This window comes from Sciurus vulgaris, assembly GCF_902686455.1.
Source record: "Sciurus vulgaris genome assembly, chromosome: X".
Lineage (NCBI taxonomy): Eukaryota > Metazoa > Chordata > Mammalia > Rodentia > Sciuridae > Sciurus > Sciurus vulgaris.
In genome coordinates this window covers 125,263,181-125,551,438 of record NC_136471.1, presented here as the reverse complement: position 1 = coordinate 125,551,438, position 288,258 = coordinate 125,263,181, and the positions used below count along the sequence as shown (strand labels likewise).

Sequence of the window (288,258 nt, the reverse complement as noted above, 5' to 3'; positions counted from 1 at the left end):
CTTCTTCCTTCTTCTTCTTCTTTTTTTTTTTTGTACCAGGGATTGAACTCAGGGGCATTCAACCACTGAGCCACATCTGCAGTCTTTATTTTATTTAGAGACAGGGTCTCATTGAGTTGCTTAGCGCACTAAGTTGCTGAGGCTGGTTTTGAACTGGTGATCCTCCTGCCTCAACCTCCCGAGCAGCTGGGATTACAGGTGTGTGCCCTTCCTTTTAAATTTTATTTTGAGGCAGTCTTGGTCAGTTGCCCAGTGTGGCCTTGAACTTGCAATCTTTCTGCCTCAGCCTCCCAAGAAGCTTGGATTACAGATGTGTGTCACCATGCCTGGCTAATACACATTTTTATGTCTCTAGAGAAATCAGGCATTTTTAATACTTATTTACTATTTATACATCTTTTCATGAAATAATTTAATGACTCATGAACTTAACAAGCATTTTTCATATATCTGAATTTTTTAAATAGTATATTTAGTTGTTATGGACCTTTATTTTATTCATTTTTTATATGTGGTACTGAGGATTAAACCCAGTGCCTCATACATGCTAGGCAAGCACTCTACCACTGAGCCACAACCCCAGGCCCTATCTGCATTTTCTCATTGGATGAAAGTTTACTTTTATTTCAGTGAGTTATGCATAATTGTAGAATTGTATATATAAAGTGACTAACTCAAACATTTTCACATCACATATATTTTGTTTTATTTACTTTATAAAACATCAAACATAAAATTCTGAAAACTCCATAGTAAACTTTGTTGGAAAAAAACCTGCTATTACTTATGTTGAAAACAGAAATATATCTGCAGCCCTAACAGAAAGAACATTGAGCTTGATATGAAATATTAAATGTGATCCAGGTGTGGTGGCACATGCCTATTATCCCAGCAACTCAGGAAGTTGAGGCAGGAGGATCACAAGATTGATGTCAGCCCAGCAATATAGCAGGGCTCTCAGCAACTTAGTAAGACCCTGTCTCCAAATAAAAAATCAAAAGGTCTGGGGATGTGGCTCAGTGGTTGAGTGTCCCTGAGTTCAATCCCCAGTACTCAAAACAAAAACAAAAAATAATTATTAGCCAGGCCCTGTGGCAACACCTGTAATCCCAACAACTCAGGAGGCTGAGGCAGGAGTATCACAAGTTTAAATCCAGCCTCCACAGTTTAGCAAGACCCTGTCTCAAAAATTAAAAAAAAAAAAGGACTGCTGGCTGGGTGTCGTGGTGCAGGCCTGTAATCCCAGTGACTCTGGAGGCTGAGGCAGGAGGATCATGAGTTCAAAGCCAGCCTCAGCAACAACAAGGTGCTAAGAAACTCAGTGAAACCCTGTCTCTAAATAAAATACAAAATAGGGCTGGTGAGGTGGCTCAGTGGTCGAGCGCCCTGAGTTCAATCCCCGGTACCAAAAAATAAAAATAAAAAAAGGAACTATCTATGTGGGTCAGTGGTTATGTGCCCCGAGTTCAATTCCTGGTTCCTCCCACCCTAAAAAAGAGTTATTACAACACTTAAATTAAGAAAATTAAAAAAAGAAAATCATCTTGAAAATTTTTTTTTAAAGTTTTGATTAGGGCTGGGGATATAGCTCAGTTGGTAGAGTGCTTGCCTTGCAAGCACAAGGCCCTGGGTTTGATCCCCAGCACCACAAAAAATTTTTTTTGATTAATTGTACACAAATGGGGGCTGGGAATATAGCTCATTTGGTAGAGTATTTGCCTCGCAAGCACAAGGCCCTGGGTTGGATCCCCAGCACCACAATAAAAAAAGAACTGTACACAAATGGGGTACAATTATTGATTCTCTGGTTGTACAAAGAAGAGTTGCACCATTTGCATAATCATACATACACATAGGGTAATGATGTTTGTCTCATTCTATTTTTCCTTCCCCTACCCCCTTGAAAAAAATTTAACAGCCTAAATAATTTTCATATTTGTATTTCTAAAAGAAATAAATTTTAAAAACCCAGGAAGCAGGGTAATACTGTTACTAATTCTAATTTCTATTTTTAACACCCTAAATTACTTAGTTCTCATTTCTTTTTGTATGTCAGCTTGTGGTTGACTTTGCAGAGTTAGCATTTTTTTTTTGGTGTCAGTTTTTAAAACATAAGCTAGAAGAATTTGGTCAGTAGCTTCCCCATTCCATAGAACATCTGAGAACTTAAAAAAATGGCATTTAAATGGGAGTAAGAAGAAAAAGTAATGTGATATTTCAGTGTTTGTTTTCTGTTTTCTGTGTTTGTTTTTTACTTCTAGACCTAGCGTCATGTTTTCTAGAATCCTCAAAACTTGTGAGGGTAGCCTCTTGTTTTTAAAATGATCAACAACATTCTTCTTAATAGAGTAAGTTATGGACAGATTTTTAATCTGCATACTTTTATTTTATCTGATTTTTATGCTGTGGACTCATCATAAAAGTGACTAGAAAAACAACCTTCTCCTTGTCTCTCATATGACCAGCCGGGCTCTGTCTGCATTCTGAGTTTCAACCTTTAGGTCCCTGTGTTAATTTTCATCACTGTGACCAAAATACCTGACAAGAACAACTTAGAGGAAGAAAGATTTATTTTGGTCCGCATTTCAGGGCTTTCAGTCCATGGTCATCTGGTTCCAAGGCAGAAACATTATGGAGGAAGGTCATGGCAGCCAGGAAGTAGAGAGAGAAAGAAGGAACGAGAAAGAGAGAGAAGGACCTGGAGAGAAGATAGACCTTTCCAGGGTATGCCCCTGGTGACTTATTTCTCCCAACTAAGTTCCACCTTCCACTAGTCAATTTAGCCATCAATGGACTAATTCACTCATGAGGTCAGAGCCCTCGTTATCCAGTCACTGAAACCTCACCTCTAAACACATTTCAGAGGTGATATGTTTTCTAGGATCCTTTGGGGGACATTTCAGGTCTAACCTCGTTATCCTGAAACCTCACCTCTAAACACATTTCAGAGGTGACATGTTTTCTAGGATCCTTTGGGGGACATTTCAGGTCTAAACTATAACATCCCTAAAGGGAGGTAAGGACTACTATGTTGTGTTCATCTTCCAGAGGGACAGGGAGTGGAGGGGATGGATTTGACTAAACCCAGAAGGGAGAGTTGACCTCTTGGGATTTGAGAAGAAAGGCTGGCTCTGTGAGCAAGTCATTTGTGTAGTTGCATCAAGCCCCATGCTTCATTTAATGTTCTACTGCTACCCTCTTGAAATTCTTCATAATTTTTAAATACAGAACCCTGTATTTGCATTTTGCACTTGATCTACAAATCATGTCACCAGGGTGTTGGGAAGACCAAAGAGTAAGAGGCAGCAGTGGTGGGAACATTCTTCTCTGATAGGGAGGCCATGGGATATTTGAGGACAGATCACAGTGTAGGCATGTTTAGGATCCTCAGTTTGGCAATGAAAAAGTAGATTGACCAGGGATCTACTTGCTCTCATAGGGACATAAGAGCTTGAATAGTGAATTTGATGGACTGAAAAGAAACCCTCTTATAAATGTCCTGGATTTCATAAGCTTCAGGGGTTAAGTCTCAGCTAAAGGATGGTCTCCTTTCAAGAAGACAGATTAGGCCTTTGTAGTGGGTTGAATGGGATCCCCCAAAAGGTACATCTGCCTGGATCCTCAAAATATGACCTTATTTGGAATAAGGCCCCCCCTTTTTTTTTTGGTGGTCCTGGGGATTGAACCCAGGGCCTTGTGCATGCTAGGCAAGCACTCTGCCTACTGAGCTATATCCCCAGCACCAAATAAGGGCCTTTTAATTTTCTTTTTCTTGGTACCAGGGATTGAGTCCAGGGACACTTAACCACTGAGCCTCATCCCCAGCTTTTTTTCATATTTATTTAGAAACAGAGGCTTTTTTTTTTTTTTTTTTGGTACCTGGGACCCAGGATGGAACCCAGAGGTACTTAACCACTGAGTCACATCCCCAGCCCTTTTTTATTTTATTTGGAGACAGGGTCTCACTGAGTCACTTAACACCTTGCTAACTTGGTGAGGCTAGCTTTGAATTTGTGATCCTCCTGCCTCAGCATCCTGAGCTGCTGTGATTATAGGCATAAGGCACCGTGCCTTTTTAGATGTAATTAAGATGAAAATCTGAAGATGAGATCATACTGGCTGTTACAGTTTAGATGTGAGATATATCCCAAAAACTTATGTGTGAGACGGTGTTAAGCTAGCTTAGAGGTGAAATGATTGACTTATGAAAGTTTTAACCTGATCAGTGAATGAATCCCCTAATAGGAATTAACTGGGTGATAACTACAGGCTGGTAGGGTGTGGCTGGATGAAGTGGGTTATTGGGGGGATTACTTTGGGGTATATATTGTGTCAGTGGTGAGAGGAGTCTCTGTGTCTCTCTGCTTCCTAGTTGCCATTTTCTGAGCTGTTTTCCTCCTCCGCACTCTTCCACCATGGTGTTCTGTCTCATCTTGGGCCCAGAGCAATGGAGTCAGCCATCTGTGAACTGAGACCTCTCTGAAACTGTGAGCCCCAAATAAACTTTTTCTCATATAAAATTGTTCTTGCAGTTCTTCTGGTCACAGTGGTGAAAAAGCTAACTAAAACACTGGCCTAGCATGGATTCTAAATCCAATGAGAGCCATGTCCTTGTAAAAGACAGAAAAGGAGAAGACATACAGAGAAGACCAAATGAAGTTGGAGGCAGAGATTAGAGTGATACAGTTTTAAGCCAATGAATGCCCAGGATTGCCAGCAAACCACCACAAACTAGGAGAAAGGACCCACCCCTGACAGTGCATTGATTTCAAATCACTGGTTTCTAGAATTGTGAAGAAATAAATTTGTGTTTTTTGTTTGTTTTTTTGTCACCAGATTTGTGGTAATTTGTTATGGCAGCCTTCAGAAATTAGTACAACCAGTGTCAGTAAAGTGCTTGGTTGTTGAGATTTAATTTGAGGTAGCAGGGAATAAGTGTTGCATCACAGACTTTTTTAGCAGGAAAATAAAAGCTCTCCCAGAAGTGTTCTAGGAGACTTCTTCCCTTCCATCCCATTGGCCAGTGTCAGGTCACAGGACCACTGTTAGTTGCCCAGAAGTTTGGGAAATTGGATACTTAAGAAGCAGAATAGGTCACATTTGATTGCTGCCTAAAATAAAATGGGAGTCATATTAACAAAGATAAGATGGGAGGGTAAAGGAGGTGAAGACATAGAACTTTAGGTAGACAACAACTCTCACAAGCCATAATGTAATATTTATGTAGTTAAAAATATGCAATGATAAATTATATTTGAATGTCAATAGAAACAGTGATAATGATTATTTTACAATCTCTTGCTACTGAAGTGGGATCTGTGAGCAAGCAGAATAGTTATCCCAGGGGAACTTATTAAAAATGGAGATTCTTGGTCTCTACCTCAGACCTACTGAATTAGAATTTGCAGTTTAACATGATCTCCAGTTCATTCCTATGCAGTTAAGTTTTTTGGTTGTTGTTTTGTTTTGTTTTTACTGAGGATTGAACCCAGGGCAACTTCACCACTGAGCCACGCCCCTGGCCCATTTTATTTTTTATTTTGAGACAGTGTCTTGCTAAGTTGCTTAGGACCTCGCTAAGTTCCTGAAGTTAGGTTTGAACTTATGATTTTCCTGCCTCAGCCCCCTGAGCCTCTGGAATTACAGGTGTGCGCCACCACATTCAGCATACTTTAAGGCTTGAGAAGTACTGGTCTTGGTGACTCAGTAAAATCTGATTAAACTACTAAGAAAAACAAGTTGCTACTGTGAAACGGGAAAGAATTGTCATCAGTACTCAAACACAGAGAAGTCCAAATATAAGATGAGTATGCGAAACTCAGAAAATGTTAAAATGTTATAATGTTTGTATAATACAATAGAGACACAAAAAGGCAAGTTTTTTGGGTCAAGTTTAAATGGAATGAGGTATATCTAATGGCTACTGTACCATAGTCTAACATCACATTTATGACTACATTCAGTAATGTTAAGTTTCTTACAGCACATAGAAATACCAATTAATAAGCCATCACCAGCAAAGATGTAATAATTAAGTAAAGTGACTAATCCTTAAGTATGAAGAGGAATCCAGAGAAGCCAGTGAGATCCAACATCAAAGTTAGTTAAATTACTATAATCCTACCTCAGAAATCCAAGACTTCTTTCTATAAGATTTTGATCCTTGTTGCTTGTGATGGTGCACGTCTATAATCCCAGCTACTTGGGAGACTGAGACAGGAGGATCCCTATTTTGAGGCCAGTCTGAGAAACTTAGCTAGACCTTGTCTCAAAAAAAAAAAAAAAAAAAAGAAGAAGAAGAACTGGGGGTGTGGATCAGTGGTAGAGCATCCATGAGTTCAGTCTCCAGTACTGAAAAAAATATATATGTTTATGCTTTATTGAAATACTTTGTAGTAGGCAAAATGAAGTTTTCTTGCTTATCCTTTAATGAAATTCTACAGTTTATTTCATGACAACCATTCTAAAGAGTTGGAATACCCATTGATTAATATGTATATATTGTTACCTCAGCCTCATTGTGTGGGAATAGAAATTGCTATGAATTGCAGTGTTCCCCCAGGACAGAGTTCGTTTAAAAGCAAATAGATTGGTTTTTGAAAAGCATAATTTATTTATAATAGATTATAGCCTCTAGTTGTCATGCTGTGGCAAAACTGTTTATACACCAAAGTTGGAAATAAAATGCAAGAGTCAGCATTTTACTTTGGGAAGGTTATACCCAAAATTTATTTGAGCAAAGGTATTTAATTTTTACCATGAAACTGGACCGGTATAAAAAGGTACTTTGGCTATGTACACTGCTAGAATTGTTCTGTTTCATCATGGAACTGTTTTAGGCAGCAAACTTGGATAACAGCTTCTTTAAGGGAGATTAAAGGAGACTGTAAAAATAGTAGATTGAAGTCATTAAAAACAGACAAATCGGCTGGGTGTGGTGGTGCACACCTGTAATCCCAGTGGCTCAGGAGCCTGAGGCAGGAGGATCCCGAGTTCAAAGCCAGCCTCAGCAAAAGTGACATGCTAAGCAACTCAGTGAGACCCTGTCTCTAAATAAAATACAAAATTGGACTGGGGATGTGGCTCAGTGGCTGAGTGCCCCTGAGTTCAATCTCTGGTACCCAAAAAATAATAAAATAAAAATTTAAAAAGTGAAAAATTAAAACAAGTCTCAAAAGAAGATTTATGAATGTCCAATCAGCACGTGTAAAGTTGCTAAACATCATTAGTTATTGTGGAAATGGAATTAAAGACCAATTAAGATAGCAGTATGTTAACTAAAATTTTTAAAAACTGACAATGTCAAACAATGGCAAGAATGTGGAATAATTTTCTTGAATTGCTGGTAGGAATGTAAAATGGTACAACTTTGAAAAACTTTTTATCAGTTCTTTATGGAGTTACATATACATTTACCCTAGTAGCCACAAATCTCATGCCTAGGTATTTTCTTATGAGTCATGAAAACATTTGTCCACACATACCCAAAAACTCTACAAAAGTGTTCAATAGCAACTTTTCTCATAAGAACCCCAGCTGGAAACAACCCAAATATCCATTAGCAGAGAATAGATAATTGAATTGGGTCGAATAGTACAGTGGAATGCTATTGAGTAATAAAAAAGGAAACAAATAGGACACATGCAACAATATAAATTACTCTCAAAAACATGGTGAATGAAAGGAATCATTCTCTTAGATACCATGTAACTGTAATTCTAGAACAAGCAAAACTAAATGTTTTGATGAACAGAAATTCTTTTTTTTTTTTTTTTGGTACTGGGGATTGAACCCAAGGGAGCTTAACCACTGAGCCATATCCCACTGAGCCTGCCATTTTTTATTTTGCAACAGGGTCTCACTAAGTTGCTTAGGGCCTTGTTAAATTGCTGACACCGACTTTGAACTTGTGATCCTCCTGCCTTAGCTTTCAGTGCCACTGGGATTATAGGCGTGCACAATGCCCGCCTGCCTCAACTTTTATTTTTATTTTTTTGTCATAGCTTTTTCTTGGACCTACGACTAAAAGCATTTGTTGGTGAGACACAATATGTATGAAAATAAAAAGAAAACAATTGTCTCTTTTGAGTCTTAGTCTCTCTTTGACCATTTTCTTTAAAGAAAGCACAATGGTATGTTTGACTTTTTGAACTGCCAAATCTAATGCTGTGTAATTACTTAATTAGATCAGATTACTGTTTATATTAAACTCAAATAATGATTAAACTGAAAATTTTCATGCAAGAGCTCACAGGTGAAATCAGTGGAAATCAGCCAATGCTTGTCTTAACCTGTCTTTGTGTACACTTTCCCAATCACCCAAAGGTATACAAGGCTGAACTGACAGATGAATGACCCTGGTGGATGAAGTACATATAGTTCACAGCTGAGCCCACATATAAAGGCAAACATGAGCAGTGGTACTTGCCAATCTCTTTTTTAATGCAGCCACATGGCACAAACCCAGGTGGTGTTCTCCAGAAGTTCCACTATGGAGTTGACTTCCACAGTACATTCATCTCCAGGTTGACTGCAAGGGCTCTAATTTTTAAGAAAACTTCTAAATTTGAGATATAACGTACATACAATTTTGGTAGCTAGTCTCTAAAGGTGGCCTCAGTATTCATGCTGGACTGGATTTGTAGCTCAGTGACAGAATGCTTGCCTAGTGTGCCTGAAGTCCTTGGTTCCATCCCCAGTATCACAGACAGGCACAAATACTCATGTTCAGGTAGTTCCCTCCCACATTGAGTCAGGCTGACTTGTGGCTTGGGTTAAACAATAGATTGCGGCAGCAGTGACCCTGGGTCAGTTCTGGGCTTGGCTTTTATCACCACTGGTGAATTTTGCTTCCTTTTTCTTGGGATATTTGTTTTGGGGAGTCCTGTCAGTTTGGATCTTCCAAGAAGCAAACACCAAGACCAAATTATTATGTGAGAGATTTATTAGGGGAAATGCTAGTGAAGGAAAAAGGGAGAGAAAAATCAGGTGTAGCTGGGAAAGACTTCAGATCCTGTTGTGGATTTGACACTTGCAAAGGGTGAGAGGGAAGAAAGGAGGGTTGGGTAGGAAGCAGCTCTGAGAAATTCTTGCCCAGGCTGATGGGGAGCTTTAGGGAAAAGACTTCTCATCAGAGAAGTCCCTTAATGTGCAGGAAGGGTCCAGCTCTAGTGTCCCTACTGTGTTAAATAAATGGCTAGACAAAGGCCTGAGAGAACATGGCCTTAGTGAAGACTGTAGTGGATTCCAAAGGTGCAACACCCAGAGGCTCTCAGGTAACTACATTCTTCATGGCAGGTTCTCCCTTGGAGGGAGGTCTGAGTGGCATGCTTTGTGTGGTCGCTACATATAACTACTGGAGAGGCCATGTGATGACAATGGGTCCTGAGAATACACAGAGAAAGAGTGAAGCCTAACACGCAGCCCGGTAAGCCTCCAGATGACTCCAGCCATTTGAAACATTCAGGGGACGGACTGTTCAGTCAGCCCACAAAATTGTGAGTGATAATAAGTGATTGTCATTGCTTCAAGTCAACATATTTTAGGGTGGTTTGTTGCACTGTAATAGATACCCCAAACAAGGCCTAGGGTTGTAGCTCAGTGGTAGAGTGCTTGTCTAGCATGTGTGAGGCACTGGGTTTGATCCTCAGCATCCCATAAAAATAAAAGTATTATGTCCATTTACAAATAAAAAGGTAAAGAAAAAAGATACCCCAAACAATAGTGAAGTTGCATGTGTATAGCCCAATGATTTTTTATGTATGTAAAGCTATCAGGATCACTTGGATCAAGTTGTAGAACATTTACAACAACCCTAGAAGGTTTCCTCATATCCCCTTCTCAGGCAATATTGTTGCTCATCCCACAGGTAACTACTATTATGAGTTCTATCACTGCAAATTAGTTTTGCCCCTTCTTGAACTTCAGATAAATAGAATTATATATTTCTTCTTATTATTTTTTTATTATTATTATTACAGTACTAAGGATTGAATACAGGGCCCTGTGTGTGCTAGGTAAGAGCACTACCACTAAGCTATATCCCCAACACTTTTTATTTTTTATTTTGAGACAGGGTCTCACTAAGTTGCTAAGGTTGGCCTCAAACTTGTGATCATCCTGCTTCATTCAGACTCCTGAGTCTCAGGGATTACGGGCATGCCCCACCATGCCAGGCAAGTACTTAATCTTTAGTGTCTGACTTCTTGCAATTATGCCTCTGATTCTTCCATGTGGTTGGGTACAACAGGAATTTTTAAAATTTTATTGCCATGTAATTTTCTATTTGTATGAATATTGTTTATACAATATTCACTAGCGAATTGTTTCTAGTTTTGGCTATTATGAGAAAAGCTGCTTTGAACATTAAGTCTTGTGGCAGACATATGCACCATTTTTCTTGAGTTTCTACCTAGCAGTGCAATTGTTGGGTCATAGGATAGCATATTGTTTAGCTTTAGTCAGTAAGGCCAACTTGATTGAGCACTTTGTAAATACACTTTTTATACAGTTTAATACATGATAATGACACATCAAGGACATTTAAATAAGAGACTCCCTGCTTATTGTTTTTCCCAGCCATTTGACTTCAGGCTCCATGGAGTCATGAATCATGTTTGTCTTCTTCATGTAGTGCAGTACCTGCTATAGTAGGACATTTCAACTAATTTATTGAAAATAAAAGTAAAAATAAGATGTCTTAGTTTAACACTGAGAAATACATCTTTGTGTGTGCGTGTGTGTGTGTGTGCTTGTGTGTGTGTGGTACTAGGGACTGAAACCAGGAGCACTCTACCACTAACATCCCCAGTCCTTTTCTTTTTTGGTACCAGAGAGTGAACGTAGAGTCGCTTAACCCCAACCCTTTTTTTTTTCTTATAAAAATCTTTACATTTTTATTGTGATATAATTTACATATCATACAGTTCACTAATTTCAGTGAGTTTTAGCATATTCACATATGCTAAATATATGTACTAGTACATATGCATCCATTACCACAATCAATTTAGAAAATTTTCATCATTACCCTAAAATGAAATCCCACACCCCTTAGCCATCAACCCCAATTACCCCTCCCTTCAAATTCTAGGCAACTAATCCATTTCTTGTTCTAGTCTGTTCTGGATATTTCATATAAATTGTATCATATAATATGTGACTCTTTTTTATATTTTATTTATTTTACTTTTGTAGTGCTGGGGATCAAACCCAGGGTCTTGTGCTTGTGAGGCAAGTACTCTACCAACTGAGTTATATCCCCAGCCCCTGTATTTTATTTAGAGATAGGGTTTCGCTGAGTTGCTTAGTCCTCACTAAGTTGCTGAGGCTAACTTTGAGCTCAAGATCCTCCTGCCTCAGCCTCCCAAATCACTGGGATTACAGGTTTGGGCCACCATGCCTGGCTCATTTTTTATCTTGAGACAAGTTCTTCCGTAGTTGCCCAGGCTGGCGTTGAACTTGGCCATTTTCCTGCCTCAGCCTTCCAAGCCACTGGGATTATAGTTGAGTACCATTGCATCCAGCTCAAAAAATATATCTTTTTTTTTCATTTTTAAATTTTATTTTCCATTTTATTTTTATTTTTTTAATATCTTTAAGACTGGATTTTAGGTACTTTGGCAAGCCAAATAAAGAAAAAAGACTATTTTTTTTTTCTGAAGTTTCCAAAGGTATTACAACTACTTGTCTACAGGTGTATGAACAGTGACTTTAAAAACAATATTATACAACATATACAATCAGAAAAATAAGAAATTGTATGTCATTTACGTATGATTTATCAAAATGCATTATTCTACTGTCATGTATAACTAATTAGAACAAATTAAAAAAATAAAAAATATTCTGTTTCAGTGTTGTGAAGACATACCCAGAGTAGAATGGTAAATCATAAATTCTTACAGTAGAGCCTATTTAATCTAGAGTTCATGGATGGATTTTATGAGGGCCTAAAATTGCATGCAAAATTTTGTGTGCAAATTGATCTTTCATTCAGGACTTATTTATTTATTTATTTATTTATGGTACTGGGAATTTAACCCAGAGGCACTCGGCCACTGAACCATCTTCCCAGCCCTTTTTTATTTTTAATTTTGAAACAGGGTCTCACTAAGTTGCTTAGGGCCTCACTAAGTTGCTGAGGTTGGCCTTGAACGGCAGTCCTCCTTCCTCAGCTTCCCAAATCGTTGAGATTATAGGCATGTGCCACCGCACCTGGCTGTAGGACTCTTGATTATAAGAGTATTACCTAAGTAAGAAAGGGAATATGATGGCAGGGTTTTTGTTTGGTTCATGGAATTCAAGGAAGACAGGCACAGCCATGCTCCAAAGGGCACAACCAATACAGCCCCAGTTTTGGGAACACAATCAAGAGATGCTTTATGTCATGCTGGCTCAAGGGCATTTGGTTGTTAGAACCCAAACATATGTGCAACCCTAGTTTCAGGAGAATCTAGGAAATGCAGTTTTTTAGCTTTCTTCTTTTTATAGAATAGGAAGTATTCAAAGGAATGTTGTAATACATCCTGGGATTCTTTCTTTCTCATTGGTGGTACCATGGTATCAATGACACTGATTTGGATCAATGGTTGAAACTTATTTGTCATCCCCACACCATATTATGTTGCTTCCAGACCACTGATGTGTAGCTCTTATTTTCAAGAAAAAAATACACAAAACTCAGAAATTGACAAAATGATGCCTGTATATCCTTTTAATTTCATATTAGAATACTATTTATAGCATAATTTTCTATAATGGATTACATAATTGTCCCAGAAAGGCTGACCACAAACTTGCAACAAAAACTGCTTAAGCCCAAACAGTTTTAGTACAGCCTATTCAACCCATGTGTCCCAAGCTTCAGCAACTGATATGATTTACAAATTCTGATGTGTTCATTCCCACCTAGCCCAGCCGAGTCTGAGTTAACCCCCCTAACTTTCTCTTTAAAGTCATCGTAGAGATTTTTTAAAATTGGGCCTCTCCCTTACTCAGCAAGTTTAATAAGCCAATCTTCATGTAAATAAACAGTGCTCTTGTGGACTTTGTGGGGGTCTTTGACAAAGTGAGTGGTTGTGTTGCTATATAGAAAGTGAAGCTGGGCACAGTGGTGCAGGCCAGTACTCCCAGTGGCTCAGGAGGCTGATGCAGGAGGATCACAAGTTCAAAGCCAGCCTCAGCAACTTAACAAGACCCTAAGCAACTCAGTGAGACCCTGTCTCTAATAAAATATGAAAAGGACTGAGGATGTGACTCTGTGGCTAAGCGCCCCTGGGTTCAATTCCCAATACCTCCCACAAAAAGAACTGGGGATATGGCTCAGTGGTTGAGTGCTCCTCAGTTCAATCCCAGCACCAAAAAAAAAAAAAAAAAAAAGAAGGACAAGAAAGAGAAGAAGGAGAGGAAGAAGAGGAAGAAGGAGGAGGAGGAGGAGGAGGAGGAAGCGGAGGAGGGAAGAAAATAACAAAACAAGGACAACACTAAATACAATTTGAAGCAAGGTTCTACTAATGTAGACTTCTTGGAATTAGCAAAACAACAAGAATATCCATTATATTTAATGTGAGGAGAGTGGACTTTTCCTTGTGTTTGTAGTGACAAACCATGGTTGAATTATGGAAAGTACTATAGAAGGAGAACACAGAGGAAGAGTTAAATCCCAAGTGGCTGCAGTTTCTCTCTAAACAAATGAACCCCTACCTGCCAAAAAGTACAGCATGGTTTTTGGTCCTTATATGTCTGCAGTATTTGACAATATTGATTATTTCCTCCTTTTGAAATTTTTTCTATTGACTCCGATAATGGTGTACTTCCTGGATAATCTTTCATCCTGTCTGAAAATTCCTTTTAAAAATTTTATTTATTTGTTTATTTATTGATTGATTGATTGATTGATTGTACCAGGGATTGAACCCAGGGGTCCTTAACCACTGAGCCACATCCCCAGACCTTTTTATTTTTTATAAAGAGACAGGGTCTCACTAAGTTGCTTGGAGCCTCAGCAATTTAGTGAGACCCTGTCTCAAAATAAAAAATTAAAAGTGCTGGGGATGTGGTTTAGTGCCTTGGGGTTCAATCCCCAGAATCAAATAACAAAACAAACAAACAAACAAGAAAAAGCCCCTCTGTACTTCCTGACGGGTAGAATCAGCCTCAAGGACAGGAGCAAAGTGATGAAACTTCTTTTCTCAAAATCTTGTCATTGTTATTGAATTGGCATCTGGGACAAGGACTGAGCTTTTGGTGACATTATGACTTTGAGGCCCTGAAGGTGTATGTGAAGAAAAGAGCCTGGAGGACTTTCAGACAGAGTCAGGGAGCTACATGGATAGTTGTGAAACTCATCTCTACTTTGTGAGCATTCATCAATTCCATTTCTGCACTAAAGCATATTTTCTGAGAATACAGTCAGAGTCTCCTGGATCTAAATCTGTCTTTTTAAAAAAATTTGTTCTTTTTAGTTATACATAACAGTAGAATATACTTTGACATATCATACATACATGGGGTATAACCTCCCATTTTTGCGGCATACAGATGTGGAGTTACACTGGTCGTATATATTCATATATGAACATAGGAAAGTTATGTCTGATTCATTATACTGGCTTTCCCATTCCCATCCCCTCTCTCTTTCCCCCACTGTGCCCTTTCCAATCCAGTGAATACCCACTCTCCCCCCACACACCCCAGGGCTATTGTAAGTTAGCGTCTGCATATCAAAGAGAACATCCAGCCTTTGGTTTGCGGGGAGATTGGCTTATTTCACTTAGCGTGATAGTCTCTAGTAAAAGTACCAACAAATGCCATAATTTCATTCTTTTTTTTTTTGCCATGCCGGGGATTGAACCCAGGGTCTTGTGCTTGTGAGGCAAGTACCCTACCAACTGAGCTATCTCCCCAGCCCTTCATTCTTCTTTCTGGTTGAGTAATATTCCATTGTGTATATATACCACATTTCCTTTATCCATTTATTTGTGGAAGGGCACCTAGGTTGATTCCCATAGCTTAGCTATTGTGAATTGAGCCGCTATAAACATTGATGTGGCTGTATCTACTAGAGTATGCTGATTTTAAGTCCTCTGGGTATATGCCAAGAAGTGGGATAACTGAGTCAAATGGTGTTTCCATTCTAAGTTTTGTTAGGAATCTGCATACTGCTTTCCAGAGTGGTTGCACCAATTTGCAGTCCCACCAGCAATGTATGAGTGTACCTTTTTCCTCACATCCTTGCCAACATTTATTTTTACTTGTATTCTGGATAGTTGCCATTGTGACTGGAGTGAGATGAAATCTCAGTGTAGTTTTAATTTGCATTTCTCTAAGTGTTAGAGATGTTGAACATTTTTTCATATGTTTATTGATCAGTTGTATTTCTTATTTTGTGAAGTGTCTGTTCAGTTCCTTTGCCCATTTATTGACTGGTTTATTTGTTTTTTTGGTGTAAAGGTTTTTGAGTTCTTTATATATCCTGGAGATTAATGCTCTATCTGAGGTGTGTATGGTAAAGATTTTCTCCCATTCTGTAGGCTCTCTCTTCATGTTCTTGATTGTTTCCTTTGCTGTGAAGAAGCTTTTTTATTTTGAAACCATCCCATTTATTGTGAATCTGCATTTTTAAAACAAATACCTTAGGGTTATGTTTTACACATTCAATTTTTTTTTACACATTCAATTTTAAGAACAAGTGTTCTAAGGGGGAAGGAGCAGAGTGGGAAAGGTTAAAAACTCATGTGAGATAATGTTATTATTTCTATTGTAATATGGAGAATGCTTGTAAACATTCAAATTATTGTGCTTAGGCATGGGTGGCCAGGCAATAATAGGTCAGGATCCACTCACTGATAGAATGCTAAACCAACTGTAGCTCTCATTCATGTAATATCAAATCCAGCTCTTTGAGCTGGGCACATAGTGCACACCTGTAATCCCAGTGACTCCAGAGGCTGAGGCAGGTGGATTGCAAGTTGGAGGCCATCCTTAGCAACTTAGTGAGACCTTGAATCAAAATAAAATTTAAAAAAACGGCTGGGGATGTGGCTCACTGGTAAAGTACCTCTGGGTTTAATCCCCAGTACCAAAACAACAACAACAACAAAACTCAGAAAGCCAGATGTGAGTCAGTGGCATGAGTGCTTGCGTACTTATACGTCAAGCTCTGTGTTCAGTTACCAGGACTGCAAAACAAACTAGCACTAACACCCCAGCTATTCAAGGATTGCTGAAATTCCTAAAGAGCAGGAACTGAAACTTCCAACCCCAGCTTCTTGTTGATCTTTCCAAGGGATTTGACTTTGCTCCCTGCCTCTGCCATTTTGTTTCCCTCTCCACTATTTGGGTCATAGTTTATGTTTATTATCTCCATAAAAAGTTGCCCTATTTGTGATTGTATGTGTTTCAGGGAATGTCAAATATGTTCCTCCTCACAAAAAATTATCCCATTCTTAACACTAACGTTTTCCCACTCAGATCTTTCACATCAGTGCCTTGTAATGAGCCTGGTGTTCTTAATCAGAAGTGGATGTCTGCCATTTTAATGATCCAGCATCTGCTTCTACCCAGACATGTGCTTGATCTGAGAGCAACCAGGTTATTATAGATCTTACCGCCTGGCTATGATGAGTTGGTGCAGAAATGGCACTAGACTAGCTGAATCAGAACCTTCCTAGAATTGTTAAATTCCTGATTACAGAGAGCCCAAATCAATCCCTCACTTGTGGTGGAAGTCATCCAATTTGATTCAGGAGCTCTCAGTAGCCCTGCTCTCTGTGACAGGGAGGGCTTATTAGTTGTGATTGTGCAGTGAGCTACAGGGGCAAAAATAATCAGAGAATGGATTTTCTTTTTGCAGTGCTGAGGATTGAACCCAGGGCCTCGTGTGTGCTCGGCAGCTGGTCTACTACGAAGCCGCATCCCCAGGCCAAAGAATGACTTTATATTTTTTTAATTAAAAATTTTATTTGCAGTGCTGGGTTTGAATCTAGGGGCACTCTATCACTGAACTATATCTCTAACTCCTTCCTTCCTTCCTCTCTCTCTCTCTCTCTCTCTCTCTCTCTCTCTCTCTCTCTCTCGTCTTTCTTTCTTCCTTTCTCCTGTAAGCACAAAAGGATGGGATGCAGACCTCAACAGATTCAGAGAAGCCTTTATTAATTTGCTGACTCAGGCACTGTTGGGGCACATTTTCCGGGTGGGAAAATGGCCATCAGTTACAGAGGGGATTTTGGTTTTATAGGGTAGAATGATGTAATCATTGGAAGCTGTGTATGTGCAGTTTTGACCATCAGGGGCTAGTTGTATAGGTTAAAACTTTAACTTAGGAGGGTAGTTGTAAAAAGGTTGAAACTCATTGTTGTCTGGGGAGCTAAGAGTCCAGATCCCGAGGCATGAGTACTCAAATCTTGCCCATTGTTTTTCTTTCTCTGGGATCCATTGTTTCCCAAAGTTTCAATATTTGCTGTGTCTCCATTTAGGACTAATTTGTCTTGGGGGAAGGTCAAGGTTTAGGGCCCAGCATTCAGTATTGTCCCTCTCCCCCAGAGTCCATTATTACCAGAAAAGGATCTGCTGGGTGCTTAATCTTTGACTAGTTTCTCCTCCCTCCTCCTGAGCTGCACCTCTCTCCATTTTTCTTTGGGGGCTACCTTACAGGAATATTATTTTCCATAATCCTTCACTTCCTTTATTGCTTTCCTTCATTTCTTTCCTTCATTTCTTTTTTCTGGGGATTTAACCCAGGGGCACTTCACCACTGAGCTATATCTCCAGTCCTTTTATTTTGGAGACAGGGTCTCCCTAAATTGTTGAGTCTGGCCTTGAACCTGAAATCCTCCTGCCTCAGTCTCCCCAGTGGCTGGGATTAGAATGACTTTTTAAAGAAATATCTATTTCTCTTAAAAATTATCTAAAACATATAAACAAGGCAAAAAGATGACTGAATGTCCTTCCAATGTCATATGGCAGCATTGTCCAACAGGGCTGTCCAAGGATTATTTTATTCTCTAAGAGACTTTATTTGACATACTACTTTTTGTAGTTCATACTCTGTAGACTTATGTGTTGTCATGCTCTGACCCAGGAAACAGATTTAGGGTTCAGCAGGTGGAAGAAGATGCCAGATGCAGTTGGGATAGTAAAGATGTTTTATTTGATTGTGGCCACAGGCATTAGCCAGCCCCCAACTTCAGCTTCAGGCCCCAGCCAGTTCCATTTTAGGCCCTCCTACCTTAGCCCATTTAAATAGCCATTTTTATATGCAAACCAAACAAAGAAGGCACAATGCCAATAGGTTGCATAATGGGGGGGGGCACATGGTCACAAGTTAATGTTTATGACCTTGAATCACAGTGTTTCTGGCCTTGACTAACCATAACATAGAGGGTTCCCATCCTTGGCTACACACTAAAAACATAATATAGCCAGCCTGTCTCAGTGAGAGAGCCTAACTATAGCCATTTTGGGCCTGTCCCAACACATGTTAACTTGTGGATTTTTGCTCAATAGAAATGTCTAGTAGAAGGGATAGCCCCACAGGTTTTGGTTTTCTTGTCCTGTAAGATATTAACAGTTTTGTTGCTAACTTTATTATGGCATTCTTTTCCTGCTTGAATGCACAAATTTCCCCCTTTTTCCTTTCCTTTCCTTTTTTTTTTTTTTATTTTGGTACAGGAGATTGAACTCAGGGACACTTAACCACTGAACCATGTCCCTAGTCCTTTTTTGTATTTTATTTAGAGACAGGGTCTCACTGAGTTGCTTAGGGCCTTGCTAAGTTGCTAAGGCTGGCTTTGAACTCATGATCCCCAACTGCTGGAACTACATGCATGTGCCACCTCACCCAGCTCTTTTTTCTTTTTAAGAGACTGGAGTCTCTTCCTAAGTAGCCCAGGCTGTCCCTGAACTCCTAGACTCAAAAGATCCTTCTGCCTTTGTCTCTCAAGTAGCTGGCACTACAGGTGCACACCACCATGCCCAGCTATAAATTTTGTTTCTTAAATAATTTTCAAATCAGCTTTGCTGTGCCGCAGGTTTCTTCACTAATTAAGTACATTTTCATACACACATTTATTCTATATTTAGGACCATGTGGGGGCAGGATGAAGATCTGGGATCTTGCTGTTCCTTTAAAATAATTTTCATGAACTCTGTTTTTGGCTCCACCCCTCACCTCACCTTCAGAGGGCTCTCTCCTTCCAATTCCTAAGCCTTTCTGGAGTTGTGTGACATGAATCATTTTGCTTCTTATTAGCTTTCCACCTGGCAGGCACTTAGCTTTTTCTGCTTCATTATGTCATTTGGCACTTGGCCATCTACTTTCTAGCTTTCAAAAATTTTCAAAATTTGTCATTATCTCATTTGCTGTCATATTTTTTGGAACTTTCGGTTTCTTTGTGAGTTCATGCCTTAAACATGTCCTTTCTAGTGGGATTTGAAGAGGGGCCCATATATGTTTGAGATCAATCTGCTTTGTTTAACTGGAACTGGATGTGATTTTAAAATATACTCCCCAATGCAGCAGTGGTTTCTTTTTCCATCAAAGGAAGAAATTCATCCAAGGTTTAGATAGGGTCAAACTCCTGGTGATTGAGCCATTTGAACTTCAATTTGATCTTCTTTAAAATATATGTTTTAAAAATATTTATGCCCAGTATTTTATGCTGAACATTAGAATCATGGCATTTTGGATCCCACGTGATAAATTTAGGCTATCCAACGTATTAAAAGAATCACTGAATTGTACCTTGGTAAGTAGCAAGCACTGGAATGTGCAGATGTGGTCTACACTGGCATTTGCAGTGTCACATTTGCATGAGCATCTTTTTTTCCTTTGGATAGTTAATGCATTCAGCATGGAAAAGCCATCTTCTACATGCTGCCTATGTCTTTTCCCAGGGTACTGAAGAAACATGCACTGAATGGTGACAATTAAGCCAGATTACTTCCACATTGAATTAAGAAGCACATTGCTGACATCCAGCTGTCCTGAGTGAATAAAAGAGTGTGATAAATTTGTCATTTTTTTCTCCTGCTACAGTTGACATCTATCATTATCCCTGTTTCCATCCCCATTCAACCTTTCCTTGGTAATATTCTCTGATTTTCCTTTGAAATGCCAGCTCTTCCTGCATATCATACTGTGTGCTTTGGGGAGACTGGCATTCATCCCTAGCTCAAGGCATGGATAGTAACTTAGGTGTGGCTAGTCAAAGCACTGGTTTTCCTTGGCCACAGAAACTGATTCACAGATGGGCATGTGACCCAGTTAGAATTTAATTCAAGCAGACTTTATTTGGTGCTAGTAGAAGAGTGATATGTTGAACTTTAACCTGAGAGCTTATGGCATTGGAACAAATGGGACACTCTTCAGAATCTGAAAATGAAGCTAATGTGGCAGAAAGCAGAGGAGAGATGGAGACAAAACCACTTGTGATGATTTTACTTGGGTATCTGAATTAAGCTGTGTGATTTGAGGCAGTTGCAATTATTTTTCTGTCACTTACCACCAGTCTGACCCACCTCAAAAAGCCTTGCAATGCTCCTTGCATAACTGGTGCTATGCCAGAGGTGGTGCTCACAATAATTTTTACCTAAACAAGAAATTACTTTGGCTTATTACATAGGCCAATAGCAAATATATTGCATCCATAACGTGAAATATCTAATCACATAAACGCCATAATGGGTATATGTTTGTGCAGAATGTCATTGATATTAGGTGATATGCATAGTGTCATCTGATAAAAGAATTTTGCCAACAAACTGTTTCATTTTCCTTCCTAGCATGCTTCTATTAACTTTGTGAGTTACTTTACAAACTTCTGGGCAGTGGTACAACTTAAACCTTTAGCATCCCTGGAAAGCACAATTTCTAGCTTATTCTGGAAAATCTCAGTTGGTTCACCAGAAGGGTACTTTATTTTTAAAAAGAATTAAAAAGCTCTTGTGTTTTCCTGCCACTAAGTGACAGTTTCAGGAAAGGTGAAGGACGTGGGGTCTGCAGACAAATAACATCTAATTTTCATATAATTATTGTGTTTCTTACTCCTATTCTTTTTCCTCTGCCTGTCATTCCTTCAGACTCTCTTGTACCAGTAATACAGTTACACACTTATTTGCACTGATTTCTATGTAATGTTTGCATTTATGAACTTATTCTGTACTGCAGTATTTTGATAACATTTTCTTTTCTTTCTTTCTTTCTTTTTTTTTTTTTTCTTTCTTTTTTTGATACTGGGGATTGAACCCAGGGGCACTTTAACACTTAGCCACATCCCCAGCCCTTTTGTATTTTTTCTTTTGAGACAGGGTCTCACTAAGTTGCCTAGGGCCTTGCTAACTTGCCTCAGCCTTCTGCCTCAGCCTCCTGAGCCACTGAGATTGTAGACATGCACCACTGTACCTGGCTTGATAACCTTTTCTTAACTACTTTTATACTTTAATGAACTGTTGATCCATTTTTACGAATTGGAAATATAATGAATTGCTATGGTTACAATACAAATTATAAATTGGAGAAATGCAAGAATAATATGCAAATGACATAAATTATATTAACCAAGATCAAATGCACTTTAGCAACTGAATATTAGGGAAAGGAACTGACTAATCAAGTCTTTTAAAAAAAATTTTTGTAGTTGTAGATAGACAGAATGCCTTTATTTATTTGCTTATTTTTATGTGGTGTCAAGGATCAAACCCAGTACCTCACACATGCTAGGCAAACACTCTGCCACTGAGCTATCGCCACAGCCCTAATCAAGTCTTTATCTTCAAAGCACAAGCTTTAGGATTGTCATGATGGTTGAGGATATAATGAAGTTTCTGTAAAAATCATAATTTATCTTAGGTTTTATATTTATGAAATATATGTGGATACAATTGTTTCATTTTTCTTGAGACCTGTGAACTATGTGGACCCTTTTTGTAAACTCCAGACACCACTAATGGTCTGAGGACTGCACTTGGCCAACATTTCCCAGAGGATACTTGCTGAAGGGATTCTAAAAGGGTGGTTGGGGACAGGAAAGTCTTGACAGTAAGAGGGAGAACCATTGGCATCAACAGTATGTTTGCTCAAATATCAGCAGTCCACAATAACTTGGGTGAGAATTATTTTATATATATATGAAACTAATATATATATTAGTAGGTGGATACAATATGCTTATTTTATTTTTATGTGGTGTGGAGGATCAAACCCAGGGCCTCACACATGTTAAGCAAGCACTCTACCACTGAGCCACAACCCCAGCCCTGGGAAGTAATGTTTAAAAACAGTTTTATTGGCTGGGTACAATGGCACAGGTCTATAATGAGTTACTCCAGAGGCTGAGACAGGAAGACCACAAGTTCAAAGCCAACCTGAGCAACTTAGTGAGGCCCTAAGGCAATTTAGCAAGACCCTGTCTCAAATAAATAAATAAATAAATAAACAAATAAATAAATAAGGCTGGGGATGTCCCTTGGGGTTAAGCGCCCCTGGTTCAATCCCCAGTACAAAAAAAAAAAAAAGTTTGGGCTCAGCTTGGGCAACACAGGAAGATCCTGTCTCAAAACACAATGAAATAAAACAAACAAATGAAAAATCAAAATATACTGAGAGTTACCTTTAGTAAAGTTTGGATGTGTGGTTTTTAAACTTTCAAAAAATAATATTTGAAATTACCTTTACTATTTAAAATTTGAACCTAACTATTTTCTGGGCTTGGGAAGTTCTTCTCTGATGAATTACAGATATAAATACCCAGATATGAATAAATGTATCTATGTCCATATGATAGGATCTATATGTCTGCTGGGCCTTAAGTAAACTAGATATAAAACAAATAGAAGTAGTCATTTAATAAAATAATATATAATAAAAGATTCTTTTTTTTACTTGTATGAAGGTGACTGATAGCAATGACTATATTAATCATGATGCTAATTTACTCCAAAGGATTGTTTAATAAATCAGAAACATAAAACATCTTATTTCTGTCCTGAATTTGTGCAAATTTCATCTATTTTTATAAAAATCAGGTTTATTCCGACATTTTCAGAAACAGATCTGAAGCATCTACTGTGTCAAGTGGATAACTGAGTATAATAACCAAGTGTTATTAAACTGTTTTCTCACCACATGGTGGGAAGGACAAATGGCTGTCAGGAAACCTGGGAAGAGGTTGCAGAACTGCCCTCTCCAACTGGATATCCAGATGGAGCTGCCTCACGTGGTCCTGTAACAGTGGTCCACTTCATGCTTTGAATATAGTTCTTGCTGCTCTGCGCTGAGGCTTATTTTTAAAATGGACATGTTGGGAGGGCAGAATCATGAACTGAAATCTATTTCCTTGCAAATATGAGTTTGTTGGGATGAACCCAACTACTATGTATAAGTATAAAGCTCTAAGAAAAATGGACATATTTTTTTTCTTTTGTCCCTCTCCCAAATTCACAAGTGAATTTCAACATACCCCCATCCCCAGTACAGGCTACACCCAGAATGCAGCCTTCGAATCACCTCTTTAAAACCTCTCTGTTCCCCCCAATGGGGAGAATTATAGCCTCTGAGACAGGAGTCCCCAGTTTTTCTCCTTTGCTACTAAAGCCATAAAGTATTTCCTTTTTTTCAAAGTTTTGTCCTCTTTATTGGATTGGTATTAGGGACAAGGACGGATCTTTCAGTCCCAATCTCCAGATCCATGGAGCCACGGAATTCTGTTGGGGAGAATTTCTAATTCTGAAAAAAGTAGGGAGAGGCAAGATTTAGAAAGGGCACCATTTGAGAAGGTTCAATTCAAGTAAGCTCACTGCAGAGTCCTTATGTTTGCTTTTAATTGACATAATCCAAGATGAATATGGCATTTGCGCAATGTAATGAAGTGTCAAGAGTATGGCAACACCTGGTGTGAAGTGTTGCCTGTTTGGATCAGCATACATTATTTTGTCTGGAGAGTTAAATTCCAAGCATGACTTAGGCAATGGAGAGGAACTAGATTGTTATCTTACTCACTTACACGATGTTCTTCATTTGTTTCTACAGGAAATAAACAGGGATGTGATAGTGACACGCTAAGCATTTAAAAACATTTTTATTGACATTTATCAAGAAATTCCCCATTTTAAAGTGTACAATTCAGTGGTTTTTAGCATATTCACAAAGTTGTGCAGCCATCACTAGAACACATTAGCAGTCATTCTCCATTTCTTCCAAACCTACCCCTCTAGATTTGCTTGTTCTGGACATTTCTTTCTTTTCTTTTCTTTTGTACTGGGGATTGAACCCAGAGGTGCTTTACCACTGACTCACATCCCCAGCCCTTTTTATTTTTTTATTTTGAGACAGGGTGTCCCTATGTTCTTAGGGCTTCACTAAGTTGCTAGGCTGGCTTTCAACTTGTGATCCTCCTGCCTCAGCCTCCAGAGTCTCTGGGATTAGAAGTGTGCACCACTGTGCCCAACTGGACATTTCTTTTATTTATTTATTTATTTATTATTGTAAACAAATGGGATACATGTTGTTTCTCTATTTGTACATGGAGTCAAGGCATACCATTTGCGTAATCATAAATTTACATAGGGTAATGTTGTTTGATTCATTCTGTTATTTTTTCCCCTTCCCCCCAACCCCTCCCACCCCTCTTTTCCCTCTATACAGTCCTTCCTTCCTCCATTCTTACCACCCTCCTTAACCCTAACCCTAAACCTAAACCTAACCCTAACCCTAATGCTAACCCCCCCCCCCCCCCCCGTTATATGTCCTCATCTGCTTATGAGCAAGATCATTCGTCCTTTAGTTTTTTGAGATTGGCTTATCTCACTCAGCATGATATCCTCCAATTTCATCCATTTGCCTGCAAATGCCATAATTTTATCATTCTTTATGGCGGAGTAATATTCCATTGTATATATATGCCAGTTTCTTTATCCATTCATCAACTGAAGGGCATCTAGGTTGGTTCCACAATCTGGCTATGGTGAATTGAGCAGCAATGAACATTGATGTGGCTGTATCTCTGTAGTATGCTGATTTTAAGTCCTTTGGGTATAGGCCAAGGAGTGGGATAGCTGGGTCAAATGGTGTGGACATTTCTTATAAATAAATTAATACAATATGTCACCTTTGTGCTTGACTTATCTCACATAGCATGTTTTCAATGTTTATACACACTGCAACATGTATTAGTACTTCACTGAATAATCTTCCATTGTATTGATTTACCACATTTTTTTTACCCATTGGTCAGTTGGTGGATATTTGTGTTGTTTCCACCTTGTGGTTATGAACAATGCTGCTATGAACATTTGTGGAAAAGTTTTACATATGTGTGTTTTTATTTCTCTTAGGTATATACCTAGGAATGGAATTGTGGGTCACATCAATACCGCCATTTACCGGTGATGAGTCCTGCTTCCTCAGGTGTTGAAGTATAACGCCAGAGAAACATGCTGAGGCAAGCGTAGAGTAGAAAGTAAGCTTCATTAAAGAAAAGTAAAAGCAGACTTCTCCCGGGTGGAAGAAGGGGTCCCAAAGGTGGAATCCATCCGATTGAGCAAATCTTGTCCTTTTCATAGGTTTTATTCTCCTGTTCTTTCCCTTATCTCTTTCTTTCCTGCCTATGTGATTAGGCCTACTTTTGCATAAAGTGAGAAGTGATGGGCAAGGGGAGGGCCAAGATGATTCAGGCAAGTAAGGGCCCAGGGGGCATTAATTAGCATCTCCTTGTCTGTAGTCCCTGACAAGGGCAGGTAAATTTGGTTATCAATGGGCTCTACAGGTCCTTGACATTCCATTCTCCCAGGGCAGTTTCCAACTTCCAGAGGCAGGTGGCTTTCATGGCCCCCATTTCCTTGATCTGACCTGATCCCCTATTTCTACACTAACTGCCTGTCCCCAATTCTGGCTTCAACATGGTAACTCTATGTTTGACTTTTTTTTTTTTTTTTTTTTTTTTTGTACCAGGATTAAACTCAGGGGCACTTAACCACTGAGTCACATCCCCAGCCATTTTTTATATTTTATTTAGAGACAGGGTCTTGCTGAGTTACTTTAGGGCCTCACTAAATTGCTGAGGCTAGCTTGGAGCCTGTGATCCTCCTTCCTCAGCCTCCCAAGCCCCTCTAATCACAGGTGTGTGCCACCATGCCCAAACTTTATGTTTAACTTTTTGAGGAACTGCCAGACTGCTTTTCTAAGTGGGTGCACCATTTTACATTCCCTTTGGCAGTGTATTTGAGTTCCAGTTTCTGTGCATCCTTCCTGACTCTTGTCATTGTCTTCTTTTTGATTATAGCCCTCCTAGTGGGTCGTGCTGAAACCAAAGTTTTGAGATGAAACCAGATTTTCTGCTTCATCAATGTCTTTCTGGGTCCTTTTCTTGCAAATGTGAAGAATAAAATCTTCAGACAATAACTGAATGGAATAGGAAAGGGAGTAGGATTAATTTAACTGAAAAGAAAAGAGACACAACTCCAGCAGTGGGGGAGGGGAACTGATAGCAGGACAATTCTTTTTGGTGTGCTAACTTTGGGCTTATCTGGTTTTGTTTTTTGTAGGTGTGAGCACTGATTGATATCTATGTTAAACAGGCATTGAAAAAGTATCAAAGCCTAACCCAGAAGCGGAGGCAGGAGGATCCTGAGTTCAAAGCCAGCCTCAGCAATTTAGGGAGGTCCTAAGCAACTCAGCAAGACCCTGTCTCTAAATTGTAAGATATAAAGCCACCTTTCTCTCCCGGGACAGGAATTCCCGGCCTCCCCACCACCTGTCAATCTGCGTTCTCCCCTTTCCGGCTTATGTTGCTGTAATCTTTCTGCCTCCCGCGACTGTCCTAAATATGTCATTGGTCCATCAGTCAGTCTGTAAGAATTCTCCTCCACGATTGGTTCCTCTCAGCCCGCGAAATTCCTAAGTCTGAGAGAAACCTTGCACCATCTTTCTTCTTTTCTTTTTCCCCTTCCCCTGTGCAGACGTGAATTTGTCTGCACAAAATAAAGGGTTCCTTGTGTGAGACCTGTATCTGTGGAGCGTTTCTGGGAGCTAGCGACGAACCATAACTGCGCCCTTTTCCACCTAACATAAATAAAATATAAAAAGGGTTGGGGATGTGGCTCTAATACAAAAAAAAAAAAAAGAAAGCAAGAAAGAAAAAAGTACCAAAAGTCAGTAACTGTGTCTTTTAGTCTTTGATGTAATATAATATAAAGCAGCTCCTCCGCCTTTTACGCTGCAGTCTTTTCCCTGCCTCCCAACTTCTTGTCAGTCTGTGAACATCCTAGCTAGCTATTGACTCATCAGTCAGCTTGCAAGTATCCTTCTCCATTATTGGTCCCGTTAACATGCGGAATTCGACCACTTAAGGATAGCTCCCCGCCATCTTTCTCTTCTCCTCAAATTCTTGCTTTCTCTCTCCTACTCACTTTCTTTCTCTCTCCTCCTCGCTTTTCACACTCTCTCATGTGCACTCTCTCTCTTTTCCTCCATTTTCTCTCTTACCCCGCAGGGAGACACTCTTTACTTAATAAACCCTCTTATGTTAATTTATATGTCCAGAGTGGTTTCTGAATTCTTACATTGGTGCTGTGACTCGGATGGGCTCTTCCACTGTCTCTTAAGCAAGTGGAACCCCATCTGATGCCCCAGTGTCCCCCGGACACAGCCTCATCTTCCATTCACCTGGACGCTCTGCTCTGCTCTGCTGTGCATTCATCACCGTACTTCAGATTGGTGAGTTCCCTAGGTGGGTTCCCCTAGACCGAATTAAACACTCCTCTGCCGACCTGAGAAGTGACCGTTGAGTGTCCAGGGTCCTCATGACGGCTGAGGGGTGGGGGTACCCGCAGCCACAACTTTTATAGTTATGGCTGGCCCCCTTAGTCAGTCTTATCTGCTTGGTGGGTTCCTGATTTTATGGTGGAGATTCTCTCTCAGGGTTGAGGCCACTTTTCACACTCGTACTTGCTCTCTAAAACCTTGATGTCAGGTCCTCAACCCTATCAGCTTTTGCCTGGCCCACATTGATGCTTGTGTGATGACCCCATCATTGTGTTGCCTTCTCATCTCCAGCCTACTAATCTGTGGTCGCGGGACGCCCTGGCCACAGACTCAGCTGTATCAGTCTCCACCATGGGATCTGAGTCCTCCATTCCGGCAGATTCACCCCTGGGATTAGACAACTTTAGAGCCCTTTACCTGACCCCTGGCTTAAAGCCATCAAAACTTAATGATATTTGGCCACAGTACCCTTTAGATAATCACTCCAAAATGACCATGTAGTGGCACACAGCTTCTGTGAGTGAGTGGGCAGATGGAAATGGATTCCTTATCTTCAAGTCTCTTCTTTCTTGCACTTCTTTGCTCTTCCTGCAAACTCAAATGACTCCTTTTGGCTTCTTCTCCCCCTGTTAATCTCTCCTCCTCCTCTGACTTCAACTCAGCTAACAAACCACTCTAATACCAGTCCACTGTGACAGAGGCCCCTCTGGCCCCTGCTTCTCCATCTCCTTTACCCCATTCTGTTTCTGCTTCCATTCCCCTGCCTACCCAGTCCTCCTGCCATGAAGTCCCGCATACATATTCTAGTCCCCCTATGGGAGATGGCCAGTGCGGAGGGAGTAACCAGCCAAACAGTCAGTGGCATGTCCCAGTAAGGAGTATGATATAGCAACCCCATTTCTCAAAAGTAGTGGGAGATATGTTTCACAATTTTCTGCATCCAAACTTGAATTGATTACTAAAATGCCCTAGGCATCAAGTTTCTCCTAGAACCTGTTAGCTCCTTTCAGATCTCAGTCAAGGCTTACATTGAAATGTAAATGGAGGAAGCCAGAAGGCTCAGTGGGAGGCCAGTTTCAAACCCAAGAAAAAAAAAGTGTCCATTTAAAATTTCTCCTGGGTTGCAACATAGAACACTTTATCTCTCCCTCTCACCTCTTCTCTCTGCCCTTCTCTTTCTCACTCTCATGCTATAATTAATGGCCATTATCATTTTTCTTCTAGGACTCTTGTTTTTCTTAAATGCTATATTTTTTTGAGCTCATAATTTTGATCCTACATACCTAGGTTAATGATTTTTGGTCAGTTCTTTTTATCCAAATCTAGTTAGTTTTGAACATCTGTTACATTGCAATGGAGATAAACATTACAAGGCCTTTGCTTTTGTGTTAAATATAAGTGTGCATAAAATTAAAATTAAAAAAATGGATCCAAATACTTTTAATTCACATGATTTAAAAAGGTTCAATAATTTAAATAATTAAAAAAGGGGCTGCTATATCATACTCCTTACTGGGACATGCCACTGAATGTTGGGCTGGTTACTCCCTCCACACTGGCCATCTCCCATGGGGGACTAGAATATGTATGTGGGACTTCTTGGCAGGAGGACTGGGTAGGCTAGGCAGGGGAATGGAAGCAGAAACAGAATGGGGTAAAGGAGATGGAGAAGCAGGGGCCAGAGGGGCCTCTGTCACAGTGGACTGGTATTAGAGTGGTTTGTTAGCTGAGTCGAAGTCAGAGGAGGAGAAGGGATTGACAGGGGGAGAAGAAGCCAAAAGGAGTCATTTGAGTTTGCAGGAAGAGCAAAGAAGTGCAAGAAAGAAGAGACTTGAAGATAAGGAATTCCTTTCCATCTTTAAACGTCTTTAAAATTAACTCACAAGTCTCTAGGTGGTCAAACTAATAAAATGTTGATGTTTATAAAATGTCTAACATCAATTTTTCTAGGACTTTTCTTCAACAGGAAAGAGACGGCAAATACTGTTGGTACACTTGTCTGATATCTTTTTTTTTTTTTTACAATAAAATGAGTGAATTAGAGTTGGCATGTATGGGATTACTCAAATGTGTTTGTTAGAGACATCTGATCAATTTACAAGTTATTAAATAACATTGAGTACTCTCAACTCCTTAAATTCCATGGAGTAACATACTTAAGCATTATTGGTGTTTTCATAGGTTGGTGAAATTTACTCTTAATATGTCTGTTAAGTTCTATTATTTAGAACAACTAGTCTTAAAAAGTGGGGTTTATACAATTATGGTTAAACAACAACTGTTAAAGTATTGTACTATGTTACAGAATCCAAATTTTTCTTTAAAAACTAAATATGGTAATAATTGTGGAATGGTCATTCTTTGTATATAAATGGGTTCATATTTTCCAGGTATACTTATAAGAAGAGTAAATGTTATTGGGGATTTATTTCTATCATTTAATGTTCTATTATAAGACCTGTCATCAATAGGGTATATGTAAAATTTGTTACTTTTTACACTGAGATAAAAACATTTTAAATGTAAATATATTGCTAAAAGTTAATGAGAGCCTGATTTGTTTAAAGGTTAATATCATGAAACATAAAAACATTTTGCCACACAAAAGGAAAGTTAAAAGCTCTTTCAGGCTTTCTTTAATTCATGTTTTAAATATAATGTTAAATTGTGTTAACTAATGTTCATATAGACTCAGGAATCAATATATGTAAACTTCTTAAAATGACATTTAAGAAAGGAGTAAATATCAACATCAGAATTAGAACACTTCACCTAAGATTTGTAAAGAACCATGCCTTACCTAAGATAAGGCTCTGCCTCTCCTCCCACCCTGCTGCATGTTAGAATGGCTCCAAAGTAAGCCAGACTTTAACTCATTTAAAGTTGCGTTCAAAAGTTTGATGTTTGTTGTAAAGATTACTGTGGTATCAAACAGGGGATATAATGAATAACTCAGCCAAAATTCAAGATAGCTATTGCACAAACTGAATGTTTTACTGTTGGTGATTCCATTTTGTATTTTCCTTGTAAACTTTATCTATTGCCTGATTAATATTTTGCAGAAGTACTGCTTCAAGAGCAAACACTGTAAATTAACTTGAAATAGTAAGCCATCACCTATAGGACAGATAATGTAGACCCCAATTAGATAAAAGGGGGGTAAATAACTGTAAAGTCATAGACATTGAAATTAAAGCCCAGCACTCTTACTTTATGACTGGTGAGACTGGCTTGCTGGATGGTTAAGATCAAACTTAGAGATTGAAATTAAATACAGAGGCCAAGAAAAATCAGTATCTTGCCCTCAAAGTCAGCCTGAACCCAGGGAACAAGAGGATTTCTCTAAGGAGCTTTGAAACTCTGGGTCACACGAACTTCCAATCAGGGAGATTGATGAGGCCACTAGAGGATGAAAAGCCACTCAGTGCACCTGCTGCAGGGGAGGGTTATGGAAAAAGGGAGACATTCCTGATGCTTCCAAGGGAAGCCACCTCATCGAGGAGACCCTGCCTAACTGACAGCACTAACAGAGCTAAGAAGCTGCCCTTAAGTTCCCTATGAGTGACCCCTGTGGGAACTCAGCTTTAACGAGACAGGAACAGGTCAATTTGACCAGCTTGATTTTAGACACCTAGCAAAACAGTTAAAACCAAAATATAGCCATTCTTGTGCATTTAAAAGAAACAATAGTTAAATGTAACTTAAAATATACACTTGTGTTAGCCCACTAGAATAAAGACTGGAAGCTACAAAAGAGAGATTCTTAGGCAAATGTGCCTGATAACTATCAAGAGAAACTGCCAGAGTCAGAAGTTTTTAGTCAGTTTAAGGCCTATAGACACAGGTAGGCTTAATCTATGTTTGCTAGTAACAGAAATATAGAGATCTCTACTAAATGTTGTGTTTACATTCCTGATAACCTAGACATTGTTAAAGTTCCTAAATAAAGGCCTTGTCCTCTCCAGCCTATGTTAGGCCTTGTTATGGGAACAACTTCTCAGTTATTCCACCCCTGATGAGGAATTATTGACTTCCATCATCTTCATGATATTTATTGGCATGTTCCAGATTCTGCAACATTTATCTTGTACTAATCTCATTTCAGTACTCATGTCTTTTTGTTCTTCTCTCATAGAAGCACCCACCCCCAGATGCCTTTAAAACCTGCTCTTCCCCAACCAGACTTCTACCATGGACCCCTCGATTGACCGGATTTCTAAAAAGGGAACTCCAAACTGCTTGCCCCATGCTGCCCACTTCCAGCTCAAAGAAGCCAAAGCAGTCATTGTCCCCTTTTCCCTACAGCAGTAAGGAGTTCCTAAAACTAGAGGGGAGAATGAAGCCAGAATTGGGGACAGGCAGTTAGTGTAGAAATAGGGGATCAGTCAAATCGAGGAAATGAAGACCATGAAAGCCATCTGCCTCTGGAAGTCTGGAAGTTGGAGACTGCCCCTGGATGAATGGACTTTTTACATCTCACCTGCAAAACCAGGCCTAGTCACATAGACAGGAAGGAGAGAAGCGGGGAAAGAACTGGAGAACAAAAGATTTTCTTATAAAAACAAAAATGGGGGAATGTAATATAATATAAAGCTGCTCCCCTGCCCTTTATGCTGCAGTCATTTCCCCACCTCCCAACTTCTTGTCAGTCTGTGAACATCCTAGCTAGCTATTGACTCATCAGTCAGCTTGCAAGTATTCTTCTCCATTATTGGTCCCGTTAACCCGTGGAATTTGACCACTTAAGGATAGCTCCCCGCCATCTTTCTCTTCTTCTCCTCAAATTCTTGCTTTCTCTTTCCTACTCACTTTCTTTCTCTCTCCTCCTCGCTTTTCACACTCTCTTGTGTGCGCTTTCTCTTTTCCTCTCATTTTCTCTCTTACCCTGCAGGGAGACACTCTGTTTACTTAATAAACCCTCTTATGTGAATTTATGTCTCCGGAGTGGTTTCTGGGTTCTTACATTTGAGGTTTTTAAAAAAGTATTTTAGCTATAGATGGACAGGATATCTTTATTTCTTTTTTACATGGTGCTGAGAATCCAACCCAGTGCCTCACACATACTAGGTGTGACTGAGCCCCAGCCCCAGCCCAAGTGTTAAAGTTTTAATCCTTCCTGAAACTCCCATCAGGGTTGATTCCCACCTTCCACTACTCAGGTGTAACAGTGGTCCACTTTTTGCTTTGAATACAAGCCTTGCTGCTCTGCCAGTGCAACTTACTTTTTTTTTTTTTTTTTTTTTTTTTGGTTATGCTGGGGATTGAACCCAGGGCCTTGTGAATGCAAGGCAAGCACTCTGCCAACTGAGCTATGTCCCCAGGCCAAAACTTATTTTTTAAATGCACATGTTTCTTTCTCTTCCTCTCTCCTTGCCCCTCCCGAATCTCTCCCTCTCCTTAGTCTCAGGGGAAACAGGATTACCTTTCTTCTCTTTCCTAGGCAGAGTTATCTGTCCCTGAGCACACACCCTCCACAGAAAGTAAGTAATTCAGACTTGGGGGATGGTACCAGAAGATCTCAGAAATGACTGTCTCCCCCACCCCCCCAAAAAAGTGAATTACAGCTCCTAACAGAGAACACGTGGAATGTAGCCTTTGAATAACTTCTTTATAAGCCCTGGTTTCCCCCTGATGGGCAGAATCACAGCCTCTGGGATAGGAGTTCCCTGTGCTTCTCCTTTGCTAAACAAACCAATAAAACTTCTTGTTTTTTCTCAAAACCGTGTCCTTATTTTATTGGCATCAGGGACAAGGATCAAGCTTTCCTTAACACTGGGACAAAGGAGTTGAATGGAGTGTTCCCACAGGTAAGCTTCATGGTCTTTACATAAGAAAAAGGCCTTGATGAACTTTCATACACATAACTAAATATGCTTTTTAAGCCAGTTGTTAAGAACAATCTGTAGGGATGTCATGGGCTTGAGTAAGCATTTTAATACTGCTTTCCTAAAGGATCAGATGTTATGTCAGGGCAATGCTAGGTAGGATAGGATCTGGCTCTAGAAATAATTTTTTAAATATCACTTTTGGCTTAAATGAAACAGCTGGTTTGAGTCAAAATTGAGGAGAATGAATTTCATGACCTCAAAAATGTTTCCAACTTTTCTATTGCGCAAGGTCTCGAATTAAAGCCTCATTGTGTATTAAGGTCTTTTTCTATTAGCACAAAGTACAGTGCTCTGGTTCCAAAATGGAAATAATTACAGAGGTGATCAACTCTTATTTTTAAAATTGTGTTATTTTTTTCATAGTTACTGAATTGGCATGTGCAGCAATATGAAAACTTTTTGCAAACATCTTCCCCAAAGAGGACATTCTGAAGCTTAAAAAAAATCTAGCTGCTTAGCCTGTGATCCTGTTCCTGGCTCCCACTTCAGTTAAGAGGCAGGGTCTCAGGAGGGTAATATGTCACATGTGAAATAAAATCCTCTTCAAAAAGAACATACATGTCTATTTCTTCCAGCACAAAAGGAAAGCAGGCATTGTCAGCTAGATATGCTGAACTTTCTTATGTAGTCACGTTCTAACCCAACAAAAAAAAAACTTGATTAGTTGCCCAATATTTCACTATTTTCAAGGCATGCCTTAATATTGTTACTTTGTTTAATTTCTGCTTAATATTAACATTCAAAACCACATATATAGAGGAGTTCCAGTGAGGCCTTACACACTGAATGGAATGAATATGACTGGAAAAGGGGTCCTGATTAGGGTTGATATGTTTAAAATATTTCTTATTATGGAAAATTTCAAATGTAAAAAACTTGAGAGTTTTGAGAGTGGTATAATGTAATCTCTCTTCTACCCAAAACTGGGCCAAAATGGTTGACACCATTTTCTAAATCTTGTTTTCAACTATCTGTTTTGTTTGTCTGTGTGTGTGTGCTTGAGAATTTTAGTGCAAATTCAGGATATCCTGTCATTTCTCCTCTAAATAACACAGAATGTGTTGGTAAATGGTAAGGGTTATTTTCTTATTTTTTTTTAAGAAAAGGGAAAAGGAAGTTTTATTGCTTTACTAGCAAAGATGAACACAGGGAACTGTGCCCTGAGGATGTGAATCTTCTGCCCATCCTGGGGGAACAAGGGATTTTTAAAGAGGCGATTCAATGAGTCCATATACCTGATGTGTGCTGTCTGGGGCAGTAACTCACTTGCTAATTTGGGAGATAATAATATCTGAGATCTTCTGTTGCCATCCATGAAGTCTGAATTACTTCATTGCTGTGATGGGTGAATGGTCAACTTGCCCTGGGATGAGGGGAAGGAGAATCCTGTTTCTCTCCAGGTTAGGGAGGGGGAGAGAGAGAAAGAGAAAAAAAACCCTGTCCTTTAAAAAATAATCCTCTGCTGGGCCTGAAATCCCAGGGGTTCAGGAAGCTGAGGCAGGAGGATCACAAGTTCAAAGTCAGCCTCAGCAAAAGCGAGGCACTAAGCAACTCAATAAGACCCTGTCTCTAAAAACAAAATACAAAATAGGGCTAGGGATGTGGCTCAGTGGTCAAGTGCCCCTGAGTACAATCCTTGGTAACCTTCCCCATCCCCCCCAAAAAGGAAAAAAAGCAAAAGAATCTTCTGTGGCAGAGCCTCAATGGGTATATTCAAAGAATGAAGTGGACCACTGGAACATTGTCCCACTGTGAATTTCTACCTTTCATTTTTTAATTTGTTTATTTTTATTAAAATCTTTTTTTATTTTTACAGACTGCATTTTGATACATACCATAGAAATGAAAAGTTGTACCCCATTTGTGTACAATGTAGATCACAGCATTCATATAATCATACATATACATAGGGTAATACTGTCTGTTTCATTCTACTATCTTTCTGTCCCCCACCCCCTCCCACCCCATTTTCCTCTACAATATCCAAGTTCCTTCATTCTTCTCTTCCCCCCTCCATCCTCCTTGTTATATATTGTTATGCACTTATTCTTCTTTATGGCTGAGTAATATTCTATTGTGTATATATACCATGATTTCTTTATCCATTCATCTATTGAAGGGCATCTCGGTTGGTTCCACAATCTAGCTATTGTGAATTGAGCAGCTATGAACATTGATGTGGCTGTATCTCTGTAGTATGCTGATTTTAAGTCCTTTGAGTATAAACCGAGGAGTGGGATAGCTGGGTCAAATGGTGGGTCCGTTGCAAGTTTTCTGACAAATCTCCATCCTGCTTTCCAGAGTGGCTGCACTAATTTGCAACTCCACCAGCAATGTATGAGTGTGCCTTTCCCCCCACATTCACACCAACATTTATTATTGCTTGTGTTCTTGATAATAGACATTCTAATTGGAGTTAGATGAAATCTTAGGGTGGTTTTAATTTGCATTTCTCCAATTAACAGGGACGATGAGCACTTTTTCATATATTTGTTGATCACCTGTATTTCTTATTCTGTGAAGTGTCTGCCCATTTCCTTAGCCCATTTATTGATTGGGTTCTTTGTATTTTGGGTGTAAAATTTTTTAAGTTCTTTATAAATTTTGGAGATGAGTGCTCTGTCTGAAGTGTATGTGGAAAAGGTTTTCTCCCGCTCTGTAGGCTCTCTTTTCACACTATTGATAGATTCCTTTGCTGAGGAAAAGCCTTTTGGTTTGAGTCTATCCCCTTTATTGATTCTTGCTTTTATTTTTTGTGCTATGGGGGTCTTGTTAAGGAAGTTTGGTCCTAAGTCAATGTGATGGAGATTCAGACCTACTTTTTCTTCTATTTGGTTAAGGGTCTCAGGTCTAATTTCTAGATCCTTGATCCATTTTGAGTTGAGTTTTTGCAGGGTGTGAAATAGGGGTCAATTTCATTTTGCTGCATATGGATTTCCACACAGCACCATTTGTTGAAGAGGCTATCTTTTCTCCATTGTATGTTTTTGCCACCTTTGTCTAGTATGAGGTAATTGTATTTATGTGGGCTTGTCTCTGTGTCCTCTATTCTGTACCATTGGTCTACTTGTCTATTTTGGTACCAATACCATGCCATTTTTGTCACTATTGCTCTGTAGTATAGTTGAAGGTCTGATATTGTGATACCTCCTGCTTCACACTTCCTGCTAGGGATTGCTTTGGCTATTCTGGGTCTCTTATTCTTCCAAATGAATTTCATGATAGCTTACTCTATTTCTATGAGCACTAATCTCCAGAATTTATAAAGAAATCAAAAAACTTTATACCAAAATTACAAATAACCCATTCAATAAATGGGCTAAGGAACCGAGGAGACACTTCACAGAAGATATACAAGCGACCAACAGATATATGAAAAAATGTTCACATCTCTAGTAATTAGAGAAATGCAAATCAAAATTACCCTAAGATTTCATCTCACCCCAGTTAGAATGGCTATCATCAAGAATACAAGTAATGATAAATGTTGGCGAGGATGTGGGGAAAAAGGTACACTCATACATTGCTGGTGGGATTGCAAATTGGTGCAGCACTCTGGAAAGTAGTATAGAGATTCCTCAAAAAACTTGGAATGGGACCATCCTTTGGCCCAACTATCGATTCCTTAGTTTATACCCAAAGGAATTAAAGTCAGCATACTACAGTGATGCAGCCACATCAATGTTTATAGCAGCTCGATTCACAATCACTAGAGTATGAAACTAACCAAGATGCCCTTCAATAGATGAATGGATAAAGAAACTGTGGTATATGTACACAATGGAATTTTACTCAGCCATAAAGAATAATAAAATTATGGCATTCGCAGGTAAATGGATGGAGTTTGAGAATATCATGCTAAGTGAAATAGGCCAATCAGAGAAAACGAAGGCTGAATGTTTTCTCTGATAAGTGGGTGCTGGTACATAAGGTGGGGCTAAGGGAAGAATGGAGGAAAGTTGGATTGTGTAGAGGGAAATGAGGGTTGGGAAGGTGGCGGGGGGAAGGAAAGAAAATAGAATGAGACAAATAATCATTACCCTATGTATGTAATAATGTATGATTACATGAATGATATGACTCTACATCATGTACAGCCAGAGAAATGAAAAGTTGTACCCCATTTGTGTGCAATGAATCAAAAAAATTTTTTAAAAAAATGAACAACATCCTTTAATATCACGGAATACTCAGTCTATATTTACGTTTCCCTCATGTGATACACTTTGTTTTAATTTTTTTTTTGTTATGGAATCTTTAGACATATACAAAAGAGAACAATACATAAAGAGAACATGAAGAAGTGAACATCCATGTAAGATAGGGATTTAGGATAAAGAGACCTACTCAATCTTAAAGGAAACACCCACAAGCCATTGAAATATAGAAAGGATAGTTGTAAATTTTGAGCAATACCCCTTGGCTCATGCCCTTGTAAAATAAGGGAAATACTCAAGCACAGGGAAAATCGGCCCAAAATTGTGCAGCTCCGTCCTGGTTCCACCTTCAGTCCGGCCCCTGAAACAGCTGTTCTATAAATATTGGACCCCCAGCCCATGTCAGCGTGGCTTCTCACTCCAGACAATACGCATTCTCCCTTAAATGTGCATCTACCTTCCTAAATACACCTCTGTCTATGCTGTTGTGTGGCTCGCGCAAAAATTCTTTTCAATCATGTACGCCAAGAATCCTGCTGGTCCAGGGTTGAGTTCCCCCTCTCCTCTGGGAACTCCTTGGATCCTTCTCCTGAGACATCTCTTCTCCCATGACACACGTACCTATTACTCTCCTTCAATAATTATCAACTCAAACTCATTGATCCATCTGTAACCCAGGTGCTCCTCTCCTATACTCCTTATAGATCCCCACTCCCTTTTCTGGCTGTACTGGGGGGTTTGAACCTAGATCCTAAAGCACTGAGTTTCACTCTAGCCCTTTTAATTTTTATTTTGTGATGGTCTCCCTATATTTCTAGATTTGGTCTTGAACTTGAGATCCTCTTGACAGCCTATCCAGTACCAGATTAAAGACATGTACCACTGTGCCTGCCTAATGCCATTTATGTTTTCCTTTTTTTTCCTTTGGTACTGGGGATGGAACCCAGAAGTGCTGCACCACTGAGCAACATCCTCGGCCCTGTTTTTTTTTTTTTTTTTTGGTTCCAGAGATTGAACTGAGGGGTGCTTAACCACTGAACCACATCCATCCCCAGTCCTTTTTTGTATTTTATTTAGAGACAGGGTCCCCTGAGTTGCTTAGGGCCTTGTTAATTTGCTGAGGCTGGCTTTGAACTTGTGATCCTCCTGCCTCAACCTCCTGAGCTGCTGGGATTACAGGCCACTGCACCCAGCATATATTTTTCCCTTTCAATTACATCATTTATTTTTATTTTAAAAATAACAGCCAGGCATGGAGGGTTGCAAGTCGGAGATCAACCTCAGTGATTTGGCAAGGTCTTAAGGACTTAGGGAGACCCTGTTTTAAAATAAAACATAAGGGCTACAGTTGTGCTCAGTGGTAGAGCACTTGTCTAGCACATGTGGGGCACTGGGTTCCATCATCAGTACCACATTAAAAAAATTTAAAAATAGAGGTATTATATCCATGTACAACTAAAAAAATAAAAAGAAAACAAAAAGGGGCTGGGGATGTGGCTCAGTGGTTAAGATACCCTGGGTTCAATTCCAGGTACAAAGAAAAAAATTGTGGTAACAGCAGGCATGGTTGTGGAAGCCTGTTATCCAGTAGCTCCCGAGGCTGAGGCAGGAGGATTGCAATTTTTAGCAAGCCCCTAAGCCCCTAATCAGTTTAGTTAGACCTTGTTTCAAAAAAAAGGGGGCTGGAGATGTGGCTCAGTGGTTAAGCACCCCTGGGTTCAGTCTCAAGTACCCCCCACCAAATTTTTTTGTTAATATTGGCATAGCATAAAATTCACCTTTTCCACTAGTTCATATAGCATTTATTAATCCACAATGTTGTGCAAACATCAGTGATGGCAGCACATTTTCAGCACCCTGAAAAGAAACTTCATACCCGTTGCCAAGTCATTAGTCCCTGTCGTTCCCCATCCTTCCCAGACCTACTAACAACCAACCTGCTTTCTATGAATCCGCCTATTCCAGATATTTCATAATGAAGACCCCTTAAAATTTTGAAGCAAATCTGAAACACCACGTAACAGTGAGTCCACCTCATGCTTTAAATATAGCCTTTGGGGCTCTGCCACTGAGGCTTATTTTAAAAGGGACATGCTTTTTTTCCCCTCATCTTTCTCCCCTTCCCTAACAGGATTAGGGATGTAAGATGATTTTTCTTCCCCACCACAGGAAGAAGATGTGGCTGGAAGATCTAGGAAGTGACTAACTCCCAAATTAGTAAGTGAATTTCAATACACCATCAGGTTGTACCTGGGACCCCTCCCCCACCCACAACCAGGGCACACCTGAAATGCAGCATTTGCATCTTCTTTAAAACATCCTCTTTTCTCTGTGATCTTATATATGTATCTTAAAACTTTTTTTGTATATATTTTCCCCTTCCATCTCCTTTTCCCTGCTTACAATTTGTTGAAGAAATCAAATTGTCTTGTAGAGAATCCTGCTGTCCGGCTTTGACTGCTTCTCTGTAGTGATGTCCAACACATTCCTTTCCTATATTTTCTTCACTTTAATAGTTCTGGCTAGTGCCATTGAGCACCTGAGATGTGACTGGTCTAAATGGAGATGTGTTCTAAGCATAAAATACATACCAGATTTCAAAGACTTAGTATGAAGAAAGGTATACTATCTCATTAATAATTTTTATATTGAGTATTTTGATATAATAGGATGTGGGATATGTTAGTAAAGTAAATAAGTAGTAAAATTGTTTTCTCATTTCTTTTTATTTGCTTATTTATTTATTTATTTTGGTCCTGGGGATGCTTAACCACTGAGCCACATCTCCAGTCTTTTTAAAAAAAATTTTTTTTTGGGGGTGCTGGGGATTGAACCCAGGGCCTTGTGCTTACAAGGCAAGCACTCTACCGACTGAGCTATCTCCCCAGCCCCTTTAAAAAATATTTTGTTTAGGGACAGGGTCTCCCTAAGTTGTTTAGGGTCTTGCTAAGTTGCTGAGACTGGCTTTGAACTTGTGATCCTCCTACTTTGCTTCCTGAACACTGGGATTATAGGTGTGCACCAAACTGCCCAGTTCTAATTGCTTTTAATTTAGCTACTAGATGGTTTCAAATTACATATGTAACTTGTAGTTTAGTTCTATTGGATAGTGCCAATATGGAGACTTGATGACATTCAGGCTTGCTTTTTTTTTTTTTTTTTTGGCAATTGCACTTCTCAGGTAGTGTTGGCGATGTCTGGCCAGAAGCATATAAGGAGTGGATTGCTTTGTGACGTTAGTAGCAATTGATGATTAATGTTTTAATCTAATTATTCATTAAGCCTTGCAAAATGGCGATATTTAAATTCTGTCTTTTCTTCTGTATTTATTTGCTACAACACTTCTCTGAAGAGAAGCTCTCCTCATATGCCTTATCTATATTTGGTTCCCTGTGATTCAGATACATAGAGAAGGCAAGATCAATGTTTGCTCTTTTCCCTTTATTTACCAGTTTTCAAAATTGGCGGTTGGTTCACAGGCCCTTGATAGACTTAAAAAATATTTAATAGTACTTATTTTTATATACACTTCAGAAAGATTTACAAAGCTAACATAGGAATGAAAACAAAGGTTTGTAAGCTAATTGAATACTATCTGCTCCCAATCTGTGATAAATGATAATACTGCAATAAATGAGTTGTTTGTAGACTTCAAGGATTCAAGGTCATGAAAGACAAGAAATAACGATAAAGTGATAAAGTACTCTATATTAAAAGAGACTAAGAGCTATGACAAATGTAATACATGATCCTGTATTTAATCCCTATTGAGGAATAATTTTTTTTCATTTTTGACATTATTGGAACAATTTGTAAAAATTGTATAAAGCTTACATATTAATGATAGTTATTTTTCTGATTTTGATAGTCATATGGTAGTTGTACAAGAGAAGATTCTTTTGTTTAGGAAATATATACTCCAGGAGTAAAGGGATACTATGTAATTTATTCTCTCTCTCTTTCTCTCTCTCTTTTTTTCCTGTGGTGCTAGTGATTAAACCCAGGGCCTCTTGCATACCAGGCAAGTGCTTTATTACTGAGCTACATTCCCAGCCCCTGTAACTTATGTTCAAATGACTCAAAAATATACATGAAGAAAGAGCCAGAGGCTGAGAAACAGAGAATATGAGAAAGCATATGTGGCAACATTTGGGAATTCTGGGTTAAATATATGCAGAAATTCTTTATAATATTTTTGTAATTTTTTGGATGAATTTTAAATTACTGCACAAAGTTAATAAAATAAAATAATGGGGATGGGCATTTGCTTGGCACACATGAACCCTGGAGTTTGATTTCCAGCAGTGCAAAAAAAAAAAAAACCCAAGAATTTAAAAAAATCCTGCTCTCATTATGAAGTTATAAATAGATTGGCATCAATTTGAACTGGAAAACCATATTAGAAAGCACTTTGCAAAACTGAGAGGGATTCTGTAAAGAAGAATAAGTTAGGAACCAGTCATGTGAAGTCATGTGGTAGTTTAAAATGTGTCCATAAATTCCTTGACATTCCTTTCAAGAGACAGTTCAATTCCCTTCCCTTGAGTGTGAGTTGTACTTAGTTGATTTTAACAAATAAAATATACCAGAAGTGAGTTCTGAGACTATGTCAGAAAAGACAGTATGCTTGCAGAAACACTGTCTCTTGGATCATTAGCTGGGTTCAGAAGCCAGCTACCATGTCATGAAGCTACTCAGGCAGTACTGTGGAGGGGCCCACATAAAAAGGAACTGCCGATAGCCATGTCAGTAAGCCATCTTGGAAATGGCTCCTCCAGCCCCAGTCAGGTCTTTAGATGATGATAGCCCTAATCAACAGCTTGACTAAAGCATCGTAAGAGACACTGAGCCAGAATCACCCAGTTAAATCACTTGGATTCCTGACCTGCAGAAACTGTGAGATAATGAGTTTGTTGTTTAAGCTGCTATTATGCATGCAGCACTGGATCCTTAACACAATTCCATATCTTGAGCACCTTGAAGTCAGGCTGCTAGGACAGCTGCCTAAATGTAAAACTGATCTTTTCCACCAAATTCTGATATAACCTGTAAATGAGAGTAGATGTATAGAGGAAAATTTCCAAGACCTAACCAAAACTACATTGTTATTTTGGAAACTATTACTCAGGAGATTATGGTACTTGCTCAGAAGTCATCAAGAGGCAGATAAACTTTTAAGTTTTCAGTGACTGGCTGGAATTCCTAGAGAAGATAAATGGGTAAAAATGCAAAATAAGATATGAAGTTGAGTGAAATCATGTCTTGAAAAGTTTTTAGGTTTCAACTAGAAGGGGATTTCATGGTATAGGAAAACAGATACCTCTTCTGAGAGGAAATCATGGAAATCACTCTTTCTAGTACTTTCTATTCTGTTTCCTCCTTTGATTTAAGTCAACAGTCATTTATGGAGCATCAGATGAGGCTAAGACAGGAGGATCATGAGTTCAAAGCCAGCCTCAGCAAAAGCGAGGTGCTAAGCAACTCAGTGAGACCCTGTCTCTAAATAAAATACAAAATAGGGGTGGGGATGTGGCTCAGTGGTTGAGTGCCCCTGAGTTCAATCCCCAGTACCCAACCCCCACCCCAAAAAGGAAAAAAAGATATGCTACTTGCCCTTAAAGAACTACTTGGAAATATCTTTGACCTGAGAAAGGGTGTTTTGGTTTCATTGTCCTTATTTGGTTCCTTTATTTCTATTGATCTGTATTTAAGAAACAGATTTCTCATTTAAAATTCTTCTCTAGAGAGAACTTATGCACTGGGAAGAGGAATGCCATGTGAACAATCGTTATGGTTCACAGAGCAGGTGTCACTATTGATGTACATCAGTTAGCTGGTATTGTGATTTATGTACCTGCACTTTTCTGTGGGTTGTGACACATCCAAAGAAGTGACAAATGCATTTCTGGCCTTGCAAGGCTGAGAAACGAATCCTAGATGACCCAGCAAGTACATCAACTTGGTCAAAGAAGAAGGTAGGAAACAAAAATCAAGAACGGGGCCATAATCTATATTCACCATAAAAGGATTCTGTTTGCAGTGCTGGGGAAACAGTCTTTGTTTATTGAGTATAAGATTATCTAGACTCTACAGAGAGCACTTAAATATTTACAGATTAGTTTGGGCTACACATGCTTTTTTCCTGTGAGATGGGGTCATAGTACTCTCTGATGTAAACTCTTGGCTCTGTGGAGCAGAAACTGAGATGGGTTTTCTTTTGTTTGTTTTATGGGGAACCGGAGGATTGAACCCAGGGCCTTGTGAGGCAAACACTCTACCAACTGAGCTATATCCCCAGCCCTGTGAGATGGGGATTTCTGTGTGAGCGCTTAATAGGAGAGAGCTCTCAGAAAAAGGGGCAGGAAGGAAGCTGGATGGGACTGGAGAAAAGAACTAAGCAAAAGAAGTGGTCTCAACTGGAGATCTGCCTCAGTCTGATCCCAGTAGAGCATGATTGATACCATAGAGTCGGTCCCAGTTTAAAGCAAAGGGCTGATCTCTGAGCCCTTCATGTTAGTCATCACCTGTAAGTTCTTCCTGGGGAGATGGTTGTGGAGGTGTAAGCTGGAAGCAGCTCCAGTTTGTCTGAGGTCAAGTATCCAAAGGCAGGATCAGCTATGAGGCATTAGCATGCAACACTCACTGAAGGGTGCATATCCTGATGAAGAGAAATCTTGCCAGTGAACTAACAGTGCCTACTATAAGTCTAAAATTTCCATTTTTTTTAGTATGGGGGATTGAACCCAGGGCAGCTTAACCACGGATCCACATCCCTGGCCCTTTTTTATTTGGAGATAGAGTCTTTCTAAGTTGCTTGGGGCCTGGATAAGTTGCTGGAATTATAGGCGTGTGCCACTCTGCCTGACTAGGTCTGAAATTTTCTCATGGTAATTAGGGCAGAATCTGGTTGGAAAGTCTCCAAACCCATTTCTTCTTCTTGGGTATGCAGTTTGACTCTATTTCCCAGCCTCCCATGCAGTTCACTATAGTCATATGACTTGTTTCTACCCAATGGAAAGTAGGGAGAATTGATTTGTGCCTTCTTAGGGTTTGGTTCATAAGTTATCCTGTGCAAGGTCTTCCACATTCTATCTTTCCTGCTCTACTGAGTTCATTCTTGCTTTCTGTTTCCAAAGGCTAGATGCAGAGGATCTAGTGAAGGACCCTGAGGTCCTAGGAGATGGAGGTACAAATAATGAATGACCCTGAAAAAATTCAAAGAGAACCACTTCTTCCCCAACCCCTTGTTGGACTATGACATGAACAAGAAAGAGTTATTGTGTTAATCTGCCGAGATTTTGGGCTTGTTTGCTACAGCAGTTAGCTTACCTGATTTATTCCATGAATGTCCTGTTTTTCAGCTATGGGAACAGTTCCAGAAAATTCGATTTTCAGAATTCTGTCAATTTAATCTATCATAATCCTTGTTTGACTCTGCAATGACTGAAGTGCTGAATCATGGAGGTAAGAATTTTTCATATTTCTTTAAAAGATAGAAAAATGATCTAAACTAAAGCTCTGATGATACATACGAGTATTACAGGTACTTGAAAAAAAGCACATTGAAACTGTATGGTTAGGATAATTATTATCCAAAATCCTGTAAAGGGAAATAAATCAGGAAGCACTTTCCAAGATTAGATAGCTTGCTATTGTTAACAAGCAAAGAGAACTGTTGGCTTCAGTTTGTCTGACATAACTAGGGGGCTTTACCAGAGCAAAGAAATGTTTTAGCACTTCTGCTCATTCATTCTTAGGGCCACCAAAGGCTTAATTCCTCGGAGAGAGGTGAACTCTCTGATTCATAAGAGGGAAGCAGGACTGCTGGGAACAACTGTTTGTTGCTTGAGAACAGCCACCTTTTCAATTTGCCAGGCTTTTGCTTCAGAGAATGGAGTTAGCATAGGAAGGAAAAGGGCACAAGGTCACACACATGCACACAGAGAGGTGGGTGTGCAGGATATAATTTCCTTGAAAGCTCTGAACTGGTTTTATTGGTATTTGTTCATTTTGTGTTGCTGTAGTATAACAAAATGCCTAAGGCTGGGAACTTTATACAGAAAAGAGAGGGTCCAGAATGTAGCTCAGTGGTGGAGTGATTGACTAGCCTGGATGAGAACTGGTTTTGATCACCAGCATCATAAAAACACAAAAGAAAACAGAAAAGAGATTTATTTAGCTTATAGTTTTGGAAGCTGAAAGTCCAAGACTGGGTGGACCCATCTGTTTGGCCTCTGGTGAGGGTTTTCTGGATACATCACAGACACAGGTCATGTGACAAGGCAGGATGCAAGAGAGGGGAGGGGCCAGGCCAGCAGTTGAACCCAGGGGTACACCACTGAGTCACAAACCCAGTCCTTTCCAATTTCTATTTTGAGACAGGGTCTCACTAAGTTGCATAGTTCCTGGCTAAGTTGTTTTTTTAATTTTTAAAAAAATTTTTAATTCATTTTTATTGTAAACTAACGGGATACATCTTGTTTCTCAGTTTGTACATGAAGTAGAGGCATACCATTTGTGTAATCATACATTTACCTAGGGTAATAGCTTTTTATTCATTCTGTTATTTTTTTCCTCCTCCCCACCCTCCCATCCTCTTGTCCCTCTATAGAGTCCCTCCTTCCTCCATTCTTGCCCCCTTCCCACCCCTATGTGTGTAATCATCCGCTTATCAGTGAGATCATTCGTCCTTTGGTTTTTTGAGATTGCCTTATCTCATTTAGCATGATATTCTCCAACTGCATCCATTTGCCTGCAAATGCCATAATTTTATTATTCATTATGGCTGAGTAACATTCCATGATATATATATACCACAGTTTCTTTATCCATTCATCAATCGAAGGGCATCTAGGTTGGTTCCACAATCTGGCTATTGTGAATTGTGGCTAAGTTGTTGAGGCTAGCCAGGAACTTGGGATCCTCCTGTCTCAGTCTCTACAAGCCACTAGGAGTACAGGTGTGAGCCATTGTGCTTGGCCAGGCTTGCTTTTTTTTTTTTTTTATAACAACTTGGTTTTGTGGGAATGAATCAATTCCTGCAAGATAAATCCACTCTGGGACACTAGCATTAATCCATTCATGAGGGTGGAGCCTCCATGACCTAATTATATTCTAGTAGACTTCACCTATTAAAAGGTTTTACCACCCCAATACTGCCACACCAGGAACAAGACTTCTGCCACATTAGCATTTGAGGGAGAAACCATATCCAAATCATAACAACGGGAGATAGAAACTTATGATTCCATTGTCATTAGTAGTTTATAGGGCATATGGGAGTTCAAGAATTTCAACCCATCTTTTTCTCCATGAGTTTAGAACTAATTGGAAGAGGTCCATGTGGACCACATCAACTCCATTGTTTCTTGAGTTGGGTTGGAGAGGCAGTCTGGGTTTTTGGTCGTAATTAGGCTGCTTTTTTCTTTCCCTACCCACTGCCTCCCCATGTCAGAGACATTCTACAAAACACACCCTTACCAGGCAAGCTGCAAGGAACATCATGCATGTGTGAACAGCCAGGGGCCCCAAATTATGTGTGCTTTCTATGTGGAATCAGGGGTAGAGCGAGAGGAATTTGAGTTGTTCCCTTTGAGGGCAGCAGAACTCAAGGCTGGTGGTGGGAAGGGAGAGAGAGAGAGAAAGAGAGTGTGCCATGAAAGATTAGTTTCTTCTCTTTTCCATCACTTCTTTCTTAGAAGTGAGAGGAGCTGAGAGAAGTCCCAATGTTACCAATGTTGTTTCATCAGTTAAAATAAAGAGGAAGCTTATCAGGAAAAAATGTAGCAGCAAAAAAATGTAGCAGCCGGGCATGGTGGTGCATGCCTGTAGTCCCAGTGACTCAGGAGGCTGAGGCAGGAGGATTCTGAGTTCAAAACCAGCCTCAGCAATTTAGCAAAGCCCCAAGTAACTCAGCAAGACCCTGTCTCTAAATAAAATATGATAAAGGGCTGGATTTGTGGCTTAGTGGTTAAGCACCACTGAATTCAATCCCTGGTACCAAAAAAAGAGAAGAAAAATTGTAGGCATGGGATTTCCTCTCACACTGTCAAATATCTACCTTTCTCTCTTTCTTTTTTTTTTTTCTTGACACTGGGATTGAACCCAGGTGTGCTTTACCACTGAGCTTCATCCCCAGCCCCCCCCCCGCCTTTTTTATTTTGAGACCGGATCTTTTTGAGTTTTTAGGGCCTTGCTAATTTGCCAAGGCTGGTCTGGAAGTTCTGATGCTTCTGTCTCAGCCTCCTGAGTGGCTGGAATACAGGCATGTGTCACCACACCCAACTACAATGGCTACCTTTATTCATTACTAGCAAAAAAAAAAAAAAAAAAAAAAAAAAAAAAAAAAAAAAAGTTGAAACAGGTGATTACTCAGTATTTTTATGGGTCAGTCCCTTAATTTTCATCAACACTTGAGATATAATCCGTAGTGTTTTAATATCACTCTCAAAAATTCTGAAGTCCAGGCTGGGTGTGGTGGTGAACAACTGTAATCCCAGCGTCTTGGGAGGCTGAGGCAGGAGGATTGCAAGTTCAAAGTCAACCTCAGCAATTTAGGGAGGGCCCAATTAACTCCGGGAGACCCTCTCTCTAAATAAAATATAAAAAGGGGTGGGGATATGGCTCAGTGGTTAAATGCCCCTGGATTCAATCCCCAGTATCAAAACAAACAAACAAACAAAAAATCTGAAGCCTAGCCAGACATAGTGACACCCTCCTGTAATCCCAGTGGCTCTGGAGGCTGAGGCAAGAGGATCACAAGTTTCATATTTCCCTTAACAACTTAGTGAGACCCTAAGCAACTTATGAGACCCTAAGCAACTTACAAGACTCTGTCTCAAAATAAAAAATAAAAAGGGCTGGGGATGTGGCTCAGGGGTCAAGTACCCCTGTGATGAATCCCCAGTATGGAAAAAAACAAAAGCTTCTCTTGACTGTTCCTTAAAATATCTGCTTGTCTGGTCATGATGGAGCCCAAACAAGTGTGTAAACGCAGAACTGCAAAAAGTATACAAAAATTCTCTTCTAAAAAGTTCTTGTTTACTGTCAGCCTGAAAGGCTATGAGTGTTTCTAGTTTCTACATTCTTATCTGTGTTGATTTTCAAGTCTGATAATTATTTCTTCTATTTAGAAAACTGTTTTAGAAATGAAGAATAGTACTTGGCATTCCTTAGATATTAGAACATTTTTTTTTTGTACAGGGGATTGAACCCAGGGGTGCAAAACCACTGAGCCACATCCCCAGTCCCTTTTATTTTTTTTTTGTTTTGAGACAGTCTCACTAAGTTGCTTAGGACCTTGCCAAATTGCTGAGGCTAGCTTTGAATTCGGTACCCTTTTGCCTCAGCCTCCAAAGTCTCTGGGATTACAGGCATGCACCACTATACCTGGCCCTTGGTTTTCATTTTAATTGAGCATAATACTAAAATAGATTTGATGTCTTGTTTTCTGCTTTTATTAAAATACAACTATTTGGGGTGGAAGTTTTTTTAAATCTCTTTTTTCTTTTAAATATTTTTAGTTGTAGATGGACACAATAGACAATAGTTTATTTATTTTTATTCTTTGTAGATTATTGAGTTTTTTTTTTTTTTTCAGTGCTGGGGATCGAACCCAGGGCCTTGTGCTTGGAAGGCAAGCACTCTACCGACTGAGCTATCTTCCCAGCCTGATTATTGAGTTTTTTAATGTGATGCTGGGAAAAAAAAACAAACAAAAAACAGTGCCTCATGCATGCTAGGCAGCGCTTTACCACTGAGCCACAACCCCAGCTCTTATATATCTCTTTATTAAACAAACATTATAGCATGCATTTTACATTAATACTTAAACCTGGACTGATTTTTTTCATCCTTTGGGTTAGTGTTTATCACCAAGCTTGATGCATTTATTTGTGCAACTCTTCCCAGTAAAATGGCATTTAAAAAGATAACTTTTGGAAAAGAGATGCAAATAGGCCCACCTGATGCTGGCATTTCCAGTTTTGTAGAGGGCAGATGTTTTTCTTCTAATAGCTTCTTTACTGGACTTTGTCTTTTTAAAATTTTTCCCTATTTTTAATTGGTGCATTATAGTAATAACTGGGACTTTTTATGTATTCGCACATGCACAATGTAATTCAGCCAATAGCATTCCCCAGTATTTCCCCCCCCCATCTCTTTTCTCATGAGGTTCCTCCACCTTTCTTTTCTCTTTTCCCCTCTAGTTTTTGCACAGGAAAGAAAATATATGACCCTAGTGGCTAAGGCAATAGCCATGTGGGAGAAAGTCCTTTTGAAAAATATAGTGTGCATTCTTTAGAATAAGGATGTGGGGATAGAGGAGGCACATGACCTGTGTAATGATTTGGGTTCTAGTGTTGACTTCTGGTGTGAACTTGGGTAAGTTTTGTAGTTAAAAAAAATTTTTTTTGAGGGCTGCATATGTTGGTACAGGCCTATAATCCCAAAGACAGAGATTATGAGGCTGAGGCAGGAGGATTAAAAATTCAAAGACAGCGTCAGCAATTTAACTAGGACCTAAGCAATTTAGTGAGACCCTGTCTCAAAGATAAAAGGGCTGGGGATATGGCTCAGTGGCAAGTGCCCCTGGGTTCAATCCCCCGTACCAAAAAAAAAAAAAAAAAAAAAAAAAAAAAAAGAAAAAAAGAAAAAAAATTTGAGAGTGGTGTCTTGCTTGTCTAGATTGGACTCCAACACTACTCCTGGGCTCAAGTGATCCTACTGCTTCAGCCTCCCAAGTAGTTGGGACTATAGGTGAATGGCACAATGCTTCTGCTTTTTTTTTTTTTTTTTTTAACATGCCCGTTTTCTTACTAAAAAATGTTTTTGGATGGTGAGGACTGAAGTCTGTATTTTCAGGCCTTAGCAGATAAATTTGCTCTATAGTAGATATTCAAGGAGTGCTGGATGAATGAAGGTGAGCACAATATAGTTTCCTCATCCGCAAAACCTGGGATTGGACTAAAGGATTTGCAGAAAGTGCCTGTTTCCTCCCCTTACTCTACTATTTAAGAGTAACTGATGGTATTTCCTGTTAAGGCTCAATTTCAGGATTGAACCACTTCGGAGAATGTGCCCTAACCCCATAGCCATCCTGAACGTTCTGGAGAGTTTCTGGGACCCAATTCGTATGAACACCTTTGTCCTCCAACTTTTCAGGCAGTACTCTTATGGAAGAAGGGAAACCTAACTTCTCATGACTCCTCTCTTTTCTGGGAAGGGTACTTCGATGCATGAGCACCACACCTGTTCCAGCCTTTTGTGGAGAAAACACCATAGTTTTCCCCCCTCCATGAAAAGTCCTGTACTTCAGTGCTAGGTGCGCCCTTCCCACCCAGGGCACAGCGCCAAAGATGCCCCTCTGGGGAAGGGTGCGCTACAAGCTGCTTGGGAACCTGAACTCCCAGCTGGGCTTCGCCTGCAGAGCAGGTGACCGCAGCGGGAGGGCTGTGCACAGAGTTAGTTACCTGGCGTGGGGCGGGGCCTGGGTGTGATCCCAGGATGTGATTGGTCGGCGCCGCGCCTGTCTCCATGTGCCGCGCAGCGGAGGCACAACATTCAAGCCCGGGGGCGGGGCCGGCGCACGCCGGGAGGAAGCGGCCGAGCGGCAGCTGCGGGGCGTGGGGGCGGCGGCGGCCGAGGCCGAGGCGGCGGCGGTGGTGGTGGCAGTGGCAGCACCACCTCAGCTGGTGACAGTACTCCGCCAGGTCCCCTTGAAGGCCCCATGGAGACGGCGGCAGGCGGAGGCTGCGGCTCTGGGCCGCCGCTGCTGCTGAGCGAGGGCGAGCAGCAGTGTTACTCCGAGCTTTTCGCCCGGTGCGCGGGCGCTGCGAGTGGGGGCGCGGGTCCCGGGCCCCCTGAGGCCGCCAGGGTCTCCCTCGGCGCGGCCACTGCTGCCGCTGGTCCAGTGGCCGACCTGTTTCGGGCATCGCAGCTCCCTGCCGAAACGCTGCACCAGGTAGGTCCCTGCGCCCCCTTTCTTTGCGGGTCTGTGGAATAGTGTCTGTGGGACGTTTTGCGTGACACGGTTGTCACCAGGGATCCGAGTCCTCGGCCAGGTGTCAGAGAGGGACTCTAGCTGAGGATGGTGGCAACGCCCTTGTCCTCGGGGGACACTAGCCTCCTCCATAGCTTAGCTGGGCCAGTGCTGGGTCTGCTCCCGGTCTTCTCTTGAGAACGTCTGACACTCCCTCCCCCCCCCCCCCCCCCCGGTCATTCCTGGGGTTCTCCTGCTGCCCAAGCCCAAAGTTTGTCCTGTCCTGGAAGTGATGTTTGTTTTGGCTGGTGTCTGGTTTAACCTCTGTTCCCCGCTTCTGCCCCTCCCTCTCCCGAGTGGCCGCTCAGGGTGCCTTGCTGGGATTTGAACTTGAAGGGTGTGTTTTCTGTATGGCTCCCGGCCCAGGACTGCATGTTTTTCTCTTTCTATTGTGATACATATGTGTATCTACTACATATGTATTTGTCCACCAGTGTATTTCTGAGTATTAGTATTAAATTGGAAAGGCTTAGTGACAAGTTGCAGAGCAAGGGCTTAGGGTTGCAAGAGGACATGGTCAAGTCACAGCCAAGTTCCTCATTTGGGGCTAGAAGTGGATCACAGAAGTCCACCATGGTACACAGCTGTAGTTTCCCATCTTATCGTCATGTAGACTTGAAATAGAATTTGAAAGGAAGAGGTGTCATAGATGCCTCTTTTTTGACTGCTCTATACCTGGAAAATGATGCCCTCATCCTCAGCAGGCGCTGTTTTTGATTTGTGCTTTCCTCTAACCTTGGGGAAAGACTACCTGATAAGCCCTTTGTCTGTCATTAAATATCACCAGCACTAAATGTTGGTAAGATGGTTATTGTCAAACCCCAAGTAAGATATGAAGCTTGTCTTAGAAAGCAATTGTGTGAAACTTACTAACACCAATTGGATATTTAGAGTGGCTAGTGATACTGTAAAATCTAGTTCCAAAGGAATATTGAAGGTTTTATGGTTCACGTCTGGTATCATTGTGTTGTAGGGTTTTTTTTTTTTTTTTGCCATTTAAGACTGTGTTTTATACTGCTGGAGCATGCATATAACCATATGTTTATGAGCATAACTTTAGCCACTCTAATCTTTCATCTTTTCAAGTTTTGAATTTCTGAAAATATAATTAGCATTCATAGAACTTAGCAGGGATTTGTCCCTATAGAAGTCCTTGATATGTAGACAGTTCTGCCACGTCTGTTGAGCAGTTGAGTTAGACCAGGTAAAGAGAAAGTCAGTGTCTTAAAATACAAACCATGGCTATTACATGAGGTCCTCGGAATAGTCCAAGCATAATACATTTATTAAAACAACAAAGCATAATACATTTATTAAAACGACAGATGATACAACAGGATTATTTTGTTGTCAGTAACGTACTAAGTATGACAAGAGGAGGTCTGAATATTAATTCTGAATATGTTAGTTGAGGCTTCCTCAGAAATTGGAAAGTGCTTTCCTTGTGTTATAATCCATGCTTCCTTGAGGTATATATGATTTTAAACAAAACCCCAGGGCACAGTGCCTTTGCATGAGTGAAATTATATTCTGGGGATGAAAACTGCTTGCAAAAGACTGCTTTAGATGTTGGTAAAAGGGAATGTTGCTAGAAGATTGCTTGGTGTAAATCTCAGACCTTTAATCTCCCTGATTCAGCCCAGCAATTAATTCAAAACCAAACCAAACCAAACCAAACCAAACCAAACCAAACCAAACCAAACATCCTTCCCTTGAGACTAACAGAATTACATTAACCCAGTGTTCTTGGTACTGGTGAAAATGAACATTAGGGGGCTGGGGTTGTGGCTCAGTGGTAGGACACTTGCCTAGCATGTGTAGGGCCCTGGGTTCTGTCCTCAGCACCACATAAAAATAAATTAAAAAATTAAATGAAGGTCCATTGACAACTAAAAAAAATAAAAAAAAATAAAATGAACATTAAAGGCATCCTGAACAGGGAAAGGTAATCCTTACAGAGTGAAACAAAGTCAGCAACTGGCAGCCACCTAATTTTTACACATCACTTTGGCAGTGGTGGTAGTGGTGTGTGTGTATACTTGGTCCACCTTAATTTGCATCACCACATCAGTGTATTAGCCATTGTTTAAAACAAATGTAGAGAGTTCCCCCCTTCCCTGTTAAATGGGAACCTGTAAGTTTAGATTTAAGTGGCCCAACAGGTATAACTGCTCAAATCATGGAGGCACTAATCAGCCCTGGTAGTTTCTATGGTTACAGCCAGATTTTTTTTTTCCTCTTAAAGTATACAATTAAGATTACCTTGATGTACCAGAAAGGGAGAGAATGTCACCCTTTTACCAAGAGTAAATATTCTACAAAAATACCTAATTTTGTTGGGCATGGTGGTGCATGCCTGTAATCCCAGGGACTTGGGAGTCTGAAGCAGGAAGATTGAAAGTTTGAGGCCAGCCTCAGCAACTTAGCAAGGCCCTAAGCAACTTAGTGAAACCTTGTCTCGAAATAAAAAAATAAAAAGGGCTGGGGATGTAGCTCAGTGATAAAGTGCCCCTGGGAACACCCCCCCACCAATTTTATCTCCTTGAAGTAAAAATAGTTCAGTACACCTGTTACTTTGTTATAGAAGTTAGTCTACAAAGTTATCTTACAGTTTTTCTCCTGTTTATATATAAATATAAACACATATATACTTACAAGTTATAAATACATATTTGTATGTGCCTATATGTATATATATATATATATAATATGTGTATATATGTGTATATATGTATATGTATATATATGTATATATGTGTATATATATATATATATATAAAAATACATGCTGTGGTTTGGTAAATGTGTTCTAAGGGTCCATGTGTTAACCTTGATCCCAGGATGATACTGTTGGGATGTTGTGATACCTTTCGGAGGTGGGGCCTAGTGGGAGGTCCTTAGACCACTGGGGGCATTCCCTTGAAGGGGACTGTGGGATCCTGGCCTTTTTTTCCCCTTTTGCTTTCTGGCCATGAGGTGAGCAGTTTGGTCTATCATGTGATCCTCACCATTGCCATCCAGCACCCTCAACAGAGGCCCAAAGCAATGGGGCCAATAGATTATCATCCAGAACTATGAACCAAAACAAGCCCTTTCTCTTTATAAATTAATTATCTTTATAAATTAATATCTTGGGTATTCCATTATAGTGATTGAAAGCTAACACAGGATATATGTCTGTGTGTGTGTATATGTGTATATAATGTGTGTGTATATATAAATATATACACACATACCTACATGTAAGCATGTATATAGTGGTTCTGGGAATAATTGCTCAGGGCCTTTCCCATGCTAGGTAAGTTCTCTACCACTGAGCTACACGGTTAGCCCATACAACGTATTTTTCCTTAGACTTTTTTTCAGAGCAATTTTAGGTTCACAGGAACATTGAGAACAGAATACAGAGAGTTTCCATATATCCTTTGCCCCTACACATATATAGCCTCCCCACTATGAACATTTAGCACCAGGGTGGTATATTTGTTACTTTTGATGAGCTTACATTGACATTATTATTATTGCTTGAAGTCCATAGTTTACATTAGGGTTAACTCTTGATATTGTATATTCTATGGGTTTGCATACATGTACAATATATCCACCATTACAGTAACATGCAGAATAATCGTAGTGCTCTAAAAACCTCTGTAGTCCACTGATGCATCCCTTCCTCCCAACTAACCCTTGGAAACCACTGATCTTTTCACTGTCTCTTGTTTTGTCTTTTCCAGAATATTATATATTTGGCTTTATAAAGTAAATAGCCTTTTCAGATTGGCTTCATTCACTTAGTAATATGCATTTAAGATTCCCCCATGTCTTTTCATGGTTTGATGGCTCATTTCTTTTTAGCACTGAATAATAGTCCATTGTCTAGATGTACCAGTTTATTTAGTCATGTACCTGGTGAAGGGGCTCTTGGTTGCTTCTAAGTTTTGACAGTTGTGGATAGAATGGTTATGAACTTTTCTGTGTAGCTTTTTGTGTAGACAAAAGTTTTTAACTCATTTGGGTAAATAGCAAGGAGCATGATTGCTAGATCATACAATAAGAATATGTTTGATTATATGAGGAACTGTCAGTCTTTCAAAAGTGACTGTACCATTTTCCATTCCCACTAACAGTGAAAGAGTTCCTGATATCCTCCTGTATTTAGTATTGTCAATGTTTTGGAATTTGGTCATTGTAATATATAAATATTAATCATATTAATATTACTATACTATGTTTATAGTAATATGTCAGTTTTTAATTTGTCATTCCCTAATGACATTATCATTTTAGTAATTATTTGCCATCTTCAGTTATGTTTGAATGCATCACAATAGCCTAATTTAAAAAAAATTTTTTTTGGTCTCTTTATAAAGTGTGCTGATTTATTTTGTTTTATTTATTTTTAGTACCAGGGAATGAACCCAGAGGTGTTTAAACACTGAGCCACATCCCCAGTCCTTTTTATTTTATTTTAAAAATTTCAATACACTGTCTAAGTTGCTGAGACTGGATTTGAACTTGCTATCCTCCTGCCCCAGCCTTTGGGGCCTCTGGGATTACAGGCATGTGCCACCACACCTGGCCTGATTTATTTTAAAATCAGAATTCTGGAAGTAGGTGGAAAGTAGAATGAAATCACTTTGTGTGTATGTGTGTGTGTATATATATATATATATACACACACACACACACATAAAAATTATTTTTTTAGTGTTGGTGGACATAATACCTTTATTTCATTTTTATGTGGTACTGAGGATCAAACCCAGGGCCTCACCTTGCTAGGTGAGCACTCTACCACTGAGACCCAAATGAAAACACTTTTAAAGTAGAAAAAGAGTATATGAATGTCTAAGAATGGGCAAGTGGTTCTTTTTTTAGTATTTTAAGACAGAGGGCTACAAATATTGGTGGTTGTTTACTGTATTGTGAATTATTTCTTTTTTTTCCATTTTTTGGTACTCTGGATTGAACCCAGGGACGCTTACCCAGACCCCCTACCCCCTTTTAATATATATATTTTTTTAGTTGTAGACAGACACAATACCTTTATTTTATTTTATTTTTTTTTATTTGGTTTTGAGAATTGAACCCAGCACCTCACATGTGCTAGGCAAGTGCTCTACCACTGAGGTACAACCCCAGCCTTCCAACCCTTTTTAATTTTGTTTTGAGACAAGCTCCCGTAGGTTGCTTAGAGGCTCAACAAGATGCTAAGGCTGCCCTTGAATTTGTGATCCTCCTGCCTCAACCTCCTGAACTGCTGGGATTACAGCTTTGTACCACTTTTGCTTAGCTGTGAAGAATTTCTTTGGCTTTTAAAAGTGGGCATTTTACTAGAAGGCTTAGGGTGTGGTGGGAATCAGGTTCCGGGTTGATACACATTTAGTTAAGTTTCTGTTGAGTGACAGGCACTGTCCTGGGTGCTGATGTTACAACCCTGAATCAAAGAAACTCCTATCCTCATGGCATTTACATTCCAATGCAAATGTTTTTGTACTTAAGAGTTTTTATTTGGGTAGGAAAAGATTTGACGCATGACATATAAAAATAAAATATCTTACTTAAAGTCAAAAATTTTTAATTTGACATAGTGAATTAACAAACTATAGAGAAAGCTGGAGCACAGTGATACATGCCTGTCATCCCAGCGGCTCAGGAGACTGAGGCAGAATTTCCAGTTCCAAACCAGCCTCAGCATCTTAGTGAGACCCTAAGCAACTCAGTGAGACCCTGACTCCAAATTAAAATATAAAAAAGGAACTGGGATTGTTGCTTAGTGCTTAAGTGTCCCTGGGTTTAATCCCCAGTACCCTCCCTCAAACAAAAACAAGCAAACAAACAAACAAAATATATAGAATGCTTTATAAGGTCTGTTTTTTTTTTTAGTGTTGGGAATTGGACCCAGGGCTTCATGCATACTTGGCAAGCACTCTATCACTGAGCTATATCCACAGTCCATACAATGTGTATTTTATAGGATGGTGTCTTAGTCTCTGGGAATGCTATGCAAATTTTAAGTCACCATCATACTTGTTTTTCAAGTTTATGATTGCTAATTCTTGGACATTAAGAGGAAGAGTTATAAAACACTTTATTCTGTATGATCAGGGGAAATCATTGAACGGGGAAAAACCTTTTGGTAATGTCTGATTGTCTAGGCAATTTTGGTAGAGGTAAAGAAATAAAACAAAGGTGGGAGATGTAGGGGATATTTAAAAATCACAACACACAGCCTTACCTTTGGGAAGAAGTCTTTTTAAGTTTTCTTCTAAATTTTTGAAGCAATTATTTAAGGAAACTATAGGTAAAAGACAAAATTCTTGTAAACTTTTTCTGGTTACTAATTTATTAGCCAGATCTGTTTTTAAAAATGTAAATGAAGCAGTTTTGTATTTTTCCATTTTCAGATCATATCATTTTGTAACATATATTTAGGGAGATAGAAGCCAGCATACTAAAATGATAACTAGGAATATATGCTATTTGAGATAGACAGTGTTCTTTTTCTCAAAGAGAAAAAATGCCAGCAGATATAAGAAGTATCAGAGAGGAGCCATTGTTTGGTTGAAAGAGGGATGTTTGTATAATAGTTCTAATTGGATGTTCTTTTTTTTAATTTATTTTTTTTTTTTTTTTTTAAAAAGGTTTTTGGTACCAGGGATTGAACCCAAGGGTACTTAACCACTGAGCTACATCCCTAGCCCTTTTTATTTTTATATATTTATTTTAAAAATTTAAAAAAAATATATTTCATTAATTTATTTATATGTGGTGCTGAGGATCGAACCCAGTGCCCTACATGTGCCAGGTAAGTGCTCTATCACTGAGCTACAACACCAGCTCTTATTTTTTATTTTGAAACGGGGCTTCACTAAGTTGCTGAACAGGGTTTCACTAAGTAGCTGAGGCTAGCTTTGAACTTGCAATCCTCCTGCCTCAGCTTCTGGAGCTGTGGGATTACAGGTGTTCCCCACCAGGCCCCTCTAATTGACTTTTTTTTTTTTTGAGGTGCTGGGGTTAGAACCCGGTACCTCATGCATGCTAGGCAAGTGTTCTACCACTGAACCACATCCCCAGCCCCATAATTTCCTGATCTATAATAAAATTTCAGGTGTGCAAAACTCGGGAGTCATCCAGCAAATAACTGTACTCACCACTCAGTGCAAGAAGTATGACAGTCCAAACTACAATGAAAGCTTCCTGTGTCTCCTCTGGTCCCATTCCCCTTCTTCCCTACCCCAGAGAATACTATTGTCCTGAATTTGGTGTGCATAATTTTGTAAAATTTTCTACTTCTATCTCTTTCTCTATATAGTTGTGTGTGTGTGTGTGTGTGTGTGCGTATACATATATACACATAACTAAAAGAATTCTGCATATCTTTTCAAATTAAAACAAGGAGTATTGCATTTTGTGTAACCTGCAACTCATTTTTCCTCTCGTTCTTATGCTTTTGGAATTCATCTTTGTTGACACATGTAACTTCAGTTCATTTATATTTTCTTTTAAAAAATCTTTATTATCTATTCTTACAATGAGTCATCATTATGCTGATGTGCAGATCTTTATGCCAAAGGAAAGTAGGTGGCTTTCCTGATTTGTATGGAATGTCACATGACTAGGGGACTGTTCAAAACACATGTATGAACTTTAAAAATACTTTCAGAGATAGCAGAATGTACACTGATATTCTTCTTTCTTTTGTGGTGCTGAGGGTTGAATTTAGGGACTCATACATGCTAGGCATGTGCTGTACTACTGAGCTATATCCATAGCCCTTTAAATTTTTTTTTTTGAGATAGGGTCTTTTTGAGTTGCCCAAGATGGCCTCAAATGTGAGATTCTCCTGAGTACCTGGGATTATGGGAATGCACCCCAGCACCTAGCCCACACTGATATTCTTCTTCTTCTTCTTTTTTTTTTTTTTTTTTTTTTTTTTTGGTACTGGGGATTGAACTCAGGAGTGCTCTAGCCCTGAGCTACATCTCCAACCCATTGTTTATTTTTGTAAATTTTGAGATAGAATTTCACTAAGTTACTGATGCTGACCTTGAACTCTCTCCTGCCTCAGTCTCCTCTGTTGCTGGGATTACAGGTGTGTGCCACCATGCCCAGGTGCACTAATGCTCCTTTTTTTTGTAAAAATTTTTAAGATATTAATAGACATTTATTTACTCATTTATTAATATGTGATGTTGAGAATAGAACTCAGTGCCTCACACATGCTAGGCAAGTGCTCTACCACTGAGCCACAACCCCAACCCACTTTATTTTGTTGTTGTTGTTCTTTGGTACTGGACGGCGAACCGAGGGGTGCTTAACCATGAAGTCACACTACCAGTCATTTTTTTAATTTTTTTATTTTGAAACAGGGTCTCACACTATGTTGCTTAGGGTCTCACTAAGTTGCTGAGGCTGGCTTTGAACTTGCAATCCTCCCGCCTCAGGTTCCCAAGTTGCTGGGATTACAGCCCAGCTCATACTGATACTCTTGAGGCTGGTAGAGGATCTTTGTGCAAAATAGTTGGACTTTCACAGACTCTTTTTTCTCATTGTTTATTTTATTTTTTGATACTGAGGATTGAACCCAGAGGTGCTTTGCCACTGAACCACATCCCCAGCCCTTTTTGTTTTTATTTTGAGACAGGATCTTATTAAGTTGCTTAGGACCTTGCTAATCTCATCTTTTTTTAAAATGGAAAATCTCAAACAAATGAGTAGGTAGAATAATGCATTAGATCCCACTGTACTTGCCACCCAGCCTCAACAATTTTTAGGGAATGGCCAATTCCATTTTTAATGTACATTCCTACCTCTGATCCCTTCCCCCTTCTATTATCTTGAAGCAGTCCTCAGGCACATAATTCATAGGGATTGTCTTTAAGGAAGGAACCTGGAGTGGGCAGAAGGAGATGAGAATGTGCAGTGGTTTAAGATGGGCAAAAAAGTTATCTGTGACTTATAGTCCACTGGTTAAGACTGATGATAGTTCAACATGATCAAGCCCTTGTGAGTTATTGGGATAAATGGTGCTTGAGAGAACTGATTTAGAATAGTTTGGGAAACCAATATGGAGATTGAGAAAGTAACCAACTGAAGATTAGGCATATAAGATGACTTTGAACATTGTCCTAATTTCACATTCTTAAGTAGGGACTGTCCTATTTTTAAGGGCATAGAAACTTGATTTTGATGAAATCTTAGGCTCCTTTCCTAATTTTAACTTTTCAAAGATGGTTTGGTTCATTTCTAGATTTTTTCCAGCTTTTTATTTGTTTCCTAAAGGCAAAGATCTTATGTTGCCTATTCAGGGTATTCTATTCTTCATGTACGTCTATTGGTGGGCAGCCAATCAGCCTGGGTTGCTCAGGACTGATGGTTTTCCTGGAGTATGGACCTTTCAGTTTTCAGACAGTCTCTGGCAAACTGGGATGGTTGGTCATCTCTATTGGCTACTGCAATATTTATCTATTGCTGTATGACAAATTGCCACAAATTTAGCAGCTTAATACAGCCCACATTTACTATCTTCCTCTTTCTGTGGGTTGAGAATGTGGACAGGATTTAGCTGGGTCCTGTTTAGGGTTTCATAAGTATATAGTCAAGGTGTCAGCAGGATTGAATTCCTTTCTGGAGTTTAGTGGCCTCTTCTAACTTCATGTAGTTGTTGGTAGAATGCATTTACTTGTGATTTTAAAAATAAATTTTGGTGATGCTAGGGATTGATCCTAGGGCCTAACATGTGCTAGGCAAGTGCTCTGCCACAGGGCTATCTCCCCATTCTGCTTGTGATTTTAGAATTGAGGTCCTAAGTTTTTCAAGGCCACTGTCAGTTTCCTGCCTCTTGGCCTTCTCTGTAGGCAGTTCACATGTTTCTTCAGGGCCAGCAGGAGAGTGTCTTTATTTAGTCACCTAAGACAAGTGACATCTCATCACTTTTGCTATATTCTATTGCTTAGAAGCAAGTCATGTGTTCTGTCTTTACTCAAGGGGAGTATATCAAAGCAGTCACACTGAGAAGTGAGTATTGGGGAGAATCCTTGGGTTCTTTCTACCATACCTGCTTTTCAGTTTTTATCTGAAGCAGAAAATTATTCTGATTAATTTTTTGAGGCCATAAAATATAAATATATATATATTTAAATGCACATATATTGCTCCATTTCTGATTTTGAATTTCTTTATCTTTTAAAGAAACATTTTTATGCATAATTCATTTTCCTATCCCAAATAGAACTGGCAAGTATATGTATTCTTAGGTATTTTCGGTTTTAGTCTTTTTTTTTTTTTTTATTAGTACTGGGGATTGAACCTAGGGATGCCTTACTGATGAGCTGCTTCTCCAGCCCTTTTTATTTTATGATAGAGTCTCACTAAGGTGCTTAGGGTGTTGCTAAGTTGCTGAGGCTGGTTTTGAACTTGCAATCCTCTTGCCTTAGCCTCCTTAGTTGCTGGAATTAGAGGTGCACCACCACACTTGGCTCAATTTTGGTCTTTAGGCAATTTGTTTTTCCTCTTAATTGGAAAGAGGCAGGATAAAAAGTAGAAAAGCAGATGTTCTTGCCCTGTGTCACCACTCTTCCCAGAATGCTTCCAAACAGACCATAATCTGGGTCTTTTTCCTGAGTTTAGATGGCAGAAAAAAAAATCTTTGTTTTTATTACCACCATCCCAATTTAAATTGAACATTTCATTTTATTATTCTTGAAGGCAACACACCACAGTAGCATTGGCAATTTCTTTGACTTTATCACTTATAGAAATAGGAATTTTTTTTTTTGTACCAGGGATTGAATCGCTTAACCACCGAGCCACATCCCCAGGGCCTCCCTGAGTTGATTAGGGCCTCTCTAAGTTGCTGAGGCTGGCCTCAAACTTGTAATCCTCCTGCTACAGCCTCTCAGGTTGCTGGGACTATAGGTGTGTGCCTCAACACCCAACTTATTTGAAAGGTTTTATGCATTTAAAAACATTATTGTCATAAGAGGTCCATACATCAGTCTGCCAAAGGGGCCACAGCACGAAAACAATTAAGTCCTTCTGTGAGAGCTGTAAGGTGTCAGGACCAGAAGTATGTTTTCAATGTTTTATTGTTGTAGATGGACACAATACCTTTATATTTTTTATTTATTTATGTGGTGCAGAGGATCGAACCCAGGGCCTCACATGTGCTAGGCAAGTGCTCTACCACTGAACCACAACCCCAGCCCGAAATATTTGTTTTTCATAGATCATTGTTTTCAAAGTCAAAAGGCAAGCCTGGGGTCAAAATTCTGTAAGTCTGCTGTGGTCCCTCCTTTTTCCAGTCCATCCTGTAGGAAGCCCAGAGCAAATGGACACTCAGCTGCTTCCTCAAATACACCCCCCTAAAGGTCCTTACAGTCTGACTCTGAGCTCTGCTCTTGACCTTTTTTATCTGGCTCTGTCAGCTAGGCTTCACCATTAAGGGTGAAGGACAAAAGAAGAAGGACAAGCTTTGTTTTGGGATAGTCCCTTTGGAGCAAATGTTAGCTACTTATTGGGCCTATTTAATTGACTCTGTTATCTCTCATTCAGAGACTTTGATTCAAAGGTAGAATTGTAATTCAGGACCAGGAAGGGCTATTAGCAGTAGGCTAGTGTGAAATGTTTGCTTTGACTTAATTTATTTGTAGCACTTTGCCATTACTTTTCAAAAAATAACTTGGTTCAGTCTCCTGAGGGCAAAGTGTTTCACCTGTGTTAACTTCCTGAGTAATTGAAGTAAATCCTATAAATGCCAGCAATTAAGAACTGTTTTTTTAAAGGCTGTCTTTCTGAAGTATTTAATATTTGCCCCTGATTTTTTTCCAAATACTATATCTAATCCAATAATCTCTTTGTCTCTCCCTTAGTTCAGGATCAGCCTTGTGAAAAACAGATAATACATCAGCAGGTTTTTTTTTGCCCCTGGAGGTGTTTGGTTTGCTCTGGCTGGTGTTTTAAAAAGTTTTTTTTTCCCTTTTAGGATCTCTTTGAAATTATTTAAAAGGTTTTAGTTCATCTTCTTTGCATACTTTCTGATACCTTTGTAGTCCTAGTATTGAGAGATGGCAGTGGGAATAAAGCATGTAAAATTTAGCATGTGGATGTTTTAGTTTCTTTGAAATTCTTCTTTGTTCAAGATCAAGGTTTTTTTTTTTACCTTCAGTACTACTAACACTTTGGGCAACATAATTCTTTGTTGTTTGTGTGTAGGGGGCTGTTCTGTGTAGTGTAGGTTGTCTGGCAGCATCCTTTGTATCTACCCACTAGATGCCAGCAGCTGTCCCTTTCCCAGTTGTGACAACAACAACAACAAAAATGTTTCCAGACATTGTCAAATATCCCCTGGAGGCAAAATTTACTCTAGTTCTACATATATGGTGGTAACAATCATGGTAGAAGCTAGCATTTGTTTACTTTGACCATGTTCTTGGCTTTGTCCTATGACTTATAAAATGTTTATCTTGTTTAATTCCCAGAACCAAATCATGACATAGCTATTATCATCCTTATTTTGAAGTAAACAAAACAGGCACAGAGGTTCAGTTACTTGCCCAAAGTCACATAGGTAAATGACTTTGACAATATTTTTAGTAATATATTTAGGTTGAAATTCAGTCTTTTATTGAGAACACAGACTAACAAAGGATTGAAAAGGGCAGGGGAGATTTTTGGTGATGTCTTAGTGGAGAGTATATTATATTCATAGCAATTCTGTATAAACGTTGGATTTCTTGCTGAAAGGTGTGATAACATGGTGTGTGTCTCGGTAAAATGACATGTATCATTTTTAAGGAGCTTCTTTGTCATGAAGCAGAATGTGATACAGACTAGGGTCAAGGATGACTAATCAAACTTTGAAACCAAGGAAGACACTGGAAATTAGAGTAAGCTGGGTGCAGTGGCATATGCCTGTAATACCTGTAATCCCAGCAACTCAGGAGACTGAGGCATGAGGATAACAAGTTCAGAGCCAGCCTCAGCAACTTATGAAGGCCCTAAGCAACTCATGGAGACCCTGTCTCTAAATAAAAGTATTAAAAAGGGCTGGGGATGTGGCTCAGTGGTTAAGCGCCCCAGAGTTCAATCCCTGGTACCAAACAAACAAACCAAAAAATAGGGCAAGGCTGTGAATCATTCAGGGTCTCACAAGCAATAGCATGTTCAAAGTATTTTAGTGACAACAGAAACAGGGGAGGCATGAAGGGACTAGCAGTAGCAGGAAGTCATTACTGTCCCTATACCCAAAAGAACAAGGGGAGGGAATGGAACTTGTTGCTGTAACTGGGAGAGGTGAGTTTCTCTGTAGGAACAATAGTCTAGAAGAATATAACCTTTGCCAGAACTGTGGCTAGGGACTGGGGAGGGACTGGAGGAACGTATTGCTATCTCTGGCCCTGTGATTTGCTGCAGTGCTTCCCATTGTCGTAGCCCAACTAAAACTCAGAGGCAAGGGAGCCTAGGCAGTGAAGCTTGAAGAAGTTAGCCTCCTGGGCCGAGTGATTGAAGAAGGACTGAGAGTGGTTCTGGAGGACACATGAAAGAAAAGCCAGCATAGACTATAAGCAGGAATGAGAAACACTGTCCTGGATCCTTGGCACAATGGGGCATGACTACTGATGGGAGCAGGAGAAGACCTTTTGTGCCAAGCAGGACTTAGAAGTATAGACAGAAGAGAAGGCTGGATAGGAGCAACTGGTTCATGGGAGGTTCTTTTTCCACATTCTTCAGGGAGGTCTTGAGGAATGTGGAGGTGTGTGTGTGTGTGTGTGTGTGTGTGTGTGTGTGTTGTCCTTCTTGACCAGAGTGGGGCCTTTCCATGGGTTGGAGTGTTTGTCCTTGTTCATATCACTGGGAAACATATAACAATAGAATGACTTTGTTTTGGAAATTCTTCTGGGGGTGGCTGCATAGGAAGGGAAAGGTTGCCCTGGGATCAGAGATCTAATTCAGAGATGTAGAAAGAGTATTATAATGTTTGGTATGACCAAACATGAGTTTGGCTTTTTTCCTCACCTGAAAGACAGGGTTCCTATAGGAATTCTTCCTCACATAAAAATAGTTCCCCAAAAAAGAAATGCCTAGGACCAGATGGCTTCATGGCTGAATACTACTAAACATTCAACGAACAATTAGTACTAATCCTTTTTAAGCTCTTCCAAAAAAGTAGAAGTAGAAGTAGTACTTTCAAGTTCATCTTATGAGGTCAGTATCACCCTGATACCAAAGTCAGATGAAGGTACAACAAGAAAAGAAAACTACAAGTCATTATCTCTTACGAACATTTGTTACAGTTTTGTTATGAGGTGTCCCTTAAAATCCTGTGTTAATCAAAGAGGTGGAATGACAGCTGTAACCCAAACAGTGGATTAATAATAATAAAGGCCAGGTACTGTGGCAAATGCCTGTAATCCCAGTGTCTTGGGAGGCTGAGGCAGGATGATTGCGGGTTCAAAGCTAGCCTTAGCAACTTAGCGAGGCGGTAAGCAACCTTGTGAGACCCTGTCTCAAAATAAAATAAAAAATAAAAGGATTTGGGGGGTTTGGTGTTGGGGATGAAGCTCAGTGGTTAATTGCCCCTGGCTTCAATTCCTGGTACCAAAAAAAAAAAAAAAAAGGGAAAGGGCTACTGTACTGGGTAGTAACCGTAGGCACGTGGGATGTGGCTGGAGGTAGTAGGTCACAGAAGCCATACCTTTGGGGTTTACTTTTAGCCCCTGGCCACATCCCGCTTTTCTCTCTTTCTCTCTTTCTGCTTCCCGACAACCACAAGGTGAACAGCTTTTCTTTGCCACACCCTTCTGCCTTGATGTTCTACCTCACCTCAGGCCCAAAGTGATGGAGTTAGCTCTCCATGAATTGAACCTCTGAAACAGGGAACTCATACTTTTCTTCCTCTAAGTTGTTCTGGTCAGGTATTTTGTTCACAGCAGTGAAAGCTCTATTAATACAACATTCATGCAAAAATCTTCAATAAAATTTTTTTCGTTTGTGTGTGTGGTTTTTTTTTGGGGGGGACGGGTATCAGGGACTGAACTCTGGGGCACTTAACCACCCGGCCACATCCCCAGCCATTTTTTGTATTTTATTTAGACACGGTCTCACTGAATTGCTTAGGGACTCACTGAGTTGCTTAGGGCCTTGCTAAGTTGCTGAGGCTGACTTTGAACTCGTGATCCTCCTGCCTCAGCTTCCCAATCTGCTGGGATTACAGGTGTGCACCACTGTGCCCAGCCTTTTCAATAAAATACTTGCAAGCCAAATTCAAGAACACATCAAAATGATTGTACAGAGCTGGGTGCAGTGGTGCACACCTATAATCCCAGTGGATTGGGAGGCCAAGGCAGTAGGATCACGAGTTCAAAGCCAGCCTCAGCAACTTAGTGAGGCCCTGAGCAACTGCTTAGTGAGACCTGTCTCTAAATAAAATATAAAAAGGACTGGGGATGTGACTCAGTAGTTAAGCACCTCTAGGTTCAATGTTAGGTGCCCCTCAAAAAAAAAATCACACATCATTACCAAGTGTCCCTAGGATGTAGGATTGGTTTAATAGACACAGAACAATCAATGTGATACACTATATTTTAATAGAATGAAAGATAAAAACCACATGATAACTCAAAATACACATGATAGAGTAAAAGCATTTGACAATGTTCAACATCCTTTCATGATAAAATTATCAACAAAATAAGTATAGAAAGAGATTTCTTCAATATAATAGCAATCATCTATGTAAAGCCCACAGTTAATGTGATCAATGGGGAAGAAAACTTAAAACTTTTATGATCTAGTACAAGGCAGGAATGCTCATTCTCAGCACTTCTATTTAACATGGTGCTGGAAGTACTATCAAGAACAATCAGGCAAGAAAAAAATAAAATTCATCAAAATTAGGAAGAAGTACAGTTATTCCAGTTTGCAGATGATATGATCCTATATGTCGAAAACACTAAAACTTCCAAAAAATTTGTTAAAATTATGAATCTCTTTAAGTTGCAGGATACAAAATTAACATATAAAATCAATCATATTTCTTTTTTTTTTGTGTGGTGCTGGAGATTGAACCCAGGACCTTGTGCATGCGAGGCAAGTATTCTACCAACTGACCTATATCCCCAGTCCCCCAAATCAGTCATATTTCTCTACACCAGTAATGATTTATCTTAAAAATAAACCAAGAATACAGTCCCACTTACGATAGCATGAAAACAATAAAATATGGCTGGGAGTGGTGGCACATGCCTGTAATCCCAGTGGCTCTGATGGCTGAGGCAGGATGATTGTGGTCAAATCCACTTCAGCAAAAGTGAGGCACTAAGCAACTGAGACCCTGTTTTTAAATAAAATGCAAAATATTTGACTGGGGCTGGGGATGTGGCTCAGTGGTTGAGTGCCCCTGAGTTCAATGCCCAGTACCCCCCCACACACACTAAAAAAAAGAATAAAATCCGTAAGATTAAATTTAGACAAGGAGGGCTGGGGATATAGCTCAGTTGGTAGAGTGCCTGCCTCGGATGCCTGAGGCCCTGGGTTCAATCCCCAGTGCCGCAAAAAAAAAAAAAAAAAAAAAAAAAAAAAAAAAAAAAAGACATAAATACATTTAGAAAATACATAAATACATTTAGACAAGGAACTGAAGATCTGTATGCTGAAAACTATGAAACATTGATGAAAGAATTTGAAGAAGACAGCCAGATGCAGTAGTATGCTCTTGTAGTCCTAGCTACACTGGAGGATGAGGCAGGAGGATCACAAGTTCGAGGCCAGCATTGGCAATTCAGTAAGATCCAGTTTCAAAATAAAATAAAAAAGGACTTCAGATGTAACTTAGTGATAGACTGCCTTTAGGTTCAATACCCAGTACCACAAAAACCCCAAACAAACAAACAAACAAACAAACAAAAAACACTGAAGAATACATGGAAAGATATTCTTTTTGTGGATTGAAAGAATTATTGTTGAAATGTCTGTATGATCCAATGTGATCTACAGAGTCAATACAATATCAAAATTGCAATGACAGTTTTCACAGAAACAGCAAAAACAATTCTAAAATTCATATGATATCAAAAAAGATTCAGAATAGCTGAAGCATTACACTTTCAGATTTCAAATTATACTACAAAGAAATAATAATCAAAAGTGTATGCGTTAGCATAAAAAACACATCTAAGCCAGTGAAAAAGAATAGAGAGTCCAGATATGAACCCAGCTAATTTTTTTGGGGGAGGGTACTGAGGATTGAACTCAGGGACACTCGACCACTGAGCCACATCCCTAGCCCTATTTTGTATTTTACTTAGAGATAGGGTCTCGCTGAGTTGCTTAGTGATCCTCCTGCCTTAGCCTCCCTAGCCCCTGCGATTACACGCATGTGCAACTGTGCCCCGTCCAAGGCCACAAAAGAGACACAAGGGGAAAAGAATAGTTTTTTTCAATAAATGATATTGGGAGAACTGGATATTACATGCAAAAGAATGAAACTGTACCCTTATCTAATACCATATAAGAATTCAAAATGCATTTTTTACCATGTACAAAAATACCTGAAAGTGGATAAAACCCCTGAATGTAAGACTTGTAACTGAAACTCCTAGAAAGGAGAAAGGCTACTTGATATTGGCTTTGACAGGATTCTTTTGGATAATATAACAAAAGTGCTGACAACAAAAGCAAAAATAAATAAGGACTCATAAACCTGAAGAAACTTCTGCACAGCAAAAGAAACTATGAAATTAATAGGAAACCTATGGAATGGGAGAAAATATTTATGAACCAAATATATGATAAGGCATTAATAGAAGAAATATAAGGAATTCATCCAAGTCAATATTAAGAAAACAAATAAGCCAATTAATTGACAAAGAACCTGAATACACATCTTTCCAAAGATCACATACAAATGACAAACAGATGTATGAAGGTTGCAACATCACTAATCATCAGAGAAATTGCAAATCATAACCACTATGAGATACCACCTCATACCATTTAGGAATATCATTCTCAAAAAGATAGACAAATACTGACAAGAGTGTGGAGAAAAGGAAACCTTGATATATATTGTTGCTGGGAAAGTAGATTAGTATAGTCATTGTGGAAAACAATAGGGAGGTTCTTCCAAAAATAAAAAACATGTAACTACCATATGATCTGGAGAAATCTCTCTTCTTCTAGGTATGTACCCAAAGGAAATGAAATCAATATATCTAAGAGATAATCTTCATTGCAGAACTTTCATGGTAGCCAAGATACAGAAATAAGTGTCAAAGATGAGTGGATAAAGAAAATGTAGGGTGTATGTATACACCCACATATACATACTCAAATATACATACAGCAGAATATTATTCAGTCTTAAAAATAGATACTGCCATTCGTGACAACATGGATGAACCTGAAAGACATTATGCTAAGTGAAGTAAGCCAGACACCGAAATACAAATATGATCTCATTTACATGAGGAATCTGGGGGAAAGAAGTCGAGTGTATAGACAAAGAGAATGGAACCATGGTTACCAGAGGGGAAGGAAATAGGGGAAATGTAGGTCAGAGGCAGGAATATGCAGTTATGTCGGATAAATAAGAGGTCTAGTATATAGCAGGATAATATTAAAAATTTGTCAAGAGAATAGATTTTAACTGCTTTTACCTCCCCACTCTCATGATAACATGGAAGATGATGAATATGACAAATTGCTTTCCTCTAGTTTTAAGTTCGGTGTAGATACATATGTCAAAATATCATCTTGTATGGCTTAAATTTATACAATAAAATAGCTATTGGTGTATTTGCATATACTGAGGATTTCTTTGTATTTTACTCAAACCCACTAAGGAGCTATTATTGAGCTACCTGAGGCCTTAAAAAACTTAGAATCCTCCTCATATACTTTAAAGGCAAATGCAAAGGAATAGCTTTGTTCCTTTTTGCATTCTTCTTGGATTAACATATCTTCTGGAAAACTTGTTGCCATGGCAATGGAATATTATCTATCTCTGTAGTGTACTGCATAAAAATAGCCCTTTGTGTTCAAGAATGATGTTAGTGACAGGTGGCTGGGTGAATGTATAGCAGGCTGCTTTGTCAGGAGCAGTTTCCCAACATTCCATTGTTTAAAGTTGTGAAATCAAAATGAGCATTGTTTTTTTCTCTCTCAAAACATAATTTTATCTAGAAAAAGCAGTAGTGGTGCTCTGTTTAATTATGAATTACAAGTAGTTCTTTGCAGGTCATGTCAATACAATGATTGAATCCATCTCTCATGGTAATAAGTAAAAGGCTTCACTCCTGTTTCTGTTGGTGCTACAGGGTGTGGGGCATCAGGTTGGCATAGGGGGCCAATGGGGGTAATTTCTCACTCCTGAACACATGGTTCTACCTTATATGCCTTGTGCTTATAAACCAAGAAGTAGAGAGCGGTCAGGTTGAATAGATGAACTCTGAGGTGTTGATCAAATAACACCTTCTTGTAGATTTTTAAATGGAACAGTTCCTTGGTAAAGGTCAGATCTGCCTGCTGGTTGCAGAATGTAGCCAAGGACAGATTCTGACCCTAAACTTAATTTTTCCTTTGGAATATCATTTCGACAATTTCTTAGAGCAGTAAATTTCAACCTTTGTGTCATACTCTCATCTTTCTTCTAGAAATTTATATGTAAATAATAGCTTCCCGTATTTAAATAAAATTTGTTAGAGTTTTGAGAATTTTAAGAGAGAAAATACCATGGCTTGGAATATTAAACACCAGCTCTAATTCTGATATGCATTGTATTACTGCAGGAATGGAATCATTGCCTTTGCCTTGTCTGTTGGAGTCAGTATGAATTTTTTTGTTGCTGATAATATTAGAAAAAAGTTTATGAGTTGCTTTATGTGTATCCAGTACTACTCTTAGAACTTTTTGTGTATTAACTCATAAAATATTTCTATGTTCCTGAAAGTTTTTGTCACTATTTCCCAGAGTTGGCATACTGATTAGTAGACCTTGCAGTTTCTGGTAATTTTGTGCTGTGTAAGACTTGGTTGGTCCTTTTTGCTTACCAGTATGTTGAAATGTTTGTTATACTGAATGCATTCTTCTAATCAAGGATTGGCAAAAAATAGCCTGTGGGCCAAATTCATATGGTCAACTATGTTTTGTATGCTTTATGAGCTAAGAATGGTTTTTACATTTTTAAATGATTGGAAAACACCAAAAGGAAGAATAATTTGTGACACATGGAAATCGTATGAAATTTAAATTTCAGTTTCTATACACAAAACTATTAAAATACAACCACACTCATTTGTTTACATATTGTTTATGGCTGCTTTTATACTACAAGAAGAGTTGAATAGTTGTAACAAACTGTCTAGCTCTAGAACGTGAAGAGTTTAGTGAAAAAGGCTGCTGCCCCTACTCTATAACCTACATCTCGAATGGGAGATTGTGCCGAATAATAAAGCAGATCACATAAACATTCATATGTGTATGACTTCTCTTTCGGTATGCATTTTATTTTCCTTTGTCCTACTAAGTGTGTTTATTTTCACAAGCTAGGTTTCATGTACTGTGGCCTATCTCATATATACTTGATTTTAGCTCTTTTTCTATACCCATATTATTTTTTGTCTAACAAAAATATTCATGGCCCTCTCCCAGGTGAGGGAGTGAAATGAATTTTATCATTTTACTAGTTACCATGTTTTCTTTGCTAGGTCAGTAATTATAATCCCCCAGCTGTTTATTTCTAACCATATTGCTTTCTACTTTTGGGCTTTCAGCCAGCATATAAACATTGACAGTTTAATAATCTGAACCAAACCACCTGGACTGATTGTGCTATTTTAATTTAATAAATCCTGCATATGATTAAGATGACATGCTGTCCATTCCCCAGGTTGGATTTAATATACTTAACACAATCAAGGTTGAAGCATTCATGCAATTATTTTTGAAAATATAATTTCTCTTTTGTCTCTTGTTTTCTGACTTTTAAAAATGACTGCCTTGAGATATAATTCACATACCACACAACTCACCCATTTTAAGTGTACATACAATTCAGTGGTCTAGTATATTTCATAGTTTTATAACTCACCACTATTGAATTCCAGAATATTATCATCACCCCACAAAAATGTCCCCATACTTGCTAGCAGTTATCCCCAACGATACCATTCCTAGGCAACCAGGAATTCTACTTCCTATCTTTGTAGATTTATCTATTGTGGGCATTTCATAGAAATGAAATCTTATGTGGTCATTTGTGGCTGATTTCACTTAGCATAATATTTTCTTTTTTTTTTTCCTACCAGGGATTAAACCACCCAGGGGTGCTTAACCACTGAGCCTCATCCCCAGCCCATTAATTATTTTTATTGGTACCAGGGATTGAACCACTGAACCACATCCCCAGCCCTTTTTTATTTTGAGACAGGGTCTTGCTAAGTTCCTGACATTGGCTCTGAACTTGAGATCCTCCTGCCTCAGGCCCCTGAGTAGCTGGGGTTATGGGTGTGCGCCATTACATCCAGCACTATATATGTCTGTATTTATATATTGCTATATACTACAACATTTTGACATTAGGTTGCCATATATCATGCTCTTTAATGCCATAACAGTTTAAAGTTAATATTTTTACCTATTTGTCTAATTCTAATGTATATACAGTTTCAGAGTTCCTAACCCATAACTGTGTGAGAAACTATATTATAGCATTTACATACAAATTTTTTGTCTTAAGCTTTATAATATCTAGTCAAGATAAAGTTTTCCAGTTGTCCATTGGTGCATTTGAAAACTGTACATAAACGTACACTGCTATTCAAATTGAGAAAATGTAATATCAATAGAATAATTTAGTATGCAGTCTGTATTCCAGTTTCATCAGTCATCCCCCAAATGTTCTTTGCTGGAATATATTTTTTCTCCTGATAAAGAATCAAATCCAGGATCACATTGAATTTATTTGTCATGGCTCTTTTGTCTCCCTTGATCTGGAGTAGTTCTTATAAGCTTTTTTTTTTTTGTCTTTTCATTACGTTGACATTTTAAACAATGACATTTCATGACACTATTTCATACACTGTATCAAATTTAGATTTAGTTGATATCTCTTGTTTAGATTATGTATTTTTTGGTCTGGAGTACGGTATAAATGACATTCTTCTAATGTAATGCATCAGGAGGCATATGATGTTTTATTGCTTTACATTGGCGATTGTAATTTTGATCATTTGGTTAAAGTATCATTTGTCTGAAGTAATTTTAGATATGACATATCAGAATAATCAATATTGTGAAACTTCATACAGAAGTGTCTAGATTGAAAAACCATGATTGAAAGGGTTTCTAAAACTGTTCAGATTAAATGTACCTAATGAGAAACCCAAACTGTTTTAACTTTTCTTTTGAGTCATTTTCTGTCATTGAAATGTGAATGTATGATTTTTGACTTTCATTTCTTCATGCAAGTATTTATCTTAAAATTTGTATGCTTTTGGGCTGGGTTGTAGCTCAGTGATAGAGCACTCACCTACTGCATGTGAGGCACTGGGTTCAATCCTCAGCACCACATAAAAATAAATAAATAAAAATAAAAGTGTCTACCTACAACTAAAAAGTATTTAAAAATTTTTATGGTTGTAAAATATACATAAAACCAACCATATTAACCCCTTTAAAGTGTGCAGTTCAGTGGCATTAAGTACATTCACAATGTTACGCAACCTTCACTGACATCTGTTTCCCGGATTTTTCTTATCATCCCATACAGAAATGGTACCCTCCAAGCAATAACTGCATTTCTGCGTTTTTTTTTTTTTTTTGCCCAGCCCCTGGTAATCTTATTTTATATGCTACCACAATATTGTAGAATAACACCAGTTTTCTGTATTATCTGGTCTGTGACTTGACTTTGGCTCCCATGTCAGAAGTATGATAAAAAAATATTATTTGCCATTGAATAATAAGGCAATTTCTGGATTTTTGGCATGAGTTACAATATACTTCAATTTCTGGTAAGGAAAACAGTTTTATTCTGGAAGTTAACAGAAATAATCATTACTTTGATAATGATCTCTGGGTATTTTGGAGAAGATAAATACAAAGAGAGGTCAAATTATTCCTCTGGGGTGGCAGACCTAAGTTTCAGTTGCCTCTTATGTCTGCCCATTGGATATAGCCACTCACATTAGTTGTGCTTTTGTACATAGCTCAGTAGATATAGATACAAATCAACTGGAATAAATTTTAGCAGTGTTAGAGGCCCATGGCTCATAAAACACTTTCATGCTGTAGTCTATATATATTCTTATTTTCTGGCCTGTAAAGTGAGAGTAAAATTAAATTCTCTCCAATGGGTGCTTTGGGATAGGATTGTGTAATACTTTGCAGAGTAGAAAGCACTCCTTATTTTTAGTGACATTCTTTAGTGTTCTTCAAGGACTTACAACTGTGTTAGGATTATTTATCAGAACTAATTTTTTAAGAAAACATTTTTAGTTATAGACAGACATAACACCTTTATTTATTTTCATGTGGTCCTGGGGATTGAACCCAGTGCCTCACCGTGCTAGGCAAGTGCTCTACCACTGAGCTACAGCCCCAACCCCCAGAACTAATTTTAACAGCACCATAATCTATAGATAGTGTGGCCTTATGCCCTGGTTTGGTTGGAGCTGAAGAAATAACTATAGTTTAAAAAATACTCAATAAAATCACCCAGGTGACCCACTTAGTCCTTTGCTGTGTGGTGTTGGGTGACTCATTTCCTTGACAAAATTGACAAGGCCCCTGGACTGTTGGCAGATTCCTGACTCTAAAAAGAGAGACAGACAGACAGACAGACAGACACACCACTAGTAGCCTGTGAGTCTCTTGCTCTTGAAAACAACACACAGATAGACTGCATGCCCATAACAGCTTGTATGATTTCTCTGATGTTCATGAACCTGAGAAGGATTCCTTGAGGCAGGAGGCTTTTTACCTGAAGATTCAGCAGGTCTGTTAGTTTCTTACTCCAGGCTTCCTGCTCTTAGGAGATCTTAACTTCAATGAGTGCCATTAGTGCCTATAATGCCTTAATGGTTCCTATTAGGATGGCCAGAAGTAAGACACTCCATTTCTCATTGAAACTCACTTCTGCCTGATGATTAAGGACATGTGACTTTGAGGTCCTGAGACAGATGGAAGGAACTTTCTAGTCTTATCTGAAGAATACTCAGGCTATCTTACTGTTATTTCTCTGGTGTCAAAGGGCATTCAAAATTTGATGATTGTCTGTTTTCTTTCTGCCTAAAAGCTTATCCCAGAGCTCATTGGTTTACAATAACCATTCCCACGGTTTTGTTGGTGAGGGGTTAGGGAAAGTCTGGACTAGGTTGTTCATTTCTGCTCTACATGGTGTTGGTTGGGCAGATGGGGCCGGAGGTTCCACTTTCAGGGTGGTTTCTTCACTCTTATTGATGGCTCCTCAGTGCATGTGACCAGTTTCTCTCATGTGGTATATCATCCTCCAGTCTTTCCATATGGCTTAGGCTGCCTGCATCGTGGTGGTCCCTGGGTAGTTGCCCTTTTTTATAGGGCAGTGATGAAATGAAAGTTTCTATTTCAAATTCAGTTGGCAACAAATGTAATATTGGGATTGTGATATTTATCATTTTCTTTTGTTGTAATTATGGTCCACTCAGGATAAAAACCTGAAGGAAAGAAGGAACACTTCATTTTCTTTGCTGTTTGTGTGGGTGATGGGTTGTCCAAATAGCAGGAGGTTCAACTTTTGGCTTGTTTTGGATTACTGAGCACCATCCTTCTGAAATCATTTCCTAATGTTCTTTTGGCCATCTGGAGTGAGCACAGAAGACCTTTTACTCAATAAAAGTAAGCTAATAATAATAACATGCTGAAACATCTTGATAATAAATATATTTGTACAGCTTTTCAAATCCTAGGTTATTGAAATTCTGTCAGCTTTGGCTGGTTTCCATGCTCCTTCTGTGCCCTTGTGTTTTCTTTTTCTTTTTTTTTTTTCCTTGAGCCACTCCTGCTGACTTCAAAAGGATGCTCTGAGCTCTGACAGGAGGATCGGCATTGCTGCGAAGCAGAAGTGGTGAGGCTAAGGTTGGATTCAATTACAGTAATCCTCATAAGTTCTTGGTAGAAGAGGGGCATGCCAGCCTAACCTCCATTTTACAGGTAAGGAAGGACAGGTATAAAAAGATAAAATGTCTTTTTTAAAGGTCAGCATCTGATTCTCTACCTTCCTCACCCTGGTAAGGATTGATAACACAAAACAGATGTTCCTTGGATAAGAGAGCTGGATCTTTTTATGATCCTGTATTTATTATTTGTAGCACTGGATCTTTAAAATAGGAGAAGTGATGTTGATTCTATCTAGAAAGTGTGAGGCATTTAAACATGAGGCAAAATTATGAGGAAAGGTTAGAGACCAAGTAGCTCCCAGCTTCTAATACCTTATCTTCTATGGTGTAAGTTAATAAATAATTAGTTTTTAATGCAGTGAAAGTCAAATTTGGCATGCTGTTCATATTAGACAAAATGCTAAATTAATCAAGTGTTGTAAATGTATCCTAGGTCAGGGATCAGTGCCTAAAACAATTCTCTAGAATTATTTTGAATGCTCAGATTAGAGGTTTTCTGACATACCATATACTGTATTACCTCACGCTGTGAGATTCTTTATAGGGTGTCAAATATGTGGGAGGATTTAAATGAATTCTCTTAAATACTTCATGGGATAAGATGATCCAATGGGAACTGAATGTTTTCAATTAGGACGTTTCCATGGATACCATTAAACATGCCAAAATTTGTAGCCACAAGAGATTTTTACTTGCTTCAATATTGATTAAGAAATCTGAGAACAGTCTCAAGAAGTGTAAGATGCAGGTGGAGGATAATCATTCTGAGGGTAGTATAAAATTTGCTTTCTCTCCCATGGTTAAAGACTAGTCCAGAAAAATTCTAGGAAGTCAGCCAAGTCTATCAGCAGGATTTATGTCAAAAAAAAAAAAAAAGTCCAGGAGGAAAGTGCATATGGGTTATTTCTTTTATCCCAGGTTTGTTTATTTATTAACATTTATTTAATATTTATTATTTATGTTAATTAACTTACATTTGTTTTCTTATGTTATGGGTTTCAGGCAATCACAGCATGGAAAAAAGAACCATTCTTTTGTATCTGTCATTTATGAGGAAAACATACTCAATAGTATTTGTAGACATCTTCGAATTGGTATCCCTCTGGGAATGATTTACCTCAAAATATTACTCATTTTCTTTTTTAGTACAGGGTCCTTTACCAGGGTTCTCAGATCTCTAAGGATCTCTGGAATAGAATTCAAGGACTCTTAATCTCAGATAAAGAAAAAAGTACACCTTCACTTTGATATTTAGCAGTTTTTTCTATTAATGAATGCAAATGACATACAGTACTGTTATCCCTACCTATGACTGTCTTCAGTAAATCACAGATATTTTCATATTGTATCACAGCTGTTGCAGATACCTTGAAATATCATTTATGCTAATTACTACTTCAAAATTTTGGTAGTTGTTAGTTACTGGTAGTTCTTGATTTTTAATACCATAAATATATATATACATATTACTGTATCACAAATTAGCATTTTAATATTTTAATAGCTTTTGAGAAAATTGGCTTCCCTTGTTATCCTCTTTTATTTTGTACTTAAAAATAATATTCCTAAAAGGCATCCAGAAGGCTTTACATACTACCAAAGGGTCCCTGGCAAAAAAAATTAACAACTCTTTCTTGAATGGAGTGCAGATTATAAGAGATATCATATGTTAATTTTGTGACTACAGTTTAGGAAACCAGTTTCCTACTTAAGTGCTTTTCACAGAAAATCTTTACAAATAAACCTGTGGGCTGGGAATGTGGCTCAGTGGTAGAGTGCTTACCTATCATGTGAAAGGCCCCAATTTCAATCCCCAGCATCACAAAAGCAAAACAAAACAAAAGAAAAAAACCCTGAAGATTGCAAGGGAATGCTTTCCTGCTGGCTTATGTATGGGCCCTACAAAGAACTTTGCAGTTTCTTTTGACTTTTGTATAAGAATTTGATTTCAGGTGAATGTTAAGGAAATTTAAGAAGAAATGACATTTGAGCGTTGTGATGGGCTGCATTCAGTAGAACATTGTTAAATCCAAGGGAAGGGAGAAAAGTTCCATTTGTTTTCTTATGAATTGTAGTAGAGATCAGGAATACTCTCAGAGAAGTTTCCCCAGACATTGTGACATGCCTCCTCCTTTTCCCATGCCATAATACTGCGTAGAGCAGATGTGGGGATTTGGCTGTCTCCTGGGAATTGGAACTCTGACACTTTCTTGTGGAGCTGTTCTCTGGCTTATCCTGGTGGGAACTGACCTGAGATTTAGCAGTGAAACTGGGTCAGTTCATGGCTGGGACCCAGAATGTGGAGAAAATAGGCAAAATGATTGCAGGGTGGTTTAAATGAAACGTCCCATCTGGCTTTCCCCCAGCATATTATTTTGGAAAATGTGGTAAGTGAATTTGCTATGATGTGAGAGCATCATTTTCATCTGTTATTTGATTGTGGGTAGTCTCTTTATCACTAAAGTAGTTTTAGTAACCTTTTAATTTTCTCTAACAGAATGCTGAAAGAATACACAAAAGGAGTAGGTAGTTGGTATTTGGTTCTGTCATAGGCATTATCTTGCAAAACTGCCAAACACTTTTTGTGAATCTTCAAATTCATTTTCACTCCTTACCACGTTTGTGAATCTGGGTTGTCCACCGTCTTTTGTTTCCAATTACATTTTCTCCTTTTTCCCTGTGGGAAAAGCAGTTCTTCAAAATATGATCAAGCACTGTACCCTGACAGTATTGATTATCTGTAGGCAAAAATTGCATTGCACATTTACTTTACAGTGATCTGGAAAAAAAAGGTATGACAACCTTTACAAAGGTAAACAAACACTTTATGTCTGTTCTGACAACTTTTTGTGGTAATAATGTTATTTAGCACAGAAGTCATGTACCATATAAGTTACCCTATTTAAAGTGTATAATTTGGTGGTTTTTCAGTATATTTATAGAATTGTGTTGTTAATATTACAACATTGTTGTAGTTTACATTTTCATCACCCTAACAAATAACTCCAAATCCTTAGGTAGTTACTCCCCAATTTCCCCTCAGTTCCTTAACCTTAAGTCCTTGCAGTTACTAATGTACTTTCTGTGTCTAAGGATTTGATGATTCTGGCAATTTCATACAAATGGAATAGTATAGTATGTGGTCTGTCGTTCTCCCACTTAGCTTGCTAGGCAAGTGCTCTGCCATAGCAATATCCCAAGCCCTCCACTTTTTTTTTTTTTGTATTGGTGATGGAACCCAGGGACATTTAACCACTGAGCCACATCCTCAGCCCTTTTTTATATTTTATTTTGAAGGTGGGGTCTTGCTAAATTGCTGAGACTGGCTTTGAACTCATGATTCTCCTGCCTCAGCCTCCTGAGGCACTGGGATTACAGGTGTGCACCTGCCCCCATTCTTTTTGTTTTTTTAATTTTTATTTTGGGCAGGGTCTTGCTAACTTGCCTAGAATGGCCTTGACCTTGTGATCCTCTGGGCTCAGCCTCCCAAATATCTGGGATTACAGATGTGAATGACCACACCTGGCCTTTACATATGTTAGTTGTTATTTTTATTATTATTATTGGATATTACAGATTGAACCCAGGGACACTTTACCACTGAGTTACATCCCCAGTGCTTCTTTAAAAATTTTATTTTTTATGTGTTATTTTTAGATATACATGACAGTAGGGTGTATTTTGACATATTATACATAGATGGAGTGCAACCCATTCCAAGTTTGATCTCATTCCTGTGGCTGTACATGATGAGATGGGGTCTCACTAATTTGATTAGGGCCTTGCTAAGTCACTGAGGCTGACTTTGAACTTTTGATCCTCCTGCCTCAGGCTCCTGAGCTGCTGGGATTACAGATGTGCACCACTATGCCTGGCTGAGCCATCCATATTATAACATTTATCCATACTTCATTCCTTTTTATGGCCAAATAATAGTCCACTTTTTGGATATGCCACATTTTGTGTATTTCCCTGTTGATGGACATTTAGGTTGTTTCTACCTTCAACTGTTATGAATAATGTTGCCGTGAACATTCATGTACATGGTTTTATGTGGACATGTTTTTTCTACTTTCTTGAGTATATGCCTGGAAGTCAGAGAGCTGAGATATAATTTGAATTAAATGTGGCAGAATCCCTCAAGCATTTTTAGAAACTATTTACTTCTATAGAACACAGTTTACAACCAGTGTTAAAGTGCAGAGTATTCTTTTTGTTTGTTGGGGAGTTATGGTTTGAATCTTGGTTTTATTGGCAGTGGTGTGGGTTTTATTAGTCACCTGTTCACAGATGTTCACATCTTTCTTTGTATTTAACATATTAGTTCCTCTAGAGGTTTTAGGAATTGATAGACTGTATTGTTGCTTAAAAAATTTCACTGTGTTTCTTGATATTAACTTTGGCCATGGATTTGCTTGTGCTAGTGACCATAAGAGGAAGTGATGCATGCCTTCTTCTAAGCAAAAGCTTTAAGAGCTAACAAGTGGTTTGCCTTGTCTCTTTTCCTTTCTGTTATGATGGGTAATGTTCCAAGTACACACAGCTCCATCAACCTGGATACAGAATGAAAATGCTGTTAGGCAGAACCCCAATAGATTTTGTAGTATAAACAAGGAAAAAGTCATTTTAAGGCCTTAAAATTTGGTGACTGTTTGATACATTAGCATGGTAGCCCTCAAGCAGAGATGATGTAGCACTCCAGCCCTGAGACATCTGCAGTGTCTGGAGAGGTTTTTTGATGATCGCAATTGGGGAGGTATTGTTGGTATCTGATGGGTACAGTGCACAGGACAGCCCTCACAACACTGAATTGTCTGGCCCCAGATGTCAGTAGTGTCGAGGCTAAGGAAACCCTACAGCTGGGCACAATGGTGCATACCTGCAATCCTAGTGGCTCAGAAGGTTGAGGCAGGAGGATCATGAGTTCAAAGCCAGCCTCAGCAAAAGCAAGGTGCTAAGCAACTCAGTGAGACCCTGTCTCTAAATAAAATACAAAATAGGGCTGGGGATGTGACTCAGTGGTTGAGTGCACCTGAGTTCAATCCGTGGTACCAGAAAAAAAAAAAGGAAACCCTGTGAAATAGTATAACTTAGTTTATCCTTATTAATGTAGGGGTGTTAAGAAGATTAAATGGAATAAATTATATAAGACACCTTAGCATAGAAGATGGCATTTTATATTATAACCATTTGGCACAGCCTGGCAGTAGTTGTGAGGTCTTTCCTTGCATCCATGGGAAACAAGGTCTTTTTGAACTTCCCTAGGATTCGACATTCAGTTTAATTGTAGTTTTGTTTATAAATCAAGGATCATTGTTAAAAAATTTGGCACCAAGCTCTCTTTTATATATTTTGATTTTAAATAAGTATTATATATTGCCTTTACTCCATGTACAGAGAAACAACATATATCCCATTTGTTTACAATAAAAAAATAAGTATTATATGAAGTTGATACTCCTATACCATCTTGTTTTTGATAATGAAATTGAGGCTAAAATTAAGTAATTTGACCAAGATCATCAGTTTTTGGGAAGTGGGCCTCAAATTTGAACCATATCTGTTTGCTTCCAGAATACTCTTCTTGCCATGTTGTTTTACTACCTCTCTGGCATTAGTTTCAACATAAAGAAGTAAAAGCAATTCCAGATTTATAACATTTATATGTTGTATTAGTTAACTATTGCTGTGTAACAGGTTACTCAAAGTTTAGTACTTTTCAAATAACAAATAGTTATTTTCTCACATAGTTTCTGAGAACCAGGAGTACAGGAGAAGATGAGCTTTGTTCTGACTCGGGTTCACCCTTGAGTTGCTATCAAGTTGTCATTCAGATTATAGCAATCTGAAGATCTGATTTCAGCCAGGAGCATTTGCTTCCATGATGGTGTGCTCATATGGTTGTGGACAAGAGGCTTTAAGTTGCTCTTGTGGGCCTCTCTTTAGGACTGCTTGAGTGCTTACATAACATGGAAGCTGGCCTCCCTCAGAGATCCAAGAGAGACAGCAAGGCAGAAACCACAATATTTCTTATGATGTAATCTCAAAAAGTCATATCTTATCACTTCTGCCTTATACTGTTGATCACACAGACAACCCTGATACAATGTGGAACAAGATGATACAAGGATGTAATGAATATTATAAGGTCCAGATCATTGGGGATATTTAAAGAAAATTTTTTGTAGTTGTAGATGGACACAATACCTTTATTTATTTATTTATTTTTATGTGGTGCCAAGGATTGAACCCAGGGCCTCACTTGTGCTAGGCAAGCGCTCTGCCACTGTGCCACAGCCTAAGCCCCATTGAGGGTAATTTTAGAGACTGGTTATCATATGTGTAGGATCCTCATTTCACATAGTTGCAAAATTATAAATTATACTTGCTTTTCATATTACAAAATTCTAAACACGTATTTCATACTTTAAAATTTTCAAATCATTTAACAATGGGAATGAAAATATAAATTTACTTTTCTAAATATTTTGCAAAATAAAATATTTTGTAGCATAAAAAATAATATAAAATCCATAATATAAATATTTCATTTAGGGGAGTAAATATTTTTAAAATTTCAATTGACATATAATTGTGCATATTTATCAGATATAGTGTGATATTTCAGTACATTTATACAGATCAGTTTAATTGGCGTAACCATCACCTCAAATATTTATCATTTCCTAATGCTAGGAATATTCAAAGTACTCTCTGTAGCTATTTTGAAATAATTCTTGTAATTCTAGTTATCTTTCTGTGCTATAAAGCATTATAAGTTATTCATCCTATCTGTGCTCCTATACCTGCTAGTCATTCTGTCTGCTTTGAAGTATTTTTTTGGCAGTGCTAAAGATTAAACCCAGGACCTCATGCATTCTAGGCAGGTAAACTACCACCAATTTTTTTTGGGGGGACGTGGGGGTACTGGGAATTTAACCCAAGGACAATTTACCACTGAACTATGTTCAAACGCTTTAATTAATTTTATTTTGAGACAGGGTTTTGGTGAGTTTCTGAGACTGGCCTCAAACTTGTGATCCCCCTGACTCAGACTCCTGAGTCTCTGGGATTACAGGCGTGTGCCAGTGTGCCTCAGTGATTTGGTTTTTAAGATGGACTAGCCTTCTTTTTTTCCTGGACAGTCTTCCTGTACCAAACACTGAATTCTTAAATTTTCCTAAGTCCCTTCAATTTTCTTATGTTTTTATTGCTCATTTGATATATTTGAATGCCAGCCAAAGCATAAGGTATTTAAGGACTGGGTGGTCTCCATGGACACTTCTTGTAGGAGCCCTTCCTTTTTATGTTTTTTTTGGGGGGGCATTATAGTTTTACATGATTGCAAGTTTCATTTCAACAATTTCATAAATCCATGTAACATAGTTTGCTCTATTTCAATTCCAGTACTACCTCTTTCTCTTCCCTCCTCCCTCCCCTGATCTCCTTCCTCTGCTCTGTTGATCTTCTTTATATTAATTGATTAATCAAATTATTTTTATTTATTTATTTTTGGTACTAGGGATTGAACCCAGGGCACTCAACCACTGAGTCACATCTTCAGCCCTTATTTTTATTTCGAGACAGAGTCTCACTGTTGCTCAGGGTCTTGCTAAGTTGCTGAGGCTGACGTTTGATCCTCCTGCCTCAGCCTCCCAAGCTGCTGGGTTTACAGGCACCTGCCACAGCCCCCGGCATTAAATTGTTTTTTAAAATTGGTAATTTTCCTTAAATATAAAAGTGGAATTCATTGTAACATTCATACATGCACATAGCATAATTCTGTTAGTTTCATTCTGCAGTTCTTCCTCTTTCCTGTCCTTCCTTCTATATCCTTCATCTTGTTCTTCCATTCCAGTGTCTCCTTTTGATTTTCATGAAATCCCTCCCTGTTTTGAATTGTTTATTTCTCTGTAGTTTCTGTGTGAGAGAAAACATTTGATTCTCGACTTTCTGAGTCTTAGTTCACTTAGCATGATGTTCCCCAGTTACATTCACTTACCTGTAAATGACAATTTCATTCTTCTCTATAACTGAGTGTAGATAGCTCCATTGTATAAATATATACCATATTTTATTTATCCATTCATCTGTTGAGGGACACTAAGTTGGTTCCATAATATGGCTATTGTGAATTGTGCTGCTATAAACATGGGGTATGTGTGTATCACTTTAGTATGCTGATTTTACTCCTCTTGGATAAATACCAAGGGGTGGGGTAGCTTGATCAAATAGTGGGTCCTTTCCTAGTTTTTTTCTTTTTTCTTTCCTAGTCTTTTGAGGAATCTTCATACTGCTCTCCAGAGCAGTTGTACTAATTTACTTTCCCATTGACAATGCTTGAGTGTACCTCCCCCCACATCCTCATCAGCATTTATTGTTATTTATATTCTTGATGATTGCCAATCTAACTGGAGTGAGATAAAATCTCAGTGTAGTTTTGATTTGCATTTCCCTGATGGCTAAGGATGTTGATCATTTTTGTTGGATATTTGCATTTCTACTTTTGAGAAATGTCTCCTTAGTTCATTTGCCCATTTATTGATTGGGTTATTATTATTTTTTGGTATTACATTTTTTGAATTCTTTAGATATTCTAGATATTAATCTCCTGTTGGAGGAGTTGCTCATAAAGATTTCCCATCATCCTGTAGGCTCTCTCTTCATGCTCTTATTTCCTTTGCTATGCAGAAGCTTTTTAACTTGATGGCATCCTACTTACTGATTCGTGGCTTTATTTCTTGAACTTTAAATGTTCTAAAGGAAGTTGGTGCCTGTACCAGTATGTTGGAGTGGTCACCCTATGTTTTCTTCTAGTAGTTTCACTATTTTTGGTTCAATTCCTAGGTCTTTGAATGACTTTGAGTTGACAGTTGTGTAGGGTAAGTGATAGTGATCAAACTTCATTCTTCTACATATGGATATCTACTTTTCTTAGCACCATTTGTTAAAAAGCTATCTTAATTGTATGTTTTTGGCATTAGTGGTCAGATGATTGTATTTATATGGATGTGTCTCTGTGTATTCTATTATATTCCATTGATCTTCATGTTTGTTTTTATGCCAATACCATGTTTTCTTTTTAATAGCTCTGTAGTATAGTTTGAGATCAGGTGTTGTGATACCTCTAGCCTTGTCCTTCATGCTTAGTTTTGCTTTGAGTATTTGGGTCTTTTATTCTTCCATATGAATTTTAGGCCTTTTTTTTTCTAGTTCTGTGAAGAATGTCATTGATACTTTGATGAGCACTGTATTGAATCTTTGCTTGTCACTTTTGGTAGTATGACCATCTTGACAATTTTAATTTTGCCTATTCAAGAACATGGGAGGTTTGGGGACTGGGAATATAGCTCAGTTGGTAGAGTGCTGGCCTAGCATGCACAAGGCCCTGGGTTCAATCCCCAGCACCCCCCCCCACCCCCCGTAAAAGAACATGGGAAATCTTTTCCATCTTCTAAGGTCTTCTTCAATGTTCAATAGTTTTCACTGTAAAGGTCTTTCACCTCCTGAATTATATTTATTCCCAAGTGGTTTTGTTTTGAGGTTACTATGAACAGAATAGTTTTCCTGATTTCTTTCTCTGCAGATTCATTGGCGTATAGGAAATCAATTGATTTTTGTATATTGATCTTGTATCCTACTACTTTGACTTTGTTTATCAGCTAAACAATTCTCTTGTGGAGTTCTTTGGGTCCTTAAGATAAAGGATCATATCATTAGCAAACATGATTTGACTTCCTGATTGTGTCCCTTTAATTTCCTTCTCTTACCTGATTGCTCTGGCTAGAATTTTAAGAACTATATTGAATAGGAGTAGTGAGAGTGGACATCCTTTTCTTGTTCCTGATTTTAGAAGAAATTCTTCCAGTTTTTTTTTCCTTTCAGTATGATTTTGGCTTTGTGTTTGTAATATATAACCTTTATAATGTTGAGGTAAGTTTGTTCTATACCTAGTTTCTTCAGGGTTTTTTTTTTTTAACATTAATGGGTGTTAAATTTTTCTGTATCTATTGAGATGGTCATATAATTCTTGTCCTTAATTCTATTTATGTGGTGAATTACATTCATTGATTTTTCATATGTTGAATCAACATTGTATCCCTGGGATGATACACATTTGGACATAGTGTACAATATTATTAAGCTCTTTCTGAATGTGGATTGCTGATATTAAGAATTTTTGCATATGTGTTCATCAAGGATATTGGCCTGTAGTTTTCTTTCCTTGGTGTGTATCTGGTGTTGGTATCAGGGTGATACTGGCTTTATAGAATGAAGTTGGGAATGTTCCTTCCTTTTGATTTCATGGAATAATTTGAGGAATATTGGCACTTGTTCATCTTTAAAGGTCTGATAGAACTTGGCTGAGACTCTGGTTCTGGGCTTTTTATTTTTGGAAGGCTTTTAATTGTTGCTTCAATCTCATTGCTTGATATTGGTCTAAAGAAGTTTTCTATGTCCTCTTGGTTCAATTTGGGTAGGTCTTATGTGTCTAGAAATTCATCAATATCTTGTATATTTTCCAGTTTATTACAGTGTAAAGTTTCAAAATTTGTTCCTAATGATCCTCTGAATTTTAGAAGTGTCTCCTTTTTCATCTCTAATTTTGTTGATATGGGTCTTCTCTGTCTTTTGGTTAGTTTTACTAAGGGTTTCTTTTCAAAGAACCCACTGTGTTGTAGATCCTTTTTACTTCTATTTTCAATTTCATTAATTTCAGCTGTGATCTTTAGTATTTCCTATCTTCTGATTTTGGAATTAATTTGTTCTTGAATTTGTAGGGCTTTGATGGATAACATTAGATTATTTATTTGGGATCTTTCTGTTTTTACTTTTCTAACTCAGTGCTACAAACGTTCCTCTTAGAACTGCCTTGATAGTGTCCCAGTGATTTTGATGTCCTGTCTCTGTTCTCACTTGTTTTTAAGAATTTTTTGATTTCTTCTCATTCAAAAGTATATTATTCAATCTTTAATGTTAAAATGGTTTATTTTTTTTTATCTTGTTAGGGATTTTAATTTTGGGGGAGGTACCAGGGATTGAACTTAGGGGCACTCGACCACTGAGTCACATCCCAGCCCTATTTTGTATTTTATTTAGAGACAGGGTCTCACTGAGTTGCTTAGCACCTCACTTTTGCTGAGCCTGGCTTTGAACTCATGATCCTCCATAAGTTTATTCCTTTATGATCTGACAGGATGTAAGGAACTATCTTTATTTTTTGTATTTGCTAATACTTGCTTTGTGTCCTAAAATGTGGTCTGTTTTAGAGAAGGTTCCATGTATAGCTGAAAAGAACATGATTTCAGTGATGATGGATGAAATATTCTATAGATGTCTGTTAGGCCCATTTGATTAATAGTTCTGAAGTGTCTTTACTTAGTTTATGCCTGGAATACCTCTCTCTTGGTGAGAGAGTTGTGTTGAAGTCACCTAGTATTGTACTGTGTTCTTTATATTGAGTAGGGTTTGTTTTAGGTACATGGATGCACCGACATTTGTGGCACAAATATTTACAATCATTATAACTTTTTGTTGGATGAATCCCTTAGCCAATATGAAGTGATCAGCTATGTCTCTTTTTTATTCATTTTGACTTCCAAGTGTATTCTGTCAAATATGAGAGTAATCGTCTCCTGTTTGCTTTCAGTCTTCATTTGCATGGTATATATTTTTCCAGCTTTTTACTTTTAGCCTGTGAATGGTAGATGTCTTTGCCTTTGAGTCTCTTATAGACAACAAATGATTGGCTCTTTTTTTTTTTAATACCAGGGATTTAAACCAAGGGCACTTAACCACTGAGCCACATCCCCAGTCCTTTATATTTTTATTTTGAGACGGGATTTAACTAAGTTGCTGAGTCTCTCCTTAAACTTGTTATTCTCCTGTGTGCCCTCCCAAGCTGCTGGGATTACAGGCCTGTGCCACCATGCCTGGGTGTTTTTTTTTTCTTCTTTTAATTCCCTCTGCTAATCTATGTCTTTTGGTTGAATAGCTTAGGTTATTTATGTTCAGTGTTATTATATAGAGATGATTTTTATTCCCTGCCATTTTGATTTATTTCTAATACTTAATTCAGACTTGATTCTCCTTTTATTCACTCTTCTTCTAGTGAGATTCACCCATATGTGGACTCTTACTTTTATTTTTCATTTCTGTTATTTATAATATTTCATTAAGTATGTTTTGTAGTGTTGGTTCATGGTTATGAACTCATTTAGTTTCTCTTAGCATGGTTAAGTTTTTATTTCATCTTTAATTCTGAGGGATAACTTTACTAATTGTAGCAATTTTGGTTGACACCTGTTATCTTTCCACGTTTGGTAAATATTATTCCAAGCCATCCTGGTTTTTAGAATCCAGGCTTAGAGATAATAGAAAGCCTAGTTTGTTTACCTCTAAATGTGACCTGCCATTTTTCTCTTGCAGCTTTTAATATTTTATCCTTGTTCTGTATATTAAACATTTTAATTATAATGTGCCTCAGATAGGATTTTTTTTCTTTTGGATATTAGGGACTTAACCGAATCATGCTTTACCCCTGAGTTACATAGTTACATCCCCAGTCCTTTTTTTTCTTTTGAGACAAGGTCTTAGTAAGTTGCTTAGGGCCTCATTAAGTTGCTGAAGCTGGTCTCAAACTTGTAATCTTTCTACTTCACCTGCTCAAGTTGCTGGGACTAGGGTGTGCGCCACCAATACCCTATCTGAATTTCTATCTTGGATTGCACCCAGAGACACAGTACTACATCCTCTTCCCCCACCCCCTTTTTGAGACTTGGTCTCACTAAACTTTTAAGACTGGCCTTGAACTTGCAATTTTCTTGCCTCAGCCTATTGAGTAGCTGGGATTACAGGTGTGTGCTCAGGTAGCCTTTCCTTTTTTACATTAAGCTCTTGCTGAGAGGTAGCCCATTGCCATTAATGTGTGGTGTTCATCAGTTTGGCTTTTGGAAAGGGGCTTTGCCTAAACGAATCAGAACTAAGTTTTTTTTCTAGCTATCTTGGAGGTTAGGTTAAGTTTTCCTGAAACTTGATAATATTAACTGGTTTTCTTCTTGAAGAAGTTCAACTACGCTTTTGTTCATTACACTTGGTTTTGTACTTTGAGGCGTAAAAGGGCCCTGATGGGCTACTGAAGTATATGGATTTACTGTGTGTAATCGTGCAACCATGAAATCAAAAATGTTTCCACCTCAGGAATCAACCTATCACTTTTAACCACTGTTGATTGCATTGGCTTAGAGCTTTTTCCTCTCTTCAAGTATTTTCCTTTTTTCTTTCCAAATTGTGTTTAGTTAGATGTGACCAATTCTGCACGGAGGCTGACTCACTCACTCACATTCTTGATTCCTGTTGTCCCAGTGTCATGCTTCATTTATACAGTGATAGTTTTTCTTTACTTTATCTGTTGACTTGATGCCATGTGCATCATATTTTTTTCTTTGACATAGGAAAGATTGAAAAGAAATCCATGATTTGAAGAAAACTTGTAAAAGTTAAAAACTTTGTCAAAGGGGGCTGGGGTTGTGGCTCAGTGGTAGAGCATTTGCCTAGCATGTGTGAGGCACTGAGTTCGATTCTCAGCACCGCATATAAGCAAATAAACAAAAATAAATAAACGTCCATCGACAACTAAAAAATATTAAAAAAAAAACTTTGTCAAAGAGGTAGCTTTAATTTTCACGGTAGCCAGAATAAGTAAACACCTGATTGGAAGACTTGCTTTCTCATTTCACACTGCCTAGTGTAGGTGCCCAGGGCAATCAAGGTCAAACTGTTCACTAGTACTGCTTTTGCTCTTACGTATAGAAGGGTACAGTTTTTTCTTACCAAAATTAATAAATGTTATAATAAAAACAAGGCAGTCACACAGTTGTCTATATGGGTGGTGGAAAGGGTGGGGTTGTTCCCTGTATTTGAATGTTAGGAAGCTGGATATTTTTTTGTAATTCTAAGTTATTATTTATTTTAAGAATTTTTTTTGTCATTATAAATGAATGATCAGTGCTATTTTCTGATTCTGAGGATTCGTGGGCAGTCTTTTATTTTTCCTCTCTCTCTCTCTCTGGTGTTGGGGATTGAACTCAGGTCCTTATACCTGCTAGGGAAGTACTCTACCACTGAGCTGTATCCCCAACCATTTCTTTTTGAAATGGTCCAGAATGAGAATAAAAATTATTATTAAAATCAGTTTGAAAGACTGATATGCTATGTTCTATCAAGGAATCTTAATGCAATTTATATGTTGTGTTTTTTACCTTAGGGAATAGCATTCTTAAGAGCTGACTTTTATTTTGAACTTTCTAATGTATGTCAGCTTATGTCAGCTCATGAGCGTATTTTCTTCTGTGCATCATGTTATATTGGGACTTGGATGGAATGTAAATCTTTTATTGGCCTAAATCTGAGTCTAATCCTCTCCATGGTTTTGGTAGAAAATCAATTTCCTCTGCTCTGTCAAGATTTTTCAGGTCAGTGCTCTTTGGAAGTTTCCCAATTCTCTTAGATTAAAATAGATTTTGTTTCTGTACTACGTACTGGTATCAGTTAGTAGGACACTGGAATCTAGAGACTGAGATAATAGAGGTCGATGAGATGTGTATATGCATTCTTTTGTATCAGTCAACTTGTAGCACATTGCATCTTTGAGGAATAGAGGACTGTCCTTGCTTTCAAAGCTATCATTTCAGGAAGAATCGTTAGTGATACATGAAGGTGAGACTGTGCACTCAACTTTAATTAGTTCTGCTTGATGACCTGCTCACTGACTCACTAAAAGTTACCTCCTCATTAGAGATGAATGGAAAGCAGAGCTACTTGTGTCCCACTCAGTCCATTTCACTAGTATGGGCCATTGGAACTTTCTTAGTTTTAGTATTGAATGTTGCACATCCCAGGAACCCCCTCAGTCCCAGGAAAACCAGGATTATTAGTCACCCTAGCAGTGAAAAGCAAGGAGATGGATCATTTGGAACTGGCATTTACCTTTGTAGATTTTTTTTTCTTTATAGATGTTTTAAGGAGGGTTTTAGTGTAGACATGTGGCTCCTTGCTGCCCAGTGATGCTAGTAGGTTAATGATTCTACTTTGATTTAACTGAAAAAAATATAATGGAAATAGAAGAGATAGATGTTTTTCTGTCTTTTGAACCTAAAGGATACAATTAGGGGATGTTTTGGTTAAAATTATTTTTAATTAATTAAATTAATTACTTTTTTGCAATACTGGGGATGGAACTCAGGGATGCTCTATCACTGAGCTATATCCCCAGTGATGTTTATTTTTTAATTTTGAGTCAGGTTCTAACTATGTTGATCTGACTGACTTTAAACTTGGCAATCTTCCTGCCTCAACCTCCCAAGTCACTGGCATTATGGGAGTGTGCCACTGTGCCCAGAAAAAAGGTTATTACCATTAATGTTTATTTTTATCTTTCTCCTGAATGAGGCAAGGACCTTAACTCCACTTATCCTTGCTTCCAATTTCTGGTATTTTTACCATATGTTTTAGTACTATATATTAAACTTCACAAGACATTATTATTTTATGCAGGTGTTGTTTATTTAGGTCAGAGGTCAGCAAACATTTTTTATTAAGGTCAGATGGTAAATATATTAGTCTCTGTAGGCCATATTGTCTGTCACAGCTGCTCAGGTTTGCTGCTGTGGTGCCAAAGTGGCTGTAGACAATATGTATATTATTATGTTTGCCTGTATTTATTTATACAAACAGGCAGTAGCCCAGATTTGGTCTCCAGGCCAAGTCCCAATTTAGATTTGTTGACATAGTTATTATTTTATTGTCCTTTCATCTTTTTTTACATCCTTGAGTTTCTATCTGGAATCATTTTTGGTTTTGGTACTGGGGACTGAACCTGGGATTTGCACATGCTGAGTGCATGTTCTATCACTGATTTATACCCTTAGCCCCTGGGATCATTTTTAAGGCAAGGATGTTTGCTCCCATCATTGTTTTTCAACACTGTTCTGGTAATTCTAGCCAGTGTAATAAGGAAAGAAAAAGAAATAAAAGGCACACAGATCAGAAGGGGATCCCCCCTCAAAAATATAAACTATCCCTATTTACAGATGGCACAATTATCTATATAGAAAATCCTGAGGAATCTACAAAATAAATCCTGGAACTAAAAAGTGAAATCAGCAAGGTCTAAGGATAAGAGAAAAATGTTCAGAAATGAATTGTACTTTTATATATAAGCCATGAACACATGGACACTGAAATAAAAAAAATATAATACCTGGGTCAAGAGAGTGTGGCTTGGAGTAGAGTGCTTGCCTTGTATGCACAAGGCCCTCGATTCAGTCCCTATCACCAAGAAAAAAAATGTGTGTGTGTGTGTGTGTGTGTGTATTCATATACACAGGGAGGGAATGCCATTCACAGTCACTCAAAACTACTTGATTGTAAATCTAACCAACAATGCACAGGATTTGTACACTGAAACACACATAATGCCAATGAAAGAAATCAAAGAAGCTCTAAATAGTTGGAGAGACATAATATGTTCATGGATCAGAGGGCAGTAAACATGTTAATTCCATGAAAATCAATATATATGTTTAATGTAATTCCTATAAAAATTTTAGCAGGATTATTTTTGTAGATGTAGATTATATTTTAAAATTTTATAAGGAATGGCAAATGAACTATAATAGCTAAAATATTTTTTTAAATTAGGGAATTGAACCAAAGGGTGCTTAACTACTCAGCCACATCCTCTGTCCTTTTCACTTTTTATTTTGAGATAGGGTCTTGCTAAGTTGGTTAGGGCCTGGCTAAGTTGCTGAAGTTGGCTTTGAATTTGCAATTTTCCTGCCTTAGCCTCTTGATCTGGTAGGATTATAGGTGTTGTGATCACTGTGCCTGGCTAAAATAATTTTGATAAGAATAAAACAGGAAGAATAAATCTGCCTGATTTTATGACTTACAATATAACTATAGTAGTCAAGACCATGTGATATTGGTGGAGGAATAGAAACATAGATCAATGGAATAGGTCAGTGAACTTAGACCCACAGAAATATGATCAAATGAAATCTCTCTCTCTCTCTCTCTCTCTCTCTCTCTCTCTCTCTGTCTCTGGAGGTGAGGTGTTGCTTTATTGTCCAGGTCTTTAACTCCTTGGCTCAAGTGATTCTCCTGTCCTCACCTTCCTGAATGGCTAGAAACATAGGCACATACCACCATGTTGGACTTTTAAAAAATTTATTTATTTATTTTATTTTTTCGAACTTTTTTAAAAATTTATTTTAATTAAAAATCATAAATTTACATAGGGCAATGTTGTTTGATTCATTCTTTTTTTCCCTTCCCCCCCACCCCTCCGACCCCTCCCACCCCTTTTCCCTCTATACAGCAGTCCTTCCTTCCTCCATTCTTACCACCCTCCTTATCCCTAACCCTAAACCTAACCCTAACCCTAATGCTAACCCCTCCTACCCCCCCTTATATGTCCTCATCCGCTTATCAGCAAGATCATTCGTCCTTTAGTTTTTTGAGATTGGCTTATCTCACTTAGCATGATATCCTCCAATTTCATCTTAAAATTTATTTTTTATTAGCACATTAATCACAAATATTAATGAGGTTCAGTGATATTTTCGTGCATGCATGTGGCATGCATTTATCAAATCCAACCACCCTCCCTCCAGCCTTTCCCAGTCTCTAGCCATCAGTATTGTACTTTCATGCTGACTTCTTTTTGCGGGAGGGGGGTTACTGGGGATTGAACCCAGGGTGTTTAACCACTGAGCTACATTTCTAGCCCTTTTTTATGTTTTATTAGAGACAGGGTCTTGCTGAGTTGCTATGTGCCTTACTGAATTGCTGATACTGGCTTTAAACTCACAATCCTCCTGACTCAGCCTCCTGAGCTGCTGGGATCACAAGCATGCGCCACTGCACCCAGCCATTTGTATTTCATTTTTTGAGCAGTATCTATTCAGATCATTTGCTCATTTTTAAATTGGATTACTTTTTTTTTGTGTGGTGCTGGGGATTGAACCCAGGGCCTTGTACATGCGAGGCAAGCACTCTACCAACTGAGCTACAACCCCAGCCCTACTTGTTTGTTTTTTAAACTTCTTTTGAGTTCCTTATGTATTCTGGATATTAGTCCTCTGTCAGATGAATAGTTGACAAATATTTTCTCTCATTTTTTAGGATGTCTATTCCTGTTATTCACAGTGAATAGAGAACAGAGTGAAGCTTTGATGTTTTTGACAAAAATTCTAAAGCAGTTAAACAGAAAAGGAAAGATAGGCTTTTCAACAAATGGTGCTAGAAAAATTGACCATCAATAGGCAAAAACAAAATACCTTGACCTAAACCTCATACCTTATACCAAAGACAGCTAAAAATGGATCACAAACTTAAATGCAAAGTATAAAACTTATAAAAATACAAGAAATTCTTCAGGACCAAGAATTCTTAGATCTGACACTGAGGATGCAATCCATAATAGAAAGATTGATGAATTGGACCTCATGAAAATTAAGAACTTTTACTTTGAGAAAGACCTCATAAAAGGATATAAAGACAAATTCCAGAGTGAGGAAATATTTGCAAATGACATATCTTGATGTGCAATGATGTGGTGTGGAATTATTATGTTCAGCATCATTAGCCATTAGGAAAATGAGAAAACCACAGTGAGATATCACTTCATAACCTATCAGAATGACTAAAATGGTAAACAGGTGACATCATCAAATGCTGGCAGGAATGTAGAGAAACTGTATCATTTTTACCTTGCTGAAGGTAATACAAAATGATACAGCCTCACTATGATTGACTTTTTCCTCAAGTACTTCTAATTTGGGATGCTCTTCACTCTTTGTCCTTTGAGTGTCTCTTGCCTCTCTTTTTTGTTAGGCATAAAATTAATTTCTTCATTTCAGTTCCAAGGTCTTTTCCAAGCGTGGTTAATTTTTATGATCTCATTTTTGTAGTGGGTTTTCACCAAAGGGCAGGGTGTCTGTTTTTCCTGAGTGATTTTGCTCTTTGCCTCTGTGATTGAGAATTCTAGTTGCCCCCTGACTTTTATTACTTCTCCTTTGCAATAAAAACTCCAGTTTTGAGCTTTGCAAATGCTTGTCCAGAGTAAAGGTTACACTGCCCAGATTTCACTATAGCTAGGTGTGGCTTTGTGGTTAAGTATGATCCTTCCGTTTTGATTGAACCACAAAAGAAATGGAGCTATCAATTAGCTTTAACAAACACATAGTGAATAGGCAAAATAAAATACTTGTTATATAGCTGTATGTTCTGGATTGAATTGTGTCTTCCCAAAAAGATATGTTGATATCCTAACCCTTAGTACTGCAGAACATGACCTTATTTGGAAATAGGGTCTTTGGAGATAAAATCAAATCAAGATGACTCATTGCAGTAAGGTGGGACTGTAATCCAATATGATTAGTTTTGTTATATACAGCCATGTGAAGACACAGTCACACATGAAAGCCATTTGAAGACAAAGGTTAGAGTGATGATTTTACAAGTCAAGGAACTTCTGAGACTATTAAGAAACTTAGGGCGAGGCATGGAACTGATTCTACCTCAGAGCCCCCAGAAGGAACCAAACCTACTGACACCTTGAGATTGGATTTCAAGCCTCCAGAACTATAAGACAATAATATATGTCATTGTTTTAAGTCACTTCGTGGCTTTTTGTTACAGCAACCATAGGAAACCAATACACTTTTGTTCACAGAATTCTTTTTGGGAAGTTATATTCTGAATGTTTCTGTTCTCCTCAAATTCATATGTTGAAGCCTAATCTCCAGTGTAATAGTATTAAGAGGGGGACCTTCAGGAGTCTATGAGTTCATGTGGGTAGGGCTGTCATCCATCTATGTCACAGATAACCTTCACCAGACTCTGAATCTGCTGGCATCTTGATCTTGGACTTCTCAGTCTGCAGAACTGTGAGAAATAAAATTTCTATTGTGTATGAGTTACCCAATGTAAGGTATTTTGTAGCAGCCCAAATGGACTATGACATGGGGTATTTTAAAAAATGTTTTGAACATACAGAGACTTCTTAATTGTGAGTCTTGAGATGTTTGGACTGTGCCTTTTTACTGGAAAAATCTCACTGTACCAAACATAGACATTCATCATTGCTCCAAAGCTAGCTTCCTTATATTTTTATTGCTGACTTGATCTTCTTGAATGCCAGCCAAAGTATAAGGTGAATGGAAGATGCAAGAACTGGGTGGTTTCCATGGAGACTTCTTGCAGAATCCTTTCCTTTCTCTGTTTAACAGTTGTCAGGGAAACATGTAGTTTCAATTTGTGGGGTCTGCCAATTTGAGTGGCTCTTGGAAGGGGGGGATTTAGTTAAACCTTTTCAAGATCTGAATAAACAAATTCAGAGCAGAGATTTTAAAAGATTCCTTTAAGTTATGTCAGGTTTTTCTGTAATTTAGGGCCATTAACCAGTTTTCTGTGTGAAGTGATCAAACTATCCATTTGTTCATATGCAGCAAATGTCTTTGAGCTTTGAGGGAGAAAAACTGAGCTTCAGAAACAGAGAAACCAAAACCAGAGAGCTGATGTCACATGCCATATGATTCTAGCCAGTGCTCTTCAGCATGCCCTACAGTATGAGAGATCCAAGGGACCTGACCTGTACAAAACTGTTTACAGGCTGCTAAGTTTGCTGGCTCAGCACTGTATTTATTGCTTCTAGTTAGCTGTTGTTGAATCAGTCACTGGAGTTGGTGGCTCTATATGGAAGTGGTGGTAAGAGCACAGATTCTAGGTATGAGCAGTTCTAATAAATGAGAATTCCCTAGGTATCTATTGTGACAGCTTCCCCATTGTGCTCTTTATCAAGCAGTCAGACATGGTAGATTGCAAAATGCCTACAATACTTTGCAACTCTTCCCATTAAGAGGTGGAACTTGTTTCCCCTTCTCTAGGATCTTGGTTGGCCTTGTGATTTGGTTTAACCATAGAATATAGAAGTGACCTTGTGCAGGTTTTTAGCCTAGGTATGAGGAAGCATTTCAGTTTCTTACTGCTTTGGGAACTCTGCCAACATGTAAAAAATCCTAGATTGGGCTGGAGGAAGATACCATGTGGTGGAAAGTAGAGGCAACCTAAAGCCAACTGTAGAAGCATAAGTGAGTCCAGTGGCACCTGACCCAGATCAGTATAGTTGCTTAGCTGAACTCAGCCCAAATTGCTGAGCCCCAGAATTTTGAACCGAATAAATGTTGCTTTAAGGCATTTGGGTTTTGGGATGGGTTGTTATGCAGTAGATAATGATATAGCCAAGTTTGGAAGCTCTGGAATGATGAAGGCTCACCTTTAATCTGCCCCCTGTAACATCCATGATTCTTAGTAACATAGCCCCATTAGCATCAGAAATTGCTTGCGGCTAATTTAATCAGAAAAGGAGTTCTCTTTTTCTCCTGGAAAGCCTAGGAGGAGAATTGAAAAATCCACAATTAGAAGGCAACACTGCCAGATCATGCCACAGAATTGATCCAATGATGATGGTGATACTCTAGCTATCTGAATATTATATGTCTCCCCCTATACATCATTGCTTGCATTAGACGTTGGATGTGGGGCTGCCCCTGGAACTGAGTATTGCTCCTTTTTTTATGAGAAAACAACCATCTACTATTCTTGTTGTTTTGCAGCACTTGATATTCATTAAAATGCCATGTGTCTGGCCAATCTTATATCCTGTGTCCGTACTCTGTTCCAAAAAAAAAAAAAACCAGGAAAGTGAATATCTGACAGTTTTGAGCTTATTTAGCTGAAAGCAGGAGGAGAATTTCATAAATACTGGCAAGGGATTCTGATACTTGGAAGCCAAAGGAGAAATGGGAAATTTTCATGTGTTTCTCTTCAATACTCTGGTCAGCTCAATTGGTTATCACACCAGTATGATGAAGCAAGCTTTGTGGTTTGTTCTCCAGTTTTTAAAAAAAAAATTTTAGATGTTGATAGACCTTTATTTTATTAGTTTATTTATATGCAGTGCTGATAATCAAATCCAGTGCCTCACACATGCTAGGCAAGTGCTCTACCACTGAGCCACAACCCCAGCCTCTGTTCTCCAATTCTATTGAAAGAAAATGCTCAGTTCAGAGCTATACTCCTTGCACCTGCTCCCTCTCACAGGAGTGCTCTCATGATCATTTGGAAAGCCAAGAAATAACCGAGCCTACCATGCACATATCTCTGGCTGCCAAAGTATAAAGAGTGTGTGTCTTTCACTTGGTAGATTCAAAGAGGCTTTGCCATAGTGTGCCACTTAAGAGAACTGAATGAATGATATCTTAGTGCCTAAGAATTTAGCAAATTGCACAGTGAGTTTGGTTCGTGTGACATTTCTAATATAAATCGTTGGGTAGCAAGGTCTTCAAATTCAGATGATTTCTTATTTTTTAGAATCTAACTTCTCTATACTCTGAAGTTCCTACTTGCAAAACCATTCATGTTGGACTAGATACTAGAAATAATACTCATGAAGGGAAAGTCACATTGTCTACTTGGTGCATAGTAGTGTTTGCTAAATGTTGATTATCTTTCACAAAATTCTTAGATATATACCCCAGTGAGATTATAAACCTTTGAGGACAGGGATTGTTCTTTCTGTGTCAAATATTTCTTAGTTTTGAAATCTCTAGGCATGGATTATGAGAGTGAACTGCACTTGGAATAGAACATCTTGGAAGCAATTAGGACCTGCATCTAAGCTCACCCATTGTGGTGGGGTCATCAGTTTAGTGGAATGAGTGGATTGTATCATCTGGCAATGGAAAGTCTATCCAGGCAGATGAAATAGTATCTACAGATGATTCAAGATAGGTGCAGAAGACTCACCACGGCCCTAGGGATGTCCCTTCTGGCAAGCACAGCTAAGTGGTATGAGACCTAAGATCAGATTCTTTAGGGATTTGGTTATCAGGGAATTGTCAGCAACTAACACACAACAAAGACAGATGAGAGCAAGGTCAAGTCTTAAAATGATGAATTCTTAGAGAGGAAAGAGGATGGACATGAATAGTTGAGACCCAGAAAGGGGCCTCGGTCATGGAAAGAGGTCAGTTAGGTCAATATTATATGGCCATTAGGTCACAGTAGTAACAATATCAGTATTGTCTTGGTGCTTGGTTCTGATTGGTTGGGCCAGAGCCTCTATAATGCATCTGGATTTGCCATAGTGATGCAGAAGTCCTGAGTGTGCTGGGTGTCATGGGACCTTGTTGTGAGGAGAACACTCAGGAACAGGGAGGAAGGGCCCTTCTCCAGCTTTATTGCCCTGGAGCAGCTTGCTTCAAATGGCATCAGGCTCCTGAACTGGGAGGCTGTTAGAATGTCAGGGAAGTGAGAGATGGGTTTGTTATTTTAATAATTGGGTAGGGTCTTTACTGAGAACTTGACAAATCAAATTAATGAAGTCAGATTGCTTATCCCACCCAAAATGGGTGTTTCTGGTATGAGTTTAGCTGTATGCTGGAGGCTTCAAATCTCTAGATTTGGGGTCAAGTGTGAGAACTCCAGTGTGATCTAAGACTGAACTTCTATCCATTTATTCATTCCCTTAGCATGTTGAAGATGTGTGTGTAACACTGATGCTCCCCTTACTTGAAATGTACAGGTTTACTCTATTCATTTACTAAGGCACAAGTTTCTTTAAAAGAGAAATTGTGTATGTGTGCCCATATGTGTGTGAGTGCATATAAAATATTCTAGATAAATATAGAATGGATTTAAATCAACAACCTCATAAAATTCCAAATAACCTGAGCCTATAATTTTACTTTGGAAAAGCTCTAAAAAATGTCAATAAATGAACTCTCTGCAAAGCTAATCTTTTGGCTGGTGAGATAAGTTTGAGTTGCCAGAACTAGTAAAAGCTTTATATAATTCTGGAATGCATTTGTGTTTACCTGAGATTTCTCTGCCTCCAGCTGTACAAAAATTCTATGACACACAGAGCCTCAAACCCTGGGCCAGAATTCTAAAGCTAATTTTCTTTTGTAATCTGAGCTGTAATTGCATTTTAATTTGGTTCTAGAGTCAAGACTGCTTGTGTATATGTATGTGTTCCCTTCATCTCATTAATTCCTGGCATGTATGTCAGTGCCTGGCACACAGTCTGTTCTCAGTAAATGTTAATTTTTATTGTGGAGTCTGCTATTCTTCTAAACTGATGGGAGGATGCTTCCTTTGTGCCTCAGTGGTTCACCCCATCACATCTTCCCCTCTGTTCAACCTTGAGTTATCAGATCCTCATTTCTTCCTAGGCAGATGCCAACCCTAAGGAACTCCTGACCCTGTGGCCATGTATGCCTGTATGTGTGCAGCCAGCTGGGCAGTTTGGAAAGTTGTGGCATTGGTTTGCCAAAGAAGGGCTAGTTTATAAAAATCATGAAAGACCATTGTCATCAAATGTCATCATTACCTATAATTCTTCCTCGTTCCAAAAAACAATCTAGGTGCATAATAAAATCTGTAGAATCACTTGGTCAAACCTATATATACAAATCCATTGTGCAAGAACCTGTATGCCCATTTCTGATTAATTTAACACTGTTTATCCCAGACTTTCTGCCAGCTCCCTAAAGGCAGAGGAGAGACTGCACCATGGAAGTCATGGGCATGACCAAAACAGCTAACCCTAGTGGAGAGTTTCTTTTTCAGAATTTCTTTTTCTTGTCATTAAGAGTCATACTAGTCGGGTGTGGTGGCACATGCCTGTAATACCAGTGATTCAGGAGGTTGAGGCAGGATGATTGCAAGTTCAAAGCCACCCTGAGCAACTTAGTGAAACCCTGTCTCATAATAAAAAAAGGGCTGGGGATATGGCTCAGTGGCTAAGTACCCCTGGGTTCAATCCCTAGTAAAGAGCCCCCCAAAAGAACTACACTAATTTATATTTGATTCTTTACTATATATTTGTTTTAATATAAAACAAACTCCTACCAAGACTAAGTCAATTCAGTGTTCTGGGAGAATGGGTTGCATTCCCCTTTGACCTACCTGGAATCAGGTGATTACAAAATGATTTACCTGATATTCTATTTCTAGTTATCCTGTGATCAGGCCAGTGTCTCTGATCCTTTAGACTTTAACAGAGTATTTGGTTGAATAATTTACTATCTAACAGCACAAGATACCATACATAGGAGTTCTCTTTAAGCCATCAAGGGTTAAATCACAATAGGCATATCTTATTTATTCGGTGAGCCTTCCTTGTCAGAAATCAACGGCAAAGGTGCTGTGAGGAATTCAAAGATGTTTTAAACAATGCAGGACTTGCCCTCAAGAGACTTATGCTCTTGTAGGGGGGATATATTCGGTGTGTTGAGAACCACAATACAAAGTACAAATGGTAAGTGACAGAGGGAGAGGTTGAAACCATAGTTTTAGATTTCACCCTTGAAATTCCTTTTCAGAGAGTGTTTGGATCTCCTAAAAGCTGTGTATTCTGTCTAGTTTGACTGCTTCATTCCAGTAGATGAGAAGGGAGACCAAAGGAGATCAAATGCTTTTCCCACAGTCACCCAGCTAGGCAGTGCTACCTTTGACAAAGATAACTAGTTTTTAATAGAGCAGAAAGAGCCCTATGTTCGTGAGTTAAATCTAGGCTCAATGAGTTGGGACCCTTGAAGTTTTTGTCCAGTGGGGAACTTTATTCTTAAATTGTACTTAGAGTAGATGAAATGGGAATGATTCTAGTGTACATTTATAACATTTCTTGCTGACATGATGTTAGTGTCTCTCTTACTCTTTACAACTTTTCTAAATTTATTTTTAATAGATACTACATTTATATGATTCAAAATTCAAAAGGTGTAAAATGATATGCAGTAAACTCTTTCCTCTTTCTTCCCCATGTGTCCTAGCCTCTCAGTTTTCTTCCCTGGAGGTAGCTGGAAGCCAATTTTGTTAGCTTCAACTTCCAGAAATAGCTTATGAAAGTATCAATAAATGCATCTATATTCAGCCTTCCTTTGAAAGAAATGTGTGGATATATCTGATTAATGGAGCTTAGGTGACATGTTTGCCTATTAGCTGCTAGGGAATCTGGGAATTTTGATTCTCTGCTTTTAAGCCAGAAAGTGGGATTTAGAATAAGCAATTTTTGTTCAAATAGAGAAGACTTTTCAAAAAAAGATGGGCAGTCACAGATATGACAGATGTCCACAAAGCTCCCTAGAATTCTGTGTGGATCAACCACAGTTGATTAATATCTTAGAAATGAAATTTCAGCTGTTTTCTGATCTGTGCCTTAGATGATGCTACATTGAATGACCTTATACTTATGTCATTTTGCTTATGTAACATGGAATATTAATTTCAAATGGTCAAACTTGACTGTGAGTACCAATGGCAGTATATTATGTGCCTCTCATGGTGTTTACTTCTCCCTATATCATAGTAACATCTGTGTGGTATTTTTGCCAGAAATGTTTGAGTTGAATGTAATCATAAGAAAACAGATAAATCCCAAATGTGGGACATTCTGAGGACAGCTGGCCTGGATTCTTGAAAGGATTTAATGTCATTAAGGACCAAGGGGGATTGTGCCAGATTAGGGGGAGACTAAGGAAACATAAGATAAAAAAATGCAGATCATGAACATTGATTAGATACTGGTTCAGGAAAAGAAAATCCAACCAATAGGCCATTTTGAGGATAATTGAGGAAATTGAGTGTGGATCACGTGTTGTATAATAACATTGTGTTAACGTTGATTTCCTTGGATGTGGTGATGCTGGTATGGTGGTGTAGGAGAATATCTCTGTTCCTAGGAGGTAAACAATAAAGTACTTAGGGGTGGTGGGCCATGAGGTATATCTGTAACCTACTTTTCAGATAGTTTGTTGAAGTGGGAGGGAAGAGGGCGTGGATGTCTGTAGAACAGGTTGTTTTGGTCCATGCTGTCATTCCCTAGCATACACAGTACTTTTGATGATGAGTGGCCGATATATTTTTAAATTAATAAGTATTTTAAGGTATTGATATAATCCTTTTGTCAGAAAATACAACTAAGTACTGTGTGTCTGCCCTCATTTTAGTGTGGTTTGGCTTAGGCATATACCACAGTACCTTATATTACGCAGTAGGATACAGGGATTTGTGTTTTGTTTAGTGGTTCACCCCAAGTCCCTCTGGACTGCCAGTCTGTTGAATATTAGAAAGTATAAATGAGAGGGAAAGGAAAAGCCAGCCTATCATTAACCTGCCTCCTCATTGTTTCCTGAGAGGCTGAGGTACAATTTGTAAGCATGTTCTTCAGAATATCTTCAGGATTTCTGTTGTTGAGTGTGCCCACTTGGGAGCTGACACCCTCTGGGGGTATGCTGAGTCAAAAGAGGCACCTCTCTGGAGTGCTTAGTGGCTGGGACACCACTGAGGGATTCTCCTGAGCTCTGAGGCTTATGGCCAGGTTGAAGGAGTGTGGAAGCTTTGATCTTAACCCGGTACCCTCCTCCCTGAGCAGGAAGGGAACAGGGAAGTTAAAATTCTCTTACATTCCTGCCAGAACTCTTGGGTTATATGGTGTGAGATGACTAAAGTCAATTTAGCAGTCACTTGTAAAAGTAATTACCAAATGAGAGAAAGAACTATTCTGCTGCTGCAGGCTGTGAAAACTAATTAATTCAGCATTCATTGAGCAACTGAGTATATAACAGGTATTATAAAGTACATATCCCTGGGAATACAAATGACAAAAGCATAACTTTGCCTGTGTGACCACTTGGGATGGGGGAAGGTGTTGGGGTGCAGTCAAAACAGTTACCACAATACCGATTTAAGTGTATTATAATGCTTGTAATGTGAGTTGGTAAAACGTGGCTTGAGAATGCAGAAAACATGCCATATGGAATTGCCTAAGGTTCAGAGGTAAGGTTGGTCTTGGGGTGACTTGAAGAATGAGTCTGGCAGGCAAGAAAGCAGGGAGACATTTGGCTTCCATGCAGAGGGCTCAGCAGATGCCTATAGGCCCAAATGGATTTGGGTGTTGAGAGACGGGTTGGAATCTGGTGTGGTTACAGCCTTAATTTGCTTCAGGGTGAGGGTTGTTGGCAGGGTAGTTTGGGCCAGACAGGAGGGACTCAAAAGCCACTCTGGAGTCTGAATTTTGCAGGAAGGGAATGAGGAGCCCTGGAAGCCCTTTGGAGTTGGAAGGTGTCCGGATTTTAAGAGACTAAGGAGGGAGTGTGGAGGCTGGTATGCGAGGGTGCACCTTCTAGGGAAGAACAAGGAGCAATGGAAGCACAGCAAAGAATCTGGACTTTGCCAAGTGCAGCCCAGAGAGACCAGAAAATAGGGGTGCACTTTAATAATTTTTCCAGCCCCTACTTCTAAGACTTTTTAAATTTTAAAATCTAAGGAGGCCTTTAAAAATACTTGAAAGAGAGAAACTTATTCAAACCTTTGAATAGTTCAGAAAATGTATTACATTTCAGCTAAGAAAGAATATTATTTCAGGCAAAACTGGAACGTGCATGGACTGGTTATTCAGCACAGTCACTTAATCTTACAGAATTATGTAGGAGGGAAGCTATTTTAGTGGCCTTCAACCTCCTTCCAGAACTTTGTCCAGGTTCCACCCATATTGTTGGTGAATTTTTCTGATTTGTGTCCAGCATCCCAGCAGTTTAGTGTGCATCTGTAAGCTGTAAGGAAGTTGATTTCATCCATTACCTTTTTTTCCATTTCTTGCCTTCCACCTGAAAAAACAAACCCTAGTCCATAGATCCTTATTCTGTTTTAGAAATTTGTACAACATGTAATCTCAGATGAATCCAGCTGAGAGTGTAACAGGTTTGGAGTTTAAACTAAAAAGTAAGCATAGAATCTTTTCATTTTTTCTTTGAGTAAATCTCAGCAACTTGGATTGTTTGAAGAAGAAATTCTGTAGAATACCTCCTGCTCATGGAGTATCTGGAATATATCACCACCTTTTTTCCTTCAGATGTCATCAAAACATTTCTACCCATAACTTAGAACTTTTCCATAGAGAATTTAAACTTAAAATACTTTGAATCTTGATGAACAAAAAAAAAAAATCTTATAAAATTAACCTGTTTTTTTGGATCAAGAAGTCCCAGACTATGAGACTCCATATGTAAGTTCCAAAGGCTTATAATTATTTTCTCTTCCTTGAGAACTGAATATTTCTGAAAGTTCTTGGCATGCCTCTTAGATTTTTTATGTATAAAGAACAGGAAGAGTGACCTATGGGGTTACCTCACTTCAATGTGTATATTCTACTTTGTATACAAAGCAGTGATTCTAATGCTGTAAGGGACCAAAGGACAGATTCCAAGGTAAACAACGTGGTTTACTAATGTCAGATTAGAGCATGAGTCTTAAACTACCATAATAAATGTTTTACTAGTATTTTTAGTTACCTGTAGTAAAGAGATTTCCAATTCAGTGTAGTAGCTGTGGTAAAGGAATAACTGAAGGTTAACTTAATACTAAATTACCTTTAGAAATGTAGTTAAGTTGTTCACATACCAAGGATTGCAATTTCTTCTTTTTTTGGTACCAGGGATTGAACCCAGAGGCGATTTACCACTGAGCCACATCCCCAGTCCTTATTTTATATTTTATATAGAGTCAAGGTCTCACTGAGTTGCTTAGGGCCTTGCTTAGTTGCTGAGGCTGGCTTCCAATTTATGATCCTCCTGCCTCAGCCTTTTGAGCCACTGGGATTATGGGTATGTGCCACTGCTCTCAGCAGATTACAATTTCTTTATATTAGGAATTATTCTTAAAGACAACTGTCTTGATACTAGAACTACATGTATGCTGTTGGCATTTTTTCCACATACAGGCTAGTATTAACCATAAGATATACTACAAATCTCAGTTACATTTATTTTATTTTATTTATTTATTTTTTTGGAATGTGAATCGCTTGTGAAGAGAAATATTTATTCAAAGAGGTATTATCTTAATTTAGGATATAATAGCTTTAAGAGATTAATTTGAAATTATCATTAGCTGACTATTCTTGTGAAGTATTTTTCATTATTTTTAAGGACCTCCTTGTATTCATTTTGGCAAGTCAGTTACTCCCCCCCCCCCCAATATAACTCTTATTACTAGAAGTTAAAAAAAAGAATTTGCCTTTTACCCATCAGCTACGCTTATTATCTTTACCCTGAAGACACCCAATGCATTCAAAAGACACAGAACAATTTAACAACAACAATAACTATAATATAAAGCTGATACTCTGCCTCCCAACCACTTGTCAATCTGCGCTCTGCCCACCTCTTACGTTACAGGAATTTCCGGCTTACACTGCCGCCATTTTCCTGCTTCCCACGTTATATCCTAACATGCTAAATAGCTGTTGGTTCACCAGTCAGCTTGCAAGTGTTCTCCTCCGCTACTGGTTCCTTCCAGCCCGGGAGATTCCAATATCTGGGAGAAGTGCACACGCCATCTTTCTTTTTTCTCCTTTCTTTTTACCCTGGAGCGGATGTGTTAGTCGTCCACATAATAAAGTCTCTTGCATGAAACCTCGTGTCTGCGGTGCATTTTTCTTTTTTTTTTATTGCAAACAAATGGGATACATGTTGTTTCTCTGTACATGGCATAAAGGCATACCATTTGTGTAATCATAAATTTACATAGAGTAATGTTGTTTGATTCATTCTGTTATTTTTTCCCTTCCCCCCACCCCTCCCACCCCTCTTTACCCTCTATACAGTACTTCCTTCCTCCATACTTGCCCCCCTCCCTAACCCTAACTCTAACCCTAACACTAACCCTTTCCTCCCCCCCATTATGTGTCATCCTCCACTTATTAGCGATATCATTCGTCCTTTGGCTTTTTGAGATTGGCTTATCTCACTTAGCATGATATTCTCCAGTTTCATCCATTTGCCTGCAAATGCCATAATTTTATCATTCTTTATGGCTGAGTAATATTCCATTGTATATATATACCACAGTTTCTTTATCCACTCATCAATTGAAGGGCATCTAGGTTGGTTCCACAATCTGGCTATTGTGAATTGAGCAGCTATGAACATTGATGTGGCTGTATCTCTGTAGTATGCTGATTTTAAGTCCTTTGGGTATAGGCCAAGGAGTGGGATAGCTGGGTCAAATGGAGGGTCCATTCCAAGTTTTCTAAGGAATCTCCACACTGCTTTCTAGAGTGGCTGCACTAATTTGCAGCCCCACCAGCAAAGTATGAGTGTACCTTTCTCCCCACATCCTCGCCAACACCTGTTGTTGCTCGTATTCTTGATAATCGCCGTTCTAATTGGGGTGAGATGGAATCTTAGGGTGGTTTTGATTTGCATTTCTCTTATTACTAGAGATGTTGAACATTTTTCCATATGTTTGTTGATTGCTTGTAGATCTTCTTCTGTGAAGTGTCTATTCATTTCCTTAGCCCATTTGTCGACTGGATTATTTGAATTCTTGGAGTAAAGTTTTTTGAGTTCTTTATAGATTCTGGAGATTAGTGCTCTATCTGAAGTATGATTGGCAAAGATATTCTCCCATTCTGTAGGCTCTTTCTTCGCATTGCTGATAGTTTCCTTTGCTGAGAGAAAGCTTTTTAGTTTGAATCTATCCCAGTGGTTGATTCTAGCTTTTATTTCTTGTGCTATGGGAGTCTTGTTAAGGAAGTCTGATCCTACACCAACGAGGTGAAGATTTGGACCTACTTTTTCTTCTATAATCTGCAGGGTCTCTGGTCTGATTCCGAGGTCCTTAATCCATTTTGAGTTTAGTTTCGTGCATGGTGAGAGATATGGGTTTAGTTTCATTCTGTTGCATATGGATTTCCAATTCTCCCAGCACCATTTGTTGAAGAGGCTATCTTTTCTCCATTGCATATTTTTGGCCCCTTTGTCTAGTATGAGAAAATTGTATTTATTTGGGTTTGTGTCCGTGTCCTCTATTCTATACCATTGATCTACCTTTCTATTTTGGTACCAATACCATGCCGTTTTTGTTACTATTGCTTTGTAGTAGAGTTGAAGATCTGGTATTGCAATACCCCCTGTTTCACTCTTCCTGCTAAGGATTGCTTTAGCTATTCTGGGTTACTTATTCTTCCAGATGAATTTCATAATTGCTTGCTCTATTTCTGTAAGGTACGTCATTGGGATTTTAATTGGAATTGCATTGAATTTGTATAGCACTTTAGGTAGTATGGCCATTTTGACAATATTAATTCTTCCTATCCAAGAACATGGAAGATCTTTCCATCTTCTAAGGTGTTCTTTAATTTCTTTCTTTAGTGTTGTATAGTTCTCATTGTAGAGGTCTTTCACCTCTTTTGTGAGATTGATTCCCAAGTATTTTATTTTTTTCGAGGCTATTGTGAATGGGGTAGTTTTCCTAATTTCTCTTTCTGAAGATTCATCACTTATGTATAAAAATGCGTTGGATTTATGGGCATTGATCGTGTAACCTGCTACTTTACTGAATTCACTTATGAGTTCTAAGAGTTTTCTGGTGGAATTTCCAGGTTCCTCTAAATATATAATCATGTCATCAGCGAACAGGGATAGTTTGAGTTCTTCTTTTCCAATTCGTATCCCTTTAATTTCTTTGGTTGTCTAATTGCTCTGGCCAGAGTCTCAAGAACGATGTTGAATAGAAGTGGTGAAAGAGGGCATCCCTGCCTTGTTCCAGTTTTTAGGGGGAATGCTTTCAGTTTTTCACCATTTAGAATGATATTAGCCATGGGCTTAGCATAAATGGCCTTTACAATGTTAAGGAATGTTCCCACTATCCCTATTTTTTCTAGTGTTTTGAGCATGAAGGGGTGCTGTATTTTATCAAATGCTTTTTCTGCATCTATTGAAATAATCATGTGATTCTTGACTTTAAGTCTATTAATATGGTGAATTACGTTTATTGATTTCCTGATGTTGAACCAACCTTGCATCCCTGGGATGAAACCCACTTGATCATGGTGCACTATCTTTTTAATATGTTTTTGTATGCGATTTGCTAAAATTTTGTTGAGAATTTTTGCGTCGATGTTCATTAAGGATATTGGTCTGAAATTTTCTTTCCTTGATGAGTCTCTGTCTGGTTTAGGTATCAGTGTGATATTGGCTTCATAGAATGAGTTTGGGAGGGTTCCCTCCTCTTCTATTTTATGGAATACTTTGAGAAGTATTGGAATGAGCTCTTCTTTAAAGGTTTTGTAGAACTCGGCTGAGAACCCATCTGGTCCCGGACTTTTCTTTGTTGGTAGGCTTTTGATGACTTCTTCTATTTCAGTACTTGAAATTGGTCTATTTAAATTGTTTATGTCCTCCTCGTTCAGTTTAGGCAATTCATATGTCTCTAGAAACCTGTTGATGTCTTCGAAATTTTCTATTTTGTTGGAGTATAGATTTTCAAAATAGCTTCTAATTATGTTTTGTATTTCATTCGTGTCTGTTGTGATATTTCCTTGTTCATTCCGAATTTTAGTGATTTGGGTTTTCTCTCGTCTTCTCTTTGTTAGTGTGGCTAAAGGTTTATCAATTTTGTTTATTTTTTCGAAGAACCAACTATTTATTTTGTCAATTTTTTGTATTGTTTCTTTTGTTTCAATTTCTTTGATTTCAGCTCTGAGTTTAACTATTTCCTGTCTTCTACTACTTTTGGTGCTGTTCTGTTCTTCTTTTTCTAGGGCTTTGAGCTGTAGTGTTAGGTCGTTTATTTGTTGAGTTTTACTTCTTTTATTAAATGTGCTCCATGAAATAAATTTCCCTCTAAGTACTGCTTTCATAGTGTCCCAGAGATTTTGATATGATGTTTCTTTGTTCTCATTTACCTCTAAGAATTTTTTAATTTCCTTCCTAATATCTTCTGTTATCCATTCATCATATAATAGCATATTGTTTAATCTCCAGACGTTGGGATAGTTTCTGTGTTTTACTCTTTCATTTATTTCTAACTTCAATCCATTATGATCTGATAGAATACATGGTAGTGTCTCTATCTTCTTGTATTTGCTAACATTAGCTTTGTGGCATAATATATGGTCTATTTTGGAGAAGGATCCATGCGCTGCTGAGAAGAAAGTGTATTCGCTCATGGTTGGATGGTATATTCTATAAATGTCCGTTAAGTCTAAATTATTGATTGTGTTATTGAGATCTATGGTTTCTTTGTTCAATTTTTGTCTGGAAGATCTGTCCAGTGGTGAGAGAGGCATGTTAAAATCACCTAGTATTATTGTGTTATGGTGTATTTGGTTTCTGAAATTGAGAAGGATTTGTTTGACATACATGGATGAGCCACTGTTTGGGGCATAGATGTTTATGATTGTTATATCTTGCTGATTTATGCTTCCCTTAAGCAGTATGAAATGACCTTCTTTATCCCTTCTGACTAACTTTGGCTTGAAGTCCACATTATTGGAAATGAGGATGGATACTCCAGCTTTTTTGCTGAGTCCATGTGCATGGTATGTTTTTCCCCATCCTTTCACCTTTAGTCTATGGGTATCTTTTTCTATGAGGTGAGTCTCTTGCAGGCAACATATTGTTGGATCTTTCTTTTTAATCCAATCTGCCAGTCTATGTCTTTTGATTGATGAATTCAGGCCATTAACATTCAGGGTTATTATAGAGATATGATTTGGTTTCCTGGTCATTTGGTTCATTTTTTAAATTTTATTTATTTATTTGTTTGACACAACTTGTTTCCTCCTTTATTTGACAATTCCTTTAGGATAATTCCTCCCTTTGCTGATTTGCTTCTTTGCTTTTCATCTCTTCCTCATGGAATATTTTGCTGAGAATGTTCTGCAATGCTGGCTTTCTTTTTGTAAATTCTTTTAGCTTTTGTTTATCATGGAAGGATTTTATTTCATCGTCAAATTTGAAGGTAAGTTTTGCTGGGTATAAGATTCTTGGTTGGCATCCATTTTCTTTCAGGGCTTGAAAAATGTTGTTCCAGGCCCTTCTAGCTTTTAGGGTCTGGATTGAAAAATCTGCTGATATGCGTATTGGTTTCCCCCTGAATGTAATTTGGTTCTTTTCTCTCACAGCCTTTAAAATTCTGTCTTTATTTTGTATGTTAGGTATTTTCAGTATAATGTGCCTTGGTGTGGGTCTGTTGTAATTTTGTGTATTTGGAGTCCTATAAGCCTCTTGAACTTGATTTTCCATTTCATTCTTCAGATTTGGGAAATTTTCTGATATTATTTCATTGAATAAATTGTTCAGTGAAATTGGCTTGTTTCTCTAGGCCTTCCTCAATCCCAATAATTCTTAAATTTGGCCTTTTCATGATATCCCATAGTTCTTGTAGTTTCTGTTCATGATTTCTTACCATCTTCTCTGTTTGTTCAACTTTGTTTTCAAAGTTAAATATTTTGTCTTCAATGTCTGAGGTTCTGTCTTCCAGGTGTTCTATCCTATTGGATATGCTTTCTATGGAGTTCTTAATTTGGTTTATTGTTTCCTTCATGTCAAGGATTTCTGTTTGTTTTTTTTTTCAGTATCTCTAACTCTTTATTGAAATGATCTTTTGCTTCCTGCATTTGCTCTTTTAACTGTCGATTGGTGCGATCATTCAATGCTTGCATTTGCTCTTTCATCTCATCATTCAGTGCATGCATTTGCTCTTTCATCTCATCGTTTGCTTCTCTGATCATTTTAATTATGTACATTCTGAACTCCTTTTCTGTCATTTCTTCTGCCATGCTGTCCTTGGGTTTTATTGATGTAACATCTAGATTTGTTTGCAGCATTTTCTTTCCTTGTTTTCTCATATTGTTCAGGTATCAGAGGACCGCTGAGATATTGCCGATTTCCTCTATTGACTTACAATGTCCCTGAAGATTTCTATATATATCCCCCCTTAGCCTTCAGTAGGCTGAAGTCTTGGAGGAAGTTGATAATGCGGTGCTCCAGAAGGAAGCTGCCTCTCTAGGAGTGGTGGCCTTCAGGTGGGGTATAATCCCTGCTAGTGGGCAGAGGTGCCTCCACTTGTTGACCAATGGTCATCCAAAGGGGACCTAGGCTGCGGGCTGAGGCAAGGCCTGTTTGGGCCTGAGTCTCTGGTTTTACCGTCCTTGTGGGGAAACCTCACCTGGTAGGGAAGACTCACCCGGTGGGGAGGTCTCGCTGGTCAGTTCCCTCCTAGAGGTTCCCCTCAATTTACAGCTACCGCCTGGGCTGGGCTGCCTTCCTCTGCAAAGTTCCCAGGGGCCCGGCCCTACCTCCTGGGCCTGGGAGCCTCACCCTTCGCAGATGAATCTCCTTAGGCTGCCCCTCCTCAGAGAATCTGCCCGCAGGCCTGGAACCTTCGCTCCGCCCTAAGCCTGTCTCTGTGCGGCTCTTCCACCCAGAAGCCTCCTAGATCCTGGGACCCTGCTCTGCACCTAATCGCCTGGCTATGCGGCCCCTCCTCTGAGCAGCCACCTGGGGCCCCAAACAATCGCTCTGAGTCCCAGAGACCCGCCACATGCCTCTTCCTCCAGACAGCCGCCCAGTATTCCGGTGGGGTCACTAGGAGTCCAAGAAACTCACTGCGTGCCTCAACCTCCCACCAACCACCCATAGCCCTGGGCAATCAATCACTCCGAGTCGAAGTGACCCTCCCCGTTCCTCCTCCTTCTCCAGATAACCCCCCGGGTGTTCAGGAGTGGTCGCTCTGAGTGGCTCTGAATCCACGTGACCCGCTGCACGCGTCCTCTGGGCAACCGCCCGGAGCTCTGGTGCGGCCACTCAAGACCAAGCGTCCCACCACGCTTCTCCTCCAGGCAGCCCCCCTGTGTTCAGGAGCTGTCACTTTAAGTCCAAACAACTCACCACTCGCCTTTTCCTCTGAGCAGCCGCCTGGAGCGCTAATGCAGTCACTGCGAGTCCAAACGACCCGCCGCGCTCCTCCTCCTCCTCCTAGTCCTCTGGGCAGGCCCGGTGTTCAGAAGCGTCGCTCTAAGTCCAAACAGCTCGCCGCGTGGCTTCTCCTCTGGCAACCGCCTGCAGCTCCGGTATAGCCACTCCGAATCCAAGTGGCCGCGCTCCTCTTCCACCTCCTCGTCCTCAGGGCAGGCCCCGGGGTTCAGAAGTGGTCGCTTAGAGTCCAAACAGCTCGCCGCGGAGCTTCTCCTCTGGCAACCGCCTGTAGCTCTGTTGCAGTCACTCCGAATCCAAGTGGCCACGCTCCTCCTCCTCCTCCTCAGGGCAGGCCCTGGTGTCCTGAGTCCACACAGCTCTCCTCACCACTCCTCCCCTGGGCAGCCGCCGGAGCCCCAGTGGTTACTCCGAGTCCCAGCGCTGTGCTGAGCGGCCTCCTTTACGGCGCTCCCAGTTGTCCGCGTTCACTGCTCCAGCGGGGGGAGGGGCGTCTCGCCGGCAGCTCTACTTCACAGAGTTCCCTGCGTTCCGGGACCACAGTCCCATCCGGGATGCCTTCTCAACGGGTGAGAGTCACCCGGCTGCTTTGAGTTGGTCCCAAGTCTCTCAATATCTCCTCTTTTGAATCCTGAGTCCTGGAGCAACATGAAATGCAGCCACCCTCTAGGCCGCCATCTTGAAAACCCTCACATTTATTTTGAGAGTAAGTTTCAATCACTTGATTGAGAATTTATTGACAATATTTTAGGTGTCCATACTTGTATTAGGTGATGAATGAGACTTTCCCTCTGTCCTTGATGAGAAAACTTTTTGGAGATGGGAGTATTAGGGAATTGAACCCAGGACCTCACACATGCCCTACCGCTGAAGTACATCCCTAGCCCTTTTTTAATTTTTTTAAAAAATTTGATACAGGGTCTGGCTAAGTTACCCAGGCTGACTTCAAACTTGCAACCCTCCAGCTTCACCCTCCCAAGTAGCTGTGATTATAGGCATGCACCACTGAGCTTGGCTGGACAAGATATTGTAATGGGAGATGGACATAAACGGATAATAAAATGTGATAAGTGCTGAAATAGACACTACAAAAATGTGATATGGAGAACGAACCCCCCCAAACCTATCACCTGACTTCAACAGTTATTAATTCTTGGTTATGCTTGTTTCACCCATGTGTCTACTTCCCTTTTCATGCTGAAGCACATCTAAGACAATGTCATGTGGTGGACATTTATAAACATTTGAATGGTGTGCGCTCTGAGAATACATTGGGAAATAAATTATACCCAGGACATTGGGAAGAACTTTAGAGAAAAAGTCACATTTGAGCTCCATTCAGGTGTGGGGAAGGATGGGATGGGAATCACCAATTATTGCAGCATCTTAAAAATGTGTGTGTGATACTTTTTTTTTTTTTTTTTTTTTTAGTACTAGTGATTTAGCCCAGGATTGCTTTACCACTGAGCTACATCCCCAGCCCTTTTCATTCTTTTATTTTAAGACAGGGTTTCACTAAGTTGCACAGACTGGCTTTCAGCTTGCCATCTTTCTGCCTCAGCCTTCCGAGTACCTGGAGTTACAAGAGTGCACCCCCATGCCCTGCTGTTTAGTACTTTTCTATTCCTCTGAAACGAGCACCCAGGATATAATTTCAATGATTAGGAAATAATTTCTCCTGGGAACTTTGTGATAATAATTTACTTTTAATTTTGATAAACTAGGAGAATCTACAAGTAGTGGTAATAACTAATCTGTTCTCTTTTCACCCCAGTGACTTTCTAGACTTTGTACATTAGAATCCACCCCCTGAAAAAGTCACTGTTCTTTGTAAGAAGAGTAACAGCCATCCTTTGTCACCTTTATTTTTATCTTTGAAAGAGGAGGAATAATCAGTTCCGAAACATCATGAATAAGTAGAACTTAGTGATCTGAATTTAAAACCTCCCTGTAAACCGGAGGAGAAGGAAACCAACTGGTGTGGACACGTAGGTTCCAAGGGACTTTTGATTAGCTACACTGTGAAATTCTTCAAGTTTCATCATATATCTTCTCTCATTTTCCTGTTATAAAATGAGGTTTTCAGCATTATTTTTCTTATCTGTTTTCAGATCACAGAACTGTGTGGTGCAAAGCGGGTTGGTTATTTTGGTCCCACACAGTTTTATGTCGCCCTGAAATTAATTGCTGCAGCACAGTCTGGCCTGCCTGTGAGGATAGAAAGTATTAAATGTGGTGAGTATCTCACATTTTATATTTTTTATTGTCTGTGACAGGTTTCTTGTTTATGAGGACAGTTTTTAGTGGGGTTAAGGCCTATTCTGTAGGCTTTTGTGGAATTTCTCCTCACTTCCTCCAACTTCTCTGTAAAATAAAATAAGAAAACTTAGCAGGTGGCTTAGTTCCTTTCTTTTTTAAATGGACAAAAAATTCAGAGAGTGACCTGAGATTAGTTCCATTTAACTGACTTGCAGTTAAAACAGATTTTGTTATTTAGGATGAGACTGGGGCAGAACTTCTAGAGCCTGTGGCAAAATAATAATGTTCAGTTTAATTTTCCACTTGAGGTACCTATAATGTCACTTAAGGTTCTCTTAGGGATTAGGGGTGGAGTAACGGGGAGAGTTGAGTGCAACTGTTCCTTTTCTCTCTCTTCCATTCCTTTTAGTCACATCAGATATGCTCATCCTTTACTTTCCAGTTCCAGAAGCACTTTACTAAAATTTTGGTAGAATGAATCTATCAGAGTTCTGATTTATTTTTCTCTTATCTTTCCATCCCTGTTCCCAGCCCAGTAATATGCTTGAGTTCTCTCCATAGCTCAAACAAAAAGCAAAGACCCCAACTATTAGCAGTATTTCGACTGCCTTAGTAGGAGTTTTAAAAATCCATATGAAGTAGGTGATTATCAGAGGAAGGCACTGAAGTTTTTTGATAATTCACTCTGATACAAATTACTTTCATATATCCACACTGTTATGCAGGAACTTTGCTTCTTTTCTCCATTTTGAGATAAAGATTACTCAGCTGCTCACTCCTGTCCTGTGAGGGTTGTGGTAGACATCTAAATGGGTTAAATATTTATGATTAGTCCTTAGAGACTCTGTGGACAATCCAAATATCTGAGAAGATTGCCATCACTGGCTGTGGGAGACAAAGCCCTTTGCACTAACCATCATGGGGCTGCAATCATCCTGTTAATCTTTTTCAAGGCTTTAGGGTGCCAGGCACTGTCATATTTAATCCTCAGAGCATCTCACTAAATTAGGTGCAGTGCTTATTAGGTTTATGTTGCTTGGGATAAACTGCAGTAACACATGCCACCACAATCTCAGTGCCTTAACTGGACAAAGGTTCTTGTCCCACTTTGCAATGAGTCAGGGTGACCCTCCAGAGCAGCTGCCCTCCATGTGGTGGCTCTGTAATCCTGTCTGCTTTACCTTATGGCACCTCCATCACAACACCTGTTCCCACAATTGCCACAACAGGGCAAGAGTTTCTCATCCTAACTGTTAAGTTATTTTGGCCTGAATGTAACTCATATTATTATTGGTGCTCACAGCGCATTGGCCAGAACTTTTCACGTGAATCTGTGTCACTGCAGAGCAAACTGGGGAAACACAATTCTCTCAGGTGCCTGTGAGGAGAGGAGAACTGGTTATGACTGAACACTAGGTCTCTACTGGGGTTCTGTTATTGCCCCAATCTTAGAGATTTGGAAATTGAAGTTTAGGGAGATTGAGTAACTTGTCTGCATACACCCAGGGTTAGTATAATTTAGAATCAGGAGCTCTGCCTCTGGTCCCTGTGCCACACTGATATGCAAAATAGCTTCTTCTCCATTCCTCTTTCCTTTTAGTAAGGTGCTAACTATAACCTGTAACCTTGGAATATTTTCCAAATGGGGGAAAATAATTGGTCACAAAAGGCATGCCTTGGTATTACAGAATTTGGTCCTTTGACATAGGTTTTATGATGTAGCATCATTTTATCAGCTGGTTTGGTGTCCATTTCTATAAGGCATTCTGCCACAAGACCACTGCTGTGAGACTGCATTGACTACAAGACTGCATTGTGCATTGACTGCCACAAGACCACTGCTACAAAGCAGTCATTGGCTTTGACAGTTCAAAGTTATATCATATTGCATTTGGACTTGTCATCATTTTTATACCATTGTAAATGGGTATTAAACTTCGTTGTAGTGTTGTCCAACTTTACCTCCTGAAAAGTTAAGAGCTGATTTGTTGTATACTAGAATAAACTTATGGTCCAGGCATGATGACGCATGCCTGTAATCCCAATGGCTCCAGAGGCTGAGGCAGGAGGATCAAGAGTTCAAAGCCAACCTCAGTCACTCAGTGAGATCCTGACTCTCGTTAAAATACAAGAAAGGGCTGAGGGTATGGCTCAGTGGTTAAGTGTCCCTGAGTTCAATCCCCAGTACTGAAAAACAAAACAAAACAATAAATAAACTTGTGATATGTTTGTTGTCTATTTTAAATTAGACCTAAATCCTTTACCTGATTTGTGCCCAGATCTATAGCTTAGTTTTCTAGGGGCTGTGAGAAGGATTCTCAAAGTTACCGTTTGTCTAAAAGATTAACACCTTCTCGCAAAAAAATAAGGTTTTCTTGTTTGTATTTTATAAACATCGATGTAGCCTTTTTTCTTTTTTTATACTGGGAATTGAACCCAGTGGCATTTAACCATGGAACCACAACCCCAGCCCTTTAAATTTTTTTTTTGTTTTGAAACAGGGTCTTGCTAAGTTACTCAGTCTCATTAAGTTGCTGAGGCTGGCTTTGAACTTGCAATATTCCTGCTTCAGCCTCCCAAGCTGCTGGGATTACAGGCATGTGCCACCATGCTCAGCTTGATGCTGTCTTTTACCTCTGGGCATTTAAGTATATCCAGAGTTAATTCTGAATTATCTTCCTTCATTTGAAGGTTTATTAAATAAAAGTTATTTGTAGTTAGCATATTTTGATTAAGAATAAAGGCAAGATTGGACCAAACTTTGAGCTACCATTTAGAATTTTCTAGTTTGTTGCTTGCATCTTATTAGTTTAATGTTTGGTGACATAAACCTTGAAGGCCTCTGTGAGGACCTAAGCTGAAAGTCTGTGGTAGCCCTGTCATGTGCAGTCACACCCATCGAGTTGTGAATGCATTCCCTTATTTTGTGAATGGCACGCATATTTGTGTATGTATGTGTTAACCTCTATCCCTTAGTTTTCCCCATTTTGGCAAATGACACCACCATCTCTAGATGTTCATGCCAGAGACACAGAAGTCTTCATGGATTCCTCCTTTTGCCTCACTCCCCAATGTAGTCATCAGTAATGCTGGCAGTATGGCTCTAGTGTCACTGCCTATTGCCTCCATCTCTTTTGTCTCCACTAGACCAGGTCTTATCCTACCATTTACCTGGATAACACAGGTCATTGTCATTGTTTTTTTAGCCTCCTCTCTTCTCTTCTCGTATCTCATTTCCCACTTGAGAAAGAGTGATCTTTCCAAATAGATGTATAAAATTTCATATTCCTCCTTAAAACCCTCCAGCAACTTGCTTATTGTGTGTAGTATAGAATTCAAAGTCCTGGCACTGATCTGTAAGGCTCTTCATACAATCTAGTCCCTGTTTACTGTTTCATTTTCATGTTGGAGCTCTCCCCATCACTTACATTTTGTTCCTTAGTCTCATGGCCTTTGAGCCATTTCTGGGCAGTCTCTTCTGTTGCAGGACATATTCCCATGCTATATTGAAGTCTTATGTTCCTAGGGGTCTCTTTTTCCCTTCTGAGTCTCATGGCTGGCTTGTTCTCATCCTTCAGGATTCAGAGACTGCTCCCACCATCCTGCCTAAAGTAGGTTTTGTCAGATTAATTTATTAATTATGGGAGTAGCATATGATAAAGCTGGTTTTAGAAAGTATAGAGTCAGAGGTATTTATAGTCATAGAAGGAAAGGATGCTGGAATAGGATTGCTATATTACATATAAAACTGATTTAATGCTCTATAGGACAATAAAAGTTGGATTTGGCTATTGTACTCTTTTCTCAGATGAAATTCATTTGCATTGCTATTAAATAGGAGTTATTTGTTAGCTAACAGTTTTCTACAATTTATTATCTACCCTTTCAGAATTACAAAATGCATCATCACAGGTAAATAGTAGCTGGGTGCAGTGGTGCATAACTGTAGTCCCAGCAACTCAGGAGGCTGAGGCAGGAGGATTATGAGTTTAAAGCCAGCCTTGCAACTTAGTGAGGCTATAAGCCTTAGTGAGATCCTGTCTCTAAATAAAACACACACAAAAAAAGGGCTGGGGATGTGGCTTAGTGGTTAAGCACCTCTGCATTAAAAGAAAAAAAAAAAGTAAATAGTAAGTTGTAACAGAAGTCCATAAGCCTAGGGAGTTGGGTCTTTCTTGGATGGACCTGTTAGATAATTCTTTGCGGGGGTCCCCTCCCTACATTGTTTTCTTTCAGGATCTGTTTCCTTATAGCATTTATCAGAGTTCCTAAATTACAGGTTTAACTAATATTTTGGTCTGTCTTCCTCACTGACCTATAAACTTGACAAAGGTGAAGGGAAGAGAATCTAGTAGTGTCTGCATTGTGGGGCATTGTAGGTATTAAGTGCATATTGGTTGAATGAATGGATGAATGAATGAAGAACTTAATACTTATGCATGGGAAGGTATCTTGTCTTCTGTCGCTCTTTTTAAAATTGTAGTTATTAATATGTTAATGGTACAAATTAGTATGTTTCACTGCCATGTTTATGTACATGCATATATAGTGCCTTGATCATGTCCATCTTCCCATTTGCCCTACCTTGCCCTTGCCTCCCTCTCATTCCCCTCTGCCCCCCAGATCCCTCCCCTTTTCCACTTTCAAGTCATCTTTTTAAAAAGTTTATTTTTAAGTTTTCATGTATTAGAGAAAATATGACTGGAGATGTAGCTCAGTGGGATAATGCTTGCCTAGCATGCAGTGATGCCCTGGGTTTGATCCTGAGCACCAGAAAAAACGGAAACAAACTTGAAAGAAAACATGTGATACTTACCTTTTTGTGTCTGGCTAACTCTGGGCTTATTTACTTCATACTTAACATGATATCCTCCAGTTCCATTCATTTTTTCCCCAAAAGACCTGAGTTATTTATTTTTTATGGCTGAGTAATACTCCATTTTAACACACCTTATTTTCTTCATTCATTCCTCTGTTGTTGGACAACTGTGCAGATTCCACATCTTAGCTATTGTGAATGGTGCGACAGTAAAGAGGGGTATTCAGGTATCTCTTTGGTATGCTGATGTCATTTCCTTTGAATGACCCAGAAGTGGGACATTTGGATCATATGTTCTGTTCTTTGTTTGTTTGTTTGTTTGTTTGTTTTTTGCGAACCTCCATACTGTTTTCCATAGTGACTGTATTACTTTATATCACACCAACACTATATGAGGTTTCCTTTTTCTCTACATCCTGGCTAGCATTTTTAATTTTTAATTTGTTTATAATGACCACTTTGACTAGGGTGAGGTGGAATCTCAATGTATTTGGTTTGTGTTTCCCCGATGGCTAAAGATATTGGCCATATATCTATTGGCCATTTGTATTTCTTCTTTTAAGATGCTTCTGTTCAGATCACTTGCTCATTGTTTGATTGGATTGTTCTTTTGCTAGCTATTTGTGTTCTTTATATATTCTGGTTATTAATCATTTATCAGACAAATCCCTGGCAAAATTTTCTGTAGGCTGCCTTTTCACTCCAGTGATTGTTTTCTTTGGTGCGCTGAAGCTTTTCTATTTTGATGCAATTCCATTTATTAGTTCTCGCTTTCGTTTCTTGAACTGTTGGAGTCCTATGCAGGAAATTGTTGCCTATGTCAGTATCTCCAGTGCTTCCCTTACATTTTCTTCTAGTACTTTTAATGCTGTCACTAAGGTCTTTGATTGACTTTGAGTGGTTTTTTGTTCTGCGTGAGAGAGAGTTGTGCAGTTTCAGTCTTCTGTATGTGATGTCCAATTTCCCCAGCACTTTTTGTTTAGAAAGACTGTCTTTTTCCCAATGTATGTTTTTGGCACCTTTGTCAAGAATCTATTGTCTGTAGATATGTTGGCTTATTTCTGGGTATTCTATGCTGTTTTGATCTACATCTGTTTTTATGGAAATACCATGCTGTTTTTGCTACTGTGGCTCTGTAGTACATTTTGAAATCAGTTATTGTGATTATCTTCAGCATTATTCTTTTTGCTCAGCATTGCTTTGGTTATTCAGGATTGTCTCTGATTTCATATGAAGTGTAGGATTGTTTTTTTCAAGTTCTTGAAGAATCTTTGCCATTGGTTCACTGAGTAGGATTGCATTGAATCTATATGTTACTTTTGGTAATATGACCATTTTAACATTCATTCTCCCAATCTAAAAGCATGAGAGGTCTTTCCATTTTTTAGTGTCACGTTCAGTTTCTTCAGTGTTTTGTAATTTTCACTGTAGAGTTCTTTCACCTCTAGTTAGGCTTATTCCTAGATTTTTTTTTTGAGGCTATTGTGAATGGGATTACTTTCCTGATTCTTTTTCAGTGAATTCATTATATATAGAAAATCAACAGATTTTTGTATGTCAATTTTCTATCCTGTTATGTTGCTGAATTTGTCAGTTCTAGGAGTCTTTTGGTAGAGTCTTTAGGGTTTCTAAGTATAGAATCAGGTATAATTTCACTTCTTCCTTTTTTGTTTTTATCTCTTATTTCTTTCTCTCTCCTAATTGCTCTGGCCAAAATTCCTAGTACTATATTGAAAAAGAATGATGAGAGTGGATACCCTTCTTTTTATCCTGATCTTATAGGAAAACATTTCAGTTTTCCCTAGTTCAGTATGAGGTTGGCTATAAGTTTATCACATATGGCTCTTATTATGTTAAAGTGTGATCCTTCTATACCTAATTTATTCAGGATTTTTATCATGAAGGAATTTTACCAAATGCTTTTGCTGGGTCAGGACTCCATGACCTCAAATTAAAAAAAAAAAAAAAGAAAGAAAAGGGATGGGGATGTGGTTAAGTGCCCCTGGATTCCATTCCTGGCACCAAAAACAAAACAAAACAAAACAAAAAAACCCAAAAAACAAAAACAAAAACAAAAAATAATTTTTCTTCTACATCTGTTGAGATGATCATGTGATTTTTGTCCTTAATTCTATTTGTGTAATGTATTGTTTGTTGATTTTCATGTATTGAACCATCCTTGTATCCCTGTAATGAAATCAGCTTAATTGTGGTGTATGATATCTTTAATGTGTTATTGAATTCAATTTACTCCTTTTTTTTTTGTACCAGGGATTGAACTCAGGGGCACTCAACCATTGAGCCACACTCCCAACCCTATTTTGTATTTTATTTAGAGACAGGGTCTCACTGAGTTGCTCAGCACCTTGCTTTTGCTGAGGCTGGCTTTGAACTTGGGATCCTCCTGCCTCAACCTCTCCAGCTGCTGGGATTATAGGCCCGGCTGCCCATATTTTAAAAAGGATTTGTATTTATACTCATCAAGGAAATTGATCTACAGTTTTTTTTTTTTTTTTTTTTTTTTTTTTGGTGTGTGTCTGTGTCTGTGTGTGCGCGCACGCGTGCACTCCTGTGTGTATATCCTTATCAGGTTTTGGCATCAGGGTAGTGCTGGCTATATAAAATGAGTTTGGAATAGTTCCTTCTCTTTTCTATTTTTGTTATAGTTTGAGGGCCATTTCTTTTAGTTTTGAAAGTCTGGTAAAGTTCAACCATAAATTCATTCAGACCTGGGCTTTTCCTTATTGTGAGACTTTTTGTTTAAAGTACTGCTCCAATCTCATTACATCCTGCTGTTCTATTTTGGTTTTTAGATACACTGTTCATTCAGTTTGGGCAGGTTTTTATGTACCCAGAAATTTGTTCATTTTTTCTAGATTTTCCAATGTATTGGCATATAGTTTTCCAAATAGTCCTAAATAATCCTTCCAATTTCAGTGGTATCTGTTGTATTGTATCCCTTTTTAATTCTTAATTTATTTGGGTCTTTTCTCTCTCTTGGTTAGTAGCTAAAAAGTTGTCAATTTTGTTTATCTTTTCAAAGAGCCAACTGGTTGTTTCATTTGTCCTTTTGTGTTGTTTTATTATTATTTATTTATTTTTACTTATTATTATTTTTATTTATTATTTTATTTTTATTTATTTATTATTTATTTATCTTTCATTATTTATTTATTTTTTACCAGAGGCACTTTACCACTGAACCACATTCCCAGGAGTTTTTTATATTTTATTTATTTATTTATTCATTTATTTATTTATTTATTTATTTATTTATCTATCTACCTATCTATTTCTTTATTTCTTTCATACCAGGGATTGAACCCAGGGGTGAGTAACCACTGAGTTACATCCTCAACCCTTTTTATTTTTATGTATTCATCTATTTTCCTATTTATTTATTTGGTACCAGGGTTTGAACCCAGGGGCACTTTACCACTATATCCCCAGTCCTTTTTATCATTTTTTATTTAGAAACAGGGTCTTCATGAGTTGCTTAGGGCCTTGCTAAATTGCTGAGGCTGGCTTTGAACTTGTGGTCCTCCTGCCTTAGACTCCCCAGCTGCTAGGATTATGGGGAGCAGCACCACCATGCCTGGCTTACCTTTTGTTTTGAGACACGGCCTCAGTAAGTTTCTGAGGCTGGTCTAGAACTTGCAGTTCTTCTTCAGCCTCACAAGTTCTGGGATGACAGGTGTGCACCATCACACCCAGATGTGTTATTTTTTTAGTCCCTATTTCACTTATTTCTGCTCTGATTTTTATTGTTTCTTCCTTCTACTGATTTTGGGTTTGTTTTGTTTTTGTTTTTCTAAGACCTTTAGATCATCATTATGCTATTTGCAGGTGCCTTCTCTCCCTCTTAATGTAGACACTCATTGTTGTAACCTTTCCTCTTACTACTGCTTTTTCTGCATCACACAGGTTTTTTGGGTACCAGAGGTTGAACTCAGGGGCATTCAACCACTGAGTCACATCCTCAGCCCTATTTTTGTATTTTATTTAGAGACAGGGTTTCTCTGTGTTGCTTAGTGCCTTGCTTTTGCTGAGGCTGGCTTTGAACTCACAATCCTCCTGCCTCAACCTCCTGAGCCACTGGGATTAGAGGTGTGTACCACCATGCTGAGCTTTGATTCTAGGAGTTTTTAATGCCTCCTTCCCCCTGGCCAATTTTTTCAGTGACCCACTGTTCAAATGTGGGTTGTTCAATTTCGATGCATATGTATAGTTTGTTTTGTTGTTTGTTAGTTTTATTCCATTATGATCTGATGAAATGTAAGAAACTATTTCAATTTTTTCAACATTAACTCTTACATGGCCTAATATGTAATCTCTTGGAAAAGGTTCCATGTGCTAATGAAAATAATTTGCATTATGCATCTGTTGGACGGAATATTCTATCAATGTCTGTTAAGTCCATTTGATCTATAAGTGTTGTTTAAACTCTGATGTTTCTTTGTTGATTTTCTGTTTTGTCTGTATGATCTGTCCATTGGTGAGAGTCGAGTACTGAAGTCACCCACTATTGTATCGAAGCCTATTTCTTCCTTTGGGTCTAGTACTGTTTGCTTTGTAATGTTGGGTGGTCTGATCTGCAGTGCATTTGTATTTATAATCACTATCTTCTTGGTAAATTGTTCCCTTGGTTAATATGTAATGACCTTCTTTGGCTACTCTAATTTTGGCTTAACATCTGTTTTCTTTTTTAGTTGTTGATGGACCTTTATTTTATTTATTTATATGTGGTACTGAGAATCGAACCTGGTGCCTCATACATGCCAGGCAAGCACTCTACCACTGAGCCACAACCCCAGTCCTCAACATCAGATATAAGTATAGCTACTTTTTGCCTTTGCAGTTCATTTGCTTGGAATATAATTTCCCTCCCTCCACTTTTATTCTGTTTATGTCTTTGCAAGTGTGGAGAGTTTATGGTGGTCACATATCATTGGGTCTTTTTTTTTTTTTTATCTGCTTAACCAGCTTGTGTCTTTTAATTGGAGAATTAAGACCATTTACAATCAGGCTTATTATCAAAAGATATGTAGTTGTTCATATCATTTTGTTGATTTTTAAAGTTGTTTCAAATATTCTATATTTATTTCTTCCTGTCTTATTTATCTTTGACATTTAATATTTGATTCTTTCCTGATTTTTTTTTTTGTGTCTACTCTTCTAGTGAAATTTTTTCCTTCCCATGCTGTTGTGATTATATTAATCTTTCTTTATGTTCTCAGTGTAGAAGTCCCATAAGTTTCTTCTGTAATACTGGTCTGTTGCTTTAGTTTGTCCTTTTCTTGGAAGCTCTTTATTTCTTCTTTGATTCTGAAGGATAACCACGTTGGGTATAGTAATCTTGGTTAAAAGTAATTTTCTTTCAGGACATAAGGTACATCTTTTCATGCCCTCCTGGCCTTTTAGAGTTCCTACTGAGAAATCTGCTGTTATTCTGATGGAGTTTGCCTTTAAATGTGACGTGGTGCTTCTCTCTTGTAGGTTTTAATATTTGTTGTTCTGTACTTTTGGCGATTTAACCATAATATGTCATGAAGAGGTTCTTTTCTGGTCGTGTCTACTTGGCTTTCTAAATTCTTCTTGTACCTGGATATCCATGTCTTTCCCAAGATCTCGGAATTTTTGTGCTGTTATTACTCTGAATGTTTTCTATGCCCTCAGCATGTAGCTGAGGTATTCCAATTATTTGAACATTTGATCTTTTAATGGTATACCAGAGCAAAGCCTGGGCTTTCACCACCCTCCTCTCCTTTCCTTTGTGGTGCTTGTCAGATGGCTAATGGGAGTCATTTAGAATACCTCTTAGCTGTCTTGCTTGCTGGAACAAGCTACAGTGGAATGAAGAACTCTCCAGATAAAGATTCCCTCTGGGACTATTTGGATTGCACACTCAGAGTAGGGAATATGCCAATGTCACAGCATGGTAAGAAGCTAGTGCAGTATGTGGAACTTCCTACAGATTCTCTGTGGAGGTTTTTGTGCTGTGTATTTGGAGGGCAGGTCAGTGGTCACACTAACTCTGCAGTATGACCCCTGTAGCCCCTGAGGGAGGAGAGAGACCATGGATTCTCAAGGATCAGTGCTGGTGGTATGGTGATTGGTTCTGTGTCATCCACTTCCCATGATTCTGGTGTTCCTAGTCCTGCCTCCTGCATGCAGTCACATACAAGTGCTCACTCTGCTAGACCCTGATAACTGGCTTGTCAAACTACTGATTTCAGAGGAAAGTGACTTTGTTCACCTAAGCACTGAAATCCTGTCTCTCACTGCCTAGAACTCTCAGTGAATTTGTTTCAGAATCTTTTTCCAGGCCAAACTGACTCTCACACCTACTGTCCACTGAGCCAGAGTAGTGACATTGTCATGGCATCCCAAAGAGAGATGCCTGGGCCTTTGACTCCAAAAGCAGTAAACTCAGACAATAGGACCCTTCTCAAGATGGCTCCCAGTTACAGTTCAATGACGATATGCTGGGAATTGCAGAGAACTTCATAGCTAGTTCCCCATGCAAATCCCATCTCCCTTGACTGTGTATGCTGTATTTCTGCAGGTGTTGAATCCTGTGCCAGTGGTCCTTACTGGGACTCTCCCTCTTTTACCTCTGCTCCTACCACAGGGTAACTCCTGCTCCTTCTGCTATGCTTCCATGTTATGGGTAGTGGGGCTTTTAATTTTACCCTCTATTCCACTATTTAAAGTCTCTTGGTTTCCTCAAGTTTCCGACTTTGGCTATTGAACTCCAGCATTTTCCCATGGTCACCCATCTAAGTAAGCAGGTACATTCCAGTTATTTCAATTCTGTCTCATGCAGAAGTAGGGGAGGGCTGGGTACTTCTAATCCACCATCTTGGGAAAATCTCATTTGTCACTCTTTAAGCTAGAGCAGTTGAAATTTTGTAGGGGATATTGCAGAAGTCCTTCCATTGCCTGTCATCTTTCTCAGGTCCTGGTTCCCAACATTGTCTGCCCTTGAGAATCACCTAGAAAGCATTAAATGCAAAATAAAAATACAGGTCCCTGGGTTCACATCCAGATCTTCTCATTAAATGAGCCTGGAATCCAGCCTGAGAGTACTTTTAAGATCTATTCAGGTGATTCTTATATGGAGCCAAGGTTGAGAATGACTTCTCATGTCAGTCATTTTCAAGAGTTTTTCCTAAATTGAAGTATATATTTGATTACACTGGCATTCAGGGTGCATCACTTATTTTTTAATTTTTATTAAAAAATTTTTTAGTTGTAGATGGACACAATACATTTATTTTATTTATTTATTTTTATGTGGTGCTAAAGATCTAACCCAGTGCCTCACACATGCTAGGCAAGTGCTCTGCCACTGAGCCGCAACCCCAGCCCCCATGGTGCATCATTTAAGAGGGCACCTTCTCTTAGGGTTGTATACGTGCTGATTCTACATTTACGTGACCCTGAGAGCAAATGTCCCCTCATATGTTGGCAATGACTAGCCTCATCCTAGTTGGAGCTGAGGTTAAACAGATGGTTAAATAGGTTACTTGGCGGGTGGAAGGAAGGTGGGTGAAAATTGAAGACCAGAAAGAATTTCTGATGAGGAAACCACATAGTAAACATTTGCCCTGGAAGCTGCTGTTACCTTTTTTCTTTTTGGGGGCTTGACTTGAGCATGTGTGCAGAGTAAGAACGCATACAAAGGTACACAATTATAAAGGAATCCAATTGTTTTGAAGTAACTACCAAGAGTTTAAAAGAAATTATTATATAATGATATACTGACTTTTTAATTAATGCATTAAGTAAAAGATCTAGCAGTGTTCAAAATCACTACCATACTTTCAGAGTAGTAATGAGTACAAATAATACATCAAGATGTCTATAACAATTTTCCAGGTGTGGTGACTTACATATGTAATCCCAGCTACTTATGAAGTTGAGGCAGGAGAACCACAAGTTTCCGGCAAACCTAGGCAACTTAGTGAAAATTCTGTCTCAAAATACAAAACTAAAAAGTCTGGTAATGTAACTAAGTGGATGGTAGAGCACTTGCCTAGCATGTGCCAGGCCTGGGTTCATTCTCCATTATTGTAAAAACAAACAACCAAACAAAGGCAGTATCTATCTACAACAACTGTAATATGGTATTAAAGTACCGGATTTGGTGAGTAACAAAGTCACAGGTACTACTAGTGATGTAGTGGTTTGTTGCCTACATTCATAACTGAAAGAAATGCTTAATTTCAATTAGGATAGGGTAAGTAAGGATTTTTTTTACCTTATCCAAGGTGACAGACCCCTTGATTTCTTTTTGGAAATCCCTTTGGGGGTTTCATGTCTATTACAGTGGTGTGACTCATGTGTTCTCTAGAGCTGTTTTTCCCCAAACAGGTTCATAACCTGGTGATAGTCTGGCATAGCTTGCATTGGAAGGAGAAAGAATTAGAACAAAAGAATGAGATTTTTTAAAAAAAAATAAAGTTTGTATAGTGAATTCTAAGATGATATTTTTGGCCCTATTGTCATGCATTGTTTTATGAAATTGATAATGGATTATATAGTTCAGAATAAAATTCTTGGCCAAATAAAATGTTGGCAACTTTATGTTGGTCCTCTTCATTTTGGGGGGCTGTTGGGGAGTTTTTTATTGTTTTGCGAAATTCCCAAATTTGTGAACCACTGTTGGATTCACAAGTCTACCACCAAGAAGATCCCAAAGGTAAATCATATAACTCCTTTTGACTCCTTGCTTATCTGTAAAATAGTCATTCTCAACTCAGGTCATTTTTTTTATCCCTTCTAGGGACATCTGACAATGTGTGGGAATATTTTTGTTTGTCAAACTGTGGAGAGGGTGCTACAGGCATCTAGTGGGTAGCGACCAGGAGTGCTGCTAAACATCTTACCTTGTATGGGAAAGGACCCTCTCTCCTTAACAACCAAAATTTATTCAGTCCAAAATGTGAGTAGTGCTGAAACTGAGAAAGCCTTTTGTAAACTAAAGTCAAGACGTTTTAGGAATGGTAGGGACTGTAATCCTACTGCCTCACTCCTTTTGCTTGAGATTTTTTAGATCCTATGATAGATAAGAAAGATTTTTGCAACAGTGAGTCCTGGTTTCCATAACTTCCTTTCCCAAACAAGAATTGTTTTATCCAAGGAACAGCAAAAGCAGAGATTCTCTGAACTGAGTAGATTAATTTGGTAAACCCTTCCGGTCTCTTAGGGCTAAGAGAGAAATCTTTCAAGTGTGACAACTAGTTTGATGATTTATAGAAAAGACCACCCCTTAGTATAGACCAGAAAGATGTAATAAGCCCAGGAGGTAATGGTATAGCTGACTGTGGACTGGTATGTGTGTGTGTATATGTGTGTGTGTGTATGTATGTATGAGAGAGAGAGTGAGAGGGGGAGACAGAGAGAGAGAGAGAGAGAGAAGAGAAGAGAGAGAGAGCACATACATGCACATATGTTAATAAATCTAGAGAGATAGAATTTTGAATACTAAATACTATGTTGGGGTCTCCCATTCAGCTGAGGTCACTTAACTTTTTCAGATAATATTCATCTCAGTGTTCCTTTCCTTTTTTTCTTCAGGGGTTACTTTGGCAGTATCCTTCACACTGTCTCTCCTTCTCAACTATGCTTCAGGAACTCACCTGCTTTGGAGATAGTTCACTTATGAAGTTTAATCCCCACTATACAGCTGGCCATTTATGTTCTTCTAGGGGTTCCTTTCCTCTACCCCATAACCATAGTCTCAGCTCTTTTCTTGCTCTCTCCCTCTCCAAAGGTTTTCTTCAACCTTATGAACAGTGGTTTCCAACTTATTTGATTATCAAAAGAATCCCATAACAATGATAATCTAGTAAAGATTCTGGATCTCACTGGGAAATACACATTGATGACACATAAAAAATGTTACCTTTAACTTCAAGGGTTTCTGGACCCCCAGAACACACTCATGGACCCCTATGAGGAGCCTTTTCACCAGCGCAGTACAATATATGGAATGAACACAGAGGATGTAAGTTGGAAGAGACCAAGAGATGATCTCATTTACATATGGGGAAATTTAGGCCCAAGGAGGTAAATAAGAGGGATATTGCTTGGTAGTAACAGAATCCAGTAAATTGTAAGTCTCCTAATTCACTCTTTGGTTCTACTCATGGTATGGCCAAAAAATGTAACTTACTCAGCATCTTCTGTCACAGAAATTTACAACATCACCCTTTCCCCTCTGACCTCCACTTCTCCATCCTAGTTATCTAGCTGCCCATTTCCAAACTGACAAAGTGTTTTTCAAATTAATGAATGAAAAATAGAGTGACAGTTGGTACACTGGGTTGATAAGACTGGCCTGATGTTATTTTTTTCCATAGTAATTGTAGAAAAATGTGTGGGGAGGGATTCACTTTTTTCCCCTCTCAGGTATAGAACACTTTTGTCATAACTTTTGGTAAACTTGTAAGTAGCTGATATAATTCAATAGACAATGAAAAGTAGTAGGAAAGAAGGGAGGCAGGAGGCAGCAGTTATGTGGTCATCATAGCTCTGCTGTCGTATTGCTGTGTGACTAAGAGAAAGCAATGTGAATGTCTGAATGGGTTTTGCACTAGATCATTTTCTGGTTCTGAAGTGCCACAGTTTAATGCTGAATGTTCACATCTTCAACAGAAAGAATTCTAGTTTTCAGGATGGCAATGTGGCCTAATGAGCAAGAGTATGGGACCTAGTTGTAGGCTACCTTATTTTAAATCTTTACTTTCTCTCTTTTTACTTATGTTACCTCTGACAGTTTCAAATTGCTCACCTGGGAGAAGGGGTGCCTTATAGTGTTGTTATAAGCACTTTTTTTTTTTGGTACCAGGGATTGAACCCAGGGGTGCTTAATCACTGAGTCACATTCCCAGACCTTTTTATCTTTATTTAGAGACAGGGTCTTGCTGAGTTGCTAAGTGCCTTACTATTCTGCTGAGGTTGGCTTTGAACTCGAGATTCTCCTGCCTTAGCCTCCCAAATTGCTGGGATTACAGGTGTGTGCCACCATACCCGGCTGTTGTAAGCACTTATACAATCAGGGAATCCCTTGCCAAACATTTTGGGAAAGCATCTGGAACTGTGTTATCTAATGTGGTAGCCACTAGACACATTGCTCGCTATTAAATACTTGAAATGTGACTAGTGTGACTGAGATTGAATTTTTAAACTAAATTATTTAAAATGTGAATAAATTTAGCTCAGTGGTCCAGTGCTTGCCTAGGATGCACGAGGCCCTGGATTCAATCCCTAGCACCACAAAAAAAGAAAAAGAAAATAAATTTAAATAAAACTGTGAAATATTTTTCTGTTAAATGCCCCTTTTTAATTTAGTAGGACTACATTTCACTTTAGCCTTTGCATTGTATAACACAGGGGTCAGCAGAGTTTTTCTGTAAAGGGCCAGATAATAATTTAGACTTTTGGACCCTGCAATCTTTGTCTCATCTACTCATTTTCTCTAGTATGAAAGTAGCTATGGACAATAAGTAAACAAAAGAGCATGGCTGCGTTCCAGTTAAACTTGATTTATGGACACTGAAATTTGAATCTCATAACTTTCATGTTATGAAGTATTATTTTTATTTTGTTTTTTTCAAACATTGTACTCATAATGTACAGAAATAGACAGCAGGCTAGATTTGGTTCTTAGGTACATCCTCAAGATAAATGAATTCATATCCATCAGAAAATGGAGAATGTTCATAGTGGCCCCAAAGTGGAGCAGTCTAAATATTCATCACAGAATGGTGTATAAAATGTCAATATATTAATAAAAACAGATTTCTCCATAGCAATGAAAAAGAATGAACTATGTCTATGTACATTGCATTGGATGATTATCACAAAGTTTTGTAAAAGAAGATAGTCACAAGGATAAATATTGCATGATTCCTTTGTATGAAATTCTACAATGGCAAAGATAAACTGTGGGTATAGAAATTAGTACAGAAGTTGCTGGTGGGACATAGGAGATTAAAGGGAAAGGAATTTGATGGAAAATTCTTCATCTTAACATAGGTGTAAGTTTTATATCCATATTTGTCAACTTCAAATGGTACATTTAAGGATCTATATAAATTATCACTCCATACAAAATATCCTTTACATAATTTAAAGACAAAGCAATTAGTTACATTTAACATTGTACTATTTCTAGTACAATACATATTTCTGACTACAATGACTCATGTTCCCCTCATAGCAACGGTCAACTTCTGGTATGGTAGCCAATAACCATGTGTGGCGTTGAGCACTTAAAGTGTGCCTAGTATGAATTGAAGCATTTAGTGAGGGTAAAATGCATATGTGAGTTTGATACTTAGCATGAAAAATTGATGTAAAATCTTTCATTATTTTTTTCGCACTGCTGGGAATCCAATCTAGGGCCTTTTGCATGCTAGGCTAGTGCCTTACCTCTGAACTATATCCCCAGACCTCATTAACAATTTTTTATGTTGATTCTATGTTGAAGTGGTATTGGGTTAAAATAGATTATTAAGATTAATTTCACCTTTTACAAACTTTAAAATTAAAGTTTTATTGTGATAAAATGCATATAATGTAAAAAATTTCCATCTTACTCATTTTTAAGTGTACAGTTTAGTAGCATTAAGTATATTGACATTGTGGTGCATTCAGTTTCTAGAACTTTTTCACCTTGCCTTTCAAAAAGGAAGCTCTTTACTCACCTCCAATCCCCTGGCAACCATCCTTCTATCTTTCTAATTCTGTTTTTTTTTTTTTTTAATCTGATATCTGACTACTCTTTTTTTTTTTTTTTTTTTTTTTTTTTGGGTTTGGTACATGAGCTTGAACCCAGGGCAGCTTAAACACTGAGCCACATCCTCAGCCCTTTTTGTTTTTTATTTGGAGAAACAGGGTCTTTCTAGGTTGCTTAAGGCCTCGCCAAGTTGCTGAGGCTGGCTTTGAAGTTGTGATCCCTCTGTCTCAGACTTGCAAGTTGCCAGGTGTGTGCCATTGCACCTGGCTCTGAGTCTGACTATTCTCAATACCTCATATAAAGGGAATCATATAGTATTTGTCTTTTTATGAGTGACTTATTTCATACTTTAAAAAAGCTTTTAATATGACTTCTACAAAAATGCAGTTATGTATGTGGCTAACCTTCTATTTCTAGTGAACAGGATTGAATGACCATAAACATGTTAGATGGAACATGGGCTCTTTGTCCAACTTTGACCACTCCCTGTTGTCTGTAAAATGAGGCCCAGTATCACTTGCCATTAGTATTGTATTTATGCTGCTTATATTTTTTCTAGTGAATCAAGGAAATTAAAAAAAAATTTTAAATCCATGTCTCCATCAAATATGGAAAAAGAAGATTTTCCCTTACTTTATAGAGGGCTCCATGTTTGAAAAACGGGAGGCATTGCTTCCCTTGTGGAAGGGAAAAGCAGTCATTTAATATACAAAACATTTCTACATTCAAAGAATATACCTAAGATACCACTAGGAAACAATTGTTGCTTTAGATGGTTACTCATTAAGTTTGGGAGACAAGATACTAATGAACTAGTATAAAAGGACCTTGTCCTATGATTTTTTAACATACATCACTGTGTAGCATATACTTTATTGATTAATTTTCTAAATAAAGTTTCACTTTCAAATTTGGTGTGTGTATGACCAGGAAAAACATTTAGACTGGAACTTATAAACTAGAGTTTTACCTTTTTATTTTTAAATAGCTTCTAGCAGCTTAAGGGAAATGGCACCTTCATGAGAATTTTCAGTGATAAAAATGTTATTATGTATGGTTACAATTCTGTTAAGTGATGATTGTTTAAAACCACACGACTGAAGAAAGTATAATAGAAATTTAGCTATATTTTGTCGTTTGCTGTTTGATGGCCATCTAGGAGAGTGTGTTTATTTCTTAGGCGAACAGTTCTGGAGAAATGCCATAGCCAGAGTGGGAGAATGTTTGAAATGACAGTGTCCTAAAGGGCATCTGGTACCCCTGTTTAAGTCCTAGTAACAGCACAGGTCGCATTGTTCCCTAGAGTGGTCTTTCGAATGCCAGTAAAACACTGTTCAGGGAGCTTATAAATCCTGAGTATCTCTTGCTTTTCTCTCTCAAGAAGTACTTGGAAGTAGAATCATTCTTTCATGGGCAGATCAGGATACAAAATATTTTATGTGATCTTTTTCCATCTTTTTAGATTGTTTTTGCAGAGTGTGCTGAAACACTTTTCTGAGAATAGAACATAGATTGGCTTATATTTGATTCACTAAGACTATGCAAGACTTTTGAAATCCATTTCTCTTGCAAGACTTTTGAAATCCATTCCTGCCTTGAGTGCTGGAGAATTGCCCAAGGTTGGGAAACAATATAACATTAAAAATGGCGACTCTCCTCTCTTTAGAGGAGAGTCTTGGTTTAATTTTCCAGATTGGTTCCTCTAGTTATGTCTCTTGGGCCCTTGACTGATTGATCACACAGGGATTTGTCATATTGCCTGCTTCTTTGAATCAAATGTGGACATAGCAACTAAAAATAAACATGATGTGGATATTGGAGAAACAGGGGCCTTCTTTGCCTGGGGAGCTGGGATACTTGCTGTTGCTAAGATGTTTTCTGGCTTTAGCACAGCATCAATCATTGGAAGTACAGCTGTGTTTTTGGAATGGAGGGCTGATGGAAGCTCAAAGCCAGTCTGATGAGTATTATACTGAACAATGGATACAGATGCAAATCATTATGCATAATCCATAATACTATCCTCATGTTTTATGGGTCTTTGTGCTATGTGATTGTGTGTGATTTGCAGTGCCCAGAAGTATAAGTATGCCAAAGTATCATTTCCATTTTCAAAATAGTTTTGTTAGAAATTTGAAAGATAAGTAAATATACCAGACTGGTGCAATTCAGTTCTTTGTAGCATTGTGAGTGGCTAATGGTTTTGACATTAGAATATTGTTGAACTTTAGATTGATTGCTTGGACTTGATACCATTTTCCTTATTATGTTAAGTAAAGACAAACAGAGATTGAGTGTGAAAGTTCCTTAAAGAATTACATTAAGTGAAAAACTTCTACCCAGTAAGTTCGCCCAAGGAATGGGAGACCTTGATGTAGGGTCTTGCTTAAGGACAAACTTGCTTGGGTTCAAAACGTGGTCCATTCAAAGATGAAGCTCTGTGATCTTGTCAATATTATTGAGCTCCTTCTTGCCAGTTTCCATATGTGTAAAGGGAGTTGGTAATGATGGTTTTATCATCCAGAGTTGTGAGGATTAAATGAGTTAATATTTGCAGTTCCTGAACACTGCATCTGGCATATTTAAGCATTGTGTAAGTTCTACTTGATACCATTTGTCACTTACTGTATTTATACAATGTCAAATCCATTTTTCTTGGCACTGAACTATAGGAAAAAGTAGGAGGTCATTTTCAAACCTGAATTTGTCTTGCAGTGATTCACCAGCATTGAAAAGTGTTAAGCCAGAGCACCTTGGTTAAAACCATAGCATTTTTCTACCATGATATTATTCTGAATCCTCATTGTGCCTAATTTAATCTATATTTAGTGTTCTGAATTTTTTCCTCAAAAATGATTCATCTTTTGGCCATTGAGTTCCCCTTTTTTTTTGCAGTTTAAAATTAAAGCCTCACTTGAGCTTTTCTTATTCTGGTCCTAAAGAACTGCCTCTGCCTCGCTTTATGATGTCAAAGAACGATGGTGAGATACGATTTGGGAACCCAGCTGAGCTGCATGGGACTAAGGTTCAGATTCCATATTTAACCACGGAGAAAAATTCCTTCAAAAGAATGGATGATGAGGATAAACAGGTAAACAATCTGATTAGGTATGTTCATTTGATTCTGATCATGAAACTTCTTGTAGCAGGGCCTCATGTCTGTTGTTAAGCTTCCAGCAAGTCTCACCATCTGGAACACAATTATAGACTTGGAAGTGAGCCAGTAAAGTTTCCTTGTAGCAAAATAAAGAGAATGACGCATAGGAATTACCGTGAGTCACCCAGGGGCCCTTTAGAGCCTACTTAAGTGTAGAATTGTATCTAAAATAAGGCTACTGAATTAATACACTTATTTTGCTTTCTCTAGGTCATTGGTTTTCTTACTGGGTTCTTTGAAATGTAACTTTTAGGAGTTAATAGACCCTTTCTTCCAAAAAAGAAGTCTATAAAAAAGGTTTTGCTGGGTAAATATGTTTGGAGAATGCAGATTCATATCTCAGTTTTTTGGGGAAAGTTTTAAATCTCAGTCTTGGAAATTCATAGTTAATGTTGGCACAGTACAGGTCCTGAGAAGTCCTGCTGTGAAGAGACCTGGAGGTCTGTGTTTAATATGCTCCTTTCACCAGGGAATCCTTCCAAGGGAACATGTTTGGAATGCCATCTTGGGTAATGCTACTATTACCCTTTTAGTAGGTTTGGAACCAGAATTGGGAGAATGGGCTTTTAAAATCAGGCCACTAATTGCAAGTCAGATGTTAATTGGTAGAGACAAAAATATGAAATCCCAGAAGAATGGGCCTATTAAGAAGAGATAAATAGTCTACACATGAGTAAACCCAGAGGACATCAAGGCACAACTCATATTTCTGATAAGGAATCTGAACCATATAGAGAAGTCAAATTATATTTGACATAGTGTCTTCCACAAGTTAAAGAAATGTAGTATATTTTAGGAAGACTTGAATGAAAATGTTTTTAAATTTAATGGATATCAAAGGATTATATTGGAGAATTAACATATGGCTCACATTGATGATGTTGAATATCTGAGGCATTGCTGCAGAAACTTTATATTTATAGTTAAGTGAGGTGTAGCACATTGTTAATTACATGTACTGTTGCTTTCATCATTCTGACACATTTTAAACTAGCTCTTCAGGGATATATTAAAAAGGGTGGTGCATGAATTTCTAGTTAATATTCTTTGTCATATTTCCCTACCAACATTTGGAGAGGAATGAAGATCCCCAATACCACAGTGGTTGATAGCAAGGGAAATTTCCAGGCCTGGTCCTGGGCTATGTGAATGAAGACCCATCCTTTCACTTGAGGCTGGGGTCATAACCATTCTCTGGGTATGAGTGTACACTTCAAAGCAAATATATTTTTCTTTTTTTAAAAAAAGAATATTTTATCAGTAGCTCAGATCACATATTTCTCTTTAGACTAAAGAAGCCAGTAGTCTCTGTGTTTTGTAAAAAAACAGTTTCCTTATTACTTGGGTACCCCAAAGTTACTACTCTATTGGTAGTGTTTGAGAGAAAAAAATTAAAAAAGAAGAGGAGGAAACCCAGCAGCACAGGTGCATATTTGAATTGGGATTCAATTTATGGCTTGTGAAGGCTTCATCTTAGTATTTAGGAGTAGGCTAGTCAGAGTGGTTTAGCAATAATGTATCGTTTTGTATTGTTTTGCAGTCACTTAGTGTAAAAGAAAGCAAAAATCCTAACATTTTACTTTGGCATAGCATTAAGGATTTAAAATATAAATTTAAAATAGAAGGGAGATCAGTGGAGTCAATGAAGAGAATAGAAGGGGAGGGAGCAGGATAGGAAAAGGGAGGAACAGTTGAATGAAATTGATCAAGTTATGCTGTGTACATATATGAATATGCCAATGTGAGTTTCACTTTCATGTATATCTATAAAGTACCAATTAAAAAATATAAATAAATAGAAGGAAGACCAGTAGTGTAGAGAAAGGGGAACAGGAGGAGGGAGGAGCAAAGGGAAAGAGGAAGGAACTACTCAAAACTGAGCTGGAGCAAATTATATTCCACACATGTGTGATCATGTCAAAATGAACCCCAGTAGTATGTATAACTATAATGTACTAAGTAAAAAAAAATATATATATACATACATATATATATATATATATATACACATATATATATATATATATATATATATATTTAATTACTCACATTTGGTGGAAGACTTGATAAGTGTTAAGTCCAGGAAATAGAAGTCTTTGTTAATGAATGAACATTGAATCTATCCACAAAGAGATCACAGTTGGGGAGAATGAATATTATTTCATGTGGTCAGTATCTTTCATTTTTTAAAGGAAAATATTAGAATAACTGAAGGAGTTTCAGGCTTATTTCAATAATTTAGGTGACACCGGTAAGACTTTGTTCTCTGCGAGACTTTTGAATCCTCAGATACTACCTTTTAACCTTGCTGCATTTTATGAGGGAACATTCTCCCCACTTGTTAAATTAGCCAGGTCACTGGCTGTAGAGTTGTGTTATGCTTCCTAACTGTGACTCAGAATGCCAGGCTTCTCAAGTGGTTGCCTCTGAACTCTGCTCTGGTTCTTTGAAGCAGGAAGCACAGTCTCCCACGATGTCACCCCTCGCCTCCCCTCCTTCTTCCCCGCCTCCTTATCAGAGGGTGCCCTTGAGCCATGGCTACAGCAAACTGCGGAGCGGCACAGAACAGATGCATCCAGGTAAGACGCGACCTGGGGGTCAGCAGTCCCAGGCAGTGTCTTAGAGGTTTTTTTTTTTTAATCTACCAGGCAGCAATGCTACCAGCTGCTTAATTTCCTGATTTAATTACTCTTGTCTTTGGAAACATGGCTCAATTTAATTTTATATTCTCAAAAAGCAAGGTTTTTTTTAAAAATGAAATTAAATATATTTCAGTAATGGTTCACTACCTGTCCTAGAAACTCATTCATCTTTAGACTTGTAAACAACTATTTATATGATTTAATCTTTCATATACAGATTTTGTTAAATAGGAGCAGAGCTTGCTAAAGGTTTGCAGTTTGGGGGAATTGTTATTCTTTTTTGCAAACATAACAAACATTTTAATATAATAACTACCTTTATGAAATTTCTTTAAAACATAGACATGCAAAAGCAAAGGAGTTGATCCACCCTTTAAAGACTGAGCACATAAATGAAAATATTTAGCTCTTGGATTTTGGAATAAAGATAAGGGAAATGCTAGGGAAAGGATTTTACTGAGAAGCATGCAATGCACACCATTGTGGGGCTGCCTGCTTGCTCACACTTATGCTCCGCTGGCGATGTTAGTGGTAAAATATGTTAGTTGGTTCTGAGGATGACTTGCAGAGTTGGCTTCCTGGACTGCAATGTTTAAAGCTTCATAAATTCACCACAACATCTTGTCTGTCTGGGGTTCAGGCTTCTAGTTTTATGATAGGACCAATTTAAGGTTTTCTTGAATTGATGTCCTATAGCGCCCCCCCTTATTTTGTGGGTGGTGACTGAAAATGACCCAGTTTCTGCAGGTTTTTTTTTTTTTTCTGCATTGAAAATAGTAGGACTTCTAGAGGGGCACAGAAATAAAAATATGTGCTACGCTGAACTAGAGAGAGACTATAATCTGGCAGAGAGAAGCGGGGATGACATGATGGAAAGAGTTTTGGATTGGAACCAGAAGGTCTGGGTTTCTGTGAGTAGCTTACATGACTTTGGGCAAGCCATTTAACTTCCCTGAACCATGGTTTTCTTGCCTCTTTTAAAAATACAGTCACAGTGTCCTTTAGGGATGTTATGGGTATTCAGTGAGAACATGAGTATGAAATCTGTTGGGAAATGAAGTCCTGTGTAAATGCAAGATGACGTTGCTAATGATTGGTAACAAAATAATCACTTTCCTGAAACTTGAATATCCCACTGGTATTGAAAACTCAACAGGACTGAGAATTCTTCACTATCCTCTTATTGTTTTCCTTGCCTAATTTCTCTATTTTTAGAAGTAGGCCTTTTTTTTTTTTTTTGTTTGTTTCTAATATTATCAGAGGTTTGGAAGTTGGTTTTTAATTCATAGGTCAATTTTAGTTTCTTATACTGAGTCAGCCTGTCACTAAGTTCTACCTTCTACATTGTCTAAAAAACTTGTCTGCACTCTTATTTCTTATTCTATCCAAATTGGGCTTCTATGTCCTCCAGTGCAAGCAAAGCAACCTGCTTCTCTCCATCTTTCTGGACTATTAGCAGCCTATGCCAAGACTATCCATGCATCCATGCCTTTTTATACTTTTTTAAGTGAGGTGAAATTTACATATGATAAATGCACACTTTTTTTTTTTTGTGGGGAGGGGATATGGAGGATTGAACCTAGGGGTTCTTAACCACTCAACCACATCACTAGTACTTTTTATTTTTTATTTTGTGGCAGGGTCTCACTAATTTACTAAGGGCCTCACTAAGTTGCTGAGGCTGGCCTCAAACTTGGTATCCTCCTGCCCCAGCCACCTGAGTTGCTGGGATTACAGGCATGTACCACTCACTGTGCCTGGCAGAATGCACACATTTTAAATCATCGATTTTAACAAATAGATATGCCTGTGTAGCTACCACTTAAATAAAAAAATACAACATTTCCATCATGCCACAGATAACCTCTCCAGTCATGGCGTACTCCCCGATGCAAACATGTTTTCATTTTCTGTCACCATTTTGCCTCTTCCAGAATTTCATACAAATGGGAACATACAGAATGATTGTGTTTGCTGTCCTTCCCTCAGCATAATGGTTGAAATTCATTATTATTGTTGCATTGGTATTTCTTTCTGTGTTATTTTCAGTAGATTCCATAGTGTGAATATATCACAATTTGATGACCATTCTCTGAATGGACATTTTACTTGTTTCTAATGTTTGGATGTTATGAATAAGGATACTATGAACGTTTTTGCATGAATATTTTTGTGACATATGCTGTCATTTCTCTGACACATAAGAGTGGAATCTCTAGGTCTTAGTGTTGTAAATAAGAAACTACCAGAGTTCTGATTTGGTACTAAACTTTGGAGTGATGAACTCTTAAGGTATTTTTTTTTTAATATTCCTATCCTTGGAGCAGGATGGTAGTTCTATTTCCTTCCTAAACCTCCTGTAAAGTGATTGAAGAATTACTTTGTTTGCACTGAGTTGAATGTTTTGGATTTCATTTGAAAGCAAAGCAAGTCAGTACAATAAATAACACCTACCATTTAAGTTCCTGAGTTCAGGTCCAATTGAGAAATGATGCAAAAGTCAGATCGATGACAAACTGATTATCACCTTTCTTGATTATACAGCTGACTGGAGCATATGTCATAGATATGTGGCCTGATGGACTTCAGACACTCATTTTTTTTTTCAGTGCTGGGGATTGAACCCAGGGCCTTGTGCTTGCAAGGAAAGCACTCTACCAACTGAGCTATATCCCCATCCCCAGACACTTATTTTTACAGTCATAGGCAGGGTTGGCAAGCTCAGACTTCCCATACAGTAGGAAGAGGACATCTACCTTCAGAATGAGACCCTCTTTACCCCACCACGTGCAAATGTGTCATCATCTAGGCCTTACTGATGAAATATCTCCCCTTCTCTCCCTCTCTCTCTCTTTCTCTCTCTCTCTCGCTCTCTCTCTCTCTCTCTCTTTCTCTCTCTCCTTCTTTCTCCCTGCCCCTCCCCTGTCTCTCTTCTCTCTCCCACCCTCCTTCCAAGGGAAGGCCTTGGAGGTGAGGGACTGGAGGTGAAGGCCAGATAATACTTTCCTCCCTTATATCTCCCCCTGGAAAATAGGAGTCTCTTCCTTCTTATGGGAAGCAGAGGCACGTGGAATTCATGGGCTTTGCCTCCCAGGTCAAGTTTATGACCACTACAATCCCAACCGTGCTGTGGTTAACTGTTTTAAATCTTTTGGCAAGCATGGTACATGCTTGCCATCCAGTGACACACAAGTTTGAGGCCAGCTTTGGCAACTTAATGAGACCCTGTCTCAAAATAAAATAAAGGGCTGGAGGTATAGCTCAGTGGTTCAATCCCTGGAACCATTAAAAAAATCTTTTGGCAGAGTGCAGTTGATATTAAGTGTTGAACTCAGTATTTTTTTTTTGTTTTTTTTTTTTTTGAACTCAGTATTAAATCAACATGGAATAACTTAAAAAATCCTACTTGTAAACATACAATGCCTACCTACCAGCTCACTTACTTTTCATGATTTGAATTGTGTGCTCTCAATGTATGGTTTTTTTTTTTGCAGTTTTTCTATTTGTAGCCATTCCTTGTACATTCTGAAAATCTGCTTAATGGGTTTGCCAGGCAATCATTTTGAGATTTTAATGTGTTATAATATTGTTTTCCAGTTGCTAGGAAGAAATGCAGAAAGCAGATGTGAGCTCAAGAGTGGTTTGTTCTTGATGTGCTGTTGTTATAACTTCTTTATTTTAGAAAGATCAAACCATGATAAACTGATGCTATAAGAGGCTGCTCTGTTTTCCATCTAATTTTATTTATAAGTAAACTACAGAAAGAAAGTATTATATGTATTTATATTCTGTCCAGAACTTCGGACTGTTAACCCACAGAGATGAGAAATGGTTTCAACCTGGGTGATAATTTCTTTTTCTGTTGGAGCTGAATACTACCTGGTTATGTTGAACTGTCTTTCTACCACATTGACAAGGTTATTTTTAAGTGTTCTGGAAATAAAATAAGTAAAAAAATACATTCTCTTTTGGGCCTTAGAAACTTTTTTAAAGGTAGTGAAATCATTTTTAAAGTTTGGCTACTGAATTGTAGACTAGCATAAACATAAAATACATTTATTCATTTTTGTACTTGGTTTTGTCTTCTGTATAATAAGGAAGACAGTGCCATATATTTTTAAAAAATAAATGATAATGTTAATTTTTAGTGTTCAAAATGCATATTGATTTTCTTCTTTGGGGTTGGATGGTGAATAGGAGACATTTAAACGGGGGCATATATAGAATTTACCACATATCTAGAATGTGAACACTTACAACATGGTACTTATCTAGCTACTCTTTTTTTTTTAATCACAGTTGAGGTTCTCACTGTTTCACTCTCACACTCTATTCCTTAATGGTAAGCTGATGTAAATATTTTTATGCTGTAGTGTGAATTGATTGGATGTCTTTAGATTATTTAGTGAAATTGTGCCCAACAGCATCAGGATTCATCTGTCCTAGGTGACCCTGTGGGCCTGTGCTCTAATTTGCCAGGTCTTCCCCGAAAAGCAGATGCTGTATCAGTTTGAATGTACAGCCATCATTTTTGGATGGAATTGTTACGTACCATCTAACTTTCTCTCCTGCTCTTTCAGCTCCTTATGAAGCTAGACAGCCACTTGTCCAGCCAGAGGGACCCTCGTCTGGGGGTCCAGGAGCCAAACCCCTTCGGCATCAGGCTTCCCTTATCCGGGTAAGTGATGATATGGAACTATGCCAGTGAAAGAGTAAAGACAAACTTTGAACTTTGGGGATGTGGCTTTTTGATGGGCCCTCTTTCATCGCAGGGAAGATATGTAACTACCTTCTTGTACAAAGACTGCATTTCTTGTTCTGTTGCTTGTATATATTCTATCATGTTTACATCTACCCCTTTTCAATGTCTTTAGATAAACCAGGCTGGTTCTTGATTTTAGTTTTTGATCTTTAGCTCTAAAACATCCTTCCACCTTTATCTGCCCAATCATTAGGTAACTCCTTCAGGAGAACTTCACTTCTTCTAAAGCAGTTGGTCTTGTCTATACCTTTTCTTTGTTATAATTAATTCAGTACATACTTGTTTTCCATTTGTTTTGTGCTTTCAATTATGTGGCAAACTTTTGAAAGGCAGCAGTACTTCCATATTCTCTCACTGCTTAGGACATTGCCATTTGGAGAATAGTTATTTTACAAGTGGCAAAACTACTGTTTTTATATGTCATAGATACAAAAGAACAGGTGATATTTCATTTTTTCCTGACCACATCACAACTTTAGACAATTTCAGTTTATCTTGTCTTTTCCAATAGCTAAAGAGCTCTTACTTTTTTCTATGTCTACAGCTGTTTTCTTGTATAGTTATCTCTGAGTCCCGTGGCAATGTCACATTTCAAAACAATGATGTGTGTGTGCTTGTGTGTGTGTCTGCTTGCAGAGGATAAATTACAAAAAGCTATGCTTATTATTTAACACTAAATATAAGAGGAAGTGGGGTAAATGTTTGTATAACATTTCAATTGTATGATTCACGAAGAAGGATCATTTACTCACAGAGAGTTCTACTTAAAACAGAAGAGTTATATTGAGCACTCTCATAAAGAAGTGGACTGCTAGACTAGAATGGAATAGACAACATCTGAGGAAGATCCTGGAGTTCACTGAATCCCTTCTGGGGATGGGATGCTGTGTTAGGCATTGTGCAGTACTTGATCTTCTAAAGTGGTACTCTGTGTATAAAGAACTTTCTTAAAGATAATAATTTAGCCATGTGAGATGTATTTCATGCCTCCTATAACCATAAGCTCTAGGTACTGCTTTATTAGTTTAAATGAGTTGACTGTGGCTGAGGAGTTCAAGCAACTAGTCTAATGTTTTATTCATACGTAGTGAGTGTCAGAGCCAGAATTTGAGTCAAGGCCAGTCCAGTGTCAAAACCTGCCCTTTGAAATAATTTGCCCAAGTGGGTGATTAGCTCGGCCTGTAGAGCGCTTGCTGAGCATGTGTACAGGCTTGGGTTCGAATCCCCAGCACCTTGGAAGAAAGCAAAAAATGAAATAATTTGCCCATTAGAGTTCTATATTATAAGGCTAGGTTCTAGAGTTGCCTCATAAACAAACTTCGGGTATAGTAAAAAGTATCCTTTTAGTGTGCTTGTGTGGTGTTTTGTTTGGAACCTACAGCCTCACACATGCTAGACAAATGCTTTACCACTGGGCTACATAACCAGCCTAAAAAGTATTCTTTTTTAAAAAAAAAAAAATTGTAGCTGTAGATGGATAGCATACCTTTATTTTATTTTTTAATTTTTATGTGGTGCTAAGAATCTAACCCAGTGCCTCACATGTGCTGGGCAAGCACTGTGCCACTGAACTAGAGTCCCAGCCCCTAAAAAGAATTCTTGAAAATCCCTTATTGGTACCACATTGGATAATTAAGATGCCATTCTCTCCCAAGGTCTACGCAGCTCAATTTTACCCCCAACTTGGAACAGATAGTTGTTTCTTCAGCTGAGCCCCAGATGTAGTAGTTGGCTGCATTTAGAGATCCTGTGGTACAAAAATATGTGCTTCTAAACACGAGGATCACATCCATTGTGGAGGCATATTTATGTTGGGGACAGCATTGGAGGCATTGGGATTCATCCCAAAACTCTCCAGGTTGTGATTGTGCAGGTTCCTGCAGAGTATGTTCTGGTTATATGGAGATTAAATCTTTAATGTTTAGGATGATGATCAAACAAACAGTGAATTGTGAGCTTTGCAGTGGCAGGACAGGAGTTCCTGAATGCCTTCTACCAAGCCCCTGGAAGAGATGACCATGGGTGCTTACTTGGTTTGGTGCCTCTGACTTCTCTTCTGATCTTCAGGTACTCCATTCTGCTCATAAACATGCTCCTTGAGCTATTCACTCATAAGTGCTCTGTGTACTGTGTTGAGGATACAAAAATGAGGTCTAACACTAGCAGTCCCTGCCCTCATAGAGCTTACAGGCTATTGGAGGAAATGTTTATTAACCACACCATCCCAAAGTGAATATACGATTATTGGTGGGCCAAAGCAAACTCCTTTTAATAATGGCCATATCTTTGGGCCCCTAGGTCAAAATTACAGCAGGATGAACAAACCAGCACCTGAAAAAGTGAAGTAGGGCAAAGAGACCCCAGCAACAGTTATGATATGTGATGTGAACAAAAATTATACTGTGCTTCTAGGATGAAAAATGGGGGTATGGGGGTGACGTAGGCTGGACAGACAGGTACTGATCAAGTAGTGCTTCTGCGGGGGAATAGCATTTGAGTTGAAATTAGAAGAATACAGAGATATTAACCAGGTTGGTTTATGGGGGCAGGCAGGAGGACAGAATTGCCCATACAAAGACATTTTCCATGTGCTTAGCATTTTGTGCACATTAACTCTTTCAGTGTTACAACCATCTATATTTTGAGTTAATTACTGTTATCCAATTTTTAGGTAATAAAACCTGAGGTTTAAATACTTAAGGTTTGGGCTGGGGCTATAGCTCAGTTGGTAGAGTACTTGCCTTGCATGCACAAGGCCCTGGGTTCAATCCCCAGCAACACCAAAATAAATAAATAAATAAATAGATAAGCAAAGAAAGAAAGAAATTTAGTTTGCGGAAGGTCACAGTTAGGAAGTTGTAGGATCAGAATTCAAATACATTCTCTTGACCAATTGCTGGTTTAGGAACTGGATGGATGATGATGTCATTTTTGAACTAGGAAGCACTAGATAAAAAACTGGTGGTGGGAAAAAAACCAGTGTCATAGGTCAGTGTTGGATGTTAGGTACTGACTGAGCTTCTGAAAGCATGGAGGAAGTAACCAGGAGTTGGTAGGTTCAGTGGATCTGGAGATTTGGTGAGAGCTGAAGCTGGATGTATGTATTTGACAGCAATTGGCCATCCGAAGGTCTTGTGGTATACTATAGAAAACTTCCCTGGGAGTCATGACAAATGACTCAGCATGGATTTAACAATGCATTGTAACAATCTACCACAGTCTGATTTTCTTAATGTTTGTTTGGCATCAGTAGAGATTCTCCTGCCTCCTGTTTGAAGCATGGCCTTGTTCAAGATGAGAGCAAGGGGCCTTTCTTATTCAGGATAGCAGTCAGTGGTTTTTGTGGCTGATGTATTTTTCTTTCTTCAGTTCTTAGGTTTCCTTATGCCTGTTAACTTGGTTTGGCTGGACTCCATGTTCCAGAAAACGGAATGCCAACCTGAATTAGTCATGGAGATGAGGAGATTTGAAGTGAAGGTTCTTGGTGGTAGGGGATTAGTATTTATCAGGCATGGTACTAGGCTAGCTGGGTTTACTAATTCCTCTCACTTTGTCATATTCCTGTGCTGATGGCAACCCTCTCTCTTTCTTCTAGCTTCCTTTATGATCTGGTATGCAGATCCTTTCTGCCTGATTAGAAGGATACATGGCCTCTAGGGTCCTAGGGGAGACCTTTAGGGACCCCTGACTAGTGCCATTACAGATCATGGATGTGGCATTTTACAGGGGCTTATATGCCAAAATTAGTATCCAAACATCAGAATGATTAGTCTTTTTTTTTAATTTGTAGTTATAGATGGACATCATGCCTTTATTTATTTTTTTAATGCAATGCTAAGGAATGAACCCAGTGCCTCACATGTGCTAGGCAAGTACTCTGCCACTGAGCTACAGCCCAGCACCATGATTAGTCTTTTTACTTAACATTTTGTGAATTTCACTTTTTTGGGGGGGTTCAGATGTTAGATGATTTTACCTCTGACATTTCAGGTACAAAGCATAACCTATGTTGATAGATGGTTGATAGTGGTTTGTAAAGAAATTAAGCCAGGAATGATGTTGTACACCTTTAATTCCAGCCATGCTGAGGCAGGAGGATCACAAGTTCAAGGAGAGCCTCAAAAACAACTTAGTGAGACACAAAGGAGAGAGAGAGAGGAAGGGAGAGGAAGAGAAGGAGAGAGAGAGGGAGGGAAGGGAGAAGAAGAGAGAAGAGAGAGAGGGAAGAGAGAGAGAGAGAAAAAAAAGAAAGAAAGAATAAATAAATCAACCTTAGGACTAAAAAGAAGTTAGGAAGATGTAACCAGGGAAGCAGGATGAAAACCAAGAGAGCATGGCATGACAGACACATAATGATGAGAGCATTTTAAGAAGGTGGTCAATGCCAATAGGTGCCTAGAAGTCAAATAAGACAAGGACTTAACATAAGATAGTTTCTAGTAACCCAGGTAAACACAGAGGCTGGGATATGGAGTGAAAGGAAAAGATACACTTCAAAATCCTATGCCACGCCAGGCACAATGCCACATACCTGAAATCCCAGCGGCTAGGGAGGCTGAGGCAGGAGGATCACAAGTTCAAAGCCAGCCTCGGCAAAAGTGAGGGCTAAGCAACTCAGTGAGACCCTGTCTCTAAATAAAACATGGAAATGGCTGGAAATGTGGCTCAGTAGTTAAGCACCCCTGGGTTCCCTTATTGAACCAAAATATAATTTTTTATACCAAAAAATTTTAAATTTCCTTTCCTGCTTCATCTCTTATCAGTTGTGTAGAGATCATTTTGGGGTTTGTTTTTCACAAATTATACTAAAAATTAAGACCCTGTAGTCATTTGTAATTTTGCTGGCATAGGATTTTTTTTTTTTTTTTTTTTTTTTTTTTTTTTTTTGGAACCAGGGATTGAACTCAGGGGCACTTGGCCACTGAGACACATTCCCCAGCCCTATTTTGTATCTTATTTAGAGACAGGGTCTCACTGACTTGCTTAGCCCTCACTTTTGCCGAGGCTGGCTTTGAACTTGTGATCCTCCTGCCTCAGCCTCCCTAGCCGCTGGGATTTCAGGTATGTGGCATTGTGCCTGGCGTGGCATAGGATTTTGAAGTGTATCTTTTCCTTTCACTCCATATCCCAGCCTCTGTGTTTACCTGGGTTACTAGAAACTATCTTATGTTAAGTCCTTGTCTTATTTGACTTCTAGGCACCTATTGGCATTGACCACCTTCTTAAAATGCTCTCATCATTATGTGTCTGTCATGCCATGCTCTCTTGGTTTTCATCCTGCTTCCCTGGTTACATCTTCCTAACTTCTTTTCAGTACTGAACTTTGTTTATTTACTTATTTATTTATTTATTTTCCCTCCCTCCCCCCAAGGAGGCTGATGACCATATATCAACAGCAGCCAGATATCCTCACTCAAATGTCTGTCTCATTGTCACTTTCAACTGAGATGTCTAACTCACAAAACCAACCCTCACTGTTCCTGTCTTGAAATCCTCAACCCATTAGCACAGACCAAGCCAGGTGCAGTGGTGCATGCCTGTGATCCCAGAAGCTTGGGAGGCTGAGGCAGGATGATCACAAGTTCAAAGCCAGTCTGAGAAACTCAGTGATGTCCTAAAAGTAAATTAGTGAGACTCTGTCTCATGATAAAAATATAAAAAAAAGGACTGGGGATGTGGCTCAGTGGTTAAGTGACCCTGGTTTCAATAACCAGTACAAAAAGAAAATAGCCATTAGTGTTACTGAAAGCTTGGTCCTTGTCCCCAGTGTCAATCCAATAATGAGGACATATTTTTGAGAAAAAAGTAAAAAGGTTTTATTGCTTTGCTAGCAAAGGAGAAGAATAGGGAAGTCCCGTCCCAGAGGCTGTGATTCTGCCCATCAGGGGAACAGAAGTTATTCAAAGGCTACATTCCTCGTGTGTTCTGTGGTAGGAGTTGTAATTCACTTTTTTTGGGGGCGGGGGTTGGAGACAGTCATTTCTGAGATCTGGTACCATCCCCCAAGTCTGAATTACTTAGTTTCTGTGGAGGGTGTGTGCTCAGGGACAGATAACTCTGCCTAGGAAAGGGAAGAATGGTAATCCTGTTTCCTCTGAGATTAGGGAGAGAGAGAGATTAAGGAGAGGCAGGGAGAGAGGAAGAGAAAGAAGCATGTCCATTTTAAAAATAAATTGTGCTAGTTGTGGTGGTGCACAGCTGTAATCCCAGTGACTTGGGAGGGTGAGGCAGGAAGATTGCAAGTTCAAGACAGCCTCAGCAACTTAGCAAGACCCTGAGAAACTTAATGAGACCCTGTCTCAAAATAAAACATTAAGGGCTGGGGATATAGCTCAGTTGGTAGAGTGTTTGCCTTGCAAGCACAAGACCCTGGGTTCAATCCCCAGTACTGAAAAAAAAAAAGCATTAAAAAAAGGCCTGCAGATGTTACTCAGTGCTTAAGAGCCCCTTGATCCAATCCCTGGTACTAATAAATTCATAAGTAAAAATAAAAATATAAATAAGTTGCAGTGGCAAAGCAGCAAGAACTCTATTCAGAGCATAAAATGGACCACTGCTATAGCTTGGATAGATGTTTCTTTAACTTGGTTGTGTCCCTCATTCCCTCCCTCCCTCTTTTATTTGCTCTTTCCCCCCTTCTCTTCCTCCCTCCTTTTGCAGTACTGGGGATTAGTTATCTCTCTTCTTCCTCCCCAGTTTTACTCAGTCTCAGGTTCTTGCCATTTTCCTTCCTCCTGGCTTAATTTTAGGTACATAGGTCAGTCAGTGGATTCTCTCTGCTCCTTGCGTACTTGTGGAATGATTCTGAAGCAAAAAGCAAGTGGGTAAAGGAAAGCAACAGAAACAAATACTGCAGAGTGTCTGTTGGAGTGCTGTTGGCATAAATCAGAAGAGTATTGCTGGTCACTCAAGGAAATTGTTTATTCTAAGAGTCTTTCTGAGAGGCTGACATTGCACTGAGAGAACTTTTTGTGCTATGAAAATATTTTGTGAGTGGACTAGAACAGTATGCTGGCAGGATTAGGAGAACAGAGAGTAGAGAATGACTGAAAGACGAGGATGGGAATGAGTTGAGTCATGACAGTTAGTGCTATGAACTGGGAAGAGTAGAGAAGCAGGCCAACAAATGAGGCATTCCTGGTACTGTCTTACCCACTCTGATTTTCTTACTACTTAGCCAAGTAAGTGACCCACAAAGCAGCTGGGGACCGCCAGGGCTCCTTCAGACTTTAGGGAATTCTCTATTGAGGCACCAACTGGCCTCTGTGTATGTGTGTGCATGTGCGCATGTGTTTTGAGTAGTGCCTTTGGCATTGTCTTTCTTATTTTTGAATCTTTACCCTCTCCCATTGCCTAAGAGCACTGATCTTAACTCTGTCACAGTATCCCTGTGGTTACTTCAGCATAATGTCACTTCCACATTTAGTTCTTGCACTTTATTTTTCATATCTGTTGGACATGCAGGCTAATGATGAGCCATTTGAAGAAATGTAGATGGATGTATTTGTGAGTGACTTCAATTAACCCACTTGGTGAAGAACAAAACACCTCATGATGGTCTTTCTCCTTACAGAACCACAGGGAAAGAACTCTTAAGGGTTTGGTTGTTTCACATTATGCAGTGAACAGCACAGATGTTATTATTTTTGGCTGTGAGTTGTGAGCTTTCAAAGATTCTTATTCTTCAGAGCAATTAGAGATTTAAATTTTTTTTCCACAAATTCTAAAGGGTACAGAGTGAAAAGTGTCTCTTCCACCCCCTTACCAACACTTATCTCAGAAGTGATGAATATAACCTATTTCTTTTATATAGTTCTATACAAATATTGTGTATATATATATATATATATATATAAATTGTGTGAATCTTAGTGATATGGAAATATAATTATAGGTAATATGTACATAGAATTCAACCCTTTTATCCATAGGTAGCATACTATACATTTGTCATACACTTAGCATTTCTTACTTAAAAACAAGTTTTACTAACATTCTGTAGTGGTACACAAATTGCTTGCTCATCTCTCTCTCTCTTTTTTTTATATACACACATTATTTTGTTGTATACATCTTCCATAAATCATTTAACTAGCTCCTTTTGCTTGGAATTATAGCATTTTTTGCAGATATATAAGATTCATTCCTAGAAATGGAATTATTGAGTGAAAATGTGTTCATAGTTCTAATTTTTTGTAGCAGTTTTCAAATTGGAGGCTGTACCAATTTGCAAAGTTGGTAACAATGTATGGAAATGTGTATTTCCAATACACTTGCAAATGCAATGTGCTAACAAAATTGTGGACCTTTGTTAAATCTCCTAGGAGAAAAAAAATATCTTGGTATAGCTTAATTAGCATATCTCTTTATTACTGAAGTAGAAGATCTTAACGTTATGGTTCCCTTGTAAAATGTCCTTTTCTGTGAATTGACTCTTTACACTGTTCTTTTTTTCTTTTGAGTTATTTGCATTTTCTGACTGGTTTGCCATTCTTACTGGACTGAAACCAGATGCTATGTCTCTTTTCCTTTGGACCCAAGAAACATTGCATTGTGTATGGAAAATTGCTCCTTGTGTATCCATGTGCACCTGAAGTGCTGGAAGGAAGATAGGAACTGGTGTCTTTCTTCAGTTCTGGAGAACCCCTTGCCTGCCTGCCTCCAATGGGAGTTTCTTGTTATATGAGCATGACAATACAATTGAATTATTTAGTTTATGGGTGCAGATTAGGGCTTAAAAAATCCTTGGTTAGAAATGTTCAGTGTCAACACTGTGTGTGTGTGTGTGTGTGTGTGTGTGTGTGTTTGTGTGTATGTGTTTAGGTTTATGTGTCTTGTTCTCTTAATATTGCTTAGATAACTAAGTTTTCTTCCTATGACTGAAATATAATGGAGGGAAAGAATTAAGTGTGTGTTTGCATGTAACAGGAAGAACTTGTTTTATAAGTATGTATGTGTTTTACTCTTGACTTTGGATATTGTCTACCAGACTCGTATCCATTTTATTTTAAACTCTAGCTGGAGTTTTATGTCATCTCCTACAGAGTAAGCAGTTTATGTACCCTGTGTATATTCTACTTCACCATGTCTACTATAGGACCCACAGGTACCCAAATGGCAGTATTCCTGCAGGAGGCCCTATTTTTCATAGGATCAGGCCTTCTCCCTGTCTTATTTCCTTCCCCTGTTTACAGATCTTTTTCTGATTTTGTACTATTGTTTTTGAGGAAGAAATCATTTTTATTCCAACAGATACTAAAGCCTGCTTTTCTCAGTCATATCCCTTTTTACCTGTTCATTTCTGTATTCCTTAGGTGCTTACTAGCTACTGTTTTTCTTGAAAATTGAAAACAGTGTATATGCTTGGTTTGTTTTCTTGCAGGCATCTCTACATTAAAGGCAAATATATTTTGTTTATAAGTGAGAGTTCTAAAGGAATAGTGAGTCTCTGAAAGAGAGAATTCTGAGATAGAAATTGAAGAACGTTTATGGGGAAAGACATTTATTCAGAAATATTGCTTTTGATTAGGGTGTTGCTTCAAAGCCTTGCAATATTTATTCTTAGATATAGTGAGGTATGGGGGGAGGCTCCAATAGTAGGCATTGATTTAGTGGTGTTACAACTGTTGGGTGACTGCTAATGAATGCAAATAATCATATCCGATTTATGGTGTCAGTGTTGTTGCTTTTCCCCACCTGTGTGGGGCATTGCAATAATGGCTTATGGTAAACAGACCTTTCCTGGTAATATTGCCTAAATCAATTTGATAGACAGGAGCTCCCCTGATTTAGCCTCTCATATGTAGCTGAAAATACCTGATTAATTACATTGTCTCAATTCTATTTTTTTGATTGTTTCTTGGTATTGTGAATTGAACCCAGGGGTGCATTACCTCTGTACTACATCCCTAGTCGTTTTTTCATTGAGACAGTATCTCATGCTAAGTTGCTGAGACTGGCCTCGAACTTGTGATCCTCTTGTCTCAGCCTCCTGAGTTGCTGGTATTACAGGTTTGCACCACTATGCCCAGCTTGGGCTATACTTTGTAAAACTGGAAAGGGGAGTGGTTAGTTTTCTAGTATATACCCCAGAATCCCTGGGTCTCAATTATAGACTAGGTTATCAATATGTCACCATTTCAGCCTTTGAGTTCTTCAGTATTCCTCTTCATGCCAGGTGAGCAGGTAGTGTTATGCTCCCAATTGCCTATGCCAACAACAGTAGTGTTTACTAACTGACTGACTGTTTGGTCTCAGGGCTGGGCTAGCCCTTTTCAGTCCTTTCAATAGTCTTGTGTGGTAGGTATTATATCCTACATTTGTTCATTGGGAAATACTAAGTGACTTTTGTGGGCTAGCCACCATGTCAGGGATACACTGAAGGCTACAAGCTTGCTCTGAAGGTACTTGTAGTCAAGTGGGGAAGATGGATTAGAATCAGATGATCCCATCTATGCATGTAGAGTTGAAAACCAGCAATTGCTGCAATGACAAGGGAGTACTCTGGTAGCACATAATGGGGAAACCTGACCTCAGGCTGGAGAGTGGGGGAAGGCTTCCACAAAGAAATTACTCTAGAGCTGAGCTATGAAGAATGATTAGGACTTAAGTAAGCAAGATAAGAATGGAGCAGGGAGGTGAGGAGAGGAGTGTTTCAAATAGAGGCAAGAGCCTAGACAAAGGGCATGTGTTGGTCAGGATTCTTTTTTTGTTTTGTTTTGTTCTTTTTAGATATACATGATGGTAGAGTGTATTTTGACATATTGTACAAATATGGATTATAACTTATTCTAATTAGGATCCCATTCTTTTGGTTGTACATGATGTGGGGTTCACTGGTTGTGTATTCATATATGAACATAGGAAAATTATGTCCAATTCATTCTATTGTCTTTTAGGATTCTTAATTATGGACGACAGAATTTCCTTTGAATGGCTGAAGAAAATAGTGATTTATAATAGGGAGCATGAATAGACTGCCACATTTTTGGAAGAACCGAAGATAAAGACTCCAGAATAGAGTTTGCAGGAACAATTTCCAAAACCCCACAGTTGAGCAGAGATGCTAAGCTAAGATAGTTTTGCCTCTGCCACAGTCATAAGGCCACAGAATTGGGAAACTGCTGCCATAACTTCATTTCCTGTTCCATGCCATGAGTGACCTCGGTGAGCCAAATGAAGGCTTCTTTTGCCTTATATCTCAGTTCTTCCGAATTAAACTTCCATGGGTGTTATTTGTTTAGTGGAACCCAAGTTCCATCTGTAATTTTAGCAGCAAAAATATGTGGCAGTATAGTTTTTAGCTAGCCAGCCTGTGCAGTGCAGTTATGTGAGAGGGGTGGAATGGATTTTGAATGAGCCAGTCTTCCACATATGGCATGTAGAACAGAAACATTTGAAGACCTGGAAGTAGGTTGGTATGGTAAGATCCTGGAGTGGGAGGGAGGTGAACCTGGAGTGAGAGGGAAGGCCCTGTGGACCCTGGGTGTACTTCTGACATGAGAAGCTGATGGCTTGGAAGTTAACTTGTTAGTAAGTGATCATCCCAGATTTGATCCCAAGTCTGTTTGCCTTCAGAACCTGTGTGTTATTTGTACCTCCAATCAGTGGTCTCATTCTCTAAAGTATTTCTTTTATTCAACCAGAGTTCTTGGTACATCTGTTTCCCACCTGACCTCAGGCTTCCTTGAGAACAAGAGGGAGAACATACTGCAGAAGAGATAGGCAGCCTTGACCTATCCAGCAATGATGGGTGTGGGAACATCATTATAGCATTTGTGGAGGTCCATAGCCTTGACAGTCTTCTTTTAATGCTGATTGCTTATTTTCTCCTGGCCTTTTCTAAGAAGGGCATAATCCTGAAAAATTTGAAGGAAAAATCCCTAGGGGGCCATAGTCTTTGGTTTTTGATGGAAGAATTGGAGATAATTATTACCAAAAACATTTCTTATGTTAATCAATGTAGTGTTAGTGCCACATACAAAAAAAAAAAAAAAACCAGTAAAATGATTGAAGAGCTACATTGTAGGCTATCTGCAGGATTCTTTCATGATGTCATGATGTGAAAACATGCCAGATGCTGCTTACATGCAAAAATTATCTGAGGAAATAAGAAGTGCTCTGTCTGTATAATTTAATAGTCTACCATCCAATATCTCAAACTATACCAGATGATGGGGAGGAGGGTGAAAATATAGTAGAGTCATTCATATCTCAAGATCAGAGCATCAGTCTGCAAAATTGCTCCAATGATTTAGGCATTGCATAAGGTTCTTTCTGAAAAGGAAATGTTTTTCTAGGATGGATGGATAGATAGAACAATAACCATAGAGCTTGATCATCAAGAGTACATACTCGGGATTCAGTTCATATTCTCTTTTTCAGTTTTTATTTACCAGGTGTGTGGTCTTTATTACTTTCCTTCCCTAATCTGCAGTTTCCTGTTCTACCAAATGGGAATAATGGGTCTTACCTTGCAGAGTTGTTGTGAAGATGAAAATAGATTATTGTGTATTGGGTACTTACAGTGCCTGACATTTAGCAAAATAGTGAATACATGTTACCTAACATTCTTTTTTTAAAAATAGTTTTAGTTATAAATGGACACAATACCTTTATTTTTTTTTAAATTTTTATATGGTTCTGAGGATTGAACCCAGTGCCTCACATGTGCTAGGCAAAGTGCTCAACCACTGAGTTACAACCCCAGCCCCTACCTAACAGTCTTTTATGTCTATGGTGATAGTTTTTAAAATTTAACTTCTCTTAACAAGCAGCAACTATGTTTTTCATGTTAGGCCCAGAGAGATTCCTACAATTTGACAATCAACCTTTTAGCCTGGTGAAATTAGAACACTAAATTAGTTTGGCAATATGGAATTAAAGGCATCTTTGTGAGTTTATTTCCATGAAAAAGACAAGTTATTTATTGTAACTTCCTGTGAATTTATAATTATTTCAAAAAAAATTTTTTAAAAAGTTCTCTAACTCCATAGGTATGTTGAAGACAGCCCAGTCTTTACAGTATTGGGTGATAGCACTTGATGAATGCACATAGGTTCATCTTCAGTCATTTTAGGAGATCTCATGTTAACTTCTCTGTCTTAAGATTGGGATTGACAATTTATCCAATCATTTTTATTTGTTCATTTAGCAAATACTTATTGAGTGTTTCCTATGTGCTAGATACTTTTCCAAGAACAAGAGATATAGCACTAGTCAGAATAAATAAAATTTCCTTGTGGTGGGGAGGGGTGAGAGAGCATAAACACATGTTATTGGATGTAATATAGAACGGTTTACCAATGAGACAGAATCACTGAGCTCTATCTCCTTTTCTAGCTCCATTTATTCATTCCTCATATAACTATTTTCTCTCCATTTCATCTTAGCTCTCTTTTCCTAAAAAGAACTTTTAGGAAAGTTTCCTTCCCTGGGAATATCCTTCAAATTCATGAAAGATGGACCCATTTTAACCAAATAGAAATACTTCTATAAAAATGAATCAGTATTCTGCTTCTACAGGTAGTGAGCCTGGACAATCAAATTATAATAGGAAAGTTATTTGGGCTCAGAATGGTCTGTCATTAGTTGGTCCAATTACAAAAGTAAGCCCCAGGCTTCTGTCTTCAGTGCAGGACTGGCTGTGCCAATTGAATGGGGCAGATCTTCATTTCCTTTTGATTTTGTTTAAAGAATAGATTAATTGGAGGAACAAGTGCCATAACAAATGTGCCCTGCATTTTAATGACTTACCAGAGTAGATATATTTCTCACTCATATAACAGTTTGGAAGGTGACTTTCCTCCCCATGTTGATTCAGCAGACTTTTTTTGTGTATGTATGCTGGGGGTTGAACCCAGGAGTACTTTACCACTGAGCCACATCCCCAGCCCTTTTTTATTTTTAAATTTTGCAACAGGGCAAAGTTGCTAAGACTGACCTTGAACTTTCGATCCTCCTGCCTCAGCCTCCTGAGTTGCTGGGATTATAGGCATGTACCACTACACTTGGCTTCACATGGTGATTCCAGTATCAGAACTCCTTCTATTCAGAGACTACCATTCTCCCTTCAGTGGGCAGATGGGGCCCAGAGAGGAGTGCCAAAGGGTACTAATCCTGCCAAGGTCACTGGTGCTTACATTGCAATGAGTATGATTCAGTTAACGTGGTTGCATCTAACTGCAAAGGATGCAAGAAAATGTCATCTCTGGCTGAGTAGTCACTCAATGACACCTGTACACCAGGCATAGTTGGGAGTGAATTATCAGAGGATGTTAACCATAATCTCACGTACCAGCACTGCTATTGTTTGCGTCTATGTTTTTTAGCCCCATGACTGACCAATTGCTATGATCTTCCTTTAGGCAGATTCATATTCTCTTGGGCTGTATATAGAGTTGTCTTACCAACCAGGCAGCCATTCTTTCTTTTGAAGGTAATTGAGGCTTCTGACATTTTTATGTATGAGATCACATTTTGATTAGTGATCATCCTATGGTAGTCTTATTTCCAAAGTATTTTTGGCGAGAAGTGTCCTCACATATTCATTGTGGCCTTGGTATGGGTTTTATTTCTCCAGAAGGTTTGATTTTGCTAATGTACCAAAAGGACATTGTTATAACTATACCTTCATAGGTGAAATGGCTGGACCCTGAGACAGCACATTTACTGGATGTCTCCAGGTTGGGTTTATATTCTAAGCAGAAATGTTTTATGGTTGAAACAACATACACACCCTTCTTATATTCTGCCTAACAGTACTTCCTTGCAATTCATATTATTGAACTTTACTTGATTTTTAAGATACTGTGTTGGTAAATGCCACCTTTTGGGATTTTATTAATAGTATTACTTTTTAATGAGTCTTTTGAAGTGTTTTTCATTATAAATAGCCAGTTTTCCCTAGAGATGATAACTTGTAGTGCCAAATATTTGCATTTCACTTGAAACAAAACCGAGGGATTGAATTTTTTAAATATAAGCAAATCTAATTCTCCTGTGTCTAGAGAAACTGTATAATGAACCATATGTATATGGCTTGAGCAGACAGATGTGGAAGATTTCTTTCTCTCTCCTCTTACTTTTTTTTCTTAAAACACTTGCAGAGCTCAAAATTGGCATCAAGTAGCACATATCTGTGCTTAGCTAGCAAAACCATTAGAGCTGGAGTTGAACTGGGGAGGCCTTTTAGGGTGTGTGCAAAAACAAAGCTTTTCCTTGTTCTGGTTTCTACTTGAATAGTGAAGGCTCCACAGAGCAGTCACCCTCATCTTTACCTTCAGTCCTTGTAACTAGCCATTCTGTCTTAGGTGACTGACTTTTAGATTTTTTATCCAAAAAGTTGTGTTGACTGTTGTGCTTGATTTTGGGATTTGGTTAGAGGACATTGTTTCATGCTTGTGGGACCTGTGGTGAAATGGTCCCTAGCTGCTGAGAAAAGATACTCAGCTGCCTGGAATAAGCCTTCTGCTATTTGAGGTCATGTGTTTTTTCCTTCTCCTGTTCCTGCATAGCCCTCTTTACCTCTGGGCCCCATTGACCTCTGGTCCAGGTTGCTGATATGGCCATAACTGGTCTTCCTGTCTTTTTAGTTTTCTGCTTCTTTCTCCTAGCTGAGGAGATCTTTCTGTAACTTGAATATGATTGATTATCTCATTTCATATTTACCTATAGCTTTCTAGTGTCTTCAAGACATAACCTAAGCCTGTTAACTCTGGGCTCTGCTTTCTGTCTGTCTCTACCATCTTGAGGCAACTGCACTAATATCCACACTTTGCTGACAGCTTACTTGGTCTGTATTTAGCCCAAAGGAGCTACTTTCAAATGGCCTTGTTCTTTCATGTTTTGCTGTCTTCCCAAATGCCATTTCCCTTCCTTGCCTTGTCATCCATATTTTATGGTATTGCTTTTCAAACTTTAGAGTACTTAGAATCACCTAGGTGGTTGCTTGCTCTATTTCTGTAAGGTACATCATTGGGATTTTAATTGGAATTGCATTGAATCTGTATAGCACTTTAGGTAGTATGGCCATTTTGACAATATTAATTCTGCCTATCCAAGAACATGGGAGATCTTTCCATCTTCTAAGGTCTTCCTCAATTTCTTTCAAGCAATCATGAAGTTCACCTGGAAGAATAAGAAACCCAGAATAGCTAAAACAATCCTTAGCAGGAAGAATGAAGCAGGGGGTATCGCAATACCAGAATTTCAACTATACTACAAAGCAATAGTAACAAAAACAGCATGGTATTGATACCAAAATATACAGGTAGATCAATGGTACAGAATAGAGGACACAGACACAAACCCAAATAAATACAATTTTCTCATACTAGACAAAGGTGCCAAAAATATGCAATGGAGAAAAGATAGCCTCTTCAACAAATGGTGCTGGGAAAACTGGAAATCCATATGCAACAGAATGAAATTAAACCCCTATCTCTCACCCTGCACAAAAATCAACTCACAATGGATCAAGGACCTCGAAATCAGACCAGAGACCATGTATCTTATAGAAGAAAAAGTAGGTCCAAATCTTCACCTTGTTGGCTTAGGATCAGACTTCCTTAACAGGACTCCCATAGCACAAGAAATAAAAGCAAGAATCAACAAGTGGGATAGATTCAAACTAAATAGCTTTCTCTCAGCAAAGGAAACTATCAGCAATGTGAAGAGAGAGCCTACAGAGTTGGAGAATATCTTTGCCACTCATACTTCAGATAGAGCACTAATTTCCAGAATCTATAAAGAACTCATAAAACTCTACACCAAGAATACAAATAACCCAATCAACAAATGGGCTAAGGATATGAACAGATGCTTCACAGATCTACAAGCAATCAACAAACATGAAAAAATGTTCACCATCTTTAGTAATAAGAGAAATGCAAATCAAAACTACACTAAGATTCCATCTCACCCCAATTAGAATGGTGATTATCAAGAATACAAGCAATAATAGGTGTTGGAGAGGATGTGGGGAAAAAGGTACACTCATACATTGCTGGTGGGGCTGCACATTAGTGCAGCCACTCTGGAAAGCAATGTGGAGATTCCTTAGAAAACTTGGAATGGGCCCACCATTTGACCCAGCTATCCCACTCCTTGGCCTATACCCAAAGGACTTAAAATCAGCATACTACAGAGATACAGCCACATCAATGTTCATAGCTGCTCAATTCACAGTAGCCAGACTGTGGAACCAACCTAGATGCCCTTCAATTGATGAATGGATAAAGAAACTGTGGTATATATATACAATGAAATATTACTCAGCCATAAAGAATAATAAAATTATGGCATTTGCAGGCAAATGGATGAAATTGGAGACTATCATGCTAAGTGAGATAAGCCAATCTCAAAAATCCAAAAGGTGAATGATCTCACTGATAAGTGGATGATGACACATAATGGGGGGTGGGAGGGGGGCAAGAATGGAGGAAGGAGGAATTGTATAGAGGGAAAAGAGGGGTGGGAGGGGTGGGGGGGAAGAAAAAAGTAACAGAATGAGTCAAACATCATTACCCTATGTAATGTATGATTACACAAATGGTATGTCTTTACTTCATGTACAAACAGAAACAACATGTATCCCATTTGTTTACAATAAAAATAAATTAAAAGAATCACCTAGGTGGCTTGTTAATCAGTCCTAGATCCCCTCTCAGACTTTCTGATTTTCTAGATGTTGGGTAGGGTCTGAGCATCTGCATTTTTCAACAGGTCTTTTCCCATGGTGCTGATGTGAATGGGGACCACACTTGGAGTAGCAAAGCTCTAGAATGTCTTATATTCAAGCATTTCTTACTGTTTTGAGGTTATCTGTGTGTCTTTCTCCTTCCCTGGACTTTAGATGTTCCAGGAAAAAGAATCTGTTTGCCCATCAGTGTATCCCTAGTGATTAAATGTCTGGGATATGATTGCTATTCCGTATCTATGTTGCTGGCTCTTTGTGGTACAAAATCCGTGGATATTTGTCACCGCTTGCAGCAACAATTTACATGGGTCTTATGGGTGGTGGACTGGAAACTGAGCTACTTCTATCTTTCTCTTTAGTGCACTGCTTCCTTGCTTGCTTGTTTATAGAGGATAGAGGAAATGAGGCTTACTTGCTTTGAGAGGAGAGAGAGAGAGAGAGAGAGAGAGAGAGACTTTGCTTTCAGAGATATCTATGTCTTCTTAGTTTTCTGCTGCTTCTTACTGGTGCGTCCTGCATCCTGTGAACTAAGGGTACGTCTACCTAAGGTGCTTTAGTGATGCGTCTCAGTTCTCTGCTCTGCGGTCTGCCTTCCGCCGCTGCCCCTACTCGCTGCTGCGTTTTTTCTTTACTAGCAGCTGTGTGTTTTCTGCTGAGTTTTGCTGTCTCGCTCCACCTACACTTATATCACCTCCAGGAGGCGGAGAGCAGGGCCACGCCTCTTATGCAAAGATTAGCAAGACGCTAGATGTCCGAGCAGGCACAATTAGGAGTGCTTGAGAACACATGCGCATACATTGTGTGTGTGGACGATAAATCACCTGAGTGTGCTTATGTCAATTAACCTCCTCGCTGCCGATGTGATCTGGTGCCGTCAACATGGCACAGCCCCCAACAATCTATGGAATGAATGAGTCAGTATTGATCGAGTCAAGTTTAAAGGAATTTACTTCTTGTAGTAGATCAGCTTTCTTTTGGCATATTTCAGCTTAATGGTATGTGGTATGTCATGTACTCCTTCCATATGCCCTTATTTCATTCTTGAAATACTTAGTGGATATGGAACTTGAGTACCCCCATGAAGATTAGATGATTGCTGAAGTACACGAAGATAGACATGGTCTTATTTTAATAGATGCCAAACTTTAAAATATAAAATGGACTCAGATGTTTTTTTTCATTCAGAACAACATAGAGCAGTTTCCATCTCTCTCGCAATGTATGACATACTCCTGAACTTAGTCAAGCCTGTCAATAAGTGGACCTCACATGCTTTTGAAATCTGTGATGTACCCACTAGGGAGTATATGTGAATTAGAAGCATATCTGAGGTGATTCTAGCCCTCTAAGCTGAAACCTATGTGAAGATACTTAAGAACAGTTGACATGTTCAAACTATGTAGTGCTCACTCACCGTGATTATCAAAAAGATACATATTTTTAAAGGATATACAAATGATTTTTTTAACCAATTTAAAATGTACATTTAGAAGCCAGGGGAAAAAGAGGGTGGTAGGTTAGCACACTTAGTGAACATGACTCAAGGATCACAATATGTATGGATTACACAGTATTCATATGCCCTCTCTCTTTGTCATATGCCTTTTCAGTTCTAGGGAGTAGGAGCTTTCATTGCTAGCTTAAGTTTTCTTGAAAAGGAGGAGGATTTGGGGTTCTCATGGGAACCATAACAAACAAGAGATAAGGAGTGACCCAGTGGTCCATAAAGGCAGTATTTTTGATTGTTCATGTTTGTTCTGCCATTATGAACCTTGCCTAGTTGCTTTGAGTTTGCCTTCCTGTCCTCTTACCTTTCAGCTGCCAACAGCCTTCCTTGCCCCCTCCTCTTGTATTGATTGCTTCCTTACTTACCTCACAGGTTCTGCTGACCGTTGGTTCTAACCCCCTCATGAGACCCACCTGATCCTTTCTCCACATCATGTCTCACTCTTCATTTGTTCAGGTTCTTCTTTTACTACTTGTTAACCTTTATACTTCTTGTCTACATCTCTGAGAATGAGCATCTGTCCTAAGTCATTCTTGCAAGAGGAGAGCTTTCTGTGCCAGAGTACCTCAAAGGCCAGTGCACTGTGTGCCCACCCACCCTTACCCTAACTCAGTCAGGTGAGACCAGGCATGAGGTAGATCATTTGGTCCACGTCTGGGTACTGGCTCCACCTTTGTAGAAGGGCCAGGGAATGGGCAGTGCCCTGTGTTGTCTCTGCGGGCACAGGAGGTGCATGGAGATTGGGGCACTAGAGCTCACAGAATTTGAGAAGACTTGGATCAGAGGAAGAGTATCCTGGGAAGAAGACTTACATTTGACCTATAAATAGTGAGTACATGGGCAATCAGAAGCCTGCTGAGAGTGAGCAAGGGGGGAGTTTGGATTATGAGGGTCCTGAAGGCCAGGTAGAGGAGGTAGATTGATAATCTGTTTGTAAGCAGACAATCACTCTGTCCTGTTCATTTCTGATTCTCACTCTCAGAATAGCCTTGAGACCTACTAAGAGACCTCTGAGGCCCCCTCAAGTGTGAGGTGATATGGAGAAGAAAGAGAGAAGGTGGTCATGATACTGGAAAAAGAGCAAACACTGACTGACATTAACCACTGGGTAGGGTAGTTTCCTTACCAGGAGGGAAGGGGTGTATTTAGGGGAATAAGGAGCTTCCATTTTACAATCAGGGAATGTAGTGGGCCAACACTCAGCATGGAGACTTCTGTGCCTTCATTCCCTGGGAAGTATGGGAACTAAACTTCCGACCTGGGTCCTGTCTGCTTCATGAACTATCACTGCCCACTTCATTGTTCACTCCTAAGTGTTCATTTTTGTCTCTTCTGTCTATGCCCCGCTGTTCAGGTTCCTTTGCTCTTGCTCTTTCTGTCAGAGGTGACTTGAAGGGCAGTACTCCTGTGAGTTCTCCGTGTTATAATGTGATCTGTAATCCAGTTCAATTCCAGCTGGCATCCCTCCACCCTGCATTCTACCTCTGAACCCTGTTAAACATCTGGGTTCATTCAGAAAGTGCTGCTAGGGCATAGCTTTGGAATTTGGTGGGAGCATTTTGGAAAGTTGTGGAGTCTGTTGAGCGCCCAGATTGACTTTTAATCTTTCTTTATATTGTTTGTTTATTGTTAGAATGATAGGGATTTCTGAAAAAAATTCAGATAGATGCAAACTAGTTCAAAACGTCCTGATGTGCAGAACCAGAGATTAAAAACAGACGATTATTTGCTGTGTGCAGGGGTTCACTAACACATGGGAAAGTTCCTTAAGCTCTCTCAGGAAAGGATAATAAATAATACTTGCTATGACTACCTTTTAAAAATCTGGAGAGACTTAAAAAGAGGGGTGTGTGAAATTCTTTATAAATGTTAAAGCACTCTGTGAACCTAAGGTATTAACTTGTGAACAGCAACTTCCTGAGCATTTAAAAGTGGTTTGATTTACATTTGGTAGAAATTAATCTAGTATGACAGTGACATAATGATTATTAATATCTAACAACCACGTATCTCCCATCTTCTTTATGTGACCTTCCTTGTGACTGTCCTAAAGGAACAGATGCTTTCTTTCAAGAGCAGCCCCTTTGCTAGGTGCGTTCCTGCTTAGCGCTTCTAGGAATATCCATTCTTCTGGTGGTGTTTCGTCGTCTCATTCTCCCAGCACTCTCAGAGCACCTTTAGTCCAAGGTTTCAGGTGTCCAAATGATATTTTACTTCAAAGATGACATCACAAGGTTATATCACAGCTCAAAAATTTATGCATCTTCATTTCTTCTCCATACATTGTGGAGAGGGAGACAGGTGTTCCTGGGAAGCATTGATTTCTGGAATGTTGTGTGTTTGGGGGCTTGGGGTAAAGGAGGTGGTTTGGTTTCTTTTCTGGGGATAGTGAGTAGAATACCTTCCCAATGATTAGTTCCTTGACAGTGTGTTCAGAAGTAGGCAATTGGATGACTGCTCAGTGTAATACCTCCCTTTCTATCCTAGTCTCTCTTTGTCCTAAAACTTACCCTTCTTGTGTTCACTTCTTGGTTCCATGAAAGTGGCCCTTGGCAAGTAGCACCTTAATTTTGGAGTAGATGGGAAGGATTAAACAGAGCCATTGCTATTTTTCCTCCTATCATCGAATCACCATTTTTGTTTCTTTCCCCAAGACCTGCCAAGCTTGTTTTCTCCTGTGCTGCTCTGATTTTCTGGGCTCCTAAATCTTCAAATTTGACATGCCCGCCCTCTAGTGGCAGGTCTGATGCACCCCTAGTTACCCTGTTTATTGTGGTACCATGACAGCTGTTTTCTTCACTCACCTCTATTAGTTTTGTCCCCAACTTACACATGTGGAAAGACAGGGTCTATGATGTTGACTTGCCACTCATGTAGGACCTGGGGACACGGGATTTCAATTGGAGCTTTTCACTCCTGGATTTACACACTATGAATGCAACAGAAAAAATGATCATGTGGTTATAGCTATATGGGTAGGTTTTGTTCCTGGTTTAAAAAGAATCCAGATTGTTTTATCCTCCACTCAGTTGATCTGAAAGGATCAGAGTGTGGTGAATAGTTGGAGATAAGAATGATTGACTTTTTAAAAAAATCCTTCCTTCATCACATTGGAAAATTTTCTTTTTATTCACCAGGAGTTCAGTATTTCATGTTCAGTCCTGTTAATAGCATTGAGGAAAACAAAATGTATAAAACTTGATGTCTACCTATAAATTTATGTTGTAGTCACATTATACTTATGAGGCAGTTAAATCTATTCCCTTAGGGAAAAAATTAAATATAATGTCTGATAACTTTTTTTTTGTTGACGTACTTTACCTCATCTCACTAAGAGCAGGTTCTTTGAGCATTTCCTTTTTATTTTTTAAAAGTCCTTTTCAGTGGAGAGAGAACTGCAGGATAACAACAGTAATTACCCAGATGAACCCTGGAGGATAACAGAAGAACAGCGGGAGTACTATGTCAATCAGTTCCGATCCCTTCAGCCAGACCCAAGTTCCTTCATTTCAGGTGAGAACATGGAATCCTTGGACATTGTTCTCTTATGAATTACAGTAGCCATCTTGAGAGAAATAATTCATTCAAAATGATTATGACAACCTTTTGTGATTTCAATTTGTTTTCCTCTAAGGTGGAATTTCTTATCAAGTATAAATCACACAGAAAGAAAGTTGGCAATAACTTTGGGAAAATTATTTTTCCATTTCAAAGAGGTTAGATGGGATTTTTGGGGGAAACTGGTCCAGACCCTGCACTTTATTAGCTGAAGCAGTACAATTTTTTTCTGGGTGCATATTAATTGTACATAATAATTATTTTCATTGTTGCATACTTGTACATGCATATAACAAATTTGATCAGGTTCACTCCCTAATACCTCCCTTTCCCTTCCTTCCTCCTCTGACCCCCTTTCCCTACCATTAGTGGTCTTCCCCATCTACTTTCATGAGATCCCTTTTTTACCCCTGCAGCAGTTCTTAAAATGGCAGATTGTAGCACCAAGGGGACACCTCAGACTGCTTATTCATTATTTTAGAGTCAGAGCAAGGACAAGAGTGTAGCCTTCTGAGGAGTCTCCTTATGTTTTATATACCCTTAGAAACTCAAATTCTTGCTTGTTTTCTTTAGCTTAAGTCTTTTGCCTCTGGTTTTTCTGAGAGAAATTAAAATATAGGAGGAAAATTGGCTAGCGTTTTCCCACATGTAGTTCTTCTTGTTTGTCTTCAGATATATGTATTCCTATTGAGTTCTTGTGTAAAATTCAACCTGAGAGGAATTGATTTAGTTCCTGTGTGTATATATTTTACAAGACTGAAAACTAAGTAGTGACTAGTAGAATTTGGGAGAAAAATTCATAAACTGTCTTTTTGTATGTCAATTTAGAAGAATAACAGTATGTTCTTATAATTGTAACCTGACATATTTAAATTTGGACTAAGATTAGTCTTCTATGAAATAAGATGTGTAATGGAGATACATGTGTGTAAATAAATGTAAACGTTACTTGCTGACTGGTGGTAATGGCTTTATTGAAGGTGGAATAATGTAGCTATAACAAATTAATGTTATCATGATTTTAAAAAAGTAAGGAGAAACCCAGATTGTATGTATTGACCATTTGATAACCTTACCCCCTGCTCAGGTGATTTCCTTCACAATGTATGTAGATATTTAGCCAGATACAAATAGGTACTTGTTAGAAATGTTTTTATTTACTTTCAAATTTTATTTTTCAAAATTTCAAATGTAGATACAAGTAGACAGACTAGTACCCCTATGTACCTATCACACATTTTATCTGTATTCCCTCTTAGCCCAGATGATTTTCAAATGCAGTTATCATACCATTTCATTTAAAAATATTTCAGGATGTATCTCTAAAGATAAGGTCTCTTTAAAAATACCATACTTCATTGGCACATGTAAAAAAACCCCCACACATTCCTTAATATCAAGTCTTCATTGTTCAAATTTCCCTGGTTATCTCATAAATGGCTTTAAAATGAAGTTTAATTACAGTTAAGAGATGTTAATACCTTATGACTAGGTTATCTCTTAAAAAAACTTTATCGAGATATAATTCATATACCATAAGATTTATCACTCCAAGTGTGCAGGTCAGTGGTTTTAATATTTTCTCAGCCTATATTCACAATCTTAAGTTTAGAACATTTTCATCACCCACCAGTAAACCAGCTACTGGTTGGCAGTTATTCCCCATTCCTGCCTTCCCCACCTCCTAGTCCTAGATAACCACCAATCTACCTTCACTCTGTGTAGATTTACCTATTTTGGACAATTCAATTAAATGTAATCTCTTTTTGTGATGGTGTGGTGGTGGGGCTTGGGTTTATACTTCTTATTAGGACAGAATCAAAGGCAGGAGCTCTCAGGCTTTCTTCTCATCTTCGTCCTTTACTGGTGGCAACCAGGGCACAGTTCAACTTCTTAGCTGTTTGTTTCCTTGTGCGTTCTACCTAACTTCTCTGGGATAGTATGGTTACCACTAATTCTCTACTGTCTGAAGGCTAGGCCAGGCCAGGTCTTTTAAAATTTTTAGTTGTGGATGGACACAAAACCTTTATTTTATTTGTTTTTATGTGGTACTGAGGATCGAACCCAGTGCCTCACTTGTGCCAGGCAAGCGCTCCACCATTGTGCTACAAGCCCAGTCCTCAGGCCACATCTTGAGATGTGAATTTGAGTCTAGTGATGTTTTTTGTTTTTTGTTTTTTGTTTTTGTACTGCGGATTGAACCCAGGGGGCGCTCAACCATTGAGTAGCATCTCCAGCCCTTTTTATTTTTTATTTTGAGACAGAAAAATATTTTCCAAGATATCTATCTTTGTTTGGTGGGATTAATAGTGTTAATATTCTTATTTTTGCTTGATTTTTCTACCACAATTGTGTATTACTTTTTCACCCTTTATAAATAATTTTGAAATTTGTCTTTTGAATTTTTAGTAAAATTTTGTAGATTTTTGATAATAATGAAGCTTGAAGAAATTATCTGATTTGCATCTGTCACGAGCATATCATTGCCGCTTTCACCTTTTCTAACTAGTATATTCTTTGAAAAGCTTTTCATATATTACATGCATCTATCTGTCTCTGTCTGTCCATCCATCCATCTGAAGGATTGAACCCAGGGCCTCACTTATGCTAAGCAAGACATATGTTGCTTTTAGTCCTGTGATTTGTAGTTGTTTTGAGGAACAAGTGTGTTTGTGGCTATATGGTAGAGGTTGCTGAATGAAAAATGGTGATTCACTTGCATATAAATATAAAAGCTGCTCTTGATTAGTAATTAATGGTTTATTTAAACAATGACTCCTTGACAGGTTCTGTGGCCAAGAACTTCTTCACCAAATCAAAGCTTTCCATCCCAGAACTCTCTTATATATGGTAAGTACAGTTAATGCCAAAGTGTCATATTATCATACACATTCACTCTTTAGCCTTTTTAGTCTTATTTTTTGAATTTTTTTTAACACAGAGTGAACAAAACTCAGATTTTTGTTGCTATGAAGATTATCATATGAAAAGCACATGAACAGTATCTGCTACACACTCTGCACCTGAAGTCTTAACTATTAACTTCCTAATTATTATCCCTATCTCAATTCCTTTTCATTCTAGGCAGTTGTGGGCATATGAGACTTTCTTATATATTTTATTTTCAGATTTTTCTATTTGGTGTGAGACAGGTAACCAGAGGACCTTGAAAGACTATTAGTTACAATATTTTATATGGCCAGGTGAATAGAAGGTCCAGGAACATTGTGGAATTAAGTTATATTTGACTATCCTAGCTGCCTCTGAGCATTTTAAATTTGGCCAGTGTTTCTCAGCTGGGCCCTAATTCAGCCTTGCAGCTGCAGCATCCACTTACTTTGCTGCTGAAGCTGCTGCAGCTTTTGTTCCAGAAGGGCTCTTGCAGGGATGGTCCAGATGGCTCTGTTTGCATCTGTGAAAATGCATGGCACCATAAACTTCTAGCTGTGTGTGGGCTAGTTTTCCCCAAGATTGGGCAAGAGACCATGCTGGTATAAATATATAATTAAAACACTGGAATATTTATGTAAAGTTTTTTCATGAGGATTCATAAAAATTATGATAGGATTTATGATTGCATGTCATGTTTTGCTCATCTTTTTGAAAATTTATTTCAATAATACACATGCATGCCAGTGTATCTAGGATTCTGAGCTGGATTTAGGTTTTTTGACAATATACACTGGCATTATTTTTTTTTTTTTCAAAAAGCCTTATATTAAGTTTTGAAGCAAGGGGAAAATAAATTATCATTTTGAAAAGAATACAGTCTATTTTGGCAGAATTCCCAGGCTTACAGTTATTGGTGTAAGGCTTCCATTTTGGGGGGGCTGGGGGTGTCAAGACACATCCATGAAGTCCAAATGGCATTTTTTCCATCTAGCATTTGAAGAGTTCTCTGACTCCTAATCCTGGGGAACAATTGTTTCAGGGTTTCTACATTTTATTGGAGGAGGAGGAGGAGGATGAGAAGGAGTATGTGAATGTCCAAAGGACGATTATGTAGCTTATCTTAGAATATGTTTTTCTTTCCAACAGCAATACCTTTCTAGTACAATTTTGTATAAGTCTTTATCTCTATGCTTCTCCTAATGCAAGAATACGTGCCTCTGTACACCTAACAGATGCTAGAGCTTATGGGGTCTTAGTTCCTTTGGCAAGGAGATTTCTTTTGTGCTGAGTAAAAAGGTCTGTGCCTTTTAGTGGGAACTGTGACTGAAGCAAAAATAAGTCTTTTCAAGACTCTCCCTTTCTTCTTTTTTGTCTTATCTGGTTCCAGCCTTCCCTAGTTGCTAGTTTTATCTTAAAACATAATTCAGTCAATATTTATCAAGCATATTTGTATTTTCCCAAGAGGGAATTTTCAAGCAAAGAACAGTTTGTTACAAAAATTTACATGATTTAAAAAGTTCAAGGCTTTCCCTTAAAGCTGGAAAATGAAACACCTATTTCTGTGCTCTGGATAAACTGCATAATGTCTGGGTATACCCTTCCTCTGCCTGTTTTGAGCAACAAGTCCAGGGCTCTTTATGCCATGCAGCCTGCATTTACTGAATGATTGTCATCTAAGTGTGGAATTCTAGGTATCACTTTTCTTTTTGTGCTAGAGTTTCTTGTGCCATGTTTACAGTGTTGTAAAACTGAACTGTCAGAGAACCAGAAGAATTTAAACTTTTATTTATAAAATGCAACAGATGCCAATGCTGTTGATTAGCTTTTTTCTTCCTCTGAGTGGCCCCGAGATTCAAATGAGTTGAGCCAGTTTGAGTCTCACCTGTGTTGGTATAGCAGTCATCAAATGGGTTTAGCCAGGAGGGCTTGGGAATCTTACAGGACTACCACCAGAGAGCCTGGGAGTTGTGTTTGCATGTTTGAGCCTGAAGCCTCATGGTAAGTATTTCTGACATCTGCTATATTTAGGGAACTTAGTGATGCTGACTGCGATGGAGCCCTGACTCTGCCTGAGTTCTGTGCTGCGTTTCATCTCATTGTGGCTCGAAAGAACGGCTACCCACTACCTGAGGGCCTGCCTCCAACTTTGCAACCTGAGTACCTGCAAGCAGGTAAGGCCTCATTGTACATCATAAACTTTAGGCACTTTCCATGGAGGCCTAATTAGAAACTTTTTATTTCTTGAACTCATGTCCAGACACTGGGGAGTCCTTGGTGTCTGTGGTTTTCTTTAACTTGTATTAGACTTTCATATCTTATAATATGAGTAATGGGGCTGAACTGCTTAAGTGTGAATCATTTGTTCTTCCCATGCTAGTACCTTATAGATTGGAACTGAAGTCACTTATCCTTTGTGTCAGTTGTGGAATAGACAAGTACCGCACCTCCCATCTGATATACAATGAAGAAGATCTTGTAGAGCCAAGTGGCAACTTGGCATCTTGAGACTTGTCCTAGTATCTCTAAGTGGCCTTTGTTAATGGAATGGTGTAGAACTTTTATACCTAATTGAAAAAGTTAAACAATGATACATAGTGAAATTAGAAAATGTACACTTAGTGAATTTTTATATATGTATACACCCATGTAATGATAAGTATGTGAACATATAGAGCATTCCAATACTTAGAAGGTTAGAATAAGATTCTGTTTTTATGCCTAATAAAATAGTCACCCCCAAACAACTGTTTTGAACACTTTGGATAGCAAAGAGTCAAGGTGAATCCAACATTTGTATCAGTTCCTTTAAGAGATTGAAAAAAATAATGTGTCTCTTGCCCTTATCAAAGGCAGTGGGCACTGGTGTGATTTTCATTATTTAGAGAAGTATAGTTTCTTTTGAAAAGGTCTAGCTGTTTAGCTAGTGCATTCACCTTTCTTATTTTTTAGGGAAGCCCCTTTGAAAAACAAGAGCTTAGTCACAGGTGATTATTGGTAAGAGGGAGTGGTGTCTAAAGAAATTAACTACTCGTGACTAGAGAATTCTTTCATGAGTGGTTCTGGAAAAGGTCTTATATTGTGTTTCCTCTTCATGATGACACCAAATTCAAAGGGCAAATGTCTCATCTAAGTCAGTTTTGGTGTCTCTGACTCTTCAATAAAAACTCTGTTATTATCTGTATTAGGTAGTGGGTAGGAACTCAGTCAAAGGAAGGAAACTATGTATGTGTGTTGGTGCTAGTGATAGGTAAATATAATTGGTTGAGTGACACATCCTGGAATTTTCTTCAACTGCCCCATAAAATGTATGAAAGGAAGAGATCAGAGAGTAAAAATAAGTACTGATTTCAGGGTGGGGACTTTGCTAATAATGGCTGCTTTCTGCATTCTCTAGCCTGCTGCCCTTCCTTCAAGGAAGACCATTATGGATCCCCAGGGGTTAGCTTTTAAGGGGGTAGTATAGTAAACTGCTCTTTGCTCTTTGGTTTCTCTCTCTCTCCTTTCTTTTTGATTGTGACCCAGAAACCCTGATATTCCTGAGGTGTGTTTGTCAGCTTCTCATTGCTATGGCCAAAAGTCCACACATGAACAACTTAGAGGAGGAAATTTTAATTTTGGCTCATAGTTTCAGAGGTTCGGCCCATTGTGGGCCAGCTTCATAGCTTTGGGCCTGAGGTGAGACAGAGCATCATGGTAGAAGGGCATGATAGAGGAAAATGGCTCAGTTTATGACAGCCAGGAAGCTGAGAGAGCTTAGCTGAAGGATCCAGGGATGATGTAATCTCCAAGGGCACACCCCTTGTGACCTACTTCCTCCAGCCATACACCCTACTTGCCTACAGTTACCACCCATTAATCCACTCACGTTATTAATCCATCAAATGGATAAATCCACTGATCAAGTTATAGCCCTCATAATATAATCATTTTACATTCCTGCATTGTCTCAAACATCAGCTTTGGGGGGATTCTTCATATCTAATCCATAACATGGGGCTGTCTTGGTAACTACATAGATCACATTATGAAGGAAGTACAGGGGTATCAGATATCTGCTTCTCTTAGGAGTGGGGTCACCTGGAGCTTTTGCCTCTAATGGAGCTCAACAGCTGGCCAGCGGCCATGATCTGCTCCATGGTTATTTAGTTACATTTAGTACTTTCATAGTTTCCTCTTTTGATCCCTGGGAAGAGTCCTAGGGATCATCCTTGCCCATGTTTTTTTTTTAATTAATTTTTTAAAAAAATTTGAGACAGGGTCTCATTAAGATACCCAGCTTTGCCTTGAACTCTCAATCCTCTTTCTTTAGCCTCCCAAGTAGCTGGGATTACAGTTGTACAGCACCATGCTGAGCAGCTTTTCAGTGTCTTGATTAATGCTGTTTTATTGTTCTGATGCCATGTGGCCATGGAACCTATGCCATATATGTCTCCTTGTTTGAAAAGTCACTTTGTAGGTGTCTCAGTATTTCATGGACTCTTTCAAAATTCACTGATATAATTTTTAGAAATCAGAAATCTCGAAGTTACAAGTTAACAGAAGATTCCTTTATTGCTGTAAATGGCATCTCATGACTTGCTTATTCAGTAGAGATGAGGCTATAAAAAAGAGTGCCATATTTGGGAGGCTGAGGGAGGAGAGTTGAAGGTTTGAGGCCAGCTTGGTAAGTTAGCAAGACCCTGTCTCAAAAAAGGTTTGAAAGTGTGCCTTAGTGGTAGAGCACCCCTGTTTTTTTTCTTTCTTTTTCTCTTTCTCTCTTTCTTTCTTTCTTTCTTTCTTTCTTTCTTTCTTTCTTTCTTTCTTTCTTTCTTTCTTTCTTTCTTTTCTTTCGTGCTAGGTATTGAACTCAGGGCCTTGTGCATGCAAGGCAAGCACTCTACCAACTGCGCTATATCCCCAGTTATATCCCCAGCTATATCCCCAACCCCTGGGTTTAATCCCCCAGTATCTAAAAAAAAAAAAAAAAAAAAAAAAAAGATTTGGAATGAAGTTCCTGGGTTTTTTTGTTGTTTCTTTAATGAAGTCTATCAGCATTAATTTATATAGAAACAATTGAAAAATTCATCACATAACCTCCATTTAAACAAAAATCATCCATAATTTCCAGGGATTTGGACTTAATGTTGAATAATTATATAGTTCTAACAGAAAACATGAGAGATCTCATAAACCTCCATCATGCCCAGTAACAGTATATTTTAGGTAAATTCTGAGGGTTTAGCAGTTAATTTTTAAACACTTTTTAGTCATGTTTATCTTTGTATGAAGCTCAAGAAAAGTTCAGAAGCATTTAGGTATTCTTTGTGCTTTTAGACTCTGCAAATATGAGTGGTCCTGTTCATTATTTTGGAATCCCACTTAGCTTTTTTTTGAAACTTAGCTCTTAACTCATTCCAACATTTTCCTGATTGATTTATATTCAGTCTTTTAAAACATTAATCCAGTTTTTGACAAGATTATTGAAAACTGTAAATGTGGTTGCTATTTTCATGCATTTGATACTATATAAGCTCGTTTTAAATGAATAATGAAACAGGAATTGTTTCTGTCATTTTACTTGTAATTATGGAAATAATCCTATTTCTCTAACAGCAAAAATTAAAGGGCAGAATTAGAAGGATAAATTGAATTGTTTGGCAGATTACCCATGAGCTGTTTGATACTCATGTTTGGGTGATTGGGTGAATTCTGGTAGAAATTTTTTGCCATGTAGTTTTTTAACAAAATATTGAGCACTTATGTGAGTGGCACTCTGTTATTCTGTGTAATCTGAATGCTATATAAAAGAGTTCCTACCTGCATGGAATGTGTGGGCAGTTAGAAGATAGATGTTAAATAAACTCATAAACATGTCACTGGAGCCAGAGCTAAGTGCTGTGAAGGGGAAATACAATTATAGCAAGAGGATTGTAACTTTAGGGAAGATCTCCTTAAATGTTTGAGCTGAGATGTGAAGAATGAACTAGGGCTGCCTAGGCTAAGAAGGAGGAAGGGGCTCTGATAAGAGGGAACAGCAGGTATGCTGAAGGCACCGGCAGGTAGCTTAGAGCACAAGAGCAATGGAAATTGCAGGCCTCTAGCTGGAATGCCCAGAGGAATAGAGGCTAGGATGAAGCTGAAGAGGAAGATAGAGAACAAATTGCGGGCAATAATATTGACGTGTGTTTGGCAGGAAGGTAACAGAATCCTGTTTGAAATGATCCTGCTGGTTGCCCTCCAGAGAACAGGTTTTGAGGGGGCAAGGGTGGAAACTAAGACCCAGGTGAGGTAGCAGTCCAGTCAGGAGCAGGAGAGGTCTTGTACTGGGGAGGTGACAGTGGAGATGGAGAGATGTAGACACATTGGAGAGAGATTTTGCAGTTAAGTGTTGTCATTTATAGTTTTTGAAAATGTTAGTTTTCTGCATAAGACCTTTCATAATAAGGCATTGATCTTAGAGATCTAGTCAGAGGACAGATTGGTAGACTAGAAAGACAAATCTTGTGTTGTTTAAAGCTGTTCTTGGTGCTGGATTAAAGAATGGTGCTTTGAAAGGTGTTTTGTTGAGTTTTTATCAGGAAACAGACCACCAGCTATGGTCAAAAAAATCCTCAAGGCCCATGGTTTGCCCCATTTGAAATTCAGTGACACTCAGAATAGAGTAAGCAAATGAACAAGTTAAAGTGCTTATATTCAACTTCCTGTGGTAACTGAGACCTAGGCTGGTCCTTTATTGCAGAGTGATGTTTGCATTTCAGTCCCTAATGGTGCAGAAAGGTGGGTAAACATTAAAAACAAGACCAATCCATTTGTCACATTTGATTAAAAAAAGTCTTTTTAAAATGTTGCATTAAAATTTGACTTCCTAGTAGCTTATCTTGACGAATTTGATTTGTAGCTTCTGTTTATTATCTACCCCAGTCTCTGCTTTTCCTCTTTAGGATATTGACAAATTTTCTACCTGTTATCTATTTCCTAATTACTTTGTGACAAAGTGGCGAAGCAGATTCTGCTCCTGAGAAGTACCCTGGCTGTTAGGTAATTAGCTTACCCCAAGTAGCATGGTTTTTCCTGATGCTAATTAACTTGACTATCGAATTAACAGCCACTGTCACTGTTGTATGTTAGAACAAACCCATAATGTGATTCTTCTTTCCTTGTAAATCACCAAGAATTTATGCCTTTTATTTTTGTTGGTTCTGCTAAACAAAGAGATAAGTATTTCACAAATTTATCTTAGACAAAGTGTCTAAAAAATTAAGTGAAGTTCAATAATATGATCATTTTATTTCCAGTAATAGCTAAAATGAAGTATTTCCTTATGTTTATAGTATTCAAACTATCACTGTAGTTATTACACTTAAAAATTATGCTAGTGGCATAGTTAAAACAATGTATTATGATAGTGATGGTTAAAGTGGAAAATAACTACACAGTTATAACATGTAGTGCTAAGAGTATGAACTCTTGCTGGACTTCTAGGAGTTCAAGTCCTTGATCTTCATTTATCACCTATATGAACTTGAGTAAGTCACTTCACTTCCCTGTTCATCAGTTTCATCATGTGTAAAGTGGGGATAATAGAAAGTACTGGGTTGTATTTGTAAAGAACTTAAAATACTACTTCAACATGATTGTGCTGTAGGTAGTACATAGGAGATAACAGGTTTTGTTGTTACACTTAACAAGTATAGAAACATGATAAGAAACACTACTCTGACTATAGTAAATGCTCTTTTTCTTTCTTCTTAGCTTTTCCTAAGCCCAAGTGGGACTGTGCATTATTTGAGTCTTATTCCGAGTCAATGTCAGCAAACCAACAGCCACGTGACTTGAATCGGATGGAGGTAAAAAGATCTTCTGATGTTAATAAATAAAGATGTGTATAGAATTAAATCATTAGCCTATGTTCTTTATAAACTCTGGAAAATGAACTTTTATAACATTTTTGCTTCACACTTGGTAACTACTTTGAGAATTGGCCTTTCAAATCTAGAAACTGGCTCTTCTTCCTCTTCTTCTTCCCCTTCCCCTTCTCCTCTCTTTAATTTTTGTTGTTGTTGTTATTATTATTATTATTATTATTACCAGGGATTGATTTCAGGGGCATTCAACCACTGAGCCACATCCATAGCCATTTTTTAAAATTTATTTTGAGACAGGTTCTCGCTAAGTTGCTTAGGGTCTCACTAAATTTCTGAGACTGGGTTTGAACTTACAGTCCTCCTGCCTCAGCCTCCTGAGTTGCTGGGATTACAGGCATGCACCACCATACCCGATCCTATAATTATTCTTTTCTCCCTTAAACTGCATTTAGTGAAGTAAGCAGTATCTCTTGATCATTTAGAGATGAAATTTAGATATAACCAAACTAAGCCAGAAAATGTTAGCCAAGTTATTTACTTTAACCTAGTAAATAATTTGTGTTTTTAGTAACTAAACATTATCAATGTGTAATGAACCAGGGTAGTTTGAACCAAGGTTTGAGATGTATATTGGTCCACAAATCACATTCAAACTCCCTCAGGGTTTTAAACTTTTGGATCAAATGAGCACTGATTTGGGTGATCCCCAGAGAAGCTTGGGATTCCCACAATATTGAGCCATGAATGGAAGGACATAGCCACAAATTTAGTGATCTTTAGCTATAGATCAATAAATTGGAATTGTTATGGTTATTGTCAACATTACCAATATGTTATCATTTTCATAACCACCACCACCACCACCATCACCATCACCATCACTATTACTATTATGATTGCTATTTATGATACCTGTAGTTTCCTTTCTAACAAGCAATCTGGAGATGGGGCTTAGGATGTAGCTCAGTGGTACAGTTCTAGAATAGTACACACAAAGCCCTGGGTTCAATCCCCAGCACCAAACAACAACAATAATAAAACAAAGCCCAGGAGATGTTTCTTTAAAATTTTTAAAAATTTAATTGACACATAATAGTATACATATTTATGAGGTACAGTAAGATAATTCAGTACATGTATATAATGTAATGATCAAATCAGAATATAAAAACATCTAAATAAATGAAGTTTATTTACAGACTCCCATTAGTCTTCTGATCCTAGTTGGAAACACTACAAGATGGTGTAAGTCAAAGCAGGACACAGGACATTTCTTTGATTTCTTATGACTGTGTGTGATTAGCTACTCTCTTATAGGGCTCTTGTGCATGTAAATGTATGTTATTGATTTCATCCTTTACTCCCTGTGACCCAATCAAATATGCCTCTCCAGTCCCTCTGATGAACATCTCTTTTTGCTGCTCTACTACACTTTCTTTGAGTTGTACCCTTCCTGGTGCTTTATTCAGTAGCCCCTCTTCTATAAAATTATGGGGTTGATTGATAGGTGATTTTAAAATTTTTTGTGCATAAGTATATTGTTCCAGCTTACCACGGTATTAGATGGTCTTTACCCTTCCAATAGAGACACTACTGTTTTCGGTAGAAATTATGCTGCTGACTCATGTTGATTTCCCCACATAGTCACTTATTATTTGTCTAAAAGTAAAGAAGAGCAAATATACACACGGCTATAAGGTTTGTTTCACACACATACACACTCATTCACACAGACACTCACACTCTGTCCTTCATGACATTATGTATATTTGTCTTTATGGATGTTATGTGCAGCTAGCTTCATATCTTTTTGGTACTAGGGACTGAACTCTAGGGTGCTTAACCACTGAGAAATATCCCCAACCCTTTTTTATATTTTATTTAGAGACAGGGTCTTGTTGAGTTGCTTAGGGCCTCACTAAGTTGCTGAGGCTGGCTTTGAACTTGGGATCCTCCTGCTGTGGCCTCCTGAATCACTGGGATTACTGGCATGTGCCACCACACCCAACAAGTTTTGTATACTTTTATATAATTTATCTGGTCCCTTTGGGGAGAAGGGGTTAAAAACTTCCTAGTCTTTTTTTCTTTCCTTGTCCAAATAAGAAAGCAAAATGACAAAAGCCACCTTCCCCTTTTCAACCAAATTGTTATTTTTGAAGATGAGGTGTTTTTAGATAATGAACGTAGTAAATAGAGTTCAAAGATGAAGTAATAATGTTAATTGGTGGTTTGGCCACTCAAGAATTATAGGTCGGATTTTAAAAGCTAATGATTAAATATTTTATGTTCTTCTAGACTGTTACTCATTGTTATTTCTACCAGTCTTTTAATCTATCATAAACGCATGGAGTTTAAATAGATTTTGGTACCAGCCCCGTGAGTGATGAGTCTAATATAGGTATTTTTGTTGTGAACGAATGCTGATCAAGGTCTCAGGTTATGAGAGGTTTTCTTACAGTACATCTTTCTCTAAGGACAGGATAGCTATACTTATTTTCAATTGTAGATTTATGCTGTGACCATCTATGAATATAGCATACTAAATCCTGCTCTCATATAATTATAATGCACTAATTAAAATAATAATAGTGATAATGATAATATAATTATAACAGATCAGTAGAGAAGAGAAATTAGATCAGAGGGAGGTAGGAGGGGAAGGGAAGGTACTGGGAATGAGATTGACCAGATTATGTTATGTGCATGTATGGATATGGCACAATGAATATCACTGTTATATATAATTATAATGCACCAACAAAAATAATTATAGATTTAATTTCAAGTATATTCCTCCTTAGCAATATTTTTTTAGATTACTCAATTTCTTTGTTTTTGAAAACAGCTTTATTGTAAAATAATTCACAAACCATACCCATCTGAAGTATATAATTGAGTAGTTTTTAGTGTATTAACAGTTATTTACCCAGCCTCTACTAACCACTAATGTAATTCCTGTTTCTGGATTTGCCTCGTCTGGACATTTCATATAAATGGAATCATATAGTATGTGGTGTTTTATGATTGGCTGTTTAACTTAGCAGTTTTTAAAGATTCACTCATGTCTTAGCATGTACCAGTGCTTCATTCCTTTTTGTTGTTGAATAGTATTCATTATGTGGATATACCACATTTTCTTGTTTATTCAGTAGTTGGTGTACATTTGGATTGTTTCCTCTTCTGGCTAATATAAGTAATACTGCTATAAACGCATTTGTAAGTTTTCATGTGAACATATGTTTTCCTTTTCCTTTGGAGCATACCTGAGAGCAGAATTATTGGGTTGCACTATAACTCTGTGTTCTTGAGTAATTGCTAACCTGCTTTGCAAAACAACTGTCCTATTTTATGTTCTTGCACCAACTGTGTGTGAGGGTTCCAATTCACCCCCATCCTTGGTTTCATTTGTTACTGCCTTTTTTCATTTTAGCCATCCTAATGGAATGAAGGGGCATCTCATTGTGGTTTTAATTTGATTTTCTGAATAACTAATGATGTTGAGCATCTCTTCAAGTGCTTATTAGCCATTTGTGTCTCTTCGGTGAAATGTCTATTCAAATCCTATATCCATTTTTAAATTAGTTTATTTGTCTACTATTGATTTGTAAGTGTTCTTGTACTTCCATGTCTTGTCTAAATAATTATTGCCTAATTCAAAATTTTGAGGACTTAATACTATGTTTTCTTCTAAGCATTTTATAGTTTTAGGTTTTATGTTTAGATCTGGGGTCCATTTTGAGTTAATTTTTGTATAAGCTCTAAAGAAGAGGTCCAACTTCATTCTTTTGTGTATGGTATGGAGATGTCCCAGCACCATTTATTTAAAAGATAGTTTTCCCCATTGAATTGTTTTATACTCTGGTTGAAAATAAATTATCTGTAAATATATAGGTTTATTTTGGAATTCTCAGTTCTATTTCATTTATATCTGTATGCTAATGATTATGCCAGTACCACATTATCTTGATTTCTGTAATTTTGTGGTAAGTTTTGAAATCAAACATGTGATATTTTTTCTTCTACTTCATGAATATTTTGGCATTCTGGCCCCCTCGTATTTCCTTATGAATTTCAAGACAAGCTTGTCAAATTCTGTCCCCCTGCAAAAAACAAAATAAAACAAAACAAAACAAAAACACAACAAACCAAAATCCTCCACAGTAAAACAATAAAAATTGTAACGAGTGTAGAACAGTTTGGAAGATACTGCCATTTAGTAGTAAGTCTTCTGATCAATGAACATGGGATGTCATTCAGCTTGTTTAAATTTTACATTTTCTAACCAACTTTATGGAATTTAAAAATCTGTATTGTCTCCTCACATATCATTTTGTTCTTCAAAGGTATCTGATTTATGATTCACATGGGAGCAGACAATAAAGAAGGCACTGTGAAGATACATTGTCTGTTCTCTTGGAGCTAGTTGACTTTGATTAGAAAATTTTATCTGGAGGCTTCATTGTAGTGCCAGGAATTACTTGACTGAGAATTATTCAAATCCTAGATCAGGTTACCACAAGTAGTACTGTAACGTCAATTTTTGGAATAGTTTAAAAGTAGATGCATTGCTTATCTCTCTGGGATTGCTCAAGTTTCAAGGGGTAAACAAGTCAACCTTTTTTTTTTTTATAAAGGAAAAGGTTTCTTTTTAAAAAATCATTATTTTATTCATTTATTTATTTTTGTTTGGTGCTGACGATCAAACCCAGTGCCTCACACGTGCTAGGCAAGTGCTGTACCACTGAGCCACAACCCCAGCCCCACCAGTTAACCGTTTCGAGCACCAGTTTCAAGAATTTAATTTCCTTCCCTTGAATTTTAAAGTTTCTTTTTCATTTTCTTTTTAATGTGTTCAAAATGTAAAGAATACCACAAGGTGTTTATTGATGAGTCTCCCGATCATTCCTTTCCTGCTCCAGTGAGTTGTTAACCTTCCATTCTTAGTTATCTTTCCAGAATTTATATATAAAAATAAAGCAAATATTATTTAATTTTATCAGAGGTCTTAGAGTACATATTTTTCTAGTCTTATTGAGATGTAATTGAGAGAATTCATATATATTTACAACATTTTGATAAAACATGCTGAAATCATTACCATAATCAAACTAGTTAACATATCTATCACCTCACGAAGTTCTTTTATTTTGGGTGGTGACAAAAGATCTTCTCAGCAATTTTCAAGTATACTATGCATTATTATTAACTATAGTTAGTGTGCATGTTGAGAGTTTATAAGAAGAAAGTTTATCCTAAGTAGATTTCAAACAATTTAAAATTAATTTATACTTGATCAATTTAAGTACTCATAAGTGAGAACTTCCCTCATATGTGAATTAGGAGAAAAATTTGATCTGTTCATCAATAAAGTAAACTAAGTGATGTAAAATTTTAATCAGGGTTGAACATCCTCTGCATGACATGTTGTGGGGCCACTTATCAGAACCTCTCTCTGCTTGTGAAAAAATACATAAAGGCCAGGTTCATGCTTAACTGACTGGACAAATGCTATTCAATTCTCTAGCTGAATCCCACTCTAGATTTGAATTTAATGTAGGATTCATACATGTCATCTGAATCATTCTTTCTTTCCTCTGTATATGAAAAAATTCAATAGAAATTATATCTCACTAGGAACCTAAAATAACCAAATAAATATATTAAATGTTATAGATTACTGAAGACAGAAGTTTTGGCAAGAAACATAGCTTTTCAAACATTTTCATTGTATGTGCACATCACTTAATTTCTGTTCCAACTTGTATAATTCACTTGCTTTTCTTTTCCAAGAAGACATCTGTTAAAGATGTGGCTGATTTTCCTGTTCCTACCCAAGATGTGACTGGTGATGACAAACAAGGTACGAAAAGAATGAGTTTTTTTTTTTTTCTTTCAAGGACATTCTTCCTTTATTTCCTTATCTCCTTCTTTTGGAATGGTTGGCTTCCAAAGCACATGAGAACAGTTCTCAGCATGTAAACTCATTTGGATAGATGAAATAGTTCAAATTGTTTTTCTTTCTTTCTTTTTTTAAATATGTTTTCAGTGGTTGATAGACCTTTATTTTATTCATTAATTTATATGTGGTGCCCACACATGCTAGGAAAGTGCTCTAGCACTGAGCTACAACCCCAGCACCATCAAATTGTTTTTTTTTTTTGTTTGTTTGTTTTTTTTTTACAAAACTGTAGTTTTATAAAGCAAGAGCTTGAGCGTTTAGATCCCCTCATCCCATTAACCCTTTGTCACTGTTGATTTCAAGCTATTCTGACACTTTAGGGTAGAATCTGTTCCTATGAATCAGAAAATGAAGTGGAAATAATAGAGAACTCAGTATCTGCGCTGGCAGATATGATCCGAAAAAATCAATGTACATTTGTACACAGGTCTAATCCATGAGGAAGTTCTCTTTTGGACCAAGCCTCTGTACCAGCACTTTATCTTTTTTCTCAGTGACTCTTTTGGTCTGGAGGTCTGACATGGAGCTCAGCCACAATTTGCCTATCTCATTGAGCAGCTGAGAAGCCATGCAGCACAGTGCTCCATGTTAGAGCTACCATCAAGCACAGGGATGAATTGGCTTGCAATATCTAGAAATGTAGGAAGGACCCTCCCCTCCAACCCCCATACTTTGTATAATGCTTTCATAATCTACCAGCACCTTCCTCATATAGTGTTTTATTTGGTTCTCACAAAATTGATATGTTCCATCACCTAAAATTTAGAGAAAAGTTAAATGAAGTTCATGTAGTGCATATTATTTACTTGTACAAAAAACAAAGAAATGGGTGCAAGAAGTAAGCATTTCTAAATCTCAAGCCAGCATGCCATCTGTTATCTGATAATGATTCACTACCCGTGATTGAGAAAGACTTATCTGAAGTGGAGCTATTTTAGGTTTTATTGTTGAGACTTGCCATTGAGTCAGTTTTTTATAGGGGCTAAACATGAATAATAAATTTTCCATTAAGCAACAATAATTTCATGCTTTTTATTTAAATATTTGCTTAAAAGAAGTAGACAAAATAGATGTAGCCCTGTGTGTTCTGATCACTCTCCTAACTGGCGGATCTTAACCTTGACTGCATAGTGGAATCACCACTGGGTAAGCTCTGAAAACACTGAAGCCTGGGTTTCACCCTCAGATAGTCTCATATCATTGATCTGGCTGTCAGGAATGAAAGAGGGGAATTTCTTGGAATTCCTCATTCTTTCTAGTGTTACCCTGTGTATGAGGAGAGCTTATATCCATGCTCTAGGAGGTCTTTATTCTAATAAGTGCTGTAGCAACTTTTAGAGGTTTGGAAGACCCGTTTTTATAAGTGACAACTAGAGATTCTTTATTTTAACAGAATATACCTCAGAAATAAAATTTTATAGGCTTTTTGTTCTTTTCTCTTCCTTCTCTGTGTTCTTGAAAATGAAACAAACATCGCTAGCCTTGAAAAATACTATCAATGAAGCCTTACCAAAGGATGTGTCTGAGGATTCAGGTAGGAGAAAACCATTTTAACATACTTTCTATATTATTTCTACTTAAAAAAATCAGTTGTGAGAAGATTGCTCTGTCTGCAATAGTATGTCTGTTTCTCTCTAAATATTTGTCTTGTGTTTGTTATAAGGAGAACTTTTGGCCTTCTACCCTTTTCCTCTTTTTAGATATGAGAAGAGGTTGACTTGTTTTTAAGTGGTGAGTTTAGGTTTCATTGATAGGATAACTTACTTTGAATTTAGGATTTTGCTAAAAAGTACAAAACTGAGAAGATTTGGGGTTGAGATAATTTCAACATGATGTTGTACTTATTGTGTAGAGCAAGGAACTGTAAAATAGATCAAGTGGAGGCTCAGAGTTGGTATTTTCCATTTCCAAACCAAAAATCTCAAATATTTTCTGTATACTTCACTATCAGGAAGGCAAGTATATGTACTTATACATGGAGTGGATTCCGAGGAGAAAAATAAAATCCATGTTGTCCTTTCTTGAAAAGGTAGAACTGTGTTTGTGGAACCATGTAGAATGACTGGGCCTCTGTCCTCAGCTGTCTTCTGATGGAGCCATCGTTGAACCAAGGTGAACCCAGTTTAAAACTGAGTGACTACAGAAGGCATTAATAGTTGGAGATCTGGTTATGAGGACATGAAAGAACTTGCTGCTTTCTCTTTTACTAGTATTTCTCTTGCCCTTTTAAATAAGTAAATCATGTTTGTTGTGATTATCTGGCTATCTTCCCAGGCTTATTTGTTTAAATTTGGAATTGATTCCTATCAATATAATATTGAGAATTAATGCTTTAATAAATATTCCCAAACATTAAGTTCATTCAAGGTTTATAAAGAATAGTGGGAAGAAGAACGAAGAAGTAGTAGGAGGTGGGATCAAGGGAGGAAGAGAGAGGGGTGTAGAGAAAGAGAGGGGGAGAAATAATATGAATGAGAATACATGTTTGATTTTAGTGATGAGGGCCTGAGAAAACTGTATTTTTAGTCAGCTCTGAGGTGATTCTAGTATGCAGCCTATTTGGAGAACCACTAACTCTAGAAAGTGATGTTACAAAATAGAAAATTAAGAGTGTAGATCAGTCATGACTCCAGAAGTGGTGTGAATTCCCAAGCCTAATTTTGATTTTTGAAACTCATTTGGATTCTTTCATCATAGGGGGGGAAGCCCTATTTGTATAGGCTAAATGCTTAAGGCCAATTCTTTCCAGCTCTAATTTCTGGTGCTTAAGTGGATGCTTCCCAATCTTTGTAAACTTCATGTCATGAAATTAGTAAAAGCTCTTTAAATTTAGATGGATGCTTTTCCAATAACCTTTGAGCATCCTGACTCTTCCTGTTTTTTCCCCCAGGGATTTTAGCATGAGATCAAGTGCTCTCTGAGGGATAAGCTTTAGATCTCATTTTTAACGTTCCTTGATTAGGACTTGGCATCACCAAGCAAAACCTAACAGGTGTGCCAGACTACACGAAGTGTATCTAAATTTGTTTCACATTGTGCCTGGGAGCATGCTGTGTGTTTTCTGATTCATTCTAACCACTGCAGCCCCTTTCTGGATGTGATGGAATTCCTCATTTCAAACATACTTAATATCCCCTTTCCTAGGAAATGTTTGGTTTCCTCATGGGAGACACAAGAGTCTCAAGGTGGTAATTATAGTTCTGGTTATCAATCCATGTCTTGAAACAATTCACCTCAGTTCAGTTGCTGCCTTTTGGAGGGTTAATCTTTAGATTTCTCTGTCCTCCCATTCCCATTTCCTGGAAAGATGGTATTCCTGGAATGTTCCAGGAAATTGTCATTTTTCCCTTTCTCCAGCTAAGTGAGAAACTGTGATTCATCCATTGACTTTTTGAATCCATAACACATTGAACCCTTACCATTTTTGCAGATATCCACATGCACTGAGTCAGGCCTTCAGGAGCTTGGAGACTGATGGAAGAGCTAACTATAATAGAGTAGTCCAGCCTCTTCTAGTCTGAAACCTGGGGAGACTTACCATGACTTGCCCTGGATATACTTTTGCAGGTGGATAGGGACACATCTCCCTGCTCTGCTCTTGATGATTTTGGTAATGATAATGATAATAAAGACAATGCAGGTGATGTGGTGGGTAATAGATGAGATGGTAGTGTGTTTTCAGGGAATAGGGGCATTCCTTGTTAATATTTTTCCATATTCCCTTACCCTTGTGATTGCTTAAAGTGTTTATATTTGTGGTGTCTAAGAGATTTCTGTTCTAACACCCTGTTCCAACCTAATTCAACCAAGCACATTACACAGTGGCAGTCTTTGTCTTGATGTCTCTGGATCATGCTGAGGTGTTTTAGGCTGGTTTGCTTTCATAATGTGGCCTTCAGATTGCTTTTGGTGATTTTAGGGGCTGCTCCATGGCCAGCAGTCACCCCATGGTCTTACTGCTGTAAAGCAGTTCTCTACTTCCATTACCTATACCAACTTTGTTGTCCTGGGAGGAACTAAATTTAGAAACTGGATTTCTAATATTGAAATATTAGGAAACTGTATTTCTATTTACGTATTCTATGACAGTAACAACTTGCAATTTTACAGTGCATTCAAGTTTTTTAATGCCTTTACCTTCTTATCTGTCCCTGTGAGAGAGGGGCTCCATTTTTATTGCCTTTGCTCCATAGGTGATGAGACTGAGGTTCAGGGAGGTGATACCTAATTAGTGTCATGGTAAGGAGGAGCACAAAGGTTTCAGGACTCCTAACCTGGACTCTGGTCCTGTCTCTGCATTGCTCATCCACACCCTCAGCCCGTGTGCCTGTCTTATCTTTTACTAGCAGGGCTCACTCCTACTTTCACACCCATCCCTGCACCAGCAAAAAGACAAAGATAATGACAGTTGACAAAGGAATTAAGAGTTACCATGGTCTGGTTTAAGGAACAGTATTTTAACATGATCAGGATTTCTCTACCCAATTTCTCCTACCCATTGGGAAAAGAGAAATACAGAGCCAGTGGTAGTGAACCTGCTCAGAGGCTTGTCCCCAGCTATGTGGTGAGTATGGCCACACGTTGGCTTCCCAGCCCCAGGCCTGGCTCTTTGACTGGGAGAGGGGCCCCTTTTATGTTGCCTTTGCTGCCTAAAGTTTGAAGGAGGGAACGAGGCATTTTTCCTTCTATATCCAGGTGTGGGTACGCAATATAGGCAAGAAGGAACTCAAACTCCATAGGGTTTCCATACTTTTGGGGGCTGTTGTAGTGTTTCAGTTGTTTGAAACTGAAAAATGCCCATGTTCTCACTACAGGAAGCCAAAATGCTTAAGTCGGAGAAACATGTCTCTTCTGCAGCTGAGACACATGTCTCATCTAAGGGGAATATCTCTTGGTAGTTTGCTTTGTGCCTTGTTAGCATTTATGAGGACTTTCAGCTCCCTTTTCTGCCCTGCTTATTTAACTCAAGGATTTTAATGATCATCATCAATTCAGCAGGCTGCTTCAAACCAAGGAGGATTTTCATCTTTGGAGCAATGTAAGAGGATGGAATAATGCAATGAGACATTTTCTTTTTTTAGAAAAATTTGTGAAAACAAATGAACAAATTATATTCTCCTTGTTCCTCATTAGTAGCACTCTTTGTATGAATTTTTATGACATCATATGATGAAAAATTTGCAATGTTTGCAAAACTTTAACATAGCTACTGGTTTCTGAAGTTGTCTTCCATAAAGGATTGAAAACAAAAAAAGAGTGATGTTTTTGTAAATGTTTCTAATTACTTCCATAACCTTTGATGGCACAGTAGGCTCTATTGGTATTTAGTGAGCAAGTTAGCTTATGATTTAAATTTGATGAGGAAAAGTTATATGGTTGAAAAAATATTTCAGTGATTTTATTCCATAATGTTTTTTGTCTGATTTGTTCACAGAGACATGGGACATAAGACTATTTTCTTATGGGAAAAGCTGCATAGCTTCATTTAACTTACTTGTTGGAGCTTTGCTTTATTGTGACCATGCTGCTCTGGTAGTATATTTTTAAAAAAATGGGTACCTGGATAGGTTTCTTCCTAGTCCACGGGGGATCCTAGTTCAAAATCTATTATTAGGCTATCATAATAGACCAAGAAGCCCTCAAATATGGACCCATCATATAAAAGATAACCCTTTGAAAGAGTTGTCTTTTTATCCTGGTATGTTTTCATTAATCAACTTAGGTTTGAAGAATGGCTTCTCCGATAGTGTTCTGACAGAAGAAAAATTATACTGGTTTTTCTTTCCTTTTAGTTGTGCCTTTAGCTTTAAAATAAAATTGGAAATTGTGAAAATGTGGAAACCTTCAAGTTCTCCACATGGACTACTTTACCTCACATTTACCTGTTGATATGTTCTGTATGAGCCCAGGTGCTGCATATAACCCTGTTTACCTGCAGAAATGAAACCCAACCAAACAACAAATAATCTTTTGTTTCAGCAACTCCTAAGGATTCCAACAGTCTCAAAGCAAGACCAAGATCCAGGTAGTATTCATTTAATTTCTGCTTTAATGCCTTTTGTGCCCTGTCCCTGTCTAGCAATAAACCCCCCATACCCAAACACTCATCTCCTTTGCCTTTAGATTTGAAGCTAGAGATATGGACCATTTCACTAGGTGTAAGTGACCTGGTTGGAACACAGAGTGTTGCTAGGGAACCTCTTATTTTCTGTGGTCTTTAGTGCTAGACAATAGTGACTGATCCTCTATAATCCCCTGAGAGGAAGTAGATTGTGTGAGATGATCCAGTTGGGGCAGGATGATAAATAGTAGGAGGAAGTGGTGTTGGAAAGAGGGGAATATGGTTAATGGGTAACTAACAACTGAAATTTGCTGTCATGAGTAGGTGAATACCAAAAAGTGAGAAATGTCTGGAATAAAATATAGAATAGGGAAAAATGATTTTGATGATTTCAAGAAGGTGTAAAACTTAAGGTAAGCAGTGCTTAATAGTCTTTTTGAAATTATCTTAGTGTCTCTTCTCTGCTTCATTTTTAAAATAGTCATTAGTGGAAGAGGGAGAACCAGTAGGGCAGAATTGTGGTTGATATCAGACTCAGGAATAGAAGAGAAATACAGAAACACTAAAAGCATTAATCCATCAAAGAGGAGAAATGGTATTGGGACTATTTCAGAGCAGTTGAACTGCTGAGATAGAAGTGAGTAGGACTTGTGTGAGAGAGACTACCATGTATGTTTTCTGAGTGTTACTTTGGTTCTTAGTGACTTGTTCCTCCTTTGGCTCATTCCTGAAATAGGGAGTTTAAGCCTATGGTAGTTAATATGCTTGAAATAAATGCCTGTATTTTTGGAAATTTCATTTCATTTTAAGAGAGTTTAGCCCTTAGTTTAACTTTAATGTCTACATTTTCCAAATTGAAGTTTTGCTTCCTTGTTTATAGAAAAGAGATACCTATATTCCTATATACCTATTTGTTATTTAAAAAAATAATTTATTTTAATAGGAAGAAAAGGTATAGTCACTCTTTATCTCCAGTGTTAACACATTTACTTATTCTTTTTTATTTTTTAAGATTCTTTTTAGTTATATACAATACAAGGATATACCCTGACATTATCACAAAGGCATGGGACAAAACCCACTCCAAATCAGTCCCCAGCACCCCCACTTCCCTCCCTCCACTCCACTGGTCCCTCTTTAATCAATTTACGGTTTAAGGATGAATGGATATTTTAGAAAGTAGACTATACTAGCTTTGGGATATGGAAATAGTAATTTTTATCTGCTTTCCTAGTGGGAAAACCCACTATGAATTGCAGAAATCTGCTTACATATTATGTGTTAACCATAAATTGAACTTCATAGTTCTAGCTTTTGCTGACAACTTCTCTTCCCCAAAGTCAGTGCAATTATAAAATTTCTTAGACACATACTCTGTTATTAATATGTATAGTAAATTTTTAATATTATTCTTTCAGAGATTGGCCTCCTGGTCTAATTTGGATGATTTTATTTTCACTATTTCCAACTGGATCTTTACTGTGAACAAGAGAATCAAATCATTTTTATTCTTCTTTTTACAGTAGTAAAGCTTTGTAGAAATATAAGAGAAAGAGGGAAGATCATTCTAATTCCATTGTGTCTATTGTTTTGTCAGTTCCCTGTACATTTAAGTTTTAATTGGTTGCTGTCATGGTTATACAGTCTCACTTATTTGATATTTAGTACTTTCTAAATGAGCATATAAACACACACTGTTATGTATGGACATGAAATGGAAATGAGGCTTGTGGCATGGGTTAGTGTACTTGTGTGTATACCTACAGGTGCACACACATTTTTTAATACACACACATTATTCTTTCTTTCTTTTTTTTGTGGTGCTGGGGATTGAACTCAGGGCCTTGTGCATGTGAGGCAAGCACTCTACCAGCTGAGCTATATCCCCAGCTATTCTTTCTTTCTTGAGTGGAAGATGTTTCAAAAGCTGTATATGACATAGAAAGTTCTTTAAGTTTTTACCTAGGGTTTGTAATTTCTTTGTTAGAGCAGTCATCCTTGCTAGTTCCTGCCTGTCCTTGCCTTCCCTTACCTGTCCTGCCAATTATATTACAGGGACCACCCCAGAGCATGTCAGATGTCATGGTGGCCTTATTAAAGATTACAACCTTGCAAGACAGATTAAACTCTTAACTACCACAAAGAAACCTTGAGAAACTTATTGAGGAAAATGAAAACTTGCTATGTCAAGAGCAACTCTGCTAAGAACTTAGGGGCCTAATAGTCATTGATAGATTCTAATTTTGTAAGTACTACTCTAATAGCTAAGGCCAAAGAACAGTTTCCTGAGGTTAATTTGTCTCCAGGACACATCTCTGAATCAGAGGTAATTTTCTGCTTTGACATGAAGTTAGTGGAAAAGCTGAGTAGAAGAGACTATGCACATCCACCTCCTGTATCCTTTTTGTGATCATCATGTTGGGAACCCATCCTTTGACCTATTCCTAAGCAATAGGTCAATGTATGCAGTTGAATTAATTTAGAAAATAAGTAGGTCTCCAATAAATATTCTAGCTGCTACTGCCTGGCTCATAGGCCATATAAAAACATTTCAAAAATGGAATTTTTAAGCAGAGACTGAAGTTTGAAAGAACCTATGTAACTCCTAGCAGTGTGACCTTTGGTAATGGTAAGTTATTCAGTTCCTTTTTCCTTAAATGTCATTATTGGAATTACAATCTCAGAAGTTGCACCTTGCAAAACTTTAAGGAAGAGGGTTAAGTTGAAGCTTTTGCTTTGAATGTTTCCCTAAACGCCTTATTTCTTAGGACAAGACAATTTGAATCCCTCAGCTTATTGATATATGTTTTTTCCTAAATTTCATTTATGGCATATTCCTTTGAATATTTGATTCTTGCTCTTCAATTCCATATGTGCCTGTTATCACACTTGCTAGTAAACTGTAAAACATTCTGCAATCAGTTAATACTAGGAAGCTCTTCTATTAAAACATGGAAGAACCTAAGCTGAAAGTCTTGTTACTATTATTAACAATTCTAATAGAAAGTTATTTGAATCTACACAAAGCTTTTGGGGGACAAAGTTAGGTATATGGTATAATAAGAGCAAAGAGGTAGAAAAGACTCCAATCTATGGTTGGATTTGGACAATTATTATACATAGTGGCTTCTAAGAGATAATAGAATTTATGGCTACTTTTGGCAGCCTGTCAGCCCTTTGTAGTCACTTTGACTTTGGGGATATTTTCCATTTCAACTCAACTTTGGGAGTAAAGCTTTGCTATTTCCCTTCTGACCTGCCCTTATTTTGCTGCAGATCTTACTCTAGCACCTCCATAGAAGAGGCCATGAAAAGGGGCGAGGACCCTCCCACCCCGCCACCGCGGCCACAGAAAACCCATTCCAGAGCCTCCTCCTTGGATCTGAATAAAGTCTTCCAGCCCACTGTGCCAGGTGAAGTGCTCCTTTGCCCCTTGAGCTCTTTCCTTTCCTGTTGAAACTAGTGGGTATGTCTCCCACAGAGGCCTTTGTGAGTTTGGGGAAAGAGCAGATCTGGCAGTTTCCCATCCCACAAAGGTCTTCATGTTGCTGTGGTATTTTTGGGCAGGAAAGCAATCCTAGACAGATATATAACACATGTGTCTGGAAGTTTGCCTACTCTGCTGTGGATAAAGCATTATGAAATTCTCTACCAAGAGGATAAAAATACTATAACTTCAGGGAGCCCACTATGTGCTTAGCTGGGGTCTTGTTCTCTGCATCATGGTAATTTGTAAACAAGATCACTGTCATTTCTTCTGACACTTGTGTGATTCTTCCGTGCAAGATCTTGGTGGTCTGTGTCTGGTTAGAACCTTCTGCAATTTATCCTTGTGGAGAAGATCCTGTGTATTGTAGGGTTTAATGCAAAGGGGGCTTTAAATTCACCTGGTGTTTGGGTAGTTGATAGAGGGGATATAGAGCAAGGATCTCTTCAAGTAGGCTGCCCTGGGACTTCTGAGAATGGGACTTTCTTAACCTAACAGCTGTACTGTACAGTTGGGCCAGAAGTGGAGGAAGCCTGAGGGGCCTGTCTGCTCCCCTGGCTTCCTGCGAAGTGGAACATGAACTCCTAGGGAAGCTAAGGAAAGAAGGCGAGAGACATGCCTTTGTTTTCATGCAGATGATAGGATACAGCACAGTTCCAAGTATTATTATTATATTATTTGAATATTTGATTCTTCATCTCAATTTATCTGCTCAATTCCATATGTGCCTGTTATCACACTTGCAAATAAATTGTAAAATGTCCTGCAATCAGTTAATACCAGGAAGCAAGGGCCTTTCCACTGATTCATGCAGGCAAGCTATAAATACAGTGATTTCCTGAAACGTTTTCTATGTCTATGTGCATTTAAAATCAAGCCAGCCTCAGATGCTAGTGATTTGCAGATTATTATCTTTTCTACTAAAGCAAGAAAAGACACTCCTTGGCTCACACATTTGTGTGACCTCTGTGTTTGGGCAGAGCTCAGCATGTTTTATTTGTTCTAATAAAGTGCTCTCTTCACCGTAAAGTTATAGATTGTTTTTTAATATACTTGACTCTGAAACTCTATGAAATTTGATTCTCTCAATGAGTTCATCAGGCAAAAATTCCTCTTGAATTGCTCCCCATACTTTGATCTAAATTGTGGAATAATTTCATAGTAACTGGTATTTAGAGTGGGAGTAGCCAGGATGTTGATGCTCTAAAAACTCACATGGCTGGTGGATTATGACCTAGAAGATTTTTCTGTGGATTTAAGAGGATTAAGACAATCTGGGTAGCTATCTTAATACCTTTCCCTTGCAAGGAGGGAAGCCAGAAATGTTTGTGCTTCTCTCAGGCCGTGTGACCAAGCAAGAGATGCCAACTGTTTTTGAGAATTGACTTGCTGTGGCTTTTATCACATTGCATCATATAGTGGAAGAGGCAGAACTGGATTTAGAACTCATCTCAGCTGATTTTTAACTGTTGAATTTTAGCAGCTGGCTTAATCTTTCTCTTCTACAACCCCGTTTTGCTCTTGTTTATATATATATTTAGTTGTAGGTGGACACAATACATTTATTTTATTTTTATGTGGTGCTGAGGGTCAAACCCAGCACCTCACACATTCCAGGCGAGCGCTATACCACTGAACTACAGCCCAGCCCTTGCTCTTGTTTTAAACGAGGCAGAGGTTATCAATGATTTCATATCCATATCTTTGTTTCCCTCTCTAATTTTTTTCTTGCACTATTTTATCCTCTATGTTGGAGTTGTGGGGTCAGAGGCTGTAGATATTGGAAGTATAGTTGTATATTGCCAAACAGTGGCAAAGAAAACCTATCTACTTACCCCATTGCTAACATTGTTTGAAAATGATTCCTCACACTTTTGCCATTACTGTTTCATGTTCATCTTTTTAATCATTATCTGTATGATAGGCACAAATTTGCATTTTCCTGATTTGTAGTAAGGATAAGCATCTTTTCATATCCTTATTGGTCATTATTATTTCTTCTGTTTTGAGTCACTTGCTCACAAGGCTCAGCCAGCTTCTGTTGCTACATCTGTCTTCACCTAACCTCAGACACTATTTCTGAACTTCCCTTATCCCAGGCATTTGGGAATGTGAGGGTGGCCTTGGGAAAGCTAACCTAACCTGTTGCTCTCTTGGGTCATTGTTCCTCCTGCCCCTCCTTCTGCCAACTTTATCATTTTAGACAACCTCTGCTTGGGCTACTCTGTTTATAACAACAAAGGAATGAGGGAAGGTAAGGGAAAGAGGGGAAGGTATGTGAGTTGAGGCAAGATGTGGACTAGAGTTGAAAGGAAAAGACAGTGAATTCCATGTTTGAAAAAGTGGGACTGACAAGATGAATGATGCTAAGGTTACTGAGACAGAGTGGCTTAAAGTGGAGTGATAGTGTGGAGAAGAAATTGGATGGATAGAACATGCAAAGAAGCAAGAAGAAGAAAATGAAGATAAAGATGGTATGGTTGTTAAACAAGAGTCATGATGTTTATACATAGTAAGAAGCAACAAATAGCACCAAAGACTGTACAATGAGGGGAAGGAGTGTCCGCAGACTCTTGGTGTGAGATTCAAGTAGAATTTAAAGGAATAGCTTAGAAGTGGGTGGCAGTAATGTCTTCAAATTTATCAAAAGAGTTATCGTGATTTGGGAAAGAAAAATAAAAGACTGATTTAAAATGTAAATCTATAAAAATGAATAAGGCCAACTTTGAAAATATGGGACAGTTGACTTCAACTCTATCTGTAAAGCAAGTGTGGATGTGTGATTTACAGGAGCCTGGACTATCCCAGGGTTCTAGGTATGAACATCAAACCTAGAACATGGAGTTTTCATTGGGAGAAGTTGATATAATCTGATCATTTTTGTAATAAATAAGGAGATCACCATTTGTAATAGCTGATCCAGGTCTTGGAGCCCCTCACAGTACCACACAGATCCTGTATTTGAGAGATGACAAAAATGCACAAGGAAATCTTAAGTCAGGGACAATGACAGTCTACAAAACCTGGAGGTAATCAAACCTGGGACTTGCTCAGTGATGCTTAAGTTTTGTAACTAGACTTTCTTTTTTTTTTCTCTCCACATTTTTTATTGGTGCTGTAACTGTGCTTTCAACCATGAAACATTTTATATTACTGAAATTCTTATAAGAAAAATTATACTGTGAAGCCAATCCTTTCTAGGACCCAATCTCTTTTCCCTCATTAAAACAGTTTTCATAAGATGACTTTTTCTTCACCATAAAAGTGGAATTGGCTCGGAATTTCCCTCCTTCCACTCTTGACTCTGACCCACCTCTTCTAAAGCTGTGCCTACAGTTTGCAGCCTGAGGTTTCTGTGGTGATGGTAAGAAGATTTAGGTCTGCCTCTGCCACAGCAGCCCTGTTGTCATCATTGAGTATCTTGGCAGAAGGGACAGAGATTGTGTAGAGGAGACATGGCCAGTTATTTAAAGTTTCAGACCAGGAATTTTCATCTCTTCCACCATGTTCACTCAAATATAATGGGGAAACTTAGTCCCATGGATATATCCTGCTGTCATGCAGGGCAGGTATTTCCTAATGATACCTTTTTCCTTTAAAGGATGAGAGTGTATGTTGATGGACTGCTTTTTCTACCACACCCCAAATGGCCAGATACATTGAAATCTATATGTGAAAAACCATTGTGATGACTGAACAAACATCTATGGGTAGTGTCTGCCTAACAGTGGCTAATTTCCTTTGTCTGCTTTAGACTTACTGAAAATAATTATTCATTCCATGATTAAGAAATGATGGTACATCCATACCATGCAATCTTATGAAGATGTTCAAAAGAATAATGTATGTGCACTAAGTGGAATGTGAACTGAGGTAAATTACTGTAGAATATGTAGGTTTGCAAATTTATACACAATTTCAGGAAGAATACTGAAGAAATGGTAATGATATTTGCTTCTGGGGAAAGAAACAATATGATGGGTCAGGCCTGGGAAACAGACCTACTTGTCATTTAATAACTATTGGTATTATAAAATTTGGTCTCACAATACAGATATTACCTATTACAAAAACTTTCCTTTTCACCCTTTAACTGCAATGATGGTATGCGAGAGTTCCAGACATGTTTTTCCTCCCTGAATTTATCTGTCTCAAACTTGCCTATAATTCTCTATCCAGGGTATCTTTATGACCATCTGCTACCACCTCCTGGAATGCAGTTGAAATGACAGAGGCATTCCAGAGTACTCTTTTAGGCTCTGATACGTTCTTTGGATTACTTTTTGGTGTCCTTACAACATTCAGGTATAGTTTTGAGGGACTTCCCAAAGCCTCCATTGTGGAATGAACAGTTGGGTAAAGTGACATGGTAAGGGCTCTGGTATAACTTGGGAGTGTAGGTGTGTTTATTGAGTGGTGAACTGAGACAAGTCTGTCCTGGGTTTCCTACAAATGAATATTATTTCTCTCTGTAACATGAGAAATAAGTAAACATCTTGGGAGTAAGAGATGTTCTCAAGACCAAACTTACTGTTCAAGTACTCTAAATGATGAGTTTGGCCACACAGCTCTGCATGCTATATTCCTATGTATCATTCCTGTGAGAGCTACTTGTTTCTCCTTTTTAAAATCTATCAGGATTTAAAAATTTCATAGGATTATGGGATTCCTGCCCTACATCCAAACTTACGGGTCCACAGTGCACATTCATTCAAAGGTTCAATCTCGCAGTCTGGGCAGTTTTATTTTATTTTTTAATGAAAGCTTTTTAGAGACATAATCCATACACTATAAAAACTACCCTTTTAAAAAGTGTACAATTCAGTGGTTTTTAGTATAATCGTATGGACCATTAGCACTATCTAATTTCAGAACATTTTCATCACTCCCCCAGAAATATCCTATATCTATTAGCAGTCATTCCCCATTCCCTGCTAGTCCTTGCAGTCATGAACCTACTTAATGTTACTGGGAATTTGCCAGTTCTGGGTAAAGTAATAGACTCATACAATGTGTGATTTTTTTCTGACTGGCTTCTTTCATTGAACATGATGTTTTCAAGGTTCATCCATGATGTAGCATGAATCAGTACTTCATTCCTTTTGTGACTGAATAGTCTCCCATTGAAAGGGTATACCACATTTTGTTTTACTTTTTATCTGTTGATGGATATTTGAGTTGTTTCCACTTTTTGACTATTTTAAATACTTCTGTGATGTACTTTTATGTCCAAGTTTTATGCAAACATATTTTCCTTTCTCTTGGGTATATATACAGGAGCGGAATTTTTGCTTTATAGAGTAACTCTCTGTTGAACATTTTGAATATATACCAAACGATTTTCCAAAGCAGCTACACAAATTTACCATCTCCTAACAATATGTAAGGGTTCCAGTTTCTTTACATCCTTGAAATATTATCTTTTTTATTTTTGTCATCTTGGTAGATATAAAATAGTATTGTTTTATGGTTTTGATTTGCATTTTCCAGTGATGTTGAACATCTTTTCATATGCTTCTTGGTCATATTTATGTCATCTTTTGAGAACTGTTTGTTCAAATCTTTACTCATTTAAATTGGGTTATTTGTCTTGTTATTGTTGATTTGTAAAGGGTTTTTGCATATTTTAAATGCAAATTCTTTTTCATATATATGATTTACATGTATTTTTTCTCATTCTGTAGGCTGTCCTTTTACCTTTTTGATGGCATCCTTTGAATTACAATATTTTACAATTTGATAAGCTCCAGTTAACATATTTTGTTTTTGCTTGTGCTTTTGGTGTCACAGGTACTAAATGATTGCCTAACACAAGATTAGAAACATTTACTCCTTTTTTTCTTCTAAAAGTTTTACAGTTTTAGGTCTTACATTTAGATCTACAGTCCATTTTGAACTAAATTTCCTATATGGTTTGAAGACAGGAGTCCATTTCTATTTCTCCCTGCATATGGATATACAGTTGTGCCAGTAGAAAAGACTATTGATTCCCCACTTAATTTTCATGGCACTATTGTTGAAAGTCAATTGATTTTAAATAGGAGGGATATTTCTGGACTCTCAATTCTATGCCTTCTGACCTTATGTCAGTACCACAGGGTCTTGATAATTACAAATTTGTAGTAAATTTTGAAATCAGGAAGTATGAGTCCTTATACCTTATTATTTTAAAGATTATTTTGATTCTCTTTCATTTCCATATGAAATTTATGATCAGCTTGTCAATTTCTGCCAAAAAAAAATCCAGGTGGAATTTTGGTAGGGATTGCATTGAATCTGTAGATCAAGTTTGGTTAATATATTTTTTTTCTTTTTTTTTTTTGCGATACCGGGGATCAAACTCAGGGCCTTGTGATTGCGAGGCAAGCACTCTACCAGCTGAGTTATCTCCCCAGCCCAATATTTCTGTTTTAATAATATTAAGCCTTTCAGTCACTGAACACAGAATGTCTTTTCATTTTTAAATCTTATACTTTTCTTACATTTATTCCTAGAAGTGTTATTTTTAAAATTTTTTTATTGTAAACAAATGGGGTACAACTTGTTTCTCTGTACATGAAGTAGAGGCATTTGTAGCTATCAGGGACTACAATGGTCATGTTAGACTGGGAGTTAAGTGCTCCAAGGAGGTAGCCACTGCTATCCAACGGCCCGTCATCCTGGTCAATCTCTCCATTGTTCCTGTGTGGAGAGGTTACTGGGGAAACAAGACTGACAAACCCCACACTGTCCCTTGCAAGGTGACTGGACGTTGTGGTTCTGTGCTGGTGCAGCTCATCCCTGCCCCCAGAGGTACTGGCATTGTCTCAGCCCTTGTGCCCAAGAAGCTGCTGCTGATGGCTGTACTGATGACTGCTACACTTCTGCCAGGGGCTGCACTGCCACCTTGGGCAATTTTGCTAGGGCCACCTTTGATGCCATCTCCAAGACTTACAGTTATTTGACTCCCGATCTCTGGAAAGAGACTGTGTTCACCAAGTCTCCCCACCAGGAATTCACCGACCATCTTGTGAAAACCCGTATCATAGTCTCTCTACAGATTACTCAGGCTCCAGCTGTGGCTACAACATAGGGTTTTTATACAAGAAAAATAAAGTAAATGAAACCTTTTTAAAAGAAAAAAGAAAACTCCCTCTCCAGTTTATTTTTAAGCAAATTCTAGATATATAATTCCATATACAAATGCTTCATATATATCCGTAATAGACAAAGCTTAAAAAAACCCTTAACCACTATTCCTTTATCATACATAATAAACTTAACAGTAGTTACCTAATATCATCTAATATTTAGCCAGTGTTCAGACTCCTTGATTTGTCTCAAGTGTATGTGTTTTTGTAATGGCTTGTTCAAATTAGAATTCAAACAAGGGCTATATGCTCACTGTACTTGTTTTGACATCTTGTCTCTTTTAATTAATAAGTTCCTCTCTTAATCTTTTTTCTCCCTTTACATTCATTCATCCATCCATTTACTTATTCATTCATACATAATAAAATCATCCATCCTGTAATTTTTCTACTTTCTGTTTGGTTGTTCTTCCATCTACTGTATTTCCTATAAATTAGTAGGTATGTCTAAGCTTGATTAGAATCAGATTAGATATTTGAGAATAATGCTTCTAATGATGCTGTGTACTTCCTGCTGATATTACATTATGAGATAGATTCCTGATGTTTTAGTGCTTTCTTTGGAAATTGTTCACTTGATTAGCGAGCTCATGTAGTACTAGCCTAATCCATATGTTAGGATAAAGATCCCCAACAACATTTCAGATAATGGTTTTATCAGCTACTGATCATCATTGCCTACATCTAGTGATATGCTGGTAAATGTTTAACAATCAGGCATTTGCCATGGCTGTACCCACCAAGGCCTGGAACACTGGCTCAAGTCAGCACCCTAACTTGGAAATGACACAAAGGGAGAACTAACCTCTATTTTGTGCCAGACCTGGTAGCTCAGGAAAATGATGTCCAGAGAAATTAAATATTTTTGCAAATTGATGTAACTGATAAGGGCCATGCACAAAACCAAATTGGCTCCAAAGACTTTGCACTATGCCACATTAGGTATATATGTAAATATAAATGAAGCAAGTACAACAGATTATACATCTATGTGTATATATATATATATACATGCTTTTAAAATAAAATTTGAACCTGTAGTAGGAAAAAACCCAATAAGCCACTTGCCAATGTTCATGTTGTAAATACTCCTGCAATGCTAATTTCACTCTTAGTGATATGTCACTGAATGTAGAACTGGGAACAAATACACACAGGTGGCTTTTACAAGGTGGTGCGAGCTGTTTCCAGCAAACTGCTGCTTAAATCCACTAGTTCAATGGTAGTTTCAAAATGGTGATACTCTATTTGTTTGACCTTTATTAATTGTGATCATGGTTCATTTAACTATTTTCCTGTTATTGGGCATTTAGCTGTGACTACTAGAAAACTTATGAAGTGACAGGGACCATAAAACAACATAATTCCAGGGATGCAAGGTTGGTTCAACATCAGGAAATCAATAAACGTAATTCACCATATTAATAGACTTAAAGTCAAGAATCACATGATTATTTCAATAGATGCAGAAAAAGCATTTGATAAAATACAGCACCCCTTCATGCTCAAAACACTAGAAAAAATAGGGATAGTGGGAACATTCCTTAACATTGTAAAGGCCATTTATGCTAAGCCCATGGCTAATATCATTCTAAATGGTGAAAAACTGAAAGCATTCCCCCTAAAAACTGGACCAAGGCAGGGATGCCCTCTTTCACCACTTCTATTCAACGTCGTTCTTGAGACTCTGGCCAGAGCAATTAGACAAACCAAAGAAATTAAAGGGATACGAATTGGAAAAGAAGAACTCAAACTATCCCTGTTCGCTGATGACATGATTATATATTTAGAGGAACCTGGAAATTCCACCAGAAAACTCTTAGAACTCATAAGTGAATTCAGTAAAGTAGCAGGTTACAAGATCAATGCCCATAAATCCAACGCATTTTTATACATAAGTGATGAATCTTCGGAAAGAATAATTAGGAAAACTACCCCATTCCCAATAGCCTCGAAAAAAATAAAATACTTGGGAATCAATCTCACAAAAGAGGTGAAAGACCTCTACAATGAGAACTATACAACACTAAAGAAAGAAATTAAAGAACACCTTAGAAGATGGAAAGATCTTCCATGTTCTTGGATAGGAAGAATTAATATTGTCAAAATGGCCATACTACCTAAAGTGCTATACAAATTCAATGCAATTCCAATTAAAATCCCAATGACGTACCTTACAGAAATAGAGCAGGCAATTATGAAATTCATCTGGAAGAATAAGAAACCCAGAATAGCTAAAGCAATCCTTAGCAGGAAGAGTGAAACAGGGGGTATTGCAATACCAGATCTTCAACTCTATTACAAAGCAATAGTAACAAAAACGGCATGGTATTGGTACCAAAATAGAAAGGTAGATCAATGGTACAGAATAGAGGACACGGACACAAACCCAAATAAATACAATTTTCTCATACTAGACAAAGGGGCCAAAAATATGCAATGGAGAAAAGATAGCCTCTTCAACAAATGGTGCTGGGAGAATTGGAAATCCATATGCAACAGAATGAAACTAAACCCATATCTCTCACCATGCATGAAACTAAACTCAAAATGGATTAAGGACCTTGGAATCAGACCAGAGACCCTGCAGATTATAGAAGAAAAAGTAGGTCCAAATCTTCACCTTGTTGGTCTAGGACCAGACTTCCTTAACAGGACTCCCATAGCACAAGAAATAAAAGCTAGAATCAACCACTGGGATAGATTCAAACTAAAAAGCTTTCTCTCAGCAAAGGAAACTATCAGCAATGCGAAGAAAGAGCCTACAGAGTGGGAGAATATCTTTGCCAATCATACTTCAGATAGAGCACTAATCTCCAGAATCTATAAAGAACTCAAAAAACTCTACTCCAAGAATTCAAATAGTCCAGTCAACAAATGGGCTAAGGAAATGAATAGACACTTCACAGAAGAAGATCTACAAGCAATCAACAAACATATGGAAAAATGCTCAACATCTCTAGTAATAAGAGAAATGCAAATCAAAACCACCCTAAGATTCCATCTCACCCCAATTAGAATGGCGATTATCAAGAATACGAGCAACAACAGGTGTTGGCGAGGATGTGGGGAGAAAGGTACACTCATACACTGCTGGTGGGGCTGCAAATTAGTGCAGCCACTCTGGAAAGCAGTGTGGAGATTCCTTAGAAAACTTGGAATGGACCCTCCATTTGACCCAGCTATCCCACTCCTTGGCCTATACCCAAAGGACTTAAAATCAGCATACTACAGAGATACAGCCACATCAATGTTCATAGCTGCTCAATTCACAATAGCCAGACTGTGGAACCAACCTAGATGCCCTTCAATTGATGAGTGGATAAAGAAACTGTGGTATATATATACAATGGAATATTACTCAGCCATAAAGAATGATAAAATTATGGCATTTGCAGGCAAATGGATGAAATTGGAGAATATCATGCTAAGTGAGGTAAGCCAATCTCAAAAAGCCAAAGGACGAATGATATCGCTAATAAGTGGAGGATGACACATAATGGGGGGGAGGGAAGGGTTAGTGTTAGGGTTACAGTTAGGGTTAGGGAGGGGGCAAGTATGGAGGAAGGAAGTACTGTATAGAGGGAAAAGAGGGGTGGGAGGGGTGGGGGGAAGGGAAAAAATAACAGAATGAATCAAACAACATTACTCTATGTAAATTTATGATTACACAAATGGTATGCCTTTACGCCATGTACAAACAGAGAAACAACATGTATCCCATTTGTTTACAATAAAAAAAAACAATTCTCAGTATATCAGTGAATTCCTTATATTCATCTAAGTTTATAGAATTATATAAAAACTGAAATAGACTTCATTGATGGCGATTAAGAAAGATGTGCTATCCATTCCACCAGTATTTAATGAGCATTTACCTGGTACTTGGCACTATGGAGAAAGTCCAAGAGGAATATGGATATGGCTCCTCCATACTCAAAACTCTTTAAGACCTTCTACATAAATGCCAGATTCCTAGTGGGTCTGAACCTGAAACTATGTGAATACATGAATTTAGTAAAGGATGTAGTACCATGGCCTGGCATATCCGGGGAAGAATGTATTATAAAAAGAAAATGGAGGGCTGGAGATATAGCTCAGTTGATAGAGTGCTTACCTTGCAAGCACAAGGTCCTGGGTTCAATCCCCAGCACCACACACAAAAAAAAAAGTAAAAAAGAAAATGGAGACCAGAAGATTCAACTCTGTTGACTGGCCAAGAAAAATGGAGATTGAAAGAAGGGCATTTATAAGGATTTAGGAAGTCTTAGGAGAATGTTCCCGTAGGAGTGGTAGGGTTAATCCAGATTGCAAAGGTTGTGGAGTGAGCAAGGAACTTTGGTATGGAGTAGTTGTCATCACAAGCTCATTTTGAAATGTTTAAGACTCAGCAATTGGTTCGACTATATGTCATATTTTAAAAATTCCTAGTAGAAAAGACAGTTCCATGATGATAGAATATTTTTCCAGATTGCATTTCTCTCTTTTCCTTCCTCCTTCCCTCCCTCCCTCCATTACTCAACTATAATGAAAATGTCTCCTGGGTAAAAGATATGTTTACTTCTTTAAATTTTAGTTTGATCTTAAAATACACAGAGATGCACAACTAGTGATTTTAACCAGTTCAAGGAATTTAAGAGCAAAATGTTCAGAAGAAATGAATTTATGTAAATGTAATATGAGAAATGAAACCAGAGACCTACCTTTGACCAAGATTAAATCTCATGCATTTTTGTTGCTAAATCGTGCCTGTGTCTCTACCTGGGACCTAGTTAAGTCTTATTGTATATCCCATGGTACAGAAAAAGGGAATTATTGGTAAATACCAGAAAATAAATTAAGAGTGACAGTGCTAAAAGAGAATGTAAATGTTACTTGACCAACTCTCACTTATTATGGATTAGGAGATTTAGATCCAGAAGATGTAATTGTTTGTTCTCTATCAGAGTCCTTTGAAGATGGGAAATCTTTCTTCAGATCTCTGTTGCAGCGGTTTTGGTACAATATCTATTAATTTAATTTGAGGGACATACCTTATTATTTTTCCACAGGTAATAACCCTAATTTATATCTAAAGTAAAAAGATACATTAAAGAATAAATATGGTACCCTCCATGTGTAAGAAACTCTGTAATATCTTTGTGATTTGAAAGGTTGGCAAATTTCCCCGAGGCATTTCAGGTAGATAGGTGTGTTAATCAACTTTTCCTTGCTGTAACCAGAATGTGAACAAGAACATCTTAGAGGAGGAAAAGTTTATATGGGCTCACGGTTTCAGAGGTTTCAGTCCTTGGTTAACCTACTCCATTGCTCTGGGCCTGAGGTTAGCTGAAACAACATGGTGGAAGGGCATGGTGGAGGAAAAGCTGTTCAGCTCAAGACACCTGGGAAGCAGAGAGAATGCAAAGTGCCAGTGACAAAAATATGAACCCCCAAAGGCATTGCCCCCCCCCACCATGACCTACTTCCTCTAGCCATATCCCATCCACTTATAGTTATACCTACTTGGTTCGTTCAAAATAGGATGAACCAATTTGGTCATAGCTCTAATAATGTAATCATTTTACCTCCTGTATTAACACAGGAGCTTTTGGGGGGATACTTCATCCAAACCACAACACTAGGAAAGCAAGTTTTGCCTTTATAAATACTTGGACCTCTTACAACTATATCTATTTCTTTTTTCTTTTTCAATTATCAAAAATTAAGTTATAAAAATGTAAAATATAGGAGGACTAAAGGGGATAATACACTGAACTTCCATTTTAGTGTTTATCAATGATGACTTTTCTTGTTTTGTGTATATTCCCACCCACCCATTATACTTTTTTCTACCCTTAGCTTATACTTTACTGAGGTATAATTTATAAATTAAAAAGTTTACCCATTTTTAGTATACAATTCAGTGATTTTTATTAAATTTATTAAATTGTACACCTGACTTCATAATCCAGTTTTAGAACATTGTCAGCACCTCAGCAGTATCCCTCTTACTTGTTAGACCTCTAATCCATATTGGTTTAATTTATGCTGAGGTGTAAGGTAAGGGTCTTTTGTATGAGATATCCAGTTTTTCCCAGCACCACTTGTCAAAAAAAATACTCTCCTTTTCCTATTGAATTGTTTTAGAAACATTGTTGAGAATCATTTGACTACACACACACACACACACACACACACACACACATATGGGTTTATTTTTGATCTCTCCATTCTGTTCCATTAACCTTAGTTTATTTTTTAAGGTAGGGGAGTCATGCAGTCTTGTGAAGAGATGATCATATGACTCTGTGCCTAAATATTTGCTATAGTGGCATATTTTTTGAGTGTATAGCATCTTATTTAGTTGCATTTGTGATTTGTATTATATTTGGAAGCATCCTTTTAGTTCCTTGAAGTTTCAGGGCTTTCTTGCTTTGAGGTCTTCTATAATGCTTGTTCATTGAATACAGATTTCCCCCTTTCTAGCTGTTTACCCCCCCACCTCACTACACTTTTTGTCTCTTTACCACTGCCGTCCTGTAGGCTCAAAACATGAAACTGATTACTGCTCCATTGTAGCCTTATGACCTTAGTGATGCCATTTTATTTCTCTAGGCATTAATTTTCCTATCTGTAAAGTGAAAGAATTGAATTCACTTTGATTAATTTTTTAAATTCAGTCATTAATATTATCCTTATTGAACAAGGCATGTGTAAGTTCATCTTTTTCAACCGATGAAAAAAATTTGTTCTGTTCCATAGAGAATTTAGTAGGCTTGTGCTTTGGGTATGTGTGTGGAAGTGATCATCAGGGGACAGAGGTAGCTATGGTTGAAAAGGTACTCCTTTTAAAACTTCTGCTGAATACACACGTGTGTATGACATATGCATCGCTGCATATGACTGAGTGATCAGCAGTAGGTATAAGGTCATGCATACTTTTGTGATTAGAAATAAGAAAGAATGAATAATTTCTATTACAAGGGAATAGCTGTTTTTATGAACTTGCCAAGAAGAGGAATGATCCTTGCTGATGAAATCCTTGAAACTTTGCATATGACTAACTCTCTACTGGATTGATACTTAAAAATGTAGGTCGCACTGGCAGGCTCCTTTCAACATTTTCCATTTTTTGAATTTTTTTCTTTGGTATTCAAATGATTTTATCTTATTCATAAAATACTCCCAGTTAGTGGGGTTAGGAGCCCCTTACCATAGCTGAAATTATTCCAAGTTTCACTCTCCTAAAGAATTGACTTTCTGTTCCTGAAGCTTTCCATTGCCAGATCTTTTGCCTTATTTTTACTCAGAAGTTGGAACACGTTTTCATTTAGTCATTGATTTGAGACTTTGTAAAAATCTGAAGGAAATTAGTAAACAGTAATATCTATGAATAATATTTTGCCTGGAAATTTCTAAGCATAATGAAGTAAGAGAATAAAAAATGTTAAAGATTAGCGTTTTGGATGACAATACCAAGAAAGTTGAGATCCAGTGCATCAAGTGCACATTTTTCAATAAGCTTGAGAAATTTTAAACACTGAGAATTATTACTGTGTCTTCTGAATCTAGTGTTAAATTGCAAATTCTTTACTGAACTTCTAAACTGGTGTTCAGAATTTGGGTATTTATTATTTTTCTCCTGATTACATTTATAAAAATTTTTTGCCTTGACAAAGGCTTGCTGATATCTGGTGTCCTACCTTATTAACTGTATAGAGAAACCTGCAATTGCTTCCTGATTATAATACTATTTGTGTAGAAAGAGCATTTCCTCTCTTTTATTTTCCCTTCCAGCTGTTACTATTAACAGGTACATTGGCATTTTTTGTCACATATTATTCAGTCAAAATATTTGTTGATTCATTTTATGTGAAGGTGTACTTGTACTTTTACTTTTGATTGAATAAAATATTTGAATTCAATTTTAAGTGAAGAATGGACTGAAAATATAAGACTTTCCCCCTAAATTCATTTCTAGTTGTTCAGCCACTGTGTGCATCCCTGCTAAATATGAGACAGTTGTTTAGGTGCTATGGGAGAAAAAAAAGATGAATTAGAAAAAAATGGTAGCAGGAAGGTTGGGTTAATATCTCCTACCATTAAAAGAAATGAACAGATAATCATAAACATTAGGAAGGGATTTTTCAGCAGCAACCAAAGAGGGAAAGGCACATGCTATTTTGCCTGTGAGGAAGAATGACAACTGAGGGTGAATCAGAGGCTGTGGGCACAGTCCCCACTGTACTAGCTTCCCTGCAGAAACCATGTGTGTGAATGAACAAATCTTGATACTTCTCACTCAGATCCTAGATCTGGAGTGAAGTGAAGTGAAGTGAAATGAGTGAATATTTTTGCTTTCTCTTCACTGAAGGTTAGTGGTAATGATTTCTGGAAGGAGAGGGAAGAAGCTGGAAAAGTAACCATAGCAAATATCCTGACATGGTAAAGGGAAGGTCCAGGGTTCCATGCTGAACTGAGAGGACAAACTGAAGTCTGAAGTTCCTCCATGACCATTGATATATCCCAAAGACTTAGAAGAGCATGCTCTACTGCGAGATTTTTTTGTTGATTATTTTGGTATTACCCTCATATTTCTAAATAACATATTTGTATAACCTCTTACTGTCTTTTCAGTTTGTTATCATCCACTGTCTTCTCTCTGTTCCCCATTATAGCTATATCATATTAATATTTTAGTATTTATATTATTATGGCAATATATATAAGCCATATAGTAAATTCTATTTCTTGTATAGGATTTTATTTGTCCTGGAGTGAATAATAACTTGTTTTATTTTTTTTGTTTCAATGTATTTGCCCCTGATTTAACCACAGACTCTCCCAGTTTTCTAGAGCTTCTTTTATGAAATTTGAACACTTCAGGTATTCTATCAGTTTCATTTTTTTAAAGAAACCTAAACTTACTGTCTTCAATGTCTGGTACACAGTTTTCATCATGGGATATCTACACATTGACATCCAAGGATTCCCTCCTCTTTCAACCATTTTCCTTTTTTAAAAATTTTTATTTTGATTCATTCTGTATCACTTACCTTACTCTTTCTTGGTTTACTTTCTTGTTTTGGTGGAGTAAATTGTATAGTAGCTTCCTTGGAAATGATACATTCATGGAGTTTAATGTGAGAGTTAAATATCTTGAAAATATCTAAAAATATCTTTAATTATTCTGTTATTCAAGGCTGGTAATCTGGGCATATACTCATCAGTGAGAAATAATTTTTTTTTCAGAAAATGTATTTTGGGGGTGCCAGGGATTGAACTCAGCTGCATTTGGCCACTAAGCCACATCCCCAGTCATTTTTTTGCATTTTATTTATAGATAGGTCTCACTGAGTTAGTTGCTTAGTGCCTTGCTTTTGCTGAGACTGACTTTGAATTCACGATCCTCCTGCCTCAGACTCCTGAGCCTCTGGGATTACAGGCGTGTGCCACCATGCCCAACTTTTTTCAGAATTTTGATGGAGTGAATTCTAGCTTCTAGTAATGTATAAGAATTCAAAAACTATTTGAACTTTTAATCCTTTGGATGTGGCCTGCCTTCCTCTCTCATTCCTTACTGAAAACTTGTAAAATCTTCTAACTCCATTATTTTCATGATGATGTGCCTTGTAATGGGTCAGTTTTCTTTCATTGTCCTTGATACTCTTTTAACTTAGAAATTCATATTCTTTATTTCTGGGAAATTTTATTGAACCACTTAATTGATTTTTTTTTTTTTTTTTTTTTTTTTTTTTTGCTGTTTTCTAGCTCTCTTTGTGGATCTTTTATTTGGACATTACCCTATTTTCTAGCAAATCTCCTCAGATCATTTTTGAAGCTTTTTATTGCATGTTCTCTTTATGCTATCATATTTTAAATTTCCATTTACTCTTTTTCATTTTCTGAATGCTTCGATATTTTCCTGATATCTCATCTTTCTGAACAATGTATTTTAACACTTTCTCTGATGACCCTTTAAAATTTCACCTCTTACCCTCACCCCATTATCTATCTTCTCAGTAGAGTATACACTTCATAAAAATAGAGCTTTTTATCTGGTCCCCTTGCCCCATTTTCACATCACCTCAAACAGTGGCTGGTACATATTAGTGATCAGGTATTTCTGAAATAAACTGAATGATAATAAGCACTTTCAAGTTTTCTCTAGCATAGGTCTAGTCTATTTATTTCTGGTTACTTTTTTCTATTTTTATTTATCTCTGCCTTAGGTTAGAACATTTTCTGTGATATCTGCTAATACTTAATCATTTGCTTATATTTAAGAATGGGAGGTAGCAGGCCAATTGGAGTATATGAACAAATGGGTGGTACTTGCCACATGTGGGTTTCATGGTAGAATGATGATGTGACTGGGACATTTTGTTGGAGATACCTTGATGTCAGTATCTTCAGATCTCTCTTGGCTGATCTGATTTCTTGGAATATATTCTTTCAATCTTTGGATGTAATAGCTTGGAGGCAGAAAGGAAGAGGGCTGGCAGAGTCTCAGCATCCTTAGTGCATACATTTACTGAATCCCTCTGTTTTCAGTGGGGCCTCTGTGGCTTCATCTGGGGCTGGTGTCCTCCCTGGAAAAGAAAATTAGATCTAGCATTTTATTGGAGTGGGAAACATGCCCAAACTGTGCAGAATGTGGAAGGAGATTTTAGGATCTAACTGCCTCTAAATTGCTTCAGTTGTTTTTTTTTAATGAGATGAAATATAGTCCTGTACCTCTTGTGAAAGTTCAAAAATGTTTGTTGTTTTCTGAGTTATCAGATTAAGCAGGGGTAGGGCATGACCACTTTGCTTTTCATTACTTTCTTCAGCTTATTCCTACTTCCAGAGGAGTTTGGCACCGATCCTTGAGAATTGGGGAGACTTCTGTGGTATTTTTTGATTTTTGCAGACCTGCTCAGGCATCTATCCATCACTCATCTATGTTCTCAGTTCCAAATTTAAACAAGAGCACTCTCATATGCCCTTAGGGTTTATATTTTGTCCTTGCTGAGTAGATCTCTATCTCTCTTTCCTGGTTGCCATGTCCTGAGTTGCTTTCCTCTATCCTGCCCTTCCTCCATGATGTCCACCTCATCTTGGGCCCAGGGCAATGGAGTAGGTTGACTGTGAACTGAACCTCTGAAAATGTGAGCTAAAATAAACTTTACCTTCTGTAAGTTGTTCATGCGAGGTCTTTTGGTCACAGTGATGCAAAACTGACTAAAACAAGCACTTGAAAAAAATTCCTTAACTGTTATGTTAGTAAGGGTGCATTTAGTTTCATGTATTTGATCTATCTATGCTCAAAAGTCATTTCACATTTCACACACTCACAAGTCAGATAGCAGAGGTTATGAATTCTACATGGTATCAATCCAAGATTTTAGTATAAAGTAATTTCAGGTTGTCTCTAATGTCAGGTTTCTGGAAGAAGCAAGAAAGAGCAGGGAATGCCTTTCCACCCAGACCTTAAGTATCGTTATAGGTAAAGTTCCAAGGAATATGAATTAATTGTTAAAGGTTGCCAGTCACACTAGGAAGTGAACACAATGAGGAAGAGTCAGCAGAAGCAATAAATAATAGAAAATACAAAGCCCTTAGATACGGGGATTACATAAATGTTTAATATGTTAAAAGAACAGGAGATGATGAAAATGATCAAGTTCATTTTAAAAATGAAACAACTATTTGAAAAAAAGACCAAATAGTCCTTCTAGAACAGAAAAAAAAAATGTAGTAGACACTCAAAGACTGAACTAACAGGATATTAAGTACACCTAAAGAGGAGTTTGATTAATTGGACAATATCATAGAATATTATCCAGAACACAGAATACTTAGACAAAGAACTCCTGAAGGAGAGGTGAGAGAAAATGGTAGAAAGTCAATGTTCAAAGAGATACTAAGAACTTACCAAAGTTAATGGAGATGCCACATGATTCAGAAATTCCAAAGAAGCTCAGACAGGTGATGAAAAAAGAAGATGATGAAGTAGTGCTTGTACAGAAACACGATAAAGTTTAATATTTTAGAGTACCAAAACAAAGAGAAGATCTTAAAAGCAAATGGAAAGAAGACATTTACTAACAAAGAACAGTAGGTTGAATGAAAGCTGACTTCTCAACAACATTAATGGAAGTCAAAAAACTGAAATGCTGCCTTCAGTGTGCTGGGAGAAAGTAGTTATTTCAATAAGTTTGGTACTAATAGACTCTCAATTAAAAAAAAACCTTTAAAGGATATACTTAAGACAGAAGGTAATGTTGGAAAAGAAATAATAGTGGAAATTAGGAAGTTTTAGCACCAAATGATAATATCACATGTAAAATCTTATGAAATTTTAATAAAGAGGTACTTAAAATTTATAACCTTAAATCCTTGTATTAGAAAAGAAAAAAAGGTAGACATTGATGAAGACAAGCCCAAAGGACATAAATGGGAAGATTAATGAAACAAAGCATATATGCAATATAGAGGCTCAAAAAATTTTAAGTTGGGTTTTTAAAAAGAGTAACATAGCTGATATATGCCAGGAATGAAGGAAAAGTAGAATTATGACAGCTGGAAAAGATAATTACATATGCAAAGATTAATATCATAAGAAGGGGGTATGAAAACCATCATGATAATAAGTTTGAAAATTTAGGAACAATGAAAAATGTCCAGGTAAGTATAATTTATCAGAATCGACTTAAAAACTAGAAAGTCTAAATAGTCCTATAACAGTCAAAGAAATGGAATTATTAACCAAAAATCTTATTTAAAGAAAATTTCATTCCAGATGACTTTATTGGCATGTTTTTACCTGGTATTCAGAAAAAACGTTCCAATGTTGTATAATATATTTCAGAGTACCAATAATGGGAATGCTTTCCAGCTGAGTCAAGCATAACTAAAGCCATATGAGAAAGGAAAATCATGATAGTCATTGTCACTCATGAATATAGTTGCAAAAATCCTAAACAAAATATTGTAACAATCCTACATCCAGTAAATGTAGCTGATGTAAAAAACCTGCACAATTTAGATTATCCCAGGCCTATAAGAATGCTTAGATATTGGAAAATCCATAATGCAATTCACCATATTAACAAATTATAAGAAAAAACATCATACCATATTCACAAAGGACGGAGTTGCATCTTTGGTTAAAATTTAATGTGAAATTATCATGAAAAAAAATCTCAAAATAAGAATAAATAGAAATTTTCATATTTTAAAGCACACCTACAATAAATCTATATAGCAAATACTATAGTTTATGGTGAACTAGTGAATGTTTACTTTTGCAATCCGGCAAAGATAAGCATGCCCATTATTACCATTTTAATTTAGCTTAATAGTAGATCTTCTAGGTAAGTATGTAAGATCAGAAAAAAGTGGTGAAGGTACCAAAAAGAGGAAACAAAGCTTTTGTTAATATTTGTGGTATAATATTTTGACGACCCCCCAATCCTCTTAGAACTTAATGAGGAAAATAATCAATATTAACTCTTAAAAGATTCAGAATGAACAATGGACAACAGCCTGTGATACTGTTTTGTTTCTGAAACTTCATGAGAAACTGAGACAGGGTTCCATTTTAAATGGTCTTAAATTGAGTTTTATCTTACCTTTCCTTTATAGTTGGGGCAACTTTTTTTTTTCTTTTTTGGTACCAGGAATTGAACTCAGTAGCACTTGACCATTGAGCCACATCCCTAGCTCTGTTTTGTATTTTATTTAGAGACAGAGTCTCACTGAGTTTCTTAGAGCCTCACTTTTGCTTAGGCTGGCTTTGAACTCGCAATCCTCCTAAGCCTCCTGAGCCACTGGGACATAGTTGGGGCAATTTCTAATGAACCTAATAAATGGTGATTTGGTGATATGATTTTATCCCAAAGTGTATTCAGAAATAGACCCACACATCCTTTTTTAACAAAAAAATAATAGTAAAAATTTTTAAAAATTAATTGTAAAAAATGAGCATAATTAGATCTGAATCTGGATATAGGTCCTGTTTCTAGTAACTCTCAAGGTAGTGGGCAGGGACGGTTACATGACTTACCTTGTTTGTTTCCTATCTCTCAGTGATCACCATCTTTGTTGCCTGATTTTCTGGTGTTTTGAAAACTCTTTTTGTATATGTTTTGTTCTAGTATCTTGAAAACATTTTTCATATGGTTCTCTTTTTTTTTGTTGTTTCAAATAGGCGAGTAAATCTGATCTATCTCCATCTTGGTTGCAAGAAGAAGTCAATTTAACTAAATTACTTATTTCATGGTAGTCATTAATAAAATGTTGTTTTACCACACTTTATTCTTATGCAATTTTGTGGCCTTTCTCTTAGAAGCATGCATATTTTGCTTATTTATTTGTTTTGTTTTTGAAGTAACTGGTAATTTAAAAGCCCAATCTGTGATAACTTTTAGAGTACAGACCCTGAGATGGATAATTCCTGAAGGCTTTCAGCATTCTCTTCTGCTGGTTACCTTGTTATTATTGGCTGTTCACCCTCTAGTGTTTTGACCTACTGATGTGTTTTAAAAATTTTAATGAAAGACAGATTGAGAGAAGTTGTAGGAGCCCACATGGCTGTATCGTATCCATGCACTGGCTCAGAATGAGCAGCTCTGTAATATTACTCTGAGTTACATTGGTGGAAAGCACCAAACTCCAACTTCTAGCTTGTCTGATCCAGCTAGGTCAAATCAATCATTATTTTCAAAAAATTCATGTTCTTGGTATGTTGCTGTTATTTAATGTTTAAGGCACAGAAGCTTGTCCAAATATTAGTACACATATTATAGATTTTTGAATAAACTACATATAGTTATATATATACATAGGGTTTTCTAAGGAGTTTGTAAAGAATATGGTTTTTAACTTGCCAGTATGTGATCCTAAACTTATTTCCTGTGTGTGATTATGAGCTTTATTTATAATTCTCTAGTAGCTATTTACTTGCATTGTTAAGTTTATTTCAGATGTTCTTCACTTAACTCAAATATTCTCTGTATCTCATAAAATTAAAAACATGTTATGCTGCAACTTTCTTTTAAAATATCCTTCAAACGTGACCAGATTATTTTAGAAACAGACTTTGTTATTCCTGATAATAATGATCAGGGAGAGAAAGAAATTGAGATCTTTCAAATAAGCCTATCAGTCATTTCAGGTCATCACTTTTGGCTTCCCCCACTGCAGGCAGATCTGATCACAGGAACATATACAGGTTGGCAGAGGTGTCTGATTTGGGTTTCCTTTCCCTTCCTTTTGACAGCCCATGCATTGAGTTAAACAGCAGTAATGACTGATTTCTAGAGAGAAATATGGGAGAAGCCAAAAGAAGACTCTTTATGACTTTGGCCTGGATTATTTGAAACTAAATAATTAGCATCAGAATGATGAGGAATTAACCACCTTTCCCATGCTGAGTTCCAGGCTTTTGATCAAAAGGTGTTCTTTTCTTACCATTTTATAATGTCTTAGTCATAAAATAAACCCAAGTATTTACCAAACAACCTTTGCAAATATTTATATTTGGGGTAGGATGGAAATGAAAAAGGGATTAGAAATAGCATGCACTCTTTTTAAAAAATTAAGCCTTTAGAGGGATTTTAAATACAAATGCCATTGCTATTCCTAGTTAAATACAAGAGTTTTTTTAAAAATTTTTTTTAAATCAGGTGGTCCTTAACAATATGTGTTTTTCTTTTCAGCTACTAAATCAGGATTGTTGCCCCCACCACCTGCACTCCCACCAAGGCCTTGTCCATCACAGGTAGGAAACAGATTTGGTTTCTGTAAACTGTTTCATTGTACACAACTTTCCGACTAGTGTGCTTCTTTGCAAGGGTTGATCACCACAGAACTGGTCTATCAGATTCCCAGGAAAATATCTGGATGAAGTGAGCAGGGTGGTTTAATTTGTTTTCATCTGGTCAGCCCAACCTCACATGGAACAGGGAAAGTTTCTTCAATAAGCCAGCAAGCAAATGTGTACTAGTTAATTCTTGGCTATTGAGAGTTGCATGTGGTTTTCATAGAGAGTAGAAGGGGTGTCTCTCCAACTGGAGGTGGAGGATGTGGTTGTTTTGTATAGTATGTGCAGTCTGGGTGATTATATTTTCATCAGCATTTTAGGAGTTATGTTTATTCTGCATACACTAAAAATAAATGGTCATCAACCCAAGGTCTGTGCTATGGTTTTGGCCCACAGTGCTTTCTTTAGTATGGTATTTTCCTTCAGAACAATAAGCTGAAATGGTAGGAGTGGGAGAAAGTGTCAACAAAATCTCTTTCACCTGTAAATTAATTCTGCTTTATTTCCATGTGCCACTATGGCCTTATTCATCAACACTTTCTGTGGAGTTGAAAGTGAGAAGCAAGCAGCAAATCCATGGAGTGTGGTATACTGTGCTATAGATCTTTCCTTTTGCTAATTGCTGCTGAAGACACTTTCTATCTTTAATGACCCTTTCCTACTTTTGGCAGAAAATGTTAGGAAATTTCTCTGCAGACAGTCCCAGTTTCTACTTCACTGGTCTGGGTAGTGGCTCAGAGCATACCATTGCATATAGTGCTTCTTAGGACTTGAGTCACTGAAACCACTTTCAACATTTACCATTCCTTTAGACAATTAGATGGTTTTGAACATCCACTCAACCACAGGATGCAAATTCCGTGAGGTATTGACTTCCTGCTTCAGTTTGAAGGGTAATAAAAAGCCCAGTTCTTCTTGACTTGCATATAAACAAGCAAGAACTCCTTTTTCAGAATGCAGTACTGGATTTAAGAGGTACTGATCAGTTAACAAGTAGTTATCAAGTCTGCTGTTTTTCTAGTACCAAATCTTAGTTCTACCCTAAGGCTTTTCTTGGTCATAATTTTTGCTCATTCAAAATTACTAGTTATGTTAATTGAGCATCTATTACAGACCAGGCATTATACTAACTACTTTCAATGTATAATTTAATCTTCACAAAAACCTTATGAAGTAGGTACTAATATCCCTTTTCTTTTAAACAAATGAGGGAATGGGAGCACATAGGAGTTAAGCAAATCACCAAGGTGGAGTGGCTAGTAAATAGTAGAGCCAGTTCCCAAACTGAAGTCTTTAGGTCCTTCCTTTCTCCATCAGTCGAGTCTAAGTATCTTTGTCTACAGCAACACAGCAGAACCATTATTCTTGTAACTGTGGCTTTCACCACATCCTCCATGAAAGACCTAGATGAGTTGAGGCTTTTGCTTTGCACCAACAGCAAACTTAGACTGGATCACAACAAAATTAACAGGCATTCTGGGAGGGTTCATCTACTTGTTTCCAACCTAGACTTGAGGGCCACCTGGATGAATGTGTGGAAGACCCATCCAAAACCGCTTTTGTAACAAACTTCCCTGTTGCATGAATGACAATAGTGGCCTGAACTGTGCTGCTGCTATTGCAAGTCCTCATCTGAGCAGCCTGAAGTGGGCTTCCTTTCTGCTTTTGGGCATGGTGACTGAGGATCTGATAGGGGGACTGGGAATTCTCAAGTCCCTGTCAATGGATGAGTTGCTTCTTTGTCCACCAGATTGCCCAGCACTCAACCCAGGTCTCTAGCTCAACTGCCTAAGTATGGAGATTTCAGACTATAGGAACAGGTGTGTAAGAAATGGAGGCAGAAAATCTCTAGGCCACTTCCCTTGTCCCATTACCCCCTTTCATTCACTGTAAGTGGGACAAATATATTCGGTACATGAAGTCCTAGATAATAAGAACATGATTGTATTTAGTCTTTTTGCATGTCAAATTCCTAATATTGACCCTAGAAGAATCTCACCACCTGTGTGGAATATCGTAGTCTTTCCCAAAGTTCTTGTGAAGCAGCAGTCTCTGGAAGATAGTAGGGTTCTGTGGTAAGACAAATTTGTACGCTGCTGCCTCTATCCTCCATTTGGGAGATTCACAGTGTATACAAGCCCACTAAAGGTTTTGAAGTCCTGTGGCAAAAACAAAGAAAAAACAACAACAAAACCAACAAAAAACTGTTCTATTTTGATAAAGCAATTTTGTAGCTTGTGTGGCCATTCATCATTATATTTATAAAATACCTATCACTATCCTGAGGGCTTAGGGGTTAGGAAACACTACTAGAACTCCAGCCTTAAGGTGTTGCTAAGAGCATTTCCACTTCATTCTCATGGGTCACCTGATTTCTGTATTATGTGATTAAAGTTAAGTTTTATGTTATACCAACAGTCTTCTCTAGAAGAGTTAAACATTAAAGTTTACTGCACATTAGCTTGGGATTTCAAATTTTTCCGGTTTTCAGTGTGTTCCCTTTCTTTCATTGCTTTTCCATTCCTTCTCTCTCACTCTCTAATGAGGTCACTTTTGCCATCTCACAGCAAATTTTATTATAGAGAACTTAAACACTCTGAATTCTTCTTTTGCTCTGTTAAATATTTTGAATACTTGCTATATTCAGACCATCAACTTGACTTTGGAAATATACCTATATTATCTCTATCTACAGAGACATTTTCATGGGGCTTAGACTGTAGTACCATTACCTGGAGACTTAGGGGAGAAACCAAGAAGCCTGGTATAACTAAAATCATTATACTTATCAGTAGTTGTGGAAGAGGTTAAACTAAAGTTTATGTATTATTTTTTGGATTTAAATATTTCATATTACATAACTTGATAAATGGGCAAGACTAGTTTGCAATAATGAAAAAATGTTCTGTTTCCTACAGAGAACATGATTTTAAAAGCTATGTGGGGAGGCTGGGGTTGTGGCCCAGTGGTAGGGCACTTGCCTAGCACATGTGTGGCACTGGGTTCGATTCTCAGCACATATAAATAAATTAAATAAAGGTCCATCAACAACTGAAAAATACTTTTTATAAAAAGTTATGTGGCTAATCAGTCATGATATACTTCCAGTATCCAAGTATGTTAGATAAATGAGTTTGTACATTTGCATATATATCTGCATATAACAGAAACGTATCTACTTTTATCAAGTGAGAGAGATGAAGTATAGGTTTTCAGCATAAATTGCAGTTTAGATGGATTCTGCTTATACCAAGTACCACTATGATATGAACATCTGGATTAAGTTATACAAATGGGGCTCCAGAGTTAGGGAAAGGAATAAATTAAAAAAAAAACAGATCTTTTATTTTTCATGCTATTAGGTAAGAGCAAGAAGGACCAAGTGAATAAAGAATCAGGCATTTTTTGTTCCACACTTTCCTGTGGAAAGACTAGAAACCAGAGCATGGTCTTTTGGCTCAGTTCAGAAGTGTTTTTTTTAAGGACCAATTCATAGCATAAAAAACCTAAAAGCAATTACAGCAAACTTTCATATGGAGCAGAGTTAAAGTGAGAGTTAGACTAATCAGCTGTTTGTGTGTAAAGAAAAATGCCATTTACAGAGTTTGTGCTTGTCCTGTAGGTCAATTCTCTGTAAAGAGACAATTTGGTACTTCCATAGCTAAATCCCTATAATAGCATTGATCTCATGCCAAATTTCTTACGGCAATTGTGATAGAACCATGGCTTCAGTGTAATTATGTTTAATAAAGAAAAGATTTGCGGGATACAAAGTATTAACTTTTAAGTTTTATATTGGCACCACATCTGATGAATTAGGGCTTCCTCTCAACTAATGTGCTCAGAATTTTCCTGTTTATGCCACTCATAGCAAGTACTCCTCACTAGCAATGTTATGAATACTAAGATAATAGACACTGTGGAAGAAGCATCGTATTAATACTATTACACTTAGAGAGACCAAGAAGGCTCATGGGATGGGTGGGGTAATCAATGAAATGACTTTTAAAGAAACAAGAGACTCTTTTTTTTTCTTTTTAGATGGCTGAGGGATACAGAGATTTCCTGTAGGGTAAAAAATCAAATGCATTGAAACAAATATGCATGAGATCTTGGTGTGTTTGAGGAAGTACCAGAGATTTGGAAAGCCCAATTTGAGGGAATATTGAGTGTTCTGGAGGTGGCAGTGAGGAGCAGGCCACCTCCTCTAGTCCCAGTGGTGCCAGAACTGTGGGAAAGAAATAGTCTGCCAATAAGAAAGTCATGAGTGTACTATCATGAAAGAAGGAACCCAGATGGCCTTGAAAGGAAACTAGATTCACTGTGATCCACTCAGCTAATTTCTCATCTAACTTTTCCTTCTGGCTAGAATCAGAGCTAAAGCCCAGGGGGAACCCAGTAGGAATATGCTGGTCATGCTACTCTTTTTCAAAGCCAAACTTCTTAGATGCAACTTTTTATTAGATGCTAACTTGTTATATTTGGAAGGAAAGATCATATCTTACTTAAACTCAAATGGCAGTTGTGAGGCTCTGAACTTGTGAAATTTTTGCCGGACGTGCTAATGCACATTTGTAATCCCAGCCACTCAGGAGGCTGAGGCAGGAGATGGCAAGTTCAAGTCTAGCCTCAGCAAATCAGCAAGACCTTGTCTCAAAATAAAGATAGAAAGGATGGGATGTAGGTCACTAATAAAGGTCCACTGACTTCAATTCCCTCTAACTCTTCCATCCCCTGTCCAAGATCTTATTTTAAATATAGATGAAAAAAATCATAAAACACAATCAAGGGAAAAGATGCTTAGACCAGTTTTCAGTGCTCACGCATACTAAGTACAACTGAAACCCTGGAGATGATATAACAGAAAGAGAGCTACTGTCTACCGTCAAATAATTGGCAGAAGTTTAGCTGTTTGGGCATGGAAACGATGCAGTTTTCTTTTAAGAATATCCTCTTATAGTTAAGGATTAGGAAAAAGTGCCCTGTGATATTATAAGAATAAAAAAGTTATTTGAAGCTTCATCAGAATAAAATGATCTTTGGAAGCTACTTTTGAGAAAATGTTCTCAGAAATTGGGATAAGACATATATAACAGCATATAGTAACATAGTTATGATGACTCTAGCAGTTGTGAGATTCAGATAAATATGTCATATAGTAATTGTTTTTCATCCATGTTCTCTGGATGGTAAACTCTGTTGCCCTCCCTCTTAAATGGTAATTTTGTAGCCTGGTGCAGTGTCACCCACCTTTAATCCCAGCAAACTCAGGAAGCTGAAGTAGGAGGATCATAGTTTGAGGCCAGCCTTAGCAATTCTGTCTCAAATAATAGATAAAATGGGCTAGGGATGTAGCTCAGTGGTAAAGCCCCTCTGGGTTCAATTCCCAGTACCCAAAACAACAGGAAGGTAATTTTGCTTTGTACCAACTTCTAGACTAAAAGTTAATTTCCCTCAGCATTTTGAATGTATTAAACCTCCTCCTCTTCTGACATTTATTACTACTATTACTGCTGCTGCTGCTGCTGAGGAGTCTACTGTCAATCTATTTGGTTCATTTGGAGTGATTCTTTTTTTTTTCTCTACAGGGGCTTTCAATACTTTATTTTTTATGTTCTGTTTATGTCACTGTGATGTGTCTAGGCATAGATTTAAGTTTATTTATTCCAGGTGACACTTGGTATACATTTCCCATCTGGAAAATCATGTTTAATTTTAGAGCACTCTCAGTCATGTCTCTATGGGTTTGGTTTCTCTACTAATTTCTTCTCTTTTCTTCTTGAACTGCAATTGGCTATGTATTTCTATGTCTGTCAACACATCTTTTACTTGTAATGGTTCTTTCATTTTTTAGTGTTCTGATCATTCTGTGCTAACCCTGGATGAAATCTTCATCTTCCAAGTGATTCTCTGTATAACTGTGTTTAGCCAAAATTTTTCTGTCTTGTTTAAAAATCTTTATCACTATTCTTTGATTCTAGGTTTTATAATCAATTATTTTTTGAGTCAATCTTTTTCTTTCATGTTGTCCCATTTTTGTTTCATGTTTCATCCCCTACATTTAATGTTGAGGATTATAAACATACTTAATGTATTTTGATGTTATTTTCAACTTGTTCTATTTTCATTTTTATTGGGAGTGAATTTTTAGGGTTTTTTTCTTAGTGTTAGGTTTTGTCTTCCATGCTTTGGGAAGTTTGTATTGCGGGCTTATGATCATTGAGTTGGGGTTTAAATTGTATTCTCATTTCTCTGGACTTTTCCCTATCTAGCAGTTCAGTGGCTGTCTCTACCAGCTGTACCCCATAGCCCCACACCCCTATACCCCATGCCCTTTAGTCTAGAATCATTTCTTATCCTTGAGGTCCAATACTTCAATCTGGTGTGGATGTCAGAGTTCTCAAAGATGGCATCAGATGCTGGCTTAGCCCAGGACCAGCTTGTGATGTTATACAGATGCTCCTTGACTTATGAGGTTATGTCCAGTAGACCCACTGGAGACTGAAAACACTGTAAGTTGAAAATGCATTTAATACACTTAACCTGCTGAACATCAGCACTTAGCCTCGCCTACCTTAAACACGTTCAGAGTACTTACATCAGCCTATAGTTGGCAAAATCATCTAACACGAGGCTTATTTTATCATAAGTGATGAATATGTCATGTAATTTATTGAATATTCAAAGTGAAAAAAGAATGGGTATTGGCTATGTCTTCGAAGTTGAACCCTTGTAAGTCAGGGACTGCCTGTTATACTTTCTGTTCTTTTCCTAAGTAGGCACCTCTGAGCACTGTCACAGGCTTCATTCTGCCATTTCAGCTTTACAGGTAGTGAAGCACCACCTTAGCCTTTGGCTTCAGGGAATGAGCTTGGTACCAGTCCTCCACCTCATATGGGGCATCTTAATCCCTGTTGTTTTGCTGCATGTGAGCTCCCAGCTGCCTCTGCATGCTTCAGAACCCCCAGCCTGGCCTACTACTTTGTGTTTTGACCCCTGATAAAACTTTATCTGGCTTATGAGTATCTAAAACTTCTAAATTTTGATGCTTGTGTGCTCATGCTTTCACATCTGTCATTGCATGTCATTTTTTGTTTGTGCATTATATTTATGCAATATTGTGGTTCATTTTGACATAATTATACAAGCATGGAATATAGTTTGCTCCAATTCAGTCTTAGTACTTCCCATTTCCCTCCCCACATTCCCTTTCCTCTATTCTACTCGTCTCTCTTCTATTTATTTGTAGTTTTTTTTTAAATTAGTGCATTATAGATATATGTAAAGGTGAAATTCACTGTGTAATATTCTTAAGGAAGAGAAAGTTGAGTTTGGAGAATGGAAACGAACTGCTTCGACTCTCATAGCTAGTAAGTTACCCAGCCTGCTCTTGTAGAAGAGGTGATCTGGAAAAGGTTTCTGGGGAAGTGCTAGAAAATGAATGATATAGAGAAGGGAGGGCAAGGGAGAAAAATCATCCCCGGCATGTCACAAAAAATTAGCTATAGATCTGCTAAGCAAAAGTTGATGAGAATTTCCAGTCTCTGTGCTTACCAGTTATTTTCTAAATGTGAAATCTTTTCTACATCAATCTAAAATACTAATTTTTGTGTACTGGGGATTGAACCCAGGTGCACTTTAACACCGAGCTACATCCCCAGCCCTTTTGGTTTTTTATTTTGAGACAGGGTCTTGCTAAATTGCTTAGTCTAACCTCCAATTTGTGATCCTCCAGACTCAGCTTCCTGAGTCGCTGGGATTACAGTTGTGCACTGCACCCAGCTAAAATGCTTATTTTAAAGTGCCCCAGTGTGGACTAAGTCCAAAAGAGCCTGTTTGTCTTAGTTCCATGTTTGTTGTAGTAAAAGGTCAAGTATCACCCTTATCCTGCCTTCTGAACTGGAAGAAGATAGAACTTTTGCATAGTAAATAATTATTTTTATTCATTTCAAAATTGATTTTAAATGTATATAAGCTATAGAGGTTCTGTGATTTTTAATTCACTCATGAAGCACTTTTAGCATGCTGTTTGCCAGATGCTCTTCTAAGTGCTTTACAAATACTAACTCATTTAGTCTTCATAACAGTCCTGTGTGATAAATTCTATTGCTTGCATCATTTTGCAGATAAGTAAACTAAGACACAGAGAACTTTAGGAACTTGCCCAGTGCTATGCATGGCAAGGAAAGGCTGTGAGTCTAACCCTGCTGTCTAGCCCAAGGACCAGCTTTTACTATGATGCTATTCTATAAATCCATGTCTCAGAATTATTTTCCCAACCACCAAGCTGACATAATATCTTTTTTAGGGATACATTTTATCTTATGAAACCTCTTAATGAGTTAGCTTTACTCCACTACTAGTGACTTGTTTTCTTTCTTAGATTTCCTAATTTTTATTACATTATGCTTGTGATTTTTGTCTTGTGTAAAGCTCACATTGCTGGCATCATTCCTCTGGACAGTGCCATCAGTTCACCTTATTGGTTCATCAGGTGTTAATGGAATGTGCTTACTATAGACCCACACTTTGCTAAAAACTATGAGAGTACAAAGATTGTGATATGATCCTTATCTTGTAACTCCTTTATATTTCCTCACCCTCTGAAGACAGTCATGCCTAGCACCATCCATTCCGTAGTCTCTCATGGCACTTACATATAACTATCATTTTCCATGTGTCTTGTTAAACCTATTTTCATATGCTTTATTGGTAAAGGCTGTAGGCAGTAGCTGGCCACCATGTTTCTGATAAGTAACAAGATAGCTCAGCTTCTCCCAGGAGGGTTAGTTGTACTTGGTTTCTCTCTTTCTTTTTTTTTTAATTTTTAAGATGTTGCTAGACCTTTATTTTATTCATTTATTTATATGTGGTGCTTAGAATCGAACCCAGTGCCTCACACATGCTAGGCAAGCGTTCTACCACTGAGCCACAATCCCAGCTCTTTTTTTAAATTTACTTTTTTTCTTTTTTGGTGGTACTGGGTATTAAACCCAGGGCCTTATGCATGCTAGGCAAGCACTGTACCACTAAACCATGTCCCCAGCCCTTTGTATTTTTAATTTTGAGACAGAGTGTCGCTAAGTTGCTGGGGCTGGCTTTGAACTTGCGATCCTCCTGCCTCAGTCTCCTAAGGTGCTGGGATTACAGGTGTGCACCACTTCACCTGGCTAGTTGTGCTTGGTTTCAAGATAACTGAACAATGGAGTCCTTATTCTCTTCTCAATCCCTCACCCCTACCACACACTCACAGAGAACAGAAAGCTCTCTTGAGGGTCAGGGGAGAAGTATATAAGTAGGGAAGGATAGGCAGGCAATTATAGTGCTATGGTGTTAATGGGAAAGGACAGTGGAGGAAAACAGGAGTTGAGCTCAGGGAGACAGCCTGACGGTGGAGTCAAGAGGATCAGCTTGAGGTTCAAATCCCGTTACTACCTTTTATTGACTTTGTGACTTTGGGCAAATTACTTAGTCTCTCTGTCTCAATTTCATCATCTGCAAAATGGGGATAGTGTTAGTGTTCATTTTCATAGGGTTGTCATGAGAATTAAATGAGATAAGATCTGTAGAGTACTTAGAACGGTGCCTAGCATATAGCCCCCCCTCAACAACAGGAAGCTGTTACAATTATCACTACAGGCCCAGTGAAACAAAAGCAGGATCCACTTTGAAAATGCAGAAGACCCAGGATATCCAGAAATTGGTAGTAATAAGCCCAGAATAAATACTAGAGTACTTACTCTGAACTACTTTTAGTAGAATCCTTTTTTAAAAAATTAACCACTTCTGTGATATTTTGTGGATCGACTTTCTGCCTACATCAGGAATAGACAAACTGTAGTCTTATAGGCCCAACCCAGATCATCACTTGTATCCATAAACAATGGGAATTTGAAAGAGAAGAACCAGTTGGCAAGAGGTATGCACAGGACATCTTTTTTCAACCTTCTCTCATGGGGAACACGAGTCTCAAGAGAATTCTTCCATCAATCAAAATAATAGAAATGAGAACAAGAATCAGTGGGAAGAAGGATAGACTTTCCCTGTCAGCCTTTGAACCCACAATCTCCTAAACAATGTGTGTCTGTGATTTCTCATTTTTCCTTAAAGACCTTTATCTGACCAAGATGCACTGTCTTTCAGACTTGATTAGCAAAACTCAGAGCAAATATCCTTTATTCAACTGGCAGCTTCAAAGACTTGCTGTGGGTGGGCCTTTCCAACTGTTTCTCAAGCATAATTAAAACAAACCAGGCTCGGCCTCACCACAGCAGTGTACTGTGGAGATGAGGAAATAGGAACATGGCTGCCCAGAGAAGTCAAGTGTAAAGGAATTTATCTTTCCAACACCCTCCTGAATACTCTACTCTGCCCAGAAAATTTTGAAGATGTTGCCTGGGAGTATGTTGGTAAAACCTTTCTCTGAAGAATGGAAGGTAAACCTCAGTTTGTAGCCCGTCTTGTAGACATTCCCATCATGCTGATTCCAAGCAGAGTTGGGAAGAGATATGCACCGTGAGCACACTAGTACCAGCTAGCTCTGTAGTAGACAGCTTTACTTGCCTCACGATCCTTCTGTTGGGATTCTGTGTGCCTGGTAATGGCATCTCCTTCCTTCTTCCCTCCCTTCCTCCTTTCCTTCAGGTGAAACTTCTTTCTTGTTTACTTCAACTTGTACCACTAGGTGGCACTTTAAGGACATTACAGGAAATTGTCTCTATGGGATTTATTTTTTTTTTAAACTTTTTATTGAACTATATGAATGTGCAACTCAGTGAATTTCTACAAGCTGAACACACATGTAATCTGCACCCAAATCAAGAAACAGAATATAGTTAGCACTCCAGAACTGCCCCTCTGACCTCATGCTATTTTCCCTATCTCCTGTGTTCAGGGTTAGCACTATTCTGACTCCTAACAGTATAGATTGGTTTTACCTATTTCCTACTTTATGTAAGTGGAATCATGCAGCATGTGTTCTTGTATCTGCTTTTGCTTGAATGATGTTTGTGTGATTCATCTATATTTATGTATGTAGATCATTGCTGTATAGTATTCCATTGTATGTGCACATATATCACTATTTCCTACTGTTGATGGATATTTGGGTAATTTTCAGATTTTGGCAATGATGAATTGTGCTGCTATGGGCGTTCCTGTCCAAATTCTTGAGTGGATGTGTGTTTTCATTTTTCTTGGGCATATGCCTGAGACTTTTAAAAAAAATTTTTAGTTGTCAATGGACCTTTATTTTATTTATTTATATGTGGTGCTGAGAATTGAACCCACCCAGTGCCTCACACATAACCATGCAAGTGTTCTACCATTGAGCCACAATCCCAGCCCCATGCCTTAGACTTTTATGGGTCATAGGGAAGGTATTTATTCAGCCTTAGCAGATGCTGCCCAACAGTTTTACAAAGTGTTTGTACTGATACAGTCAGTCCAGCTCCACATCCTTATCAGTGCTGAATTTATTTTATAGTTGCTTCATAACTCTTACATAATTTTATAGTTCCCTCTCTAGCAAGCTATTTCTAATTGAATTTTTAAATGCCATATTCCCCTGATGGACATAACTCATGCAGGAAGGACTGTGTCAACCTAAAAGGAGACATTTCTCACAGTTTAGGTGTGAACATCAGTAGTTGGAAAGAATGTTATTCTAACACTCCATCCCTAATACAGAGTGATGGAATGTAGGAGGGAATTCAGTTTGTTTTTTGGTGGTACTGGGATTAAATTCAGGGCATCACACATGCTAGCTCAGTGCTACATCCCAGCCCCTATGGAGGGAATTCAAATGATGAGTGTGGTAAAATATTGCATGAGGCTAGGGCTTTGAGGCATTTTAAAATGTATGTATACTTTTATTATTGCTAGACAGATTTATGTATATTTATATCTATATCTATATCTCAGTGGTGGGGGACCAGCAAGGAAAATTTCTAAAGTCCTAGTTATGAGATGCTGTTGCCTAGTGATAGTGGTAGGTGCCTATTTGGTTGGGCAGGAGACACACATGGGGCGTTTTTCTTCATCTTATTCATAGGGCATACAGATCTCAAGAGAATCCTCCCATAGGTCACATTACCTGTGAGGACCATGTTATTGACTCTGCAGATGAGAGTGTAAAATGGCTATAAGGCTTAAAATATGAGGTATAGAGAGTGGGGCTCAGACACAGCTCAGATCTTTGTTGTTTTAATAGAAATTGGAAGTAGAAGAACGAAACCCTGGTCATGGTCAAAACACTTGTATTTTCACCAAAATTAAGCTTTCAGAGTCCTTTAGTTATAATAGCAAGTCTGTTGCATGGATATTATCCAGTAATCAAGCAGGTTTTGGGAATCCCTAGGAAATTCTGTCATGTGACTGCTGAATCCAGGGACTACTTCTCCATTACAGTTGCTGAATACCTATTCCCACCAAAGTTCTTCCTGAGCTCCTCTTTCAGTGTTTTCCTGGGTATTTCCAATATTGGATTGGTTTCCCATTGGGCTGGGGAGAAGTGGGTGGTGGTACCAGAGATGTTCAGTGCAAACTGCCTGTCTGTGCTGAGGTAGCCTTGAAATCTGAAAGCCTGAAAGGGCTTTTATTTTTTAAAATTCTCCCCTCCAATATTGATAGCAGTAATATCCAGGGGCTCAGATTTGGATTGTGAATCATCTGCTTTGGGGCTTGTAATCTGAATCGGAGCCAGCATTTTCTCAGGCTAGGTTTCCATCTATTTGTCAAGGGGAAAAAGTCTGTTACACTGAATTGGCTGCTGCCTTCACTAGCAGAAACTGCCTGGGAAATCAGTCACACTTTTTATCACAATAGCTGCTACCATTATTGAACAATTATTATGTAGTTGTGCTTTGCACTCTAGACAGATATTTTGCTTAATTCTCACGGTGCTCTGAATGAGGTGAATTATCCCCATTTTTCAGATGAAGAAATTATAGCTCAACAAGTTCAAGTATGTGGCCAGCTTATACACTGAGCAAGGGCGAAGCTTGGATTTTGTTCTAAAATCAGCACCCTGTAACTGCTATGCCTGTGCCTTTAGGTACCATGGGATGAGTTCTTAACCTCTTTTCAATGGGGCACAAAACAGTGTTGGATTCATTGCTGGCTCATTCTACATGTTGAGTAGAGGACCTGCTGTTTGTTGGTGTTCACTTTAGGCACTGGGAATATAATAGCAAAGCAAGACACAGATCCTGCCTTCTAGATGCTTACTATTCAGCTCCATTTCTGTCTTTTTTTCACAGGTGACTTGGGTCATGGATTTTGGTAAACAGTCTTTTAGTGAATTGAGTCTTTTGGACCCTCTTGAGGCTGGTTGTGGAATGATGGGGTTTGCTGTAGCCAGTATGGTACTGACTGTTGTTTCTGCATCATACATGCCTAGGTTTGACCACATGGCTTTCTGGTGTACCCATGCCTAGCAGAGATGAGGGTCAGATGAAAATCAGGCACCAAATGACATTTAGTATCCTGATAAGATGCTGGAAAACCCCAGCAGGATTGTCTGATTATCTCCTTAAATTTTAGCCACTGCCTCTGTGATCCCTGGTTTTGGGATCCATCCTGACTCTTTGGTATTAAACAAAGGTCAAATTTAGTTTTACAATCTGTCAATAGTATGAATATTGCTAAATTTAGATGTGTCACCAGTTACCCACACCTTGGCAAAGTGATGTAATTAAACTTTATTTTTTTAAAATGAGATTTGGCTTCTTTATGAAAAATGACTTTTTAACAAACTTTTGTTAGTTACTGAAAATTTTGTCCTGCTACAAATATTTATATATGGAACCTTTGGGGCATATACCAAATTCCACCCATGATAAATGGATGAGCAAATAGTTAAGAAGCCTAGTTAGTCATTGCAGGAACACTTGTGGTCTTGTCCAGACTAAGGTCCCTAGAGACTTGGTTTACTCATCTTTTAAGTGAAGAATTTGGACCATCAGTGGTCCCCAGTTGGTCTGGACTGGCTATGTAAAAATTACCCAGGGAGCTTGTTAAAGTACAAGCTTCTCATGCTCCATTCCTAGGAGATTTTGATGAGGGAACTCTGGGGTGCTGTCTAAAAATCTGCAATTTATAAATATCTTCCAGGTAATTCTACTGAGCTAGCTATATGCCAGCTATATTTGGGAACCACTGGGGTAGAAGGTTTAGAACAGTTGATTTGGGAAGAAACTTTTTATGAGTTTGAAGATTTAGGGAATACTTAGGTATCTGGAGTAGGCTCCAGATGGATGAACTAACCCTGTTATATTGCAGTCATAAATTGGAACCAGGTGGTGGAAGAACTTTAACCGGCTGAGGGGTTGTGTTGTGTGCCATAGGCCTTGGGGACACACTAAAGGCTTTGAGATCAAAGAGTTTCCATGAGATGGTGTTTTACAAGATTATTTCTCAGTGGTGTGCTCAGTGGGTCAACCTCAGTGGGCAAGAAAATGAAGGCTGGAAAAACACCTGCTGAAGTTTTTGTAGGGCCCCAGGTGGGACGTGTGGTGAGAACTTGAACTCAAATGGGGTGGGGAGCAGTAGGTCCTCTTGGTAAGACTAGGCTGCCTCAATAGAACTATAATCTGAGACACATTGTTTTAAACTATTTAAAAATGCATAATTTATTGTTATGTTCATCTGTCTTGACTATTATCATGAATGATTTCTTTTGTGTTTTTATCCAGGAAGTTGTTTTGTTTTGTTTTTTGAGACTGGGATTTTTTTGGTACCTAGAGGTACTTTATCTTTGAGCTACATTCCCGGCATTTTTTACTTTTTATTTTTAAACAGGGTCTCACTAACTTGCTGAGGGTCTTGTTAAGTTGCCCAGGCTGGCCTTGAACTTGTAATCCTCTTGCCTCAGCCTCCAGAGTTGGGATTACAGGCATGTCCCACCACACCTGTCCAGCAGGTTTTAAAGGAACCCATGAAACAAATTCATACAGAAAAGTAGTAGCAGCAAGAAGAACTGTTACTGCAGCAAAGAAAGGAAGAAGAGAAGCAGGAAGGGAGCCCTTTCTTGACTGACAGTAACCCCATCCACACGCTGCCTCCATACTCTTAGCCAAATAAGAAGGGGAAGGGTGTGCAGCAGGGGCCCCTAGAGTTGGACCTGCCAAGCATTGTAGAGATTGCTCCTCTCCTAGGATTGGGTGTGGACCTTCGTATTTGGCAGGAATGTTCTTTCTTTGTTCATCTAAAACCCAGCCTGTAGTCAGCATTTCCTACAGTGTGCCTCATGGAACATTATTTCTGCTGAATATTGATAGGAGTTACATGAGAATAAATAGTCGAAGTCAAAGAAGTCTTAGAACTTATGCCTTAACAAGCAAAGGCAAGTGGCTTCCATTACCCTCCAGACTTTCAGAGCTATGTGCTCAGTGAATCACCAAGAGGAAGATGGACAAGTCAGCACTTCCTAAGGTTATCCAGAGATTATTTTCCCTTCTAGGCAGTGACTGGCAAATTATGGCCCATAGGGCAAATCTATACCATCCATCTGTTTTTGCAAATAGAATTTCTTGGAACACAGCTATGCCCATTCGTTGTATTGTCTATGGCTGTTGAGCACAACAATTGAGTTGCAGAGTTGCCACAGAGACTGCATGGCCCTCAAAACCTAAAAAGTTTACTGCTGTCTCTTTACAGAAAACATTTGCCAATCCCTGTTCAAGATAATTTATAGAACTGGTGTTCTCTGATACCACCATTTGAGACTGCCTTAAGGAAATATAAGTGGATTGTTCAAGCACTGCTTTATGATGAATTTGCTTAATTTTATTCAGTTTCTGTATGGCCATAATTCTTTTCTCTTGCTTTAAACCACTTTTTTTTTTGCTCTCAACCATTTATCCAAGGTCAGAACCTGAGTTCCATGTGTCCTCATTCTTTTTCTTTCACTTCCCATATTCCATCAATCACCAATGATGTATCCAGTTTCCAGACTAAATAGCTCTCAAACATACCTGTTCCAATTCCTACCAACCTAGTTTAAATGACCACCATCTCTTTGGTTTTTTTTTCCTTCAAAAGTATTCTAATTGGATTACTTTCCCCCAGTGTGGGTTGGTTCCAGTCCTTTCTACTCACGGGATCTAGAATAATCTTTCTAAAATATAAAGCAAAACAGACCACTTTTCTTCTTTGAGTCGATCAGTGGCCCCTCTAGCCCTCAGGATATGCTCTGAATATGCAACATGGCTGTGTTGTCTGGTTAGGAAGGCAGAATCTACTGTGTGGTATTTCATAGTAGAAGACATTTAATTCAAGGGAATTAGATGCTTACAGAAAGGACTAGACATTGCCAGGCTTCTCTCTGCTGCAATGTAGTGAAAAGCATAGAAGTGGGAAATGTGCCGAACGGTCTACAGACAGTCCCGTTCTGCATAGCCATGTATGGTCTACCCTCCTGCCCATCTCCAGTTCCAGCCTGTCCCCCTGTTTTTCTTCCCACACCTTAACCTCACTGTACCTGACTAGATCCCTAACTCTTCACACATTATAGTACCTTTTAAAAATGAAAATAGAATGATTAACATGTAGTATCTCTCTCAGGAATTTGGGAGTGGCTTGGCTGGGTGGTTTTGGTCCAGGGTCTCATGAAGGTGCTGTCAGGATGTCATCCAGGAATGCAATCATGTGAAGGCTCACCTGGGGCTGGAAGATCCAATACTAGGAGACTTGGCAGGAGGCCTCACTTCCTTGCTACATAGACACCTTGTTAGGATTGGGTGGACTTCCTCACAGTAAGGCGGTTGGCTTCTCCCAGAATAAACAGTATATGAGAGACAGAAAAGTACACACAGAAGCAGAGACAGAAAGACCAAGGGAAAGTATATTAGAATGTTTTTTAAATCCCCTCTTCTGGTACCATGTTGTGTAGTGTCTTGGTCAGGCTCCCTAGAAGCAGTAGGGAAGGGGAAAGAGCCAAGGAATAATGGAGTCTCAGGTAAAGCTTGACCTGGCCTGATCCACATAGGCAGTAATCTGGTACATAAGTTACATCACAGAGTTATCCCCCTTTGAGTTAGAGGACTGGCCTTTTATATCCTTCTACACATCAGTTATTGTCTGTGGCCTGCCGGGGGAAGGGTTGGGAGGTGGGCTCCCTTCAGTTGAGGATTATTCTCTAGAGAAAGAGCAGCTGTGAGTCTTTAGTAGCCAAACCTCAGAACAGCTGGGGGATGGATGTGTCAGCCAGGTAAGGGTGATCTGAGTGGGGGGCACTATAGCATCTTTGACAGATGCTTCTTCCTGCTTAAGTTTGAAGTATCTACCAAGGAACCTGACTCATCAGAGGTACAAAATAAATCTCTCTTAATTGAATAAAAATGAATGAACAAAAGTGCTTAGCCTTTTTGGGCCTGTGTCCATTTTTGGAAAGCCAACTGAGGAGGGGCTGTGTTGTTCCATCTACCATGGAAATGGGCAAAACCACAGGACAGTTCTCTGCATCCCGAGTGGCAGCACCTTCTACTACTATGTGACCTATCCAGGCTTCTCTTTGCAAAATTGGAATGGAAATGGCTTCCATTTGCAGTTAGGGAAGTACTGACGTGTGTGTGTGTGTATGTGTGTCTGTGTGTCTGTCTGTTTGTATATCTCTATCTGTATTAATATCTGTATCTGTATCTATCCAGGTCCTTGCATATAATTTCAGGAAGGTACTTCTGTAAATGAAAAACTTCAGACACATCTTACCATTGCTTCCTCATCTTTCCCAACCTTACCTGACTGTTGCTTGTGTTTTTAGAGGTATTTAAGGGAAAAGGTGGTGGAACAAAGACATTCTACTCCCTTTCTGTGTTCAGAATTGTCATTTCTGTTGAGAAGAAGGTCAGTATGTCACCGCCTTCATTTTTTCCATGAGAAGACTTCACTCACCTCTGCAAGGAAGGGAGTTGTAGAACACACACTTCTCTGTATGCCTGAGGAGAAGTGACCAATAAAAAGGCAGGGTGCCTGGGTCTGTCACTCCTCTTCTCTCTGCCTTCCTGGTGGGATATGTCACTACACACCTGTGGTCCCTGCAGGGGGCTGCATGCACAGACTTGGAGCCTGAACAGATGCTTTCAAAGTAATAGATTTGTGGGTGGAAGGAAAGAAGGGGCCTCAGGTCCAATTTGCATTCTTCACCATTGTTCACTGGAATCTCTGCACTCAAGCAGTTACTGGGCCCTCACTCAGCTATTAATTAAGTTGACATTTGACTCTCAGATCTTGGAGTATGACTCCCATTTGTCATAACCCCCAAGAAAAGTGAAAAGAGAACTGCGTTTTCTGTACTCCTGACCATGAAAGCTCCTGGGGAGCTTTGGTTGGGTGTTTCTCAGGCACTTCAAACTCTCTATGCCTAAGAGTGGGCTCCCCTCACTGCCGCTTGTCCTGTGCTTCCTGTCTTGGGAATCGACCTCCATATTCTTGTGGTGTCCCAGGCTGACGTTGTAGGTCTCAGAGCATATAGGCCCTTTGTGAGTTTATTTTTGGAGCCTCCTTTCCTACCATCCCCACACATTGCTCCTGTAGTTGGCTGCATCCTGCTTGTCACTCAGGCCTCAGCTGAGTCTTTGCTGCTGTACATGGCTGGGTGTTTCTGCAGTCTGCACACACACTTCTTCCAACCACAGTCTCATGGAGCATGATTGCTTGGCCATTTCTGTCTCTCCCCTAGACTCCAAACTGCTTATAAGCAAGGTCTGTACCTTGCTTATCCTTGGATAACAGCACAGGACCCACCTGCAGTAGCAGTTTAATAAACATTTCCTCAAATGAATAACTCTTAGGCTTAAGAGGGCCTGAGGCTGTATAGCATTGTGGCCTAACTTTGGAACTTGAGGCCTGGATTTAGGTCTTGCTATTTGTGTGATCTTAGGTGAGTTCCTTAACTTCTTGATGTTCAATTTCTTCACCAAGAAGATTGGGAATAATGACTACTTCCTAGGGCTATGATGATGGAATGCAATAAATAACCCATGCAAAACACTTTGAGCAATGTATGACAGATAGCTCATGTTCAGTGTGTCATAGTATCTAACAATAGTAACAAAAAATAATAAAATAGTTATCCTGGAAGGAAGGGAGAAGACCGTAAAAAGTACTCGGAACTAGAAATCAGGTGTGTTGAGTGCCTGCATAATGGGTTTAGAAGAGATGGAGTGTTTGGGATAAAAGATAGAAGCAGATGGGAAAGAATGAACAGGGAGAGAAAAATGGGACAGGGGAACTGAAGACAGTGCCTTGAGAAACCCTATATTTGAGGGATAAGAAAAGAAAAAATGATCACAAGTAGGAGATTGTAGCTTCTTAGGTGCCAAGGACAGGAGTTTGAAAAAAAAAAGCGGTCAAGGGTGCCATGTTAGGCAGAAGGGGAAGGAGGAGATTAGATGAGGCAGCCAGAATCTGCTGAATGAGAAAACGTTAGTGTCCTGGGTACCACACCTTTCAATAGAGTCAGAAGAAGAAACCTCACTCTATAAGTGGTTAGAGAAGGCTGGATTAGGGACCCAGTGGGCACATCAAGCCGGTTGGTTGTGCTACAGTGTGTTGCTGTAGTATGAATTAGTTTGTGAGTAAATGGAAGACTGTTAGTAAAATGTAGAAGTCACTTATTTCCTGTGTGGATTCTTTTTTTCCTCAGCATGTTAACATTTTGCATCAATGGCTAATAGCAGCTGAAAGCAGAGTACTCTAACAGTCAAAAGAAGCAAGCCTCGAGAAATAGAGGGCCACATGTGACACCCAGTTACCCTTTGTTCTGACTGCTGTGTATTGAAGGGCTTGGGGACATTCCTTGGCAATCTTTGTGCATTTTAGTCATTGATTCCATACCACTTAGCAGCCTCAACCCATCTGATGACTCCTTCTACCACATGCCTCCTTCCTTTTTAAATGCAAAAAGCCAAATTTACTAGAGTGTTTCTTTATTAGGTATTTAACATTTTTAAAAAATTCAGTGTTTTTAAAATGATAATGATTGTTTTTCTTAGCACTCCAGTTAAGATCTTAAGTTCTTTTCCCCCCATCGGCCCTGTTATTTTTGGAATTTGATTTTGTAAAGTATTAGTTTTTAAGCAATATGTATGTCAGTTATAGTAGAAATTCCCATGATTCCTTTTCCTATGTTGAACAATACCAGAAGGAGAAGTGGAAGGGATAATGGTCTGTGGAGTTTCCCCCAAGGATCACCAGACTTAACCTCGCTTGGCTGCAACTTGGTCTAAATCAGTTTCCCTGAGTGACTATTTTCCTAAGTACTCTGTTATGTGTTTAGGTGGTGGGATTGCTTCTTGGCCTTTTGGCTAAGATCAAATGTAGTTTACATTTAGGTGGTTGTAGTTTTGCATTTATATCATCTCTCTGATCTCTTGCTACAGTCTGAACAAGTATCCGAGACTGAGTTACTCCCACAACTGAACAGAGTCCCTTCCCAGGCTGCAGAATGTAGTCCAGCAAAGAAGGTAAGGCCAGCATGAGGATGCCGTTATGGTGGCATTCTGAGGATCACTCCTGGGCTCCTTGCCTCTGTTATCAGATCTACTGCTTTAATGTTTCCATGTTCTGAAATGAATGCAAATGATGCACTTTCCCTAAAATGTGGATTCTTTGTGAAGATAAGGCTCTTGAAGCTTTCTGGACTTGACCCTTGATGTTACTGAGAGTTCATATTCCCCTCCTCAACCTCCCAACTAAAAGATGGTGGCCTTGCTTTTGGCAAATCAAATGGCATGGGGAGGAATATAGGTATTTATTGAAACCCTACACACCCGCCAAGCCTGAATGAACATTTCTTGGAAGTGGAATAGTCTTCCCTCTTGGCCTTTGTACAATATTTCGTCTTGCATTTCACTATCTTCACCTCTGCCCAGCCACACCATTGAGTTCCCTGTCATTTGCTCAGTTAGTACCATCTACTTACCATGTTTGTTCTCCATTTGTCTTATCTTTCTTTTCTTGTTCTTCCCCGTTCTCTCCCGGGCCCTTCTCCCAGTGAAGAGAATGAGCCTTGGGCTTGGGAGCACAGATGATGCAGGGTCCTCCAAGGAAGCAGACCAGCTGTCTCCTTCCAGAATACACTGTGGCTTCTTTGCCTAACTTCATGTGGGCATTGGGAGTAGGAAAATTATAAGCATATGACTAAGACCTTTACAGACTTCAAAACTTTTGTTACAAAAGGCTCCAAAGTCAGACAGAATGAATTTTGTCTTCAGTTGGAAAAAAGTTTCTATGGTGTTAGATGCACAGGATCTATGTGAGTTTAAATGACAAAGAGTAATAGATTGCTTACAAGGAAAGGCCACTAGAATCTGATTCCTATGTCCTTCCAGATGACAAAAAACTTAGAATAGACTGGAAGCATTTAAAAGAAAAAGAGAAAAAGGCAGACAGGCAGGTTAGCTGGCTAGCTGCTGGAATCTGACACCTGTATCTTTCCCGTTCTTGCAGAGCTAGGAGTCAGCCACTTATCTTTGGTTATGAAGTTTGAATAGCATCATCTTCTGATCTTGGGGACAGAGCTAGCATGTTGGTGGCAGGTGGGGGCATTTGTTTTTAACTTTTTGGTTTTTCATTTTGCTTTTAATTCACAGGATGTATCATATTCTCAGCCCCCGTCAAAGCCCATTCGTCGGAAATTCAGACCTGAAAATCAATCTACAGAAAACCAAGAGCCTTCTACTGCTGCAGGTGGGCCAACTTCTGTAGCAACTGTGAAACCCCATCCAACAGTCCAAAAGTAAGTAGAATTGATCAGAGCAAGGTGAGACTCTCTTTTGCAGTTTACACTCACATATATATGTTTACATTTACACTCACATCCCTGGAATGGTCTTAAACGATTGACTTATTCACCTCTATGATGGGATTGAGATCTCCCAGTCATATAGAAGGCTTTTAAACTATAGAATTGAACTTGACCCAAAGGGGCAGGTGAGTCCTAGGCTGTGGTGGTTTGGTTTTCTGCCCTTTGTCTCTCCTTGCCTCCCTACTGTTCTTTATTGTGCTGACCTAGATTTTCCTAGGAAGAAGACAATACTACAGGCAATTTTCCCACTTTTCCTGTCTTATCTCAGTCCTTCAGGGTGTATAGCTAGCTCCATGACCATACATCTTTCAACAAAAGTGGAATGTGGTTTCTTAAAATCCCCATAAAGAGTCATTAGTCATTCCAGCACCAAGTGGGCACAGTCAGAACATCTATAATATTTATCTCTTCAGCTAAAACTGATATTGGAGAGAGCATGGAGGCATTTGTGGACATGGTCGGAGACTGAGACAACAAAATTATGGACAAATAATCCTTCTCTAGAAGACTTTGGCTTTGAGAAGAGCCTTCACTTTCCCCATTTTTTTTGTAGTGACATTGGGTGAGGTGTCAAATGCAGAAACCTGCTGTTCTCACTTCATTTTATATGAGCCCGACTGGTCATGAATGTGGGGGCTCAATAACTATCATGGCACATCTGTAAAGACCTTATAGGTCCCTGGGGCTGCTGTGGATTTTATTCCACTTTACAGTGTTATGGAAAGAAAAGCAACAAGTTTGTGGGTGGTATCAGCAACTTGCCTTATTTTTTTTTTTTTTTGGGGTACTGGGGATTCAATTCAGGGGCATTCAACCACTGAGCCATACCCCCAGCCCTATTCTGGATTTTATTTAGAGACAGGGTCTCACTGAGTTGCTTAGTACCTCCCTTTTGCTGCGACTAGCTTTGAACTCACAATCTTCCTGTCTCAGCCTCCCAAGCTGTTGGGATTACAGGTGTGCACCATCATGCTGGCAGCAACTGGCCTTTGTAGCTGAAGTCCCATTCTGAATTTCTGCTTTTCTCTTCTTCAGATGATCCCCTCATCCCCCAAAGGGAAAATTCCCTGGTAGTATCAGCCCATAAAAGAAGTGTGTTTGGTCCATCAGGTTCACTGAGATCTTTGACAATCTTTCAATCTTAAGGGTTGGATCCCTATCAGGGATAAAAATGTCTAACTTTTCTCCCATCTTCTGTCCCAGCATTTTATTTTAATGTCAGCTTTATGTGAATTCTAGTTAGTTGGTGGTGGCTACAGTATTATCCAAAGGTGATGGCAGGCCATCTATTGAAGCTCACTCAGAGATATCTTTTTTCTCTTTTTCTTTTTTATCAATTTCAGTTTTATTGAAATAAGATTTACATACAGTTCCTCTTTTAAATCTACAATCCATTAGCTTTTAGTATATGCACAAAGTCATGCAGCCATCACTACCATCTAATTTTAGAACGTTCTTGTCATCCCCCAAAGAATCTCAGTGCTCTTTGACCACTATTCCCCAGTGTCCCTTCTGCACCCAGCCCCTGGTAATCACTAATCTACTTTGTTTCTATTTTGCTAATTTTCCCATTTCATATAAATGGAATCATGCAACATGTGGTCCTTTGTGTATGGCTTCTTATTGTGGTGTTTTCAGGGTTCATCCATGCTATAGCATGAATCAGAACTTAATTTCCTGTTGCCAAATCATAACCCATTGTGTGTATATACCACACTTTATTCAACCTTTCATCAACTGATGGACTTTTAGATTTTTGCTTTTTGGCTATTAGAAATAATGCTGCCACACTATTTGTGCACCTGATTTCTATGTGGGACCTATGTTTTACTTTTCTTGAGTATATACCTAAGCACAGAATTCCTGGGTTATGTGATCTCTGTACATTTAACATTTTGATGAACTATCAAAATGTTTTTCATAATGATTTTAACATTTTATGTTCACATTAATGTGTGAGGGTTCCAGTTTTTCTACTTCTTCATCATTTCGCTGTTATTATTATTATTATTACTATTATTATTGTAGCCAACTGAGTGAGTGTGAAGTGGTATCTCATTATGGTTTTGATTTGTGTTTCTTTAATGACTAATGAGGTTGAGAATCTTTTCATGTGCTTATCTGCCATTTGTATATATTCTTTGAATAAATATCTATTCACATCCTTTGCCTTATGTGTATATGAGTGTGGTACTGGGGATTAGACCCAGGAGTGCTCTGTCACTGAGCTACATTCCCAGCCCTTTTTTATTTTTATTTTGAGGCAGGGTCTCACTAAGTTGCCCAGGCTGGCCTCAAGCTTGTGATCTTCCTGCCTCTACCTCCTGAGTCATTGGGATTAGAGGCGGCACCACTGTGCCTGGCCTTTACCCACATTTGATTGTTTTTAATCTTTCTTTCTTTTCTTTTTTCCTTTTTATTTTTATTTTTTTGGTACTGGAGATTGAACCCAAGGGTGTTTAACCACTGAGACACATCCCCAGCCCTTTTTATTTTTTATTTTGAGACAGGATTTTGCTAAATTGCTTAGGGCCTCACTAAGTTGCTAAAGCTGGTCCTCCTGCCTTAGCTTCCTAAGCCTCTGGGATTATAGACATGGGCCACCACGCCCAGCTAATCTTTCTGTATTGAGTTATGAGTTCTTTATATATTTTGGGTACAACCCCCTTGTCAGATATATTATTTTCAGATACTTTCTCAAATTCTCTGGGTTGTCTTTTCGCTTTCTTGATGGTATTATTTACAGAACAAAAGTTTTTAATTTTGACATAGTCCGGTTTATTTTCTTTTCTGAGTCTTATATTTTTGTCTAAGAAACTATTGCCAACTCCAAGTTCATGAAGATTGGCTCCTATGTTTGCTTCTAAAAGTTTTAGGTTTTATACCAATGCCTGTGGTCTATTTTGAATTTATTTTGTGTATGGTATGAGGATGGGGTCCAACTCTATTCTTTTTGTATGTGGATAGCCAGTAGTCCTAGCACCATTTATTTAAAGGAGATTTTTTAAATCTTCCTCTTTAAGGAGTATCCCTCACCATGATATTCTCTTGCTAAGTGAGGTGATCATGTGATATCTAGCTGAGACAGACAACTGCAAAGTGGTCATAAATATACTCCATTTATGTATGATGTGTCAAAATGCATTCTAGCAGCACATTTCATAGTATAAATAGCAGGGACTTAGGAAGCTTAGGCTTTGAGGTCAGGATATTTTACATAACTTCTTATTTTAGTTCCCAGACTAGTTTATTTTGGAGTGATAAGAGGTAACTTGAAACAGATAATACTCATAATTTTTTTGTATCCAGGGGCACTTAACCACCGAGCCACAGCCCCAATCCTTTTTCTTTTTTGTTTTGGGACTGGGTCTATCTGAGTTGCTTAGCACCTCACTAAATTCTTGAGGCTGGTTTGAACTTGTGATCCTCCTGCCTCAGCTTCCTGAGGCACTGGGATTATAGGTGTGCACCACCACACTGGGCTCAATATTCATAATTTTTTAAGCTCTGAAGAAAGAGCAGACACATGATGGTCAGCTTATAGTCCTTTCTCAGCCAGGGTTTTGCGAGAGAATTAAGCTCTGATGCCCTTAATCATCCATTGTATATAGTAAGTTAATCTGTCTCTTATGCATCTAGAGTAGTAGTTGCTATGTATTGTCTTTGGGAAAATTGAGAAAAGACTCCCAAATCATTTTCTTTAGTGCTTACTGCTATAATAGAACACTGAGAATGGCTAAAAAGTAGATCAACTGCAAAGTGGTCATCAGCATTTTGAGAAATTAATGTCAGAATTGAACCACTAGGATTAGGTAGAGGGGAGTGAAGGGAGGGGAGGGAGCATTGGGGTAGGAAGGGCAGTAGAATGAATCAGACATTATTATCCTATGTGCATATATGATTACATGACTTGTGTAAGTCTACATCATGTACAGCCAGAAGAATGAAAAGTTTACTCTATTTAAGTATGATGTGTCAAAATGCATTCTACTGTCAGGTATAACTAATTAGATCAAAAAAATAAAAAGATTCAGTTTTAGGCATTACCATTGTCTACTCTATTTAGCACAAAGAAACTAATAAAATTTTGTCTCCAAGTGAATTGCTGAGTTCAGGTTATAAGTAATAAACTGATTTCACACTGTATCTTCATTAATAAGGACAAAAGTAGATTTTTTTTAGAAACAATTTGGCTTGGTTGGTTTTATCCTACATCTTGTGTATCTGCTAAGGGTGGGCTTTTGGAAAATAGAATTATTTGAGCAGGTTGGAGATGGAGGATGTCCTATGCCTGTACCATGACTGGCCTGAATCTCTCCTCATAGCCTCTGTTCTCTGTAACCCCAGGAGGTGTCCTAGACAACCATGGGACATTCTGGTGGTAGTGTTTGCTTGCCTGAATGATAATAGTTTAAGGATGAAGGGACATCCAGTTCTCAGTGTGGTTGCAATTCTTTTTCCCTTCCCTCTCATGCTTGGTGTTATTGGGTTGTTCTTGGGATTCACAATTGACATCTATGATGAAAACCTCCCATTTCAAAGTAGAGAAAGGCAATAAAAGTTCGGTTCTTAGAAACTGTAACCAGAATTTCTTTAGGAGAAAGCAGGGTTCAGGGTGAACACTAAGTAGATTTCTCTTATTCATATTCTTTAAAATATTAGTTCAGGTGCTTGAAGAGAAAAGAGGTAACAGTGGCTCAAAGAACATGGAAGTTAACTTCTTTCTTATGCAGAAGTCTGAGTTGGTGAGTAGTCCGGAATGGTAGAGTAGCTCTGATCACGAATCCACGTGCCCTTTGTTTTCCTGTTCTAGATTCCCTTGAGTGTTGCCTTTATCCTTTGTGGTTGAAAATACCTCACCACCAACATGTTCACATTCTAGGCCACAGGAAGGGAAAAAGAAGAAATGGAGGAAAACAGGCACACATCACTTCTCTCTGAGCCATTGCCCCCAAATTTAGTCATATGGTCACACTCACCTGCTATGGAGATGGAAATTTAGCTTCTTGTTGGGTGACCACGTGTCCAGCGCAAACTGAAAGTTATATGTTACTTAAAACAAACAGTCATAAGAACAGGTTTTGAGAGATACTCTGCCATAAAACCTTGCATGGACAGTGCCTCATGGTGCTGCGGTAGTAAATCAATAGATTGCATGACATGAATGGAACTGGGCACATTACGTGTTTTAACTTTTACTCTCCCATTTTTCTCCTTGGAAACCAGGGAGTTATAGCCTAGCCTGAAACACTGAAGAAAAAGTTAGAAAAACCTATATGGGCAGGCTCTAGAAGCTTTTTTTTCTTTTTTTTGGTAATGGGGATTGAACCAGGGGTGCTTAACCATTGAGCCACATCTCCAGGGCCTTTTATTTCTATTTAGAGACAGGGCCTTGCTAAGTTGCTGAGGTTGGCCTTTAACTTGTGATCCTCCACTCTCAGCCTCCCAAGTCATTAGGATTGTAGGTGTGTGCTTCCATACCCACTGCAGAAACAATTCTTGAGAGGCAAATTAATGCCTTGAAAGGTGTTCTGGGCCTGAAACTGATGTCTGACTTGGGGCCCCACCCTCTCTTTGCATTATTTGGGACTCCTTCAGTAGCAAGTAATAAAAGGCAACTTGAATTAGCAAAACTGTATTCTTTCTAAGGATATAGGGATAGTTTGTGGTAAACAGTCACAGAAATGGATTAAAAGAGAGGACTGCAAAACCTTTTGGGCTCCTGATTTTTCTTTATTCTCTTAAAATGTATTTGTCATTTTTCTCTGTGAAGAATTCTACCACCTTCAGCTCCAGAGTAATTACATTCTTGCTGTGTAGGGTTTAAGCTGAACTGAACTCTTAACTATAACCCACATCCCTGGGAGAGAGAATCTGGTTAGCTCAGCATGGGCAAGCATCCCTCCAAGTATGAAAATGGTGGTGAGGTTTCAGGAAACAAACAGGACTGCCAGGAGCCCATCCCTGTAGAGGTGGAGGAAAGGGATGGAGAAGGGGTGACTTAAAAACTAGCATAGTAATGGTTTGAGGGTAGTGGAGCATCCATTTCAGATCTATATCTTTTTAAAAACATTATTTTTGAAATGATTATAGATTGACAGAAAGTTACAAAAATAGTACATAGAGGTCTTGTGTATCTTTTACCTCATTTCCCCCAGTGATTGCATTTTACCTAATTATCATACAGTATCAGAACCAGGATAGTTCTGTTTTGTCACATTTTATCATATATGTCGATTCTTGTAACTACCACTGTAGGCAGGATAACCGAAGTCACACCTGTCTCCTTCCTCCCACCATTTTTAACTCCTGGCAACCACTAATCAGTTTTCCATTTCTATAATTTTGTCATTTTGAGAATGTTATATAAATGGAATCACACAGTATATCACTTTTTGAGTTCTGCCTATGTTACTCAGCATAATGCCCTTGACATCCATCCAGGTGGTTATGTATACCAGTCAATACTGTTAAGCAGTAATTTGTAGCATGGATATACCAGTGTTTAGCCATTCATCTGTTCAGAGATATTTGGGCTGTGTCTAGTTACTGGGTATTAGAAATAAAGCTGCTACAACCATCTGTGCATGGTTGGTTCTATATACACAAGTTTTCCTTTCTCTGGGACACTTGTCCAGAACTGTGATTATTGGGTTGCAAGTTAAATGTATGTTTAGTTTGTAACAACACTGCTAAGCTATTTTCCAGAATAGCTGTACCATGTCACATCCCCACCAGCAATGTATAAAGATGCAGTTTCTCTACATTCTTGCCAACATTTGGTAATATTGCTTTTTAAACTTAGCTGTTCTAATAGGTATATAGTGCTATCACATTGTGGTCTTTATTTGTGTTTCCCTCAAAGTTAGTGATGTTAAACATCTTTTCTTGTATGTATTTGGCATCATATATCCTCTACAGTAACATGTCTCTGCCTATCTCTGGCTGGTTTTCTAACTTAATTGATTTTTTAACTGTTGAGTTTCAAGAGTTCTTTCTATATGTCAAACACATATCCACTGTTAGATATGTTGTTTTCACATATTTTCTTTTACTCTTTAGCTTGTCTTTTCACCTTCTTAGCAGGGTATTTCTTAGAACAAAAGTTTTTAAATCTTCGATCAAGTCAAATTTATTGATTGCTTTTTCTTTTGTGGATTGTGCTTTTGGTGTCATATCTAAAAACTTCACCTTGTCCCAAAGATTTTCTCTTATCTTTTCTTCTAAACAGTTCATAATTTTATACTTTCCATTTAATTCCATAATCCATTTTGTATTGAGTTTTGTACAAGGTGGAGACTTAGGGTTCTCTCTCTCTCTCTCTCTCTCTCTCTCTCAGTATTCACTTGCTTCAGAATCATTAGTTGAAAAGCTTATTCTTTCTCCATGGACTTGTTTTTGTACCTCTTGTCAAAAATAGTTTGGTTTTACATGTCTTATTTCTGGGTTCACTGTTCTGTTCCATTGAACAATGTGTGTCTCCTCCACAAATACCACAGGGCTTCATACATGTTAGACAAATGCTCTATTACTGAGCTACATCCCCAGTCCCTTGATGGCTATCTCCATTACAGGATTACTCGATACTGTAAGGGTATAATATGTTAAATTTCCCCCACTTTTATAAGTATTTTTCAAAATTCTTTTAGTTATTTCAATGCCTTTAACTTTCCATATAAATTTTTAGATAATTTTGTCTTGAACTACAAAAAACATTACTGGGATTTTGATAGAAATTGCATTAAGCCTGTGTATCAATTTGGGGAGCATTAATATCCTTACTGTGTTGAGTGTTACAATCTATAAGCATATGTGTCTTCATTTGTTTAGATCCCATTTAATTTCTTTCATCAGTATTATATGGGTAGTTTTTAACATGCAAGTTCTATACATGCTTTGTAATATTTATATGTAAGCATTTCATTTGACATCTTTGGAAATGATAGTCATTTTATGAAATTTGGTTTCCAAGCATTCATTGTTAGAATACAGAAGCACTCTTGAATTTTGTATGCTAATCTTCTATCTTGCAAACATACTTCTATCCTTACTGAAATCACTTATTTGTTTCAGTAGTTTTTTGTAGATTCCTTGCAACTTTCTGCATACAACATTATGTTTTTTGCAAATAGAGACTGTTTCATTTCTTTCTTTCCAAATACACACCTTTTATTTCCTTTTCTTAACTCACTATGCTGGTCAGTACTTCTAGCACTATGTTGAAAAATAGTGATACATGCAGATATCTTTGCTTTGTTCCCAATATTAGAGGGAAAACAGTTTTTTAAAAAAATTAAATATGATATCAGCTGTAATTTTGATGCAAATATTCTTTGTCAAGTTGAGGAAGTTCACATCTCTTCATCATTTTCCAAGAGTTTCTATTATGAATGGATGTTGAATTTTATCAAGTGCTTTTTTTTTGCATCAGTTGATATGGTCATTTTTCTTTTTTTAGCTAAAGATGGAGGATTACCATTACCCTATGTAAATTTATGATTACACAAATGGTATGCCTTTACTCCGTGTACAAACAGAGTAACAACATGTATCCCATTTGTTTACAATAAAAAAATAACATATTATTAAAAAAAAAGATGGAGGATTACAACACAATGTGTATATGTGTTGAAACATCACATGGTACCCCATAAATATGTACAATTTTTATGTTTTCATTTGTTAGTTAAAAATAAAATGGTAGGTTATATAATATTTTTGAATATTGGATCATTCTTGCATTCCTGGAATGAACTTCATTTGGTCCTGGTATATACTTCTTTTTATATATTGCTGAATTATTTTTGCTAATAAATTGTTTATGTTTTTTGCATCTATGTTCATCAGGATATTGTGCTTAATTTCCTTATTGCCTTTTTGTACTGTCTTTGCCTACTTTTGGTATTAGTGATATTAACCTCAAAAAATGAACTAGGAAATGTTCTCTTCTATGGTTAAGATTATAGAGAATTGGTATTATTTCTTTTTTTGAAATTTGGCACAATTCTCCAGTGAAACTTTCAGGACTTAGAGATTTATTTTGGGGAGTTTTAAAAATACATTTTTAAATGAAATTTGAAAATTTCAAACAATTTTCAAAAGCAATGCAGAATAATGGGTGACTTTTGGTAATTTGTGCCTTTGAAGCAATTGATGGGTTTCATTTAAGTTTTCAAATTATAGAAAACTCAAAAGGGGAAGGGAAAGTTTTATTATATTTACCATTTTGTTGTTATTTCTTCCTTCCTTATGTTCTAAGATTCCTACATCCCTTTTTTGTTTCCGAAATTTCTTTTAGCCATTCTTTTAGCGTATATTTACTGGCAATATGTTTACTCTCCTTTATCTAAAAATGTCTCAGTTTTCTTTTAATTCCTAAGTTATTTTTACTGGATCTAGAGTTCTAGGTTGGTAATTCTTTTCTTTTGAACTTGAAAAATGTGTTATTTCCTTCTGGCCATCATGGTGTCTGATTAGAAATCTGTTGTCATTTGAGTTGTACCCCTACAGATAAGTTAATCATTTCTCATTGCTTTCAAGAATTTTTTCTTTTTAAATTTGTTCTAATTAGTCGTATGTGACAGTAGAATGCATATATGCACTTCGATATATCATACAGAAATTGGGTATAATTTCTCATTTTTCTGATTGTACATGTAGAATCACATCAGTCATGCAGTCATATATAAGGTACCTTATTACATAAGGTAATAATGTCTGTTTCATTCTACTATCCTTCCTATCCACTTTGATTATAATTTAAGCTATTTGGGGTTTTCAGTTTCTTGAATTTATAGGCTATGTCATTTGCCAAATTTTGAGAAATTTTCAATTATTATTTCTTCAGATGCTTTTTCACCTTTTTCCCTTCTCTCCTGGAAGTTCAATGAGGAAAATACTAGATCTTATTCTCTTATAGGTCCTTGAGGCTCTGTTCAGTTTTCATTCCAGTCTATTTTCTCTGTTCAGTTTGGATAATTTCTATCTTCAAATTCACTGACTTTGCCTTCTCTATTCAGTAGTTGAGTCCATCAATTGAGATTTTAATTTTAGTCATTGTATTTTTCAGCGATAATGTACCCCTCCATTCCCAACGGTGTAAATGGAGGTAAAATATGGAAACTGGATTTCATCCTCACCTGGAAAAAACAAGATGGCAATACTCTTCCCTCCCTAGTATAATGTCAGAGGAAGCATTCATCGTATTTTTCTTTTTTTCTTTTTTCTTTTTTCTTTTTTTTTTATTGTAAACAAATGGGATACATGTTGTTTCTCTGTTTGTACATGGCGCAAAGGCATACCATTTGTGTAATCATAAATTTACATAGGGTAATGTTGTTTGATTCATTCTGTTATTTTTTCCCTCCCCCCACCCCTCCCACCCCTCTTTACCCTCTATACAGTCCCTCCTTCCTCCATACTTGTCCCCCTCCCTAACCCTAACTCTAACCCTAACACTAACCCTTCCCTCCCCCCCATTATGTGTCATCCTCCACTTATTAGCGATATCATTCGTCCTTTGGCTTTCTGAGATTGGCTTATCTCACTTAGCATGATATTCTCCAATTTCATCCATTTGCCTGCAAATGCCATAATTTTATCATTCTTTATGGCTGAGTAATATTCCATTGTATATATATATACCACAGCTTCTTTATCCACTCATCAATTGAAGGGCATCTAGGTTGGTTCCACAGTCTGGCTATTGTGAATTGAGCAGCTATGAACATTGATGTGGCTGTGTCTCTGTAGTATGCTGATTTTAAGTCCTTTGGGTATAGGCCAAGGAGTGGGATAGCTGGGTCAAATGGAGGGTCCATTCCAAGTTTTCTAAGGAATCTCCACACTGCTTTCCAGAGTGGCTGCACTAATTTGCAGCCCCACCAGCAATGTATGAGTGTACCTTTCTCGTCACATCCTCGCCAACACCTGTTGTTGCTCATATTCTTGATAATCGCCATTCTAATTGGGGTGAGATGGAATCTTAGGGTGGTTTTGATTTGCATTTCTCTTATTACTAGAGATGTTGAACATTTTTCCATATGTTTGTTGATTGCTTGTAGATCTTCTTCTGTGAAGTGTCTATTCATTTCCTTAGCCCATTTGTCGACTGGATTATTTGAATTCTTGGAGTAAAGTTTTTTGAGTTCTTTATAGATTCTGGAGATTAGTGCTCTATCTGAAGTATGATTGGCAAAGATATTCTCCCATTCTGTACGCTCTTTCTTCGCATTGCTGATAGTTTCCTTTGCTGAGAGAAAGCTTTTTAGTTTGAATCTATCCCAGTGGTTGATTCTAGCTTTTATTTCTTGTGCTATGGGAGTCCTGTTAAGGAAGTCTGATCCTATCAGGGATTGAACCTGGGGCAATTTACCAGTTAGGTGAATTCCTAGCCTTTTTAAAATTTTGAGACAAGATCTTGTTAAATTGCTATGAATCTTGCTAAGTTTCTGAGACTGGCCTTGAATTTATAATCTTTCTACCTCACCCTCCCCAGTTGCTGGGATTATGGGCATATGCCACCATGCCTGGCTGGTTCTTCTTTATATCTTCTATTCATTTTCTGAAATTTTCTATTTTTTAATTTGTTTTAGATGCGCTTAATCTTAATTAGATAATTCCACAGTTGCATCATCTAGGTGTTGGCATCTGTTGTCTTTTCTAATTCACATCATGATTTTCTGTTTCTTCATTTGATAAAGTTTTTTATTGTATCCTAGACATTTTGGGTATTATGTTATGAAACTCTGAATCTTATGAAAATCTTCTGTTTAATCGTGCTTTCCTACTTGACTTCCTTTTACACCCTTGGGATGGAGGGGTGCATTGTTACTGCTGAATGCGGGTGGTACTTCAGGCTTCCCACTGGACTTCCACTGATACCACCCTGGCTGGGAAGAGGAGAGGTGTTTGGTTATTGCTCCTCATGTGGCCTCTACAGTGAAAAGAGGGTTCTTTTCCATGAGAAAGTAGTGAAGGTCCTTTACTTCCTACTCAACATTTTCTGACACTGCCTTGGTGGGACGGGGAGGCCTCATTAGGGGTGCCCAGAGGAGGAAGTCTAGTCTTCCCACTTGTCCTTGACTGATGAAGATTGGATTTGGGGGTCATAATGTTTTTTTGTGGTGTTTGGTTGTAGTAGAGTAGTTATTGACTAGAAGTTTCTATATTACTTGGCTACCCCTTTCCAGTTCCTTTGGCTAGAGAAAACAGAATTTTGGGGGAAGGGTTCTTTTTTTCTGATCTCACTGTTATTTATGGATTACTGACTGCTACAGTATCCAGTCTGGGATATACAATGCAAAAGAAAACCCAGAGAATTCACTATTGTGTGTTTCGTTGGATATTAAGTTCTCTTTTTGGTTTACCTCTTTACTCCATCTTTTAGAGTTGTCTTATGTTTATCTTTGTACATTGTCCATATATTTCACTGTACTTAGCAGAAGAGTAGAGAGAAATGTGTCTACTATATCTTATTCTGGAGCCAGAAATCTAATCTAGAAATATATTTTTTCTCACTCTCATGGAAGTAGAGAGTAGAACAATGGTTGCCTTACTTCCTTACATTGAATTTTATTGGTTCTTTTTAGTTAAACATGACAATAGAATCCATTTTGATATAATTATACAAGCATGGAATATATCTTTTTCTAATTAGGACCCCAGTACCTCTCCTTCCCCCTCCCTTTCCCCATTCTGTTCCCTTCTCTCTATTGTCTATATTTTTAAAAAGCAGATTGGAAGCTTCTGCCTGCCACTCTATGGATGAGAAAGTAATCTTTAATTCTGAACTTACTGGGAACAGGATTGTGTCTTCTACAGATAAGCAGAGTGGCTAGCATACTGTATATCCTCAGTAAATATTAATTTTATCTATATAGTGGTCATAGACCATTCTAGTTCAGTTGCTCCAGCCTAGAATCCTTTTCCCAGTAACTGCAAAATTGTTGTTTTTCTAGGGAAATATAAATCACCCTTTTGTTCTAAAAATTTTGTAATTTTTGCTATGGAATAAAATTTTGTAGGTTATGCCTGTGATGACCGTGTTGATTTATCACCCTAACCATGGGCAGTTTTGAGAGGTAAAGCAGGTAGTAAGAAGAGTTATGACCAAACAGTTTAGGCAGACACTGTAATGAGCAAAGTAGAACACATAGCCACCCAGTTACACCTGTTCTCTGAATTTACAATTGAGTTAACTCAGGAATATTAAAACATTTTTTTCAATTGCCACAGATTCATGCTGGTGCATGCACATGGACACCCCAGCACACACACACACACACACACACACATACATACACACATATACACACTATGTATTAAAAAAGAAATAAGGGAGAGCTAGGCAGCTAAAGAGAATATTCTTCTATTCTTTTCCTTCAGACTTGTCTAAAGAGGCCAACTGCTATTAATGCTTGCACAAAAGGACATTCCAATAAATAAGATTTTTTAGAAGAAATGCTTATTAAAATGTCCAGAATAAATGGAACACTAATGTTTGTAAAGACCCAATTCACAGCTTTTATTCAAGTTATAAAATGGGAATGATTTCAGGTGTAAATAATGCATCCTGACGAATTTGTTTCATTGGGTGCATATCTGCCTACCTATGAATATGGGGTTTTATTTTTGGAGCCCTGTGATGTTAGCCCTTGTTATTTTAGCGCCTCTCATAAATTAGAGTTCTGACCTGCAAGGGTCCAGACCTCTAGGCTCTTTTCACCAAAATGTTTGTACTTTTCTATAGGCAGTCTTCCAAACAGAAGAAGGCCATTCAAACAGCTATCCGCAAAAATAAGGAGGCCAATGCAGTTCTGGCTCGGTTGAACAGTGAACTCCAACAGCAGCTTAAGGTAAGGAATGCTCCCAAGATTTGGATTACTAGGCTCTTCCATTACTTTTTAATTTTGCTTTTTATTGACCATTGGCTGCCCATTCCTGTTGGAAAAAGTTGCCTCTGTTCTTTCATGCTTGGAGGGACCAGCAAGTTTTATATGTAGGCTGTGTATTATGTGTGTTAAAAGGAAAGATAAATCTATCACAAAGTCTGTTTGAAGCATTTGTTGTCCAAAGCTTCTGAGTTAGTGCCTAATCGTTAAAATCCTCTCTGAAAGGTGATGCATTGATTTCTTTCAAAGGAAGTGACGTGGGTACTATCAAAGGGCAGCCTCTCTCCTGGTACCATGAAAATGGTTCCATCTCACCTTCTCAAGGACATCAGTGCAATTCTTATCACCTGTTTCTCTTAATCATTACTCTCCTCTGCATTAGTTTCCCATAACTATGTGCTACAAATTCAGTGGCTTAAAACTGTAGCAATTTCTTTTCTCACAGATCTGGAGGCTAGAAGTCTGAGTGTTGGCAGAGTCACATTTTTTTTGAAGGCTCCAGGAGAGAATTCTTCATTTCCTCATCCCAGCTTCTGGTAGTTTCTGGCAATCCTTGGCATTCCTTGGCCAATAGCCACAACACTCCCAATCTCTGCCTCCACTGTCAAATAGAATTCTTCCTAGATCTCCCTGTATTATTGTCCAAATTCCTCTTCTTATTGTATGCTTCTTATAAGGACACTATTCATTGGATTAGGGCCCATTGTAATATAGTATGACCTCATTTTGATTTGATTCCATCTGCAAAGATCCTATTTGCAAATGAGGTCACATTTACAGGTACTGGGGGGTTAGTACTTGAATTTATCTTTTGGTGAGACAAGATTCTCTTCTGGATCATTTCCTGTTCATCCATAAACATGCTCCAGTATTGTCCATTGCCCTTGACCAATTACTGCTCCATTTCTTTGGTCCCCTTCACCACAAAATTTCTTAGCAATTGTTTCCGTTCACTGTCTTATTTCCTCACCAATGGTTTTCTCTCCCCTTTTCAGTATGGCTTTGTTTTGCTCCACTCACAACCCTCTTATGGCCAAACCCAACAGGCTTGTTCTCATATTATTTGCATTTTCAGGAGAATATACACAACGAACCATTTCCTCCTCAGAAATCACTTTTCTAACTGGATTTTGGAATACCACACTTTTCTGGTTTTCCTTCTCCTCCATTGGTGTTCCTCCTTCCTCCTTTACTGTCTCTTCCTTCCCTGACTTCTCTTTTTTATGCTCCCCTTGCCAAAATATTTTGCTATGAAAATTTTCAAATGTGTAGGAAAGTTGAAAGAGTCCTATAATGCATATTCACATAGCCACTACTTTACTTCTACCACTTTTTATTATGGTCTATATACATCTCTAGCTATTTATCTCTCTCTTCTATCCATTAATCCATATTATTTTTAACATATATTTTTGATACATTTCAGACATCTAAGTACTTCTAAATATTTTAGCACACATATCATTAGCTAGTGTTCAATATTTTTACAGGTTTTTAAAATTTATCTTTTAATTTTTTACAGACTGCATTTTGATTCATTGCATACAAATGGGGTACATAATTTTGTTTCTATGGTTGTACATGATGTAGATTCATACCATTTGTGTAATCATACATGTACATAGGGCAATGATGTCTGTCTCAGTCCACCATTTTTTATACCGCCCTCCCTCTCATTTCCTTCTACATAGTCTAAAGTTTCCCCATTCTTCTCTCCCTCCCCACCCCCCACCCCCATTATATATCATTCTCCACTTATCAGGGAAAACATTTGACCTTTGTTTTTTGGGGATTGGCTTATTTCACTTAGCATGATATTCTCCAATTCCATCCATTTATTTGCAAATGCCATAATATTATTCTTTTTTATGGCTGAATAATATTCCATTGTATATACATATATATACCACAGTTTCTTTATCTATTCATCTGATGAAGGGCATCTAGGTTGGTTCCACAGTCTAGCTATTGTGAACTGAGCTGCTATAAACATTGATGTGGCTCTGTTACTGTAGTATGCTGATTTTAAGTCCTTTGGCTATAAACCAAGGAGTGGGATAACTGGGTCAAAAGGTAGGTCCATTCCAAGTTTTCTAAGGATTCTCCACACTGCTTTCCAGAGTGGCTGCACCAATTTGCAACTCCACCACCAATGTAAAGGTGTGCCTTTTCCCCCACATCCACACCAACATCTATTATTGTTTGTGTTCTTGATAATAGCCCTTCTAATTGGAGTAAGATGAAATCTTAGAGTTGTTTTAATTTGCATTTCTGTAATTACTAGAGATGTTGAATACTTTTTCATATATTTATTAATTGCCTGTATGTCTTCTTCTGTAAAGTGTATGTCCAGTTCCTTGGCCCATTTATTGATTAGGTTCTCAGGTTTTTCTTATGATATAAAATTTGCATACAGTGAATGTACCAATCTGAGGTGTTACATTTATTGAATTTGTAATAAATATATATACTCTTGGAACCAAACCCTTGTCAAGTTAGAGGATATTACCATCACTCTAAGAAGTTTTCTTGTGTCCTTCCCAGTCAGTTCCTAGCCCAGCCACACACAGGCAACCTCTATTCTGAAATTTTTATACATAGTTTTGCCAGTTCTATAACTTTATGTAAATGATAACCTGTAACATACTTTGGTGCAGAGCTTCTTTCACTTGGTGTTGTTTTTGAGATTCATGTGCTCTGTGTATATCAGTAATTTTTTCCTTTTTATTGCTGAATAGTATTCCATTGATTGAATATGCCACAATTTGGTTGTCAGCTCTATTCATGGACATTTCGAAACTATTGCCAAGCATGGTGGCACACATCTGTAATCCCAGCAATTTGGGAGGCTGAGGCAGAAGAATCCCAAGTTCAAAGCCAACCTCAGCAACTTAGTGAGGTCCTAAGCAACTTGGTGAGACCCTGTGTCAAAATAAAAATATAAAAAGGGCTGGGGATGTGGCTCAGTGTTGGAGTGTCCCTGGGTTCAGAAAAAGAAAAAAGATGAAGCTGTTTCCTTAGGACAATTTTCAATAAAAAAGCATTTTAAACAAGTTTTTCTGTGGAAATATTTTTTCCTTTCTCTTGGGTAAATGCCTAGGTTTAGGATTTGTTGCTTTTTTCCAACATGGTTGTAGCATTTGACATTCCCATCACTACTATATAAAAGTTCCAGTTCCACAGTTTTTACCAGCATTTAGTGTTACTCTTTTTAATTTTAGCACGTCAGTGGTGATGTAGTTTTGTCATCGTTTCCTTGATGACTAATTATGTGGATCACTTTCCTGTGTGGTTATTTATCTTTTGTATTTTATGAAGTATCTTTTGGCCAGTTTTTTAATTGAGCTTTTGGCCTTGATTTGGTGTTGAGTTGTATGTAGGAGCTTTTTACATATGTTGATTACCTGTCATTAGTCAGATACAAATTTTGTGAATATTTTCTTCTAGTCTTTGTTTTGCTGATTCATTTTCTTAACTATGTGTTCATGAGCATAAGTTTTAAATTTTGATAAAGTATAAATTGACCATTTTTATAGTTATTACTTTCTTCCTATAGTAGGAATCTTTGTCTATTCCAAATTATAAAGATATTCTCCTGTTTTAACAGCTTTGTTTTTACCTTTTACATTTAGGATTTTGGTCCATCTTGATTTAAATTTTGTGTATGATTAATGTTAGGGTCAAGGTTCATTTTTTCCCCATTTTAATATTTAATCCAGCACAATTTGTTGTAGCAATTAGTTATTCATATGTAAAAAAGCGAACCTTGATCTAAACCTTACACCTTAACAAAGATTAACTTAAAATGGATCAAAGATGTAAATGCTAAACATAAAGCTGTAAAACTTTTAGAAGAATATATAGGAAAAAAGTCTTTATGACCTGAGGTGAGAAATCACACCAAAAGCATAATCTGTAAGAAAACAACCCAATAAATGGGCCTTCATCAAAATTAAGCACTTCTCTGCCAAAGACACTGTCAAGAGAATTAAGAGGCAAACTACAGACTGGGAGAAAATATTTACAAACCACATATTTGACAAACAACTTGTATACTGATTATATAAAGAACTCTTAAGAGATCAGTGAAGTAGAGGAAGGGAATCGAGGAGACAGGTGGAGGGAGAAGTGGTAGAATGAAATTGACCCAACTAGCCTATGTACATATATGAATATATCCCAGTGAATTGTACGTCTTCCTTTAATAACCAAACATTCATTTTTTGTTCTCTGTTTATTTTTCATTACTACGAAAACATTTTTTTTTGCAGTGCTGGTAATTGAACCCAGGGCTTCACACATGCTAGGCAAGCATTCTACCACTGAGCTACGTTTCTAGCCCAGTTAAGATGTGTTCTTGTAATGGTAGTTTTTTGTCTTCCTGAATAGGTGGGGTTCTGTTGTTGTTGTTTTATTGTGTGTATTTCCTCCTAGGTGTTTTCCTTCAGTATCTGATGACCCTTCTTTTCTCATAGTTAAGAGGAATTTGAATTATTGACTGGAAATGCATAGCACATTGGGGGCTTGTCAACTTCGTATTTTTCAGTGACCTGGTTAGGTCATATAGTTGGGGAACCTGCAAAGGCAGTTTCATTGGCTCCTTCTTGGTCTGGTGAGAGACTCTAGAGAGGACAAGGTTTTGGTCTCCTATGTGAATGGAAAGACCTGGTTCATTGGAGCAAGAGGACTGTAGTTACCAATATCCAGGATAATTATTTACTCTCCAGTATCTTTCGTCCTCACCTGTGCCTGTTTCTCACTTATCCAGATATTCAGTTTTACCATTTCAGTCAATAATCTCCAGTGTTCTTCTCTCCTGGCAGGAATGATGTGGAGGTCTAATTGCTTATGAAACAGACTTCCAGTTGACACTATAGACAGTCCTCCTTCCCTCGTTCACTCTCGCTTTCATAGGTATCTGGTGCTGCCAGTTGGAGTCCTTCAGGGACTCTTCTGTGCAAAATCAGATTGGTTCTTATGTTCTCACCATGCTTAGCTTGTGGTTCAGCTTCCTTTCTTTGATCTGTATGTGTAGTAAAGTTCTAGGTCTAGTGAACAGATGTTTGGAGAATCACCAAAGCAGAGGTCTAGTCATAGCCCTTTAGTCAGTTCCTTGACTAAGCTAATTGACAAATCCAAATGCTCCTTGAACAAATGACCATTGTGAGTTTCCTTAATGAAGGGCTCCCCTATGCTGCCAAAACTTTAAACTATTAATCTTCTAGCACTTCCCAGAAGGACCTGTGGCCATTTACCAGGGTGACTGTGTATTATGGGAATGACTGGGCACTGCCTCTGAACTGGCACTAGTTTTAGGAGACCAACGGTTCCTGTGGTCCACCAATCAGAATAGGGGCTTATGGAGGTCAGGTCCAGCTCACAGTGGGTGCAGTGCATTCACAAGCCCACACTGTGGCTATTTCCTCGACCCTAGAATGTATACTCGGAATAGATGTACTTAGCAGCTGGCAGAATTCCCACATCCCCTCACCCCACCCCACATTTGCTAAGTCATTTACCATTTATCTGTTTGCCTTTCAGCTTATATATTTCATTGCTATCATTTCTTCTTCTCTTTTGTTTTCCCAGTCTTGTGACTCTATGATTTTTAAAAAGTTCCTATGTTGCTTTAGTAGAGTTCCAGGACTGTGTAAGTGAGGACCTAGTATAGCATAGCCTTCCACCTTTATGTGAAAATCTCTATCCTGTTTTCTAGGATGATATTATATCATCCCAAGGCTTTGGAGATCTTCCATAAGCTAGTGACAGGCAAATGCTTATGTGTCAAGCCTGCTTCTTTTTCCTCTAATCACTAAATATGCATATATAATTCCTCACTCAGCTTTTTCTTTCTAGATACATAATATACATCTGAGATAATTAATTTCTAAACCTCTTCTTGAAATGCCTATTCTTATCAAGTCTTCCTACCACCAGCTATCAACTTAACCTAAAATCACAGTCATCCTTAAATTTTCCCTCACTCCTATTTTTTTTTATTGTAAACAAATGGGATGCATGTTGTTTCTCTGTTTGTACATGGCGTAAAGGCATACCATTTGTGTAATCATAAATTTACATAGAGTAATGTTGTTTGATTCATTCTGTTATTTTTCCCTTCCCCCCCACCCCTCCCACCCCTCTTTTCCCTCTGTACAGTCCTTCCTTCCTCCATTCTTACCACCCTCCTTATCCCTAACCCTAAACCTAACCCTAACCCTAACTCCTCCCACCCCGCATTGTATGTCCTCATCCGCTTATCAGCGAAATCATTCGTCCTTTAGTTTTTTGAGATTGGCTTATCTCACTTAGCATGATATTCTCCAATTTCATCCATTGGCCTGCAAATGCCATAATTTTATCTTTCTTCATGGCAGAGTAATATTCCATTGTATATATATGCCACAGTTTCTTTATCCATTCATCAACTGAAGGGCATCTAGGTTGGTTCCACAATGTGGCTATGGTGAATTGAGCAGCTGTGAACATTGATGTGGCTGTATCTCTGTAGTATGCTGATTTTAAGTCCTTTGGGTATAGGCCGAGGAGTGGGATAGCTGGGTCAAATGGTGGGTCCATTCCAAGCTTTCTGAGGAATCTCCATACTGCTTTCCAGAGTGGCTGCACTAATTTGCAACCCCACCAGCAATGTATGAGTGTACCTTTTTCCCCACATCCTCACCAACACCTATTGTTGCTTATGTTCTTGATAATCACCATTCTAATTGGGGTGAGATGGAATTTTAGGGTCCCTCACTCCTATTTCAACTTCACCAGCAAGTCTTGTCATTTCTATATTCCAGATATATCTAGAATTCACCTACTCCTCTTTATCTTTATGACTACTACTCCGATTGAAGCCATTTTCATTTCTCCAGCTGGGTTCATGTAGTGCCCTCATAATTGCTCCCCTGCATGCACACTTACACTGTTGTAATACATTGTCTACACAGTAACCAGAGTGAGAATTTTGAATTATAAATTGAGTCATGTCTTCTCCTTGATTAGAAGTCCTTGATTCCATCCCCCAGTACTTTAAATGCAGTCCACACTCCTCCTTCCACACACAAGGCCCTATAGAGTATGGTTCTACCTAAATCTCTAACTTCATCTCTTGCTACCATCTTCCTTGTTCCCTCTGCTCTGGTCAAATAGATCTTTTTGTTCGTTAAACTCACCAAACTTGTTTCCTCCCTTGGGGCCTTTGCAGTTGTCCTTTGACCTCCTGCATATCCTTTCTCTATATCTGCATATGGCTCAGTCTTCATGGCACTCAAATCTCTGCTTGAATAGCATCATCTCTGAGATGCCTTCCCTGGTCACCCTCTCTGCTTTCTCCCAGATTCTCTTCTGTTACAACATCTTATTCATTTCCTCCTGCAAGTATCTTGTCAGTTTATTTTACTGTCTTTCTCTAGGTGTTTGAATATAAGCCATGTAAGGGCATTGCTTTGCTCTGTCTTATTCTTTGCTGATACCATCATGACTGAAGCAGTATCTGGCTGGTAGTAGGTAGATAGTAAAAGACTTTTGGTTGAGTGAAAAAGAGGGTGGGTGAATAAACACTTGTACTCTGTGCTAATTATTAGTGTGTTGGTTTCTCTGAAACATCTCAGAATTGAGCCTTTATAGAGAATTCTTTACCACCTTACTAATTTGACTCAAGAATGCCTGTGTGTGCTCCCCTTCTCTTTTTCAAAAAAATTATTTTAGGCCTGAAAGTTTGATTTCCCAAACAGCAGATTGCCGATCCTCTCTTCTGCCTTTTGCCAAGAAGTCACACATTAAGCATATTTTGTGCAGGAGCCTGGAGAAAACTTTGGTAGAGGGACAATGAGTGTTCCTTATCATCCCTCAGACCTGAGTATGTTCCTGGATTAGAAGCCAGAGATTGCAACTAGAAATTTAGCTCTGATGGCTTACCTCTCAGTATTAGGAACTTGCTTTTGCTTTATGGTCTTTCTGAATCGGCCTTTTAAGTTTTAATATCATTCTTTGGTACCTGCTGATCCTATCAAAACAAGGTAAGACTAAGGTGGGGGAAATGGAAGAAGGTTCATGAGTTTCGTTTCATCGTCTTCAGAAAGGAGTGGAGAGATTAGAAATTGTGAATCTTCCTTTGTGTAATCATCAACTTTAAATTGGATCCCTTCCAACACTTAAGAATTTGTGGATCTAGTTATAAGTTTCCTTTGAATATCTGATAAAGTAGAGATAAACCCAGGAAATAACCCCTTTCCTTTATGTTTTTCTTCTCCCTGTTTTGTATAACTCAGGAGGTTCATCAAGAACGAATTGCATTGGAAAACCAATTGGAACAACTTCGTCCAGTCACTGTGTTGTGACCTCCACGTTTCAAGTGACAGTGGGTGACCTTGTCTGCCAAGATCTTTCTTTTGAATGTTTGAGCCTAACTACTTGTCATAGATATCTGACTGTGTCAAAAGGTGTGAGCAGCAGAATATAATCCATATGACCTTTTCTCTTGCACTTCACTTGTGTATTTTACTGTGGTGGAAAAAATACTTCAACTGATTATCACACTTGAAATTGTAATTATCAGTGAAATTTATTTCCCATTCTTAAGTAATTTGTCAAGTTATTAGATGCTGCTACTTACCAAAAATCAGTCTTTTAGCAAATAATTTAGAGCATTATTTATTTAAAGAATTTATGATTTGTATAAACCTTATAACCAAGTACCTTCAGGATGCTTGTTTTATTTTTATATGTATATCACATGCAGTAGGTTGGTTTCCTGAATAATTGGGATTCCAAGTGGATAGTCTTTGGCATGATGATAATAAAAACAAAAGCTAAGATAAAACAAAAGCATCAGATTTAGACTGGCGCTATGCCCTCCACCACTATATGCCAAAAATTGCTTGTCTAGTGCCATTTTGATGTTATATCTAGCTATAAATAATACATGACTATTGTTCTCTATTGAATGTCAAAGACTTATTGGTCTTTACACCTCTGTGAAGTGGAGATTTTGGCAATGAGCTATTTAACTTGGCCGATCTGGGCCGTCAACTCAGATAACTCAGTCCTTTCATGTAAATTCTGGGCAAGAGCAATCTACTTTAACTGCCTCGCCCTATCAAATTAAATAAATAGTTGCCAGATCTCTACTTTTATCCTGCATGGGACAGCATATCTGTAAATGCATGAGTTTGGAAACCACCCATCAACTATTGAAAGCCAGATTGATAAACATTTGTTGTTTGAACCCAGGTATCCAGACTGGGGAGGAAAGAAAAAAGGTTACCAATAACCCGGTAATCTCTGGTAGTTATTTTTGTATTTATTTGAACCTGGACCATGAAAGTATTGGATATGAAGAAGTAATGAAAGAAAGTAGTCCTCACACTGGCTATGACTAGTTGGTCCTTTGTGAAGTGTACCCTTGAAAAGTAATTGGTTTATATTCAGTTAAGAGGAGCTCACCTGACTCCAGGGTAGGTGGTATGTGTAAATAGAAGCTCAAATTGCAGAAGCCAGTACGCTAGAGAAAGTTAGGTAACTACTAGTTCTCCTGAAAGGCCAAGTTGACAGTGGGGATTGACCAACCCCTCAGGGTCCCAGACCCTCACAGGGCTTGCCAATTTCACCCACTTTGAGAGACTTATATAATAAGACATAATGTCTCTTGTGCATTTTGCTAATTTACTCAATTTTTGGATAGTGGGATAGGGTGTTCCTGGGATCCTTTTTGAAATGGTTTTGGATAGGTTTGCTACATTGGGATTAAGCCATTGATTTCAACAGAGCTGAGAACTTTTAGAAAAAGTAGGCATTTATCTAATACTTCCTTGTTCCACTGGCAAGCTTTATCAATAGCTTAACAGCAGAAGAGAAATGCTCAAACAGATGATGTTTTTCCAAAGAAAAACAAATTGTTGAATCTATTCCATGCATATTTAAGGATTTTGAAGTGATTCGATTTTGAAAGTCCTGAAACTTGAACTCTTTCTCTATTTCCTTTTTTCCTTTTGGCTGCCTTTTTGGTTCTTGTGGGGAAGGGTTGGAAGTGAGTTTAAACCCTTCCTAAGATTATGAATGGGTCAGTGCAAATTTTTGGTAACTTGTTTCCCCATGTTTGGAGATCTGGGGGCTGCAGCAAATTTTATCAACAATGTTCTTATTGCACATGTTTCACAGCACGTTTGGCTTTTGGTACATTCAATCCAGGAAAGACTAGCATATGCACTTTATCTCATAATCTTCCAGTACATGTGCAGTCACTCAGGATAGTACTTCATATCCACCAACCAGACATATAAACTAAGGAATGTTAGTTTATACTATGCATTTGAAAAATATTGACATGCTGTTTCCCCCATGAAGTCATTGACAAAGTGAGCCAGATTAGGAGGTTGGGGCTTTGTTTAGTTGGCTTCGTTTTCATTAAAGGAAAAATCTTGCACTGGACAATCAAAGCCCTCCAAGTTTCTCTCATATATAAAATTTGGGTGTACTGGGGATCAAACCCAGGGCCTCATGCATACTAGGCATGTGCTCTACCACTGAGCCACATCCCCAGCCCATCACCAATATTTTAAGATAGGCATTGCATCAAAGCACACACCAGTGATGTCTATACCCTGTCTTCTTAGCTGGACTTAATTTTGGTCACAATTTATTAGTGCTTAGAAATGAATTTTTTAAAAAGGATTAAATATTTGTGTGTACACACACACACACACACACACACACACACACACACACATACATACTACTATTATCACCTAACTAGTGCTTATCCTCTATTTCTCTGTTTCTTAGGATGCACACTTTTAATTTAGGGTTATAATTCCTGATAATGTTTCTGTGAGCTTTATGTGATTTTTAGACAGTCTGACTTATTGAAACCACCATTATACCTCTTGTATACAACTGCCCCAAAATTAGTCTAGCTTATTGGGTAGAACTCTGCAGACAGAAGGTTAATGTTGCCCTCATTTATGGGGGCTTAATTACCTTGTTGTTCAGTGGTCTTCCCCAGCAGGATCCTCCAGTCTCACAGATAAAAGCACAGTAGGAGCTGGTAGTGGACTTGTTGGGTCCCTCAGCATATCTTGTATGTGGCATAGTGCTTTTGCCACCTCTCTATGTGGCAGATCTGAAGCCAAACCAAATGGTAGCTATCTGGAACAGATGTGTATGTTGTAAATCAAGGCAGATATTTGCCTTAGTAACTTCTTTACAAATATTACATAAGTGCTTGGGCCTAATTGTGAGAGGAGTCAGCTTAGGTGGAAGCTGTGCCCGTCTTGTTAGTCACTGGAGAATAGGAAGTCAGATCTGGGCAGGACTGGTGCTCATCTCCTGTGGTTTGCATGTGGGGAAACCAAAGTCCTACAAACCAGCAGTTCCTGGCCCAAGAATCCATAGAAAGAGGTAGCTAATGGTAGAGTTGGGATGCCAGCCCTTTTATGGATTCCAAGTTAGGTCCTCTATCCTCTGTCAATATAAAAAAAATATTAATATTAGAAGGGTTTTTCCTATTTACCATGTTGACTTTTATTGATTAATTAATCATTAAATATGAAAACATGTTTTCAATCTACAAATTTCTCTTGGATTGAAAAATAAAATCTGAAAGAAAAGAATATTATTGAACTGTTTGCTCTTCTGAACACCTCACCTTTCATGATGCAATAAGTTACTCTGAATTTCTTGGCAGAACTTTTGACAGCTGTTGCTTTGAATGGATTCCATTCCCATATCCCTTCTGGGAGTTTGTTTTTTAAAATAGACTACTGTGATTGAAATGAACTCAATATGTAGTAAGTTATAGTTTTCTTCAATATATCTTTGGTTACTTGGGTCTAAAATGTTCAATTTTAGCATACTTCAGGGTGAGTGATCAAAACCATGGATTTTTCCTTTGATTTCTTACCAATGTCTGAACTATCATAAAACGTTTTTCTCTTTAGATGTGATTTGATTCTATAGTCTGTTTCTAAATAGTTGTCTGTTTCTTAAATGATTTCACAGCCACGGTAATAATAGATGTGTACTTAGATGATCAATAAGTTAATATCTGGAATTAATGTGTTTCTTGCAATTTAGTCGGGCATTCTTCTAAGCAATAGTTGGAAAGATCTCAATTGCAGTATTAACACCTCAGAGTTCAAAGCATTTGTTCCATGCAAACTAGAATTACACATTCTGACTAGAAATCATCAAGGAAATATGATTTTAACAATATAAGAATACAAATTTAACATCTCATAGCAACCACACCTTCCCATATTTTTGGCAAGTAGCCTCATTAGGTTGTGGTTTGAACATAATGAAAGCAAACAAAATGAATTAACAGTTGAGAGATCTTTTTTTCCCTCTACTTAAATAGAACACAAGTAACTTTGGTTTCTCTTTCCAACTGGTTTACTCTGTTTCAAGTGTACTCTTTTAAAACACTGATTTCAAAGATCAGTTGAATTTTATCCTTTAGTTATGGGTGTTTTGTTATGGTTTTTGCAGCATGACTCAATGTGGTTCAAGTTCCTAGTGAGAGGTGGGGATTTGGGTGTTTGAAATCCTCAGTCTGTCTATCTCGGTTATTCTTCAGTCCTGGCTAAGGGAGACTGCTCACCAACACCGACAGATCAGTCACTGGTGGCAGTTTGAATTACTCCACGGGCCACCTGCTTTGCTTGTTTGTGAGGAGAAATGCATCTAGTTATGTGACCCTCCAAAGAGTAACACAAAGAGCAGAAGGCAGAGAGAGACAGACTCTAAAAGCAATGCAAGCAGATTCTAAGAGCTGCTACCCACCCCAGAGCAGGCTTTCCGAGGCTGTCTTGAAAATATTCCCAAAAAAGCCAATGTGTTAGCATGAGCTAGACAGCATGGGTACATAGTTGCTTTTAGGTTTGCATAGTTATTTCACATGGATACTAACATATATGATGGTAAAGGAAACTTTTTGAAGAAGTACTGCAGGGTTTCAATTGCTAGGACTTGTTCTAGTTATAGAAGCCATGCTTCGCTGTCAACAATTGGGGAACGCTTATTTTTCATGTCTTATGAATTTTTCAATCTTATTTCAAGCAAATTTCATGGCTGAGAGAGGTTGGAGAAAGTGGGTTCATGATTCTGAAGACTAGAGGATAGTAGATGTTAAAAGGACATAAACTGGAATTTAGGAACTACAGTAAGGAAACCTTGAGGTACTAGTTCCATCCTAAAGCACTCTATTGAATAACAGGACTAGATCCTAAAGCTCCTTCAGGGAGCTCTGCCCTGGTACTGAATGTAATAACCCCATTGTATTTAGCCTGGATCAACTAAGTTGTGTTATTTTTGTTGTATGTTAACTTGTGCCAGTTTCAGCTGTACCCTTCTTGGGAACCAGGTATATTCTCTTTTTTAGCACTGCCATTCTTTTTGTCTTCAGCACAAATAAGATATTTAAGTGAGCCAGAGGCCAAAAGAGCCATTTTAGTTTTCATAGCTATTGGCAAAGAGAGAATGAGCTGATGGTCTATTTTAATCTCGAAAGTAAAAAAAAAAAAAAAAAAAAAAAAATGTATATTTTTTCACTTCAGGTACATTGATCAGTAAAAAGTGTAACAGCAAAGTATATATTTGATGCCTTCTGTCTTTTCATGATAATGTGCTAACAAGTTGTGTTAATATTTCACTCAGCCAGAGTTTCATTCATTTGCTAAGCATTGGGAACATTATGTATACTGACCTTAAATAAATCCCTGAGAGTGTCCTATATTTGGATTGTGACTTGTAGACTCAAGCTAACTTTTACTGCCTCTTTTTCACATTTGTTGAAAAATCTGTGAAGAACATAGTAAGTTAAGAATCTCCAACTTTGGAAAATGTACATGATGTGAAACTGGGGTGCTATGTTAAAAATAAATGTATGATAACTAAGTGGCTCTTATAGAGTCTTGGTGTCAGTATTTTGTGATTTCCATTTGGTCTCATGTGCACTTAATGCAAGTGATGTAACAAGGAGGTGGTAGTCTTCCCAATGAAATCAAAACCTGAGATGTGATTATTTTCATCTGATGATCTGAGACAGGTCCTTCAATGTTTGCACACAGTAAACACTTGGCAGTCACGGGGTGTCATGGCTGACTCGCAGTATATTTTAAAGGTCCTTTGAACTGAAAACATGGCTTAGTGTGGGGTCAGTTTATTCACTTTATCTTTTCAATGTTTTTTTTTTTGTTGTTGTTGTTGTTCAAGAATCTTTCTATCATAGTATACTTAGCTGGAGTGGTGTGATAAGGAAAGATCAGGAAGTATTAACTCAAAATCCTGACCTCTTGCTTGCACCCCAGTTGCAGTTTCTTACCTGTAAAATTTGAATGATTTTAGGAGGAACCAGTCTCCTATTGAGTGGATTTCCTGCTCCTTTGCTGCATCCATCCATGAGTTCTTTCTGTCCCCTGGCCTTCTTTCTATAGGTACCGTGTCCTAACTGTGTAACCAAGCACTATATGTTAGGAGCTGGAGATGAGACCAAGAAGACAGAACCCTTTTCTGAAGAAGCCCACAGCCCAGGGGAGCAGAGGCCTACAAATGAGTGGCAGTGCAGAGTGGGATAGGTGCTGCAAGGTGATCAGGATAGGCTCACTGATGAAATGAACACCACCAAGAGTTCAGTGAGTGTCACTCACCTGACAATCCAGGGTTGACGTTCATAGCTGGGTCATTTTCCTTGTGGTTATTCAGAGACTGAGATTCCTTCCGTGTGTGACTTCATTGCCCTCTTAAGACTGGGGAATGTTCTCCTAACCAGTGGGTGGTAAAAAGACAAAATGTGGAGAAGATACATTTTCTCTCCACAGAAATGACACACATAACTTCTGTGCATATTTCACTCCCTGGAACTTGACCACATAACAGTGGTTAACCATAAGAGAGACTAGGAAATGTAGTCTAACAGAAAGTTTAGGAATATACAAGAAGGGCATCTAAACCAGGCTGTGGGGATCTGGGAAGACTTTGTAGAAGAAGAATCTTTTTTTTTTTTTTGTACTGGGGATTGAGCCCAGGGGTGCTTAACCACTGAGCCACATCCCCAACCCTTTTTTGTATTTTAGTTAGAGACAGGGTCTCACTGAGTTGCTTAGTGCCTCACTAAGTTGCTGAGACTGGCTTTGAACTTGTGATCCTCCTGCCTCAGCCTTCTGAGCTGCTGGGATTACAGGCACATGCCATCTCGCCTTGCTGGAAGAAGAATCTTAAAGAGGGAAAAGCATACACTAGGAAGAAGAATGTGTTCCCAGTAGAGGGAATTTCATGTGCTAAAGCAACGTAGGGTGAGAGTACAGTGTATTCTGGGAAATGCAAAGAGATTCTACGGTGGATGGGATGGATGATGGACATAGAATGTGGAGGAGAGGAGGTGGCAAAGATTGGGCACAAAGCCAAATGGGGAAGTCTTCCAATGGGAAGGCGTAAATGACCCTGAGATTAAAGTTACTTTCAAGATTTAAGAGCAAATGAATTAGCGCACACCTGTTATCCCAGTGGCTTGGGAGGCTGAGGCAGGAGGATTGCAAATTTAGAGCCAGCCTTAGCAGCTTAGCAAGGCCTTAAGGAACTTAGTGAGACCCTGTCTTAAAATAAAAAATGGCTGGGACTGTGACTCATTGGTTAAGTGCTCTTGGGTCTTTCTAATCCCTGGTACCAAAAAGAAAAAAGAAAACAAAAAAAGAATAAATGCATGTAGTTTTTTACATCATTAGTATTCAAGGAGTGATTCATATTCTTCTGTTTTTCCCATTCCCTAGAATATTGTAAACTAGTGTTTCTAACATAGACCAAATCTGTTAGTTTGAGTTGTTACACATATCGTGGTGTGTTTTGGGACAAAGGACCAAAGCACAGAACACAAGAGACTAAACCTTTGTAGACAGGAGTTCTATGTGAAGATGAGACTTTTTCCTTTTTGAAAAAGGGGCCGTGAGATGATCGAGAGGTGCTATCAAAACACGTCTTATCAGGAAGGCTATCAATGTGCAGAAATGAAGACTTTGGAAATAAAGGTAAAATATGAAATTCCCCCCTTTTTATGGTTTTCATCAGTACATTATAATAGTGGGATTTCTTGTGACATATTTGTACATGCACATAACATCACTGATTACTCTCATTCCCCACTTCCTCCTCTTTTCTCCCCTCCCCTCTTTCCCTGATCCCTTTCCTCTACTGGTTCCCCTTCTATTATTATTTTTAATTAGTGCATTTAGAATTTTATATAAAATGGGATTCATTGTGGTATATGCATACATGAACTTAGCATAATTTGGTCAATTTCATTCCCCAGTACTTCCCCAAACCCCCCTCCTGCTTCCTTCCCAATTCCCTTCTACTTTATTGGTCTCCCTTCTAAAGGAATGAAAAAGGGATTGCCATATCCTTTTGAACAACAGTGCTCAATGAGTTTATTTAATAGTTCTGAAAAATCATGAAGCCTAAAGGAGAAAAACTCCAAGTGGAACATCTTCACGGCAAACTCCAACTCCAAAGAGTCCTGTCATATTGTTTTTTAAATATGAGATGTTTGGGAAGTGTGAACAGCAGTATTTGCAGGCATCTGAGTGGTGTTTCCCTCATTGTATTTTTCTTTCAAACACAAAATGAAAAGAACCTGGTATTAGATTATAACCCAGATATACCTTCCTTCATTTGCCCTGAAATCCTCTTAACACACTTGGTAGAAGGAATTGGCACAGAAGCCATGTAAAATTGTCAATATCCACATGTGAGAAAAGCATCATCAGAACGTATAAACTGTGTGTGTGTGTGTGTGCATGTGTTATATTTAAAACTCAGCAACAGCCACAGTAATTGTTTAGAACATTGAACAATAAAATATTTTGAGGGGAGAGCATTTTGTCATTGACATTGTTTAGAATTCTTGGTGCATGGTGATAATAAAAACTGACTTTTACTCAGTTTTATTTTTAAATTTTGTAGGAAGAATGTACCTCCTATTCTTATACTGGGGTAGACTACTTCCATCCTTGGTAGCACTACAGAATGGGGTATATGCCTCCACCCCATATTAGAGTTAATCAAAACTATAAGGCCAGGTTTGGTGGCACACACCTGTAGTCCCAGCTACTCAGGAGGCTGAGGCAGGAGGATCACAAATTCAAGACCAGCCTGGAAACTTAGACCTGGTCTCAAAATAAAATTTGAAATAAAGGGCTAGGATTGTACTCAGTGGTAGAGCACATGGCTAGCATGCATGAGGTAATCCCCATTACTGCCCAACCCCCCAAAAAAGGTTGAAGGAAAGTCAAGGAAGAGAAAGATAATGCTTGGAGAAAGGAATTAAGGAGAGCAAAAAAAAAAAAAAATTGAATACAGATAACAGAGAATTGTATCTGGAGGTTCTTTGAAATTCAAATGAAATTAACTTGGACCTCACCCATGTGTTATGGGAGCCTACATCCTGGACTTTCTGGAGATTCTGAGAGGCAGAGGTAATGGTAGAGGGAGTGATGTTCTTATCCTCAATTACCTAGAGCAATTTAGCCACCTCCTCACTACAACCAGGGATACCCCTTCGTGTGTCCAAAACTTCATGAAAAAGGTCCACTAAATTAGTTCATTAATCCAAATACCTCCAGGGCTCAGGCAGCAATATATGTGAGGGAAGTGAGTCAAGAGTAAGATGAAAAGTGGCACTGGCACATCTGCTTCAGTGACAGGAAATAGTAGGGAATGGTGGAGACTATGGCAAATTGGAGCCTGTCTACCTGCTTATAAAGGCAGCACTGTATTACTGCCATGCAGACTCCTTTGTTGCTAGATTTTCAGTTCCTTCAGTTGCTAGATTTTCATCTCCCTTACCACCTCCGCAAGTCCTGTGCGTGTTTTTTGTTGTTGTTGAGTTGTAACATACATGCACAAAGTTTAGGTGTTCAACCCAAAGAATTGTCCAGATAATTTTGAAGAAGAACAAAATCAAAGGACTTAAGACTAGCAGATTTCAAGACTTATAAAGCTATGTTAATGAAGGCAGTGCAGTATATATTGTTTGAAATGATAGATTAATGGTATAGAACAGAGAGCCCAGAAATATATCCACACATATGCAATCCCTTGATTTACAATAAAAGCCATCATAATTCAGTGGTGGAAAACATGGTCTTTTCAATAAATGGCACTGAAGCAATTGGATATCCATATGGAAAAAAATGAACCTGGAATCCCTACCATGCACAAATATTAATTCAATATGTATCATACTTATGAATATGAAAGGTAAAACAAAACTTCTAGAAGAAACCATAGGCAAATATCTTCATGAATTTCATGTTTTTTTTTAAACTAGGGCACCCAAAGCACTTACCATAAAAGAAAGGATTGATAAATTGTATTTCATTAAAGTTCTTAACTTCTGTTTATCAGAATTCATGACTAAGAATTTTGGCAAGCTGCAGAACAGTAGAACTTATTTGCAATACATCTGTCATAGGATACTTGCTTATTTTTTTTTCTATGTTGGCAACTATTTCCAATTTTAAACACTGAGGGAAAAGAAACCGCTGTGCAGGCTGACACTATGCAGGCCAAACAAAACAGGTTTGTGAGCCAGCTCAGGCCCACGCCTTGCCAGTTTGCGACCTCACCTTGAGCAGCACAGAAGAGTGTGGAAGCTTTAACATTTCTGTATTTTCTTTTTCTTTCCTTGACCAACCTTTTTGAGGGAAAGAAACAATATAAAGATCTATTTCTCAATATTTTCACTTAGATGGCAAAATGGTTGGTTATACTGAGTTTAGGTTTTAAATAGTACTGTCGTCCCTGCTGATAGACACAATAGTTAAAGAAAATATTTAAAAATATGATTCAATCAACTTTTTTCTATTACTCCTCGCTGTGTGTTCAGCATGGCTTAACTGTGAATACCACAGCTGATTCCCTTTTCACTTTGCTCTCTGACTCTAGAATTTCTCGGCATCCTTGGTTGATAGTCTAGAGATCTGGGAAGTCAACTTTGAGCTGCAATGAGACCAGAGACATGAGGAAACAGACTGAGTTTAAACATTTAGCAGTTAATGTCCAAATTTTACTTTCTGCCTCTTTTCCAAACTCTGGTTTTGGTCTCTCTCTTCTCTTATGGGTGGAGTTGGAGGTAATGGGGTAGGGGGGGAAACTTCCTCTTGTCAGCTGTCCTAACCCTATTAAATGAGAGGAGGTGGCCTGAAGGATGGCACTTTGCTAGCATAACATAATAGTTAAGAGTTGTGAGATCTGGAGTTAAACTGTGTGAATTCTACCTACATTCTGGCTCTAATCCTTAACAGCTTTGTAATCTTGAGCAAACTCCTTCTCTGTGCCTCACTCCTTCATCTACAAGTTACCAATTATAGTGTGTGTATTACTTAGGATAGTGCCAAATAATGGCTAGACATGTACTGGTTAAAAGAAAAGTTGACTGTTGACTGGTTGTCTGTCAGGCCTTGAAATTGTGCCAAGCATTGGGAACAAGAAGACAAAGGGGTCGCTGTCTCAGAGACCACCAGCCCACTCCTGATTTCAAGAGAAGCAAACAACTTGACTCCTCCCCCTTCTTTGATCTGGCCAAAATGTGACCACTGGGTGGTTTAATGACATTCTTCTTCTTATGAAATCTGGTAATGGCTAAAATCTGAAGCCACTCAGAGAATGATTAAGATCATTCTGGAGTACCCCTAGAAATTGAAACTACAATTATTGTGCAGATGTGGAAGCCTTGAACCCTATGAAGTGTCATTAACTTACAACATGCCAACATGATTGAAAAAAAGCCTAGATTTCCTTGAACAAACTATTAGTTGAAATATGGACATGGAGACTGTTGGTGAGGGCTCAGGAGGATTAAGAAGAATTACAGAGAAATCTTAGAGAAATCACTTTAGAGAATGCCTAAATAACATGAAGAGATTTAGTAGAAATCTGGACATGGAGAATACTGATGGTGAGGACTTCTGAGGAAGTGAGGGATGTTTTTGGAAACTGGCATTAAGGGGATTGTTATGGTGGCAGAAAACTTAGCAGAATTGGTTCTGAAATTAGTAGAACTTGTGAAAAGATAAACTCAGATATTGAACTGAGAAGATTTCCCAGGAAAATATTGAAAGCACAGCTTGGTTTCTTCTTCCTATAGTAAAATGTGAGAGGAAAGAGATAAATGGAAGGAGGAATAATTAGACAAAAATGTGCTTGATGATTTGGGAAATTCTCAGCCTGTTCAGATTACAAAGGTCAAAGTATTAGTCACATAAAGGCTCTCTGAAGAGGTTAAAGGTGTGACTTACAGATCATTGCAATCAAACTAGAGCCTCTGTGGAAAGCTTAAGGGCATGATACGTCAGCCATTTTAGCAAAAGCCAAAAACAGGAAATAGACTATCTCAAAAAGGTTTATAGACCTGACTTCTTTCTAATGGAGTGAATTCCTATGACATTCACAGGAGATTTCATAAAGTTCTTGAGAATTTTACACTAATTGAAACACTATTGCCAGGGACCACAAGGAACAGTGAAAGAAGAGTGCTGTAAGATTCACCAAATTCTGCTAGAAGGAAGCAAACTGATATGAATACTCAGGTACAAGCATGTACTAGCTTTCATGAAAAAGGAAGTATGACTCAGAAAGGGAAACAGGAGTGCAGAAGGTGAAGCTGAGAGCCCAGAAGGTAAAATTGAGAGCCAACACAGGATTATTCTGAATCCTTGAAACTTAATGGAGTTTGGATTGAAAAATGTTTTGGAACAGTGATTGATTTTTAACCTTCCATTTCCCCCATTTTTGAAGCATAACTTTATCCTATGTCTGTCTCATTATTTTATGTTGAAGGCAGATTTGTTTCTTTAGTTTCACACATACACAGATGGAGAGGGACTGTGCCCTAGAGTTGTGCTTAAGAGATTATACCCAAATCCTCATGTGTACCTAATATAAATGATATAAATGATAATATGTGGGACTTTTGAACTAATGAGATTAGATGAGATTTTTGGACTTTGAATTGATGCCATAGTGGGATGATATCTTTGGGGAGCTTGGGATGGAGTGATTGTATTTTACATGTGTAGTGGATGAGAACTGTGGGGTCTACCAGAAGGCAGACTGTGGTAAGCAGAATTTTGGCTCTCATAATCTCTGCCCTCTGGTATTACTCCTATGGTTATACTATGTTGTACAGCAAAGATGTAATTAAAGTTAATAATCAGCTAACCTTAAAATATGGAGATTATCCTGGATTATCCAGCAAACCTAATGTAATCACATGAACCCTTAAATGCAGAAAGGATGCAGCAGAAGAGGAATTTAGATTCAAAGCATGAGGAGAGCTTGAAGGTAGAGGGAGCAATGCAATGAGGAATGGAAGGAAGCCCTAAGGACCTGAGTGTCCTAGCTGACAACCAGCAAGGAAACAGAGACCTTAGCCCTATAGTCACCAGGAACTGAATTGTGTCAACAACCTGAATGTGCACAGAAGTAGATCCATCCCCAAAGCTTCCAGGAAAGATGATAGCCTTTCCAACACCTTGGTTTTGTTTTTGAGAAACTCTTAAACAGAAGACTCAGCTGAGCCACATTGTACTTGGACTTTTGACCTATGGTCCTATATGGTCCTGTTAGATAAATTTGTGTGGTTTTAAGCCTCTGTGTTTGTGGTAATTTGTTATGGTGGCAATAGGAAACTAATGCAAAGTCCTTATTAAGTTTCCAACATTATGGTGTCCACCAGGAGTTTTCTGGGATTGGAATAGGGAAGGGTAGGGGAAAGGCCAAAAGATAAAGGGCCCTTTATGAGCTCTGAGCATTTATACTTTTTATGAGACTGCCTTTTGGAAAACAAAGAGTGTCATAGAGGTACAGTGGGTGCTTCTGGTGGGTTTCTAGATATTCTGTTCTTGATATCAGTCCTGCAGGGCAATTATTTCCTCCCCAGTTCATGTACTTGGCCATGAAAGCAGTCTTTCTTAGAACAGTTGCGGAGAGAGGCTGTAATGATCAGGTTAAAAAAAGGAACATCAGACAGTCTGGACTTCAGGCATGGAGGTGGGATGGGGGACCTTCTAGAGGGGACTGTGAAGGCTAAGTACTGGCACCCGGGCTCCATATATCTGCAAGAGGACAAAAAGATAACCAAAGATATGAGGTGAGAAAGTCTGGGCTACAGCCCTGGATGCTGCTTCTGGACTGTGGCTCTGTGAAAATCACTCTTCCTAACTTCTCTTTGGCTTCCAATTATAAAGCATGGAACTTGAGGAACTGCAGCCCCAACTAAATAATATGATGCATTCTGTCAGTTGAGCAGCATCAAGTAAGTCCTAGTTGGGATTTGTTATACCTGACACCCAAGTCAAATCAACAGACATCAATTGAGCTCTTCATATAAAATGTCTTAGAGAATGCAAAGGAGACTCTGCCTTGGTTCCTCCTGAATATCAGGTATAGATGCCTGTTTTAGTCACCTTTTTTGCTGCTGTGACCAAAAGATCTGACAAGAGCAATTTTAGAGAAGGAAAAGTTTATTTGGGACTCAAGGTTTCAGAGGTATCAGTCCATATATGGCCAACTCCATTACTCTGGGAACAACGTGAGGCAGAACATCAGGGCAGAAGGGTATGGTGGAGGAAAGCAACTCAGGACATGACAATCAGGAAGCAGAGAGAGAAAGTGAACTCCCTTCACCACAGGACAAAATACAAACCCCAAAGGCACATCCCCAGTGATCTACCTCCTCCAGCCACACCCTGTAACTTGCTTATAGTTACCATTCATTTAATCCCTATCAGGGGATTAATGTGCTGATTAGGTTAACACTTTCATAGCCCAATCATTTCAGCTCTAAACTTTCTTGCATTGTTTCTTACATGTGACCTTTTGGGGGACACTACATATCTAAACCATAACACTGTCATTGTGGGACTTCTACAGGCATGGCTCCAGTATCCCTGAGGAGTCATCAATCTAGCAAGCTGCATAGGCAGGAACTGGCAATCTGCCTTTTTACCTCTTTTCTACTTCCACAAAGGTAATTTTCTTGGAAAATGGAATGGAAGAGGCTGAGATAGAACTGTATAGGGTTTTATGGCAATATGACTTTTGAATGATTAAAAACAATTTCTTCAGGAATATTCTATGAGGTGTGAACATTGTGTGTGTGTGTGTGTGTGTGTATGTGTGTTTACATGCACCTACATGTGGTGGGAATGGAAAGAGGCTCCCGACAGCATATAGGGAAACATTAATATTAATTGAAGTGAGACTGGGACTAAACAGAGATATTCATTCTGTTGAACATCAGGTTCCTTCTGATTGTGGAATCTGAAGTGTCTGTGGATTGCAGATAAGATCTGGACAGAATGGAACTGTTTTCTCCAGGTCTGATCTCCATTTATGAAAGGTCTGGAATGGTTAGGCTCAACACAGGGCTTGACTTGTATAGCAGCAGGAATGGTGCATGTCTGCTTTCTGCAAGTAAATATGAGTGCTTTTGAAAGCTGTGGTGCCTCAAAATGATTATGGGAGTACCTGGAATCTTTCAGGGAATTTTCAGAAGCCCAGCAGCTTCCCAGAAGCAAACATAAATAAAAGAGAAAAAAGAAAAGCATTTGGTTCCATCCCTGAGACTTCTTGATAAGAGAACTTATGATTTCACAAAATAAAAAGTCCCGGGATGGGGTGTAGTTCAGTAGTAGAGAACGTGCTTTAGTATGTGCAAGGACCTGGGTTCAATCCTCAGCACCAAATAGCAACAGCAACACAATAATCCTATAAAGGAGTGGTTTGTATCATATTTTATTAAATGGCTTGATAACATATGCAGAACCCAGGTTCCTTCTACGTTTTAGTTCTGCCATCCTACAAGGTTGTCCGTTATTCCTCAGATTGTCTCTGATCACCAGGTGGCTGTAGTAGTTGCTACTGTTTTATTATTCATAATGACATCTAAAGGTAGGAAAAGCTGTTTTTTTCCTGTAGTATGGAAAATTGAATCCAGTGGCACTCTACCACTGAGCTACATCCCCAGACCTTTTCCTTTTTTGATACAGGGTCTCACTAAGTTGTTGAGGCTGGTCTTGAAATGTGATCCTCCTACCTTAGCCTCCTGAGTAGGTGGGATTACAGGCATGAGCCATTGCACCTGCCCAGCTAATTTTTTAAAAGATTTTTTTAAAAATTTCAGAGTGATTCACATAAAACTAACCATTTTAAAGTGGTCAGTTCAATGGCACTTAGTACCTTCACATTGTTGTGCCACCACCACTTCTACTTAGATACAAAACATTTTCATCACCCAGATCATATCCATGGAGTAATCACTCCTCATTCCCCTACCCTACCCAGTACCTAGTTCCTGGCAACCACTAATCTACTTTCTGTTTCTGTAGATTTGCCTAGATTTCAGATATTTTCTGCAGCAGCTGTACCATTTTACAGTCTCAACAGCAGTATGCAAAGGCTCCAATTTTTCCATGTCCTCCTCACCAACACGTGTTAGTTTCCTTGTTTGGGGAAAATCCTAGTGGTTGTGAAGTAGTACCTCATCATGGTTTTGATTTGTATTTCTCTAATGACTATGTTGAGCATCTTTTATGTGCTTGTTGGTTATTTAATTATGTCTTCTTTCCTTTTGTGTTAGTTGGCTTTCTATCACTGTGACAAAACACCTGAGAACATCAACTTAAAGGAGAAAAGGTTTTGGTTTTGGTGCATGGTCACTTAACTCCATTGTTTCTGTGCCTGTGGTGATACAGAACATCATAGTGGGGAGGGCATGCTCCAGAAAAGCTGCTCAGCTCATGGCTGAGAAGCAAAAACTATAAAGAGAAATAAAGGGTCAGGGACAAAATATGCCCTTTAAGGGCACACCCCCAGTGTTTCTCCAACTTAGTCCCACTTGCCAAAATTTCCACCACCTCCCAATAGCACATTGTTATTAATACACCAATGGACTTCTACATTGATAAAGTCAGAACCTTCATGATCCAGTGACATCCCATCTCTGAATACTACTGCATTGGGGAGCAAACCTTCAACATTTTAGATCCAAACCATAACACCTTTAGCACTTACAAGATTGTTGAATGTTAGGAAGATGGCAGAAGCAAACTAGGCGGTGGGTTCTGGTCTCCTCACATCACAGAAAGGAAGGAGCAAATAAAAGCAGAATTGAGCCATGAGTGACAAAATTAATGCTTTATGACTTGATACTGCACAGTCTGAGACCCGCAGAGAGTGGAAGGTAGGTTACCAGAGTAGAAAACAAATTCAACGCCCTGACCAGACCCATGGATGAGGGGTGGGGGAGGGCCCCAGAGAGAAAGAAAGAGGGGGAGCAGGGGACATTCTCTTAAGCTCGTCCAATTAAAAACTGTTGAAAAGACAGACAAACTTTAACACTCAGGAGTCTCCTTAAAATGGCACAAACCACTTAAAGCCAAGTCGTGAAAAGGACACTGAGCAGGATTCCTGCAGTCATCTTGTGGAGCCTCAGCTGACCAGCCACCCTCTTCATCAGCAAGGCAGCTCCCCACACCCAGACGGCTGCAAATTAAACCACAGGGAAGCCCCCTTCAGTGGGCCCTCTTACATATCCAGCAGAAGGAACTTCTAGAAGGATCACACTACTAGTGTAAATCTCCTCAACCACCCACCCCTCTCCCCCTCCCCATGAACAAGAATGGACTGGAGGGGACCTGGGCCAAAGGAAGTGGTGCAGGTCTAGCCCCACTCAGCCTCTGTGACCCAGGCAAGAGCAAAAACCTCTGGACACTCTGAAAGCAGTTCTAAGAGGAAAGTTTGTAGCATGAGTTCATACATTAAAAGAACGGAAAGAAACCAAATAAATAACCTAGCATTATACCTCAAGGTCCTAGATAAAGAACAAACCAACACCAAAATCAGTAGAAGATGGGAAATAATTAAAATCAGAGCTGGAATAAATGAAATTGAGATTTAAAAAATAATTCAAAAGATAAATGAGTTGAGCTGCTATAAACATTATGTGGCTGCATCATCACCGTATGCTGATTTTAAGTCCTTTGGGTATAAACCGAGGAATGGGATAGCTGGGTCAAATGGTGGGTCCATTCCTAGTTTTCTGAGGAATCTCCATACTGCTTTCCATAAAGGTTACACCAATTTGCATTCCCACCAGCAATATATGAGTGTACCTTTTCCCCCACATCCTTGCCGATATTTATTGTTGCTTCTATTGTTGATCATTGCCATTCTGATTGGAATGCAATGAAATCTTAGAGTAGTTTTGATTTGCTTTTCTCTCATTGCTAGAGATGGTGAACATTTTTCATATATTTGTTGATTGATTGTTTATAGCAGCTCAACTCACAATAGCTAAACTATGGAGCCAACCTAGGTGTCCTTCAACCGATGAATGGATAAGGAAAATGTGATACACACACACACACACACACACACACACACACACACACACACACACACATATATATATATATATATATATATACATACATGATGGAATATTGCTCAGTTTTGAAAAAGAATGAAATTATGGCATTTGCTGTTAAATGATGGAGTTGGAGAATATCATGCTAAGCGAAATAAGCCAACCCCCCCAAAAAACAAAGGTCAAATGTTTTCCCTGATTTATGGATGCTAATTCACAAAAAGGGGGCAGGGATAGGGAAGAATAGAGTTACTTTAGATTAGGTAGAGGGGATTGAAGGGAGGGGAAGAGGTATGGGGTAGGAAGGATGGTAGAGTGAAACAGACATTATTATCTCATGTATGTACATGACTGCATGATTGATGTGATCCTACAATATGTACAATCAGAAAAATGGGAAATTACACTTCATTTTGTATGATTTACCAAAAATGCATAAATGTATTCTATCATGTACAACTAATTAGAACGAATTTTATTAAAAATTTTAAAAAAAGATCAGTGAAACAGTTGGGGTTTTTTTGAAAGAATAAGTAAAATTGATATGCCTTTAGTCAAACTAATTAAAAGAAGAAACAGGAAATATCACCACAGGTGCTACTGAAGTCTAAAGGAACTATATTGAGAATTTATACTCCAATAAGCTAGAAAATCTTGAAGATATGGACAAATTCCTATATGACATATGACCTACTCAAATTGAACCAGGAGGATATAGAAAACTTAAACAGATCAATTTCTAGTAATAAAATTGAATCAGCCAGCCATGTTTGGTGGCACACACCTGTAATCCCAGTAATTGGGGAGGCTGATGGTTAAATTTCCATTAAAAAGAAGAAGGAGGAGGGGGAGGGGAGGGGGAGGAGGAGAAGGAGAAGCAGGAGAAGGAGGAGAAGAAATTGAAGCAGTCATCAAAAGCCTTCTAATAAAGAAAAACCCAGGACCAGATAAGTTATACCAGACTGTTAAAAAAGAACTAATATGAATCTTCTTCAAATTATTCCATGAAATAGCAACGGAGGGAACTGTGCCACACTCATTCTATGAAGCCAGTATCACCCTGATACCAAAACTGGACAAAGACACATAAAGGAAAGAAAACTTCAGACCAATATCCTTGATGAACATAGATGCAAAAATTCTTTTTCTTTCTTCTTTTTTTTTTTTTTTTGTGTGTGTGGTGCTGGTAATTGGACCCAGGACCTCTTGCAGACCAGGTAAGCACTCTACCACTGAACTACATTCCCCAGGCCTAATGCAAAAATTCTTAATAAAATATTGGCAAATTGCATGCAAAAATATGTCAAAAAGTTAGTGCACCATGATCAAGTGGGATTCATCCCAGGGATGCCAGTTTGGTTCAACATATAGAAATCAATTAATGTAATACACCTCATAAGTAGACTTTAAGGCAAGAATCATGATTATCTCAATAGATTTAGGAAAATCATTTGACAAATTACAGCATCTATCCATTTCTAAAACACTACAAAATCTAGGGATAGAAGGAACAAGACAAGGATGTTCATGTTCTTCACTCCTATTCAATATAGTCCTTGAAACTCTAGCCAGAGCAATCAGGCAAGAGAAGGAAATTAAAGAGATACAGATAGGAAAAGAAGAGTTCAAATTATCTCTGGTTACCATGACATGATCCTATATTTAGGAAACCCAAAAAACTTCATCCAAAGATGTCTAGAGCTCATAAATTAGTTTAGCAAAGTAGCAGGATACAAAATCAACACCCATAAATCAATTGCATTCCTATACTCCAAGGATGAATCTGCTGAAAAAGAAATTAGGTAAACTATCCCATTCACGATAAACTAAAAAAAAAAAAAAAAATACTTGGGAATCAATCTAACAAAAGAGGTGAAGGACTTCTACAATGAAAACTATAGAACATTAAAGAAAGAAATTGAAGAAAACCTTGGAAGATGGAAAGACCTACCATGTTCTTGGATAGGCAGAATATATTGTCAAGATGGCCATACTACCAAAAGCACTATATAGATTTGATGCAATTCCCACCAAAATTCCAATGATGTTCTTCACAGAAATAGAAAAATCAGCCATGAAATTCATTTGTAAAAATAAGAGACCCAGAATGGCCAAAATATTCTTTGGTGAGAAAAGTGAAGCAGGAGGCATTACAATATTGGCCTCAAATTATACTACAGAGCTATAGTAACAAAAACAGAATGGTACCAGCACCAAAACAGGCATGAAGGCCAGTGGAATAGAATTGAAGACACAGAGACAAACCCACATAAATACAGTTATCTCATGGTAGACAAAGGTGCCAAAAACATATTTTGGAGGAAAGATAGCCTCCTCAACAAATGGTGCTGGGAAAACCAGAAATCCACATGCAGCAAAATGAAATTTAACCCCTATCTCTCACCCTGCACAGAACTCAACTCAAAGTGGATCAAAGACCTAGGAATTAGACCAGAAACTCTGCACCTGCTAGAAGAAAATGTAGGTCCAACACTCCTACATGTATGTTGGCTCAGGAACTGACTTTCTTAAGATTTCTGTATTGCAAGAATTAAAATAAAAAATCAATAAATGGGATGGTATCAAATTAAAAAGCTTCTTCACAGAAAAGGAAACAATCAAAATTATGAAGAGAGAGCCTACAGAATGGGAGAAAATCTGTGCCACCTGAACCTCAGAGAATTAATTTTCAGAATATATGTGGAACTCAAAAAAACTTAACACCAAAAAACAAACAAAACAAAACAAAAAAACCCAATCTATAAATAAGCAAAGGAACTGCACAGACCCTTCACAGAAGAAATACAATAAATCAACAAATATATGAAAAAATGTTCAACATCACTAGCAGTTAGAGAAATGCAAATCAAAACTACTCTAAGATTTCATTTCACTCCAGTCAGAATGGCAATGATCAAGAATACAAGCAACAGTAAATATTGGTGTGGATGTGGGGAAAAGGTACACTCACACATTGCTGGTGGGAATATAAATTGGTGCAGCCACTCTGGAAAGCATTATGGAGATTCCTCAGAAAACTTGGAATGGACCCACCTTTTGACCCAGCTATCCCACTCCTTGGTTTACACTCAAAGGACTTAAAATCATCCTACTACAGTGATACAGCCACATCAATATTTATAGCAGCTTAGTTCACAATACTTAAACTATGGGACCAACCTAGGTGCCCCTCAACAGATGAATGGATAAAGAAAATGTGATATACATACACAATGGAGTGTTCCTCAGCCATATGGGATTTGCTGGGAACCGGATGGATCTGGAGACTATTACGCTATGTGAAATAAACCAATCTCCCCCCAAATCAAAGGTCTTATGTTTTTTCTGATATACAGAAGCTAATACAATATAAGGGAGCATAAAAAGAAACAACAGAAATAAGATCAGAGGAATAAACAAAGGGGAATGAAAGAAAGGGAGGAGGGATGGGATAGGGAAACACATATGGGATATGGGATAATGAAAGACTTTCCTATGTATATATATGAATATACCACAGTGAATCTCACCATCAAGTACATTCACAAGATACTAAATAAAAGAGCAATAAGTAATACCAGAAATATTAATGGAGTAGAGGGTAGGGAACAGGGCTAGGAAGAAGGTAAGGGGAAATACTGGGGACTGAAATAGAACAAATTTTATTCCATGCTTCTATAATTATGCCATAGTATATTCTATTGTCATGTATAACTAAGAAGAACCAATAAAAAAATAGTGACAACAAAAAATGCTAGTGGTCTGCCTACTATCACCACAACTTGCATGTATTTTTAAATTAAAATTTGATTTTAAGATAAATCTAAATGTATATGCATTTTTATCTTTCTGTAACTCTTCCTGATCCATAATATGTGTTCAAATTTTTTTTGTTGAGTGTGTCAATGCATTAATTGATAGTATAAAGAAGAATCTACCCCAAATTCACTTCAGTTTCTGGTTAAAATTGAGTAATTGTTTTCTTAATCTGTCATTTATTATAATCCCAAGTACTGGGGAGACTGAGGCAGAATGATGGCAGGTTTGGGGCCAGCCTGGGTAACTTGGTGAGATATTACCTCAAAAATTATAGCTCAGTGGAACAGTAGCATTGGGTTCAATACACAGTATGGGTGGGGGTGGAGAGCAGAAGTAATCTGCCAGGAAGATACAGAAGAAACTTAAATCCATATTGCTTAGTGGAAAAGACAATCTGAAAAGGCTACATATTTGTCAAAATTTATTAAATGTACAGCACAAAGTACCCTAATGTAAACTGTGGCCTTTAAGTGGCAATAATGAAACAATATTGATTCGTTGATTATAACAAATGTATAACACTAATCCAAGATGTTAATAAAAGAAACTGGGATTGTATATTTAAAAAAAGAATTTACTAGGCTGTCATGTTTTATTTCTCTGGGTCAAGGGGAAATTGTTTTCTTTCCATACATGTTATTTGTGGAGCTTTCATATCCAGTGCTATTATGGTTGCAGGTGCAAAATAAATGTTGAATGAATGAATAGACACACACACATACACACGAAAATCACTGTGCATCCATCTCTCCTGTTATTCCTTGCTTCTAATGAAGCCCAATTTGGTTCAGCTAATGGGGAACCATGTCATTCAGGGGAACCTACAATATTCATACACTGCTTGGCACAGTACATAAACACTTCAGTGATAGACCCAGAGAGGAAAAGTTATGTCAATAACAGGGCCAATTTAGCTTAATATTAAAAAAACCAAAAATACTATTCATGCATTTTAACCTAATAATTGCACTTTGGAGCATATGTCATAAAGCAAATAACCAAAATGAGAGAAAAAGTTTGTGGAGAAAGCCTAGGGAGTAAAATTTTAATAATCCAGTTTTCCTTGCCAATGATTCATTTAGGGTGGACATATTACCAGTTCTAGTCAATGGGATATCAAGAGAGGTTTGTTAGAGACTTCTGGGAAATGTTTCCTCACAGTTCAAAAATATATACTTTTGGATGTCACCCTGTAGGGATTTGATGATTGGAACTGCTTCATCTATCTTGTGACCAAGTAGAGACAAGCCTGGGGAAAAGAATACTCTAAAGAATGGTAAGGAAGGGCTGGGGTTGTGACTCAGTGGTAGAGCACTTGCCTGGCATGTGTGAGGCACTGGGTTTGAGCCTCAGCACCACATGTAAATAAGTAAAAGATTCATTGACAACTAAAAAATGGTAAGCAAAAAAATAAAAAGAACATGGATGCTAGATGGAGTCATTGAGCCATTAATTAGCCTTCTATGAAACCATACTACCTTTTAATGTCTTATTGTGAGAGACAGTAAGTATCCCTATATGCAAGTCAGTTTGATTCACTTGTGGTCAAAAAAACTTTCTGAGACACACAGCAGGAATTAGATGACTCCTCTCTAGTTTTCATCCAGAAATTTAAAATTTAGGATATAACAACTGCTTCCTGATTTTCACCTAAGTTTTTACTTGTTCAAATAAGTGCCAAGATACAATGGGTTTGTAATGTGTCACTTACCTAAGTTGGTATTACATTGCCCAAAGTTCTCTTCTCTGCGTGTTTCTAGTTAGGGTTGGTCATAGGAGAAATTTGAAGGAGAATTGCAAAGAAGAGGTGAAGCCATACCAGTTTGCTTGCAGGTAAGGGCAGGTTAGATCCTGTTACAGCTTATGCACATTTTCACAGATTCTATTGGTAGACCATCAGACAGGTTTGAAGTTTCAGTTTATTCAGGATACTTTCCTTCCACTTCTCCAAATTCTAGGCCAACTGTGAATGTGACTTCATGGCAAGAGTACCATCTCCTGCAGGTCACCCAAGGCAGCAAAGTTGAAGACTTGGAGATGGGGAAAGGCAAACACCAGTTCCAACTTGTCCCTCTCAGGTTCTAGCTGCCCCTTTTCTTACCTTCTTCATGTTCACCTGACTTCAGGCTCAGCACCAGAAACAGAAGAAACAACCATACGGAGGCTCTGTAACCAACTGCTTTTTACCAGTTCCTATAATTGTTTAAGGTCAAATCCCTATAGTAATTTTCTACTCTATCATTCTAGTGATTCTGTTCCTCTGACTGAACCCTGACTGATATACTGAGTCAAGTTTTCCTGACCCTAGGACTTACTTTTAGATTTTACATCCAATTTACAGCAGGGAAAAAGTTCAAATAAATAGAGGTAAACTGTCTAATATGTACTCAAAAGAGGACAAGAAATCCTGCCTTCACTCTTCCATTGGAACATATGTCTAGACTGAATGTGGACAGTAGGTCATCTGTTTGCAACTTTTGCTCTTGGTGTTTGTTTTCGAATGTCTCATTTCTCCAGATATTTGTAAGTTCTCAGATGACTTGCTGAATTTAGCCACTTTAATGTTAATTTTGGGCCTTATTGCCCCAGGAAAGGATATATCCAATTTTGTTATATTTAATTATTTATGTCTGCCAAAATGCTATGTAACCAAACCACTGCAAAACTCAATGGTTTGAAATATAAGTATAAGTTTAACTAATGTGTCTGTGGGGTAATGATTTAAGTTGGACTCAGCTGGGCAGTATACCTGGCTTTGTCTGGGCTCAGTCACATATCTGGCAATTGACTGTCAGCTAGTCCAAGATATCCTTGGCTAAAAGGAGTAGGATTACTTAACTTCCATGTCTTTGATCCTCTAGAAGGCCATCCTGAGCATGTTCTCATGGTAATGGCAGAGGGCAAGAGTGAGCTAGTCTAACCAGAGAAGCTCCATTCAACCTTCTACCTATTATCCTCTTTTACATCCTGTTGTCCTAAAGCATCCACATGACTGAGCCCAGAGGCAGCAGAAGGATACTGAAAAGTTACATGGCAAAGGAGTTATGGATACTGGGAAAAGTAAAAAATCAGGGGCAATTTTTCCAATGTATCACACTTACCAACACTCTTCACAGTGGTGATTAGTAATCATGTCACTGTTGCTATTTTCAGAGCCATTTCATTTCCAATGTCTAGTTTTTTTAGGGTTTTTAATTGCCATGTTTATGTGACACAAATCATTCATTGACAACCTATTGTGTTCAAGTCTTGAGCTCAGCACCCTCACTCATTAGGATAAGTAATTGCCTTATAAAGCTCTGCAGTTTTGTGCTATGAGCTTGCCCTTCCCCTTTCTTCTCAGATAGCTTATGAAAACAAACAAGTAATGGGTATAAATAACAAAAACCCTAGGGGAGAAGAGTTGCTAAACAGTGATAGGAAAAATATATACTTTGGGGCTGAGAATAAACTGAGTCATGGCTGAGATTGCCTGAGTTACCCATCAGAAATGTTGAAAAGAAGATCAACTTCAAGCCAGTTGTACATATTATTGCTTACTTTTAATTCTTTTGGTTTTATAGCAGTAATTTTAAAGAATATATTTAGGATTGAATGGCAAGAGTTGGGCTGGAAATGTAGCTCAATGGTATATGCTTGCCTAGCATTTGTGAGGCTTCAGGTTCAATCCCCAGGACAGCCAAAAAAATCTCAGTGTGTAGGTTCTTAGGTTCTCACAATTCATGGTGGTTTTCTATTTGAGGGGAGTGTGTTCCTTGGTAATTTTTTCTAAGAAACAATTCATTTATTCATTTAAATTGCCTACTATGTATTTGTCTTAGGGTTCCCCAGAAGTCAGCCCTGAGACAAGGAATCAAATTCAAGTAGTTTACTTGGAAGTAGAGGAAATATCAGTAAGGAGGTGAGAAAAGGATGGTAAGGCAGATAGTAAGGAATATATAATCAATACAGTTAGCTCTGTGGGCAACTGGAGAGCATAATTCTGTTATAGAACTCTGGGAAACTGTAGAACATGTGTTCCCTAGTTACTACACCTAAGGCATGAAGAAACTGGGATATTTATACACCAGCCAACTCTCAGCAGTCACTTACTGAGGGTAGCTTCTCTGGGGCATTAGTTCCCTGGTACCTCTGGCCTGACAAACAGGCAGGCAAAGTGGGCTTCAGCAACCAATTCCCTCAGGCAAATGCAAATGCTAACTGTGAGAATTCAGGACAGTACCTGACCATGGAAAGGATGAGGGTGTAAGACTGTAAGACAAGAGCACAGACAGAACCTGCTATGGTTTCCTGGCATGGGCTCTGATACCTCAACTACAGGTATTAGAACATTTCTGCCTACTTCACTAACCTCTACTGAGTGAAAATCCAAATTGTTATGTTTTCATTGGAGAATAAAGAGCAATATAATGCATACATTTTCAGCTTTATTAAGGTATAACCGATGTACAGTAAATTGCACATATATAAAGAGTGCAATTTAATGAGTCTTGACATATGCATACACATCAGTGAATCTTGCCTGAAGCATTTATTGCTGCATTGTTCTCAGGGTGACTTTTCTATTTCCCTCATTCTTTTTACATTTGTTAATAGGAATTCTTCTGTAAGGATATTTGTCTTTTCTTCCCCATTCATTTGCTCAATCATTTATTTATGTAAGTATGGATTCATAGATATTTATTTCATCCTTTAGATTATAAAACTACAGTTACTTCACTTGTTACTCAAATTATTTTACCTTTGATGATTGGAAGCTCTTTCAGCTCTTTATCTTTAAGACTATAATTTTTTGAGTACCTCTACCTATTTCTTTTAATACAATACCTGCTGCATTCATTAGGAGTTATGAATACTTTTATGTTGATTAGCATTAGGCTTGGCTGCATGTAACAAAAAACTCTTAAGTAGCATGTCTTAAGACTGTATTTTATTTTTCTCTCTTGATATACCATGTTCATGGACCAAACACTCAGTTTTGTTAGGTTGTCTGTTCTTCCCAAATTATCTGTAGATTCAAAGCAATCGCAGTCAAATATACCAGAATTTAGTTTTATAGAAACTGAAGGCTCTACAACTTATATGAGCCTAAAACTTATATGTAAAATTAAAGGAGCTAAAATAAAATAGCCAAAACACCTTTTTAAAAAGGAGAAACTTGAGGGACTTTCACTCTCTGGGTTTACTATAAAGCTATAATAATCAAGACAATATGGCATTTGCATAAGGATAGACATATAAACGAATGGGAGAAAACAGAGGGTCTATAGATTCATTCAGTTAATTTTTGATAAAGATGCAAATATTACTCAATATGAAATGGACAGTCTTTCAACAAGTGGTATGAAATGACTAAATAACCATACATGGAAAAGGTGAACTTCAGCCTTCATCTTGTACCATAATGTTCAAGGAGAGAAATCCTGAACTAGGGCTGTGGTATAGTCTTCAGGGACATGCTGCTAAGACTCGTGTTACTGTGAAGTACCTGTCTTCAGCCTAGAAAGAGCACTACAGGAAATGTCACTTGTCCTACTCAGCCTCCCTATCCAGAGAGCTACACTGCAGTGACCATGCCCTTCGGAGGAAAAGTAGCCATGAGAGTCATGCTACTTTTACTGGTTTCACAACTGGAGGCTCAATTTGGCTGCAGGAATGCCCACAGCTATGCCAGATAAGATGGCCTTATAGGGGACAAATTGGGAGTCTGGTTGTGAGGAAAGTGACCACTCTGCCCTGAGTCAGCTAACGAACTGTGCAGCAAACTTTAAGTACCTGAGTGTATGTATAATTTATTGGGTGGTCAAGCCTGGGAAAGTTGTTGGAATGAGTATGTGAATATGTGACTTCCTTTGAAATATTAAAATAAAGATTTTTGTATGGGAAAAAAAGGAAGGGTTAAATGAAAAATTCTGACACTATTAAGTGCTGATGAGGATGTAGAGCAATTGGAACTCATACACTTTTGGTGGATGATACAGGTTGGGAAAATTCTTATAGAATTAAACATACATTTAAAACACCACCCATCAATCCCACTTGAGAAATGAACAAAGTCTACACAAGGACTTGTACACAAATAGTTATAACAGCTTTATTCATAATTACCAACTCTGGATACGACCCAAATACCCACCAACTGGTGACTTC

At 38.2% G+C, this 288,258-nt stretch overlaps 1 protein-coding gene, 2 long non-coding RNA genes and 1 pseudogene across 11 annotated transcripts in view; 3 read left to right on the top strand and 1 right to left on the bottom strand.

The window, feature by feature from the left end:
• Positions 1-26,677, top strand: part of LOC306650879 — a 72,679-nt gene extending 46,002 nt beyond the window's left edge. For both annotated transcript variants that reach the window (XR_013761049.1, XR_013761050.1), the window contains 3 exons: positions 19,897-20,087; positions 25,333-25,457; positions 26,542-26,677. This is a non-coding gene — a long non-coding RNA (uncharacterized lncRNA). The remainder of the gene's footprint in view (positions 1-19,896; positions 20,088-25,332; positions 25,458-26,541) is intronic.
• Positions 26,678-51,401: 24,724 nt separating this feature from the next.
• On the top strand, positions 51,402-265,455 carry REPS2 (RALBP1 associated Eps domain containing 2). 7 transcript variants are annotated; one of them, XM_079123174.1, is made up of 18 exons: positions 51,402-51,765; positions 115,963-116,086; positions 136,620-136,768; positions 139,287-139,413; positions 144,057-144,154; positions 166,818-166,956; positions 169,788-169,851; positions 171,922-172,064; positions 177,625-177,719; positions 183,531-183,597; positions 185,177-185,230; positions 189,676-189,721; positions 193,034-193,170; positions 216,061-216,122; positions 236,546-236,629; positions 237,758-237,903; positions 251,723-251,828; positions 260,141-265,455. In XM_079123174.1, the coding sequence occupies exons 1-18, from the start codon at positions 51,532-51,534 to the stop codon at positions 260,207-260,209; spliced, it is 1,944 nt and encodes a 647-aa protein (XP_078979300.1). In that variant the 5' UTR covers positions 51,402-51,531; the 3' UTR covers positions 260,210-265,455. The 7 variants fall into 7 exon arrangements, with proteins under 7 accessions (XP_078979300.1, XP_078979298.1, XP_078979304.1 ...); XM_079123172.1 differs by having other exon boundaries at positions 183,528-183,597; XM_079123173.1 differs by having other exon boundaries at positions 51,403-51,765; positions 139,290-139,413; positions 183,528-183,597.
• LOC306651158 (small ribosomal subunit protein uS5-like) lies at positions 198,194-206,473 on the top strand (annotated as a pseudogene). Its single transcript, XR_013766790.1, has 3 exons — positions 198,194-198,233; positions 199,806-201,753; positions 204,137-206,473. The product of XR_013766790.1 is annotated as a small ribosomal subunit protein uS5-like (transcript).
• Positions 265,375-269,524, bottom strand: LOC306650884. Its single transcript, XR_013761055.1, has 2 exons — positions 266,368-269,524; positions 265,375-266,273 (listed from the first exon to the last, which is right to left on the bottom strand). It is a non-coding gene; the product is annotated as an uncharacterized lncRNA (long non-coding RNA).
• Positions 269,525-288,258: the final 18,734 nt, after the last annotated feature.

Coding starts and splice junctions, on each gene's coding strand:
- REPS2 (XM_079123172.1), top strand. CDS start 51,532: ATGGAGACGGCGGCAGGCGGAGGCTGCGGCTCTGGGCCGCCGCTGCTG. Junction 116,087..136,619: donor GATAGAAAGTATTAAATGTG/GTGAGTATCTCA, acceptor CTGGTCCTAAAG/AACTGCCTCTGCCTCGCTTT. Junction 144,155..166,817: donor ATCAGGCTTCCCTTATCCGG/GTAAGTGATGAT, acceptor ATTTTTTAAAAG/TCCTTTTCAGTGGAGAGAGA.